The 249,979-nt window shown below is 36.0% G+C and overlaps 2 protein-coding genes across 6 annotated transcripts; both read right to left on the bottom strand.

The window, feature by feature from the left end:
* Positions 1-32,641: 32,641 nt before the first annotated feature.
* On the bottom strand, positions 32,642-96,686 carry GFRAL (GDNF family receptor alpha like). Of its 4 annotated transcripts, XM_045498580.1 has the most exons (12): positions 95,358-96,686; positions 93,143-93,188; positions 90,779-90,912; positions 88,502-88,636; positions 86,092-86,244; positions 77,553-77,963; positions 73,305-73,361; positions 72,116-72,446; positions 66,580-66,830; positions 36,320-36,415; positions 36,160-36,232; positions 32,642-33,619 (listed from the first exon to the last, which is right to left on the bottom strand). In XM_045498580.1, exons 4-12 carry the CDS (start codon positions 88,632-88,634, stop codon positions 33,574-33,576), a joined length of 1,551 nt encoding a protein of 516 aa, XP_045354536.1. In that variant the 5' UTR covers positions 88,635-88,636; positions 90,779-90,912; positions 93,143-93,188; positions 95,358-96,686; the 3' UTR covers positions 32,642-33,573. The 4 variants fall into 4 exon arrangements, with proteins under 4 accessions (XP_045354536.1, XP_045354535.1, XP_045354534.1 ...); XM_045498579.1 differs by lacking the exon at positions 90,779-90,912; XM_045498578.1 differs by lacking the exons at positions 90,779-90,912; positions 95,358-96,686 and having other exon boundaries at positions 93,143-93,966.
* A 20,273-nt stretch (positions 96,687-116,959) lies between these two features.
* HCRTR2 (hypocretin receptor 2) lies at positions 116,960-231,564 on the bottom strand. 2 transcript variants are annotated; one of them, XM_045498576.1, is made up of 8 exons: positions 231,006-231,564; positions 159,289-159,467; positions 153,273-153,516; positions 145,804-145,919; positions 126,334-126,554; positions 123,212-123,333; positions 120,902-121,127; positions 116,960-118,731 (listed from the first exon to the last, which is right to left on the bottom strand). In XM_045498576.1, coding segments are annotated over exons 1-8 (1,332 nt in total). In that variant the 5' UTR covers positions 231,229-231,564; the 3' UTR covers positions 116,960-118,730. The 2 variants fall into 2 exon arrangements, with proteins under 2 accessions (XP_045354532.1, XP_045354531.1); XM_045498575.1 differs by lacking the exon at positions 116,960-118,731 and having other exon boundaries at positions 120,898-121,127.
* Between the last annotated feature and the right edge of the window lie 18,415 nt (positions 231,565-249,979).

Below are 249,979 nucleotides of genomic sequence, written 5' to 3'. Positions count from 1 at the left end.
TCTGCCCTTAAGGAAAATATCCTGTGTTCTAGAATATGTAACATATTTTATTACATGTATATGTTGATGACCTATTATAGATGGAAACTAAGATGAAGTCCTCTGAAAGCTACAAATTTTCTAAGTTCCAGATTCATGAAATTCACAAAGCAAATAAACAGGAAACTGACTCTGACTTTCTGAAAAAATTCAACTTGCCCTTTTATGTTATTTATTCTGATTAACATTTAGCTGGACTTACATGGCCATTCATTTCTATATATGTGCATCTTATGTCTCCGAAATGATCAACTCCAGGTATGAGAGTGACAAGTTGCACAACATTGAATAAGTTAGCCACAAATATCATCCCTATCAGAATTGTCAAGAAGAGATAAAACTAAGGCCTGGGCGCCAGCCAGAAATCTAAATTGAAGTAACAGCCAAGTGAAGAATTGCTGTGAATACCATCATTTACAAATTGCTTTTGTAGACTACAAGATAGAAGTTTTGTAGATGTGGGGTAGATCGAGAAATTAAAAGAATAGTTTTGGAGAAAGAAAAAGGGAGGAAGAGATTGGGCAAGAGAGAGGAAAGGAGGAGAGGTTCAGAAATGGAGGGAATAAAGGCGGAAGAAAAGGAAAGGAGAGGGGGTTAAGAAACTATTGTCTGTCTTGAACAGCTCTAATAGAAAGCACATTCTGCTATGGTGGAGTCTATCAGCGAGGCTGCTATAAATTGCACATAATAAAAAGCCTTTACTCTGTAGGCTTATGCAACAAAACTTCTCTCCAATGTTTTAGAAATATTGCTTTTTCACCATCATTTAGTTCAGTAGCTCAATTATGTTATAAGCAAAAGTTTGTCTCCACTTTCCTCTTTTCTTGTCTCAAGGTATTGGTTCACGTTCAGGCTACTGCTCCTCAGGGTCACAAGATGGTCAGTATACTTCCCAGCCTCACATCCCACACAGTGCTCAGCCACTGTGGAGGGTTTTGTTGTGAATGTGGTTTTGTTTGTTTTGTTGTTTTTTTTTAATCAATGAAGACTTTTTTCCCACCCCTATCCCAAACTTCTCATGTTTCACTGGGAATAACTTCATTACATGTTCCTTCCTTAAAGGTAAGGTGAGAGGGGAATAAGCCATTAGAATAGACCAACTATGGTCACTGATCACCTTTAACAGATCAGTGAAATAGTGGGGGAAAAAAACCTGATGCGGAGCACATTTTATGGTGAAATGATAGGGGAGTTGAGGCTAATGAGTTAACAAGCATAAGGAAGGACCATATTTACCTCCTCTCAGGAGCAAAGGATGGAAACAAAAGTTTGTTAAGTTGAAGGGTGTGGGTTTTAAGGGGGAAAGTAGCTGATCCTGCTAATTTTTTTTAATGAATACAGGAAGTGAGGTCTTCAGACATTAGTTGGGGGTGGAGTGAGGGCTGGAGAAGAATGGTAAAGCTTGAAACTCACCTAGAGCAGTAGTACAATTTAACTTAGTCTATCCAACTTTTCCAGGGGCTGTTATATGCTCAATGCAAGTATGTGTCCTCATGCTATGTTTACCACTTCATTTGACACTCCCACCTACTGGAAGCCCATCCTGGTTTCTGGGGACCACTCCAAGCACCTCCCACTATCTCTCTGGTCCCATGTCCTCCACCTCAAAATGTTTGGTCTCTTCCTTGTGTCCTATTTGACTCACATACAAATCTGCCTACATCCCCACCAGTCAAAATGTGTTCCACTGCCAGCAGGGTTATCATTGCTTGGGACTTTTTGAGAAATGCACGATCTCAGGCTCTATCCCAGGCCAAAATCCTCACAGGACTCATATGCTCACTGAAGAGAAGCACTTGCCTGTTGATACCTCCTCTTGGGTGTCTAAAAAAAACAAAAGCTTCCGATGCCCATTAATTTTTTAATTTATTTTGAGAGAGACAGAGATAGCATGAGCAGGGGAAGGATAGAAAGAGAGGGAGAGAGAGAATATCCCAAGCAAGCTCCACACGGTCAGCACAGAGCCTGATGTGGGGCTCCAACTCAGAAAACTTTGAGATCACGACCTAACCCAAAACTGACAGCTGGATGCTTAACCAACTGAGCCACTCAGACACCCCTGAAGCTTTGTGTATTCAAAATACCTGTGCCACTTACCCCTCCTGCATTGTGCTGTGGCCCAATGTCTTTGCTCCTTGAAAAGGCAAGATTCAGACCCACCTCAGATGCTTTATTTTAGTTATTCTTTCTGCCTGTAATGCTCTTTTCCTGGCTCCTTCTTGTCATTCAGATTCAGCATCAATATCACCTCTGTAGTGTCTTTGTGGAAAACCCAATTTAAGGAAAGGCCTCGATTACTTTCTCTCACATTAACTTGTTGAACTTTTATTATAAAATTTTTGTTTATTTAGTTGTTTATGATCTTTCTTTCCCCAATAAAATATATGCTCCATGAGAACAAGGGCTTTGTTACCCTCTTTAATTTTACTTCCTTAGTGCCCAGAACACACTGCTCAGGCCTGACACAATAGATGTCTAGTAAATGTTAGTTAGAAGGAAAAATAAAAACAGGAAGTAATTTAAATCAAATGTTTAATAATTTAATCAAAGGAACCATTCTATGTGAAGTCTGTCTGTTAAATATATTTAATTTTTCCCTGAGCCCTTAGTCATTCTTTAGGATTTGTCTCCTAGTAGTTTGACAGCAATTCTTATTCAATACTTAAAATCTATGTTGAATGATCACACTAAGGAATGGAAACATATATACATCAAGAAGGTTATGAAACTGTAATTTTTTTAAGCAGGAATAAACCATAAAATTGGTCCAAAAGTGGTAATAATGAAAACCTTCCTGAGATGGAAGAAAGATGTTAGCTATCATAAGAAGCACTTGTAATTCCTTTTTATCTCTACTTCTCTCTTACACAAACGCACCACACACACAGTCTCATGAAAGCATAAATGACTATTCCAGTTGGGCCAGTAAGGGTCAGTTTTATCATCTAAACTTTCTAGAACCATTCAAGGAACCAGAACTGCATTGCCTATTTATAAGTCCACTGTAACAGGTCATCAAGGAGAGAAAGTGTGTTAAGTCAGCTGTCATCTGTGTAATCATGAGATATAAAAGTTCCACAATGATTTGATACCAAGGCCTCATTGATTCAGTGTTCCTACAGTAGTTCTCATTTACAGGTATTTCAGAATCAAGTCTCAACATAGATATCACCCTCAATTCTCTACGGCTGACACACAAACTTACTGTCTATGGTCTCACTTCAGGCTGCACCTTTGATCCATCAGTGGAAGATGAGAGTGTGGAGGGTGTGGACAACAATAGTGATACCTGGACTTGGCCTCCAAAGATTCTGATTTAGTTGGTCTGGAATAAGACTTCAAGCATGAATTTTTTTGGTTTTATGTATAGAAGGTAGTCTCCTGTGAAGCAAGAGTTTAAATCTCCACTCTAAGACAGTGTTTTTTAAAAATGTGTTTCCAGGACAAGCAGCATCAGCAACACGGCTTACTTTTTTTCCTACAAGTTTTACCCAGATAAACCCAGATCATTTAGGAGTCAGCTGACAAAATCTGTACCATTAATGTGTTTATACTCTAGAAATGAGGAAAAGCAATGTAATACAAATTCATTAGAATGTGATTAGAATTTAATAGAAATGCAAATTCTTGGGCCCCAAGTCAAATCTACTAAATCAGAAGCTAGAGTGAACTTCTTTCCAAAACAGCGATTTACCACCCTTGTAGTTGGGGGGGGGGGGTGGGGGAATAGACCAGAGTCAGTTTATTACATGTTTCACATTCACACAGCAAAGCATCCTTTCAAACTAACACTCATAAAATCCAAACAGCCATTTCCGATGTGAAAAAATCTTACAGGGGAATCAACAGAATATGCAAAACAAATGTCAACGTCTCCTACCACATTCCTCCCCTTGACAGTTTGCCAGCTCCATAGGACGCAAGCACTAGGTGAACAGGCTAATCATTAAGAATTTCTCCAGGAGACTTGGGTCAGAGCTAAATCCACCAGTTTTCTATCTATGGTATTCTTCAAACCCTTAAGTATAAAAGTAAATTAAAATGAGTAATAGGAGCATTTGGAATAGTTATAAAGAAAAACTAGAAATAATGCCTCAATTTAGGGAAGAAGATTCATTCTGTCATGGAAACTACTTTGCCCAAGGAGAGAGAAGGTATAACGGACCTACTGCATATCCATCAGTCTTGAGTCTTCTGGGTACCATCTGATACATTACTTAATGGCTATACAAACCTTCGTCATTTTACCTAATAACTTTAAACTTCAAACCTCAGTTCCTTCACCTATAAAACTTAAATAGTACCCCTTGTTTACAGAGCTGTTGTATTTCCTGAAATACAAGCATTTGACAAAGTACTTGACATGTAGTAAAAATGATAATAGTTAACCTTTATTGACCACTTACTATCCCTAGCTATGGAACTGCCCTTAGAGTGTAACTCCTCCTCCATTATGAGTTGTTTAGTGCTCAGGCTTTTATTAAAGATCATCCTTAATCCTGTTCCATGTAAAGGGAACATATAGTCTTGAAGAGCTTGCCATGATTCCAAAAGAGATGGATCACCATCAAATCCCAGAAACATGTAATCTTATGTTGACAAAGTCCCATGCTTATGATGCTCCATCATTGAGCTATGAATTCTGCATGTCTGTCTCTTTCTTACAGCAGTCTCAGTACCCTGAGGTACCTTTAACATTTGTGTAAAGAAAAAAAAAATCTGTGTTTTAAACAAAAAACAGTATGTCTTGGGTTTGTCATCTCTTAAGGTCTTCACAGATGTTGAGGATCAGAGGATTTCAGGGTAGAATTATGGACAATAAGAAGGGAGAATTATGTGATGACAAATGTTAGAAGCATGCATAGGGATAGATGTGTTTTTCTCCAGGGGTTTATGCACGCATGTGAAGGATGATGGCCAACACAAACATTGCCATGCTCTTAGTCTGCTTCTTCCTCCTGGCCTTTTACCACTTAGGTGAGTAGAGGCTATTACTTAGACCCACTGGACTCAGTGCAGCACCATCATTAAGTATTTTGTGTGTACAGGAAAGGTTGTCCTTCAAAACTGTCATTTGGGAAAGTCATGCATCCAGGTCAGTGATAGTATCTTTTATTTAAGAAATTTTTAATTTAAGAAATTTTTAATGTTTATTTTGGGGGGAGGTGGGACACAGAGAGAGGAGACCTAGAATCTGAAGCAGGCTCCAGGCTCTGAGCTGTCAGCACAGAGCCTGACGCAGAGCTCCAACTCATGAACCTTGAGATCATGAGCCGACTGAGCCACCCAAGTGACCCAATGATACTGTCTTTTACAATTAGAATTATATTGTGTTTTTCCAAATAAAAAATTAAATCTCACAAATGTATAGTCACATTCAGTTTCCATATTATGTTGCTATTGTTAACAAAGATAGTATCAACTATATCTTTTTGTTTCACCAATATTGTTAATGTAATACGTTAACCAATTCAAGCACCCACATTATTCACTAAGTTTCTATCCAAATGATTTTCAATTGTCTTAAACTCCAATGCAGACTGACATAAGAGGTATTTTCCACTTTTCAGATAATTCAAAAGAATGTAAAAAAATTTCCTAAACAATTTGAGTGAGCCAAAAAAACATTAGCTTCGTTGGCAAAATGAATAGGCATCCAGAGTTGCAAGTCAGTAGTTTTGAAGGGGTATCATTTATTTCAATCTTAATTTTAAAAAATAAAAAATAAATACAAATTAAAAAAATATTTTTTGTTTTGTTTTGTTTTTTATCCCGTAACTCAAATATAGTACCATTTATCTAGATGAATAGGGATAGGCTGTTAAAGATCCAGGATTTTCTAAAGTGAGTGAAAATTTCTACTTTACATGCAATTTTCTCAATAATAAACATTTCTGTAGGCAATATTGTCATGGTCAGGATTTATTTGTTCTCCTATTTTAAAAACTTCTCACAACACAGAAGACCATTCCCAATATGGACTTCATCTAGCATTCTAGTTTACCTTTGTTATCTTTTACTACCCTACCCTCTAAGACCTCTAATGAAATAACCCTCAAAATAAATCACTACTTCTCAATGTCCTGCTTCTCCTCATGCTCATATCTTGGCCTTTGATAACCTTCTCCTGCTTGCATGCAGCATGTTCCCACTGTAATTTGTTCATACCTCATCACTCTTCTGTGTGATTGTTTGTTACATACCCATGTATCTGACTGGACTGTGGTCTTCTGAAATTCAAAGCCTCTATCATATGGACCTGTATATCCCCATTGCCTCTCCTAGTATCTAACATATATTAGATAGGGCCTCATGAGTCAATGTTTCATGAATTAAAATAATTGACATAAATGTATCTTGATAATATGGGATTATCAACTTCACTTATTTGATTTCATTAGTTAACAGTCTCAGTTGTTAGTGAGATGTATAGGGCAAAATATATGCCCTGCCCTCAGTGGTTTAAGACTATGTTGTTGTGGAAAACTGTGCCTTTAGGTTCCTAATTTGGAAGAGCTCTCACTATTAAGTCACCTCTTCGCAGTTTCTATTTCACCTACTATTTAAAAATCCCTGAAGATGGGGGGGGGGGTGATCTCAGCAGAATCTTAGTTAACAGCAAAGATATATTTGATGTTTGAGTCACTTTTTCTCCAAGTGCCTCATGTACAAGTTAGTAAGCTGTTAATAAAACTTATAGACTCTCTTGTGAGTTAAAAAAGCCCAAGCGCAAATCAGGGTTCTTGCCTACATGTACCAGAGTGGTACATTTTATTAATTCATTTAACAAGTATTTTTTGAGCACATATATTAAATAAACAATTTAGTAAGTTCTGAGGTTTTAATAGTAAACAAAACAGATGAAGTCCTTGTCTGTATCAATGTTACCTTCTAGTTCTGGGAAGGTACCTCAGCCCAAGTTACAGAGCATAGTATATATTGAAAAATATAAAATTTGAAACTCTGGAAGTCTAAGCCTTTGGATACCTTATAAACTTGATTTTTTTCACCATTTATCAAGTATTTACTAATGAAATATAGAATAGTAAGACAAAAAATAACAATGGAACCAACAAAGGGTTGTTTGACATGATACAACAACTGACATGCCATTAGCTAGACTCACCTGAAAAAAGAAGGCTTATATAAAAAAAAAAAAAAATCAGAAACAAAGACATATTCTAACTGATACCAAAGCAACACAAAGCATTGTAAGAGACTACTGTGAATTATACACCAACAAATTGAACAACGTAGGAGACATGGTTAAATCCCTGGACATACAACTTAAGACTGAATCATGAGTAAATAGGAAATCTGAATAGATTACTAATAGGGAAATTGAACAGTGATTAAAATCTTCCCAACAAACAGAAATCCAGGACCCGACAGCTTCACTGATCAATTCTACTAAACATTTAAGCAAGAGTTAATACTAATGCATCTCAAAAACTTCTAAAAACATAGAAAAGGCAATACTTTCAAAATCATTTTACAAGGCCAGCATTACTCTGATATCAAAACCAGACAAGCACACCACAAAAGAAAAAAAAAGTGCCAAGATTCCTAAGAAACACAGATGCGAGGATCCTTAATAAATATTAGAGAAGTAAATTTATTAATACATGAAAAGGATGATACCATGATCAATGGAATTTAAGGAATGCAAGGATGGTAGTTCATCTGAAAGTCAGTCAACATGACACATTTACAAAATAAAGGATGAAAATCCTATAATCATCTCAAAATATGACACAATTCCATATACATTTGCAGTTTAAAAATTTCTCAATGAAGTGGGTATATAAGGAAAATATTCCAACTTAATAACAGGCATATTTTTTTTTCAATTTTTTCAATGTTTGTTTTTGTGAGAGAGACAGAGTGTGAGCAGGGAGCAGGAAGAGAGATAGAGAGGTAGAAACAGAATCTGAAGCAGGCTTCAGGCTCTGCGTTGTCAGCACAGATCCCGACGTGGGGCTTGAGTTCACAAATCAGGAGATTGTGACCTGAGCTGAAGTCCGTCGCTTAACTAACTAAGCCACCCAAGCACCCCAATAAAAGCCCTATTTTAGAAGGCCACAACTAACATCATACTCCAACAGTGAAAAACTGAAAGCTTTTCCTCTAAGAGCAAGAACACAAGAATTTTCACTCTTACCTTTTAAACAACATAATACAAGAAATCCTAGCAAGAGCAATTAGGCAAGAGAAAGAAAAAAAAATCTACATTGGAAAAGAAGAAGGAAAACTATTATTATTTGCATATGACATATATAGAAAATACTAAAGCCCCCACTAAAAAGCTTTTGGAACTGGTAAAAATTTCAGTAAAGTTGCAGAATACAAAATCAATGTATAAAAATTTTTTGTACTTCTCTACACTAATATCAAGGTATCAGAAAATATTAAAATAATTTCACTTATTACATCAAAAATACTTAGACATAAATTTAACCAATGAGGTAAAAGACTTGTATACCCAAAACTTTAGGACATTGATGAGAAATTGAAGACACTAATAAATAAGATATTTGTTACCATGGATTGAAAGAATAACGTTAAAGTGTCCATACCCAAAGTAACATTAAAATTTAATGCAATCCCCACCAGTTCCAATGGCATTTTTCACAGAAAGAGAGTAAATTATTTTATAATTGGTATGGAACCACAGAAGACCTCTATGAGTCAAAGCCATCTTAAAAGAACAAAGCTCGAAGTATCACAATCCTAGATTTAAAAATATACTGCAGAGCTTTAATAATGAAAACAGTAATATTAGCACAGACACATAAATCAATACAACAGAATAGACTTCCCCAAAATAAACCCAAGTTTATATGGTCAAGTAATATACAACAATGGAGGCCAGAATATATACTGGGGTAAACAGTCTGTTCAATAAATGGTGTTGGAGTAGTTGGACAATTATAGGCAAAAGAATAAAACGGGACCACTTTCTTATACCATATACAAAAAAATCAAAATGGGTTAAAAACCTGAATGGTCCAGAAACTGTAAAATTCCTAGAAAAAAAGAGCCAGTAAATTCTTTGACACTGATCTTGGTGATGATTTTTTGGATTTTATCACAAAGCAAAGGCGGCAGCAGCAGCAGCAACAACAATAACCAGGCTACATGAAAGTAGAAAGCATCTGCATCATCAAAAAAATGAAAAAGTAAGTTAATGAATCTGAGAAAGTATTCTCAAATCATGTATCTGTGAGGGTTAGTATCCAAAATGTATCAAGAACTCCTGCAACTCAATAGTGAAAAACACACAATCCAATTTTAAAAGATGAGGGGATCTGAATAGTTATTTTTGCAAAGAAGACATACAAATAGCAAACAAGTACATGTAAAGATACTCAACATCACTAAGCCTAAGGGAAATGTGAAACAAAACTATGAGGTATCCTCCCACCTGTTAGAATGGTGATATTCACAAAGACAAATGTTGGCAAGAATGTGGAGAAAAGGGAATCATTATGCACTGCTGGTGGGAACATGAACTGGTGCAACCACTATGGTTAACAGTATGGAGTTTCCACCAAAAATTAGAAAACTACCATATAGTTGAAAAATTATACTTCTGAGTGTTTATCCAAAGCAAACAAAAACTCTGTCTTGAAAAGATATATGCACTTTAATGTTTATTGCAGAGCCAAGAAAGGGAAACAACCTAAGTGTACATTGAGTCATGAATGAATAATGTGGATATATGGATAGGATGCACATATGTGCATGCATATATGTATGTGTGCATCTATGTATATATGATGGAATATCATTTATCTATGAAACAGAAGGAAATCTTGCCATTTACAAGGATGGTCCTTGAGGACATTATGCTAAATGAAGCGAGACAAAGACCTAGGTCTTATGATCTCACCTATATGTGGAATCTTGAAAAAATTGACAAAAACTAGCTCTTAGATACAGAGAAGATACTTGTGGGCATTAGAGGTGGTGGTGGTGGGGGGTTGTGGAAAGATAGGGAACACAGGTACAGAGGATTAAAAAGGTACAAATTTTTCGTTATAAAATAAGTCACAGGATGCAGTACAGTTTTGTGACTGTAGTTAGTACTCTACTGCATCTGCAAAAGTTGCCAGTGGAATGAATCTTAAAAATCCTCATCACAAGGAAATTTTATTTGTAATTGTGTATGATGACAGATGTTAGACATTTTGTGATCGTTTTATTATACACAAATATTGAATCATTAGGTTATATACTTTAAATATGCTATAGTTCAATTATACCTCAAGAACAAATAGCATGTATTTTTTCAGCACCTATTCAACAGTTAGGATTGTGATTGCCTGCTATTATAAATATGGAGGTACATGGGTGCAGTTACTAATGTAGTGTCATAGGTAAGAAAATGTCTGACTCCCTTTTTGGTGTATAACTACTGGCAGTTTTTAAATCTCCCTTCCCTATACTTCTGTACCACATCTGGTCAAGCTAAAAAGAAAGCCCACTTGCTTTCCATTGGGGCTAGTGAAGTTCAAACCATGCAATCACCAGCAACTAAGTTCCAACTGTGCAGGAACCTCCACCTTGACTCTACCTCCTAGCCACAAAATCCAGGGCCAATCATCCCCTGCATCTGCACAAGCCATTTTTATACCTGCTTGGATATCTTCCTTAATCTTATCAGAAAGATTCAATATATGAGGAATATATCTCTTCGTATCTTCTTGGTGTATGTAGTAGCATCAGTCTCAATATTTGAACCAATTTGGGTAAAAGCCCATCCCATCTGTATAAGTGATCACGATACTGTAATGGTATCTTTCTGCTTCACCATGCTGAAAATATGTTACTTTTCATCTTTATACTGGTTTCCTCTGGTCTCAAAATAACTTCTATAGCTCCAATCTTTACATTCACGTTCAAGGTCAACAAAGGGGGCATTAGCGTTCTTGCTACATCTGCCTCTTTATCTGGAAAATTATAGCTTTCCCATTGTCATTGGCCAGAAATGTGTCATCACTATACTTAGTTGTTGAAGAGTCAGGGAATTCAAGCATTTCATTTGGACATACTGCTACCCTAAACAAAATCGTAATTCTATGTACAGAAGTGAGACTGGATCCTGGGAAAGCAACTGTCAACCAGGCCAAATAAGGGCCATGTTGTACAATGTGCTAGAGATGTAACTATGAGTCAAATCATCCATGGTTCCTTATAGAACTGCCTAATAGGGGGAAATCAAAATCACATAAAATGACAATTATACTTATGATAAGTGCTATTAGGAAGAAACTTATCTTTTTCCAACCTCATATAGAAGGTATGACCTTGTCAAATGCGTCCATCTACATGGCATGGTTCGTGAGATGAAGTCTAAAAAATATTAAGGTAGGAAAGACCATTGCATGTGAAAGGGACATTATGTGTTAAAACCCTTTGCAAGGAAGGGGTAGGGTGCATATGGGAAACTCAAAGGCGTCTAGTGCAGCTAAAGCACAGGGAAAAATTGGGGAATATGGATGTGTGGACATGAGCTGGTTAATAAAGAGCTCATAAAAAACACAAGGAATTCAGTTGGGCAGATGCTTGGGAATTATGTTTACAGCCTCAAAGCTCTTCTAAAACCATGTGCTCAGTGCTTAACACAGTAATCACTCTGCACCTATCTAGTGGTTCACTAAAAGGAGAAATTTTAAGATTACTAATTTTTTTTAAATGTTTATTTTTGAGACAGAGAAACAGAGCACGAACAGAAGGAAGGGCAGAGAGAGAGGGAGACAATCTAAAGCAGGCTCCAGGCTCTGAGCTGTCAGAGCAGAGCCCGACATGTGACTGGAACCCACAAACCATGAGACCATGACCTAAGCCGAAGTCAGACACTTAACCGACTGAGCCACCCAGGCACCCCAAGATTACTGAATTACTTAAGAATTTTGCCATGTCATATCATTTCAATAAATGTTTCTCAACCACCACCCAATTCCTTATGACTAAGCAAGTATGAAGAAGATAGATCTTTCCTCCTATTGACTGGCTGTTAAGGAACCTTAAGAATGAGAACCAGATCTTTTATAAAATCATCTTGAGATTCTTGTAAGGGGCAAAAAGGAAGGAATGTTCAACTCCTTCCAAATTACTGACCATAAATTTGATTTTCTACTGAAGGTGAGGAGCTGTAGTATCTACATTAAGAGAAATTTTTTTTCTTTGGATCTGGATATTCTTATCTGAATGAGATGATAAAATAGTAGAATATGTTCCACAAAAATCAATGGGGGTATAGTGACAGACTAGAGATGCATAATGAAGTCTAACTGGAGAATCAACATGACTGTGTTTTCCTGTTTTGAACTGGATAATAAACTAAATATGGAACAACGTGAAAGCGTGGAGAACAGTAAGGAAAAATAAATCTTCCTATAATTAAGTTTTATTTGACTCTGCAGAATGTGTAATAGGTTTAGCATTATGCATGGGGCAACCTAGGAGATCATTCATAAATGGTTGGATCCTTTTCAACAAAAAGTTAATTTATGTACTTGAGAGGAATTTCTATAAACCCTAATCTACATAGCCTTAAAGTTCTGGGTCTTGTTTTCTAGAAGTATCAATTAAAGAATTAATTATGTCTTTCAACTTCTTTGTAACCCTCAAAGCATTTAAAACAGTGACCACAAACTGCTGATATGTAGGTATTTACTTGATGCTGTTTTTGTCAGTATGTAGGCCTTTTTTTCAGGAATATTGGCATTGTTCTCAACAATAACCTGTATTAGAAGTTTTCAAATCTACAGTTCTTTGTAGAATCATGTCCATGTGAACCAATAGCAAGTACTTAGAATGGAATTAATAAGACTTTTATTGATTCAAGGTGCTTTGCACCAGCTGTCAGACACAGACCAGACTCCTTAGCTATTCTTCACCCTGAATTCATAAAGAATAGCATCCCCATAGGACAATTTTAATTGGAAGCATATTTCCCCCATAATGCAAACTCAGGGTCACAACAGGTAACCTCAAAGATTGTTCCACCATATGTTATCCCCAGAAAATATATTCCCCAAATATCATGATACACAAGGGGCAGAGATTACATAAGTCTTAAGATAAACTTCCCATCAAGACAGTTTACCATAACCAAATGGTTGGGTTTCAAATGAAGGCAAGATGCAATTTAGATTCTGTTATACATTAGGAAAACGAAAATTATGTTACCCACCTGTTTGAGGGCCTGTTACTTTTACGCTAAGCTTCAAGGGTGCTTCAAGATATTCAAGGATGAGAATATATGGTCATATATTCTAGAAACCAGAAAACGTAAGGCTTTTTATTACAGTAAGATTAAATGTATGGTACCATTTTCACAGACAACAAAAGAAGTCTATTAGTAACGTAATTCAGTTAACAAATTTTAATTAACACAAGATACTTTGCAACATTTGTGTCTACCTACAATTATAGTTGAAATTTTAGGTCAACATTCAAAATTTAAGTATTAAATATAATTTTAACTTCATGAGAAAATTTTAAGCCTTCAAAAATGCTAAGATTAAATGCATAAATTTTCAAATCTGATGTATCTATTTCCAAATCTTTGCTATATAACTGTCTAGGCATAAATAATAATCAAGTCTAACAAATACCTGTCTTAAGTAGTGTAAGTTAAATTTTTTTTTTTTCAACGTTTATTTTTGGGACAGAGAGAGACAGAGCATGAACGGGGGAGGGGCAGAGAGAGAGGGAGACACAGAATCGGAAACAGGCTCCAGGCTCTGAGCCATCAGCCCAGAGCCCGACGCGGGGCTCGAACTCGCGGACCGCGAGATCGTGACCTGGCTGAAGTCGGAGGCTTAACCGACTGCGCCACCCAGGCGCCCCTTAAGTAGTGTAAGTTAAATCATAGTAGGTCTTAATTAGTTTGGGTAGCTATAACAAAGTACCATGGACTGGATAGCTTATATCCGAATTCATTTCTCATGGTTTTGGGGGCTGAAAGTGAGATCAGAGTTCCAGGATGGTTAGGTTTGGTGAGATCTCTCTCCCAGGTTTGTAAACTGCCGACTTCTTATCATCCTCACACGGAGAAAGGAAAACTAGAGAGCTCTCTGGGTCTTTCTTATGAGGACACCAATCCCATTCCTGAGAGCTCCACCCTGATGACATCAAGTCCTTCTTAAGGCCCACCTCCCAATGCCATCACATGGAGGTGTGGGTAGGATTTTAAAATACGAATTTCAAAAGAAATCCAATTATTCAGTCCACAACTTAATACTAAAGTTGAATTGAATGAATTTTCTTGTTACTTTCCTATTTAATTCAGGACAGCCGGTAAAGAGTGCAAATGCAATGTGTTGTCAAAATGCTTTAATGCTGCTGTGATTGGTATTAAATTAATTACAGCAACACCTTTGCACATTAAGTCATCCTACTTGACTTTAGGCTCCAAGGGGGAAGGGTTTGTTTGTTTGTTTGTTTGTTTTCCACATCCAAGTTCACCACAAGCATGGGTATGTAATTGGATCTCAATAATTATTCACTATGTTAGCTTCATATACTTTCAGGGGTGCCTTAAGAAATTACATTGGAGGGGGCGCCTGGGTGGCGCAGTCGGTTAAGCCTCCGACTTCAGCCAGGTCACGATCTCGCAGTCCGTGAGTTCGAGCCCCGCGTCGGACTCTGGGCTGATGGCTCAGAGCCTGGAGCCTGTTTCCGATTCTGTGTCTCTCTCTCTCTCTCTGCCCCTCCCCCGTTCATGCTCTGTCTCTCTCTGTCCCAAAAATAAATAAACGTTAAAAAAAAAGTTAAAAAAAAAAATAAATTACATTGGAGTAGGACAATGGGAACCAAGAGAAATTTTGTATGTGAAAGAAAATGGCATCCAGAAAATTATAAAGCTACCTATTCTAACAACCCAAAAATGTTTTTAAGCACTGTGGTCAGTGATTGGTTAGACCAGGAAACCCATGGCTCACTACCATTCTGTTTTCATACATAAAATGAGGGATCTTAAAAAATACAAAGACAATATATTGATTTGATTTTAATACTACCTTTGGTTGTCACATATACATTATCATGTACACTATGTTTATATTTCAGAAATCTGGTTTGACCTTTTCCAGCTACCCTAGTTGACCTCTCATTTTATTGTTTTTTCTGAACACCTACTGACAAGTGCCCCCAAGCTGCAGGTCAATTAGTTACTAATGAGAGAAAATCATTGGCTCATTTGAAGGTACTTTGGCCTATTGGCAGTTGATTCCTCACACAGGTTTAGAGGAAAACTAATTACCATCAAATTGGATTTTCTTAACACTTGAGTGGTAATATGGACCATTCAGCCTCTCATCAGCTGAGGTTTAAATTTCAACCCCTTTCTTCCCAGAAAAACTTCTGAAAACATATTCAGTAAAATAAAAAATAAAAAAAAAATAGAGACTGGGTTTGGAGACAGAAACAAATCCAGTTCCAATCCCAATTCAGTCCATTATCAATTTTGTAAACCTGAACACATTTCGTACTCTCCAAACTCAATATTCTCATCTAGTATGTACCCAACAGAACTCTGATGAGTATTAAATATGTCTTAGAAAAATTCTGGGTGCTGAATAATTACTTAAATGTTACTTATTTTGACGGACTTACTATCCCCAAATATGTCCTGGGCTTCTCTGTATCAACACTGTACCTCCTTGCCTCGCTGATTCACAGAGCCTTATTTGCTTTGGCCAATGAAATATGAGCAGAGAGGACAGGTGTTATTTCAGATCAAAGTTTTAGGACCCCAGATGTACTTTGTCATGATTTCTCATTTCCCTCTGGTAGTGTTCTGGGGAGAAGCTGCTTTATCAGCCTGGATCTCCCAGTGAAAGCAACAGAGCACAGTTAGAACTTAATTGTACTCAATTTGTAGTGTGAGGAACAAATAAATCTTTGTTATTGTGATCCACTGACATTTTGTGGCTGCTCGATCCTATACAGTAACCTAACCTATTCTGTTTGGTGTACTTATTACTATTACAACTAATAATGAAGGCGTGAAATTATCTAAGTCTGTAGAATCAGGGATACTTTGTCAATGTAACACACAAATTAAACTCAACTTTCCATCAGCCACATTATACAAGCAAACATTTAAATACTAGATTTGGTGTCCTTTAAATAAAAATAAACCAGTCACTAAGGGCAATCAAACTACTAGTTCGGAAATAGGAACCATGTCACATGGATTTTCACACTTAAAAAAACTATGTATATGTACATATGTATGTGACTAGCAAATTAAATCCAGTGTGAGGAAATTAGGTGATTTTTGGTCTTCTTCTCTGACCTGTGGCTATGATGATTATAGTTACCTGCAAAACACTGAGGCAACTACAACCACCAAAGTCCTAGGGGTGCTCCCTACTAGAACAGGCACTCTTGTTTACTACCTCAAGTAGAGGTAAGATTGTCTGTGAAATGGAAGGACATGGTGGCAGGGCCTAGTCCCTCACTGCCTGCACCCCACCTTTTCTCTCTTCTCACTTGCTCTCATCTACTCTTTTATTTTCCCTTGTCCTTATTTCTCTTTCCTATATTAACTCTAGCTTTTAGATGAACCACTGCATGTAATAGGAACATAACGGAAAAATCTTAAACCATCAATTTTTTTTCCTTCATTTCCCTTGAAATCTGATTCTCTACAACTCTACAATGAATGAAGCAAAAATATTCATTGCTCCTAAGACTAAGGGTACAGTCTTAGACTAAAGAAGTCCTTGTTCAATTTGAGCTCAAAATCTAATCTTTTCAAACACATGAAGTAACAATAGCATGGAAAGCCAGGCTTTGTTGAGAGAGCAGTGTTTTTTCTATTTTATTAACTTACATTTGAGTAGTAGGGTTGTATTAACAGTCATAGCATAAAACATAGGGAGAATATGGTGCAAGAAAAGTTCGCATTAAATAGAGATTTTCATGAGGGGAAGAGAAAGGCAGAAGCAGGAGGTTCCACTTTGGTATCCTTTCCTGACCCCTTCTTAACCACTACTTCCCCCTCTCTCAATGACCACCCCACTTCATCCACAGTGGAACTTACCATGGGCTTGGTACCAGGGAAGAAATGAGGAACGATTTTTAAAAAAATTTTTTTTACTATTTATTTTTGAGGCAGAGACTGAGCGTGAGCAGGGGAGGGGCAGAGAGAAAGGGAGACACAGAATCCGAAGCAGGCTCCAGGCTCTGAGCTGTCAGCACAGAGCCCGACACAGATCTAGAACTCATGAACTGTAAGATCATAACCTGAGCTGAAGTCGGATGCTTAACCAACTGAGCCACCCAGGCGACCCAGAAATGAGGAACAATGTTAACACCCGTGTACGTTTGTGGAAAATGCCAGTTTAAGAGATCTTACTGTTTTTCCCTCAGGAAAGGCATACATTGATTATATTGCCAAATCAACATGTCACTGAAACTCCAGCAGGTAGTAAGCCATGACTCAAGGAAGGATTGAAGTTAATTCCAATAAAATACTGCATAATGTAACAACAGGCAGAGAGAATAGAGAACCATTTTGCCCCTCCGGAGAATGCAGGGAGGCTGAGACTCTCTAGGGAATGAAAACTGGCCCAGCTTTCAAATAAGCAAGCTGCCTGTCTGAATGTGTCTCACATTAAGCAGTCAGATTAATGATTATACCTTACTGCTTAGGCCCTATGTTTGGAGGAGCTATAACCAAAAACTAGTTATCTTCACCACTTCTCTTCATATTTATACAGAAAAGTTTAGTAGTTATCTCTTTCCTTTTTACTAAGTAATTCAGACTTAAACACATAGAATCTATTTGTGGATGTGATTAAAATCAACATTTTTCCCCCAGCTTTACCAAGATATAATTGACTTAATATTGTGTAAGTTTAAGGTCTACATTGTGATGATAGAATACACTACTTTATTGAGAAATGACTGCTACCATTAGGGCTAGTTAACACCTCCATCACCTTGCATAATTACCACCTTTTGTGTGTGTGTGTGTGTGTGTGTGTGTGTGTGTGTGTGTGTGTGTGTGAGATGAGAAATTCTTATTTTTATGATGTTTGGATAGAGAGAGCAAGGTGGTGGAGAAAGAGAATCCTGAGCTCATCTCTCAGGGACACACTGAAAAAAAAAGAAAAACTATATGTAACCTAAGTGTTTGTAAAAATGGCCTAAGACTGGCAGAGCACATTTTCAATAGCTAAAAGGGAATAAAGAAAAGGCCACAAAGTCACATCAAGATGGGTACAAGGATAAGAGGTACAATTAAGAACCAAACCCCTATTTGTGGATTACTGACACACCAGGGTATCACAGGCATGGAGGCACTCCATGAGAAACAAGGCAGTTGAGCCCTCAATCAGGCAACAGCTGCCTTGAGGACCTTCATTGGGAAAATAAACTCTCAACTTATGGCTTTGAAAAAGGTCAGTGGGACTTAGCTCTAGGAGAGCCAGAGGGCTGCAGGAAAACAAATCTCTGTTATTAAAGGGCACTATGCTAGATCACTTGGCCTGAGACCCAGCATGGAAACAGCAGTTTGAGCAGTGCGTGGGGGTATCCATGAAGAATCACTGACAATTTTAAGATGTGTACTGGAGGGTCAGGGATCTGCGGGAGCTTTCTCTGATAACAGAGGTGCTGTCAGGTACTTTTTTTTCTTGCCCTCTTTTAGCCTAGCTAACTTGACACTTAAGACAGCCAGTTCTGACACCATCCATGTTGGTAGCAATGCCTGCCTAGCCCAGGTATTCCTGAGGTTCCACTCTGTCCAACCCACCTTCACCAGAAAGTGATCCTCTAAAGAAGCTCCTTCTCTGCCATACTCAGCAGGTAGCCTCAGTTGGGGCCAACATGCCCTAGAGCTAGTACTGCCCCACCACACTTGACCAGCAGCAATCACTAGGACCAGCACCACCCTCCCCCTGAACCATTTGGAATATTCCTGCCTAGTGGAGGAGAGGTGGGGACCTAGCCCCACCCACCAGCACACCCACAAAGGCTGCAGCCAGACAAGCTCTGCTCAACAATGCACCAATGGCAGTCACAGCTGGTTTTTACAGTCAGCCAGGCTGATGGCCATGGCAGTCCCAGCCTCACCACAAGAGGTCACACAGCCCACGCAGCCCACACAGGGACTACATATGGAGCACCTGGTTTGGGTGACTGGGGGGGATTTCATTACTGGACCTCACATGATGCCTTCTACCTAAGGCCAGGAAATACAGCCATCTAATATATAGTAAAAAACAAAGGGTCAAACAACATGAGGCAACAAAGAATTGCGATCCAAACAAAACAAAACCCCAGAAAAAAAGAGCTAAATAAAGGAGATAAGCACTTCACTTGATAAAGAGTTTCAAGTAATAGTCCTAAAGATGCTCACCTATCTTGAGGGAAGAGTAGATGAATTCATTGAGAAATTCAACATAGAAAGTATGAAAAAGAAACAAAGCTAAAGAATACAGGAACCGAAATGTAAACCATACTAGAGGCAAACAACATATTAGAAACTGAAGAATGCATCAATGATATGGAAGACATAGTAGAAAGCACCCAAGCTCAACAACAAGCAGGAAGAAAAAGAAAAAAAAAAAAAAGATAGGCTCAGAAACTTCTGTGACAACCTCAAGCATACTAACATTTGTGTTACAGAAGTCCCAGAAGGAGAAGAGACAAAAAGGTACAGAAAACTTGTTTAAGAAATAGCTGAGGGGTGCCTAGTTGACTCAGTAGGTTAAGCCTTTGACTTGTCATTTCTGCTCCTCATCTCACAGTCATGGGTTTGAGCCCCACATCAGGTTCTGCACAGGCAAAACAGAGCTTGCTTGGAATTCTCTCTCTCTAGCTCTATCTCTCTACCCTTCCCTATTTGCACTGTCTTGGTCTCTCCCAAAAAAATAAACTTAAAAAAAAAAAAAAAGCTCAAAGATTCCCTACCCTGGGGAAAGAAACAGACATCATGTCCAGAAAGCACCCAAAACTCAACAGGTAGGACCCAATCAATTCACACACACACACACACACACACACACACACACACACACACAAACACACAAACACACAAACACACAAACACACAAACACACAAACACACAAACACACAAACACACAAACACACAAACACACAAACACACAAACACACAAACACACAAACACACAAACACACCGGCAAAAGAAAAGCAAGCAGGGGCAGCTGACCTTTGATTTGGGCTCAGGTCACCATCTCATGATTCATGAGATTGAGCGCTACATGGGGCTCTGTGTTGACAGCATGGAGCCTGCTTGGGAATCTCTCCCTCTCTCTGCCCCTCCCCTGCTTATGCTCTTCTGCAAGCACTCTAGCTCTTTCTCTCTCTCCCAGTAAATAAACATTAAAATAAAAAGAAAAGCAAAGAAGAAAGAGAAAGGAAAAGAGAGAGAAAGGAAAAGAGAGAGAAAGGAAAAGAGAGAGAAAGGAAAAGAGAGAGAAAGGAAAAGAGAGAGAAAGGAAAAGAGAGAGAAAGGAAAAGAGAGAGAAAGGAAAAGAGAGAGAAAGGAAAAGAGAGAGAAAAGAAAGAAAGAGAGAAGAAAAGAAAGAGAGAAGAAAAGAAAGAGAAAAGCAACCAGTTAGATACAAGGCAACCCCATAAGACTATCAGGTAGTTTTTCATCAGAAACTATTTAGGCCAGAAGGGAGTGGCATGATATATTCAAAGAGTTAAAAAGGAAAAAAAACAAGGAATAAATCCCATAACCAGAGTACTCTACTTGGCAAGGATATCCTTCAGAATAGAAGGGATGATGAAGAGTTGCCCAAATGAAAGTTAAGAGTTCATAACCACTAAACTGGTCTGAAGTATTAAGAGAACTTAAGTGAAAAGGGCCATAGCTTAAATTAAGAAAACTTGGAAAAGAAAAAAATTCCACTGGTAAAAGCAAGCATGCAGTACAGGTAATAGATCAACCATTTATAAATTGGGTATGAAGGTTAAAAGATACAAGTAATAAAATCAACTCTATCTACAAAAATTAGTGAAAAGTGTCAAAATAAAAAGATGTAAAATATGACATCATGTACATAAACTGCAGAGGAGGGTAAAAATGTAGAGCTTTTACCATGTGTTAAAATTTACACAACCATCAAGTTAATATAGACTAGTATACATAGGGTATTACATATGAACCTTATGGTAACCAAAAACCAAAAACCTCTAATAGATCCACAAACACTGGAGAGAGGAATCCAAGCACAACACTAAAGAGTTTGGCACAACTCTAAACAACACTAAAGGGGAGTGTGGTCTAAATGGGTGATAGGCATTAAGGAGGGCACTTGTTGGGATGAATACTGGGTATTATATGTAAGTGAAGAATCACTGAGGAGTCTACTCCTGAAACCAGTATTACACTGCATGTTAACTAACTGGAATTCAAATAAATTGATTAAAAAACAAAAACAAAAAGACTGTAGCAAGAGCCAAAGAAGGGCATTACATAATGATGAAAGGATCCATCAAAAAAAAAAAAAAAACAACAAAAAACAATTTTAATTATCTGTTCACCCAACATAAAAGCACCTATTACATAGGGCAAACATTGACATCAAGGGAGATGTTGACAATAATACAATATGACGGGGATTTAATACTACCACTCACATCAACGGCTGTATCAAACAGAAGTTAGTAAGGGTATAGCAGCTCTGAATGACACATCAGAAGGACTTAATAGATACAGAACATTCCATACCAAAACAAAATGCACACTCTTCAAATACACATGGAACATTCTCCAAGACACATTACATGGTAAGTCACAAAATGAGTCTCAATGGGATGATTAAACTTATCGTATTAAACATCTTTTCTGACCACAATGGCATGAAACTAGCAGTCAGTTTAAAAAGAAAACTAGAAAAAAAAAAACCCATGAACAAGTGGAGGCTAAACCGTAGGCTACTAAATAACCAATAGGTCAATGAAGAAACCAAAAAGGAAAAGTAAAAAATAAAATTACCTGGAGGCAAAGATGGAAAAAAAATAGTTCAGAAATCTTTATACAGCAAAAACAGTTCTAAGAGTTAGTGTAGAGGGGATACTTACCTCAAGAAATACAAGTATCCAACAACCTAATCTTACACACAAGGGAGCTAGAGGAACAAAAACAGCCAAAAGTTAGAAGGAAGGAAATAAAGATTATAGCAGCAACAAATGAGAAAGAGACAAAAACAATTAGAAAAGATCATGAGACTAAGATATGATGCTTTGAAAAGCTTAGGCTGAGAAGATTGATGACACAATAAAACTTTAGCCAGAATTAAAGAAAAAGATTACTCAAAATTAGAAAAGAGATATCACAACTGACACCAACTAAATACAAAGGATTTTAAGATTTTTATATATATATATATATATATATATATATATATATATATATATACACACACACACACACACACACACACACACATGTATATATATCCACACACACACACACCAAGAATTTGGACAGTGTACAAGACTAGAAACATACAATCTTCCAAAACTGAATCAGAATAAATAAAATCTGAGCAGACCAATTAGTAGTCACAAAATTGAATCAGTAATATCAAAACTCCCTATAGAAATAAAGGTCCAGGACCAGACAGCTTCACGGATAAAATTTTCCACACATTTAAAGAAGAGTTAGTATCTATCCTTCTCAAACTATTCCAAAAAATTAGAGGCAGCAAAGTTCCCAAATTCATTTTACAAGACCAGCATTAACCTGATACCAAAACCAGATAAAGACACTACCAAAAAACAAACAACCAAAAAAAAAAAAAAAACAAAAAAAAAACCCCAAAAAATACAGGCCAATATCACTGATTAACAGATAAAAATCTTCAACCTCATTAAACAATACATTAAAAATACAATTCATCACAGTCCAGTGGGGTTTATGCTGGGGATGCAAGATAGATCAGTATCTGCACATCAATCAACATGATACACCACACTAACAAAATCATAGTTAAAAACCTTATGATGATCTCAACAGATGCAGAAAAAGCATTTGACAAAATTTGATAACTATTCATGATAAAAACTCTCAAGGTGGGTATAAGAGAACATATCTCAACATAATAAAGGCCACATAGGACAAACTTACAGCTAATATACTCAATGGTGAAAAGTTGAAATCTTTCCAAGTTCAGAAAAAAAACACAAGGATGCCTGTATTACCACTTTTATTCAGCACAGTACTAGAAATCCTAGTCATAGCAATTGGACACAGAAACAAAATGCATACAAATTGGTAAAGTAATAAAACCGTCACTATTTGCAGATGACAACATATGGAGAGAAAACTCTAAAGACTGTAGCAAAAGCTGTTAAAAACCAATAAATGAATTCAGTAAAATTATAGGATACAGCAACCAAAAAAATAGAAATCTGTTGCATTTCTAAACACTAGTAACAAACTACTAGACAGAGAAATTTAAAAAAAAAAAAACTTATTTATAATTCCATCAAAAAGAATAAAATACCAAGGAATAAATTTAACCAAAAGGTGAAAGATCTATAATCTGGAAACTATAAGATCATGATGAAGGAAACTTAAGAGGACAACAATAAATGGAAAGATAGATCATGCTCATGGGTTGCAACACAAGTGTTAAAATGTCTGTATTATTCACAATTTATAGAGTCAATACAACCCCTCTCAAAATACCAATAGTATGTTTACATGACTAAAACAAATAATCCTAAAATTTATATGGAACCACCAAAGATGTTGAATAGTCAAAGCAATGTTAAGAACAAACCTGGAGATATCACAGTCAATTTCAGGCTACACTACAAAGTTATGGTAATCAAAATAGTATGGTGCTGGCAGAAAAATGGACACCTAGATCAGTGGAACAGAATAGACAGCCCAGAAATTAACCCATGCTTATATGATTAATATGTAATTGTTGAATCACTATGTTGTACATCTGAAATTATAGGTCAACTATAATTATAAATACTAATACAGTATTGGTAATGACAATCACCATGCTGTACATCTCGAGAACTCATTCGGCTTACAAATGGAGGTTTTTACTCTTTGACCAACCTCTCTTCATTTCCTCTAGACTTTAGTCTCTGGAAGCCACCATTATACTGTTTCTAGGAGTTTAGCTCTTTTAGATTCCACATATAATACTATGCAGAGTTTGTCATTGACTTATTTCACTTAGCATCATGCCCTCAGGTTCCATCTACGCTGTTGCAAATGGCAGGATTTCCTTCCTTCTCATGGCTGAAAATTCCATTGCACGTGTGTATATATGTATGTATATCTTCTTTATCCAATCATCCATAGATGAACACTTTACACCGTTTCCATGTATTGGCTAATGTACTGCAATTAACATACAAGTGCAGATACATCTTCAAGATTCTGATTTTATTTCCTTTGGATATATACCCTGAAGTGTGATTTCTGCATTATATGGTAGATAGTATTCCATTTCTTGAGGAAACTCCATACTGTTTTCAATAGTGGCTATACCAATGCATAGTCCCAGTACACAAGTGTTCCCTTTTCTCTACTTTCTTGACAAGACTTAGCTCTTGCTATTTTTACTAACAGCGATTTTAACAGGTATGAGGTGATATCCCATTGTAGTTTGATTTGCATTTCCCTGATGATTAGGAATATTGAACATCTTTTCATGTCTCTTTGGTCATTTTTATAAAGATTAAAAAATGTCTATTCACTTTTCCTGTTTTTTAAAACTGGAATTTGGTGTTATTGAGTTGTTGGAGTTCCTTATACATTTTGGATACTAACCCCTTATCAAACAAGATTTGCAAATAGTTTCTCTCATTTTGTTTATTACCTTTCAATTTTGTTTATTGTTTAATTTTGCTTTGTATTAGTTTTTTTTTTAATTTGATATAGTCTACTTGTTTATTCTTGCTTTTGTTAGGATATCAAGATTGTTAGTAAAAGTCTCTATTACACAAAGGTTTTAACTCAAGTTCACTCAGTTGTAGGAATTGTACATGTCTAAATGTCCTTCTTCTTCATTCAAAAACCACACATTTACCTAACTAGCAGGAGCTGCACAAGACACAGCCAACGTACTGGTAAGAGAAACAAAACAAACAACAACGAAAAACCCAACAACTGGTCAGTGGCCTCAAGCAGCTTGAAGCCAGAGAGAAGGAGAAAACTGATCAAATTATCCCACAAATATGTGACCACAAATGTAGTGATGGTTACACATGAGAGGTATACAGTACTATCAAAGGGTCTGCTGAGCTAGTCAGAGAGGCCAGTGACAGCTTCCCCAAGGAAACAGCTATTCAAATCCCCATGTTGCATGGCAGTTACCTTGGTGGAGAGGAGAGGAAGATGAATGGTAGAGCTAAATGGTAGAAGTAAGTGGTAAGAACAAAGAGCTTCTCAATTGTAAGGGATGAAAACAAAGCTTTGTGGCTGGAACACAAAGTGTGAATGAGCCAGAAGCCTCATAGAACATTAGCCTAGGGGAGGTAGGCAGGGGTCTTCCCATCTGTATTGCCAGTAAAAAATAATAGCTAACATTTATTGAGCTCCTGTTACCTGCCAACACTGTATTATGTAATTTATATGTATAAAGTTATTCAATCTTAACTTTATGAAAGATATCCTTAATGATTCCTTCATATAATCAATGGAGGCATGGAGAGTCTAAGTAATTTTCCTAACTCACTGAGTTAATTGGAATAGAATGATGAGCTTCCACACCAGCAAGTCTTGCTCTGGGGAGTGTGCTTTCCACCACTAAGTCCTGTTAATTACTGCTTTAGGGCTATGTTAAGAAATTTACTCTATAGCCTAAAAGCTAGGAGAACCCATTTAGACATTTTAAGTAATAGATGGAGAAGCAGGGAATAACATTGACAGATTGGAGGGACAAGCACGTATATGAGTTAAAAAGGGGCTAAGACATTAGTTTCAACAAGAGATTATGGAAATAGGACTTAGGTTTCTATTTTAACTAAAACTTTAACATTTCCTATGTGTATTACTTATCAGTGGATCAGAAGAACAAGTTTTCTCCTGTAGTCACAGATTTTATAAATGCTTGGTGAAGTAAGCATACAAATACTTTGTTATTTTTTCAGGTGAACAAATTCATTGTATCCTACTATAGGGCAGCAGGGAATCAGATCATTGTTTATCTCTTTCTCTTTTCTGGATTGCCTTTTAGTGCTAGGAATAATAAAACACAGCAGTAATTGCTCAACACATACAAGATCACAGTGTTCAGAGGCTTGGGACACTGCCTGTTTCTCCTATTCCCTTGATAACTTTTCTTCTCAACACTGGGAAAGAATATTTTATATATAATAATCTCTCCAGCTAGGGCCAAGAGCAGTCCCCTTGAGTTTTGCCAATGGCCACATTTCAGGCTTCAAGAGGTCACTACACCATCTTCATTCTCTTTGTGCTTCGTAATTTCCAGGACAATTTCACATGCTATTCAAGGCCTAGCTGCCGAGATCATCCATTGTTTTGTGCTTCCTTATTCCTTCACTCTGATCCTTTCCTATTAAGATCCCACCTTTCCTTCCTTCCTGGTCTTCCATATCCTTCTACTGGGTTTCAGGAATCAGAGTCAGCCCTCAACAAACTCATCTTGTATCTTTCGTTTCCACCTGTTACTTCCTCCTTGCTCTCCAATGATTCTAAATCATGGGCTGGATATTAGAATCATGATAGAAACTCATATTTATTCTCTGGACTATGTCACATCAATTAAATCCAGAGGGAAGGAACATGGATATTGACTAAGTCTAAATGTCTCCCAAGTGAGAATACAGGGTTGAGAGCCACTGTATCAGTGTTTCTCAAAGTGTGACCTTCAGACCAGCAGTGGCAGCATAACCTAGGAGCCTGTAAGAAATGCAAATTCTCACCTCATCCCAGATCAGTTAAATAGAAACCCAGGGATGGAGCCCAGAAAGCCATTTTTTACAAGCCCTCCATGAGAACTGAATTTAAGAATCATAGTGTTGGGTCAATGTAACTATTGGTTATGAATGGCATCCTCTTGATTTTAGGGAGTTTTCTGCCACAACTCACATAATTCTGGAACTAGAGGTTGGGTTTTACATTCTTCTTCATTCCCTTTCTGCTTCCAAAATGTTTCTCCTTGTTGCTGTTTCAAAATACCCCAAATCTTTGCAGAGAGGATGATCAAATTTAGTTACCCATTATCTGATTCGTCAAGGTACTATACTGAGTCTTTGTCATTTACTATTCTGTTAATTCCCTGTCACTCATGAAGACTCAAGGGCCTGGCTCACTCCCCCCCCCCCCACCCCACCCCGCAGTGCTATTCTTTGGTGATGGTAACATACCTAACACCTGACATTTTAGTCCTTGTTAGCTTCATTTTAAGACCTTTTTGTTAATGTCCCCTTCAACTCAGGCTGACACCCTCACGGTTCTATTAACTAACTTGTGAAATTGATTCAGGTATCATTTTTCTATCTCTCTTGTACCAACAGTGCACCCAACAACTATTCATCCCCACTGAGACCACAGAGATATGACCCTGTCTATAACCTGTTTTGGGTCTTAGTCATTGCCAAAATGATTCAATTATTTTTTAATTAAGTTCCCTTCCCCTTCTTCCCTTCATTGAACTTATCTGCAAAAATTGAAGTGTGGTAAAATTCAGCTCTTCATACGCGATTAGTTGATGGCAAAAATCACCCAACTTTGAAATACATATTTTATGACCAAAAATATCCCAGGTGATTCTAAGTAATTATATAGTAGAAAGCCCACATACACTTCTTAGCACATGCCAGGCAGGATATATACATAATTTTTATTCCTTTCAAAACCTTATAAGATAAATTCTATTAACCTTATTTCAAAGTTGAGGGAAGCAAAACTTCAGAAGTAATTTGACCCAAACAAGGGCCAACAAAGATTTGAACCAAGATTGGCTTAGAAATGTTTCCTCTAGAATATTTCCATAATGAATTTATCCATTCCAAAATTATCAGTTTACAAGGTCTCTTCCTTCTCCCATCTATTCCTCTTAGTTAGCAGTTGATGCCCTCACACTAACACAAACTCCACATACACACCTCTGTTATAATTCTATCTTTAGGAGCAAAACTTCTAACACTGGTCTATATTCATTATCTTCATATTCTCACTTATTTCTCTTCACTCCACTATCATTGGGCTTCTGTCTCCACCAAGTCAATAACACCATTTCCAGATCTCAAGGACTTACATTTCTACCAAAACCAAAATTAAGTTACTTTATTCATCATAGATCGTTGATGTGTATGGATACTTCCTTGAGGACTAATTCTACTTTTGTGTTTATAATTATTTCTTTGCTTATGTTTACAATGCCCTAATAATAACTTCTGCTATTCTTAGGAGGCACATTACCTTCAAGAACTCACTAAATTAGGATTTCGGGGCACAAGGGCAGCAATTGTGTTTGTTTCACAATATTGAATATAATAAATGTTGGGGCGCCTGGATGGCTCAGTTGGTTAAGCATCTGACTTTTGATTTTGGGTCAGGTCATGATCTCAAGGTGGTGAAATCAAGCCTCGTGTAGAGCTCCACGCTCGGGCATGAAACTTAGGACTGATTCCCTCACCCTCTGCCCCTCCCCTGCTCACGTATGCACATGCATACTCGCTGTCTCAAAAAGAAAATTATTATATATATATATATATATATATATATAATAAATGTAAACTTTCAATAAAAATATACTCACCTTATATTTCTGTAAAACCAATTATACAACATAATAGACAATTCAGTAAAGTCTCAAAGTATATTATTTAGCCATCCTAAGTACATATGCATCCATTTTCTTTTTCCTATTTTTTGAAAATATTGTTTTAATAATCATGAAAATGCATCCTCCTCAACCCTTTTCTTTTTAAGAACTTCTATCCATAGGAAATAAAACAATGATCTTTGTGTTAAAAATATTAAACCATTGCATAAAGGAAATCAAGTATTTTTAAGAAAACAGAAAATGACTTCATGAAAACACACACAAAATACTAAATGAGAAATTAAAAACTCCTTAATTAGTAGTGTAAACTTATGTCCACAGCAAACCCTAGGCTTGCAAATGAAGAACTGTGTCCTAAAGATGGCTGTTTCGTATTTATAATTGTGCTTTTTTACCTAGACATAAAAGATTTATAAAATATTTTACCTAATTGTCCCTGCTGTCTCTGGTAAAATTCAAGTTATATGCAGATAGCAAATAGTCGATTATGCTCAAAATGGATAGTTACATTTTTCATAGGTTAATAGACAAATTGACATAATTGTATGCACTAGCTGGAGAAATTCCAGTTTCATGAAGTTTTATGGCTTTGTCTAAAAATAAATTTGACAATCTTGCCTAACTAAAACTTTAAATTGCTATTTTAAAGGCCTATTTGCCTTCTTTCTGTACAACGAAGATAGTAAGTATCTGTGTTATAAATCCCCGATTAAGGAGAATACCTTTACTGAAACTCATTTGTGTAGAAAAGCTTTGGAAACATCCGTTCTACCACAATAAGTTTCTGGGTACAACCAGTGTGGTCTGAATGAACACTCAAGTCCGAAAACAGCACTGAGGGAGTAACTTGAGAAACCCAAGTGTAGTAAATGATTACAGCCAAGTACTCATCTCAAAGTTTTAAAGAGGAGCAAAGTGTGAAATACTAGACAAGGACATGTAAAAATAGTAGTGGTTATGCACCAACTGTACATGCTAAGCTGGCATGCCCTTAAAGCAGTGGTGCCATCATTACGACCATCGGTTCCTTAGATTTTATTCTTTGGCTATAGAGCTCACAATTTTGATTGTTCTAAAAAAAGTAAAAAGAAACCTTCACTTACTCTTTAAATTATCTTCATTTCACGGTACGTGGCAACGAAAGGGATGCAAGTTTCAATAAATCCCACAAGATGTTTCCAGAACTCTCACAGAGAAATCAGAAGTAGGAATAGATAAGACCCCACCTTTACAACAACTACAAAGTCCTTCCTTCCGCCTTAAATCCCTTCCCAGCAAGCCTTTCTGATTGACCTTGCTGAGTTTCAGCTGATACCACCCTGCTGACTCCTTGTGCCTGTAGGATTTTATGCAAACACTTCTGGGGAGAAAAAGAGGCTGAGGGTAAATTATGCAGAAGGAGCTAGAGGCACAAAAACCTACAACTGAAATAGCCAGACTAGTAGAGGGAATTTCATCAAGGTTTGAATTTTTCTGAGAAGTCTGTGGTTTGGCAACTCTTCTCCCAATTTTTTTTTCCAGAAATCACAGGCACCATCTGGTGGTAAACTTGTTTTCTCATCTGGGGAGAGAGGTATGTAAGGAAGATCCTAGAAAACTCTAAAGTCAATGGAACTAGCTCAGATCTCAGTCCTACAGCCATATTTTCTGGTTGGCTACTAGATACCTCCACTTGGATATCCCCCTAATTACCAGGATAATTCAGGATCCAAAAGGAAACAAATAGTATCCTCAAATTAATATAAAGTCTAAGTTATCTAAAACTGGAGGACTCTAAAGTATTTGATTGAGGGAGTCTTTACACAGGTGTAGGTAGTTGTAGAACACCAGAACACCAGGAGGGGTAATCCTGTAACTTGGGAACTCAAGACTAGTAACAGCTGAGTTACTCATTAATACTGCTAATGCTGAAGGGAAAAGGAAATGTTTCTGGAACACAGAAGGAGAGATTCATATAGAATATGCCACACTGATAGAAGGGAGGCAGCCAGCCCAAGGTAGGCCTTTATGGAGGGATTCAGGGGAATATCTCCTCCCATCTTCTCACTATTGTCTGAACCCAACTGGAGGCTGGAGGACAAGAGAACCTATATTGCATACAGGTCAGCCTCCTGGAGTATATACAAGGTGAACAAAGGGAAGAACAGATCTGAAGTAACTGCCATACTGCCTTTTCCCATTCCAAGTTCATCTTTCCCCTATGTGAACTGATTTTCTAGAGAGTGCCATAGTTTACCCAATGGCAAAACAAACCAGAAGGCTACTCTTAATCTCTGTTCCTACCATGATCTCTACAACATTCTTCTCGCAAACATTTCATCCTGAGTTGCTATCCATTCTGTTTATGAAATATTTATGCACATGCTGCTCTCTCCCGTCACTGCTACTTCCCTTTAACATCACTTTACTGACACCTGAGCCTATCATTTGTTTTTCCTTCAGCTTATCATTTCTTAGTTGTATATAGCACTTTTACAAACTACTGTCTTTATTTGTATGTTTTTCAAATTTCCAAGAAGACTTTGTTCGGAACTCTATCTCCAGTGCCTATTACAATGCTGGTATATAGTACATGTTCAGTAAATATGTGTTGAACGTATGGGTTAATGCAAGTTTTCAATATTTATTTTTTAAGTTTTTAATGGTTGTTTATTTTAGAGAGAGAGAGACAGCGCATGTGAGGGGGAGGGGCAGAGAGAGAGAGGGAGACACAGAATCCAAAACAGGCTCCAGGTTCTGACTTGGGGCTTGAACTCATGAACCAGGAGATCATGACCTGAGCCAAAGTCTGACATTCAACCGACTGAGCCACCCAGGTGCCCAGGGTTTTCAATATTTCCTAGCTCAACACTGCAGTGCATTTTTAGCACACTGACATCAGTGTTCGCCATCTTCAGTCCATCATTTCCATTTCTGCCTGCCTGCCTCTTCTCATTCATATATTGGATGCCACTCCCTTGTTTCAAACTATTTTGTGGCACTTTATAGTTTTCCAATTCATTCATTAAACAGTTTTTATTAAATGTGTAAAGAAAGGGATATCAGAGATGAACCAACAGATTCAATCAGCGTGTTTACAATTTACTAAGAAAAACAATGATGAAAAATAAATTGCAGTAAGATATAGTAGCCTAAGATGGGGAAGCACTGAGCAGGAGTACCTAACTACAGAGTAGGGAAAGGCTGTGAGGAAAGGCTTTCTAAAGAACAGAAGAATGAAAGATGGGGGTGGCTTGTGGGCCATGCTCTGAAGGGGCCCGAAAGCCACATTTATGGTATCTTGACTTCTTAGCCACATGTTTAAGGACCTTTTGTGTCTCAGTCATGGTGTTTGTCAGTTTTATGTTCCATATTTTCTCAATTTGGACTCCCTGTCAAGAGACAGCTGATTCTTTAAAGTTCTCCAAATGCTGCATGTGGATTCCTGCTTCTGCAACTCTACCCCCAATGGCCTGTTCAGTCTTGCTAGTCTAGGAGACAAGATTCTGTTTTATAAGGGCATCATCTATTTCACACTGTCCTCACCTTCTCTGCTGTACATGAACATATTTCTAAAAGCAACTTGATTTCTTTCCTCAGTTTTCCAGAAACAGTTTCTGTTTCCAGGACATTATCAAGCCCATGTTAAATGGCAGGGATTGGAGAAGGAAGTGTCTACATTCTCTTCACATAACGTAGAGAGCTCAAAGACTCTTCAATATGTAGAACTCCTTGAGGGAGATTTGTGACTCACCAAATCATTCTTCCCTGTTTTAAAAGATAAAGGATAGCTTTTTCAGTTACTTTGAGTAATGACAGCCAAATGGGAACTTCAAATTTAATTTAATATAGACTATTTAATCTGAAGCATAGTAAACAATAGAAACATAGCAATAGATATGAGACGAAACAGAAAATATTCAACCTTTAAGTGTGCATATATCACTATTTATTAATATTCTCAGATTATTGAATATTTGTGTCTCTGTGCCACTGTGGATAATGAAACCTCCTATTCATTCATAGCAGTGGGTATTAATGTGATTGCAGAGAGTTGAAAAGCATATATATACCAAAAACTAAACTAACAAACAACTTGTTCACAATTTTCTAATCACAATTGCACTCTTCTGTCAAATCTGGCCAAAAGTAACAATACAGAATATACAATTATAGTATTACTTTGTTACCAAAGAAGTTCATAGTAATTAACATAGAAAAAATTAAATTCACATATGAAGTATGTCATTATTAAAATGCATATTGATTTTTTTCAGGCAATGTGTTGTTCTACATTTTTGTATGAAATAAAGATACCAAGTTACAAAAGCAAAATTCTACAGTATTTAAGTTACAAAAAACAAAGATACCATGATGTGTGATGTGAGAATTAGTAAGAATACACAAATAACAAATTATACTGGATATATCTATTAGCATTTTACTTTTGGCAAGCCAATGGGAATTTGTAAAATTGATCAGAAAAAAAACCCTGCTAACCGTAATATATCATATTTTGATGCAACTAATTACTATTACATGGATTCAAATTTACCATGAAACAAATCATGCAGACTGTAACTTGGGATAACACATTTTGCCTTCAAGGGAGACTTAAATTTTCTACCAATGTCATAAAAGATACCACCAGACATTTTTACTCGAATATCTTCTTAAGACAAAAGTAAATCTAACCCCATGCCATATTACCATTTCTTATATTATTATACTAACGATCTAATATCATCAGATCCATCTTCACATTTTCCTTATTGATGGCAGATAGGATATTCTGTTGACTGGTACAAAGACTTCCTGTAAAGAAAGTGATTGTTAATGATCCGTGACTCTTAAGGAATCATAAGTCCTCCAGTATTTGGACTGGTGAATGATCTCTTGTTTGAGTTGATATTCTGGAAGTTCTATATAAAAGTAAAAGTAAAAGTTAACAACATGCCATTCTCATGATTTTTACAAATGAGCTTCTGTGTGCTTAGTTTTGGATGGATTCTATGCCGAGAGAGAAAAACATTATCAAGTTTCTGAATGTAAAGTCCCAATAGTCAAATATCTTATGGTCTTTCTAAGAAGCATCATGCATTTAACTGTGATTGCCAAGAAATCATTTTTTTAAAGAATCTTTTAAATTACATTTAAGTTTCCAATTATTTATCTTTATTTAATTTTTAAGTTTTAAATATTAAAATTTAAGTTATTGGTTTCTCTGCAAACTTCTCTGAAGACTGAGGGTTGTTTTAATTTTGCATAACATGAAACAAATGTAAAAATGCTAACCTGTGTTGCAGAAGGTATTCACATGGATTAAACCTGACTGACCACTAAGAGAGGGAACAATGTCTGAAGTGGCTATCAGCCTTCTTTCATTAAGGAAGCACCAGTCATCTCCAGATGTAGGGTAACATGAGCTTTGTTGTTACTGATGCTTTTGTTTGCTTTGTTCTTTTCATGACAGCGTATAATTTTGTCATTTACTTAACCTAGATCATTTACTTTCTGGATCATTCAGATTAAGGGTTAAGGATCAATTTTGAATTATATAGAAAATAATTTGTAACTAAATGTGGTATACTTAAGAGTATGAACGATTTGCCTTAAAATACACATTACAGTAAATTCAAGATTTTTGTCTAAAACATCCACAGTCTCATGCAATGAAGGGAGAGGCCTTTCTATGCAAATGAGAAAGGAAATGAACTTACAGCTGACACACAGGGAATTTCAATAGGCAACACCTTATTTATTTATGGCACAAGGGTAATCTGTAAAAACTGACTGGCCTATGTGGTAGATACTAACTTTACACATTATGTTTGCCTAAGAAATAAAGATTCAGAACAATTAAGATAAGATTTTTGCTAGGCTAGAAAGCCATCTGTGCCTCTCTGAACAATATGTCTGTGATGGAATGTCTAGGTAGGCCCAGTAACTGAACAGTGCTCTCAAATATTTTAAACCAAATAAAGTTAAGTTTAATAAATCCCAATGTCATTTTCCCCCCTAGAAAATGATTCTAATTATTTGGCCTTTAAACTGTATCTTGGAACCCAAGAAACATCTTCTCATACAAATACAGCTTTTGAAGCCTTGGAGAAAAGCAATGCGTTTGGGTACTGGTGTTGGTAAGCTCCAAGTTAATGGTTCAGTGGAGTGGGATCCAACAAGTAGATATTACATTTCAAAATAAATACATTTGAATATCTTTAGGCAGAACATAGACTCCTATGCCTGAGCTCTTGGTACTGCCCTACACCTCCTCATTTAAGTCTTTGATTTTATCTGCCTGGTTGTCAAGGCCTCAACAGCGCCAGTTTTCTGAAGGAGCAACACGTATGAGCGCACTGGGTAGTTTACGGAGTCCTCCTCTGTGAATGTCATCAGAGAAATGTCTATTGTTGGTGCTCTTTGCTAGGCCTCATCGTACTGATAAGTATTTTACGTGTGTGTGTGTGTGTGTGTGTGTGTGTGTGTGTGTGTGTGTGTGTACATGATATATATTCATATATGCAAACAGACATATATTTCTTCATTACATGATACTCAAATTATACGCAAATATACACACATGTATAATGAATAAGCAAATGAACATCATTGATTTATAAATACGAGTTTTCTTAAATGAAAGGTAAGCAGATGGACACCATTTATACCTATTTGTCAATGTTAAATAAGTGGAAAAATTTAGACCTTGGACATTTAGAAATCTAGAGATTGATATATCGCTAATGTTAAGTCTCGCATGGCCGCTGGAACATTACCACATTCCAGCAACGAGGGCAGCCAAGGAAAAAGATTTGGAAAGAGTGAATGAATGTCAGGAAATAGTAATAAGTCTTTCTAAGGGTCCTTGGGAGGCCTCATTAAATCTCTCTTTTAATAATTGCATATTAAAACATGAACAAAGTTTTTTTGCACATAAGAAATTAGAGGGAAGAGGAAATCTTCAGGTAAATATAAACTGTGTGAAGCACACAACAGCTCCGTGCTGTTAGCTGATCAATTCTGCAAATGATTTGAATAAGGAATGCAGCAAAGTTCAACTCAGATTTTGTAGGAAAACCAGGGGAAAGATTGATAACAGTTTAATTGGGGGGAACAATGCACATGTGCTTGTAAAATGCAACATAAAAAAATTCTCCCTGATCACATTTCTCTTGCATGTGAAGACTTAGAGTAACATTTCCATGGACCTATCCCACATTAAAAAATGATTTAGTATGTCTTAACAGAGAAGCTTTCATTCTCAGGCCCTTTGTAAAGTCTGCCATTGTGAAATGTGCTTTAACTAGGCTGATTCTGTTCCAGCCCTTCCCTTCTGAGTTGTATCCAGTTACCTCAGCTTGAGCATAACCAGGAGAAGGATTCCACAGGTGACTGTCATGCACATGACAGCATAGATTACTTCTCCTAGAAACACAAGATTTAAAAAAAAAATTAATGGATTTTTAGTGAGAATAAATAGTAAAAATAGAGGATAGATTTTTTTTAACTGACCATTGAAGGGGGAATGAAATCCACTTAGAGTTATTTCCTTCGCATGTTTTCTTTTATGCAATGCAATGCCTTTGACATTAGACAGGGTCGGGTAATCTGAAAAAGAATAATGAAAATGAGATTACAGTATTTAAATGTTTCACATTACTTTTTCTCCATGGGTTGCAATTTGCTTTATATTGAATTACAGAGCAGCAATTTATTTATCACACTATCTTAATAAAATCTGATAAAGATAAAAGTGGGAGCACTTTCCTTACATTTTAAAACTTTTTTTTTCTACCTTTTAATCAGATCATTTCTTTACAGAAACTGTTTTGTCTTTTTTTTTTCCAAATGATAATTAGAAAAGTGGATTACATTTTATGACAGTTCATTGCACTTTATACAAAGACTAGGGGGAAAAAGCATCAGTTTAGGCTACACATTATGATAAATAAAAGATTCCTTTTTTACAAGAATTGTTGTTTTAATGTGATTTTAACAATATCAATTCTCCCTAAGACTCACTGTATTTATGAATTCCAATAGACTTTCTAAACTACAATCACTCTGCTCACCCCTCCACTCGGTCTTCAACATCCAACTTTACTTATTTCACTATTATGTCTCTTTTAAATTCCTTCAATTTCTATTGTTGCTACCTATTTTTTGTTACCCTTAGGGGAAACTCCTGGCTGCTCTATGGCCGTAGTCTTCATGGGAGTATTTTGCTAAATGCATTTCTACCTTACTTCACAATTCACAAGAGAAAAATGTGTGATCCTTAAAATTAATTAACAGGTTCATTTTAGGTGCCTTTCACTGATAATTTGAAGTGAAATCACTCCTAGCTTTGACTCAATTAAATGCAAATATGGATGTCAAACATACCAATAGCCCAATAACCAATTTCTTTGATGACGAAGATTCAGGTAAAATTTGAGTCTTTCAAAAAGGTGGAGGATCTCATGAGATAAATCTTCCTCTTGAGACAGGATTTGCTGTCCTCTCTGATTGTTTCATGTACTTTGAGAACTGGAACACTAAGTATGAGTAGACTGCTGTTTGTAGAAATGAGTGTATCACATAGTGGAAATACATCTGATAACAATGAGTGACAATAGGGTTTGAGTAGGAAGGGAGATGAGAAGACATATTACCATTAGTCCCATTCCATCCTCTCTCCACCTGGCATTGCTGCTGTTCAGAAGCCAACTGCTTGGAAGCCAACATTTGAGGTCTATGTTAGGAATAATCACCAGAAAGCACAGAAGACAGACTTCAGATCAGTAACAAAGGTCTCAGGGTGGGGCCAAGAGAAGGAGCCAAACATAAGAGGTAGAAAAGTGAGGTGTTTTTTTTTTTTTATTAGAAAACCTATTTTCGAGAAGTCTAAACTCTAATGCAGTGAAAATATTTTAGCTCAAGATTTTTAAATCTCTGATTTACATATTGGATTATTATATATTTCTAGAAGTCTTTCTTAGGAACTGAAAAATCTGTAATGCAATCAGTTTACATTATTCTTCTAAATGTAAAAGTAATAAAGGTAGATTGTATAATTTTTTTTTCAATTTTTTGGTTATAAAATATTTTTTGTTGTTCACTAAAGTTAGAATAGAAAAATTGAGCTATTTCAAATACCATTTTTATACTAGTGGTTTCTTTTTTTGGACGGATCTTAATCAAATTATCTTACAAATTTTAGTGAAACAACTTATATTAAAAGTTTAATTCAAATCAATTCAGAATATGAAGAGTAGTTTTACTTTAAAAAAAATTCTATGGTGGTTCAGTTGGTTGAGTGTCCAACTCTTGATTTCAGCTCAGGTCATAATTCAAGGGTCCTGAGATAGCCCCGTGTCAGACTCCATGCTGGGTGTGGAGCCTGCTTAAGATTCTCTTTCTCTGCCCCTCTGCCCCTTTCCCCCACTCATGCTCTCTTTCTCTCTAAAAGAAAAAAGAAAAAGAAAAAGAAAAAAAAAAAAAGAAAAAATCTATGGCATTTTGTGATGTTGTAAACATTTAAAAATGTTTTAGTTCTATAGCATTTTGAGGCAGATTCATGGTTCAAATGTAAACGTATATAATGTACATTGGATAATTATGTGAATGATGCTATATTTTCCTTTATGAAATTCTATCCCTAAGTACATTTGGTCTAGTTAGGTACAATGATTCATCTTTGCATAAGAAAAAAGGTCACTATTTTGACAAATTAGGCTACCTTTTAAATATATCTGCTTAGAGTGATTGTTAAACATTCACCTAGCAAAATTTAGAAAGAATCGTCTCATTCACTAAATTTCACTCACATGGAACTCATTAACAAAGTTATAATAGATCAATGACAGAAATGTTAGCTAATGATCCCAGTGAAAATTTTAATGTGTCTAGCAATCACTCCACAATCTTAAATATTGCCCCCTAGGAGGATACCGAATATCAGTTAGAGAGATTAATGTTACAGAGGGTTTCTTGGCTACTGAAGCCCATTGGAGATTCTCTTCTGCCTTTTATAAACAGTGAGGTTTACAATGTTTTATAACCATGAAATTAAAGTCGGCAGAGTTAATAACCAACCTCGGTCCCACACCATCTGCTATATTTATAGATAAACACTGTCAGTGACTTGTTTATCTTAACTCGTACCCTAGAGGAGTTAAACACTATTATGAACTATATTGTAAAATCCCTGTACATTTGACGGGAAATCAAGATTAATTTCAGCCTTATGTTAAGAACAAATTTAAATAGTGTTCTCCCCAAATGAGCTACAGAGATCTGATCATTCCTTTTTTTTTTTTTTTTTTTTTTCTTTTCAAAATCCTTGTGCAGCAGTGGCTGAGGGCTGATGGGATCTAAAACTTTACTTTGTATAATTTATATGATATGGTAAATACAGAATTAAAGATATGATACATCATATAAAATCTAATGATTTAAAAATAAATGTCATGGGGTGCCTGGGTGGCTCAGTCGGTTGAACATCCAACCTCAGCTCAGGTCATGATCTCACAGTCTGTGGGTTCGAGCCCCGCATCGGGCTCCATATTGACAGCTCAGAGCCTGGAGCCTGCTTCAGATTCTGTGTCTCCCTTTCTCTCTGCCCCTCCCCTGCTCGTGTTCTGTCTCTCTCTGTCTCAAAAATAAAAACATATAAAAAATTTTAAAAATAAATGTCAGAATAGTTGAAATAGAAAGTAAATATAATCACAAAAAAACTTTTGCAGAGAATAATTTAAAAAATATATTTTATAGTTATTTATTTTAATTGTTAATGTATCACATGGCATAGTTAAACTTTATTGTCTTCTTTCCATTTTTAAGGAAAAGATTGCCAATACCATGGCAATATCATAGTAAGAATGAAAATTCGAGGACGACCTTCTTGCATATCCAAGGATTGGAGCTATTTCTAATTTGGCCATTATTTTCTCACCTGAAGGTATTTCAGTTCCCAAATTGGAAATAATTTTTGAATTTTTTCACTTAATAATCAGTAGTGATATTCATGTATCATGGACTCTTTCAATTATTAGTGTATAAAACCTTCTAAGATGAATCTAAAAAGCGTTGCAGTTGGGAAGAAAGGAAAATATACAAACATCTTTAAAGTATGAAAAAAAACAATACATTAGTAATGTGATAAACTGAGGTATTAAAAACATACAATGACAATATAACTCCACTGCTTCTAAAATGTATGTCGTAAAAAGTAAATTGAGCAAATAATATGCTTGATCTTAATAGACATAACATGCATCAACAAAGCACATTCATTTATTTAGGGCATAAACTCCAAAGAAGACAAAACAATGTCTTAGATTTATCTTCTTGCACTATGTATGGGTAAACAAATGGTTGCCAGGGGTTAGGGAGAAAGGGAAACTTAGAGGTATTAGCCTGCTAGTTTGCAATCCTCAGGAATTCCCTGATGAAATCTATAATCAGCCCCCCATACACAGAGGGCAAGGAAAAACTAAAGAAAAAGGTAAGCCATTCCAGATTTGTAGGTGGCTGTTTTAACAAGGGAATTTATATACGAGGCTTGTCTTGGGCACTCACAAGATAGTAGATCTTGGCACTCACCCACCAGAAAAGTAAAAGTTTATACAGATGTCTTAAATGGGGTTCAGCCACACAGACAGTTCATATGGTCTCAACAACACATTGCTCTCTCAAGACTGCATCTTTGAAACACCTCTGGCTATGAGAACAGTGAATAGAATGCATATTCCAAGAACAGGGAAGGTGGCAAGGATCCTCCAATTGTCCTGGTATAGCTCACATGTCAACCAACAGTAATATCTTCTGGCGACCTCCTCCAACATAATCCAAAGGTACAAAATTTCAGTTATGCAAAATGAGTAAGTCCTAGAGACCTACTATATGCCACAGCGCCTATTGCTAGCAATGCTATATTTTACACTTAAACATTTTCTCAGAGGGTACCTATTAAGTTAAATGCTCTTATCACACATGCAAAATAATAGCAAATAGAGGACAGGAAGAAACTTGTGGAGGTGATACAGATTATACTTATGCTGTAGATAGTGGTGGTAGTTTCCTGGTGTATATTTACCTTGAAGCTCATCAAGCTGTATACATTAAATATGTACAGTTCTCTGTATGTCAACAAAAACAAAAGCAAAAAATGTCTCCTTGAATAAGTGTACCCTGTAGAACATTTGCCTTGATCTTTTGGCATGAACCAAAAAGCTCAGTGTTAGTGAATGATGGTATTGACAAGCCTGGCAACTACTCTTCGGCCCTCCGTTGAATAACAGTGTTGTTCACACGTCAAGTAGATTTGCTTAGAGATTATAGTGAGTCTCAGCTGCACTACTAAAATATCTTGAATTTTCTACATTTTCCTTAATAGTTTCTGCAAATAATGAAATAGCAACTGAAACAGCAATTAGAATGCAAATTATGTGTTGGTATCTGATAACCAACACTAGATTATTTTTTTTTAATTTTATTTATTTATTTTGAGAGAGACAGAGACAGTGCCAATGGAGAGGGGCAGAGAGAGAGAGAGAGAGAGAGAGAGAGAGAGAGAGAGAGAGAATCCCTATCAGGCTCTGTGCTACCAGTGCAGAACCTGATAGTGGGGCTCGAACCTCTGAACCATGAGATCATGACCTGAGCTGAAACCAAGAGTCAGACACTTAACTGACTGATTCAACCAGGTGCCCACTATGATTGACTTAGAAGGCAATAATTTTACATTTTGGAATTAAAAATATATGTCACCTGTGGGCTCATATAAAACATATCTAAAGATACAGATTGAAAATAGGATTAAATATTCATGGTTAGAGTATATGTCAATAAATATGTGATTATATATATATATATATATATATATATATATATATATATAGCAGAATTACAAACTGGATGGGATTCCTTAGATGATCTAATTCAAACTTTCCATTCTTCCTCACTGTTGACACAAGTTAAACTATTCTAGGAATGAGCCATTTCACACCTTCTATCTTTCCACTACTGTTGATGGTCAGTTCTAGTTAAAATATAAAGTATTCTAGACTTCTCTTTTATCACCTCATGATGATAAACCTACCTTTTTTTGCCTAGCCCTCTGGTTGCTACATACATGTATGTTTGTTTTTGTGGAGGGAGAAAGATCAGACTATAAGGAGACCTCATGTAGCAATGGTTTTCAAACTTTAACATGAATCTCAGTTTATCTTAAAATGACAATTTCGAGTCAGTAAGTCTGAGATGAGGCAGAAATTCTGAATTTCTTACAACTCCCCAGATGCTGCTGCTGACAGAATACACACATACACAGAAAGAAATGCATATACATACTCATCCAATACACAAAATGCTTTACTTCTGTATATATGATGCTTCATACTTTAAAAGGCACTTTGACAAACACTGCTAAACTTTATAACATCTAGCCAAATAGGAATTATTATCTCAGCTTGATAAAAAAAAAAAAAAAACCCTCAGACTCAGAATAGTTGTCTTGTCCAAGATCACAGATTTGGTAAATAGTAAAGATGCAATCTACAAAAGTATGTAAAACACGTTCAATGTTGCCTGGTGTGGCACCCAATTGGATTGAGAAATAACCTTGAAAAGTAAGAGGGACAAGTTGTATTTGATAGTGTTGCACAATAAGAAGCATTTAATAGTAATATCTGCTTGCAAATGTTCATGACCATGTATGTTTCTGTTGCTGAAATCTGCAATAGAAAAGGTGGCATAAAGCTAATAACTAAAGCTTCTGAAATGACTCATATACACCTGTAAGATGTTTCAACTTGTGCACCCTTCTAAAATATGTTAATCATTTTCAGTGTAATCAAATAAATCAGCCACTTAAACTGTGACATTTAACAGAAATTAAAAAAAAATAAATGCTGCAATTTTCAAGGTAGTTATCTTAGACTATGATATCAGTATGAGCATTTTCTGTTTTTACAGATGTAGAATTAGGACTATACATAAAGCTTTCCAGAGTGTTCAACAGGCAAAGGGCACACAAAGAATAATGCACAAAAGATCAGTTATAACTGTTTAAAATCAGACTTGGCTATTTCTTTGGTTGCTATAATCTGTGTCTATATTGATACAACCTGAATCTTGGATAAATATATAAAATAACCCCACTGTTTAAAAACTGCCTCGATCTGGAATGAATTTATTGGGGGAAAATGTGTTCCTGAAATTTAAGAGTAATTTTTACCTTGAATTATATTATACAAGCACTAGGAGAGCTTGTAATGAGACAAAAGTAAGATAAGAGTGGCAATAATTTACACTGTATTTAATCAATTTCATAGTTTCTGTTTTTCTATATGGAGGTTTCTAACATACAGAAATATTTTTATGAAAAAGCATATGTGACAATACATTAATTGTCCAGATAGCTTTTGCTTTCTGATGTTTCCACTTGGAATTGAATGATTCCCTAATGTCTGCCCTTTTGAAAATGTGTAAGACTTCACCTGGCTAGCTTACACAATTTTTCATAAACTGATTGAAAACACCAGGGAAAAGAGAGTTAGGAAAAAAATGAAGAAAAAGGATACATTTTGGAAAGTCTTCATAGCCATTTGGAATGATGAAATAATTCAGAAAGTTTTATAAATTATTGAGTTTTAAAATGGGGAAAAAAAGTATATAATTGCAGTATCTCTTCCCTGCACATAAATTTGCAAATTTCTAGGAGAAAGCTGAATTTAAAGGATGATATATGTTGTTGGTTTTCCTTAAATAGCAAACTTCTTAAAAATAGACACCATATTTATTCAATTTGCAATATAATATGACCATCATAATGCCATGCCTATGCAATTATCTAATGGCCAAAAAGCATATATTAGCAATTTTACATTTGAAATAGCACATCTGCCACTGTGTAGTGACATATACCAAATGATGTATGATTATATGATGTTTAGTTATTCCTTTGACATTAACCCAGGGTCATTAGGTAAATCACATATTTTTCACATATTATCAGTTTTGTAAATGAAAATTCAGAGTCCCATCTGTAATGCATATGGTCACCCAATCAACAATAATGTATTAAGAAACTATTTGGCAATGAATTCTAATAGTCAAGTTTGTTATACTGATGGGCAAAGAGTTAATATTTTGGTCAGTGGATTAGGAGATATCCAAAGCAAAGAATTTTGAGAATTTCTCTAGGCTTCAACTCTCTCATTTATAAAATAAAACTAGTACACCTAGCTTTACAAGATTTTTTTGAGGATGAAAATATTAAAACTCATTAGCATAAACAGGGCTTTCGGAGACTTCCATGAGAAAGAAGGTACAATTATAGGGAGAATGGGAAGGGAAAATAAGGCTAAGAGAAGGGATTCCTTTGATGGTTCCTTTTCCTTTCCTATCCTCCTTTCCTTCCTTTCTCTCCTTGGAAAGATCTTGGGCCAATTCACTGAAGCAGAACCCCCCCATTATTTTCGATTTCAGAAACCCGATTTCAAGTGGACACAGTCAATTCAAAGTTTGTTAGAAGAGGCAAAGTTATCTAAATGTTTTCTGTGAAACACGATTCCTGTAGAACCCTTTTATGTGTTAGCCAAATAAAACATCTTATAAGTAAATGATTGGAAAATTTTAGATTTGACAAAATAAATTCTGTCCTTTTTTTTTTTTCCTACAAGTGTTTTCTAGGTTTTTGGTGGTGTTGTTTTGTTTTTTTACTATAGTAGAAGGGACACTTTACCTAAATTTATTTTCTCCATGGAATATGTCTAGGAACCCACTTAAAAAAAAAGCAAAAAACAAAAAACTTAGAAGGGGTGCCTGGGTGGCTCAGAAGGTTAAGCATCTGAATTCAGCTCTGGTCATGATCTCAAGGTTGGTGAGTTTGAGCCCATATCAGGCTCTGTGCTGACAGCTCAGAGCCTGGAGTCTGATTCAGATTCTGTGTCTCCCTGTCTGCCCCACTCATGCTCTCTCTCTCTGTCTCTCAAAAATAAATAAATGTTTACAAAATTTTTAAAAACAAAACAAAAACTTAGAAAACATCTGCATATGTGATTGATAGACAAATATTTATGTATTTTGAGTAGGTATAGGATTTTTATTGAGGATAATTATTTTTATTTAGTCAATGGAAAGCCAGATAATATCATACTAATAGTATTTTGTGTTCCTGAATACAGGCACCATTTATAATCATTTCCTCTACTAAGCATACATATATACAAGCACCTGACACCACAATTTCTCTTGTTCTCTATTCCTGAGAGTTAAGCAAATTTTTTAACCTATGGTTTGGGAGATGCCTGACCCACAAAGGCTACTCCTGTTGCCCCTTAGAGAGATTGGTGTGATGCAACATTAATTCCACATTTGCTGCCAGTTAATCTGCCATACTTCAATTTCTCAATTTGTCCTCAGGGGACATGGAGAATTTAAAATCTGCCCTGTACTTAGGAGACCCATTCCAGCAGAACGAGAAGGGGTTCATGGATCATTTACACCTAGTCACCTATGAATGTCCACAGGACCCCGTAGCAGAAACCACCATATTTGGACCCACATAAAGATTTTCCAGATAAGTAATTACTTCCTACTTCAAAACTAGCACCATGGCAGTCAGCATGGGAATATATTGGTAGGATGATACATGACCCCACTCTTATGAAGTTCTCAATCTAGTTTCAGGTAAGGGAAATAATTTAAATAAAGTGAGGTGGGAACCGACCAGGGAGAGCTAAGGGAAGGTACACATTTGAGGAATGGGGAGAAATAAGACTGATTTGCATTCAGGGTGTTCTTGGGAATCTGATGAAGTTTAGTGATCTCTCTGTCCTCAGACCCCAGCTGAGGTTGGAAAGAAGCAGCACTGGAGAGCAACAGAGGCCTTTTGCAGACAGAAATAGCACGATCAGGACAGAGTTGGAGACTTAGTCTAGTCATAGTGAATCGGCTCATTTGGTGAGGAGACTAACTACGAAACAATTCAGATGTGAGAAGATGAAAACTAAAAATAGGTGGTAGAAAGTATTGTAGAGAAGAGAGACAGTGTGTGGTTACATTTCAAACATAGCAGGCACAGATGTTAGAATTGGGTATGGATCAGAAACCAGCTCGGCCTCACCTCAGCGCTGTCATTTTAGGCAACTTACTGAGACTTTGCTCCTTTATTTTTAAAATGGGATAATGCCTACCACAGGACTGATTGTTCCAAATTAAACAAGACAGTATGTGAAAAGAACACAAAGGAAGTGCTCAGTAGATTACATAGTTATTAAACATTTTGCAGTTTGGAGTTTTATTTGATACCAAAAATGCAGAGGACTAAATGAGAGGTGACTCTTAGGTTCTTGAGACGACTTGATGTTTTAGGGTACTTCAGTGAATTGGCTCAAGATTGTTCTAAGGAAAGGAAGGAAGGAAAGGAGGACAGGAAGGGGCAAGGGGTAGAGAAAAAGAACCATCAAAGGAATCCCTTCTCTTACCCTTGTTTTCCTTTCTCTTCCTCCCTAAAGATGCACATTATTTCTCATGAAAGATTCCACAAACCCTGCTTATCCTAATATGAGTTTTAATATTTTCATCCTCAAAAAACTCTTGCAAAGCTAGGTATTCTAGTTTAATTTTATAAATGAGAGAACTGAAACTTAGAGACATTATCAACCCTCTTTGCTCTTGAATGTCTCCTAATCCAATGACCTAGATATAGAGAATGGTCAGGATGGAGATTCACTGGTAGAGAATGGAAAACACATGGTTGGACAGAAGGGAGGACAGAAGGGAGGGCAGAAGGTGGACAGAAGGGAGATAAAATTCTTATTCTTTTTTTTTTTTTTTTTCAACGTTTATTTATTTTTGGGACAGAGAGAGACAGAGCATGAACGGGGGAGGGGCAGAGAGAGAGGGAGACACAGAATCGGAAACAGGCTCCAGGCTCTGAGCCGTCAGCCCAGAGCCTGACGCGGGGCTCGAACTCACGGACCGCGAGATCGTGACCTGGCTGAAGTCGGACGCTTAACCGACTGCGCCACCCAGTCGCCCCCGGAGATAAAATTCTAACCCACATTATGGTAGGCTAATAGAAGTTCGTAACTAGAAAGAGAGAAGAGGTCAGGGATTTAACCTTAGTAAGTAAAGGCCTTTGAAAAAAACCAGCAGTTGGTGGAGAGTAAGAAGATACATAGATAGTAATTGCTAAGTAATTTACTGATTGAAAAAGATATATATGTATATATTTGTATCAGTAAAAGATGTTACACCTCAAAAGTTCCCTTTCAGCTACCTGGCAGTATTAAAAGAACAAAACAAATTAATGTCGAATCACTATTTTGTACACCTGAAATTAATATAACACTGTATGTTAACTGGAATTAAAATAAAAACTTAAAAAAAAAGAACAAAACAATTCAAAGCAACAATATTTCCATTGTAGAGGAGGAGGGGTGCTGGAATGGAAATTTGGGCCAAAGAACAGTGAGAGAAATTGACTGGGTGGAAGCAGCCGTGTAGAAGTGTTGGAAGGAGCTATTAGGGTTGTAGACATATGCTTAGTGTACATTTTCCATGTAATAACTACCATATGTACTTAAAACAAAATACTATTGTAAGTTTCAGGCCATTACACTAGGAAGAGTGAGTGAAGAGAGATGCAAGTACTGAATCATAGCTGCCTAGACACTAAAGACATCAACAGAGGCATCTTCCTACATAGACCCCAGTGACACACAGCAGTGTATCACTAAGCTAAGTTGCCCTTTGGAGAAAGCACTACAGTCCAATTTATATGGCTTTTCTCCTTGCAGATCACCTTGACTCTCAACGGAAGTAGACATACAATCTGGAATGAATGGGCTTTGGCCTCTGTCTTCAGTTGAGTTACTTTGAAAGTCCCTAACCTATGCCTACAGTGAGCGTCTGGCCACTTGAATAAGGTGCTAATGCAATAGTCAAACACCAGTCCCAGAGTTTTCTGAATACTCAAAGCATATTGGGATTGGTAAAGCCACTCTCCGGGCTTAGTGGCAACCAAAGGAAGCCATTCCACCCTAAGCTGAAAGCCAGTGGAAAGGAAAGGGACAATGAGCAATAGTCTCTGTCTGTCACAGATGCACACTCTCATCATATCACCAGGCAAGTACACCGTGCCATACAGCAGCTTTCGTCCATTCTGCACACTCTTATCTACTTATCTACTTATCTACTGAAAGTCAGTTTGCTCACTGTGATTTGTACCACAAACCCCAAATAAATGCTTTTCAAGGAATAATATTTAGAAGAAGAAAAATTATGCTATGCCCATTCTTACGGTTTACTACATATCTGTGTGATGTTAGGGCATTCTTGCAAATTTGAGACTGAGAGAATATTTGCCGATGTTGGCAATGCTGTAAAAGTTTTTCCTGAACCCATGGGGGGAAAAAACCTCTAGAAAGAGGTTTGAGACAATCTGATATAGTAACGGAAGATGAAAGATTGTCGTTATCAGTGAATTCTTAATAATTGTCTCTACTCCTTGTTCACCTATCTCATCTACAGGATTTTATTTGTCTGAGTTCCAAATGTTCTTTACTCTAAGGAGTCTCCCTTTAAGATGATATCCCAGTATATAGGTGCCAGGGCAATAACTATTAAGTGCCCACATATGGTGTTTTATGGGAATACATGTGATGCTATTATACTGTTGTCACAAGAATACTTGGCTCTTTAAGCCAGGAATACACATGCTCATAATAAATTATTTTTATGACTTCACATACACAATCATGATGCACAGAAAGTATAAAGGAAAGATTGCTTATTTTATGCAGCTTTGGCACTAACTCCATCCCCAATTATAGGCAACAAGGGGATTATATGAAGCCAATGAAAGCACGAGAGTGGAAAATGGAAAAGATAACACTACGCTTTCACATGCTGAAGCCTGTTATTGTTCAAATTGTAACAGTATTGTTTTGTTGTTTTATTTCCCTCCATGATCTTAAATGCTCCTTCCTTCTCTAGTGATGCCAAAAGTTGAGTTGTCTCACTCATCAATGGCAACTCTTTAATCTTTCCTTTTTGGCTTAGAGCAAACAACAAAGGTAGTCATGGATGATTCATACCATCTTTCATGCTCAGAGGCAGACATTTTCCCCTCTGTTAAAAACACCCAAGGCTTTAAGGGTAGAGGTGGGAGAAAGTGAAGGTAGGAGACAGCTGTTCTCCTGTTGTTTCTGTTAAGGGTTTGTACACTTCAGTCTTTCCAAATTACAGCCGTGTGAAACATTTTCTGCAAAATAGGAAGCCAAGCCAAATTTGCTGGGTTTCAGGTCTGTAGACAAAATTTAAAACAGCTGGATTTTATTGGTAACTTTTGCACGCAAGTAAACCTAGTGGTGAAACTAAAACCAGCGTTTGTCTCCACTGGAGTGGGCTACATCTTTAGGAGCTATCCCCTCCATGTCTCTTCCCTTGAGAGAGTTTTGAATTTTGAAGGGTCCTAAGAGAAACCTGCCAGATTATTCCTTAGAGTACCTGATTTAAATCTTAGCCAATGAAGGTGGAAGGCACAACAAGATATGAGGCCTCTCATAGTCAAATCTTCAGGGGGATGAGAGGAAGATTGGTCTCTTTCTGTAATCTAATTTTAAATTACCTCAATTAAAATAGCTAATGATTCTCTCTTTACATATACTAAACAAAAGTCCCCCCCGCCAACACACACACACATAACACAGTAGTGCCTAGTTACAGGGGCAAATAATGACCAACTTATTGGCTTTGTATGTAGCAGAAGTCCCACCTCATATCTTAAATATGCCCTGAGTGAAAATGATCATATTCCTTGAAAAAATAATGCAAATTTATAGATTTAAACATAAAAATAGAAGCAATGACACATGCTCTATCATGGTTATATCGCGAGTTTGAAATATGTTATTTATGAAGCTATTTAGAATTTGGGGAAACAAAACAATAAAAAGTAATCCAGCACTAGAGAAAACCATTTTATTACAAATCTCAGTTAAGATCTCTGAGGGCATGAGTATTTCCCAAGAGCAAAAAAAGAAATGATACACACTATCTTAAAATTTTAGCATAACCATAGAAAGAAAAAGTTCTTGGCTGTCTTTGGGCATAAAAAAAAATATATCACTTCAGATATATCCCAATTTGCAGGCAGTGACAAGGTTTGTGGAAAGTGCAGTGGCATCAAAAATATCTTCAGTCATCTAGCCCAAGAATATTAAGCACATCTAATATCAGAGGTCATCTATTTTTGTGAAACCGTTACCCAAATTTAATATGCAAGTAATGTGAGGTATAAGGAGGGAATAACTGACCTCCTTCAAACCACCATGTGTAGGTAGGGCTCAAACTTGTTGCTTAGTTCTTGTTCTTTTTATTACTCCATACTGCCTCCCAACAAACACGTTTTTTTTTTTCTGAAATTCTCTTGTTATGTAAACATACTCCCTGGGAGATAGGACATCAGTTGTGAATTCTAAATTTCCCACCATTAGATGAGAAGAGTATATTTTGTTTTTTGACATCACAGTTTCTGGTCCCCAAAACCTCCTTGTTTAAATTATGCATCTATTGCCTTCTGTGTGACCTTGGGCAGGTTACCAAATTCTAGGTGTCTCTGTTTCCTCTAAGGTAAAAGAAAGAACACCTACCTCATATATTGCTTGTGAAAATTAATCAAGACATATTAAATCAGTAAAATCGTGTCTCACACTTAGTAAATACTCAGGTTGTAGGACACTGAGTAAGCAAAAGACAAGTAAACTAGTGTTCATAGCCAGGGTACAGCTTTAAACTGGGAAACAGTAACTTTAGATGTTTATTAAACCACAATTTAAAGGATATTATATCTTATTATAGCTTCAGTTTCCTCCATGCTTTCATTTCACAATGATGAGTTTGTAAGCAGATCCGTTAAAATGTTCATTGTGGTTTGTCAAATAGTAGGATTATTTTCAAGAGTTTGCCCAGATCCTAGGATTATTAATAATAATTCAATGTTTTAAAGATCTGCTCCTGGCCATTAGTTCTTTACTCTTTCTTCAGTCTCTTTGAGGCAGGTAATAATTTGCTCTAAGAGTACTAACACCTGATAGTTATTGCTTTCCATAACAAGTGATGTCAACTATGAAGCTAAATGCATGGTAGAAGCTCATCTAGTGGCTCTACCTCTCTATTGCAAAGACTGATGCCTTCCAGAATAGCCCCAAGTACACCATCAAAGAAGTTAGAGCATTCCATATAGTCTAACCTGACAATGGAGTCTAACTTACTCACTGCTATCCTTCTTGAGAGGCTAAGCAAATCCGGGGTGAACTAATGGGTCCTGAGATGATTCTTTTTGTGGAGTTCTGATGCAGATTCCAACTACCAGGACAACTGGCCTTTAAAGTTACAAAAGTTAATATGGCAGATATGACTTACTCAAGTAACCTTATCCAGTGAATTTCCCTCTTCACCCTTTGGCTGCTCTTCACCTCCAAGTCTAATTTCACGCAGTGTGGAGCACACATTCTGTACTACTTTCTAAATACCATGTGTTGGATGCTGAAATTCAACTGATGACACCGTTCTGATGTCTTTTAGATGCATGACTTTTATCTATTAGGTCAGTGGTTATCATGTGGACAATGAAATTTTGGGGCCAGTGAGCATTCTTCTAGTGATCCATGTTTACTTTTTCATGTTTATAACGTGACAACCTTGGCACTAAATACATCTGGGATATATTAATAATTTATTTATATGTAATACAAAACAGGCATCACTTCACTATTCTTTAATCAAAACCAGTGCCTCTCTTGCTGTTGACTCTGGGGATGTTTTATTGTGTGGGGATAAATGGGAGGTGATGAGGTCTTTTGGTTCCCTGACTTGGTAAGCAAATTCAAACATTTAAGAATCATGATTCTAGGGATGGTATCTTTTTGGTGTTCTGAGTCCGAATCCAATGTGGCAGGAGAGAGGTTCCCCCCACCTCAACAAGCAGCTCTCAAGACATCAGCTGGGTGTCCTCTAATTCAACTCAGTCTGACACCACTACCCTGAGATAGCATCAGATACCACAGGTTAGGGATTCAGCCCTATAAGACCCCTCCCTCTTTTCCCCATTTCAGATGCCTGTTGCAAGTCCAGGTTGTTATCTGTACTTCTGAATGACTGACCGTAAATTAAAGATTCCCATGACCTCCTCTTTGTGTTCAATTAATTTGCTAGAGTGGCTCACAGAACTCCAAGAAATATTTTGCTTCCTGGATCACTGGTTTCTTATAAAAGGATGTAAGTTAGAAACAGCCAGATGGAAGAGATGCACAGGGGAAGGCATGGGGAATGAATGCAGAGCTTCCAGGTTCTCTCCAGATGTGCCATTTTCCAAGAATCTCCATGTGTTCACCAACCTGGAAGCTCTCCAAACACTGTCCTTTGGGTTTTTACAAAGGCTTCATTACACAGCTATGACTGATTAAATCATTGGCCGTTGGCCTTTAACCTCCAGTTCCTCTCCCCTCTCTAGAAGTTAAGTTGGGATTGGATACTGAAAGTTCCAACCCTTTAACCACTTGGTTGGTTTCCCAGGCAACCAGCCCCCATCCTTAGGTTATCTAAAGGCTTTCCAAGACTCACCTCATTAATAACAAAAGATAACTTTATCACTCTTGTCACAGGAAATTCCAAGGATTTTAGGGGCTCTATGCCAGGAACAGGATAGAAAAGCAAGTATATATTTTTTATTATAAGTCACAATATCACAGTCTTTCAAAACAACCCATGTTGAAATGTCTCCAGTGGAAGTTCAGAAGTGTATGCCTACTGTGATCATTCAAGTAAGAGAATATTGCTAGACTCTGGCTGATTTCAGGAAAGAATCAATGAGCATTCTATGCCAGTGATTCTTAAGAATGCAACACCTGGGAACTGGTTAGAAATGCAGATTCCCAAGTTGCATCGCAGACTTACTGAATCAAAAACTCTAGGAGTAAAGACCCAGTGGTAACAAGCCCTCCAGGTCATTCTCATGGAGCTAAAGTTTGAAAAGCACTGTTCTAAGCTACTATCTCAAGAAGAGCTTTACAATTATAAAGACATCTACCGAAACTCTTTCATGGCACTAACACACATAGTGTACACGGAAAAGAGATTACTACATTGACAAAATGCACCAGGTTGATTAAGTTGGTTCATTTCTCAGTAGCAGACATGTTGTTATATGTGAGACATATAAAGTATTTTATATACACACACACACACACACACACGCATGCATACATACATAAAATTAGATATTTTTATTCAAAGGTTCTTAAGAAGTTGTCTAGGTCATGCTACTCAAAGTGTGAACTCTGTACCAAACAATGTTAGCATCACCTGGGAGCTTTTAGAAATGCAAATCTGAGGCCCCATCCCTAACCTACAGAGTCAGAATCTGCATTTTAACTGGAAACCATGTGATTCTAATATACATTAAAGCTTGAAAGCAACTGTCTGAATTCATCATCTGCCCTAAAATTATCCAAAGATATATATTCTCACTTATCCTGAGAAAATATGACACACTTAGATCATCTAGAAATAATTCTGGCTCCCACACCACCTGGATGACATCATAATTATTTTCCAGATCCTTCAAAATCTATATTAAGAGTTAGTATTTACTGAATTTCACTACATTCTGGATACTTTATTATATAAATTAACTGATATAATCATTGCACCAAAGTTCTGGGTTAGAATTAATTATATTTTATATTTCACAGACAAGAGATGGAGGCAACAAGAGAATAAGTTTTTCAGTTACCTGTCTCATAAACGGTGGAGAAATTATTTGAACCCAGACATGCTGGGACCATATTGCCTCTCTATGGTTGTGCTCTATAAGGCATATTAACATTTCCAAACATATCATTTGATTATTAAAGGCATTGCCACTAGTCACAATTTTTAACCAAAATTCAAGAGTGGGGCTGAGGAGGAAACGGGTAGAAGAGGCCCTGTTTATACTTTAGGTTTGAAATCTCATAAAGGTTAAATACAATGATTTATCCCTGAGGCCCCAAACCCAAATAAATATCCGGAATTCTAAGACTACATGTGAAGTAACATAAAAGCCAAAGTTACAGAATTTACCATGAATCCATATTTTTACATTGGATGGTAACTAAAGTCATGCTAAAGAACTGGTTTGTTTTTATTACTTTTTGTATTGCTAACTTATAACACACATGCTCATTTTCTTTTTTTTAAGTAATTTTTTAAACTTTTAAAATGCTTATTTATTTTTGAGAGAGAGAGACAGAGCATGAGTAGGGGAAAAGGCAAAGAGAAAGGGAGGCTCTGAGCTGTCAACACAGAGCCCAACGCAGGGCTCGAACCCACAAACAGTGAGATCATGACCCGAGCTGAATTCAGATGCTTAACCGACTGAACCACCCAGGTGCTCCCACACATGCTCATCTTCTAAAGAATATAAAAGAGTTTGCAAATAACAACACAAGATCCTAAGGAATAGTAATTAATTTCTAAGAGGAAAAATATACATTAATTAGTGAGGGTCTATGAATCGAAGGACTACAAATTCACTATGGAGCCACTTTAATCCAGAAAATACAAAATACTGGACTATTTAGAGGCTATGTTATAAATATGAATACAGGGAAGAGAAATTCTGTCGAGTGTTCCTTGGAAAAACAAGAGACTTTTTTTAGCACCTGGACTGAATTTGAAGGAAACTGGACTTGAATTAGAGTTTTGTGTAGAAACCAAAAAAAAGTCAGTGGTTTTGGCTAGATGAAGTGATTTATTTAAAGCCAAAACTTAACATAAAGCTCCTGGAATACTAACCTATGTGAATTGGCTACAAGAGAAGATGGGGTGTGTGTGTCCATATGTGAGAGGGACAGAGTGGGAGAGGGTATTGTTGCAATGGGAATATCTTCCACAATTCACTCAGCTCAATGTTTTATTCATAGTCTATAATCTTCCTTTCTCAGACAGCTAGTGATCAGATGCAAATAAAAAATTAAGAATATATATGAAAGTGAGTTTGAACTTTTATAAACCCATATTACACAATCTTTAAATGACTTTACTAAGAATAAGTGTAAAATTTTATGCAGTTTAGAAAAAAATTTAGAACTATATATTATGCACCTACATAGATATATGGGTGTGTTTAATGAACTTTCTATTAAAATCTACACTAGGGAAATATTAGTTTTAGATAGAGACCTTCACTGGAAACAGGTATGAAATGTTGTAAGGTATGAGGAAATGCAGCCAAATACAGAATCTATCCATCGAATGTAGAAAAGATAAATAAAATGGCCTTACTAGCAATCTTGATATCCAAGATGAGGCCTCCATCGACAGGTGGGATAAAGGGCTACAGAAAAGAAATTAAGTGGTAGAAACAGGTACTAATTAGAAGGGCTCTTTTCTTAAGCATCTCAAAAGACTATATACATTTTTAGGAGTTTCTGTATTAATATTTAATAAGAGACAGCTAGTTTTACAAATCTTTGGGAGATAATCTTTTTTTATCTTTGTTATTAATAGAGATAATAATCTCACAAAGTTTGTTAAGAAAATACCCATATTTAAGAGCAAAACTGTTAGGATCAACTATTTACAGTGTTGACACCATCCCAGGATCAAATGTAAAATAGTTTCCTACTACTCAGACATTTTGAAAATAGGTCTATAAAGGGGAAAAGTGTTGGAAAGCAGAAGGGGTTTGAAATGTTTTTATTAAAGTGAGCAGTAGCACCCTAGTCTTGTTAATTCCTGATTCTTTTCGTCAAATATTTGAATTGAAAATTCCAGCTTAAGTGGAAACATAAATGAGCGTGGTTGTTAATAAGGAAACTGTACTATTAGAAGAGTTCTAATAAGGGAAAGAAAAACAACAGTATTCAGAAGACAGTGCTGCCATGGAGACACAGTAGACATTGGTTCGTTCGTTCATTCATTCATTCATTCGTGTGTTCATTCATTCATTAACTATTTATTGAGTGGCTAATGTATGCCAACTGTGTTTTTAGGCACTGGGGTAAAGCGGACCACCTTGAAAGCTGCCTGGTATTAGTCTTGCCTTTCTGAGCACAGACGTTTCTCATTCTCTGAGAGGTGTGAGCGAAAAGAGGCTTTGGGACTGATGGCCGGTGACCAGATTTTTCCCACATGTGGATTAGAGCAGCGGTTCCCAAACTTGGTTGAAAATCGCAACCACCTGGGTCATTTTCTTTTTTTTTAATACAGATTTCTGAGCTCCACCCCAGGCCCACTGAATTGGAATAAATGAGATTAGGTAAAATGCATTTTAAACAAAGTTTCTAGATATTTCTGAAAATTAATAGGCTTGAGAACTAGAAATTTAATGTCCATCCTCTCAATACTTTGAGGTTGTCTTTGTGATCTTCAGGCTCTTCATTAACATTGGAAAGAGTATTCCTAATAGAGTTGGGGAACCAGCTGGCTTTAGTGCAACATTAATGTAGAAACTCCTAACAATGTGTATAGTCTTTGTAAAACATCAGGAAAAGAAACCCAATGGTCCAGTCCTGAATCTGGGACCAAAAGCAATGATATTTTTTTAAAGACAGGACAATTAAAGTGTATAGAATATTTGATGTGTAATGGACACTTTATCCACTTAATCTCATTCACACTCTAAATAAGTAGAGTTTTTGCTAATGCCTAATAGGAGAATTACAGCACAGACCCCTCACATTCTGCAGCAAGGCTATGCCACCTGCAGTGAAAGACCATTTGCCATTTGAAATACAGCCCCTAATAGTCTGCTGAGTATTATAAGATCCATTAAGGTATTGGTTCCCAAAATGGAGAGCACAGTATATCAAGGCTATATATAAATATATCAAGGCAAATGAATGTAAAAAAAACAAATTTTTGGAAAAAGCAAACTTGGAAGATTGTAGACAAAGTGAGTTGAATGAGGTGAAGAGGCATATGGAAACACCCATGGTAGTGGCACAAAGTAGGCAGATCTTTTTATCTCGAGTTAATGCCTTGCAGAGCATCTACTATAGAACAGGACCTCAACAACCAGCTAAACTGATGATCTACCCAGTAGAGGTCAATCATGCCCTCTCTTCAGCCACCCAAGTCCTGTGCAATGAGCATGAAGAGAGCAACTCAGGTGGCAAAGATGGTGGCTATGCATGGGCCCCTCAAACTAGATCGTCTCTCCCTAAGGCTGATCCATCAAAGTTCTCCTAACAACACCAAACCTCCCGGCAACAATAGTGACCTACACTGTGCTCACAGTTCTCCAGGTTGGTGGCAGAATGATGATACCATTATCCCTTCACTCTGAAGGGATACATGCATATGTATTTATCTTTGTTCTTTACCATCAAAATGCTTCCCTAAATGCCTAATCCATCTTTGTGTAGATGCGTCCTTACAATGTTTACCTTGAACTTTGCACCATACACTTCCTTCTTTCCTCCTCAGTGATTTTCTGTCACTGAAGCATGAAATGTACATTGGGCTCTACTTGGCATTCATAGGTGAACTATCCACAATTGCCAGGGAATCGAGGCTCATGGGACCATTCCTCAGAAGTGAAAGACCAGATCCAAAGAACCAATACTTTTTCCTTTCTTCTGTCATGAAGACAGTTCTGCAGGGCATTTCTCCAAGCACCTTGGAAGATCCCAAAAGGATCATGACAACTTTAAAGAGGTAGAGTGATGGTGTGAATTGACTACTCTGGACAGCATTGTGCAGAGTTTTACAATAAAGATATAAGCCAAGTGGAAAATAGCTGGTTTTCAGACAGAGATCAGCTAAAAATAAGGACTATCCAACACTGAAAGCTGACTGCTTCTAGATCCCAAATAATAAGAGATAAGACTGAGAAAGATCTCCAGGGGCTCCTGGGTGGCTCAGTTGATTAAGCATTGGACTCTTGATTTCAGCTCAGGTCATGATCTCATGGTTCATGGGTTCAAGCCCCTCATATGGCTCTGTGCTAAAAGTGTGGAGCCTGCTTGGAATTCTCTTTCTCTCTCTGCCTCTCTCCTCCTTGTGCACTCTCTCTCCAAATAAATAAACTTAAGAAAGAAAGAAAGAAAGAAAGAAAGAAAGAAAGAAAGAAAGAAAAGAAAGAAACTACAGTTGTAAAAGACCCAGTATTTTTTAGTTAAATTGACTCAACTATGCAGCAAAAATCAGATTGAAGGTATTACATTTTTACTCTGGTCTATTGTTTAGAATAGCTTAAATCATTAAATGAGAGACGGGACATGGGGGTGAGGAATCAAGGAAATAAGGCAGACTTGGGAACCAAGTCAAGAAAACACTTTTTTTTTTTTATTGTGGATACTGGCACATGTAACTGAATAAAAGCAAAAAAAGATTAGAAACCTAACACGTTTTTAAGAGATTATGCTAAAGGAGCCACTAGTCCATTTGCAAAAAGTCTGTGACTGCTAAACTTTTAACGCCTCAAACTGTATGAACAGGATACAGTCTATGAGAGCTCCATATTCTTCAAGGAGGGCATTTTTCCCTAAATCTTCTTCAGATATGGCTATGGAGGAAGATGGTTAAGGAAGAACTTTCCAGTGGGCAAAATGGGAGCCAGAGAAGCTGGTTCCTTCCCAGGTATCCAAAGAAATCCACACTGCAAGAGAGGATTCACAGTGTCTATCATGCAGGATCTCATTACTGTGTTCCAATACTCTACCATTTTTCCTTATTTTGAATGGAAACTTTTACTGAGGTTATTTTATCCTTATTACAATATATGCTATCCCTGTTACAATATATGCTATATAAGTATACTATATATGTATACACATACACATACACACATACAGTATGTGTGCAGTGTTTGGTGCTTGTGTTGGAGGGATGACAGGGAATAAATAGTCTTTTTTAGTCATAGGTTGCCTATGCATTATAAGGTACCACAACATCTGGACTGCACATCACCCAAGATCTAGAATAATTTTAAAATACAAAAGAAAATATTAGGTAGGTGGGCAGATAAGTGGATCCGAAACTTAGAAAAGAGGTTTGCCACAAAGACTGTAAATAAGTGCAAGGGGTAATGATGTGGCCACAAAGAACATCTCCTGGGAGAAAATTAGAGGGTTACTCTGGTAGAGAGACTACAGCTAATCTTTAAGCAACATAAATATTAAATGGCCAGTTGGATGAGCTTACAAGGTAAACATAGAAGAGGCATCTAGAGTGATCAAACGATTAAGAACCAAGAGGAAAAAATGTGTATCAAGAAAGAAGGAATTAAACTGTTATTGAAAATGGCTTAAGATTCCAGTAAGACAAAGACTTCCAGAATCTCTGACATGGATGTGGTTGTCATCTTGTAGGATATGTTTTATGAAGGGATCTGTATCCAGAGACCAGCCTAGACTGGGTAGATCAATATGTAAAAAGAGATGAAGAAATTGAAGTAATGAACACAGGCAACTCTTTTTTTTGGAAATTTGGCTGTGACAGAGAGGAGACAGGGTATTAATTTGTAAGTTTTTTTTTCCCTTTCCTTTTCATTCAAATGGAGATCCTTGAGTATATTTAGAAATGAATAGAGTACTTCTATTTCTAATAGTATGACAAAATTGGCACTATAACCAATCACTCTTTTACAAGAATATGATTAAAAAGTCCTGAACACATTTTAAATGAAAACTTCAAATGTAGGTAGAAAAAGCACTTACTAAAATTCAATGTTCATTTTTTTTTAAAAAGGAGTTATAGTCAAGGAATAGAAGGGAACTTCTTTATTCTGATACATAGTATCTACAGACATAATGACAAACATACTTCCTGCTAAAATGGTGAAAGAAGGTCCTTTAAGGTCAGGAACAAATGTACCCACCATCACCATTTATATTTAACATTTTTCTGTGGGTCCTAGATGTGGAGTGGGGAAAGACAAGAAAAATATAAGAGGCTTAGACAGAGGAAACAAAACTATAATTACTGAAGAGCATATGATTACATAGGAAACACAAAAGAATTCCAAAACCCGTTAAATTTTGTGAGGGTTCAAAAATGCTGCTGCATACAAACGCATACATGAACAATCACATAAATTTCTATAATTCGATGACAGAGTTTGAAAGTGCAATAGATTTGATTTGGAAGATGTGATTTGCAGCAGCAATTGTAATATTTAGTAATATCTAGAAATAATTAGAGCCAATGTTATGCAAGAAAATTATTATTGAGAAGTTATTTTTATTGAGACAATAAAAGCTTATCGAAGGAATCTACATAGAGGAGCACCTGGATGGCTCAGTCAGAGAAGCAACCAACTCTTGATTTCGGCTCAGGTCATGATCTCATGGTTCATGAAATTGAGCCCTGAATGGGGCTCTGTGCTGATGGTGTGGAACTGCTTGGGATTCTCTCTCTCCCTCTCTCTCTCCACCCCTCCCCTTTGTACTCTCTCTCAAAATAAATTTTAAGAAACTAAAAAAAGAAAGAAAATCTATGTACATGTATTGGAAAGCTCAATATCATTAAGAAAATACAAAGGCAGGGGCAGACTGGGTGGCTCAGGTCATGATCTCCCGTTCGTGAGTTCAAGCCCCAGGTCAGGCTCTGTGCTGACAGCTCAGAGCCTGGAGACTTCTCGGGATTCTGTTTCCCCTTTTCTCTCTGCCCCGTCCCCACCCCCATCTCTCTCTCTCTCTCAAAAATAAACATTAAAAAAATTTTAAAACAATGCAAAGGCAAATGTCTGGTGGCAAGTGAAGAGTGGGGAATGGAGGAGTGCTGAGTGGAGGAGGGCACCAAGGGATGGGGCAGGCAGGTAAGAACACACCTGTCCTAGGAAAAGTAGCAGGAGGCAGGAACACACATGAGCTGAGGCTCCTTGTACCTCGCATATGTCCCAGTAGAGTTTATTTACAAAACACAAATTCAAATATACAATTATTAACAACTTCAAGATGATGTATGCAGAACATGAAGCCCCAAGCTCAGGACCCTTCTGAACACAGAGCCTTGTGTGATTGCACTGGCTACATGCCCATGAGACTAGCCCTACTGATACCCATGTATACCCATACAATGTAATTTTATTAGCTTACTGGGCCTCAGAACTTTTAATATCTTGGTGATTCTCATCTTCGGTCAAGATTGAGAACCACTGTCCTGGGCAATATCACACATGTGTGCATACAAGCTATGTACCTGGCATGTGTTTATCAGTATGTGGGTGGTTACCTCTGAGTTGGGGGAGAAAGGATGTGATATGAAGTGAAACTTTAAATTTAAAAAAAAAATTTTTAATGATTATTTATTTTTAAGAGAAGGAGAGAGAGAGAGTACAAGCAGGGGAGGGGCAGAGAGACAGGGAGACACAGAATCTGAAGCTGACTTCAGGCTCCAAGCTGTCAGCACAGAGCCTGACCCAGGGCTGGAACTCATGAGCTGTGAGATCATGACCCGAGCTGAAGTCAGATGCTTCACAGAATGAGCCACCCAGGCGACCAGAACTTAATTTTTTTTTTTTTTTAAATAACGGCAATGCTTTATACATTAAATTGAATTGTAGATTCAATTATTTTTCATACTTGTATTTTAAAAATTCTTTCCCAAATTATATTTTTTATTCAGGTATAACATACAGTGTTATGTTAGTTTCAGGTGTGCAATGTAATGATTCACAATTCTATACATTACTCAGTGCTCATCACCACAAGTATACTCTTAATCCCCGTCAGCTATTTTACCATCTACCTCCTCACTGGCAACCATAAGTTTGTTCTCTATTTTTAAGAATATGTTTTCTTATTATACTTTTTCTTTGGTAACTATTAATCAGTTTTAAAAAATGTCTTTTATAGCAATGGAAATTATCCAGTTGAAGAACGCTTGACTAGTCAAGAAATGATGAAAAAAATTTCCTTCTTTACATAACCCAGATAACACATAGCAGGGCCAAGATCTGAACCTGAGCCTACAATATATCAGATCATCACTTTGCCATATAAGACTATGAATTCATGATAATTTTAAGAGGTATGTCTATTAGTGAATACTCACATACTAATACAAACATCTGATTTAAGCAACAAAACTTCCACTTGCCAGTACTAAAAAAGGCAGGTGTTTTGGGCAAAGAATATGTATATGGAAAGAAATAGAGCATTTCCAACAAATCACTGAACAAATGCTCAGCATCACTTATAATAAAAATTCAAATTAAAAATTAAGAGTTTTCTAAGAATGTAATTGGAATAAACTTCTTTTTCCAGTTTCTACCAAATTTAAAAACATAAAAATCCTATGGTTTAGTAACCTCACCGTTTGAAATATATTCTGTTGAAATGCCAACTAAAATGTGCAATAACATTTATCACAGCAATCAATGCCTATGGTGATAAACAATCACATTCCATCTAAATGTCTCCATTAACAGTTATAGATAAAATAAATTATGGTATACACACATGCATGCATGCGTGCATATACACCATAGGATACTATTCAAACTTTAAAAAGAATAAAGTCATCATATATGCACACACTTTCAAATGGGCCCACCATATATATTTAAGTTAAAAAGTAGGTTGTAAACCAGCATGTGTGGTTTGATTACATTAAAAATATGTATATGTGTGTGTCAGTGTAAGAGAGGCATCTGTTTGAGTGTATAAAATGCATTCAAGTTATGTATGTATCACAAGAAAAAATATTCCAAAAAAATGTACACCAAATGTCTTAACCTTGACCCTCTCTAAACAATGGGATTGGGGGGGAGGAATTTATTTTTTTTTTCTGTAGACTTTAAATTTTTTTAAGCTTGTATTATATCCATATTGTTATGCTTTCCATTCCCTGTAGGATTTAACAGAGAAAGGTAGTCTCTTTTTATTGAAAAATTTTTTTTCAATGTTTATTTATTTTTGAGAGACAGAAAGAGACAGAGCATTGAGTAGGGAAGGGGAAGAGAGAGAGGGAGACACAGAATTCAAAGCAGGCTCCAGGCTCTGAGCTGTCAGCACAGAGTCTGACGTGGGGCTCAAACCCACGAACCATGAGATCATGACCTGGGCTGAAGTCAGACGCCCAACCAACTGAGCCACCCAGGCGTTCCTCTTTTTATTTTTTAAAAATCATTATTCAAAAAGAAAAAAAAAACTCAGTCTTTAGGGGCAGAATAGGGATTGTCCAAATCCTTTTTAGATGACTGTGGGTGCATTAAAAAAGCCAACTTTGAGCAAGGCAAAAAGAGAACGCTCCTGTCCACGCCAGGTACACTCATACCTATGGACTGAACCTTTCAGTTTAACAAGGAAACACAACAGTGCTCCTTTAACTCTTTCCACTTCTGCAGGCCTCTGTCTTAACCAATTCCTCCCTGCTCCATGTTTCCCACCGCTCTCCCAGCTCTAGCTGCCACCAATTTGCTCTGTGTTGCAAGATATGAGAGAAATGTAAGGCTGTATGGATTCAAAGATGAGTAAGTAGGTAAGAGGAAGTTGGTGGCCAAATATACAATTTGTTCAGGATGCTCATTTGCCTGAGCATCTCATCTGGTCCTGCATGCAGGAATGGAGGACGCAGAAACACACTCTGCAGCGTGTTTTTGAAGCTTTGTTCTCATACCAGAACTAGGAGGTTCCAACTGAGAGGGCTTTAGAGCATACTAAACAGACACAAGCTTGTTGTCTTCACCATTTCACAAGTAGAAGAACATACTGGCTCCGAGCCAGGGTTTGGATCCTGAGTCTATCTCACCCAGCTTGGGTATAGAGCCCTGAGCAAGCCATTTCATCTCTTCGCTTCTTTTTCCTCACGTGGGAAACCAAGAAAATAATAGTATCTGGCTCATTGAATTGTTAAGACTAAATGAGAAAATGTGACCAAAAATAACCATTCAATAAATGCTAGGCACTCTATAATTATTTGTAATTATTATGAGTGCCTTGGATACATCAATGCCAATTATTTCTAGATGAATTTATGCTCCAAGTAAATGTTTTTTAAACTTCAGAGAACAACACATTAGTTAGTCATGAAATCATTTTTAGTGGGTCACAGTCAGAATTGAAAAAAATTAAAATGGAATAGAATAATAATGTTTTTTTTTTAATAGAAGGCATTGCACATAAAAAGTTAATGTAACATGCACTGCTTACTGTGGTGAGAAGTCAAATGAGTTTGAAAAATCATGTTTCTGAGCCAACCACAGGTGACAGACAAAATCTTCCCTAAGTGCTCACTCAGTCCTACTCAGTTCTGCTTTCAGGTAGAGTGAGCAGAGGCTCCAGAACGTTGGACATGAGCTGCTCTGATGGATGATTTTGATAACGCATAAGCCCGCTGTAGTTATCTGGGCAGTCAGGAGGCAATGGTTAGAGAAACAGTCCATTAAAAAATGTCGTTGTGCTCCTTCTCAAGTATATGGGACAAGGGAGAAAGGTTTGTTAGAGCTAGCCCGGCCTAAGGACTCAGTTCTTGTTTTTGTTTGAAACTTTGATGGAAAGTTTCCATCAAACTGTGATGGAAAGCCTTGAAATTTCCTTTAACTCTACAAACCTATCACTTGAAATTCCTACCTTCAGTAGGTAATGTTTGAAAAGAAAATCTACTAAGTTTGGTCTGATCAGGGGAGTGAAGAAAGTCAAAGAGTTTCAAATTTTCATTTTTCCAAAACATTATATAGTACTTCCAGGTTTCTGGATTTTTTTAAATGTCCATTTCTGCTGTTGCTCTACAAATGGTTTTGTTGTGGACAGGTTATAGCACCTAAACATGATGCAAGTCAAATACAAAAATAATTAAAAACACATGGGTGGGGGCGCCTGGGTGGCGCAGTCGGTTAAGCGTCCGACTTCAGCCAGGTCACGATCTCGCGGTCCGTGAGTTCGAGCCCCGCGTCGGGCTCTGGGCTGATGGCTCGGAGCCTGGAGCCTGTTTCCGATTCTGTGTCTCCCTCTCTCTCTGCCCCTCCCCCGTTCATGCTCTGTCTCTCTCTGTCCCAAAAATAAATAAACGTTGAAAAACAAATTAAAAAAAAAAAAAAAAAACACATGGGTGAAAACCGGGCTCAAAACTAAAATTACATTGTCAGCACTGGCATTTTTAGGGAGATTATGCCCAAAGAACTAAGCTATCCCTAACCTGTAGGATCTTGCATTATTTTTCTGGATGTCCCTTAATATCCATGGTAAGTGCCATGGTAATGTAGCTGTACATATTTCTGTTGGTTTAAATTACTGTATTTGGTATTTTCCTCTGTAATGTTTTGAGCCATTTGTTGTTAAGTACATTTAGTTCCAACAGTTAGCCACCTAATATTAATAGGAGAAGATTATTTACAGAATATGACTCAACACATATAATGCTACAATTTTCCACTTTGTAATTGAAATACGTACATCATCCTAATTATAGAAATTGAAGAAATTCCACAGAGACCTCTGTTGGAATGAAAACCATATACTCTGAGTTGTATCTCTATCACCTAATACACATCAAATCACAATTCTGATCATATTAGCTAATGTGTATCTCTTTAGTATCTAAGAAAAAATTTTAACAAATTAAAAAAATGTGTGTATCTACATAGAGTTGTAGGTATAGATATATACATATCTGTATCTGTCAAATATACATATATATAAATATAAAGATTTGGCTTGCAGTGAAACAGTAAACATCTATTATTTTCTCCTGGGAATGGTATTTGTAGGTTTGGTGGTTATAATGAGGGGCTTATGGGGATATTTCAAGACATGAACAATTTTAAGGACTAACCCGGAAGATGGATAATAGAGAAGCCTTGATTTAGTATGTGATCATATTCTTGGATTTTTTTATAAGACTCATATATATATCCCTGTCAACCACCTGCGCATTCTGATACTGTGGATAAATTAAATTCCTAAATCTCCGTTTTCTTGTTCCTAAAATTGAGTAAATAATACCTTTAGAAAATGTGTTTTCATCCTGTTATTACAGTTAACCAGCAGACATGTTAAAGATCAAGAGTAGAAAAACTAAATCCAAGAGTAAATATTTCACGGAGGTTGGGACAGTCATATAATAGATTATTAAATTAATGATCCTCTGATGAATCCAACCTTAAATATACACATCCTTGTATAGTTCCCTCTCACAGTGACTCAGAGCCTGGCCATGTGACTTTCTCTGTCCAATGAGACGTTAGCAAATATGACAGAAGCAGACAATTGATAAGTATATGCACATAGGGGCTTAGCTGCTAGGTATGCTACTATCAACATGTAAGATTCCAGGGTCGACTGCTAAAGAGAAGAACCATATATCCCAGACAGTAGCACTTGCTAAACACCATCTTGGACTATCCACCCTCAGCTGAGTCACTCAATGACAGTAGCTACTTGAGTGGACCCCAAGCAAGGCCATCAGGAGAATCACCCAACTAAGCCCATTGTGCAGAACTGTGAGCAAATAAATGGTTATTTCAAGCCACTACATTTTGGGGTTGTTATTCACAATAGATACCTGATATTTTCAGTAATGTGGTAAGAGAAACCTTTCATGCTATTGATATTAAAATCAGTAAATGAAAACTAGGAGTGACCAATCATATACATTAAAAAACATATACCACTCACATGTAAATGAATAAAACAGCAAGTACACAAAACAATCAAAAAATATATTTTAAGATAGAAAAGCAAACATAAGGCTGCCTTTGTTAAATTTCCTATGCTGAACTAGTACTTTGTGCTGCATAGACAAAAAAAAAAAAAACATGTATAATTTACTGAATATGTAGAACTTACTGAAACATGATCTTCTATGAAGCATATGTTGGAAAATCTTGCACAAAGATTCTTCACTTTGTGTGATGGTCCTACAGGTGCACTGCGCTTGAAGGACTGTCCCCAAGATCCCAATGTAAGCTGCTTTGCAGTCATCACTCCCTGAGCAAGTGAGATCCTGCTTGCTTACGGTACTGATGCAAAACTCATCTTCATGGCACTTTCTAGTCACTTGCTGCCAGCATTTCCACTGAAATGCTCTATAGCGCCTCCTAGAAAGAATCAAGAAATGGAATTGGTCTGAATGATATCTCACAATAATATGTGGAGCTGCCTCACCTAATGAAAGACTGACATAAAACAAAAAGCCCTCCAAATGCCGGTATATAGCCGAAAACAAACTTGGTATGTTCAAGCATCCCAAAAGAGACTGTAAAAGAAGAGAAATCTTGTGAATTATTTTCCTTTTGTGTTGAAAGACAGAGGCTAAGTTTAGGATTTCCTGGATGAATCATCTTTCATTACTAATTTTAGTTCCATGGGTGATGGTGAGCAGTATGAACTACTTGGTGGGCTTATTTGCAATATTCTTGAAGCAGAATGTGCTTTTGTGGCTAACATTTGGTCACTGTCTCTTACCAAGTTATTTCATATAAGGCTCTTGACCTTTCCAGCCAATTTTCCTACAGGATGGGAAGTACTGTACTCTTTCTTAATATTTCTAAGCAGACTAATTAGAACTTATAAAATACTTCGAGCTTCTCTAGCAAGAGCTAATTGAAAAAAAATTATTAATTTATTTAATGACTGAGAATCCATTATAACCATATCTATTCATAACTTTTCTATGTATTTGATTCTTGCTGTTGTAGCTTGGAATAAAAGTCTAGATAATGAACAACAATTTGACTTTTAAAATGTTCACAGAAAGAAGATATTCTCAGTGGAACCAAGGATATTAATCCTCCTACTTAATATTGATCACCTAAAATTACTTCTTACCCTTTTGTGAATAGGTCACCGTCAAACATGCATGAAAATCTTCTGAGTAAATGACATTTATCTTGAGCTTATTTGTCCACAATGTGATACTCTGCTTAAATCCATAACTATTTTTAATAATCTCATATTTTAAGTAACCTTAAAGGAATCAGCTTTTTAATGTAATGGCAAAAATTTATTAGTATCTATTAAAATTTATATTTAAAAAAATCCTACAAATTTTTTGAGCCAGAATATGTTCCTTTAGTTCAATTAAAGGTTATCTAGAAATGTCATGTAAATATAAGGAATTTATATTTGTACCTAGGTGCCATTTTTTTCATTTTTAAATATATATTTTGCTACATTTAAGTTGTAGGAGTTATCTACTCATGGAAGTTATTTCATTCAGAAAATTAGTCGTGATATTCTGCACAAATGCTGAATTAAAGGATATCTTAAAATTAAAAAAATCATACAATTAGTACACATTACCTATATGAGTTAAATATGGCAAAAAATTATATGATAGAAATTCTTTTCCAGGTTTAAATGTTTTGATGTACAGTGTTTCATTACCCTTCTTTTCTTGATATACTGCAGTTTTCTATTATTTTGTTCAAACAATTGTTTAAAAGTATTTTTTTGAAATGGAATTATTTTGTTTTCATTTTTGCTATTGATTTCTGGTTACATTGCAAAATGTAAGATAATGCAGTTGGTATCATTTCTGCACATGGAATGTATTACATTTGCCTTTGTGACCTAATATATCGTCAAATTTTGCATTACATGGCACTTAAAATAAGTGTGTACATAGTAGAGGTTTGCTTTTAAAAAATAAGTCGAATTTTTTTAAGAAAATACTTTGTTTCACTACTTTCTTGAATCATACATATGAAACTATAGTGTACTATAATTTTCTGTAAGCTCATAAACATATATAATTGGCAAAACAGGGAGCCTGGGTGACTCAGTCAGTTATGCGATCCACTTTGGCTCAGGTAATGATCTCCTGTTTCTTGAGCTCGAGCCCTGCGTTGGGTTCTGTGCTCACAGTTGAGAGCCTGGAGCTGCTTTCAATTCTGTGTCTCCCTCTCTTTCTCTCCTCCTCCCCCATTCCACTCTGTGCCTCTCTCTCTCTCTCTCTCTCTCAAAAATAAACATTAAAAAAATTGTAATTGGCAAAACATAATCTCATCCCCCAGGATACATCTATTGGACAAAATGAGTTGAAAAATAGTCTTTATACTGCTTTCTTTGGCCTTTTCAAATAAATAAAGGAGTTTCAAAACCTAATGTCTATTAAAGAATCTGAAACGGGGACAGAAACTTTATTTTAAAACCCAAATGCTCTCCTCTCCCCAAGTACAGGCTCTTCAACAACAACGACGACGACAACAACAACAACAACAACAACAACAAAAAAGGCAGATAAAAGACAACACTCTCACTGAAGGAGTAGTTTATCATGTGGAGTTTCTCATCTGAATTACATTAAGTTAACATAAATGCTAGAAATCTTCCTAAGGCAAAATTTGCTTGAGAAAATGACAGGATTTGTCTTTTCACCTTGACTACTCATATTGCATCATATTTCCATCACCTCTATAAAATATTCATTATGGGACTATTTACACATGGTGAAAAGAAATCTAGACTACAACAGTTCTTACTCTCTGAATTAATCCATGAAAGACAGACATTATACAAGAAAAGACACATATATGTACATTAAAATTCATAAAAATTGCAAGATATGCAATTGCATAATTGCATGATATTCAAAGGTGGAGGGAAACAAGATGACGTCTTTTAAGTGCCTCTAGTTTTGCAGACCGTGCACCAAGCATTTTGGAGTGGTGGTTAAATACAGGAGTCCTTTTGGAGAAAAATTACCAACTCTGTACCAATCAGTCTGAAAAGGCATTGATGCCCAGATGAGTTGAATTCAGGAATGTGTACATCAGAATCCGTCATGGGGCTCCTCAAGGATTGTAATAGCAGATCCCATCACTTGCCAGTAAAATACTTAATTTGATAGGGAAGCTAAGATATATTGTGTTCTGGAAATTAAATGCAAATAACTTTAAGATAATGAGGAAGTATACCGAGGATCTTGGCATTGGAATTAAGTAAAGCTGGATACCCATTCATCGAGACATCTGATATTTTTACAGGAATTGTTTAAAAAAAAGTTTTCCTGGCTATGAAGATATTATTAGTTTTCATTATTTGTATAGGTAGATGATTAACAGGTAGATGTAAATATTCTATTTGTGATATGATAAAAAGGATAATCAAACATTTTTACCATCTTTCACTGATTATAGGAGATACCATTATCTTATTACAACTGAAATAACTTATTGGAAATTAAATTGTTGTTTTAATTCAATAAATATATTCTTGTCTTTGAGCTTAAGACTCATTCCAAAGATTTTAGAAATATTAAAATGTGTAAAAAAATTACATCTTAGAATCAATGAACTACAATATTTCACTGAATGAGGACTTTTGAGATAGGAGTTTAAAAAATCTAAATTGCATTGTAAAAAATTTTTTTGTCATGAATTTTTTATTCACTCAAGAGATCACCTTAATAAACCTCAAAATAACTGATAAACTTTTGTAAAACGAGATCCTCAAATAAGACTTTCTTAAAAACTTTGGCAATCTATGGTGGTAAGTTGACACAAAAACGATGTCAATGTTCTGGCACTCTGCTTAGATATTTACTCCTTATGTTACAGAATGTGTGTTGCAGAAAAGCACCTGTCTTTTTCGACAAATATTTAGGAGATCTGGAGTTATCCTGAAAGTTGGAATGGCAGAGTAAAGGAGTGTAATTAAAAGGCTAAAGAAAGCAGTTTGCCGAGAATCAGTCCCTTCAGCAAATTGATAATAAATCTTTTAGCTCATTTGCCAATGGTTAAGGCAAGGTGACAAATGTGACAATCCTTGCTCTGAGCTATCACACACTAGACTACTCTTCTATGTTAAATGTATATTTTGACCTTTAAATGATTTTGCTGTATGGAGTTTTATTTATTTAAATGAAATTAAATAAAACAGTCCTTGCTAGAAGGCACTGGGCAAATTGCTATGAAGAATTATTCCAAAAAGAAGCACAAGACGAATCCAAACATGATATGATTTAATGCCGGTTGTGAAATAAAGCTCCTTTAACATGGTAACAGCAGTGTTACAAATTATTTTGATTCATCAAATTTATTTAGTATTCTTCTTTCCTGGATTTTCTTACTCATCCAAAGAGGTCCAATTAACTGCAGATTTCTTACCGTATAAAAGATAAATTCACCTTGAATATGCAAGGAAATGTGTTAATGAAGACTGTAGTGAGGAAAAGAAAAAATCCAGTGTTGAATTAGATTTATGGTTCCCGGGAGTAATTACCTGGAAAGACTCAGACTAGTCTCAACCAGCAGCAAGAGTGGAAGTTGTAATAAGCGAGCCAGATCATTCATACTTCTGCTCAAAATCCTCCAGAACCTGTCCATTTTACTGGGAGTCTAAATCAAGTCCTTAGTATCCCTCTGGGCCCTAGGAGACCTAGGCAGGCCTGCCCCACATCCAGTTAAATGCTTAACTGCAGCTCATCTTGCTGTGCCCCATACATGCTCTGCCCTCACTGCTTTTTGAACAGGCCCAATTTTTCCCACAGCACTGGCTGGTCTGTTTGGTATCCCTGTTTTCAGATGCTTGCTGAGAGAGGCTCATTCCTCCACTTCCTTAAGTCTGGTAAAATGGTCCTCACAGGGACCACCCTGTTCACATTGCAACTCTTTCTGCCCATTCACAATCTCACTTATTCTGTTTTCCCTCTTGGGGTGCTAATCTCCAGAATACTCATTACCTTTTAATATAATGTACATTTTCGTTATTTATTATCTCTCTTCCCCCACTGGAATATAAGCTCCGCGGGACAAGTATTTTTGTCTTTTGTACACTGATGCCTAGAGTAGAAGTAGATGCTTGATAATTATTTATTTGAATAAACAAATAAGTGACTAACATTACTCCCTTGGAAATCAAGGGTGTGAGGTTGGGAAGAGGAGAATGGGTACATTTCTGACCTCATGGTGTACATATGTGCTGGGGATGTCCAGACTAGGCTCAAGCTACCTTCTCCTTCCTGATCTCCAGCCTAGGAGAGAAAGACTAATTTTGAAGTTCGAAGAGTCACCTTGTCAAAACTCTCTGACATTTAGCAGCCTTTTGTAATCATAGTAAAAACCAAATTAAACTGACATGGAAGTCTGTTTATTTATTCATTAGTCTAACTTGAATGTCTAATTTTAATAATGCTACTTCATGGCTACCAAATCTTGACATACTGAATTTGCTTATTCTGAAAATATATTCTGCATGTGAATTTCAAAATGGAAGCTACACGTGTACCACAGATTCAAACATATGAATTGTCTGGCTTTGTTTACATCATGTTGGATGGCGGTGGGAACTGTAGCTAATGTAATGAGATCAAGTGTTAGGACTGGACTGTAACAAATAAGGTGCCGAAATAAGAAAGTAAGGTATGCGTGTTTTTACTCACCTGCATAATTCATCATTTCGGCAGCTGTGAATTACATTGAGGCAAGTAGGGGGTGGAACTATGTTCACGGCACATGGCTTGCTGTGAAGAGCTTCTTTGGACTGCTGACAAGGTATATCAGATGGAGCACAGTCACAAAAAGCCAACATCTGGGCAATGTTAAAAGGCATACTTTGATAGAAGAACCGTATGGCTGCTTGGCAGTGTTTCACATCACATAGATTTCCATTTGCTGAGCAAGCTTTAAGGTAAGGGGCCAACTGTGCGTTACAGACCACATCCCCTACGCACGCCTCTGCCACTTCCAAACAGGACTGGATCCCTTTGATTCCTGAAAGCAAGGATATGTCCAGGTCGTGGAAAAGTAAATATAAACCTGTACCTACAGAACGTGCAAAACACTATAAGAAGTCTATGAGCAACACACAATGGCGTAGCAATGTGCTACTTTGGGCACACAGTATGTGTGTGGTTTTGTTTTGTTTTGTTTTGTTTTTAAGAGTTGGTATGAATTTACTGAGGCCTGAGTAGTGGGCTATTTGAATCATCCTTCATTTATAATGGATACATATTGTGATCCAGAAGTGATGGGAAGTGTGTCGAGCCAGAACAGAGTGGAAAAAAAAAAAAATTCTTGAGTCCAAGTTTCTCAAATGTAAACAATAAATCTTCAGAAATTGCATGTGAGGTACATAGCTTATGGTGAGTTCATGGGCTCAAATCAAAATGATTTTTATTCGTTCTCTTGTGCTTTTTATTTTGGGTGAAAATATTGACTAAAGGTTCTACCTGGATACACAGTTATTCTAGCAAAGAAAGATGTTCAAGTTCTGGAAAACACAGATACATGTGAGTGCCCCCTGCCACCAGACACATACACACAAAAACAGTTAGCCTCAAACAATTTATGTGATCAAAATACCAGTGAAATTTAACCCAGATCTAGTTTTTAGTTTTAATTGTAAAGTATTCCTCAGCATAACTGTAAATAGAGGAAGGATGGGGAGGCAAGTTGCTTTGACACATGAGCGAAACAAACATAAATGTTGCATTTTGCAATATTAGACTAGTAAAAAGCCACACAATTTATTTTGTATTGGCATATCTTTAAGAAAGCTGGCAGCCATGCTTAAAATCATATTGTCTAGTATTTGCAATACAGATGGAAAGTACAACATGTAAACATTACCATTATAGGGAAGAGTGGTCAGATTCCACTTGGATTGATTATCCTCTTTCATGTTATCTAGAAGGAAAACAAAGAGACCATTTCATTAGTGAATGATTTTTTTTTAATTTAATAGAAGTATGCAGGCTAGGTTTATAAATGAATAATCAAGCAAAAATAAATACAAGCCAATGGAACACTTATTTAAGACTTGATACTCAAAAGTAGTAGGTGTAGATGAAGAAAAATCAACCCCCAAAGTATCATTCAAGTGAGTTAAACAGCCCTCTCTGAGGATTCAGTTACTTGAAGATTTAAACAAATGCTAACGACCAGGCCATGTGCACTGAAGTAAACAAAGAATCTGGGGAAAAAGAACAGAAGGAATATTGTCTGAATCAAAAAAAAAAATTCTTCCCAGCAGGGTCTTAATTAAATTGAAATGCAATTTAAAAATGATTTCCACCTCTGATTATCTTAATCTCTTAGAGTTCCTAGGAATTATAATCATAGAGTTAGAGAAGTGCATTGCTAGAAGTCAACTCAGTGGCCAGCTACTTCTAAACTCTTTCAAGAAGCATTGGTTGAGTCCCTACTATGTACCAGGTACTATACTGAAGACACCAATGTGTAGTCCCTATCATGAAGCATTCACAGCTTGGTATGGAATATAGACATATAAAGAAAAATCCAAACAAAACATAAGGAGCACTAATATACATATGCATAAAGCGATAAGGGAATAGTATGGTCAGATTTGCATTTTAAAATAAAAGTTCAGAAGCACCTGGGTAGCTCATTCAGTTTGGTGACTGACTCTTGATTTCGGTTCAGGTCATGATCTCATGGTTTGTGGGCCTGAGCCCTGTGTGGGGTTCCACACTGTCAGTGCAGAGCCTGCTTGGGATTCTTTCTCTCTCCCTTTCTCTATTCCCTTCCCCTGCTCTCCCTCTCCCTCAAAATAAATAAACTTAAAAAAAATAATGACTTCTGTTATTGTGTTGCAGTCTTTCCAGGCTCCTTGTATTGTTCCATCTGTTCTCATTATATGTGCTTTCTCCTTTTTATAGCAATAAAATCTCAGCTCACGAATCACAGTGCTTCTAGATCCACCCTCCTGTGTCACTGAGGAAGCCTGAAATGTTCCCTCTTCTGCTCTATTATTCCATATTGAGCAAAATCCCAATAAGTGAACCTCAGAGAGTCATACAGCTTTTGCAACAGATATAAAAGTCTACGCTAGACTTCCATCTCTGCTTTGGCACTGATTGGTATGGAGATGCCACTGATTACATACCACATATTCAAGAGTCTATCATTGAAACATAAATAAATCCTGAATTTACTCACTTTTATGGACTGAACGTTTATGTTCCTCCAAAATGTATGTGTTGAAGCCCTAACCCCCTATGTAGCTTATTTGAATATGGGGTCTCTCAAAGTAATTCAGGTTAGCCAAGGTCATAAGAGGGGGGCCCATCTGATAGGATTATCATCCAAGTAAAAAGAGACACTAAGGAAATCTCATGTCAGGATACAGAAAGAAACCACGAAGTCCAGAAGCCAGGAAAAGAACTCTCACCCAAACCAGCCCTGCTAGACTGTGATCTGGAAGTTCCAGCCTCCAGAACTGTGAGAAAATAAGTTTCTGTTGTTTAAGCCACCCAGGCTGTCGTATTTTGTTATGGTGGCCCCAGCAGACTCATATACTCACTAAGTGGGTAATTATTAGAAACACAACAAAATATTTATTTTAGCATGGGAAAATAAATCCCATCATGGATGTGTACTGTTTTATCTGCTATGAGTAATTTAGGTAAATTCTGGGCACATTAAATCCTAATTTCATATGGTACATATATGAATATACATTTTTCCTGGAGAATATTTTAAACAGTAGCTTAATTGCTGAAGAGGAGCTAAAGGGCAATATGTCACAGTAATAAATCAAAGAATGTACCAATCAGATCAATCTCTGAAAGAGAAGATCATATACATCAAAAAAAAAAATACACATGTTCTTTCTTATTCATCCACTAATATCAAAATATATCCAGAATCTGCTATCTTCTCATGTTGCTACCACCCTAGTCCAAGTTAGCATGAATTTCTCTGTTGACCTCTAGTTTCATGGTCTTATTTATCAGCTATAAGTGAATGATACACCCCATCCCTGGTTTATACCTATTGTACAGATCTCACCTTTTTATGTCATACATAGAATTTAGACATCAATTCCATACAAGGGACTGCCTAATTTGATGTATTTACTTGGTTACTTAATAAACATTTCAGACTCAACCTGTCCAAAACTGACATCTGACTTCTCTGTCCCTCACTGAAACCTCTTCTTCCTGTAGTTGTTCCCATAGTAGACAGCAACAATAATGGCAACAATATCCTTCTAATAACTCAAGATAAAAACCTTGGGATCAACTTCCATTTCCCTTCTTTCTTGCATTTCCACATAATTTACTAATATCAAAATATATCTGGAATCTGACAACTTCCCACAGTGGTCCATTGTCCATCTTTTTTTTTTTTTTTTTTTTTTTTTTGCTGCATCATTATACAAGCCTCCTAACTCGTCTTCCTACTTCAGTCTTTGCTTCTCTTCAGTCAATGATCAACATAAAAACCAGAATTATCCTTTTGAAGGTATAAATCAGATCATGACGATCCCTTTGTGAAAATTCTTCAGTGATTTACTGTATCACTCAGAGAAAGAACCAGTGACCTAGAAATGACCTAGAAAGCCCTCCATGATCTTGCCCCTGTCTTATTTCTGTTATCATCTTCCACATCTCTCTCCCTTATTCTCTCCTTTACCTATGTGTCTCCTTAGCTCTTCCTCAAACTTCCAGACAGATTTCCAGTTCAGGACTTTTGATTCCCCTTTTCTTCTGACCTAATTGCTCTTTCCTGAAATATCCACAAGGCTCATTTCCTACCTCTCTTTGTCTTTGCTCAAAATTCATTTAAGGGTGTAACTGTCTGGCCATCCTATTAAAATTACAAACTGCCCACTCAGACCTCTTTTTTCCCTCTGCTTCATTTTCTCTTAGCATTCATACTGTTTGAAATATGAAAAATACTAAGATACCCTTTTTGGTGACACAGGTTCTCATTTTCCCAGCTGCTGAAAGTATAGTGGTGTGATGACTCACACTGGTTATTTTCTAGGCATTGCCCTCATGTGAAGAAAGCGCAGCCAAGGTTACACATTTTCCCAGAGGACAGCTCATATCTCAGGACTAGCCCACAGGAAGTGTTCGAGGATCTGATCCCTTGCCTCAATAGGTGACATCTCTGAAAAGCCATTCCAGGTCCAACCTTCCTATGGAATAAAGTAAGTTTGCTGTGGCTGCTGTATGAGTTTCAGCTGTTCCCTCCCTTTGACCCTGTTTTCCTCAGTTCCTTGTTGCTTTTGTTTCCAGGCCCTCAGGACACACACATCTTTTGTGTGCAAACCTCTGTTTCAGAGTCTTTTGCTTGGGAAGCCTATTCAAGACACCCCTCAATATAGAATGTAAACTTCAAGAAAGGGATGATTTCCGTTTGTTTTGTTTACTACTTTCCCCCCAGGTCTTAGCCTCAGGCCTAGGCATAGTAGGAACACAAAAGAAATATCTATTAAATAAATACATAATATTACTTACCACATTTTGTCTATTTATTTTTCAAATCCCCTAAAAAATAATAAGCTCCTTGAATGAAGGACAAGTGTTTTGTTTTGTTATTGCTTTTTTTTTTTTTAATCCTGCTGCACAGGACATAGCACATTATAAATATCTCATATTTGTTTAATGAATGTGTAATACATGAATAAATGAATGGATGGATGAATACAATTAACATTTTGTTGGGGCACCTGGGTGGCTCAGTTGGTTGAGCAACCAACTAATGACTTCAGCTCAGGTCATGATCTCATGGTTGGTAGGATTCGGCCCAGTGCCAGGCTCTGCACTGACTATGGAGCCTACTTGGAATTCTCTCTCTGCCTGTCTGTCTGTCTCTCTCTCTCTCACTCACTGTAAATAAACAGACAAACAAACTTTAAAAAAATATGATGCTAAAACCTTTTAGCATTTGCCTCTTTCTTCATAATCCCTTTGGACATATTCATGGCATCATTTAAAAAAAAATTTAATTGTCAAAGAGAAACAGGCATAAATGACAAAGTTGGAATTAGAAATTAAATATTCTTTACCTAATTCATATTCGTGATTACATACTTAATGTTCCTAAATTCTTCTTGTGTGTACCAACCTGAAACAATTTCCTGGTTGAATCCCTCTTCATAGTCATCACCGTAGGCTGGAACTTGATTCATGTGAACATCTTGTATACAAATATCTTCAAACAAACTTTTCCAAATTTCAATACACTCTACTTTTGAAGGGTTGTTGCAATGACAATTCCACAAGATCGTTTCTTTCAGACTTTCTCTTAATGCTGCACACGTGTAGCCTCCATCAAGGGTCTTGCATTGTTCTGATTCTCTCCCACAGGTTTTCTTAAAATTTTCATACAACAGAGTGCAATGTTCCGACTCCTGGCAGATACTTGCTGCTGTGACACAGTCAGTCTTTTTTCTAACCATTAATGATGTGTTTTTCTGATGGAACCACTGTGTGATATTTGACTGTGAAGCCAAATGTAAAGACAGTGCTGATTCTTCTATAAAGTTAAAAAAGAAAAGAGAGAGAGAGAGACCAAAACTTAAATAATTTAATCTTACTAACTGGCCTGGGTGGCTCCGTTGGTTAGGCATCAGATTCAGATTTGATCTCATGGGGTTAATGAGATGGAGCCCCACCTTGGGCTCTAAGCTGACAGTGGGGAGCCTGCTTGGGACTCTCACTCTCCTGCTTTCTCTGCCCCTTCCCACTTGTGCATGTCCGAGTGCACACTCCCCCTCAAAATAAATAAAATAAATGAATAAATAAATATAGCATATAGACTTATCTTTTATAAATATTCTTGTATCTATTGTCTTTCACAAACCATTAAAATTTTCAAGAGAGCTATTACAAATGAACCCAAGTTTTTAAAAACTGAAATAAGGGGTGCCTGGGTGGCTCAGTTGGTTAAGCATCCAAATCTTAATTTTGGCTCAGGTCATGATCTCACGGTTCATGGGTTCCAGTGCTGCGTTGGGCTCTGGGCTGAGAGTGCAGAACCTGCTCTCTCTCTCTCTCCCTCTCTTTCTGCCCCTCCCCTGTTCACACTATCTCACTCTCAAATAAACTGAAAAAAATTTTAAAAATTTTGAAATAAAAACACTGATTATAGTTTATGTAACCACATAATGGTAATGCTCAATCTCTTTTAATGACATTTTGTCTCCATCATTTATTTTTGTTTTTCATTACATTTTGATGACAACTGGTAGAAATTGTGTGTAACTTAATACTTATAAGGCAACACATTATTTCCCTTGCATAAATTTTTATGGATTTCCATCTTCTCCTAGAAATACACTCAGTGTTTCTCTGTCTTTTAAAAATATTTTTATGTCCCTTAACAAGCCTTTTCAGCCCTTGGGGGTTATATCCCTCACTGAGAATACATGCTTTACTGGACAGTTCAAATGAAGTCATAATTATGTGAACTTTACACAAAAAAAGATAAGAAAAACAACTTCAATGGGAGACTCCAAGTCAGCTTAACATAGGCTTTCAGAAGTATACTATTTCTAAAAAGTCTTACCTTCCTCTATGGCACTTCAAGTAGGTCTCCACAATAAAAAACAAAAAAATCCTTGACCCTACAATTCTTCCCAAAGTAATCTTTTTCCCTGTGGCATTTTGGTCTAAAACTAAAAGATTATTAAATTTTGGTTCATTAATTTTCTTATACCTTATAAAAGGTATGAGACCTCACAGCCTTAGTTTCTACAAATGCATCATATTTATGCAAGATAAAGGTAATATAATCAATTTCATGATATGAACATGTTTACTTAAAACCTGCTAGGGCATCCTTATAAGCACTATTTGGAGCCAGCCTCTGTACTGCATGTGTTTTAAAAAATACACTACTATAGCATTTTGCACATTTCTCAAATAACAGCTCACAATGGATTTTATAATTATATAAATCAGACTCCTTTACTAGAACAGAGGTCTTCTTTTCTATTACTTTTGGCTAGCATATGCTGGGTTGCATGAACAGGATGGATGTGAATTAATGCTGTTCTCATATAATTAGTTCTATTACATTGATAATTATATACCTTGAAGTAATCTGTAATTCTGTCTAAATGTCATCAATAAATCTATCTAAATATCTATCTTTCTATCTATATATTTAACCAGCTGGACTAAATTAAATGACTTGGCTAAATGTCAATTTTGCTCTACTATATTTTCAGCTAATCAAGAGCAGAGACTGTTTCATTCATCTTTATATCCATCCTCCAGCATTTATATCTACACATGTTAACTGAATAATAAAAACTTTATGAATAGATGCATGATTTAGGTGCTCAAAAATATGTTTAAAAATTTGAAAGCCTTATGTTATGATATTATTGGTCATTTGCTAAGTATCAGGTACTGTGCTGAGTGCTTTATCATAGTAAGTAAAAAAGGAAAAAGAAATGCCAAAGCTGATTTGTTCAAGAAGTTTACAGTATATTAAGGAAGAATAGAACAGTACACACCTATATATGTTTGGGAATGTTTTGAGAATCCAAAGAGGGAAGGTAGGCAAAGGAAGAAGGAGGTAGGGAGGAGGAGGAGGAGGAGGAGGAGGAGGAGGAGGAGAGGGAGAGAGACAGAGACAGAGATCATGTCTTGGAATGATGACCAAAAAGTTTGTGCAAGGTGTTATAGTTGAGATAGGATGGATATTAAGATTTCAGTTATTTCCTTCCCACACTAAGCTAAATTATAAGCAATAAACTAATGCTCCCTGTATACATAATAACTAGGTCATGTCCATCATGAAGTTTATTTGTGAGATCATTTAAGTCTTCTCTGTAGGGTTTTTATATCCCTGGTTATCAAAATTATTGCATAGTAGTCTTTAGTAAGTGTCTATGGGGAAAAAAAGGGTTTAAATATGTGAACTGATTTCAATTTAACTGCTCTAAATTTATATGTACCCGTTGACTGGTCACTACATTTTGCCAGAACTTGGTATGATTAAAAGTGGCTAAAGAGATATAAATTAAGTTGTCTTACCACTGTGAAAAAAAAGTCAATAAACATTTTTAGTATTCCAATATGCTTTTATTTCATCCCACTTCAATCTAAAACTAGTATAGACGTATTAATTAGCTAACTAATGTCATTTCAGGCTGTCCTAGTTGATGACTTCTCAGCATTTATAATTGTTGACTATTTTCCCTGTGTCTCTTTCATTGATTTCAACAACTCTTTCTGATGTTTCTTTTCCTATCTTTGAAATCTTCTTTTTGGTTACTTTAACTATATCATGAATTTTATTATCAAAATCTTTATAATATTCTCACCTTATAGCCTTTCCTGACCAATCCTATATTCCTTCACGGTTTTATCTATTTCTTATAAACTTTTAACTCCAAAATCTGTATGTCTATTTTATATTACTCTCTTCAGTACAAGATCCATGTTTCAAATGCAAGCTAGATGATGTACATTCCTTCATTTCTTTTTAAAAATTATTTGTATCTTGCAAAACTTCAAACAAAATGCCAACATTCCTAATGTGAATGTTCCAAAGCATTCCACAGATGCAATGTCTCCAAAATATAATTCATCACTTCTACCCCTAATCCTGTACTTTATTCTTTCTTTCCTATCTCAGTGTATCTCAGTACCCTGTCCCAAGCCAAGCTTTATACATTTCATTCTCCTCACATCCAACTGCCACCAATTCCTATTGATTGTGATTCATAAATATACCTTACTTATGTCTTCTTCCATAGTCCTCAGCACCAGTGTGTTAGTTTAGGCATACATCACCTCTCTCTCAAATTATTTGATATCCCTGGCCTGAATCTTTCCCACCCCTCCATCCTGTCTTTTGCATTCCTGCCAGGGATACCCTTTGAAAAGCCGATTCTGCATTTCTCTGTTTAAAATGCATTAATAGCCCCTTGTAGTAACAGTTTGAGGCCTAATCCCTTTAGAAAGATACATAAATTCAGCCTTCCTCCTTTTTATAACATCTGCTTTCTTCCCAGCATCATCTCCTAATACTCCTCTATTCTACAGTCCAGTTTAACAAAGGATTTGTTGCTCCTTGAATGTGCTCTGCCTGATTCTATTTTCTCTGTTTAGAACATCCATTTTGTCTCTTTAATCGATCCAACTCACCCTAAAAGCCCCAAGTCTGTCATTTCTTCTGTGAACCTTCTGAATCACCATTATTTTATCCTCTATACCTTCAAACACTGTGTGTGTGTGTGTGTGTGTGTGTGTGTGTGTGTGTATCACCTAGCATGTATCACATTGTACAGGTGATACTTAGCACTTACCATTTTAATTAAGAATTGGACTAAAAGTAAATAACAAAGGTATCTGGGAAATCCTCAAATATTTGGAAGTTCAACAATGGTATTGTAAAATAAACCATGAATCAAAGAGAAAGTCACAAGGGAAATGAGAAACCATTTTGAATTGAATAAAAATGAAAACATAGCATACTAAAATTTGTGAGTATAACTAAAACAGCACTTGGACATTTATATAATGAAATGCTTATAGGAGGAAGGAAAAAAAATATCAAATCAGTGATATAAGCCTTTATCTTAAGAAACCAGAAAATGAAGAGCAACTTCAAGTCAAGTCAAACACAACAGCAACAAAAAATAATAAAGAGCAAAACTGAGAGACAGGGAGAGACAAAGAGAGGGAGACACAAATTACCACCATCTGAATGAACGAAAGGACATTGCTATAAGTCCTATAGATATTTATAGGACAATTTGAGAATATTAGGAACAATTTAGCAGAGAGATACGGAAAAAAGGTAAAATGGAAACCCTAAAAATAAAAATTCAACATAAATCCAACAAACAGAAAAGTTCACTGAAAGACACAAACTACCAAACTCACCAAGAAATAAGTAAAACAGTTCTATGACAAACACGCTGAACATTTTTAAATCTTCCAATGAAGAATTGCCCAGATATCTTCACTAGTGAATTAAATTAATTAAATTGAATTAAATTAATTCCTTAAATGTAAGGAAGAAATACTACTACTTCTTTGTATACTCTTTTAGAATAAAAAAGAAGGTGAAATACTTCCCAAATCATTTTAAAAAACAGCATTATCCAGGGGCACCTGGGTGGCTCAGTCAGTTTAGCGCCTGACTTTTAATTTCTGCTTAAGTCATGATCTCACAGTTCGTGAGTTCGTCGTGAGTTCAAGCCCCAAGTCAGGCTATCTGCTGACAGCTTGAAGCCTGCTTTGGATTCACTGTCTACGTCTCTTTCTCTCTCTTCCCCTTCCCAGCTCACACACACTCTCTCTCTAAACATTTTCAAAAAATATAAAAATTAAAATTAAAAACAGTATTATCTAGACAACAAAATCAGACAAATATGCTGTCAGGACAACATTCCAATGTCCCTCAGGAACAAAGATTAAAAACCCTCAACAAAATAGTAGCAAATTCAATCCAGCAACATATAAAATGAATAAATACTTCATAACTGAATAGTATATATCCTCAGAATGAAGGGTTAGAACCAACACTAAGAATCAACAAATAATTCATCATATTAAAAAAAACCTAAAAATATAAACCATGATCATTGCAAAAGAGGCAGAAAATCATTTGCAAATCTATTCATGATAAAATCTCTAAGCAAACCGGATATAGGAAGGAATTTTCTCTGCCTGATAAAGGGAGGAGGAACCTGCAAAGAACTTACTGCAAAATCCATTTTTTTTTATTTAAAAAACATTTTTTATGTTTATTTTATTTTTTAGAGAAAGAGCACAAGTTGGGGAGGGGCAGAGAGAGAGAGGGAGACACAGAATCCAAAGCAGGGTCCAGGCTCTGAGATGTCTGCACAGAGCCTGATAAGGGGCTGGAACCCACGAATTGTGATCATGACCTGAGTTGAAGTTGGTTACTTAACTGACTGAACCACCCAGGCACCCCTGCAAAAACCATTCTTAATGGTGCAAAACTAAATGCATTTCTCCCAAGACAGGTAAAAAGGCAAGGATGGCCACTCCCAGAAATCCTATTTAACATTATCCTGCAGGTCCTACTCAGAACAATAGAGCAAGGAAAAGAAATAAAGGCCTACAGATTGGAAAGAAAGAAATAAAACTCTCTATTTGCAGATATAAATATTTAAGTCCATGTAGACAATCCTATAGATTCTACAAAATAAAAGATACTAGAAGTAATAACTGAGCTGAGCAAGTTACAGGCTATAAGGTGTGTGTGTGTGTGTATATATATATATACACGTATACACACACACACACACGTGGTATATATAAGATATACGTATATATATGGTATATATATACGATATATGTAAATATATGGTATATATAAGATATATGTATATATATGGTATATATATGCCTTATATATATACCATATATATATAATTTTGATATATTAGCCATAATTGATTAGAAATTAAAATATAAAAAAGTTACCATTTACCACAGCATCAAAAAAGTGAAGCATATTTATGTAAATCTTAACACAAAGTGTGTATGAAGTATACACTGAAAACTACAAAATATTGCTAAGAGGAAAGTATTGGCAAAAGTACAGAAATATAGGCAGCTGGAACAAGATAGAACAATCTAGAAATAGAGACACTAACATATAGCCCAAAGGATTTTGGAGAAAGGTAAAACTGTGGTCCCTTTATCAAATGTGGTAGAACAACTGGATATCCATAGAGAAAAAAAATAAATAAATGAATCTGACCCATGGTTTGCACCGTAAACAAAAATTAACTTACAGTGTATCATAAGCCTGAATGCAAAACCTAAAGTACTTAATGTCTAGATCATATAAGAATATCTTTGTGATTTGGGGTTGGATAAAGATTTCTTAGATGCAACAGCAAAGGTATTATTTATAAAAGAAAAAAATGATAAGCTGGACATTGTTAAACTTTAAAAAACAACAAACTTCTGGGGCGCCTGGGTGGCGCAGTCGGTTAAGCGTCCGACTTCAGCCAGGTCACGATCTCGCGCTCCGTGAGTTCGAGCCCCGCGTCAGGCTCTGAGCTGATGGCTCAGAGCCTGGAGCCTGTTTCGGATTCTGTGTCTCCCTCTCTCTCTGCCCCTCCCCCGTTCATGCTCTGTCTCTCTCTGTCCCAAAAATAAATAAACGTTGAAAAAAAAAAAAACAAAAAAACAAACTTCTGCTTTTTGAAATATACGCTTAAAGCAATAAAAGATATAGACAGGGAAATATCATTTACAGAACACATATCCTGATAAGCCCTATTCAACACAGAGGAAAAACTCTTAAAACACAATAAAAAAAGGCAAAACTCAAATTAAAAAAAGGCGAAATTTTAAAGAGATGCTTTACCAAATAATGTATATAGAGGACACCTAAGCACATGAAAATATATTCAACATTATTTAAGTGCAAATTAAAACCACCATGTGACACTACCACATATATATTGGAATGGCCTCAAAATAAAAGCAAATAACAAAATCAAGTGCTACTGAGGATGTGGAGCAAGTGGAACTTTTATACATCGATGGTTAAATTAAACTTAGAATATTGTATGAAAGCCCAACAAGAATATGGAGAAATAAAAACTTATGTTTGTAGGAGTCTTGTATGTGAATATTTATAGCAGTTTTATTTATAATCTCTAAAAATCTGGAAACAATGCAAACCACTTTCAGTGGTGAATGGATAACCAATACAATGGAATACTACTCAAAACAGAGAACAAACCTGTTCAAAAACTACTAGTGAACCTCAAATCCATGATGTTAAATTAAAAAAAAAAATCAGGCAGGTTCAAGTTTCCCTAATTCCAAAAGGTTACCTAATTCCATTTATGTGAAACTCTGGAAAAAGCAAAAGCATGGAACAGAAAATTGGCCAGTTTGCTCACCATGAGTGTTTTGAGAGGTGGGATAATGGGACCATTCATGATAAATGAGAGGTAAACCTATTTCTTATAAAATGGGAGAAGGCTGACTATGAAAGAAGAGGCAAGAACCCCATGATAACAGCTGCAATCCCAAGCTGTCCACTTTTCAGAGAGAGTATGCAAGAACACTGAGGATCCAGAAACTGATTGTTTTGGAACTATTTCATCCTCCATATCCCTTTGAAAATCTTTATGAATCCTCAAGGACACATGCAGACTACTTTGAGTACCAATACTTCAGTGTCAGCCCGGCACCTTGAGTAGCTCTAAATAAAGGCATAAATGATTAAATGCTCCCATCCAGAGGCAAGTAGAATTCCAGACAAGTGGTTATATTTTGGACTTTCTCAGGAAACTGAGCTCTTTAACAAAAGAAATGATACCTTACTTGTCTTCTATCACTTAGGTCTTGGGCAAAGCCATAGTGAGCCTCACAAAAATATGAACTAAGTGAATATATAATGCTAATTAATTATGATTGGATGAAGCTTGAAATAGTGGTTAACAATTACAGAAATATGTTAGGCACTTACTGAGATCTAGGACTCACAGAACTTTGTAGATACACAAAAAAACTGTTCAAGTTACCAATAAAAGAGAGAGAGAGAGAGAGAGAGAGAGAATTAATCCAATTACATAGATGTGGTTAATTTTGAAACTGTACTTTTCTTTTTTATGACTGTAATATTTCATATAACCACATATTATTACCCGATTCATTGATGCATTTTTTCCCAAGCAATTTGTTAATAGTGCAATCGAGGTTACCAGTGCAGAGACAATCTTCAAACTGGAAATTGTTTTCCACCAAGGACTGGATGCTCAGGTTACAGTTTGATGAATCCTTCATCTTGCAGGGGTTACCTGGGTTTTAACAAACATGTAACACTCCTGATATTAATCTAAGTATCACCCTACCCCAAATGCTTTTAACGTATTAACCTGAGTAATGCCTTATTATAATAAGATTTCCTGGGGATGCTGCAAGATGTCCACGTAAGTGACTTTTTAAGCACAAAATCTATTTTTACTATCTTTCCCTCAATGTTTACTTTCCAAAATGGATTAAAGCTTGCTGTATTTTAAAATGACTTTCTCTTCACTTAGAATATCAGTTTTTACTCTTCTATAATAATCAAGGCTGTCCTTATATGAGGTGACCAGAATGATCCATAATCTTCACTATTTTGTCAGTTTAGCTATTTTTATTAACTATTTGTCATAATCTTCTAGTGTATATGTCATTCTAAAATTATAATAAGAGACATGCAAGTGGCTCAAAATTCATCATGAGAAATGAAGTGGTCCTAACACTTTGTAAGCACTCGATAAATATTATTGAATAATGAGTCTTTCACAATTATCAATATTTCCTTTTCTGCTTTAATTTACAAAGTCCTATTCATCCACCCAACAATTTTCTTTTAATCATTTTTTTGAATAAAATTACTTGAGTTCATTTCATTTATGTATTTGAGAATATTTCTATTTCAGCTTCATGAATGAGATAATTATGCAAATATTACCGCAATTCACTGAAAATGAATTGCCATTTGTATACTGAAGTACGTGTTATAATTCATGACACACTGAATGCAATATTTTAAATTGCTTTATAAAATGTAACAAGGAGTTTCATCATCAAAACAAATAACAGATTTTTTTTGTCACTGTCTTCTATTCTCATCTTAAAATTACTGTATTACTTAGAGCAAATTAGGCTTTTAAAATTCTTTTCCTGACTTGTAATAAGAATGTTGGGTTAGGCAGCTATAACTTACTTTGGACTATGGACTTACTGCCTTCAAGGGCAGGACGGAGAAGGAAATCATTCTCTTTTCCTCTACATCCTATATAATTCCTTGAGGTTGTGGGGATGGGGAGGACTTCCGATGGTAGAGATTGTAAATGTTGGCCATCAGAACTATAGGCTGCTGCCTCTTAAACCCAACTTACTTCCCCTTACGTCTTTTGGGAAGTACAGGATGCACACACAGATAGGCAAGAGTCATGAGCAGTACAGACGTCACACTGCGCAAAATAGAGAAAGTACGTCATGGAAGAATCTATTGTTATTTTCCCTTTTCAATTATTCTTACTGAATATTCCAGAAAGTTTATGAGGTTTTTATAGTATTATAACATCCAATATACAAGATGATAAATTATATGAGAATACAATATTTTGAAACGTTTGTGATAATAGTACTAAGGTAATGTCTCACTATATAATCAGTTTATCTATTTTTAGTGAATGGAGTCCTACTATAATGGTCCATACAATATTTATTCAACGAATTGATATATTCCGTATGTTTTCTTTTTCTTTTAAACAAGTAACAGTAACTCTAATCTTCATATTCTCTAACCCTCAGGACTCTGCTCAAATGTTTGGAATGTAGGACATGTTAAAAATAAAAATGTATTTTAAATTGTTCTCGACACAGATGGAATGGAAGATAGCATGTCTGTTGCAAGAATATAAAAATGTGTATGATACACATGCAAATAAATAACAATGCTCTGGATCATCACAAATGTTTTTTTTTCCTATTTTATTACTGACATACTAATATGTAAGCAAAAACACATTTGAAAAATTTTTGCCATACTTCTGACAAGCATGCATATAATTATAACATTGTACATGGTGAGATAAGTAAAACAAACCCTGAAATCTTGCATAAACCTCCCCACAGGGCATTAAGGCTCTTGAGTTCTTGTTACTATATTCGCTAATAAGCAATTGAAGGTAAATCACTTGAATATTAAGTTTGAAAAAAGTGTTTGGAGCAAAGCTAACTTAGTTCCCAGGTCAGTGAAAGAAAATATCAAATCCTATTTTTACCTTAGTAAAAATAAATCTTTTGTGTGTATTTTAAATAATGTATTTTATTGAGGCACTTGGGTGGTTCAGTTGGTTAAGCGTCCAACTTCAGCTCTGGTCAAGATCTCATAGTTCATGGGTTTGAGTCCTGCATCAGGCTCTGTGCTGATAGTGCAGAGCCTGCTTGGAATTCTCACTCTCTCTCCCTCTCGTTCTGTGCCCTCCTCCCTCTCTCTCTTTCTCTCTCAAAAATAAATACATAAATAAACTTAAAAAATTAAATAATGTATTTTACCTGAAACATTACATGAATCTTCCATCTTTCTCCATGCAAGTTTACATCCATTTGTATCACTTAGGCATTGCTCTCTTAAATATGTGCAATCAATGGTTTGGGAAGTGGATTCATTTTCCAAGCATAGCACCATAGCTGAAATAACAATAAGAACAGAACAAAAACAACAAGAACGTGTTTGCAATATTACAGTATGACAGTTATTTACCTCAAAACTAAGTTACTGGTGATAAACAACAGTGTTATGGAAAATATAATCTGATAAGATCATTACAAGATTGGAATGGATCTTAACCTCCCCCCTAACTACAGATCTGTATTTCTCCCTTATAACATTCTTAAACGAAGAGTCTAGATTTGTGCTCTTATTTGGTGCATATTTATTCCTCAATTTATATTTTTAAGACTATTGCTCTATTGAAGCTGCTCTCTGAACTGTCCTAATCATTTCCATGACATCAACCTTAATAGTTTTAACACTTCATCTTGCCTACTTTTATCATTGCACGTTTTGTTGCTGTTTTGTTCTTAAAACTCTCTCTTCCTTTGGCAACCAGCTCTTCTGGTTCTCTTGATACTTATTCATTTGATATTTTCTGACCATAGTTAGGCCTCTTCCCAGGATCTTTGTCTTTTTCTGTTGAACTGTATTTTTAGCTTAATGTCTATCCTCAGATGTTTCCCATTCTCATTTTACACATTCTCTATGTACAATTCCATGTACTTTAATGGTTTTAACTAAAACCTCTAGACTGATGATTCTCTAAAGCATAATTCAATCCCATTATTTTTCAGTATTCCAGTTATATTTGTTGTTATCTCAACCAAAGTGTTCCAGATATATTTTAAGACTACAGTGTATTTTTATCATCATCACTCCCTGGTGGACAGCCCTGCTTCATCAATTTCACTGTTCTCATGGGCACCCAACACTAGAAACCACTGATTCATCACAGACTCCTTTTTTATCCTTGACTTCACTCTTTTATATCCATTTGTGCATAGTTCCTTGACTCTTATTTTGAATATTTGACCAACCCATCAATTAGTCAATTTGCCTCCAGTTTCATCTTACTCACATAGGTTCTTTATACCCCCTAACCTGCCTACTGTACCATCCTGATCCTGCCATTTCTCTGCTTCGACCTTTGGATGGTTCCTCATAGGATAGTTCTTATATTCCTTATCGTACGCAATCTAGACATTTTTGAGCATGTATAGTTTCCCAGATGCTCCATGCTGTCTTGTACCTCTGAGTGTTTACTGTACCCTCATTAGTAGGCACTCCTTTTTATCTCCTATAAACTTTTCTTTCTTTCTTTCTTTCTTTCTGTCTTTCTGTCTTTCTGTCTTTCTGCCTTTTTTCTTGTCCCCTAACACTCAACACAATAATTGCCTATTTTATGGACTCCTTCCCTGAATTCAGTACCCTCTTCCTATATCCAAATTAATTTAACACCTCTTATTTGTTTCACTAGAATACTGGGATTTCCCCAAGCATAGCTTTACTGCTCTGTAATGAAAATGTGTATTTATATGATTGTCTCCACCATGGGGTTCTAGGGTCCTACTAGGCAGACATTGGAGGTAATTCATAATTGTATCCTCATCATCAAACACAATGAGACATTATGTATGTATGTTGACTTACACTAACTTGAATAGTTATTTAAGAATGAATTATAGGGGCACCTGGGTGGCTCAGTCGCTTAAGCATCTGACTCTTGATCTCAGCTCTGGTCTTGATTTTGCAGTTCATGAAATGAATCCCTGCATTGGACTCTGTGCTGACAGCATGGAACCTGCTTGGGATTCTTCCTCTCCCTCTCTCTCTGCTCCTCCCCCACTCATGCTGTCTCTCTCTCTCTGATAATAAACTTAAAAAAAAAAGAAGTTATAAATAAGTAATACTATAATACTATAATAAAAATAATACCTTCCAGATATTTACAAGTTATGTTGGGTAGAGGAGAAGTTTCCAGTAAGTTTTCTAAAAATATCAAAAACATAGTGATGCTAATTTAGTATAATGTATAAATTATTTGAATTGATTCTGCAAGCATGCCAAGCGACACTTGCTGGATCAATCCATAGAAAAATATGGGAAGAGCAATCGAGTTACAGAAACAATATATTAATTATAATCAGGAGATCTCAAAGTAGGTCTTAGAGTCAAATTAATTGAATTTTTAAAAAGATGATGCTAATTATGAATGGCCTGTGACAATGCAGAGTTATGGGCTTCAAGTAAAGCCTAAAATCTTTTCTTTATCTTACCTCTTTTCAAACCTCTTCTCCTAAGGAGAATCCAAGACAACTCATTGGATGGATCATATGTACTACTTGCTGGGTCACTGCATTTGGAGATTAGGCCCAAGGGTGTGGCTCAGTCACATTTTTCTTGTTGAGGGCTGGAGTGAAAATTGACATATCAGCCTTCTGTTTTGTCATGTGTTCATTGTTAAGCTCATTTAACCAATGAGAAAGAGAAAGAGAGCCCCTTCCGTTCTGGCCCAAAGTTACTTGTTTGAATCCAGCTTGCCAAAGACCCTGAAATATTTTATGTCAGACTCTACTCATAAGAAAGTGGAATTCTATGTGGCTCAGTTGATTGAGCAACTGATTTCAGCTCAGGTCGTGATCTCAGAGTTTGTGGGTTCGAGGTCTGCATTGAGCTCTGTACTGATAGCTAAGAGCCTGGAACTTTCTTCAGATTCTGTGTCTCCCTCACTCATTGCCCCTCTTCTACTCATGTTCTCTCTCTCATTCTCTCTCTCTCTCTCTCTCTCTCTCTCTCTCTCTCAAAAATAAATAAACATTAAAAAAAAAAGAAAACTAAGAAACTGGAATTTTATTTGACATTGATCATTGAATCTTGTAAATAGCTCCTTCAGGAAACTTATAGATGATGGTATCCTGAATATATCATCAAAACCTTACCAGTACCTCTGTCTAATGATGGTTAATTAATTCTACATATTATGTTTCTCAAATCTGTTTCATTTTCTTCCATATTTAAAATTTTAAGTTCCACTTGATTGTTTACTTTATACGATTTTCCACACCCTCTAGTAGGATGAAATACTAAATCTACTAGGAAAACCATCTCAGTGATCTGGCCCACAAGAATGAAAATAACTTTAACTTGCCAAAATCTTAGTCATTCCTTACTATAATTTGTGGCCATGTATTTAATCCAGGAGTTTTCAAGGATTCTCTTGAAATGCTCAATGAAAAACAAGTTCTGTTTTAAAGTAACAATATGAAAAATGTTGCACATAATATTACCCTCTTAAGTCTTATTATGATATGATATGTTCTATTTTAAAAATTCACCATGCCCCACGTTCCTCTGGCGATAGAACTTTCCCGCACCTTTAGACCTATTTAGATGATGTTAGACAAGTATTCTTAAGAATGAACTATGGGAAATACAGGTTAAGCCTATCAGATAGTACAGCTTCGACCCTAACAATGTTAGAAATTATTCACTTCCTAGTCTCAAAATTAATTTAGAATGGAAACTTGAAAACAAGAGGCGATCCTTGCTTTTTCAACTGGAGCCATAATGAGGTTGTAACATGTTTTATGTGTTCTGTTATACTGCTGTCTTATCTACAGAATTAAAATTTCCCAGAGTTTTCTTTATAATCATGAATAGAAATAAGCAAATAGTGTTAAAATAAATCCAAGAGCAAAATTTTGAGATAGGAAATAACTATTACTAAAACTAAAGAAAAACTGAAAATACATAAAATATTCCATTCTTTCTCCCCTTAATTTTTTTGATTCATGTTCAACATAATTTGGAATAACCTTCTTTGTTTTCTTGCCCACAATTATGTTTTTATTCATTAATATCTATTAGTGTAAACAAAAAAATACTGGCTCTGTTTTAATGAATGGAATAATATTCAGCTATAATCATAACTATTTCTTTTCCTGAATTCATTTTATAGATTCTACTAAATTCTGAAGAAAAATACAGTAGCTTGTCTGATGACACCTACAGCAAGTAGATCTTCATGGATTCTACCTTAAGTATAAATGAATTCTTTTCCACCAGCATTTTATGATACCTTCACACTATCCAACACAAGAGGGATTATTACAAACCTTTCCTGTAGCTAACAGAAACTAACTAAAATGTGAAGCATTTGATGGGATGTTAAGTTGTTTTATTCTATGAAATGAATCCTTTTTAGTAAATATTAACACTTCAAAATTCGGGGAATTGAATGCTTTAAGTTAATCTCATTTAATTTCAAAGAAAAATAGATAAATTTGAAATTTGCCATCTTATAACTTGTAAATAGATACTGGAAGGTTTCGTTTCTCAAAGGCTCTACTATCTATGTGAATTCCATAAATCCTAGGTAACTGGATTATCCCATATAATAAAATGCAAACAATATGAGAGATGAATGCAATCCCTGCATTGTACATTTTCTACAGAGTTATAAATGAGTAAGTGTACAACTTTGAGAAAGTAAGAAACCATGTTAAAGTATACACTGAAAATTGAGACTTCCTATTAAAAGCCCATTAGTTTAATCAACAGTCAAGTCAGATAAGATGGCATTCAGTTCGTGAAGAAACAGTGCTATGGATCCAGGTAAACTAGAAGCATGATTCACTTACCAAGGAAAATGAAGACTATCATGCTGGACAACCTGGAGTTATTCACCTGCAAGAAAGGCAGACGTGTTAACTGCAGCCACCTTCTTAACAGTAACTGTGCAGATAAGGCTTCAGCTTCTGCCCTTGCTTCCCGAAAGCATTACTGAGTCAAGTCAGCTTCCTTTGTCACCATTTCCTCCCCAATCTTTCCTGAGCTGTGAACTTTCCTAATTATGTCCAAATTAAATTATTTTCTTCTGAGCATACTAATCTCGGCTATTATGCTTCCAAGAAAAACCCACAAGCCAGATGCTAAGAAATGATACATGCTCAGCACATTCATGAGAAAGGTTTTTGGTTTGTTTTTTTTTCCTTCCAGTAGAATAAATTGTGTAAAAGCCTCTCAACTATAACCCCCAGGTTTCCTACACACTGGAGTATCCTCAGTTTCCACTTCATTAATTAACCTCATGACAGCAAGTTTAGGTCATCTGAGAATGTGGAAAAGGATAAAGGTGATAAGCAGCCCAGGCAAATGTATAGGGAATTCAGGTTCCACTAGAATCAAACTGGTGTGCCTCATCTTCCCAAACAAGACATGTTCTCTCCATGTGCCACATGCTCCAGTATGCTTTAAGGTTGTAGTGTTTCAGCTGCTGTTCCCCAAAGTCACCCGACACAGTATCAGTGTAAGAAATGACTCCTTGCAGCGATGCAAAAATTCCCTGCTCTGCTGGAAAGGTAAGCCACTTGTAGTCACTTGACAACTGTGTTTCTCCCAGCTTCAGTAAGAGGCATTGTTGTGGTCTGAATATTTATGTCTCCCTACAAATTTACACGTGGACATTCTAACCCTCAAAATGATTACATTTATAGGTAGAGTCTTGAGGAGGTGCTTAAGTTGTCAGGGTGGAACCATCGTGAATGAGGCTCCAGAGGGATCCCTCGCTCCTTCCACCAGGGAGGACACAGCAGGAAGTCACCAGCTATGAACTGGGAAGAGGGCCTTTGTGAGAATGTGACCACGCATTGGTGTTGAACTTCTAGTCTCCAGAACTGTGAAAAATAAATTTCTGTGGTTTATGAGTGACCAGACTGTTGTATTTCGTTACAGCAGCCCAGATGGATTAGACTGATCCTGTATCTACAATGTGTTCTTGTTCACAAGAACCTGGAGCACATCATGTCCATTGGGGCATCCTGAGGCTTCCACTTTTAAAACATCTGAGGGGCGCCTGGGTGGCGCAGTCGGTTAAGCGTCCGACTTCAGCCAGGTCACGATCTCGCGGTCCGTGAGTTCGAGCCCCGCGTCGGGCTATGGGCTGATGGCTCAGAGCCTGGAGCCTGTTTCCGATTCTGTGTCTCCCTCTCTCTCTGCCCCTCCCCCGTTCATGCTCTGTCTCTCTCTGTCCCAAAAATAAATAAAAACCTTGAAAAAAAAATTAAAAAAAAAAAAAAAACATCTGAGATCTTTCTGTAATGGATGCTTGGACATATACAATGCTATGTCAGCAAGAAATTAAGAAAATGCAGGTGTGAAGAAGCTACTATCTTGAGATGAGAGAGAAGCATTTTGTCCACAGAGGAAAAATTGTTGAGTCCAATTGTCCACGTTTATTTTACACTAGAGAGAATTTATAACATGTTTTGGTTTCAGAATGCATAATGGAAAAAAAAAACAGATTTGGGAGTCCAACAAACTGAAATTATAACACTATTTTTCTCTATAAATGTAGGTAAATGAGATCTTATTGGAAGTTGTTTATATTTATTTACTCCTTGGTAAAATGTTCTGACTGTATCCATGGTTGCTGTATACATCAAGTACGTGTAGGGGGCTTATATCCCAAAGATCAAACAAGGCCAGTTATGCTATCCTCGGTGACTTATCTAACAAGAGAATGATGCCATAAAATTATTCAATCATTTCCTTTTAAAGACACCAGGTTACTAAACTTTTATTATAAACTTTACAGAGATCATTGTTCTTTTTGATATAAGCCAACTAAAAATGGATAAAGCTAGAGAGAGATTCGGTGATTCTGTTGGTTCACAAACTTCCCCTGGACAGGGATGGCAAGGAGAGCCCAAGAAAGAGGGAGGAACACTACAGATTTGTAGGCGGCGGGTTTAATAAGCAAGGGAACTTACACATGAGGTTTGTCTCCAGCAGCCTCAAGATGAGTAGGCTCCCCATTGCCTGCCAGAATCTTACAAGTTTACATAAAGGCCTTACCTGGGTTCAGTCATGTCTACAGTCCGAGGATCTCAATAGCACAGTCCTCTCTGAGAGCTGTATCCTTGAAATGGCTCCCAGGGCAGGAGTGGTGATTGTAACCCGCATTCCAAGGACGGGGAGGAGTGAGGAGAGCCTCCTACCACCTAGTTCAGCTCTGAGGTCAAACGGAGGTCACGTCCTCTCAATGACCTCCTTAACTGGCTCCCAGTGTTGAAGAGCCCAGGGGTAGAATTGACTTCAGGCATGTTTTAACCTTGTTTGGGGGCCTGAGGGTTTCCTTTCCTATCTCTTATTTGTTATCTTCTGTGTCCACTCTATTCTCAGGCAGCTTCTTTCTCCTAGGAGGGAAGAGGAGCTTCAAGCACTTGGCTTGCATCCTTCTGTCTTTGAAGCCAGAGCAGGAAGTGTACTCTTTCCATAGTAAAATTCCAGAGTTGTGTCACATCAGTTCATTGCGTCCCCGTGTCCATCAATGTCACCAAGTGGAACCGATCCCACTTGGTGCCCAGCATCGTGGATGTAGGAGGGACTGGCCTATTCTAACCACCCAAACTCATGGTAGGAAAGGGATGCATCAACAAGGAAAGTCATGGTATTAGAAAAGCAAGTGAACAGCCCCGGGCAGGAACAGAAATCTCAGTAAAGCATTGAAATTCTGAATTAATGCAAAGTTATCACAAGAAAAATAAACGAACAGAACAAACGATAAGAATACCAAAGCACAGTTTCTTGTTCGAGGCTGATTTGGTTATAATTTTCCAGAATGCTGTACTCCACATATGTTGAATGTTAAGGCACAGAGTGAATGACGCTAATCTTGGCCAAACAGGTACAGCTGCTGAGGTCTAGTGCTTCCAGGCGTGGAAAGCCTCTGTGCCAACATACCTGCTAATCCCATAATAATAATGAGCTGTGGCACTAAAGCAATGCTTTTTAGCATTTCTTTTGGTTATTGGTCCCCCTTCTCCATAAAACTCTCTCCTTAGAATACTTTTAAGGGCACAAATTTTGTTTTAAAGTAATTATAAAAGAAATCAATCATACTGAAATATAGTCACCAAAATATTTTTTAAAACAAATTTGTGAGAAAGTAATATATATATGCTTCTTTATTACCAGAGTACATACCAAAATCCAGAGAGGTCCGATAATACTGTCATTTCAGTGTATTGATGACCACAAATGCTGATTTGAGGTATTTTCTACTAATGCAGTGTCATATTAAAAAAAATTATAATTTTCTACTGGTGATAAAGACAACACAGGATGTACTGAGTATGAAGTAGAGGTTAGTAAAAATAGAATACAGCTTTGCCCTTGGCAAATTTATAGACACCCCAGATTAATAAACCTTAAATGTTAAAAACAAAACAACAACAACAAAAATCCTCAGTACTTTCAAATCCATTAATTGCTTGGAAACTGGCTATTGAATCAGAACATTTTGTAGGTGAGAGGAAATGATAAAATCATCACTTTCAGTAGATTACAATGATAATGGGTGTGAGATTTTAAAATGTGTCCTATGTTTTAAACTAAATGCTATCAATAAATAAAAGAAATAGATGAAAGTAGAGGTGCTCTAGTTGAACTTCAGGTTGGAAGCCCCAAGCTCTGTTAATTGGCCTTTGCCATCACCATCCACAGCTGCCACTGAGACATCAAAAGATTCCAGAACTCCTATTCAATATTCATCGATCTCATTTATTATTCATTTTTTTTTTCACATAAAGAATCCATTCTTATAACAGTTAAATGAAATACTCTAGACCTTGCACGTTGTCACTGGACAAAAGATACAAGGATTTCTATTCAACATTTACTGAAAGCCTACTATATCCAAAGCGCTGTGCAAAACCAAAAATAAGGAATGGTCCCTAGTTTCACAGATTAGCTAAAATACATATAAAAAAGAAAGAAAAATTGTTGAAAAAATAAAAACATAATACATCAGTGAAACATCCATATATTATGTTTATTAGAAGACATTATTTTTGGAACTTTCTGTCTAATGGTATTTGACTTCCCCTCAAGCAGTCCTTCATTGTTTCTATCTTTGTCCACTTAATATTTTGTAAGATGCTCATATCTGGAAGAGAGAAAATCTGATCAGCCTTAGATTTAGAGTCAACCTAAAATTCACAGCTCTGAAAAGAATATATATTTCTGGTGATGACTTCCTTGATTATAAAGCCTATAAATAAGGCTCTAAGACACTTGGTAATAAAGGAAGACAATAGACAGTACTTTGGGAGGTAATAAGAGATTCATATTGTCTTTTACTGGAGATCCTCACCAAAAAGAAAAATTAAGTCAACATGATGGCGTACTTAATCATCTCACCACAAACTGCCTACTGGTCTCCTATGAACAAACTGATAGGAGTTGGCCATGAGTCAGGGGACAGGGCAACCAGGATTGGGAAAAGAAACTGAGAAACAGCACAGAGACACCCTGAGGAATGTCTCCAGCAGCCTCAAGATGAGTAGTCTCCCCATCGCCTGAGGTATGTTTGGGGGACTTCAGATGGACTATTATCTTTGAAACTCATGGTGGCTGAAGAGGAAAAGATAAGTGGCCAGATTATAGTCTGCAAGGAGACTAGAGGATATTCAAAAAGAAAACGGAGACTGTTGGTGAATTTTAAACAGGAAGCAACCGATTTGGTGTTTTTAAAAATTGCTTGAGAAATGTTATGGAGGATGGTTTGGAACAAGGATAATTACCGGTTGTGAGGCTATTTCAGTAGTTCAGAAGGGAAATGGTAACAATCTAAAAAGTAGTGACAATGGAGAAGAAATGGTAGATAAAACATATATGAAGGATTTGAAATTTACAGGATTTGGTGACCGTTTGAGATGGTGGAGGGAATGGGGAGAAGGAAAAGTACAGGATGAGTCACTTACTGAGGCACTTGTCTCACAGTTAGATGCTCTATAAATATAATTCTATCAACTGAAGAAGTTAAACATTAGAAGGAAGGAACAGTTCCTGTAGTCTATGTGTCACTGAGGAAGATAAGTTGGCTGTCTCCAGGAGGATCAAAACAGCTCTACAAGACAGCACTGTCTTGGGGAATTCTTGCTGTACAAGGTCTGGCTCTCAATCTAATAGGATCAAGAATGGATTCAGCTTTTAAGAGTCCACTAACATGAAAAAATATCATAGAATCATTAATCATATTGCCAATTTATTTATTCACAGAAAGAAGCTCCACTCATAGCCAGGATATTTACTTCACGTAGGCATGCCAATCAGGAAAGTGAGTAGATGAAAGGTTTGGATTAAGGGGATTAGTTCTATAATTAATTCTATATTACATGAATATTTAATGGCATCAGGTTAGGATAGTCCCCAGATATTGTAGTTTGTAAAGATGAGGGATATGCCATATTTTTGCTTTCTTTGGGTAAATTAATCTATATAATCATAACAGCCCAATCTGGTCACAGTGCTAGCTTTTTCAGCTAAAATTGGACATTTCTCTATGCTTTGGTTTTATTGATTTTGACACAAATAATTTTAAAATTTTATCATAAAAGTTCACATATAATTGGGCTAATCGTAAGAGTCACATGTATGACATGGAAAGTTTTGCTTATACAGCAGCTAATATTACTATATGAGAACAGTAGTTCTGTAGCTGGCTTTGAACTGTTCCGTAACTTCTATTAGTTGGGTCTGATTTTCAGGAATTTGTGACCTTTAAAAACATAATCAAGGCCAACTGTTGAAAATATCCTTAATTTCTTTAAATTTTCTTTTCCTACCTTCATATCTGCTCTCTGCTTCCAGTTCATGTTAATATTAGAGCTTGTTGTACATTCTGATCATCATGGTGGAAAGATATTATGTGCCTTCTGATTTGGCAAATTTATTAAGTGGAAAGGGGACCACTTGTTACCAGATCACCTCAAAGCACCATATATTCATATTTAAATTTAATATAGTTCTTCCTTTTATTATAGGATACAGTGGCTTTTGAAATGAGTTCATCCACAGTGCAGTCATTGTCCTCCAGAGACATGAATGATTAGGGTAGTGGATGGATGCTTTTTGCTGAAATATAGACTGGACAGTTTTTGTAAGACTCATTCTCCTAGGGAAATGGAAGACAGGCTATGGACATCTCATGGGAGAGATGTCTCATAATAACATATAGGGACATATTATTTTTATTATGTTATTAACAGTCTACTGGAAACAGATTTATATTGTTTAAATTACCTTCTTTTCCTTCTCAAGGCAATTTTTTTCCCCACTGCGAAATATTTAGTACCTATGTTTAGTATTTGAAAGCAACAAATAAAAACATCTATATTTAGGTCACCAAGAGATATTCACTGATTTGGTGTATTTTGTTTCAATTGTTTTACTTATATTTATTTATTATTCTTAAGGTATCATTGTTATATTTGTATATACATTTGTACAAAAAATGTTAATAGCACCTGTTTTTTCTGATTGCAAATGTCAAGGAAAAATATCAATGATTTTACCACCTATGGATAACTAATGCAAATATTTGGTTATATTGGTTATATTTCTTAGATCTTTTTACATATATACATACATCCGTATGTGCCCTATATGTCACTTTTTAAGCATAGATAGCACAGAAATATTAATAAGTTATAGATTGAAGTAATATGAAAAAGGTGGTTAAAGTATATATTTTAAATTTTCAGCTATTTCCACTAAAACTCTACATTCACATCTTGGATTTAAAGTATTAATGTATGTTTTTTTATTTTTTTAATATTTTATTTCTTTATTTAACATTTACTTATTTTTGAGACAGGGAGAGACAGAGCATGAACAGGGGAGGGTCAGAGAGAGGGAGACACAGAATCTGAAGCAGGCTCCAGGCTCTGAGCTGTCAGCACAGAGCCCGACGCGGGGCTCGAACTCACGGACCGCGAGATCATGACCTGAGCCAAAGTCGGCCGCTTAAGTGACTGAGCCACCCAGGCGCCCCTTAATGTATGTTTTTTAAATCAAGCTTTTCAAACCCTAAATTTTATTTTATTTTTTAATTTTTTTTTCCCAACTTTTTTTTATTTTTTTGGGGGACAGAGAGAGACAGAGCATGAACGGGGGAGGGGCAGAGAGAGAGGGAGACACAGAATCGGAAACAGGCTCCAGGCTCTGAGCCATCAGCCCAGAGCCTGACGCGGGGCTCGAACTCACGGACCGCGAGATTGTGACCTGGCTGAAGTCGGACGCTTAACCGACTGCGCCACCCAGGCGCCCCAAACCCTAAATTTTAAAATAGAAAAATAACTCAAATGATATGATAGCATATAAAATAAATGCTTTCCATGTAATGCCTATTTTTTTCATGTGGAAACTACTCAGTTGTCTTTGGTAATTATACAAGTAACCTACAATTATTGGTAAAAACTCAGAAAATATAGAAAACTCTAAGTAAGAAAAAAAATAATGTATAATTTAATTCTCAGAGATAAATGATGTTGAGATTTGATGTACAACTTTCAAAAATTTTTCAGGCATAGGGGCATGTGGGTTGCTCAATAGGTTAAGCATCTGACTTCGGCTAGGGTCATGATCTCATGGTTCATGGGATGGAGCCCCACATCAGGCTTTGCACAGACAGTGTGGAAACTGCTTGGGATTCTCTTTCTCCCTCTCTCTCTCTGCCCCTCCCCTGCCAATGCTCGCTCTCGCTCTTGCTCTCTCTCTCAAAATAAATAAACATTAAATTTTTTCAGACATAAGTATAAATATACACCATATAAATGTTAAGATTATATGCTGCATAGTGTTCTACAATTTGGTTTGTTCCATTAACAATGCACCATGGGGGTGCCTGGGTGGCTCAGTTGGTTAAGCGACCAACTTCAGCTCTGATCATGATCTCACGGTTCATGAGTTTGAGCCCCATGTGGGGCTCTGTGCTGACAGCTCCGAGCCGGGAGCCTGCTTCAGATTCTGTTTCTCCCTCTCTGTCTCCATCCCCCACTTGTACTCTGTCTCTGTCTCTCTCAAAAATATATAAACATTATAAAAAAATTAAAAAAAAAAACACAAAAAACAATGCACCATGAACAACTTTCCATGTCCATATGTAAATATCAAGACTGTCAATTGATGTCTATGTAGTAGTTGATTATTTAAACTTTATTTAGGGGTGCCTGGGGGGCTCAGTCGGTTAAGCAACTGACTTCTGCTCAGGGCATGATCTCATGGTTCGTGGGTTTGAGCCCCGCATCAGGCTCTGTGCTGACAGCTTGGAGCCTGGAGACTGTTTCGGATTCTGTGTCTCCCTCTCTCTGCCCCTCCCCCACTGTGCTCTGTCTCTCTCTCAATCTCTCTCTCAAAAATAAATAAAAATGTAAAAAAAAATTTTTAAACTTTACTTAGTCTAATATTCTTCTATTTATTCAACAAATATTTCTTTTACACATGCTACATTCTAAACACAGCTCCTGTTTTTATAGACAGGCAAATAGACATAGATCTTGCCTTCAAGGTGCTTATTTTCTAGTTGGGGAATACAAGTGCAAACAAACACAAAAACAAAATAATAAGTGCATCTACACCAGGTACCTGTAAATCTAAGAAGAAAAAGCAGGAGAAAGGAGATACAAAATGCCAGAGTTGTAGGGAGAATTACTACTTTATATAGGATAAGTAAGTGAAAGGACAAGACCCACAGCAGAAAAAGTGGAGAGACATTTCAAGCAGAGGGAGATAGGTAAGGGCTTGGTATGTTTACAAATCAGCTATTAGGTCACTGTAGCTGGGGCAGAGTGAGCAAGGGGGAAAGTGATAGGACATGGGGTCAGACAGATGGTGGGACTTTGTAGGCTTACTGTATGAACTTAGATTTTTTTTTTTTACTTGAATAAAATAAGGAGTTGTTGGAATGTATTGAGTTGATTTTCTTTGTTGAAAAGGATCCCAACTGCTGGGGTGTGGATAATAGCCTATGGGGAATCAAAATGAAAGCGTGAAGCCTATGTGGGAGGCTAGGTTTATGCCCTAGGAACACTGAACTGTGAGGCTGAGAAGATGATGAGGAAGTAGGAAGAAATGGTGAATTAAGTGAAAGGAAATCCATGAGAACAGGACATCCCTGAAGCCAAAGATAAATGTGGTAAAGGAGTAATCCACTACTAACAGTTTCAGTAAAATTAGGACAGAGTATTGATTTAGCAATGTGGAGATTACTGGTGATGATAATGAGAGAAGTATTTGTGGGATTTGGGAAACCAAAACCTAGACGGGGTGCATTCAGGATAAAAGAGAAGCAGGAAAAAATCTGATAATAGTAGGTATTTCCTCTTTCAGGGAAATTTCCTATAAAGAGAAGCAGAGAATCAGAGAAGGATCTGGAGAGGGATGTGTGATCAAGGGAGAGATTGGAGATATTAGATGATGTTTATTCTACATCTTAAACACTTTTACTGACGGCAAATAAAAATGAAAAGAGTGTTTGAGTCACATCTATAATATAATTCTGGCTGTTTCCTCTAGCTTCTGTCTCTAAACTGGAAGCACCCACCTGAATTAGCTTTCTCTTCCCCTGCTGTGATGCCATTGCTCTGTATCCCATATCTGTCTGCTGCTTCACTGGAACTGTTAGTAGGTTTTAAACAGATTATCATATGTTTACTTCCCTTTAATTCATCCTGGAAAGGACTTAGTCAACTTAATGGAATTATCATAGAATCGTTTCCAACAGCTTTTATTCGTTCCATCCTATTATAAATTTCTAAATAAATTCAACTTCTCTGTTGAAGGAAAGCTCACTTCCAACTCATATTTTCCTAATAGGCGAATTACTACAAATAGAGCCTGAGATAAATGGTAACTGAACCTGAAGCTGTCCATGTAATCTGAGCTTTTCGTCACTGAGATGCTCAGAACAAATTTTCCTTTTAATGGTCATTCAATTGGCTTTTCCTGCAGAGTATTATTTTCCTCTTTTATTTCTCCCCATTTTCTCCTACTTTGCTTTTTTGTTCTCCACCTTTCCAATTCATCTGTTTTTTTTTTATCTATGCAATGTAAAAATTACCCCCAAATCAGTGTCTTTAAACAATAATTATTTCTTTAATCATTGTTTGTTTAATTAATTTATTCATTTAATAATCACTGTTTCTGTGGGTCTGGAATTTGGGAGAGGCTTGGCTGTGTGGTTCTGGCTCAGGGTTTTCCTCAGTTTGTAGTCAAAGTTTTTTCAGAAGGAAAAACTCGAAAGCGTCTTCATCACTTATCTGGCACCTGAACTGGCAAGCCTTGAACAGCTGGACTCCTTGGACAAGTCTCTGTCTTTATGCAGTTTCTCCACGTGGTCACTCCAGCATGGTAACTTCGTGATAGCTGAGCTTCCTATGTGTCAGTTCAGGGCTCCCACAGGGTATGTCTCGAGAGAAAGCCAAATGGAAGCCATTAATACCTTTTTGTGAGTTTCTGAGTTTATGCAGCATCACTTCCACTGCGTGCTATTGGTCCAGGCAATTACAAAGTGTTCCTTGGTTTCAAGGGAAGGAGCAACAGAACCGTCATCTCCTAATGGAGGAATATCAAGCTAGCGTTGTAAAACTAGCATGTGGGATTGGATATACATGGGTGCAGTCTGAAAGATTACAATCTCCACACCTTTCTCAAGCACGCCAGTCTCTTTCCTTTTCCAATCTTGTTTCTCTTCCAACAAGATTATGTTCTGATACCTCAACATAATCTCCAGTGTTGCACAATTTATTTTTTTATTCTCTCATTACTCTCCTGGCTTCACTCCCTTGCCTCCTATCCAGAAACCTGTTAAGAAATTTCTTCACACTCTTTAACGCCCTCAGATGCTTCTACTTATGAGCCTTAGAGACACAACTATCAATCCCCAAATCAAATAAATGAGTTCTGCCTTCGCTGACACTGGAGAAAACTGTATTACTATTTTTCTTGGTGGTATCATTGTCATCATTATTTTCCATCCTCAACTGAAATACTTTACAGTGGCAAGCAGCATTCTGCCAACTATCGAAAAATATCCCCCACTCTTAGAGATGGCTGTGGCAAACATTTACCATGTTTATAAAATGTACCCTTTTACAACTATTTCCTATCAGCAGAAATTTTAGTCTACTCCAAACAAAAATTTCTCTTATTTTCTATTTTAATTCCTTAACATTTAATTTCTAAAAATTGAAAATTAGTTCATTTATTTTTGTTGTGAAAAATAACATGTAATACTCTATTTTTTTTTTTTTTTTTCTGTTTTTAAAGATATAGCTGATGGGGCCCCTGGGTGGCTCAGTTGGTTGGGCCAATGACTTCGGCTCAGGTCATCATCTTGCAGTTTGTGAGTTCGAGCCCCACATCGTGCTCTGTGCTGACAGTCCAGAGCCTGCTTCGGATTCTGTGTCTCCCCCTCTCTCTACCCCTACCCTGCTCATGCTCTGTGTCTCTCTGTCTCTCAATAATAAATGTTTAAAGAAATTTTAAAAAAAGATACAGCTGTTTCACATCTACTGTTTTTAAGTGTTCTCTTTAATATTTTTGAGTTAATAATATCATTTAAGTTTTAATTTTATTTTAAATCAAGTATTAAATAAGTGTATGTTCCTTAATTTTGTGGGCTAATGTATATTTAGCATATACAGATGCCAATAATGATTTTAAGTGTTTTATACATGATGAATCATTTGATCCTCAAAAGAACCCTAAACTGTAGAGACTATTATTAACCTAACATTATGATAATTAAACTGAGGTAAAGAGAAGATAAGTAACTTTCCAAGTTTTCTGCCACAACTCTAGGCTAACTGTCCAGTTTTTATTTACAACCACTGTAGAACATTCCTTCAATTCATGCCTAATGTTATCAAATTATCATTAGATTATCTTATGGTATCTCTACACTCCTATGTTTATTACAGTTTTCTGAGTGGCGATAGGGCGCTTGGGTGACTCAGTCAGTTGAACCTCTGACTCGATTTTGGCTCAGATCATGATCTCATGGTTTGTGAAATTGAGCCCCACTTTGGGTTCTGCGCTGACAGTACAGAGCCTGCTTGGTATTCTGTCCCTCCCTCTCTCTCTCTCTCTCTCTCCTCAGATTTTACTCTGTCTCTCTCCCTCAAAATAAAAATCACTAAACATAAAAAAAAAAAAAAAAGGGGGTGCCTGGGTGGCGCAGTCGGTTAAGCGTCCGACTTCAGCCAGGTCACGATCTCGCGGTCCGTGAGTTCGAGCCCCGCGTCGGGCTCTGGGCTGATGGCTCAGAGCCTGGAGCCTGTTTCCGATTCTGTGTCTCCCTCTCTCTCTGCCCCTCCCCCGTTCATGCTCTGTCTCTCTCTGTCCCAAAAATAAATAAACGTTGAAAAAAAAAAATTAAAAAAAAAAAAAAAAAAGGTTTTCTGTGTGGCCAAATACATTTTCAATTGTTTCTTCTTTTTTTTTTTTTACATTTTCAATTATTTCAAATGTTCTACTCTCTTAATTTATATTCATATTTTTCAGAATACAAAGAGTATAAGATGTATGCTTTAAATATATGTACTCACTGTATTTTTATTTTTGTTTGATATAATACTTCCTGCAATAAATATATTAATATTGCCTGATAAACTGAATCTTATTTTTAATTTTTATACTGTCTGTATTTTGCTCATATATAGTTTTGAATTATAATTGGCATGTAAATTGTGTAAGCTTATGGTATACAATGTGTTGATTTGACACATTTATATATGGTAATACAATTGCCACTGTAGCATTAGCTAACACCTCTATTCTTTCACATAATTATCATTTTTTTACGGTGAGAACATAAAAGTTCTAATCTCTTACACACATTGAAATGTATAATACAGTATTGCTGACTACAATCCTATGCTGTGCATTAGATCTCCAGAACTCATTTGTCTTCTTTGCAATTTTGTATACTTTGATCAATATCTTCCCAATTGCCCCACCTCCCAGCCCCTGGTAACTACCATTCTAGAGAGTTTCCAAGAGTTCAGCTTTTTCAGTTTCCACATATTAGTGACATCATACAGTATTTGTCTTTTCCTGAATGATGTTATTTCCATTTAGCCTTCAAGACCCGACCAGGTTGTAAATAGCAGATTTTCCTTCTTTCTCATGCATGAAGAATAATATTCCATTATATATATATATATATATATATATATATGCCACATCTTCTTTATCCATTCATTCTTTTTTTTTTTTAATTTTTTTTCAACGTTTATTTATTTTTAGGACAGAGAGAGACAGAGCATGAACGGGGGAGGGGCAGAGAGAGAGGGAGACACAGAATCGGAAACAGGCTCCAGGCTCTGAGCCATCAGCCCAGAGCCCGACGCGGGGCTCGAACTCACGGACTGCGAGATCGTGACCTGGCTGAAGTCGGACGCTTAACCGACTGCGCCACCCAGGCGCCCCTCCATTTTTTTTTTTTCAACGTTTATTTATTTTTGGGACAGAGAGAGACAGAGCATGAACGGGGGAGGGGCAGAGAGGGAGGGAGACACAGAATCGGAAACAGGCTCCAGGCTCCGAGCCATCAGCCCAGAGCCCGACGCGGGGCTCGAACTCACGGATCGCGAGATCGTGACCTGGCTGAAGTCGGACGCTTAACCGACTGCGCCACCCAGGCGCCCCAATCCATTCGTTCTTTTGATGGACATTTAGGTTGTTTTCAAATCTTAGTTACAGTGACATTATATCTTGGTTATTATAACATTATTTCAATAAACATGGGAATGCAGATATCTGATATCCTATTTTCATTTTCTTTGGATATAGCAAACGATGGAATTGCTGGATCATATGATAGTTCTGTTTTTTAACTTTTTAAATTGTTTTTAAGGGGGGGCATAGAAAGAGGGAGAGAGAGAATCTTAAGCAGTACACAGAGCCTGACGCAGGGCTCGATCTCACAACTGTGAGATCATGACATGAGCTGAAATCAAGAGGCAGATAATGTGGAATGCCTGGGTGGCTCAGTCAGTTGAGCATCTGACTTCGGCTCAGGTCATGATCTCACAGTTTGTGGGTTCAGCCCCACATTGGACTGTGCTGAAACCTCAGAGCCTGGAGCCTGCTTTGGATTCTGCCTCTCCCTCACTTGTGTGCTCTCTCTCTCAAAAATAAAGTTAAAAAAAAAAAAAAAAGAACAGGATGCTTAATTTACTGAGTCACCCAGGGGCCCCTCTATTTTTAATTTTTTGACAAACTTCTGTATTGTTTTCCATAGTGGTTGCACCAATTTACATTCGTACCAATAGTGCGCAAGCACTCCCCTTTCTCCATATTCTCGCCAGCATTCCTCTCTTGTCCAGCCATTCTAATAGGTGTGAGGTGATATCTCACAGTGGTTTTGAGGTTTTGATTTACATTTCCCAGATGCTGTATCAGTTGGCCATTTGGATAACTTCTTTGGAAAAATGCCATTCAGTTACTCTGCCCGCCCCCCCCCCCCCCCGTTTTTTTTTTTTTTAAATCCAGGTGCATAGTTTTTTGTTTTTTGTTTTTTTCTTTGTTTTGTTTTGTTTCTGGCTTTGTTTTATTAAGTTGTAATAGTGCCTTAAATAGTTTGGATATTAACCCCTTATCCAATATGTGGTTTGCAAATATTTTTTTTTTCCTATGCCATAGGTTGCCTTTTCTTTTCTTTCTTTTTTTTTTTTTTTTTTCATTGTTTCGTTTGTTGTGCAGAAGCTTTTTAGTTTGGTGTAATCCCAGTTGTTGATTTTTTCTTTTTGTTGCTTGTGCTTTGGTGTTATATCTGAGAAACCATTGCTACATACAATGTCAAGAAGCTTCTTTCCCAATTTTCTTCTAGGAATTTTATGGCAGTAGGTCTTATACTTAGCCTTTAATTCATTTCAAGTTAATTTTGGGATGGTGTAAGAAAGAAATCTAATTTCATTTTTCTGCATGTGGCTATCCAGTTTTCCTAACACTGTTGAAGAGACTATTTTCCATTGAGTATTCTTGACTCCCTTATCCTTATTAGTTGATCATATATGTGTGGGTTTATTTCCGGGCTCCCTATTTTGTTCCAATGATCTATGCGTCTGTTTTTGTGTCATACTATACTGATTATTACAATACTGTAATACAGTTTGAAATTAGGAAATGTGATGCCTCCAGCCTTTTTCTTCTTTCTCAGGATTTCCTTGGCTATTTGAGGTTTTGTGTAGCTCCATACAAACTTTAGGACTTTCTTTTTTTATATTTCTGTGAAAAATGCCAATGGAACATTGATAGGGATTGTGTTGAACGTATACATGGCTTTGGGTAGGTATGGACATTTTAACAATAATCCTGATCCATGAACATGATATGTCTTCCCATTTATTTGTGTCTTCTTCAATGCCTTTCATTAGGGTCTCATAGTTTTCATAATACAGATCTTTCATTTTTTGGTTAAATTTAATCTTAATATTTTAATTTTTTGATGCTATTGTGAATGGAATAATTCTATTTCTTTCTTTTTCGAATTTGCATTGTTAGTACATAGAAATGCAACTGATTTCTGTATGTTGATTTTATTTCCTGCAGTTTTACTGAATTCATCGATGAGTCTCAACATTTGTTTTTGTGGAGCTTTAAGATTTTCTATCTGTAAGATTATGCCATCAGCTGATAACAACAATTTTACTTCACCCTTTTCAATTTGGATGCTTTTTATTTCTTTGTTTTGCCTGATTGGTCTAACTAGGACTTCCAGTACTATATTGAATAGGAGCAGTGGGAGTGGACACCTTTGTCTTGTTCCTGATCTTAGAGGAAAAGCTTTCAACCTTTCGCCATTGACTACCATGTTTGCTAACTTCAGCTCCTGCCCATGCAAAGAACTCAAGAATTTCTGAGGACTACAGGCTGGGGGCACTGAAATGGGATTTTCAAATTCATTTGACAGCAGGTGGCAACCTTGAGAAATAGCAGCCCAAAAGTTGTGCCACGAAAGAGCCTCTAAGACTTGGACCTGGGACAGGTTTTGACGTTCATAACACAAGAGGAGAAAACGTGGCCTGCTCTCTTCTGTTCACAGTAGACACACCCATGCTCTCAAACACACAATCACGAGCAGGCACTCAAAGGTAGAGGGAGAGAGAAGAGAATCTCCAATACCCATGCTTGTACCCCAAGGCCACCATAAGCAGGGGAGCAGCTAGCAGGGCAAGCTGTGGTGTTCAAGGTGGTGACAGATTCTTGGCTCTAAGACTAGCAAACTGGCAGGAGTGTTTGGGTGCCTGAGGCAACATATGCCAGAAGGAGGGGTAGGCGTCATCGGTTTGAAGTAAAAGAGAAAGAGGACAGCTCACCGAGTGAACATCTATCCAACTTTGCCTCTCCCATAAACACACACAGTCAGAAAAAAAACATGTTAACAAGAGAAAGACAAGCACCTCAGCTACAGAACAGCACTCCCTCTGTTAAAGTGGATGGTGGCTTAGCTCCATTGTAAATAGAATTAGACGTTAACGTGACTTCACTGATTCCCCAAATCTTCATCTAGATGTTAAATCTAATGTTTATTTTCCAGCCTCATTGCCACTGCCTTGGCTTGGATCCAGCCGTTATTCTTGAGGATGAATAGTTCCATAAAAACTTATCTGAGATCTAAACTTACGATGTCCAGCTCTCAAATTCACCAGCTACAGAGCCATTAATCTACTCTCCAGAACCCAAATGTAATCACATCACTCCTCTGGGTAGAATGCCTAAGTTATTCTCCATTACATAACACACGTTTTAAATTTCCTTAAATATTATAAATTTTTTTTTACCATCTACCCCTTCCCAACGTTTAATGTCATTTTTTAACCACTGACCCCCATTTTCCTTTTAAACTGGGTACACATCCTGAAGGGGTCATGCCTTTGCACTTGCCCACTTGCCCTATGACATTGTGGATCTGTCCTCTGCCCAGAAGCTCCTCCTCATCTCTGCCTTCAAATTCCAGCAAAGCCTTTTTCTTCCAAAGCTACCTTTCTTTAGGCAGAGCCAACAAATTTCATCCCCTCTAATGTTTCCCACCTAACAACTGATTTTTTTTTTTTACTTTGTTTACATTCCTCCTTACAAAAAGGTTAGCTTAATGTGGGCAGGGTTTGAGTTTTTTTCATCTGCATAACCCTTCTTAATATAGTGTTCAGGTAAGTCCTAAACACTCAATATATTTTCTTCATGAACAATGTCTCATCTTGCTCCTAACACTTTTCAGAATTGAGTGAAATAAAATGCAGTATCAGATGGGGCGGGGGGTATCCTCATTTATTAATTTAGTCAACAAAGGTTCATTGAGTGCTTATATCTTATGAGGCACACTGTGCTAGGCCCAGGGGCTGACACAAAAATCTTATGAATACAGCCTAGTTCCTGCCCTCCAACAATTTATGTGCTAACAGGGAAGAAAATGCCCAAATCAAAAGATCCAAATTTGTAATTTATTGAGAGAATAACTGGTACCGCAGGATTTGGAAAGAATTTTGAGTACATTACTGAATTAATAATTTCTGAAAGGACAGTTTATACTTCTTCAAAAATGTTTACCTTTTGGGGCACTTGGGTGGCTCAGTCGGTTGAGCATCCGACTTCTCAGGTCACGATCTCCAGCTCAGTGAGTTGGAGCCCCAGGTTGGGCTCTGTGCTGACAGTTCGGAGCCTGGAGCCTGCGTCGGATTCTGCGTCTGCCTCTCTCTCTGCCCCTCCCCCACTCATGCTCTGTCTCTTATTCAAAAATGAATAAATGTTAAATTTTCTTTTTAAAAAAAATTTTTTTTCAATGTTTATTTATTTTTGGGACAGAGAGAGACAGAGCACGAATGGGGGAGGGGCAGAGAGAGAGGGAGACACATAATCGGAAACAGGCTCCAGGCTCTGAGCCATCAGCCCAGAGCCCGACGCGGGGCTCGAACTCACGGACTGCGAGATCGTGACCTGGCTGAAGTCGGACGCTTAACCGACTGCGCCACCCAGGCGCCCCAAATTTTCTTTTTTAAAGTTCACGTTTTCAGTATTAAGAAAATCATAGCTAAGATGTTCATGAGGAGTTAAAACCTACCAGTTGGAAAAGGATTTAAACATATTTGGCATTTTTAAATAAATGTGATAAAACACAGATGCAAGGGAGGATACATACTTTATAAAGAGAAAGTACTGTTTTCTAATAAGAAATATTTAAATTAGTTGTCAATTCTTTTTTTTTTTTTCTTTTTTAAGTGTATTTATTTATTTTGAGAGAGAGAAAGAGCAGGGGAGGGGAAAAGAGAGAAGGAGAGAGAGAAAGAAAATCCCAAGGAGGCTTAGCAGTCAGCGCAGTGTCCCATGCCCTCGCAAACTGTGACATCACCTGAGCTGAAATCAAGAGTCAGATGCTAGACTGAGCCACACAGGCACCCCAGTTAAGCCAATTCTTAAGAGCCAAAATGTTTGACAGAGAGGGAATTTTCCTCTCAGAGTAGGAAAGCAATGTGGTTAGTTTTATAATCCAATCGGGGAGCTCAGCTGCCTTTTCATGGTGCCAGCCTGTGGGAAGGGGTGTTCTATTGTAACAGCTCTTAACAGAAGGTATAACCCATAGGAACTATAAAGTAAAAGGGCCTCTCACCTGCATATATATTCAAAATGGATAACTTATCATTTTTAAAAGATTAATCAATAAGAAAATTATTGGGGTGCCAGTGAGGCTCAGTGGGTTAAGCTGCCAACTTCAGCTCAGGTCACGATCTCACAGTTCGTGGGTTCGAGCCCACACTGGGCTCTGGGCTGACAGTTCTGAGTCTGAAGCCTGTTTCAGATTTTGTGTCTCCCTCTCTCTCTGCCCCTACCCCGCTTGTGTTCTCTCTCTCTCTCTCTCAAGAATAAACACTAAAAAAATTGTTTTTAACGTTTATTTATTTTTGAGACAGAGAGAGACAGAGCATGAACAGGGGAGGGGCAGAGAGAGAGGGAGACACAGAATCCGAAGCAGGCTCCAGGCTCTGGGCCATCAGCCCAGAGCCTGACTCAGGGCTCGAACTCACGGACCGTGAGATCGTGACCTGAGCTGAAGTCGGATGTTTAACCGACTGAGCCACCCAGGCGCCCCTAAAAAACTTGTTTTAAATAAGAAAATCATTAATAGCTAGCCAAGAAAGAAAAAAAAAAAAAAGTGAGAAGTCCTATTCCACTCCCAAACAGGAGGGCAGTTAAGAGAGAAGACTTGGGGCAGGGTGTGGCTCAGTCGGTTGAGTGCCCGACTTCAGCTCAGGTCATGATGTCACAGCTCATGAGTTCGAGCCCTGCCTCGGGCTCTGTGCTGACAGCTCAGAGCCTGGAGCCTGCTTCTGCTTCTGTGTCTCCCTCTCTCTCTGCCCCTAACCCACTCGCATTCTGTCCCTGTCTCTCTCAAAAATAAACATTAAAAAAAATTAAGAGAGACAACTGGACAATAAGAATTGTAGAGATCTACAAGATCAAATTAAGCAAATGTATAAAGCCTTAAGGATAATTTGTAAATAATGAAATTATTTTCAGAACAACTTCTGACACAGGAGAAGGAATAATAAGGGCTCCCGGTAGCAGAGATCGGGTGAAGTAAATAAATGTCGTTAATACCAAGGGTGACTTCCCATCCGGAGATGTGAGTCTCTGGTGTGTAATCCCAAATCAGAGAAGAGTGTCTGGCTGTGATGTCCTGACAATTTAACTCGGTAAGGCTTTTATGCCTTGCTCGAATTATCTGTTTTCAACACTATAGGGGAACAGGCACACTGTTGTATGAGAAATGTCATGATTTTCATTAAAGCAAAAGGTAAGAATTCTTTTCTAAGTCAATAATGTCAAGTAATGAGTGCAATAGTGTCTGATGATCTTGTTTTTCTCTGGATGGCAAAGAAGGTAACTCCAAGATGTGACTAATAAACTGGGATAAAATAAAAGGGTGAAGAATCCAGTAGTCCCTTTGGGTTTGAGGGAAGTTATAGTAGGGACACGAGTATGAGCCTAAAGCACAATAAATCGTTGGCTCAGAATAAGCTGTCAGAGTTTTGCATTTCAGAGGAGGGTATGTTGTCATATGGAATCCTAAGGCCCAAGGTACAACCTATGAGCTGCACTAAGCAAAACTAGGAGTGGTTTGGTGCAGAACAGCAGAAATCCGTATTTCACATTAAGGAGCCCAAGGCAGTGTAGAGCTGGACGCTGGGTGCATCACCTACAGGGACCTGGGGCTGGAAAGTGTGACTTCAGCCAGCAGCTAATACGTGTGAAATGGGAAGAGGAGACATCGAGAGGCTGACAATGCCGGCGAAAGAGAGAGGTCAGTGATGATAAAGCCCTCGGAAGGGTCCGGTTTTACTCAAAAATGGAAAAGTTGTCTTCTGCGCCTAGGATAGGTGACTAGGAGAATGCTGGTGCTATGTCCCAATTTGATAGAGACTGGAAATCAGTGTTCTCAAAATATGGTTTAATTTTGGCTTAAAAAAACCACAAAAGGTTCTGAGCAGTGTAGACTCTGGGAATATAGGGCATTTTGTTCTCAGTGGAAAGGGGTTTCAGAAAGCACATGGAAAGAATTGTGCAAAACTGAAACAAAAAGATGAGTTAGTGAAAGAATTGCCATGTGATTATTATTAATTCATTAATTCAAGAGGTATTTAACAAGTAACTTCTATTGCCTATTCTAGGCACCAGGGATATAGCAGTAAATGACAGAGAAGGTCTTGTGGCATCAAGAATCTAAATTCTTATTATTTATATGGAACTTTGGAGGAGATAGGCAGTTTATAGACTTTTTTTATTTGTCCCTAATTGTTATAACTGTATAAATACTAGTTAAATAGATGAAGAAAGGAATGAAGGAAGGAAGGAAAGAAGGAGGAAAGAAAGAAAGAAAGAAAGAAAGAAAGAAAGAGAAAGAAAGAAAGAAAGAAAGAAGAAAGAAAGAAAGAAAGAAAGAAAGAAAGAAAGAAAGAAAGAAAGAAAGAAAGAAAAATGCTTTTTAGGGAAAATGCTGTCCATAGTAGCAGAAATACGAAAGCTAGATATTTGTATAAGAGAGGAAAACTAGCCACCGGTCTAAAAGATATAATCTAAGAGAGGAGTAAACCAGATGAAGGAAGATGATGGGAAATCTTTAAAAGGCTGGGGTATGAAATTAGCACGCTTTGGGGGATATTCTCACACTAAATATCTATCTATCTATACACATACACATATACATATGTCTATATATATAATCACTGTTATACACACATACATACATACGTATATATGTGTTGATGTGTTGGTAATACTCTAAAATGACATCTTTTCCCATTCTTTAGGGGATATTCTGCATGATCTAGAAATGGCTTTATAAGCCAGTTCTCCACTTCATCTTCCTCAACCATATAAATAGAACTTTTTAATCTATGTCCCTGTGAGAGAGCATCACTTCTTTCCAGACATGATCTTATTATCACAACTGCAACAAATTAAGCTTTATGATGCCACACACTGTTAAGATTTCCCTGTCCCACAAACATTTTGTTTATACCCTTCTCCCTTTGGAAATTATCATGTTAACTCCAATGGTGTGAAATTAATTAGAAATTGATTACAGGGGTGCCTGGGTGGCTCGGTCAGTTCAGTGTCCGACTTATGATTTCAGCTCAGGTATGATCTCACAGTTTCTGAGTTCGGTCCCCACATTGGGCTTTGTGCTGATGGCTTGGGATTCTCTGTCTCCCTTTCTCTCTCTGCCCCTCCCCTGCTTGCGCTCACTCTCTCCCTCCCTCAAAATAAATAAGCATTTTTTTTTAAAAAAAGAAATTGATGACATAATAAACAATAGTTTCTTTTTAGTTGAGTATTATCTTTCTGCTATTGCATATCAGCTGGACTTATAAAAAGCCAAAGGATGAAACAGATGTTTTGTTTCCAAAGACGACACAAGCACTGCCTCCTCAGGCATATATCCTTGGTGACCTGCCATGCCGTTCCCTTGGCCTGAGTGTTCCAAAGCTGGGTTCCCTTCCAAGTTGAGGCAGCAAGCTTAGGCAGTGGAAGCTGACACAGCTCCTAAAGGCCACTGAGAAACATAGATATTCTGGAAAGAAAAGAAAGGGCTTGCTTTGGGAGGATGTAAAAGTATAATTTTTGGACATAAAAGCACAATTTCTTTTTTCTTTTTCCTGGTGCTCTGCTTCATTTGTTCTGAACTTAAACATTTGCCAAGGTTCACCTCCAGAGATACCAAGAACCTCTGGGGCTGGGCGGTACAAAGGACAGGGAAGGACAGAGCAAGGCAGGCTGTAGGGAGAGGTGTGCTCATGCTTAGCTTTGGGGAGGCTGGGATGAGGGCCACAGCTGGGGAGCGAAGAAATAGTAAAAGCAGAGCAAGAACAAAGGGGTGCTTCAAGAAACTTTCCTCTGTTACCTATTTCCCCTTCACAGCCACTGGCCTAGATGAAAGCAGGGATGAGTTAACCGCTCTTCAGGGCTGACTCTGAGAGGAGTGGCCAAGTACCTAGGCTGTAATAACGGATTACTCAAAGCAAAACACCCTTACCCCTGAGGTAACTAGTCTTGAGATTCTACACTGAGAGTTTCACTTGGTCTTTAGAAAACACCTCATACTCAAATCGCATGTGCCTAGATGGAGCCAACGATTTATCTTGTCCACTTACCGCGGCTGCATTTTCGATGCCAGTTAGAATAAACAGTGCTGAGTAGAAACGAATTTTTAAATAAAAGCCCTTGGCAGTTGATTCTGTCATGTATCAGAATCATTTAGGAAGTGAAAAACAGAAAATATACATTTTAAAATTTATCACTAACTTAAAAGAGCCCTAAAAGTTCTATATATAATGACCAATAAAAAAATTTCTTAATGGTGGGCAAGCCATACTTATTAGTCTCATGATAAATTGAAAATCACAAAGTCATCATTTTCTCTCAATCAAAACAAGATTCAATCTCTTGACTCTGATAAAAGTTCCAAAATTTAATGATATATGTAAATAGTTTTCAATAATTTTTATGAAACATTTCTGGTTTAATCTTAACCATCCTTATTTTAGTACCTGCTCTCCAAAACAACATTAAACACCTTTTCTATCATGATTATCCCCGGTTATATAAACTTATTGGGAAAAATATTTGGATCATTAAGTACTGCACCAGAGGGCTTAATTTAATCCTTAACTGCAAAGATTTGACATTAGTTATGAGTGAATATCCAGCATATCCAACCGACAACAAGATTTTTCATACAATAGAGAGGTCAGTGTGAATGTGATTATACAACTCTCAATATAGTTTTTACTTAAAAACTGCATAATGAGGGGCACCTGGATGGCTCAGTTGGTTAAGCGGTCATGGTCATGATCTCACAGTTCATGAGTTCAAGCCCCGTGTTGAGCTCTGTGCTGACAGCTCGGAGCCTGGAGCCTGCTTCGAATTCTGTGTCTTCCTCTCTCTCTGCCCCTCCTCCCTTGCTCACATTCTGTCTCTGTCTCTGTCTCTGTCTCTCTCAAAAATAAATAAACATTAAAAAAAATTTAAGAAAAACTGCATAGTGAGCATCTTTCATAGTTGGTATGTAATCTCAATGGATTTGATAAGAAATTTCTTCATGAAGACACAGTAAATCAGACATAAAGAACTTTAAATGTATAAGATAATTGTTAAACAAGTGACATGATTTCACACACATGGGATACAACAGTTATAGAAATACATTTCATGAAAAACTTTAAAGACATTCTAACCCCAAAGCTGAGAAAGAAAATTTAAGAGAATAGAAATACGTGGCAAATGGGAGGGAGTTTTTTTGCTCCCACTTTAATTGCAGCAGTATTCTAGAAAACAATCCTCTTTGAATTTGGGAAGATAACAGTGTTTTCCATGCCTTTGCACTTCATTTTCTGAGGTACATAAAGTAGTAGAATAGGCTTTAACAGTATTTTTTGTTTACATATTATCTCTAAAAAGTCAATTATTTTGCTTCATGCCATTTGAAAACTAATTGTACATAACTAATGGAATTTCCTTTTTTTGACTTGCAACTTGTAGAAAGTAGAAAAGTTGTTGTAAAATTAACTGGAATTGAAAAACTTTCTAAATTGCAATGACTAACCAGATTTGTTTTGAAATGCAGTTGATTATGATTGTGATTTATATCAAGTGTGAAAGATTCTATTATTATTACACTGGTATTAAAACAATGATAGCCCTCCTCACAATCTGTGTCCACAAGCATGTTTGGGTGTTTGTCATTCTGATATTTCAGGCTTATGTATATTCAGGCTACATTTTATAAGCATATTTAGCTGTATCTTTGCTAAAATAATGTACACTGGGAGTGAAATTCAATATCATTATGCCTAACACTTTTGCAATTTACTCATCAATAGTTTGTAACATTTCATATCCAAGAAACACTCTAAGACTTGGAGAACATACATCATTTTCCTCAGAAACTGGGAGCTGTCCCTTCCCAAGAATGAACGAATTCAAATATCAAATATCATGGGTTTGTAGAAATTCAGAAATAATGAAGTTCAAATGCATTCTGTGCTAGATAAAATCATCACATCCTTGTTGATAACAAAATTTCAGTAACACTAATGACATTTTACATGAAATCTTGAAACACAGCAAAAAAGAGCGATAGTCTATGTATAGCATAAAACAGTTGCAACACATTCTTTTCATAAGAAGTCTCTCATTTGTGTTATTTAGCACATAATGAGGTGAGTAGTTGACCCTTTGTTCCATAAGATCGGCAGGTTTGGGGAACACCTCTTTCTTTACCATTTGTCCTAGTAAGGTAACCACTCTAAATCCAGACCTCTTAGAAGGATTCCTGTATCAACACATTGGAAGCAACCTGCACAGTCAGCTACTCCATTACCACGGTTTCTGGTAGGTACTGGTGGTTTTTTGCTTGTTTTCCTTCCAGGCAATGATCATTCTTAGAAATAGTCTGCTTCCACAAAACTTAGCCTTTAGTAAGTGTAAGTGACGGTGGAGATTTAAAAAGTTTTAGTTAGGAACTCAAGTCATCCAGGTATCCATAAAGTACACAAGTGCTTTAAAACCAGCCTTCTTTGACCCTGCGCTTATAACACAGGGGCCACTGTTTTGTAAACCACTATTTGAGTAGGATGACAGTGAGTGACATTCATCATTGATACTCAACCTCTTCTTTCAGACCTTTGGCCAGGCTGACAGTAGTGATGACGATCGTGCCCGTTGTAGACAGCTGCGCAGTAAAATACTTCACGTGGGCTATTTAGCAGGTGTCGGGTGGGAATTGGAGCAGTGGTTCTCAAATGTTAAGGTGTTTCAGAATCACCTGTAGGGCTTGTTAACACGCAGATTTCTGGCTGCCACCTCCAAAGTTTCTGATTCAGCAGATCTGAGATAGGGTGGAAATGTGCATGCCTAGTAAGTTCTTAGGTGATGCTGATGTTGATGGTTCAGAAACCACATTTTGAGAATCACTGATTTACAGCAAAGGAATCTTGACTTCTGAGTTTGTCCTTAATAGGCGATCATACAACTGCTGCTTCTCTGAGCCTCTTTCTCTCTCCATTTCCCACTCCCTCTGGCTTGCTCTCCCTCTCCCAATCCCTCTCTTTCTTAAATGATAAACTAGATATATTACAATCTAAATAACTTAGCTCTTATTCTGAGACACTACTTAGGCATTAAGGCATATTATCAGTATTACTTGAAGTACCCTCAAACTATTTAAAATGCTAGCTCCTATGACAATCTGAAAATTACAACCCTCCTTTCATGCAGCATAATTAAGAAAGTTCTCCAATGTACAAAGGGAAGAAAGGAGAGTTATAACATTTCGCTTTTGTTGATATCTTTCTCATAATTAACAAGTGAATTTCAATAAACCTTGTATGTGAGAGTCGTTTTGGCTTTGAGTAGCAAAAAGCACACGGTTGTCACACATTCTAAAACAGGAAAACAACTTGTGGATAATCTGGCTGTGTTACTTCTTTCAGAAAGCAATGAGTTGGGAAATAGAGATGAACAAGATTATTTGTTACCTTCTATAAAAATCTTTCTTAAATATTGTCCTCCACATCTTGTATTTCAGTAAAATAAGGACACCTGCTGCTATCACATGAGGAGAAGAGCAGCTTTCATGAATATCTTTTACTTTTAATGCAATTTTAAAGTGAATATTTGAATTAGAGAGGTTTTGAAGAGGGACAAGTTTAAAATATCCAGTGCTTTGAATTGCAGATCTCACATTTGTACAAAATGTGCTGGGCGGCTCCTCATTTGGGTGCGAGCTAAGAGCCAGCACTTACATTCTATCCACCTGTTGGTCTGCATCGAGTCTGCAGACATAGACTGTGTCACTGAATGAATGGGAAACAGCGCAACTCTACTGTTTATGTCCATGTGGGTTGCTCCGCTGCTCCACCCATGTTCAAATCTGTCCCCCAGAGAAGTTGGCTGCCCTGCAAACTCTATCAACATGTCCCCCTCAGTAACCTAGAGCAATTTTGAAGGCACGTGTACATCCACCCCTACCTCATTCCCTAGCACCTAGCACAGTGGGTGCGCTTCCATAAATATTTGATGTTTATGAAATGCAAATAAATGCAAATATTTACCAAGGAATCTCCATGGCAGTAGTAACTCTCCCATATGGGACCCAGCTGTGGCTTGGTAGTCCTCTACCCCTTTCCTTTGTAAATTGTATTCTTAATCTAATCCTGCAAGGCCAACTATATCATTTTCATTGGTTAGAAGAATCCTATCTGATTCTCAAATGCTGAAGTCTTTCCTTAGATACGGAGATCATTCTGTATCTGTAGTTACTCCAAAATTGTTATTTTAATACAGTCTTACTGGCCATATGTTGAGATGACAAACGTTAGCAATGGTAAGGTTACAGACCTGAGAAAAGTGTGTAAATGGGTGATAAGATTCATGGAAAATAAAGTTTAATAGTATATATTTTGAGATAGTTTTGAAAGATAGCTTTTGAGAGTTATCTAATATAATATGCTATTTTGTATATAAATATTCTCTCAGATGGCACATCATGAGTCTTTTGTGATTTTTTTAAAACTATGAAATCAACTAACATGTCTGTTGTTAATGCAGAGTTAGTAATTGCTACTTCTTTTAGTAAACCAAAGAAAATCATTGGATAACTTTTGGTAATTTTTTGCAATCGATCTGAAGGTGAGAGATTAAAATAACAATTAGAATTAAAAATATTCAAACATTTAATTGACATAAATCATAATACATGAAACTAAAACTGAAATAGCCTGAAATAAATTCAGTTGAAGGTCAGACTTCTACCATGTTTAAATCAAAAGTGGAGAAATTATTTTAAACTGACTTTGTTTTTTATTTCCAAAGAGCAATAGATGAAAATGAAAGAAAGAAAGAAAGAAAGAAAGAAAGAAAGAAAGAAAGAAAGAAAGAAAGAGCCACAAAGTAATTTTAGCTTCAGATCGTTAGGATAATAAAATCTGTGTGTACAGACATTTTTAAAAAAGAATAGTTTTACTCAGATATCCCTGTCATATGAAAGAAGATTCTACCAGTTTTGAAGTGGCCCCGCTCCATTGGCTGTTGGGAGTGTGCTTATGCTGGTGAGGACAACTTGCTCGGAGAGTTTTGATATGTTGTCAAAGTTGCTGATCTGGGTGGTCAAAGACTTCCGGCTCTCTGTGCTGGTCCGGCCCCGGGTGAGCCGGTCCTCCTGGCGATGGTGAACTCCAAGGCAACAGCAAGAAAATGCAGCTTTAAATTCCTCTCGAAACTTTCCTGCCAAATCGGGGAGAATGAAAGGAAAAAGAAGTAAGCATAAACATGTTTCAACGAATCCATGAGTAGGGTACAAATAAGCTGCTGCCTTGAGCCAAACTAACAATGAGGTGCAACATTTTGGGAAAAGTGGGAAATAGGAAGAGGAAATTGTGTTATTAGAAGCTGGGTAGACTCCTGAAACAATAAGGTATTTCCCTAAAATAATGTAACTGCTTTTCATCTGTGATGCTTGGAGTTTGATTTATTCCTTCAGGGTTAAACCTTCTGTATTTGCGAGTGTGGGTTATTTAGATTAACTATAATAAAAGTGATCATTAGTAGGATGTCCAGAGTTATTTAATAACTTCAAAAATGATGAAAGCTGTATCGTATACAGCCATGACTATACAGAAATTATCCCTTTATTGTCCTCTGAAGAAACTGTTCTACTGGCACACTGAGTTCAACAAAGAATCTATAAAAAAATTCTTAGAATACGTAGAAAATTTCTAAAGCTTTATAATTCGGCATAAAGCAGAACAAAAAACTGAAGGAAGTTATTTCTTGCCTTTAAATTACTGACATGAAACTGGAGAAGTATGAAAATGAAATAATCATCTTTTTAAAGGAAAAACGAACAGCACTGGGAGTCATCAGTGTTCTCTCTGAGCTTCAATTACCAGACTGGGTGATTGAGGGACAACACAAGAAGGGAAGGTTCAAGGGTGTAGCAAAATAGGAGGCACCAGCCAAGTCCCTAGTGGTTATCAGCACCTCCCCTGCCTCACTCAACCCTCTGACTTTGACTTAGTTCTGTGGCCTTGACTTCAAATACTTCTCCTTACAACTTCTTAGTGGGTTTTATCTGCTTAGTACAAGGGTCAGGCCCTTAGTCATTTCCTAACCTCAAGGCAGTGGCTTCTTCATTGCTTTCCAAGACAGAGCTCCACATGGCCCCTTAGCTCTTCAAACACAGTACATGAGCAGTGAGTTGTATCTGGTTATCTAAGACCTAATGCCATCTTTATTTTAGAGACAGGGGTTGGATGTAGCAGGGGAAAGCATGAAAAGGGACAACCGAATACAAAATAAAGCTCACATATACACCACCTGATTCTCTGAAAGATGAAATAAAGCAGGTTTATATACGGTATATGCCATGATCAAGAAAAAAACAACAAGAAAAGTTGCTGAAAAAAATCTAATTGATTGTCTTTTTTTTTTAATAACCCATACAACCCACAAGGCTAAAGATGAAGTTGGAAAATACACATTTTTTATTAAGTATGTCATAAAATGAATTGCTTTTTCTTCCACATAAAATGATCATATATTTAGGGATAGCAATGAGAAAGAAATAACCAACTGGTTAGAGAAGAAGACAATGTAAAGATGTAACTAATTAAAACACAATTTTAGAAGTCAACCAGGAAAAATGTTTGTAAATAAAACAACTAGTTAATTGATTTTTATAATTATGTTGGTTCCATAAACAGAGACAAGTTAAATCAGTTACAGATGTGTGTGTGTGTGTGTGTGTGTGTGTGTGTGTGTGTGATTTAGTTTGTGCGTTATTTAGGAGTAATATCATTTTTTGGTGGTCACTGAGAAATCTTGAGATAAACCCAAGAGATGTTACTGATAAGAGAAATGCAAATACAGAAATCTACCTAAAAGTGGAAGGGTTCTAATTCAACCTCAATTAGGCAATCTCAGTGTTGTCAAAGGAAATAATATAGCAAGGCTGTTTTTATTTTCAGATAAATTTTTTTTACATTTTGGTAAATCATAAGTTTAATGTATGGCAAGCAAGATTCTGTGTTATTCAGTTCTTACAATTTTCACTTTCCTATTTCAACATTTCTTTTAAATTTTATGGGGAAAATTGCTTACGTGATTTCGTCTGATGGGTTAGGTAAGAGGTGCTCCTTCTCATAAGGGGAAGAAAAACTCAAGACAAATTACATCGGGGGAAAAAATTCTCATTATATGGCACTTAAGCTCTTTACACATTTCAAGAGTGTTCAACACCCTGCTGGTCATTGATCCCTTGCCTTTGGTTAGAATTGTGGTTTGCATGGAAGAAACAGTTGAAAACTCACCACTGAGAAAATTGTAAATAATTGGGTTCGCAGCACTATTGGCATATACAAGCCAGTGTGAAAATGTAAACCAGGCATATACAGTCTCTCTGTCTTCTGTGTGGGTAAACATCCCAAATACTCTGTAGGAAAAACAAACCAAACCAAAAAACAGTGACAGAAAATCCAATGTGATTTTGAAAAGTACCTTTCAAATAATGAAATTCAAGTGTGAACATAGCCCTTGATAGAAACTGCTTAACCCCTGTTCTCCTCTGCAGTGGGCATTGGTTTATGCTACCATCGTGAGTTTAGAAAAACCTCAGAACCTGAACAAAATCTCCATGGCACAATTAGTAAATCAAAAGCCAAATCGGATCAGAGAAGGATCTTTCTCTCCCATAAATAGTAAATGCAATACTCTTTCTGGTGGGTAAGTGTACAGAAGTCAAATATATATCTATGTTCCTTCTTTCATATTGTTTCTAAATACAATTGATCAATGTTTGCTAATATTCCGTTTGGGGCATCATTTAAAAAGCACTCCTAAACTGTAGTCTCTGAGTACTTCTTCCTTTCTACAATTGTGCACTGATCAAAGTTTCACCATTTTTCAACTACAATCTCCCCAGCCTTGTTGAAATTTGTCTTCTGGGAATTCATTATGGCCAGAGAGGAACTAGTTTTCAGTAGGCAAAATTATGGTAACTTCTTAAAATTCATGAGTTTTACTGTTTTATTTATTATTTTAAACTCTGGGGGTGCCAGGTGGCTCAGTCAGTTGAACATCTCTTGATCTCGGCTCAGGTCATGATTTCACAGTTCGTGAGTTTGAGCCCCTTATCTGGCTCTGCAGTAACAGTGCTGAGCCTGCTTGGGATTCTCTCTCTCTCTCTCTCTCTCTCTCTCTCTCTCTCTCAAAATAAGTAAAAAAAAAAAAAAAGAAAGAAAAGAAAAATCTTCATTATTTTAAACTCTGAAAAATATTTATTTTATCCTTAAACATCATTTTTAAGATTTGTTTCATATTCAGAAATATCTCATCTATCAAATTGCATTCACTAGCCAACAGTAGGTAACTTGTAACTACCCAATAATTAATTTTATAGGCTGAAGATAATTCATTCCCTGCCAGAGACTCCATCATTGATTGTGTAATTTGATTACACATGATGGTGCCCATGATAGAAATGCCTTTCTGCAATAAAGTGATGTTCTGTGGAGTACTCGAGTTTTACAAAAATACAATATGGAGTGAAATAACATGGACAATTAATGGTCTGTTATGGAATTAATGGTCTGTTATGACCCTCTACCATAATATATCTTTGAAACCTAGACAAACTAGAACTACTTTTAAGAAGCAGGTTTCGACTAGTTGGGCAAAAATTGTTTCCAGGAAAAAGGATTTAGAAATTCATTGGTGAGAGAAAGAAAACACAAGCATGATCTTACGAGAACAAACAAAGAGATAAGCATTTGAAGAAAATGTGTGTAGTAAAGAGCAAAACAATCTTCAGGGTTACTTGAAGTGTTTGGTTTTTTTGTTTTTCAAATTTTATAGAAAAGAGCAGAATGCTCAAAAAAATCGAAAATATTTTAAATCTTACATACACTTTCTTCTTAGCCATTTTTCCTTGGAAAGGGAGATGTTAAAGGTAGAAAAATAAGAAAAAAATATGACAGACAAGTAGATATTTGGAACTAGCTAAAAGACAGGTACAGATGCTAAGATTCAGGAAATCCAAACAAGCAATCCAGAGAGCAGTAAATCCCATTTTCATCGAATTTAGACAGACGACAAAGTCCAAAAATTTTTTTTTTTTAAAAAGGAGAAAATCATTCAGTAGCATATCGTGTTTATAAAGCTCTTAGGAATAGAAAAGATCGTCTATCCAGAGATCAGAATAAATTTGTTTGGGATTTCTGTGGTCAAGAAAAGTAAGAAAGGCATTATGAAAAGCTATGGAGGGCAAAGTCGCTATTGTCTTCTCATGAATCAGTATACGTTCCATGCTACCAAAAAGCTTACGCCTTAAGGCTGCATCTATACTAAATAATATTGCTGAGCAAAAAGTTCACTTTCCATCGAAAAAGTTATTAAACCCTTAAAAACAAGGGCCAAGGAGAATGAGAAATTTCTGCAGCTGGCTCTACCACCTTTAGTGTGTGTGACTCCAGCCAAAGTTGCCGCTCTCCAGAGTCTCCAGCTGTGAGGAATATGATATGGACTCTGAATCAGGGAAAACTGAGAGGAGCAACCCCAGTTTAAGTTCGAAGCCTATTATAAACAAAATTACTATTACCTTGGGGCCAGTCCGTTTGCAACAGTTATGATAATTCCCAATAAAGTTGGCTGGCTGTGAAGTTCATGTGTACCATGGCCCCTGTACTGGCTGTTCATGTTGGTCAATTGTTTTCACTTAACAGTGTATCTGCAGCCTAACAAATAACATACTTTCTCTCGCTGAAAAGTTGTGTGCTTTTATTAATAGTCACCTTGAGCTTAATTCAGTGACTTCAGGAAATACATTTTCTTTCTTTTTTTTTTTTCATTTAAACATTTAAAACACAGTATGAGTCCTGATTCCATTTTTTTGTGGGTGCTCACAAATGCACTTTTAAGTATAATTAGGATGCTAACAAAACATTCTTATCTCCTTTTATCTTTTCAATAGAATCCTGTCATAATTCCCTATGTATGAGAACAAAGTTTTGGAAAGCCCATTTGTTCTGATCAAAAAAGACCTCCAAGCTGTCAATATTTGTTGTTGTTGCTTTTTTTTTTTTTTGGTTTTGTTTTGTTTCTTTTGTTTGTTTTGTTTTGTTTTTTGCATTAGAACTTTTTTTGCATCTAAGGCTCAGCAATTAGCTCAAAGAGGTCAGGGGAACCTCTGTTTTATGTCTGCCACTCAACAGAGAATTTTCATGGACAAGAGCTTATAGAGTCTGAGCATACTAAAAAGGCTGTCTGCCTTACCTGATAGTCACAACACATTCAGTTATCTGGCCTGACAACTATCTAGGCAAAGGGCTTAGATTTTTCTCTGGCTTAAGAAGAAAGAAAGAAAAAAAAAAAAAGAACTTAATTAAGAACCAAGAAATGACAGCCACTTTGTTTTGAAATAATGGGTGAACTTTACCTCTTTAGCACGTTAAGGATGCTAATCGGTAGATAGCAAATTGCAAACACCAAAAGCACAACCATTAGCATCCGGGCTGTTTTCCGTCTGGCTCGGATCTGCTTTATTTCAGCGGCCACAGCACTAATCCTGGACTTGGTCTGCTGTCCCGACCCTCGAGGCTGTGAAGTAGGCTGCAGGGGCTTCCATTTTCTCTGAACTACAGATGATGTTCCAGGGATCTGAAAGGAGCAGAAACTCTTTATTGCCATCTGACTCAGGGATGTTCCACTTTGGAGAAGTAACCCAAAGATATAAGAAGGAGAGTATTCTGGATGCCTGTGGTCCAGGGAGGTTAAAGGCCTGTTTCCCCCAGAATGTTTGCTGAGTTAAGTATGTTCTTGAGTAATACAGTGGAGTGTCAAATAGGATTTGTGGTAGAAAAGAAAATTGAAACATCCCATTTTTAAAAATAAATTTTTAATGTTTATTTATTTTTGAGAGAGAGAAAGGGGAGGAGGTGGTGAACGGCAGAGAGAGGGAGACAGAATGGGAAGCAGGCTCTAGGCTCTGAGCTGTCAGCCTACTGTCTGACACGGGTCCCAAACCCACAGACTGTGAGATCACGATCTGAGCCCATGTCGGACACTTAACAGACTGAGCCACTCAGATGCCCCTGAAACATCCCATTTTTATTAAGGTCTAAAGAGAGTTCAAATGGAAAAGCTATCTCTTTATAAACAGAGAAGTTGTATATCCAGACAATGGAATATCATTCAGGGCTAAAAAGAAGTGAGATATTAAGCCATGAAAAATCATAGGGAACTTAAATGTGTATTACTAAGTAAAAGAATCCAATCTGAAAAGGCTACAACTATATGACATCTTAGAAATGGTAAAATCAGAGAGACAGCAAAAAGATCAATGGTTCCCAGGGGCTGGAGGTGGGGTGGGATGGGGGGTTACTAAGCAGAGAACAGAGGATTCTTGGAGCAGTAAAAATACTCTATATGATGCCATAATGATGGATACATGTCATTATACAATATACATTATACAATGTATTTGGATACACAGTCCAAACCCATAGAATGTACAATATCAAAGGTGAACTCTTAGGTAAATTCTGGACTTTGGGTTTAGTAGATCAGTGTAGGTTTATCAGTTGTAATATATATATATATATATATATATATATATATATATATATATCACTTAAGTGAGGGATATGGATAACGGGGAGGCACTTTATGAGTGAAGGTAGGAGGCAGAGAAACTTCTGTATCTTCCACACAATTTTGCTGTGAACCTGAAACTGCTCTTAAAAACAAAACCAGCAAACAAGTCTTAAATAAAATGCGAGAGAAATAAAAACTGGCAAAAAAAAAAGAGATGTAAAAGGATGACAACCATATTCTCTTATTAGGAATTCCCAGTTCTGTTCAGATACCTCAGTGTAAAGACAGGGAAAACCTAATAGGTAATTGCAAAAGAAACCTGAATGGATTTTTTTTCATGCGTCACTACTGCCATCTGCTGTCAGATGGACAGATAGGACTTAACTACCTAGTGCTTTTTATTAGACTTTGTTTTTCAGGTTTGGCCAGTGCAAACCTTGAATGAAGGGACGAAAAAAATAAACTGTTCTCCATTGTTTAGTACGTATTGTTATGAAATTGCTTGAAACCAATTTCATGCTCCAGTCTGGTTCTTTAAAATGCACACAAAAATAGTGAGAATCCCTTGTGGTCTTATATTAACATTTCAAATAGCTGGAATTTGTAACAATAATTATACAACTTGTACTTTTCCATTTCTTTTCAAAGTTATTTGATAATGGCAGGGAGTCCTTCCAAGTATAATATTTTCTTAATTACAAACTCATGAAGATTGATAGGGTTTAGTGAGCAAAACAATAAAATTCAGCATGCATAATTTTTTAAGAGGAAAATGCGCTAACACACCATAGCCGTGTTCTCATTCTCACGAAGACTCACTCTTTGGTCACCTTAGTTCTGTTAGGATTATTCAATTGTTGCTTTTATCTCTGTGCTGCAAGCCAAGACAGACCAATGTGTGCCTGTGCTCTATCAGAATGGACGTCATATGGACTCTGTTTTTATACATCACAAGATCCAAGTGTGTTAGATAATCGTTGAAAGCAGAATTTTACTGTTTTCAACACAGTTGAAATTTTTTGATTTCCACACAGAGCTTCTGTTGACCAATAACTATTCCCTCTCAAAAAGAAACACATGAAGTTAATGAAAAATTGCCCTTAAATAGAAATACATTTGATAAATTATTTCTTTTCTGGCTCTGTATGTTCTGTCATGTAGACTTGACCTTTTCACACAGTGGTGGTCCTAAAAATCTTCTTATCTATATTATTGGTTGTGGGGGTAGGCACTGAGAATCCTTTCTCCTCTGTGAGTCTTTTTTTAAACAGTCTTTCTTTTAAATAATTGAGGAGAAAGTGCAATGGATATTGGAAAGTTCCAGAAAAACTCTAGCATGAGTAACCCTATAAATGTCTGCTAAATGATCTTGAACTGTTTTCTAAATGATCTCTTAGAGATCATTTAAACTTTAGCAATTCTATTATTGAGTGCTTCCCTGAAGGAAAGAAACAATATCCTGCAGCTGATAACTTCCTCAACCGTCAGAAACATATTTCCCATAAAGAGAAACTGCCACCGGGAAAATGGCTATGGTCTCTGCCATCAGAATTAAAAACAAACAAAACGAGTGATAATGTTCTCTTTTAGCTGATGATCTGAATAAGGATAGAAGATGTTTAATCCTGAACTCATCTTGAGGACACCTACAAATGTCTCCACTGATAAGTCATATGTCTAGAGAAAGTCCACGTAACAATATTAGAAAATGCCTATAATAACTGAGCATCACAAACTATGTATAGTCTTGAGTAATCATTAATGCGTTCCTAAAAGCAGATAATTCCAAATCCCACTTATACATGATCGAGCAGACACTGAGAAGGGTTAAATAAAATACCCATGTCTCCATCTAACAAGTCAGAATTTGCATTCAGTCCTGTCTCACTACAGAGTCTATCTTTTTTCCCATCGTTTCCATTTATAAGCTTCAACACAATGTATTATGGAAGACAGTAAATTTTTATGCCTAGTTACGTGGAATAAATAATCATACAAAAGGGCAATTGAGAAATCCAGCCTGGTAGGCTGTCCATGGAGGAAGGTCTTCCCCTGCCATCTTAGGAAAGGCTCAACCATCTGACTGTGGAAAGTTCCTGGACACACACACACACACACACACATTTATTCCATTATTTTCAATAAACTTTAAAATCATCTTTGATATGAAAATATATCCTGGAAGAGATATTACCACAATTATGAATTGGAAATATCATGTAAATGATGGACCTTGAAACCTGCCCTTTCTTAAAGTATTTGTGACCAGGATTAAGTCACAAGAAAAGGCAAACGTGTGGCATACATTAAAAGAATAGAGAATATTATGAACAACCAATACATTTGCAATCTTAAATGAGATGGATAAATACCTTAAAAAAAATAAAGATTACTGAAACTGACACTATAATTCCAAATCTTGCTACAAAAAAAAAAAAAAAAAACCTTCCAGACCCAGATAGGATCATTGTTCCTGATCGATCAATTCTATAGAACAGTAAAAATAAACACTACCAATCTGATTCAGACTCTTTCTGAATTCGAAGAAACAATTATACTTTCTGACTAATTTTATAAGACCACAGTTATCCTAAAAGTAAAAAACATGACAACAAAAGAAAACAGTTGACAAAATATCTCTTATGAGTAGAGATGAAAAATTCCTGAAAATATATTATCAAATTGCATTCAGCAATATAAAAAAAGGATAATAAAATTCACTCAATAAATCAGACTGATTCCAGCAATGCAGTGTTGATTAAACATTCAAAGGTTAATCAATGTAATTTTTCATATTAACAGAATAAGAGAAATAATATGACTTTTCAAACAATAAAGGAAAAGCATTTGAAAAATTCAACACATTTTCATGATACAAGTCTCAGTAAACTTGTAAACTAGTAATACAAAGAAACCTAATCAATCTGATAAAGGGCATCTTACCTAATGGAAAAAGATGAATGCTTTTTTTTTTTAATATTTATTTTTGATGGGGCTCCTGGGTGGCTCAGTTGAGCATCAGACTTCAGCTCAGTCATGATTTCACGGCTCATGGGTTCAAGCCCCTCCAAGTGGGACTCTGCTGATGGCTCTGAGCCTGGAGCCTGCTTCAGATTCTGTGCTTCCCTCTCTCTCTGCCCCTCCCTCACTCATATTCTGTCTCTCTCCTTCTCAAAAATAAATTTTAAAAAAACATTAAAATTTTTGTAAGTATTTTTTGAGAGAGAGAGAGTACAAGTGGGGAGGGGTAGAAAGAGAGGGGACAGGGGCGCCTGGGTGGCGCAGTCGGTTAAGCGTCCGACTTCAGCCAGGTCACGATCTCGCGGTCTGTGAGTTCGAGCCCCACGTCGGGCTCTGGGCTGATGGCTCAGAGCCTGGAGCCTGTTTCCGATTCTGTGTCTCCCTCTCTCTCTGCCCCTCCCCTGTTCATGCTCTGTCTCTCTCTGTCCCAAAAATAAATAAACGTTGAAAAAAAAAAAAAAAAAAAAAAAAAAAAGAAAGAGAGGGGACAGAGGATCTGAAGCAGCCTCTGTGCTGACAGCAGTAATAAGTCTTTTCTCACTACTTCTACTCAACATTATACTGGAGGTCCCAACCAGTACAAGAAGACAAGAAAAATAGATAAAAGGTATACAGATTGATTTTATTGAGGACATTATTGCTTATGAAGTAAATCCTAGGGAATCTCCAAAACTCCACTAGAATTGTTACATGAAATTAGCAATATGCAGGATCCAAAATCAAAAACAATCAGTTGTATTTCTGTGATATGGTTTACTATAGAAATCTATAAATTATATATATATATATATATATATATATATATATATATACATACATTGTATCATTCAGATGACCAAAATATACTAGATCTTCATCTACCATTCCTGTAAGTACTTCAGTGCCATAAAGGTGAGATGGGTATCTTGTTTTAAAGAAGGGAACCTAAAGTCAAAAGCTAGTTGCCAGGAGGACAAACCATTAAAGGGTTGTAACTTTCAGTCCCACTCCCTGACCTCTGGGTAAGAAAGAGGGCTGGAGTTTGAATCAGCCAAAGCCAATGACTTAGTCAATCATGACTACATAATGAAACCTCTATAAAAACCCAGAAGGACAATGGGTTTCAGAGACTTTCCCGGCTGGTGAATGTAAGGAGATTTGGGGTGAGAGGTTTACCAGGAGGGAGCCTGGAAGCTCTTTACCCTGTATATCTCTTCATCTGCCTGTTGATTTGTATCCTCTAGCATATACTTTAATAAACTAGTAAACACAAGTGTTTCAAAAATGAGCCACTTTAGCAAATTAAAACAATCTGAGGAGGAGGTCATTGGAATCCCCAATCTGTAGTTGGTCTGTCAGTCAGAAGCACAGGTCACAGCCTGGGGCTTGTGACTGGCATCTAAAGTGGGAAGTGGGGCAGGGGTGCCTGGGTGGCTCAGTCAGTTAAGCATCCGCCTCTTGGTTTTGGCTCAGGTCATGATCTCATGGTTCGTGGGTTCAAACCCCTCATTGGGCTCCATGCTGACAGCACGGAGCCTGCTTGGGATTCTCTCTCTCCCTCTCTCTGCTGCTGCTCACTCTTTCTGTCTCTCAAAATAAATAAATAAACTTAAAAAAATTAAAGTGATAAGTGGGAGAGCAGTCTTGTAGGACTGAACCCTAAAACACGTGGAATCTGTTTTCAAGTAGATAGTGTCAGAATTGCTGACATTGGTGTTGTGTGTACCAGAACACCACACCCTAAACATTAGAATTAGGTCTGGGAAACCTAAAAGAACTTCTATAAACCAGTAGTAAACAACTGGAAAATTCGATTACAAAATAACATGAGTTTCAATGGAAAGAACAAGTAATCTTATTCTTTAACAATACATGGACAAAATATGTATACATAAGATTATATAAGTTGTTAAGAGCTATCAAAAAAGACAAATAAATGGGGAGATACACCATGTCAATGAATTGGAACTTAAAGTTATTAATATGTCAATTTTCCTCCAAGTGATCCATAGATTAAATGCAATCAATCCCATTCAAAAAAGCAGCAATTTTCTTCAGAAAGGTGAAACACAGATTTGCAAAATGTTTATGAAATGCTGTGCAGTTATGAAGGAACGCAGTACAGAGTCACTTAATGGCCAGGAAAGGGAGGATAACTACTCAAAGCAGAGAAGGAGAAAGGCAGAGAGGAGGGCCATGAAATGGTGGTACATAAACAGGCCACAAACAACACTGCTCAATGCTGGCAAATGCTCAAGCAAGAAATCCTTAGGGAAACATTTTTTGGAAATCATTGGTGACTTCATTGAGAGATGTTTCAGTGGAGTGATAGGATTTGAATAAGAATAAAGTGGGCTGAGAGATCAGTGGGAGTGGAAGGTGGTGAGAAAAAGGAGTCAACAAATAAAAATGTCATGCATTTTAGCTAGCAGGAGGAGCAAAGGGTTAAGTTAACATCTGGAAGAGTCTGAGAGTTAGGATGAGAGTCCTTAAAAATGCCCACTCCAGGAGGACACTCTTGTTTACCTTTCCTCTATCCTTTAGCTCATTACCCATTTTATCATAATAGAGTACAACTGATGCTTGGTAGATGCTATCTCATATAAAGCAATAATCTCTATCTTCCTCTGTGTGTCTGGCAAAAACAATGGAATTTTTTCTTAGTTTTTACATTACCATTTGAAAATGATTTGGCTCTAAGACCCACAGACATTTTTTTCCATATAACTTCATGACTTTTTTTTTTAATCCTGCTACAGCTCTTTTATTTATTTTTAAATGTTTATTTATTTTTGAGAGAGAGAGAGAGAGAGAGAGAGAGAGAGAGAGAACAAGCAGAGGAGTGGCAGAGAAGGGAGGCAGAGAATCTGAAGTAGGCTCCAGGCTCCACATAGCTCAATGCAGGGCCCAAACCCACAAACCATGAGATCATGACATCAGCTGAAGTTGAAAGCTTAACTGACTGAGCTACCCAGGCTCCCCAAAGCATAGCCTTTCTAGAGATTAGATGTATATGCTAATTCCTCATGATAAGAATCTGTCCCATCTCTTGACTTCATTTTCAATCTTGCAATAAATACCTCTACTTGCAGATTCTACAGATGACCCTGCTACAGACCACAGCAGCTATAATTGTTGTCCCTGATTCTCTCACCCAACCCTCGAACTCAAGGCTCTTGTCCTTTGTCCATCCCCAGATGTGTTGTCTCTCAACATGACTCCGTCACCCAATTAGCTCTTTGTAGAAACTGGCTTCCCCTTCCCTTCCTGGAATCCAACAAATGGTTTTCACTGAATAGGTCCTCTCATGCTTCCATACTTCTATGGACCTTAAAATCTTAGTCACAAACAACCTTTGGATAATTCCCATTACATATTCTCATTGCATCAACATGTTGAGTTGTGTGTTTAACCTTTTTTCCTTCTCCAGAGTTTGAGCAGAAGAATTCATAAAAGAATTCCCTCCATATTAAGTTACTTTAAAAAAAAATCACTTTTTGTTATTTTTATTTTTTAATGTTTATTTATTTTTGAGAGAGAGAGAGAGAGAGAAACAGAGTGTGAGCGGGGGGGGGGGGTGGGACAGAGAGAGGGGGCAGACACAGAATCTGAAGCATGCTCCAGGCTCTGAGCTGTCAGCACAGAGCCTGCCTGACACGGGGCTCGAATTCACAAACTCTTGTTTTTTTTGTTTTTTTTGTTTTTTTAACATATTTATTGAGACATAATTTATATGCCATAAATTCCCTTTTAAGGGGTACAGTTAAGTAGGTTTTAGTGTATTCGCAAAGTTGTGCAATTATCACCCCATCACTGTCTACTTCCAGAGTATTTTCATCACCGTGAAATAAAACTCCAGACCCTTTAGCAGTCACTTCCTATATCCCCATCCTACTACCCGCTGCAAACACAAACCATTCTGGCTTTATAAAATTCCCTATTCTCTACATTTCATGTAAACAGAATCATACAATATGTAGTTTTTTGTGTCAGGCTATTTTCACTTAATAATAATTTCAAGATTCACCCATATTGTAGTATTTCAATATTTCATTATTTTTTATAGCTAAATAATATTCTATTGTACACCTATACCACAATTAGTTTATTAATTCATCCATTGATGGACATTGATTTGTTTCCACTTTTGGACTGCTATTGATGCTGTTGCTATGCACAACAATGTATAAGTTTTTATGTGGACATGTTTTCAATTCTCTTGGGTATATAGTTAGTGATTAAATTGCTACCACATGGTAATCCTTTAAGATTTTGAGGAATGGCCAAACCATTTTCCAAAGTAGCTGCATCAGTTTCCATTTTTACCAGCCGTATAATGAGAGTACTAATTTCTCTGCATTCTCACCAATAATTGTTATCTTAAAAAAAATATTTTAGCCACCATATTGAGTGTGAAGAGATATCTTACTGTGGCTTTGATTTGCATTTTCCTAATAACTAACATTGTTGAGCATCTTTTGATGTGCTTATTGGCCATTTCTTTATTTTCTTTGAAGAAAATGTTATTAAAATCATTGCCCACTTTTTTTTTTTTTTTTTAATTTTTTTTTTTTCAACGTTTATTTATTTTTGGGACAGAGAGAGACAGAGCATGAACGGGGGAGGAGCAGAGAGAGAGGGAGACACAGAATCGGAAACAGGCTCCAGGCTCTGAGCCATCAGCCCAGAGCCCGACGCGGGGCTCGAACTCACAGACCGCGAGATCGTGACCTGGCTGAAGTCGGACGCTTAACCGACTGCGCCACCCAGGCGCCCCAATTGCCCACTTTTAATGTGTTATTTCTTTTTATTGTTGAATCATAAGAGTTCTTTATATATTTTTGATCTGTCTTTTATCATATATTTGATTTGCAAACATTTTCTCCGATTCTGTGGGTCACCTCTTCACTTTCCTCATGGTATACTCTGAAGTGCGAATGTTTTTATTCCAATAGCATCCAGTTTATCTATTTTTAAAAATTTTTTGCTTGTGGTTAGGTGTAATTTAAATCATTAGTCTAAAACAAAGTCATAATGATGCCTGACCTCAGTCTTATAATGAATGTGTTGTCCTCTAAGATTTTGAGATGGCCCCTGACTTACAATGGTTTGGCCTATGATTTTTTTAACTTTATAATGGTACAAAAGTAATACACATTCAGTAGAAATTGTTCTTTGAAATTTGAAATTTGATATTTCCCTGGGCTATTAATATGTGGTAAAATATTCTCTCATGATTCCAGGAAGTGGCAGTGAGCACCCAGTCAGCCACAGTCATGAAGGTAAACAATTGATACATTTAAACCTATTCTGTGTTTTACTTTCAGTACAGTATTTAATAAATGCATGAAATATTCAACACTTTATTTTTTTCAATTTATTTATTTATTTTGAGAGAGAGCGTGTCTGCATGGGCCAGCAGGCTGAGGGCAGAGAGAGAGAGAGAGAGAGAGAGAATCCCAAGCAGGTTCTACTCTGTTAGCTCAGAGCCCATAAGTCTCCATCCCACCAACCGTGAGATGATGACCTGAGCTGAGATCAAGAGTCAGGTGCTTAACCAATTGAACCACCCTGGCGCCTGCCAACACTTTACTACAGAATAGGTTTTATATTAGATTATTTTGCCCAAATGTAGGTTAATATATGTGTTCTTCACACATTTAAATTAGGGTAGGCTAAGTGACATTTTACACAGGTCAGGTGTATTAAATGAATTTTTGACCTAGGTTATTTTCAACTTATGATGGCTTTATTGGGATGTAACGCCACTGTACATTGAGGAAGATCTGTATTAACTCTCATATTTAACTCTACAATTTACTCTGAGTTAAATTTTATATATGGTGAAAGGTGATGTTAATTCCATTATTTTGAGTATATAAAGTCGTCCCAGCAGGATTTGCTGACAAGACTATGATTTTTCCCATTGAATTGTGAGACACTTTTGTTAATAATTAATTAACCATAAACATAAGGATTTTTTCAATCAAAATTACACCAGCATTCTTCTCGAAGCTAGAACAAGCTATCCTAAAATTCGTATGGAACCAGAAAAGGCCCCGAATAGTCAAAGTCATTTTGAAGAAGAACACCAAAGAGGGAGGCATCACAATCCCAGACTTTAGCCTCTACTACAAAGCTGTAATCATCAAGACAGCATGGTATTGGCACAAAAACAGACACATAGACCAATGGAATAGAATACAACTACAGAATTGGACCCACAAAAGTATGGCCAACTAATCTTTGACAAAGCAAGAAAGAATATCCAATGGAAAGAAGGCAGTCTCTGTAACAAATGGTGCTGGGAGAACTGGAGAGCAACATGCAGAAGAATGAAACTAGACCACTTTCTTACATCATTCACAAAAATAAACTCAAAATGGATAAAGGACCTTAATGTGAGACAGGAAACCATCAAAACCCTAGAGGAGAAAGCAGGAAAAAACCTCTCTGACGTCAGCTGCAGCAATTTCTTACTTGGCACATCTCCAAAGACAAGGGAATTAAAAGCAAAAATGAACTATTGGGACCTCATCAAGATAAAAAGCTTTTGCACTGAAAAGGAAACCATCAATAAAACTAAAAGGCAACCGACAGAATTGGAAAAGATATTTGCAAATGACATATCGGCTAGTGTCCAAAACCTATAAAGAATTCACCAAACTCCACACCCAAAAAACAGATAATCCAGTGAAGAAATGGGCAAAAGACATGAATAGACACTTCTCTAAAGAAGACATCCAGATGGCCAACAGGCACATGAAAAGATGCTCAATGTCACTCCTCATTAGTGAAATACAAATCAAAACCACACTGAGATCTCACCTCATGCCAGTCAGACTGGCTAAAATGAACAAATCAGGAGACTATAGATGCTGGAGAGGATGTGGAGAAACGGGAACCCTCTTGCACTATTGGTGGGAATGCAAACTGGTGCAGTCGCTCTGGAAAACAGTGTGGAGATTCCTCAAAAAATTAAAAATAGGCTTACCCTATGACCCAGCAATAGCGCTGCTAGGAATTTACCCAAGGGATAAAGGAGTACTGATGCATAGGGCACTTGTACCCCAATGTTTATAGCAGCACTTTCAACAATAGCCAAATTATGGAAAGAGCCTAAATGATCATCAACTGATGAATAGGTAAAGAAGTTGTGGTTTATATATACAATGGAATACGACTTGGCAATGAGAAAGAATGAAACATGGCCTTTTGTAGCAACGTGGATGGAACTGGAGAGTGTTATGCTAAGTGAAATAAGTCATACAGAGAAAGACAGATACCATATGTTTTCACTCTTATGTGGAAACTGAGAAACTTAACAGAACACCATGGGGGAGGGGAAGGGAAAAAAAAAGTTAGAGAGGGAGAGAGCCAAACCATAAGAGACTCTTAAAAACTGAGAATAAACTGAGGGCTGATGGAGGGTGGGAGGGAGGGGAGGGTGGGTGATGGGCATTGAGGAGGGGCCCTGTTGGGATGAGCACTGGGTGTTGTATGAAAACCAATTTGACAATAAATTTCATATTAAAACAAAACAAAACAAAACAAAATACATAAGGTTTTTTGCAGACTTTGAATTCTATTTCACTGACCTATATGACTATCTGTATGCAAATACTACACTATCTTGATTACTTAAGTTTTATAAGATTGGACATTGAAAAGTGACTTTTCCAACTTTGTCTTTTTGAAGATTATTTTGGCCATTCCTGGTCTCTTTCATTTCCACATTGATTTTAGTACAGTTTGCCAATTTGTGCAAAAACAAAAAAACTAACAAAAATCCACAAGGCACCTGGGTGTATGATAGGGATTGTGATGAATCCGTGGATTAGTTTGAAGAATTTTTCTATCTTACCAATATTAAGTATTCCATTCCATGAATATGGAATGTCATTTCATTTATGTATTTTATGTAGTCCTTCTTTAATTTTTAAATGATCCTGCATGTTTTTATATGTTATTCATTTATTCTATTAAATTTATAACTGTTTTACTTTTTTGGTGATATTTTATGTGGAATTATTTTGTTAATTCCAGTTTTAGGTTGTTCTTTACTAGTTTATAGATGTGAAACTAATTTTTATTTACTGATCTATTATTTTCAAAACTTACTGAACTTGTTTATTAATTTTTTCATGTGGATTCTTTAGGATTTTCTATGTACAAGTTCATGTACTCTATGAAGAAAGAGAGCTTACTTCTTACTTTTCAATCTTGATGACTTTTATTATTATTATTATTATTATTATTATCATTATTATTATTTTTAATATTATTTCTTGACTAACTGACCTGGGTAGAATATAGTTCTATTCAATATTGAATAGATTAAATAGAACTGCTAAGATCAGATATCCTTGTCATGTTCCTGACCTTAGCAGGGGAATATTCAATTTTTCACTGTAAGATATAATGTTAGCTGTAGGATTTTATAGATACCTTTTATCAAATTTAAGTCTATTTTTTTTCCTAGTTGATTGAGTGCTTTTATCTTGAAAGGGTATTTTTTGTCAAATGCTTTGTTGCATTTACTGAGATGATCATGTAGATTTTGTCTTCTGTTAATGTAGTATTACACTGATTGATTTTCAAATCCTGCTTCATCATCCTGTATTACCTTTTTTACGTATCGGGTATGGTTTGCTAGTATTTTGTTGAGTATACTACTCTGTATTTTTAAGTATATTAGTCTGTAGTTTTCTTGTGATATCTTTGTCTACTTTTAATAGCAGTGTAATTCTGGCCTTATGGAATGATGTGGGGTGTGTTCTCTCCTCTACTTTTTGGAAGAGTTTGTGGAAGTTTGGTATTAATTGTCCTTTAAATATTTGGTAGAATTCAACAGTGAAGCCAGTGGGCTTTTTCTGTGGGAAATTTCTTATTGCTAATTTAATCTCTTGATTTATAATAGGTCTATTCAGATTTTCTAATTCTCCTTTAGATGATTTTAGTAGTTTGTGTCTTTTTATGAATTTGCCCACTTTATGCTATCTATCTTTTTACTATCTTTTCTGGCATGCAGTTATTCATAGCATTCCCTTACCCTTTCTATTTCTGTAACATTTGTGGTGATGTTCCTCTTTTACTTGTGATTTTAGTGATCTGAATCTTTTCTTGTTTTTTTCTTGTCAGTATCTTTCAAAGAACTGATTTTCAGTTTAACTGACTTTTATCTATTTATTTTCCATATTCTATTTCCTTACACTCTAAGCTTTATTATTTCCTTCCTACTATTTGCTTTGGTCTTTAATGTTTTCTTCTATTTCTAACTTCTAAAAGTGGAATGTTGGTTTATTGATATGAGATCTTTCTTCTTTTGAACATAGGTGATATAACTATCAATTTCTCTCCAAACAGTTCTTTTGCTGAATTTCGTCAGTTTTGATGTACTGTTTTCATTTTTATTTATTTCAAAGTATTTTAAGCTCTTTTGTAATTTCCTCTTTTGCCATTTGATTATTTATTTATTTATTTATTTATTTGTTTTTAATGGTCAGAACACTTATTTTTTTTAACATTTATTCATTTTTGAGAGACAGAGACAGAGCATAAGCAGGGGAGGGGTAGAGAGAGAGGGAGACACAGAATCCAAAGCAGGCTTCAGGCTTTGAGCTGTCAGCACAGAGACTGACACAGGGCTCGAACTCATGAACCATTAGATCATGACCTGAGCCGAAATCAGAAGCCTGACTCAGCCACCCAGGCGCCCCTACCTTTTGGTTATGTAAAAGTGATAGGTTTAAATTCCATATACTTGTGAATGAATTTCCCATTTTCTGTCTTTGATTAATGTCCAATATAATTCAATTATAGTAGAAGAATGCACTTTTTATGATTTCCATTATTTTAAGTGTTCTGACACTTGTTTTATGGCTTATCATTGGATCTAGTCTGGAGAAGGGTCCATGTGCACTTTTGATGAATGCACATTCTGCTGTTTTTGAAGGAATGTTCTGTAGACACTTGTTAGGTGTAGTTGGTTGATAGCTTTGTGCCAGTCTTCTATTTCCTTGTTAATATTCTGCCTAGATTTTCTACCCATTACTGAAAGAGGAGTACTAAAGTTTTCAACTATTACTGTTGAATTGTGAATTTCTCCTTTCAATTCTGTTTTTGCTTCATGTATTGTGGATTTCATTTGCTAAGTTTATAATTCTTTTAGAAAATTTTTTAAATTTTACTTATTTATTTTTGAGAGAGAGAGAGAGAGAGAGAGAATGTGTGTGAGTGGGGGAGAGACAGAGGGAGGGGAGACAGAATACCAAGCAGAGCCTGAGGCAGGGCTTGAATTCATGAACCATGAGGTGATGACCTGAGCCAAAATCAAGAGTCAAATGCAGAACCAACTGAGCCACCCAGGCACCCCAAGTTTATAATTTTCATAACTTCCTGATAGATCGACTTATTATTTTGAAATACCCTTATTTATCTACAGTTAATTTTTTTAACTTTAGAGACAGCAAGAGCAGGAGAGAGGGACAGAGCAGGGGGGCACACACACACAAAGAGAGAGGGGGAGAGAGAGAGAGAGAGAGAGAGAGAGAGCGAGAGAGAATCTTAGCATGGAGAGAATCTCCAGAGTGTGGAGCTCAATGTGGGGCTCACTCTAATGACACTGGGATCACAACCTGAGCCAAGATCAAGAGCCAGACACTCAGCTGACTGAGCCACCCAGCCGCCCAAAGTCATAATTGTTTTTGGAAGATTTTTATTTTTAAGTTATCTCTACACCCAGTTTGAGGCGCAAACTCACAAACTCGAGGTCAAGAATCACATGCTTTACTGACAGCCAGCCAGGCATCCCTACAGTCACAGTTTTTGTTAAAGTTTCCTTTAATATTACTACAGCTACTTCAGCTTTATTTTCGTTACTGTTTCCATAGTATGTTTTTTCCTACTATTTTATATTTAACTATTTGTGTCTTTGAATATGAGATGGGTCTTTTGTAGATAGCATGGAGTTGTATCCTTTTATGTTTGTTTTTTTATTCTGTCAATCTCTGGCATGTTTTATTCATTTACATTAACTTATTGAAAAGGAATAATTTGTATCTGTCAGTTTGCTATTTGTTTCTGTATATATCAAGTCTATTTTGTTCCTCTATTCCTCCATTGCTGCTTTATGTTAAATAGATATTTTCTAGTATACCATTTTAATGCTCTTGCTTCCTTTTTTTCTTTCACAATAGCCTTCTGAGTTATTTTCTTAGTTGTTGCCCTGAGAGTTACAATTAGCAACCTAAACAATATTTGGATTAATGGAAATTTAATTTCAATCGTGTATAAAAACTTTGATCCAATCTAGCTTCATTCCCTTCTCTTTCCTTTGAATTATACTTTACATTATAAGCTGAATCTATACAGTTTTATAATTATTGCTTTATGCTATTGTGTCTTAAGTCAAGTAGGAGAATAAAAGTATTACAAACAGAAATATTTATACTTTCTTTTGTATTTACCTATGTGGTTACTTTCATTAGTGCTCTTTATTTCTCTGTGTGGACTTGAGGTATCACCTTTTGATTCTGCCTCCTCAATTACAATTTGCTGTCTATTTTCTCACACGGGACTGAGTTGTCATCCCCTAATATTAATTATTTTAAATTTTCTTAGACGAATGTTGAATAACAAAGAGTAGTAGAAAAGACTGTGATAAAAATTGGGATAGGAAATTTTTTTCAAAGTTATAGTCCTTGGTAAGTTGAAATTCAGTTCAGACTCAAAGATCAGGTATGATTCATCCCCAGTTCATCCCACAGTACCAGTAATATAGTGGGTGCTTAATAAATATTTTTGGAATGAGTTAACATGAGTTCACATGATGATTATAATTTAAGTGTTGAATTATCGCAGCCTAGAATGAGTAAGAACACTGATAGAGTCATATAAGCTAAGATTAAACAGGTCTTAGAAAGAAGAGGCTTAGAGAAGCCTCTGTAGAATCTCCAGACTGAATGAATTTCCTGTGTCACATTATCAAGAAAGAACTTAAGTCATTGATTATAGCAAAGCATTAGTTAATTCATTTAATGAAGATTGAAGTTCTTGAGAAAATCAGACAAGGTTGCATGCTTTACTCATTAATAATCTTACACTTAGAAATTCCAAAGTATGTAACAGATTGCATGCATCTGTAATGTTAAGCAAATAAGATAGGCCCTCCATTTGATGGCTCACTTGGTGTAGCCTATGGCACACATAATGCCTTGGAACTCAGTTTATAGACATTAACAGTTGGAAACTCAGAGTTGCTCAAGCAGAATTCTACATAATCACCCATTTGGGGTTAATTTACTTTATTGTGGCTCCTAAAGTGAGCTCAGCTGAACTTGTCATTTTCCATTCCAATCTGTTTTGTAAATGTTTTTAGTTTCACAGCCCAAGCATTTTACTGCAAATCTCCTAGATCATGTGGTTTGTGCTAACCAGAACAATTCATCAAAAGAATGTAGGTTATTTCTAAACCTGCAATATAATTTTGAACTTACTTTAGAGTTTGAGAAATGAAGAACTATAAGCTTTAATAATGGAGAAATAAACTGGTTGGAGTTTGGTAGTTATCTATTCAACATTTTTCGGATTACTTTCTTTGTGCAAGATACCATACCATTAAGTGTTTGGGATTCAATGATGAACAATACCGATTTAGGTACCCCACGGAGTTTTAAAGTCATGTCAACCTGGAAATAAATGAATAAGCCAATATAAGCATCTATTATATGTAATGCACATTACTAGAAAAAATATGGAAGTAGCGAATGCTCTTAACACTGAATATTTCTAGTCAAGAATCTCAATGGAAATCTAAAATATCTTTACTCCTACATACTCATTAAAAGTGTTTTCTCTTTCAAGAAAAATTTCAAATTCCAATTTTTCCATGAATTGTTCTATGAACAACTGGGCAATGAATTCCCCAATGTTCTTTTTCTTTCTAAATATTCCCAGAACTTCCTCTTATTTTTCTACTCACTTTTTTCTTACAAAGTATTTATTCAGCAACAGATTTGTTCTATGTATATTACAAATTGGTGGGATATAAGATAAAGACTAGAGTGTACTATCTTCATCTGTAGAGTAGAGCAGATAGACAAATAAAAAAATGTCATTCTAATGTTATTTAAAAGCACTGTGAAAGAGATCTATTTAAGAAAGTCATCATATACATGGATTCAACACATGCTTCTTATTTTAGATATATAAGCAGATTCCATTGAAAGGACGATTAACAGTATATACCATTAAGGTATTTTAATTGATGAGCACTTTCTGTGCTCTAGGCACTTGAATGAACTCATCAAATAAATGTAACAACTCTGAGAGGTAGATGCTATGCAACCCCACTCTAAAGATAATGAAAGAGAGGCAGAGAAATTTTAAAAAATTGACAAAATTCATGCATGTATTAAGTTGCAGACTCAGGATTTAAACTCATGTAGTCCCGACCCTGAGTCTGTGGTTTTGAATTCTCTGTACTGTATCATTCCAATTATTCACTCAGCTTGTAAGAAGATTCCTACTGCCTTTTCACTTGCGGTGTCTTTCTGTGAGAGTAGGATACTTCCCTTCTCCATGGTCCAGCTTAATCACAAGACTTGTTTTGGCAAATGAAATATGGGGAGACTTAACACATGCCAGTTCAAAGCAAAGATTTAAGACACAGTACATATTTCTTCCAGATTCCTTGCCCTTTCCCTCAGTTCCAGAATGGCATGTCCCAGGAAGTGCTGTTCCTTTAGACTGAGTTCCGAAATGAGACGACAAGGAGAACACAGCCACAGCCCATCCTCACTATTGCCATGGAACGTCAGTGAGACAAACATGCTGCAAAGCCACATATTTTAAGGTTGTTTTTTAACAGCAGAATAATGTAGCAAATACTGACTAGTATAATAACAGTTACCAAGAAGTGGGCACGATAGCAACAAGCACCCTAAAATGTGTGATATCACGGCCAGGTGGAGTGTTGAGGAAACCATCACTGGGACCTATAAAGCAACACTCATGTTATACAGGGGTACACATTTGTTACTTTAGTTGAAAAATTAGAGGTCAGAATGATCATAAATATTGTTAACAGCTACATTTTTTTAAGATTATAAAAGAAATTGTTTCTTTGCACAAATAGAGGAAAAGAAAAAAAAAGTTGGAATTATAAGACACAGGGTGGAAAAATGCAACCATGACTCATATTCAACCAGTAAAAGATATCTTGAAAAATTGCTTTGACTAACAAAATTTGAAGGAGACTCAAATTAAGACTCACCCTCAAAGACCAAAGAAAAGCTTTGTGGAATCCTTTTAATGAATTAGTGTGGTCCAGTAAATTCTTCCCAGTGGATAAAATACATAAGAGCAAACAGACTAACAGCATGGCTTTCCACAAGCCTGATGAGCTCTCAGTGCTGGCAATAAGTTTAGAGAAAGAGAGAGATACATTTCCAAGAGGTGTGGCATTTTAAGGTAAAATGTATAAGAGGATAAGCTATACCCATTGTCTAAACTTTTATAAACCACTACATGTATCTGTTGCTGATTTACTTTGAATCATCAAGGTTCTGCTTAAGCGTTTCCTGCTCTGAATTAGATACCATACCCATCCACCAAGGCTTCCTCTGATCATCTGGCTTATCTTTATGAAGATGATTTTCACTCTGCATCTGACTCTTTCCCTCCTCTAGTCTATGCATTCATCGTTGATGTGGACAGGGGCTTTTAGCTTTTTATCAGATATGTGTGCAAAAGAAATATGATACAATAAATGATGAATGAGCGACAGAGAATGAATACACTCACTGGGAGAGCAAAATTACCTAACAAATTATAATAATCCCCAATCAGTATTATAAACAGTTTCTAAAATTCTAAATTCTGCCTGACTCTCTACTGTGCTAAAATAATATTAATAATAATAAGATCTTTGAAGTTGGAGATTTAACCCATATAATAAAAATGTACTACATAAATCTTATAAAGACGACAACATTCTTTACATACAGTCTGAGGAAACTTTAAAGAATTTTTCATTATTTATTTGACAAAGTAAAACTTATATGAATCCTAGACAAAAATCAAATCAATTCATCACAGTGCTTTAAAATTTAAAGTCATTAAGGCAGTTCATAAAGCACATTCCCTAAATATCACCCTAAAAAATTGCCTAGGCATATTTCCATGGTTAGGGCCTCAACATTTTAGAATACAGTCTTTCAGTAGGCATATTATGTTGGTTCAGTGTACTCTTCACTTTTACTTTTGAGCACATCCTAAGCAAAGCATAAAGAAATCATTTGAAATCACGTACCTGTCGACACCAGAGTTTACGAAATATTTGCAGATAGGCCAACACCATAAGGCACAGTGGTGCCATATATGTGACCAGGAAGAAACAGATGTGATACATCTTGGGGTAAATTTCACCTGAAATGAAAGCCAAAATAATGAAATCTGGTTTTATAATTCACATATTTTTTTAAAGGTATGTCTGTCAATGTTTTGCCTTCAAAGTACACATTTAACTTCTATATGACTTCACTGGCATGTCACACACACACACACACACACACACACACACACACACACAATGTGAAGTCTTAATTTCATTTAATGTACTCAGAAAGGAATAAAAACTAACCATTTATTACTGTGTGTTAACATTGCCTATCCAAAGTCAAGCATTCATTTATCAAAAATAAGTTATCTAGGGTAATTAACGAAAATTAACTTGGAATGCGCTATACTTAAATTCGCAGTAGGAAACAAGACAAGTGATTCTTTCTCATTATAAGTTTCTGGAGAAATGGGAAGCTATTCCAGTTGTACCCCCATGTTCGAATGTGGAAAATTTTTCGAAAAATAAACACAGCAAACATTTAATGATTCTTTTTGTTGATTATCAGAACAATATAAAATTTCTCAGTATTTTGTTTGTATGTATATATATATGTATGCAATGCACTTTTAATAAAAATGATATTCTTAAGGTTTTTTTACTTAATCTTTAAACAATTTTTTTTAATATTTATCTCATTGATTTAGTCATGAGCACCTCTAGGATTGTAGCGATTTCTTGCCATTAAGTCTAGGTACACAGGTGATACATATCACAGGTTGGGCCTTTATTAAAGAGTCAATTATTCAATTAATAAATAACATTGTGCTTTAATATATATTTTTAGCTTTTTTAAATATATTTATTACTGACTTTTAATTGTTTTATTTATTTTTTTAAAGATTTGATTTTTAATCTCTACACCCAACATGGGGCTCGAATTCACAACCCCGAGATCAGGAGTCACATGGTGCACCAACGGAGCCAGCCAGGAGTCCCTACTGACTTTTTAAATGCCTTGAAGGATATTTTTCCCATACTTGTATTTGAATATATCACAGTGATCCAGTTACTTTCACTTAAATGGAAAACAGGAAATAGAATGTATCCTACATGGATTCCATGGATACTAAATGCAGTCATTAGATATAATTCTAATTGAATGCTAAAAAATACAAATTTAATTTTTTTTTCATTTCTAAAAATTAAGCAGCTTTATTTGGCTTTGATATTGGCAATGAGGTTAGTTCCATACTATTATTGAGGGATAATGCTATCACCTCTGTGCATTTTTTTTTCCCTATAGCTTCAGAAAGGACACGTAGAAGCATGAAGAGTCCGTTCTGTGATCAAATGTGGTAAGGACAATTTACAGTCAGGATTAACCAACAGTAACTATGAAGATGAACACAATAATTGATAATATTCATTGAATAATCATTCATTTAATTGTCACTGAATATGTTTTAAATATATCTATGAGTTGACTATTCTCCACAATCTTGAGTCCATCACCTTGTCTTCTAGAGTTGGCTGAGTTTAACAGTCTCCTTACTTTTCTTTCTAAACTCCATCTTCTCAGGTAGATGTTTTTCTTCACTGTAATCTTCACAGGGGACAGCGGGGTGCCTGTGCTTCTGGTAGAGAGCAATCAAGAGACTGATTTGGGGTGTCATTTTTAGCTCTTCTGTGGCCCAACTGGCTCACACCTACTCATGTGTTTCTAACTTCCTTTTAAGTTTATCCCATAAAACAGGCCAGTTACATAAAAAGTGATAGAATCTGAGCAGTGACTGGAGGAATAACAGCCATTCCCTTTGAAGTGCCACAACCAGCACAGTATTTGGTAAGCCCATTTCAGAGGAGTGGAGGATGACCTGGACACTTCCCAGGCACCTGAGTGCCTTTGAACTTTTATTTGTTTTGAAGGTGTCACATGGGCTCCCAGCTTTGAAGCTGACAGACGTTTGAGGTCTACCTCCGGCTAACCTGAGTGAAGGAGAGTAGATTTGAGAGGTAATATTTTTCTTTTTTAATTGCAGCTATGGATACCATCACTGTGATAACAGTTTGGGTTTTAAGCAGATGGGAGAAAAAGCTCATTCTGTAGTGGGTATATTTATAAATAGTTGGTAAAATATGTAATTGGCTGGTAAATGCATAGTATGATAATGAACACCCACACAGAGAAAAGTTGATCAGGTGAAATTACACTTGCCAGCTGGGAGTGATTGTTTTAATAAATATATTATTATAGATAATTGGGGAAACATGGTAGTCTTAACATTCTTCATTCCATAGAGTCTAAGCTAATTGAAAACTTATAAATGCCATTGGAACTTTAAGTTGAATGTGTTGAAACTTTCTCTGAAGTCTCTCTGCACTTGATGAGCAATGTCTTCTATGTATTCAAGACATTTATATATAACCTAGAATGTAGTTACATGAAATTTGTTGCACTCAAGCACTCATATTCTAAAACAACATCTTAAAGATTGGCAACCATTCAAAATGAGTGTCTCTCCTCAAATAATAAATAGGTACAATCTGAATAAATTGTTGCATATATATCAAACCAATAATTACAGAGCAAATGTGGATCTTTATTTAGTCCCCAAAATCAGAGATCAAAGAATAATGTCCTATGTTAACAAGTCAAGACCTAATCTCAGTGAGTTAAGGTGTATTATTGAGCCAACATGCTAATCTCATTATCTATAATCTACAAACACTTTGTCCTTCATGTTATACCTATCAGGGACTCAATGGACCAATAAATTAAAGTTCCCAAATATTCCATATAGACTGTCTTTTCAAAGTTTATGAATCCAATAAAGTTTACTTGAATCTTTATTTTATTATCTTTTCTCTAACAAAATGTTATATGTATGTGTGTGTGTATATATGTATATATATGTATGTATATATATGTATATATGTATGTATGTATATATGTATATATATGTATATGTATATATATAGAGAGAGATACATATACACATATATGTATATATATAGAGAGAGAGAGAAAAAAGAGAACATATATGTATACTGAAATTCAACATATATATATATTTTCAAAATCTTACAATAGGCAAGGTGCTATAATTAATTTGACTGTAAAGAAGGACTCCATTATTATTTTCTTTCAGACCACCAAACAAAAATTTGGCAGTGAGATCCAAGAAAAGAGAAATTATGAATCCCCCAAGGTCTACAAAATGTTTGGCAAACAAGACATACTCATTAAGTGTTGGATGAATGGTGAGACAATTATATCTTTGAGTGCACAAAAGAAGTTAGTTTCCTTCCAATAGAATATGTTCTGTGAAACTGCATTTACAAATCAAGCAATCAAGAAACGATGTATATAATTCTGGAATAATTTTAGAAGTGTGAATGAATGTAACATATACAAAGACATATTTTAAAGATTATTTAAATAAATATTAATATATTTGTTTTGAGTACTGAGTGTGCCCTCCAGAAGTTATGGCTTATGGGTTATTTGTTTTGTTTTGTTTTGTTTTTTTGGTACAAGCCATCAGCAATAATACATATAATGAGTTGCAGAAATAACTTATCCACAAAATATTAAATATTTATGGTAATATTTTCAGTAAGACTGAGACAGAGAGTTCTCAGTTATTCTGCACCACGAGGGACATAGCATTTGCAAGTTTTTCCTAAAAGTGATTTGATAGATATGGATCAAGTGATCACACTGTTCACTGGCTCTTTCTATGCTGCAATATATTGGGTGTAGGACAATTATGATATCACTGTCTGCTTTTATACCTATGTTATTGATTAAACTTTGGATAAAAAAAAGAAACAGTTCACGAATTAATCTAAAATAGAAGATATTTCATAACAATTTTTTTTAAATTGGACTAAATGTTTTCAGACTTTAAAGATGTTTGAACTTTAGAGAGCCAACACTATAAAATGTAATTTCCTATGGTCTTTTTAGCCGGCTATTATCACACATGTGTCTGAGTTTTAACATTTTAAGTTGACCATGGACTTCTAAAGAGCCTATATAAAGAGGTCATGCTATGTAAAAATTATTATAGTGAAAGAGATGTCTAATGATCAAAATGGTAAGAGCTCACTTTGATTCTTTCATATTCTTCTTGAAAACACTAAGTGATTTAAAATTTCATTTAATATTCAAAAGGTTAATTTCATAAATTTTATTTTTTGATTTTGTGGATGGTAAACTCAATTTTGCATGGCTTAACTTAAGCCTTTATAATCATGTTAAGTAATTGTGGACTAATATAAAATCATTTTTCAAATAGTTTCCCTAAATTACTTCTGAAGGCTTTTAGAATTTTAAATATTCAATAGCAGTTGCTGTTTTTTAGTAAAATGTCTCTGCTAGAGCTAGATAATAAATGCTAAAGGTTGAAATGAGTTTTAGATATTTATATTTTTTACTCAAAGTAATTATAAAGTGATGTGGCTATTTATTTAAACAGAATTAATGACAGGATTCCCTAGCTCCAGAATCTTTTTGTCAATGAAAGTGAATGCTGCTTCATTATTCAGGGCAACATTAAAAAAAGAAATAAAATCTTATCAAAGCAGTCTACAAATGTATAAACTAATTACTAAAATATTTTAGAGAAAATACTACTGACACGTTAGATTAAAGGTAGGTATTTTAATCTTTGTGCCATTTTCACAAGCTTAAAGAATCCAACTTTTGAGTTGGAAGCTTAAATTTACATGTACTTGCTTCATAATCTGCAAATAATTTATGGCTCAATTTCTTCATTAATTAACAAAAGCATTCTGACCAAGAGATCTTAGACTGATTTCCAAATATAACTCATTGTATAAAAATTGCCTAAGAGACATGTCACAATTGGTCGCCAAACCAGTCTTTCCAAACACAGTTCTTTAGACTGTACATCCTTCCATTGCAAAAACTACAGGTCCAGTACCCTCTTTTCTTCTTTCAGGGATAGTTCTCATTGCGTGGATTTTCTCCCTTCCGGGATACCCTTTCCCATTTTCCCTGTTTGGAGAATCTCTCCTCCAATTCTTCACTTGAAATGTTAGCGGCTCCTTTGTAAACATTTGTTCAAATGGCCAGGGCTGAGTCTGTTCTCTCATTTGTGTTCCTAGCACTTTGTATACAAATATATGGAAATACTAATTACATTATAAACATTTGTTTGTTTGGTTTTCAGTCTCACTCCCTGCAATGTGTTCCCCTAGGCCGTCTATTTCTCTCCAGGTTGGCATAATTCCTGGCATATCCTAAGTACTCAAGATGCTGTTTGAACATTAAATAAATGGGATTTAAGACTCTAAAGAAATAGACTTACCCTTTTGGAATTTTCCATTCATTTTTCATTCATGGAATCATTAGCGATGATTCCATTCATCGTTAATAAGGAAATTTGGGGGGAAATGAAGATGATCCAGAGAAAATATAGCAAATGAATTACAATGTTAGAAAGGAAGGGAAAACCTCAATTTCAAAAATGGCTAGTTAACATTTGGGACAATAGACACCACGGACTGTGCAATTTTAGTTACTCTGGGTCTTTGGATAACGTATGAAAAGTAATCCCAATGCCTTTTAATTTTTATCCTGTTAGAGTGAAAGCATATGCCTAAATTTTTAGTTCCTGACTTTTTTCTTTTCAGTGTTCCAATCAAAGTATGAAGGTAGGAAATAATATAAATTCAAAGATTCAAATACTTTAAAGTACCAGACCCATAAGCAATCCATGGGGTACACTGTTTTCATTGATACATTTTCTAATATGCATAAATGCACATCTGTCTAATAAACAAATTCCTTCCTAATGTTTAAACTTCCTAAGTATGGGCCATTGTTATATACTTACCCAGAAGATAACAGATTGTGTTCCTCAAATTTAATGTAATAATTTTGTAACTTGTACATGCTATACTAAAACGCAGTATTGTTTGATTTCCTTGCTGTGTCCAGGTTTGTGCCATCATCAGGTATTGATAGAAGTGTTTCCACTATTACAGAAAAACCTTAAAGGCTCTCACTGAGAGTTTTGAACCAAAAGAGTATAAGGCCTTCAAATTTCTGCTTGTTTAAAGTTAACTGCCACACATATCAGATTGGGGTGCCTGGGTGGCTCAGTCAGTTAAGCATCCGACTTTGGCTCAGGTCATGATCTCACAGTTCACGGGTTTGAGCCCCGGGTTAGGCTCTGTGCTGACAGCTCAGAGCCTGGAACCTGTTTCAGATTCTGTGTCTCCCTCTCTCTCTGCCCCTCCCCTGCTCATGCTCTGTTTCTCTCTGTCAAAAATTAATACAAATTTTTAAAAAATTATAAATTTAACTGCCATATATATCAGATTGGAAACCAAAAGGATTCATAATTAATTTTTTTAAATGTTTCTTTTGAGAGAGAAAGGGATTGTGCACATGTGCATGTGTGCACACAAACAGGGGAGGGGCAGAGAGAGAGGGAGGGAGAGAATCCCAAGCAGGCTCTGCACTGTCAGCACAGAGCTCCACGCAGGACTCAATACCTCAAACTGTGAGATCATGATCTGAGCTAAAATCAAGAAACGAACGCTTAACCAACTGAGTTACCCAGGTGCCCACATAATTAATATAATTCTTAAATCAGAAAAAATTATGTGATAATTTATCAGTTTAATATTTTATGAATAAACACAGCAAATTTAGACAATTTGACTTAGAGAAGAGCATAAGTCTACATACTCAACTCCAGTCACGTTTCCAGGCAGGACATGGTTTTAAAATGAAAATTCCCAGTTGTATCTGAAGCCCATTAGAGAACTTAGCACTTGGGGCAATATAACATTGTGCTATCTTGTAAAATGTTAATCACTCTGGGGCGCCTGGGTGGCACAGTCGGTTGAGCGCCCGACTTCGGCCAGGTCACGATCTCGCGGTCCGTGAGTTCGAGCCCCGCGTCGGGCTCTGGGCTGATGGCTCAGAGCCTAGAGCCTGTTTCCGATTCTGTGTCTCCCTCTCTCTCTGCCCTCCCCCGTTCATGCTCTGTCTCTCTCTGTCCCAAAAATAAATAAATGTTGAAAAAATAAATAAATAAATAAAATGTTAATCACTCTGGAATATGTATTTGGATTGTATAAATGAGTTTTTATTGTTTTAGAGAATTTAAGAAAAGCTGGCATAATTAAATATAAATTTTAGGGAAAGTCCTTCCATTCATTCTCTACCTGTAAAATATGAAAACTAGATAACCGTGCATCAACGTTTCCAAAAGACAGAGGTAGGTGGAGCTATTCTGTGAAACTGTTTTGGGTTCCTACTTGGGTTTCGTGCTTTTGCAATACTTTATTAACAGATGCCAATAAAACATACAAGGTCAGCTTCACAATGACTATACAAATCAAAATTTTAGTTTTCAGCTGTCATATAAATGTCAGCCTGTGGCCCATAATGTACTTACCTCCCCAGCGCTCATCACACACAGTAAAGAGAGTGGTTTTATTGGCTAAGCCAGGGAGCATGGTGCTGCATTCCATGACTATGGCCTGAGGAATCATTATAATGCAGGAGACAATCCAGATGATGACAATGCTATTCCTGGCCCTCTTGGCTGTGCTCTTAAACATCAAAGGGTGACAGATTGCATACCATCGATCCAAGGCAATGCAGCTCAGTGTGAGAACAGACACAGACACTGACACGGTCTAGAGAGAGAAAGAACATAGGACAAGAGAAGCACTTGGTGTTAAATGGATCCATTCTTTGTATCCTTATCACATTAGAAAGGGCCGTGCAGATAATCAGACTCAAAGTGGTGACAAAACATTTCATGCTAGTTTTTTGCCTAAAAAATATAATAGTACTATTTAAAATGTATCAGAGAAAAAAACATATTTCCTGGTGAAACATGAAAAAGGTGATATGAAAAGGCTGCAATTATTTTATGCTAAATGTTTTAATTTGTAATATGGCATTCTTTGAGTAATTACTGTCATCATTTTATCTTGCAACTTTGCAATGGCAGGGGAAAAATACTTTCGAAAAACAAAATAGAACATATATGTTTAGTTTGAACTAGAAAACTCTCACTTATAGAGACGATGACATGTTTAGCTTTTAAAATATATAGAAATCTGATTGCAATTGCATTTAACTAGGATTTTTTAAGTTATGGATGCTGTAGTACATATTTTCAAATAACAAAGCCTATTTGTACATTGGTTCATTTCTAGCATGTTGCATGCAAAGGCAAGAGTTATGTTAGAAGAGAATCCTGTATGGGACTCCTCACCATAGTTCTCTTATTGGTGGTATGAGCAACCGGCCTCTCAAACTCAAATAGGTTCACCTAGTCCAGATTTCCGTATAATTAACACCACTACAAGTGATGCTTAAAAAAATTTTTTTAACATTTATTCATTTTTGAGAGACAGAGACAGAGTGTGAGTGGGGGAGGTGCAGAGTCACAACCCAAAGCAGACTCCATCAGCACAGAGTACTGTATTTACTGGTGCATAATACACACTAGCATCCCATTAACAACACTTTCTTGGCGGGAGGTATAAAATTGCATCTTATCGTAAGTGATTACAAATGAGAGTTGTGTTGCTGCTTTCACTTCTAGGAGGGCACATCTGGGTACCTTTTTCATTTAGACTTTGATATTAGCTTAAATCAACCTGATAGCAAATCATTTGAGAATGAATCCAGTGAAGATTATAAATGTTGGAAAGGAAGTGAGATAAGATGATGTGAACTTCCGCTGGTAAGTGCTTGATCTTTCACCCATACTATGGGTACCCTGTGGTCAGGGCAATGCTGGAGACTTGCTTTCGTAGATGATGAATCTGTTCCACGCTAGCATATAGATATGACAAAAAGACATCAGAGATCCATGGCAAGTAGAAGTGGAAATTTGGGGGCGCCTGGCTGGTTCAGTCGGTAGAGCATGTGACTCTTGATGTCAAGGTTGTGATTCGAGCCCCATATTGGGTATAGAGATTACTTTAAAATTTTTAAAAATTAAAAAAAAAAAGACTTGGAAATTTTGCCACACTGCATATTTGGATACAGGAGCTAATAGACTGGAAAGTAGAAAAGTGTGACAAAGAGATTGGGGGAGACTATCCCACCACCCACCACTTCCATTTCAGTTGGCTTTGTTCTTTTCCTGACACGTCCTGTGCAGACCTTCTTCTGCAGTTAAAAAAAAAAAAAGTCACTCTGAAAAAGTAGTCAACTGCTCCTATAAGTGTGAGAATTAAATATGTTATAATTCTCTAAGAAATCTATGCTAATTATTCACTAAATAGCCCAGTAAATGTTAATGGTCTTGGATTTATAGAATTATTAAAGATACAAAAGGGTCACTTGAATTATTCAGCTAAGCTTTATTACATTTGTGAGCTTTTTAAGATTTTTGTGCATTTTCCAAAGTGTTATTGTTTATTGGTCATAAGCCTAAAGGTTGTATTGTATTATACTCTATTCTAATTAGAAGAAAAATAACATGTAAGTCATAGAAAATTAGTGTATATATATATATATCCAAAGAATCTTAAACTGAATGACTGAATAACCTTAAAATCTGGCTGGATGTTTTTTGTAATATTTTTTTTTCAAAGTTTATTTATTTTTTTTGGGACAGAGAGAGACAGAGCATGAACGGGGGAGGGGCAGAGAGAGAGGGAGACACAGAATCGGAAACAGGCTCCAGGCTCCGAGCCATCATCCCAGAGCTTGACGCCGGGCTCGAACTCACGGACCGCGAGATCGTGACCTGGCTGAAGTCGGACGCTTAAGGACTGCGCCACGCAGGCGCCCCTGTAATATTTTTTTAAACTTTAAGTAGGATGCAAGTTTCATATAAAGGACAAAGCCATCAGTTTCAGTATATCACAACTAAGGAAAAACAACTACTCAAGACTGAATGAATGGCTTATTGCCCATTGATACTATTCATACCATTTGGGGAAATTCTATGGAAAATGGGAAATAAATGCTGAGAAAATTTGGAGATAGTTTTATCAGTACACCAATATTTTTGTGCATTTATAACTTTTCATAAAGAACCAATGCTGAATGAGGTAATAAATGGATGGATATATATATATATATATATATATATATATATATATACATATATATATACATATATATATATGTATATATATATGTATATATATATATATATATATATATATATATATATATATATATATATGTTTTTTTTACCTGATTCAGATTTTGTAGTTACCCAGTGGTTTTCCCTTGGCCTACAGAGGAGAGAATAAGCTGAGGTCTTGACTAGACTGGGCAGTGTTGATAGAGAAGCAGAGAGATTCTCTCAGGAAATGAAAATGTTCCATCACTGTAGGATTTGCTAATAAATTGTGCTGTATGAAATAGTACTGTCAATAACTTTATGAGACCCATGCCCTGCATCACTCACTGGGTACACACTGCATCCAATTTGTTCTTTCATGTTCACAGAAGAGTCTGAAATACCTGCTCTATAAGAAGTTATCACTGTGTATTAGAGAAGGACTGTACCAACTATAGGGTGACATATCCCTCTCTTATCATTCCAGTGTTCGCTCAGGAATCTTCTGGTTTGCAGAGAAAGCATGAAATTTTCTCACTCAGCCAAAAGAAGATTCTGGACCAGTGAAGCCATCTTGAAACTTAAGAGAACCCCTCAAATTTTTCCCTGGGTGGTTATTAAAACCAAGAGATGGTAAAATATTATAATTCTGTGCTATTTATAATCTCCCCCAGCATCTTCATGCAAAACCATATGACCCCTTTATGACTGTTTTCTTCTCCCAATGAGGATATTTTTCTCTGTTGCTCAATGCACTATTAATCTCAAAACAAGCAAACAAAAAATACTGAATTTTATTTTTGTGACCAATTCATGGTTTTCATCTGACAGACACAAATTAACCTTATAGCTAATGTTTGCAGTAAAGTTTATAATGTCCATGGCATTTTACACTTACTATTCTATCAGTAGTGTCTAATCTAAGAAATTATCACTTCTTATAAGTTTACTGTAGAACTATTGAGCTAAATATGTCTTCCTAACACTTAAGATGGAAAAGCCTTATCAATATATTTTCTAGCAATGGGCTGTTTGTGATCTCCCCCAACTTTTGTTCTTATTAAAACTTTATTTTGGGGATACTTTTAAGATCACATAAAAATTGAGGAGAAGTTACAGAGATTTCCCATTTACTCCCTGTCTCTCTCAATATCACCATCCCCCCCACCAGGGTGGTACATCTGTTACAATTGATGAACCTACACTGACACATCATAATCACTGAAAGTCCATAGTTCACATTATGGTTCAATCTTGGTGCTATACATTCTATGTGTTTGGAAATATGTATAATGGCATATATCCACCATTTTATTATCATTATTTTCTGTGCTCATTCCTTCCCACCTCTGGCAACCATTTATCTTTTTATCATCTCTCTAGTTTTGCCTTTTCCAGAATGTCATATTATTGAAATCATACAATGTATAGCCTTCTCAGATTGGCTTCTTTCACTTAATAATAAGCATTTAAGTTTCTTCTTTCTTCCATGTCTTTGCATGGCTTAACAGTTCATTTCATTGTAGTACTACATAATATTCTATTGTCTGGATGTACCACAGTTTATCCATTTACCTACTGAAGGACATCTTGGTTGCATCCAAGTTTTGGTGATTATGAAGAAAGCTGCTATAAACGTTTGCATGCAAGTTTTTGGGTAGACATAAGTTTTCAACTCCTTTGGGTAAATACCAAGGAATGCAACTGCTGGGTCATATGAAGAGATGTTTAGTTTTACAAGAAACAAGCAGAGTGTGTTTCAAAGTGCCTGTACATCAACCATAAATGAGAATCCCTATTGTTCCACATCCTCACCAGCATTTGATGCTGTCAGTGTTCCAGAATTTGGCCATACTAAGAGGTGTATAGTGGTATTTCATTGTTTTAATTTGCATTTTGCCGATGATATAGGATAAAGAGCATCTTGTCATAGCTTCTTTGCCACCTGTATATCATAATTAGTGAGGTGTTTCTGGCTCATTTTTTAATTGGGTTATTTGTTTCCTTACTGTTGAGTTTTCAGAGTTCTGTGTATATTTTGGGTATCAATCCTTTATTATATGCATCTTTTTGAAAATATTTTCTCCAGGTCTGTGGCTTGTCTTCCCTTTCTCTTGTCATTGTCTTTCACAGAGCATAAGTTTTTAATATTAGTGAAGTCAACTTATCAATTATTCCTTTCAGGATCATACCTTTGGTATTGCACCTAAAAATTCATCAACATACTCAAGATCATCTAGGCTTTTTTCTATCTTATCTTCTAGGAGTTTTATACTTTTACATGTTACATTCAGGTCTATAATCCATTCTGAGTTAATTTTTGTGAAGTGTCTAGATATTTTTGCATGTCCAATTGTCCTACCTGCACCAATATTTCATTACTGGGAGTATATTTTCATCCCTTCCAAATAATGTGATCACCATCTGGGAGACTGGATGGAGTAGGGACTGAGGGGTAAGGGATGGTTACAAGAAGATAAGCGGAGAATTGCCATGATCTCATTCATTTTTCGATTGCTAAAGGGAATCCACCTCTTTAAGGGCTGTGGCTGTGGCCACATTTTTAGAACTGTCAGAATACCCATCACAAAATTATTCTCTGAAAGTGTTTATTCTCAATTTATTCTAGGGCAATTCATTGTAGAAAAAACTACCTCCACACAGAACAATAAAATGTCTAATGATGATGATGATGATGATAACTGATGTTTATTGAGAACATACTATATTTTTGTAAGATCATTCTCTTCCAGAGGGCAATCACTATTCCATGTAATTTATATAAATTATCTTAGTAAAATTTCATCACGACCATAGGAGTGAGCTGTAATAAAATTATTATCCTTTTATAATAAGTGAATCACAAAGAGCTTATGTATTTGGATCAAGAGCATACTAAATAGCAGAATAGAGATTCCAAACCTGGTAGTTTGATTCAGAACCAACACTGAAATATATTCACTGTACTAATTTGATCACATAACTTTAATTTCTCATTGTGAAACAAAATCACTTAACAAAAAATATAAACAGACCTTGCTTATTTGAGCTAGGAGAGGCTCAATCATTAATTTGTTCAATTTCCTTATTTTACAATGGGAAAATTAGAGATCAAAGAAATAAGAGGTTTTCTCAGCATCTAATGATGACTTGAGGATTCTACTGTTTTATTTTTTCACCCAGAACTTATTTACCCAGAAAGTATCAAGTATTATTTTTTTAAGTTTGTTAATTTCTTAAGCAAGTATATTTCTCTTAGCTCACTAGTTAATTTACCAGAAGACCATAACTGAAAATACTTCCAATACTTAACTGAAAATACTTTTTCAGTACCTTCTGTGTTTGAATAGATAGAAGTGTGGAAAAAAATTACCTGTAAATAAGGAATAACTTTACAGAGGGACTGTCCAAAGAACCAGGTCTCGGTGATATCCACCACCAATGTGGCTGGGAGGCAGGTAATGGTCACGAGCACATCAGCCAGAGAAAGGTTGACTATGAAGTAGTTGGTTACTGTCCTCATGTGGTGGTTTTTCCACACTGCCACACAAACTAATTTGGAAAAAAAAAAAAAAAAAAAAAAAAAAAAAGAATAGTTACCGTTAAGGACTAAATATTTTTGTCCCCACAAAATTCCTACGTTGAAATCCTAACACGTTGTGTGATGGTGTTAGGAAATGGGCCTTCGGGAGATGAATAGATCATGGTGGCAGAGCCCTCAATAATGGGATTAGTGCCTTATAAAAGGGACCCCAGAGACATTCCTTGCCCCTACCACCATATGAGGACACAGTGAAAGCTGTTGTCTATGAACCAGGAGATTGGCCCTTACCAGACATTAAATCTGCTACAGCTTTGATCTTGGACTTCTCAGATTTCAGAACTGTGAGAAATAAATGTATGTGGTTCATAAGCCATCTAGTTTATGGTATTCTGTTACAGCAGTCCAAAAAGACTAAGACAGTAATAATACAAAGAAAACAGGTACTGATGAGGAAATACTGCCAAGCTAATTAACACTCCTGTAAGGTCCACAAATAAACATTGAAAAGGAATGTACTATTTTCATTGAATCAGTCAACTTAATGTGAATTCTGAATCCATGCTTAAAATCAGTTCATTTGTTTCTCAATGGATCATAATACTACATTCATTCTTACTTGATTTTGAATCACGATTCCCAGAAGTTAAAGAACAATCTTTGATTCTTCTTTCTATTCCCTTAGTGCTCAGCATGTAGTAGAGACTCAAGAAATATTTACCAAAGTGAGATGAATTAGGAGCTAGCTATTTTCAATGAACTATAGTGTTTGCCTCAGCCATGACATTTATCCTATCTGCTCCCAAACTCTGCATTTAGAACTTTTAATAGATGAAGAGGTTTAAAAGACAAAAGCCAACAATTATTCAACCCCTATTATTGGCAAACAACGAGCTATATGGTTCATATATAAAAGGCTTAGGTCATTTAATCTTGACAATCACAAGGGAAGACATTGTTACCATCATTTTTTACATGAAGCAATTGAGACACAGGGAATTTGTGGAGCTCGGTTAGGGACAAATGGATCATAAAGCACAGAACTACAACCGCAGCTGGGATTCAACACCAAGTGAGGAATCTTGGTCTTTTCACCATGCCTTTTTCTTTATTTGTAAAAATGAATGGGTTATAGCAAAGTACATATAACTTCCAGAGACTCAATCCTCTTTCCTTGCTGTTACTCTTGATGGCTTCTAAACATCACCTCCTATCAAACACATTTTTCAATACTCTCAGAGTCGAGCCTTCCTCATTGCTTTTCAGTGTATCTTCATTTTTAAAAGCTGTTCTTATCTTATTCAGTTGCTCTTTATGAAAAAAACATCCAGTTCCTCAATTCTCTGTCCTCCTCTGTGTGGTGTATCCAAAAGTTACATAACCACTGACTCAAGAACTATATAGGTGTAAGCACTGCTACCCACATCTATTGATGGTTTGCTTCACTAAAAGTAACTGAATTTGCCTTGGGTATCATTAAACTGTCAGAGCTGTCACCTATGTACCCAAATGATGCAGTGATTAGTAACCTTATGTAGTGAATAAATAAAAGCACATTTTGTTAAATTTAAGTCACTAAATAAGGATTTCTTTTGGACAATTTTATACCATTTATTAAGAGTTTCATATGCTGAAAATGTTTTCAGTCACTCCTGAAGCTTAAATTACCTTTAAGTCACCAACAGATGCTAAGTTAATAAAATACCTGAATTCCTGAGGACTGAATTTTCAAAACTTCACATCTTTCTCTAATTCCAGTATACTAGTATCCAAAAATCCAGATGAATTTTATTAAGGTAAACTGTAATCATTATTATTTGAAAGTGATACAACTGAATGATTTTTCCCCAGAAACACTTGAAGACATACAAACATACAAACACATACACAAAGGCACACTAATATTTGAGTAACATGTTATCATAACTTGTTATAAGGAAATTGATATAAGTATCACACTGTTAATACTTGATCAAGAAATGACTCAAATGGTGCAATTTTGGATCTAGGAAAGAAAATAAGACTTAAAAAAATACAACCAGTTCTAGATTTACTCCCAAGTATCTATATTTTGAAGGTGAGACAAAGATGGAAAGACAGTATTGATGAATTATGACTAGCCAATATGAGAAAAGTATACTTTCAGCTGGTATCATTTTTCAGCCATTGAATATTCCTTATGCTTTTCCTTTTATTCCCATGACTTACTCATTCCATAACTGGAGGCCTGTTATATCTTATAAGGGGTTAATATCTAAAATATATAAAGAACTTATACAACTCATCACCAAAACAATAAACAATCTGATTAAAAAATGGGCAGAATACCTGAATAGATATTTTTACAAAGAAGACATACAAATGGCCAAAAGACACATGAAAAGATGCTCAACATCACTAATTGTCAGTGAAATAAAAAGAACAACCACAGTGAGATATTGTCTTATACCTGTCAGAATGGCTAAAGTAAAAAATGCAAGAGGTAGAGGTCGGAAGATGACAGTGGAGTAGGAGGATCCTAGGCTCACTTTGTCCCACAAATACAACTAGATAATTATCAAACCATCCTACATATCCCATAAATCAACCTAAAGACTGGAGGAACAAACTCCATAACTAAAGGTAGGGAAGAGGCCACATCAAAGAAGATAGGAAATGCAGAGATGCAGTTTCGGAGAGAAATAGATCATGGTAGTTGTGCTGGGGAGAGAGCCACAGTCACCAAGGGCTACAGACAAACTAGCACACAGGGGAGTGTATGTGGAAAACAATCTCCCACAGAAATTGGGTTGGAAAGCAAGAGAAACTGGATTTTGTTAGTTCTTGCAAACAACAGGGCTTAAAGTCTGAATTTTTAAGGGCAGGACATTTGACTAAGATACAGCCAAGAGGACATTGGGGCTGCTCTTGAAGAAAAGCAAGGGCAAATAGCCTGTGGACATACAGCATGGAAAGAGCAATCTGAAGAGTGTCTGGGACACATATTGGGGAGGTCATTCACTCACCTCAGAGCATGTCCCAGAGAGGCAGTGTTAATGGAAAGACCTCTCTGGGAACAGAGGAACTGGCCAGGGCCTTTCCCTTACCCATACTTCACCAAAGTACAGGGTTACACTTACTTTACAGGGAACCAGTGCAATGTCTACACTCACTACCCAACTTGCTTATGCTAAGACCCACCACACTCCAGTGGAAATGCCCCTCCCAATCATGCTTGCCTCAGACCCATTGTAGCAGTTCTCCTCCCCCAGAAGACTGGCTCACACTACATCTCCCAATGTAGGAGTTTTGCAGAGCCTCAGTTCCAGATGCCACAGTGATAGGCCTCATTTCACACACAGACCAGAGCACACCTGGTTAAAACATGCCACATTCAGGCCAGGTACCAAGCCCTGTCCTTAATGGGCAAAGAGAACCTTTGCAGATGACAGGCCTGAAGGACCAGGCAGCCAGGACAAAATAGCAGAGCACAAGCAGCACAGAATGGAGACACTCCTGGAAGTACTAGGCCTTAGAGAACAGAGGACATTACACAGCACGGCACCACATGATCTCTTTTTCATAAGGGCATTACCTTCAAGAATTGGAGATGTAGCTGACTTTTCTAACACAGAGAAAAGGGCACAGAGACTTAGACAAAATGGGAATACAGAGAAGTGTATCCCAAATTAAAGAATAGGACAAGGCCACAGCTGGAGATCTTAGCAAAACAGAAACAAGTAACATGCCTGATAGAGAACATAAAGTAATGATCACAGGATGCTCATTGAACTCATTGAATAGCTGAAAACTTCCCTAATTTTGGGGAAGAATAGATATCCATATCTGGGAGGCACAAAGAACTCCCATCAAAACCAACAAGAGCAGATCCACACCAAGACAGATGTCAATTAAATTGGCAAAATACAGTGATAAAAAATTTCAAAGCAGCAAGACAAAAAGAAGTCAGCAACTTTCAAAAGAAAACCCAGAAGGCTAGCAGAGGATTTTCTTTTTTTTAATTTTTTATTTTTAAGCTTATATATATATATAATTTGTCAAATTGGTTTCCATACAACACCCAGTGCTCATCCCAACAGGTGCCCTCCTCAGTGCCCACCAACCACTTTCCCCTTTCCCCCACCTCCCATCAACCCTCAGTTTGTTCTCAGTATTTAAGAGTCTCTTATGGTTTGCCTCCTTCCTTCTCTGTAACTATTTTTCCCCCTTCCCCTCCCCCATAGTCTTCTAATAAGTTTCTCAGGATCCACATATGAGTGAAAACATATGGTATCTGTCTTTCTTTGCCTGACTTATTTCACTTGGCAGAATACTCTCCACTTCCATCTATGTTGCTACAAATGGCCAGATTTCATTCTTTCTCATTGCCAAGTAGTATTCCATTGTATATATAAATCACATCTTCTGTATCCATTTGTCAGTTTATGGACATTGGCTCTTTCCATAATTTGACTATTGTTGAAAGTGCTGCTATAAACATTGGGGTACAAGTGCAACTATCCAAGCCAGAGGGGAGTGGCATGATATATTCAAAGTGCTGAATGGGAAAAATCTGCATCCAAGAATATTCTATCCAGCAAGGTTACCATCCAGAATAGAAGGAGAGAGAAGGAGAATCCCAGACAGGCAAAAACTAAAGTAGTTCATGACAAATTAACCAGTCCTGCAAGAAATATTAAAGGGGACTCTTTGAGTGGAAAGGAGATACCAAGAGTGAAAGTACAAAGGAAGGAAACACAAAACAGTTAAAATAAATATTTCTCTAAAAAATCAAATAACTCACAAAACTAAAGGATGTAAAACATAAAATTATATATCTAAAACATGGGGAGGGCAAGAGTAAAGAATGGACTTAAACTTAAATGAACATCAACTTAATATAGACTGTTCTATGCAGGAGATACAAACCTAAAGGTAACCATATATCAAAAACCAGTAATAAACATACGTAGAATAAAGAGAAATAAATCCAAATATATCACCGAAGAAAATCAGCAAACCATGAAAAAAGACAATAAAGAATCAGAGAAAATCTTCAGAAACAACCACAAACAAGTAATAAAATATGTATACAAGAGACTCGTTTTAGACCTAAAGACACCTGCAGATTCAAAGTGAGGAGATAGAGAAATATCTATCATGCAAATGGTTGTCAAAATAAAGCCAGAGTAGCAATACTTATATCAGTCAAAATAGACTTTGAAACAAAGACTGTAATAAGAGACAAAGAAAGTCGGTATATAATAACAAAGGGGACAATCCAAGAAGAAGATATCACAATTGTAAATATGTAACAATGTAAGTACCAAACATAGGAGAACCCAAATACATTAAACAATAACAAACATAAAAGAACTAATTTATAATAATACTTATAACAGTAAGAGACTTTAACACCATACTTAGATCAACGGACAGGTCTTCTAAACAGAACATCAACAAGGAAACATTGGCTTTGAATGACACACTGGAACATATGGATATAATAGATATATTCAGAACATTCCATGCTAAAACAGCAGAATACACATTCTTTTCAAGTTCTAATGGAACATTCTCCAGAATAGATCACATAGTAGCCCACAAAACAAGCCTCCACAAATTCAAAAAGATCACAGTCATACCATGCATCTTTTTTGACCACAATGCTATGAAACTAAAAGTCAATCACAAGAGAAGATCTGAAGAGACCACAAATAGATGGAGGTTAAATAACATGTTACTAAACAATGAATGAGTCAACCAGGAAATAAAAGAAGAAATAGGAATGTACATAGAAACAAATTAAAATGAAAACACAATGGTCCAAAACCTTTGGGATGTAGCAAAAGTGGTTTTAAGAGGGAAGTTTATAGTCACACAGGCCTGCCTCAAGAAGTAAGAAAAATTTCCAGTAAACAACATGACCTTACATTTAAAGGAACTAGAAAAACAACAACACACAAAGCCTAAAGCCATCAAAAGGAAAGAACTAATAAAGATAACAGCAGAAATAAAAGATATAGAAGCTTAAAAAAAAAAAACACAACAGAACAGATCGATGAAATCAGGAGCTGGTTCTCTGAAAAAAAATCAATAACATTGATAAACCTCTAGCCAGACCTATCAAGAAAAAAATGGAAAGGACCCAAATACACAAAATCACAAATTGAAGAAGAGAAATAACAACCAACACCAGGGAAATATAAACAAATATAAGAAAATATTATGAAAAACTGTATGCCAACAAATTGTACAACAAGAAGAAATGGATAAATTCCCAGAAACATATAAACTACCAAAATGAAACGTTAAGAAATAGAAAATTGAAAAGACCAATTACCAGGGCACCTGGGTGGTTCAGTTGGTTGGGCTGCTGACTTATGCTCAGGTCATGATCTGTTGGTTTGTGAGTTCAAGCCCTGCATAGGGCTCTGTGCTGAGAACTCAGAGCCTGGAGCCTGCTTCTGATTCTGTGTCTCCCTCTCTCTTCCCCTTCCCTGCTTGCTCTCTGTCTCTCTCTCTCAAAAATAATAAACATTAAATTTTTTTAAATAAAAAAAAGACCAAGTACCAGCAAAGTATTGAATCAGTAATCAAAAAACTCCTAGCAAACTATAATCTGGGACCACATGGTTTCACAGGAAAATTCTATCACACATTTAAATACAAGTTAATACCTATTCTTCTCAAACTATTCTAAAAAAAACAGAAAACGAAGGAAAACTTCCAAATTCATTCTATGAGGCTAGCATTATCCTGATACCAAAATCGGATAAAGACACCATTAAAAAAGAGAACTACAGGCCAATATCCCTGGTAAACATAGATGCAAAAATCTTTAACAAAATACTAGCAAACTGAATCCAACAATACATTTAAAAAGTCGTGCACCATGATCAAGTGACATTTTTTTTTAATATATGAAATTTATTGTCAAATTGGTTTCCATACAACACCCAGTGCTCATCCCAAAAGGTGCCCTCCTCAATACCCATCACCCACCCTCCCCTCCCTCCCACCCCCCATCAACTCTCAGTTTGTTCTCAGTTTTTAAGAGTCTCTTATGCTTTGGCTCTCTCCCACTCTAACCTCTTTTTTTTTTTTTCCTTCCCCTCCCCCATGGGTTTCTGTTAAGTGACATTGTTTTTTAAAGTTTATTTATTATATTTTGAGAGAGTGCATGCACAAGCAGGAAAAGGGCAGAGAGAGGGAGATGGAGAATCCCAACCAGGCTTTTTGCTGTCAGCACAGAGCCCAGTGAAGGGCTTGATCTCATGAACCATGAGATCATGGCCTGAGCCAAAAACCAGAGTTGGATATTTCACTGTCTGAACCACCCAGATGCCCCAAGTGGAATTTCTCCTGGGTTGCAAGGGTGTTTCAATATTCACAAGTCAATCAACGTGATACACCACATCAGTAAGAGAAAGAATAAGAACCATATGATCATTTCACTACATGTAGAAAAAACATTTCATAAATTATAAGCTCCATTATGATTAAACCCCTCAACAAAGTAGGTTTAGAGGGAACATACCTCAACATAATAAAGGCCATATATGAAAACCCCACAGCCAACATTATCCTCAATGGGGAAAAACTGACAGCCTTTCCCCTAAGGTCAGGAACAAGACAAGGATGTCCATTCTAATCAATCTTATCGAACATAGCACTTGTAGTCCCAGCCTCAGCAATAAGACAACAAAAAGAAATCAAAGGCATCCAAATCAGCAAGGAAAATGTCAAACTTTCACTATTTGCAGATGACATGATACAAAAATAGAAACCCAAAAGATATGACCCCCAAATTGCTAGAAGTGATAGATAAATTCAGTAAAGTCACTGGATACAATATCAATGTACAGAAATCAGTTGCATTTCTACAACAATAATTAATCAGTTAAAAGAGAAATTAAGAAAACAATCCCATTTAAAATTGCACCAAAAATAATAGGATACCTAGGAAGAAACCTAACCAAAGAGATAAGACCTATAGTCTGAAAAGTATAAAACATTGATGAAAGAAAGTGAAGACAGCATAAAGAAATGGAAAGACATTCCACAGACTGGAAGAACAAATATTGCTAAAATATCTATACTACCCAAAGCAATCAACACATTTAATGCAACCCTATCAAAATACCAATAGCATTTTTCACAGAACTAGAATAAACAAATCTAAAATTTGTATGGAACCACAAAAGAATCTGAGTAGGCAAAGTAATCGTGAAAAGAAAAGCAAAGCTGGAGGCATCACAATTCTGGACTTCAAGTTACGAAATTGTAGTAATCAAAACAGTATGGCACTGGCACAAAAAAAACAAAGATCAATAGAACAGACTAGAAAATCTAGAAATGAACCCACAACTATATGATCAATTAGTCTTTAACAAACAGAAAACAATGTCCAATGGGAAAAAAGTCTCTTCAACAAATGTTTCTGGGAAAACTGGACAGCAACAGCAAAAAGAAAGAAATTAGACCACTTTCTACAACATATACAAAAATAAATCAAAATGGATTAAAGACCTAAATATGAGACCTGCAACCATAAAATATCCTAGAAGAGAATACAGGCAGTAACTTCTTTGACATCAACTGTAGCAACTTTTTTCTAGGTATACTTCTTGAGGCAAGAGAAACAAAAGCAAAAACAAACAAACAAAAACTATTGGGGACTACATCAAAATCAAAAGCTTCTGCACAGTGAAGGAAACAATCAACAAAACTAAGAAGCAACCTACAGAATGGGTGTGGATATATGCAAATGAATATATAACAAACAGTATACAAAATCTATAAAGAACTTGTCAAACTCAGGCATTTTGGTGGCTCAATCAATTAAGTCTCTGACTCTTGGTTTGCGTTCAGATCATGATCTCATGGTTCATGTGTTGGAGGAGTTCGAGCTCCACACCAGGCTCCACGCTGGCAGGGCAGAGCCTGCTTGGGATTCTCTCTCTCCCTCTCCCATTAGCTCTTTCTCTCTCTAAAAAGTAAATAAATGAACTTAAAAACAAGTTTCAATTAATTTATCAAACTCAATATCCCCAAAACAAATAATTTAATTAACAAATGGGCAGAAGACATGAACAGACATTTACGCAAAGAAGATATACAGATGGCCAAGAAACACATGAAAAAATGATTATCATCATTTCCCATCAGGGAAAATGAAAATCAAAACTACAATAAGATTTCACCTCACATTTGTCAGAACAACTAAAATCAACAACACAAGAAACAACAGATGTTAGTGAGAATTTGGAGAAAAAGGATCACTCGGGCATTGGTGGGAATGCAAACTAGTGTTGCCACTGGGGAAAACAGTGTTTAGGTTGCCCAAAAAGTTAAAAATAGAACTATGATCCAGCAATCACACTACTGGGTATTAACCCAAAGAACACAAAAACACTAATTCAAAGAGATACATGCACATCTAAGTTTATAGCAGAATTATTTATAAGAGCCAAATTGTTGAAGCAACCCAAGTTCCCATTGATTGATAAATAGATAAGGAAAATGTGGTGTGCGTGTGTGTGTGTGTGTGTGTGTGTGTGTGTATTATTCAGCCATAAAGAAGAATGAAATCTTGCCATTTTCAATGACATGGATGGAGCTAGAGAGTATAATGCTAAGTGAAAAAAGTCAGAGAAAGACAAATACCATATGATTTCATTCATCTGTGGAATTTAAGAAACAAAACAAATGAGCAAAGGCAAAAAAAGGAGAGACAAATCAAGAAACACACTCTTAATTATAGAGAACAAACTGATGATGACCAGAGGGGAGGGTGGTGGGGGAATGGGTGAAATAGGTGATGAGGATTAAGGAGTGCACTTGTGATGAGCCCTGGGTGATGTAAGTGTTAATAACTATATTGTACACTTGGAACTTATATAACATGATATGGTAACCAATTGGAATTAAAATAAAAACTTAAGCCAAAAGAAAAAAAAGCAAGACATTTGTGTTGGCGAGGATTCAGAGATAAAGGAATCCTCATGCATGGTTAGTGAAAATGTAAATTGGTACAGCCACAATTAAAAATAGTATGGGGGTTTCTCAAAAAACTTAAAATAGAAACACCATATGATCCAACAATTCCACTATTGGGTACTTCCCAAATAAAATGAAAACACTAACTCAAAAAAGATATACACACCCCTATGTTTACTGCAGCATTATTAGCAGCAGCAAGATATGGAAGCAACCATCTTAATATATCTTTGAAACAGAAGTTGAAAAGGAAGCTGTCACATCACTGATAGGGTTTTAACATAGGTCCATGGAATTTTGGAGTTGGAGATCATTCAGTCTAACTTGACATCTGATGGATAAATCACCTCTGCACCCATTCCACTTGAACATTTTTAATAGTGGGGAATTCACGGCTTGCTGTAGCCCTTGAGCTCTTTTTGTGGCGGTTTTAGCTATAGGAAGTTCTTGCTCATGTTAAGTTGATATCTGATTCTGTTTCATTTTCATGGCTTCGTAATTCTTTCCTAGAAATCAAGAAATAAACCTTATCTATTTTTTTTCTACATTGTACCTGTATTTGTTTCCTAGGGCTGGTGTAACAAAGTACTACAAATTGTATATCTTAATGCAACCTAAATTTGCTGTTCCACAGTTCTGGATTCTAAAGTTCCAAAATCAAGGAATCAACAGGGCCAAGCTCCCTCTGAAACCTGTAGAGTAATCCTTCCTTGACTGTTGCCTAGCTTCTGGTGGTGTGCTGGTAAACTTTGACAATCCTTTGCAGCTGCGTAACTCCAATCTCTGCCTTCATTATCACATGGTGTTCTTTTGTGTCTCTGTCTTCACATGGCTGTCTTCTTATGAGGAGACCAGTCATGTTTGAGTAGGGCTCCATTCTACTCCAGTATGATTCACCTTAACTAATTAAATCTGCCATTACCCTATTTCCATATGAAATAAAATTCCAAGGAACTTCAACATCTTTTTTGAGGAAGACATAATTCCACCCATAGTAATCTGCCCTCTGGCCCCTAAAACTTCATGTCTTTCCCACATGCAAAACATATTCAATCCATCACAACAAGCCACAAATTCTTAACCCATTCCAGCATCAACTCTAAATTCAAAATCCCTTCTACATTTCATCTAAATCAACTATGGATGAGATTCAGGGTATGTTCCTTGCTGAGGCTAATTTCTCCATCTGTGGACCAGTGAAACCTGGAATACAGGTTATGTACTTCCAAAATGTAATGATGGGACAGGCATAGGTTAAATAGTCCCATCCTAAAAGGGAGAAATTGGAAACAAAAAAAGGGTCACTGGGCTAAGGCAAGTTTGCAATTGAGCAGGGCAAATTCCATTAGGTTTTAAGACTAAAGAACAATTCTCTGTGGCCTGATGCTCTGTCTCCCCAGCTTAGGGGGATGGTAGTCCCAACCAGTCAACCAACCCCAGGTGCTGGTCCTTCTCTCTAAACCTGCAGGGAAATCTTTCCTTGCCTCTTCCCAGCTTCTCTGGTTTTCTAGCAATCTTTCATGTCCCTTGGTTTGCAACTACACAACACCAATCTCTGCCTTCATCATCACATGGCGTTACCCTGGATCTATATCTTCGAATAGCTATATTATAAGAACATCAGTCACATTGGATTAGTGACCCAACCTACCCCTGTATGACTTTATGTTAATTAATTATATCTGCAATTGTCCTATTTCCAAATACATTGAAATTCTGAGGTTCCAGGGTTAGGACTTTATTGTATCTTTTTGTGAGGATGCGGTTCAACCCATAACAGTACTCATTCAAATATCTGAAGACTTTTGCTCTAACCATTCCCCAAGCCCTTCTTACACAATCTAAAATCTCTAGAACCTCATATGCAACTGCAGGGTTTTGCATCTCATATCCGCCTGATCCCTTATTCTGAACATTCTCCAGATTATCAGCAATGGCTCTAAATGAGCCGTCTGTAACTGCTCACATGTTCCCAGGTGCAGTCTAACCAAGGCAGCAAAAAACAGGATGATTGGCTGGGCCATTACTTAGAAAGCCTAAACTTTGTTAGCTTTCTTAACAGCCATGTCACTTTTTTTGGATTATACAGGCGCATAATTACTGGAAACGTGTTCTCTTGTGTGGATATTAGATTAAATCTTTACATTTGAATCTTGGGAAGGAAAAAAGGAAAAAAAAGAAATTTATCCAATTTACTATTAAGACAACTGGATAAATCTGGATTTGGGCTTTATGTTATATGATGTTACTTTGTCATTTTAAAACACCTTAAGTATGGTGCTCACATTATGTACATTCAAATAATAATGACTGTGGTTATGTCTATTTCCCAAGACTTTACTTCTCTGGGCTGAACACCACCAGAGCAACCATATGTAAGAGCATGACTTTCCCTATGATCACCGTGGTCTCTTTACTCTGAAAGTGTCGCAGATTATCAGTACATATCTCCAAAGGAGCTATCCGGAACTGCCTACGCATCTTTAAGTGCATGTCTTCTAAATTTGTGTTGAACAAATATATATTTATTCATTCATTCACCCACTGAAAGTATTAAAAGCATAAAGTAAACACCATCTTCTGATAGTGCATCAAATTTACGCAAAGTTACACTCACCATCTTTTCTTATATTTTCATTCTGGACTTTATATTTCTCTGAAGTATAATATCCTTCCTTTATATCTCCAGTAACTTGTGTTTGAAACTCCCCAAATATGTCCTACCTCTATCATTTTCTTTCTATCCCTATTGCAAATGCCTGATGTCATACTGTAGAAAACATTAGCTAGAGTGTTGCAGTAACTTTGTAATAGTTCACCTGCCTATCTTTACTTCTATACATTTTATCCATCAACACTTCATTCACTCCAGTTATACTAAGTCTTTAATTTCAACAGGGGCTCTTTTTTTCATCTAGATTAAGTAGAAAATCCTCAGAAGGCTATTTTACCATTGACTTCCAGTTGAACATCCCCCCTCTATATTTTGCAATGTTGCATATCAAATACTCATAGTTCCAGGATAAGTTTGGTATCTCATTTTATATCTATACCCAATCCCCTACCCCATTGCTCATACCATTCCTTTGTCTGAAAAATGCCCATATTGCATTCGAATCCCTTTTTGAAACCACTAAATTCTACTCAAAACCAACCACACAAAAATTTCTGTTTCACAAAGTCTCTCATAATTAACCTAGCTCAACATTCTTTCTTTCTTTTTTGCAACCCTATCACACATTTTCTTTTCCTGTTGTAAATCACATTCTAAAATTATTATGCATTACGGTGGGTATTTGTATTTTTTTTTTTTTTTCCATCTACCGGTACAAAGGCTCTTTATCATTTTGAGCTGGACTTCTACTTTCTCTTACTCTCCTTGGTTTTTATAGCTTTTCTTCTAACACAAATATTGCCTAGAACATATTTTACAAAGAATAAATATTCATATAACTGAGTTGTTCATAAACTTATAGTACGTGGCTGCCATTGGTATGGTACATTTACCAATAAGCCCCTTAAAAGGGGGGGACCCAATAGCAGAATAATGTATTCTCTTGATCCATTACCTTCTGATTAACTTTGGTAGGTCCCTAAACATGAACTTGGTACTTTTTTGAGATCAGTTCCCTGAATGATCATGATACACCAATATTAAAGTCCATTATACCTAGTTTGCAGTTATATGTTTGTCTCCATTAACCAGGAACAAGTGAGTAAGAGTTGAGCATAGAGGAATAAAATAGAAGGAATAACAGAAAGCAAGAATGAGGATTCAGTGAAACTCCACCTCTGTAACAATCTGATGATATATGGCTCCCAATTATTGTCTACAGGATGGACGGATGGAGAGTGATTCCATCTGCAACATCTGCAGCTTGTGATGCTAGATGAATTTTTAAAATAATATATAGATATAGTCTTCAGAAATAACCTGAGATATTTGCATGCTATTATATGGGCCAAAATTAAACTGACTTTCAAATGAGAAAATAAAATATTAGTTTAAATAAGGACTTTGCCATTTTAATCTGCACTCGTAATAAACTGGCTTTCAATATCTTGATCAGGCACATACATGGATAAAGTTATTTTCTCTTGTACATCAGTACTTACACTTGAAAAATATTAAACTGAGTTGATATACTGTTAATTTGCTGTTGATATGACCTGATTAAGAATATGTAAACCATATAAATTAGATCACATCTCTAATTGAACATACACTTGGGCCTTGAAATATCAACTAACAGCTGGTGTTATGATATTAAGAGGTGACTGTGCATAATGTATAATATGTGTTACTGAGGACCTTGCAAAGACCTGTACAACTTAGAGCAATTTCCCTTTAAGCATTTTCAATTTTAATTTTTGTAACATTAAAACAAGGTATAGATATTATGTTAATTGAAATAAGCCAGACACAAAAGGCCAGTAATTGTATGATTCCTCTTAATAAGAAGTACATAAAGTAGTCAAATTTATTGAGACAGAAAATAGAATGGTGATTTCCAGATGCTGGGAAGAAGGGAGAATAGAGTATTATTTTTAAGGGGAACAGAGTTTCTGTTTGCAAGATGTAAATATTCTGGAGATGGTGATGATTATTGTACAACAGTGTGAATATACTTAATGTCACTGAATTGCATACCTAAAACTGACTCAAATGGTCAACTTTAAGTTATGTATAGTTTACCAAAGTTTAAAAAATTTCCATGATAAAGGAGGCCATAAAATGTAAAATAAACTTTTGAACCATAATGATGTCCGTCAAAAATCTTAAACACAGGGGTGCTTGGGTGACTCAGTCTGTTAAGCGTCCGGCTCTTGATTTCAGCTTGTCATGATCTCCCGGTTCTTGGGATCCAGCTCCATGATCTCTGCACTGACAACGCAGGGCCTGCTTGAGATTATCTCTCTCCTGTTCTCTTTGCCCTTCTCCCGATCGTTCTCTCTCTCTCTCTCTCTCTCAAAATAAATAAATAAACTTTAAAAAATTCTTGAACACAGAAAGAAAGTGCCAGGGAACAATCTTGGTTATTCATTTTATACATTTTTAAAACGAAGAGCTCAATAGCGAAAACACAATTATTCACAAATATTGTAGTTCTAATATATTAATGGCAGTGTTAAAGACTATAATCACATGGTTTTATGTAAGATTTTTTATTATTTGTTTGTAAAACCAAAGTATTATTTATAGGAGTTGTGATATTATAATTTAGATACTATCTTAATGAAATACTGTTAGTTTCTTGGTAGTTTATTTATTTAATATACATGGGTATGTAAGAAGACAATTCCTTGACTACATTAAATACATAGAAGATTGTAAGCATTTCAGAAAACCTTAAAAAATATTGTAGTTCCACTCTTTGCCACAAAGTGTCAGTGAAAGCCCTTGAAGTGGCTTGCCCTGTTACTTGGGGTTTTTAAGCGTTAAGATCTCTACAAAATTCTTTATCATGTAGATATACATATATATTTATTTCAACTGGGATTTCCTAGTCCAAAAAGAATTTTTAAGAAAGAATAAAATACCCAACATCTTTTAAACAACATACAAATAAATGCGTTAGGTGAAATAAAACCATTTTTCTAAACGAAAACAATAACAAAAAAAGGAATTGAATACACATGGAAGATAGTCAATATTTAACTTCCATAAGGAATCTATCATGAAAGCAGGCCATGGAATAGGTTCATCCAGAATCATTACAGAGTGTAAATTTAAGAAGCAGGGACACTGATCATTGGTATGATCCTATGAGGGTAAAAAAAAAAAAAAAAAAAAAAAAAGTCCACGAAATCCTGAGGTTTATCTCACCTTCACTGCACTTCACCACTCTGGTAATGACCCTCCTTCCTACTGTTAGTTTTTCCTTCTTCTCTTCCTGGGCCCATGTGTCAATATACCTACCTCAATCTCCCATTCTCCACCTCCACACCTTGGCCAGGTTGTCTATAAATCTCTTTGTCTGTACTCAGAAGACCAGGATGCAAATGTGCCACTTCTTTTTCTGCAAGTCTGACAGACGGGACACTGCCAAGAAGTACATCTGTGGTATGAAATGTGCCACCCAAAAGGTTATCTAATATTAATTAGGAGCAAATTTTCAAAAAAAGTTACTATATATGCATATATAACAATATGTTTAAAATGTATTTGTTTTTTTCTTTACTCAAGAAAATATAAAAGTCTGTCAGTTGACAAATAGGTTCTCACTGGCACCTGCTCAGTACGTTAACACAGGCAGCGTAATTCTCATGGATACTGATGATGTCACTGTGGTGCTGATACCAGTGAGGCAGTGTGGGAAATAATTAAGAAACCACAATTAATAATTTGCTGGGGAAGAGATTTAGAAAGACTGTATCTTGGCAAACACAAAAGTGCAGAAAGGAACTGTATATAGGAGAATGTTATAAAACAGAAAGACAAAGGACATAATAATTTACAGGAATCAAGTCCAAAAGAAATTCTTCAGAGAGGAACAGAGAGGAAAGTCGGAAACTAGGTTTGACTTCTCAGCTGTGTGTGACTGACATGACTTTTTTTTTCAGGGAGAAGCTCAACCACAAAGTGACACCAAGGCTTTGTACGGAAGGTGCCAGAGACCAAAACAATGCTGCTATTAATAGATATTGCTAAGCCTTTATGACTGCCCTAGACGAAGGTTACAAGGGTGGAAGACAACATTGTCTTGGCATCTGCGTTTTTAATAATGACTATATATTTTTTTTTTAATTTTTTTTTCAACGTTTATTTATTTTTGGGACAGAGAGAGACAGAGCATGAACGGGGGAGGGGCAGAGAGAGAGGGAGACACAGAATCAGAAACAGGCTCCAGGCTCTGAGCCATCAGCCCAGAGCCCGACGCGGGGCTCGAACTCATGGACCGCGAGATCGTGACCTGGCTGAAGTCGGACGCCTAACCGACTGCGCCACCCAGGCGCCCCAATAATGACTATGTTTGATAGCTGTAACTTCACTTCAGTGGAATTTCTTTTGGGGGGGATATAACAAATTCATTGTTATCCATGTCTTTTTACTCTTTACAGGTAAATCACTAGAAGAAGCTCCTGTTCCCAGTGCAGACTCTCAGAATTCCATCAGGATCTCTACCTTGTCCTCAGAACTTGTCTTTGGCCCCTTTGCACCACTTAACACACAAGCAACCTATCCTTCCCATGATGTGTGACTTATGTCTATCTCAATACCTACAGTGAACTTATTTTTGGGTCTTCTTTGCAGAACTGTTTTCCTTCTTTTACATCATATATATCTTCAACCCTCTTGTGTTTTTCCCCCATGTTCTTTCCACTTTTGTAGTTATTTACTATCACAAGATTAATTCTCATTTCTAGGAGACTAATTCCCAAAGTTATGATTCTAGTTCTTGGCTCTCTTTTGCATTTCATATTAGAATTTCTAATAACATTTTTTATCTTCTAGTTTTTCCATCTTTACCTCACATTAAAGCATATGGGCATTATCTTGCAGATTATGGAGGATCACAGAAGGATTTTAAGCAAGGGGGCAAAAGATGGCAAGGACCCATCTTTTTTTTTTTCAATATATGAAATTTATTGTCAAATTGGTTTCCATACAACACCCAGTGCTCATCCCAAAAGGTGCCCTCCTCAATACCCATCACCCACCCTCCCCTCCCTCCCACCCCCCATCAACCCTGAGTTTGTTCTCAGTTTTTAAGAGTCTCTTATGCTTTGGCTCTCTCCCACTCTAACCTCTTTTTTTTTTTTCCTTCGCCTCCCCCATGGGTTTCTGTTAAGTTTCTCAGGATCCACATAAGAGTGAAAACATATGGTATCTGTCTTTCTCTGTATGGCTTATTTCACTTAACATCACACTCTCCAGTTCCATCCACGTTGCTACAAAGGGCCGTATTTCGTTCTTTCTCATTGCCACGTAGTACTCCATTGTGTATATAAACCACAATTTCTTTATTCATTCATCAGTTGATGGACATTTAGGCTCTTTCCACAATTTGGCTATTGTTGAGAGTGCTGCTATAAACATTGGGGTACAAGTGCCCCTATGCATCAGTACTCCTGTATCCCTTGGGTAAATTCCTAGCAGTGCTATTGCTGGGTCATAGGGTAGGTCTATTTTTAATTTTCTGAGGAACCTCCACACTGTTTTCCAGAGTGGCTGCACCAGTTTGCATTCCCACCAACAGTGCAAGAGAAGAACCCATCTTTTTCAAAGATGACTTAGATTGTGGAAATTATTCATGCCTTTATTTTTTTATTATGAAATTTATTGTCAAATTGGTTTCCATACAACACCCAGTGCTCATCCCAACAGGTGCCCTCCTCAATAACTATCACCCACCCTCTCCTCCCTCCCCCCCTCCCCCCCCCCCATCAACCCTCAGTTTGTTCTCAGTTTTTAAGAGTCTCTTATGCTTTGGCTCTCTCCCTCTCTAACCTCTTTTTTTTTCTTCTTCTTCCTTTTAAACTGGAAGCAGGGGACCAATTTTGAGACTGTTTTAGAATTCTAAGGAAACAAGGTGGCAGTGAAAGAATGAGGAGAAAATGAATGAGTTCAAGAAACAATAATGAAGTTGAAATATAAGGCCTTCATGAGGGATTAGGCATGAGGGTGATGGAGTGAGAAAAACTGAGGATGATAACCAGGTAGGTATACTGGTTGGTTAGGGGGGAGATCATCCTGTTCGCTGAGCTATGGAATAAAGGAAAATAAGGTGGATACATCTGGAAGTATGGATAAAACATGAGGAATTCCCTTTTATATATGTGAGTTTGAAACACTTGTGAGCTATCCCATTGTCAATATCCATTTTGCATTTGGATGTGTGGGTCTATATTTCAGGAGATCTATTTCAGTTATAAATATTTGGAATTGGTCAGGATAGAGATAGCAATAAAAGCCAAATGAGTAAATAAGATCAATCAAGGATTGAACTAGAATAAGAAGGGAAGGGCCTAAGTCATATCTAGAGACTATGCAATTTTAGCCACATATTCTTGGATAGCAAATATCCAGGAAGTGTCAGTTCTCCTCTTAAGTACTAAATATAATAGTGAAGAAAACACTGGTTTTACCACTACAAAATAGTTCACATTTCTGATAATGACAGATAAACTCGCTGTAGACCAAACCTCTCCTCTAAAACAACCAACATGCCTTTAAGACTTTGGACACTACCTTTGCAATAAGGAGTTGAAGGGACAATATCCCAGACAAAAGAGGACAGATATTCCCCTTACATTTAGCGCGTCTTTTCTTTTCAAAGCTTTTGGCAATTTGCAACCACTAGCTAAGTACAGAAGAAAAAGCAGCAACCAATAATAAGAGAAGTTGAGCAGGAACTTGGAACAGTCCTCTAAACAGACAGCAACATTGGAGCTCAGTCTATCAACTAGGTAAACAACTCTGACCTTCAGACACAACCCCAAAGTGCAAACTCTAGTCTGGATGAACCTCAAGGAGATAAGCTCTCCTAAAGAATGAGGCCTAACTTCAAATGTCTTCATTTACTGACCAGATAGAAGTTTTTTTTTTTGTTCCAACACTAACAGCCTGCCAAAGCAAAAAAGCAAATTCCCTATGGAAGAAGAAAATATTATTTATAACATCCAATCATTTCTATAAGTTTTCATATAAAATGTTACTCATTTAATAAAAAAAAATCATCAGGCATGCAAGAAGGCAATACCACTTGACCCAAGTCTATACAAAAATAAGTAAATGATAAACTTTCCAGAAATGTTAAAAGAATTGAAATAATAAGTTCAAGAAATTACATGATATTGTATAGAATATTAATAAAGAATTGGGAAAATGTTCAAAGGGACCTGAAGAACTTAAAAAATACATTAACTGATAATGGATTTAACAGAAGATTAGATACACAGAGCTATCTAATAGGACTATCCAAACTAAATCTAACAGAAAAATATCCAAACTAAAAACTAGAGAAAAATGAAAATACAGGAAAGTATGAGTAATTCATGGGGCAAATTCTAACACAATGTAATTGGGTTTTCAATATGTGAAAAGAGAAGTAAGGTGAAGCATGTACAAAGATAATTATCCAAGAAAATATATTATCCAGTATTTTTAAAAAAACTAATTAAAAGTCAAAGGTAGAGTTTTGGGACACATCACTAGAGATCTCATTCAAGATTTAAATTAGTAATTAATCAATATTACACTGTCTTATTGTTCAATCTTTTAAACAGTTACTTAAAAAATGACATAAGATGGCACAAATCTGGGAGAGATAATTAATATTTTGGATTCCACATGACTCAAAAGTGCCTGTCAGGGTGGAATAATGGGGAAAACTTAATATGAGCTATCATGGAAATAACTGTAGTCCCGAATTTATGTTCAAAAAGCCATTTTAGGTACATTATATTTTCCCAGAAAGAAAAGAAATACTAAAGACATCTATCCACAGATATCAGAAGTACTACAAAGCTCAAACACAGTAAATATTAAAGTACACACAGTTATAGCAGCACTGCTGAAAACAGCAACAAAGGGAAAAATCTTAATTCAAGGGAAAAAAATGCATCATCATCAATTCATTATAATGATATCAACAGCTAAATTCTCAAAAGAAAAAAATAAGAAGCTAAAGACAATAAAATGTCATCATCAGCACGTTCAAAGTAAAAAAAAAAAAACAAAAAAAACTAAAACTAAAATTGTATATTCAATGAACATATACTTGGTAAATGAAGGTGAAATAAAATTGTTTTCAGACAAAGAAAAGCTGAAAGAATTTGTGAACTACATTCTGAAATCAAAGAAAAAACTAAAGGGAGTGAGGAGAAAAATCATCTCAGGTGGAGATATAAAAACACAGAAAGCAATTAAGAATAACGGAAGTGATAAATATGTGAATAAACATTAATCATGATTGACTATATAAAATAATAATAAACATCACATCATCATCATCATGTTTTGTGAAGTTTTAATAACAAAGGATAAAAGAAGCAGGGGTAAATGAAGTTAGGTGAGTGTTCCAAGTTTACTGCAGTGTTTAATAATTTTTAATAGTACTAATTTATATTAAACGTATTATCAGTGACAGTGTTGTCATCTTTAGGAAATCTCTAAAAGAGTAACAAATGAATATATAACTAACAAGTTAAATGGGAGAAAAATAATTTTTAATGGTAAAAGTCAACCAAACAAATTGAACACATGGGACAAAGAGAAAACAAAGAAGAGGATGATAGATTTGAATCCAAATATACCAGTAATTACACTAAATATAAATGGATCTGAAACTCCAATTATAGGACAAAGATTATTAAAGAGGATAAAAAGAAAACTCAACCATCTGCTGCTTATAAGAAACACACTTTTAATAAAGGGAAGCAACAAAACTGGAAATGCAATGGTGAAGAGCATTTACTTTGCAAATATTAACTTAAATAATGGTGATGTAGCTAAATTAATTTTGAACAAAATAGATTTTAAGACAAGAAGAATTACGAAAGAGGGAAAGTTTTATAATAATGAGTCAATCCACCAGGAAGATACAACATTTCCACTATCATAACTTCAAAGATATATAAAAGCTAAAGATAATATAGCCAAAGTGGGACTCAGGGATGTTACAAAATATCTTTCTAAGTAACTGATAGAACAAAACAAAATCCATTTCAGATTCATTTCAATACCGAACTTGAGGGATTCCTGGGTGGCTCAGTCTGTTAAGTGCCGACTTTGGCTCAGGTCATGATCTCATGGTTGATGAGTGTGAGGCCTGCATCAGACTCTGCACTGACAGCTCAGAGCCTGTAGCCTGCTTCAGATTCTGTGTCTCCCTCTCTCTATCTCTGTGCCTCCCCTGCTCACACACTCACTCTCTCTCTCTCTCTCTCTCTCTCTCTCTGAAAAATAAATAAAAACATTTAAAAAAATAATAAGAATTGTTTTTAAATAAAAAATTAAATACCAAACTTGACTTAATATATCTATAAATTTCAATCACAATCTCAATCTGTCTGTAATACTATATCTCAACACTGAAGAATATGCATTATTTTAAAGTATGAATTATATCTGAACCAAAATTTTTCATATTTGTGACTATAAAGTAAGTCTCAACACACTTCAAAGAATGAAAATCATAATGGATATCATATTTGAACTTAGTAAAATTAAACTAAAACTCAAAAACAAAAATTGGAAAAAAAAACAGATATTTGAATTTTAGATATTGAATTTCTACATAATGCATGAGACATAAACTAAATTAAAATAAAATTAAAATATTTTTAACTGAATAATACTGTACAAACTATCAAAATCCATGGAATGGATATTAATAACCTTAAATGAATCTATTAGAAAACAAAAGCTGAAAGTCAATGATGTAAGTGTCCATTTCAAAATGGGAAAAGAAAACAGAAAACTAAAGCCAAAGACAGTAGAAAAAAAAAAAAAAAGAACTGAAAAATCAATTATAGAATAAATACACAAGAACTAGAACCAAAAGCCAAAAGTGACTCTTTTTGGAAACTAGTAAAATTAAAAGTTTCATATCAAGGTGAATAAAAAGAAATAAGTCAGAAATACTAAAATCAGGGTTTAAAAAAAATGTGACTTTACTATACTTATTATGAGCATTAAAGTATAGAAAATGTAAGAAAAATATGTCATTAAAAATTTAGATCAATTAGATACTTTCCCTAAAAATATAGCTCATCATAACTGACACAAAAAGAAAGAAAATCTGAGGTGACCTATCAATTTGAAAAAATTTAATCTATAATGAGAAAAAAAGAACTTTTCATAAGGAAAACTCCAAGTCCCTATGGCTTCACTGATGAATTCTTTTAAACATTAAAGGTATAAATTAAATATTTTGAAATTAAAGCCTCATATTTTATGAGGCTAATAAAATCTTGGTACTACATACCTGAAAAAGATATTTCAAGGAAAGAAAGTCATGAGCTCATGAAATCCTTTGAAAATAAATTTTAAGATTGTGAACAAAATACCAACAAAACAAATCTAGTGATATGTGTAAGAAGAATAATCCATTACTACCAATTATGGGCTTACTGCAGGAATATAAATTTGGCTTAATGAACAAAATTCACTCAATGTAATTCACTATATTAATAGAAAAAATGCACAGAATTTATATGATCTTTCAATAAATGCAGGAAAAGCATTTACTATAATTCAGCATCCACTAATAAATACATTCTTAGCACAGTAGGAATAGAAGGGCTCTCCCTCAATCGGAAAAATACCATCAACAACAACAACAACAAAATTTACTAATTCTCATAGGCTTTCCCCCAAATCAGGAATAAGTAAATAATTCCTTCCAATGGCCATATCAATTCAGCATTGTGCTGGAGCAAGTACAATAAAGTAGTAAAAAGAAATAAAAGGCATACAATTTAGAAAGGATGCAATAAAGTCTACTGTTATCTACAGAGGGCATAATTTTATAAGTAAAAGGGTAGAAGAATCAGAAGATAAACTAATAATCTTGCTAAATGAATTTAGCACATTTGGGCATGAAGTAATACATAAAATATAGTAAATCAACATACAAAACATATAGAGAGAAATAAATTTTGTTTCTATAAATCACCCATAACTAGAAAATGCAATGTAAAAAGAAAACATTTATAGTAGCATAAAAGTATTGAAAATCTAGGAAAGATTTAGTGAGAGATACATACAACTTCTACAAAAAATCATAAAATATCATGAGAATGACTGAAAAACAAATGAATGGAGGATAAAACCATATTCATAGAAGAATAACTATTATAAGGATGTCAATTCTCCCTAAACTTGTATAGTTGAAATGCACTCCTATCAAAATCTCAGCATTTTTTGTTGAAGACTAACAAATCTCCCATCATTATGAGCTTGAGACAGATAAGCATGTCCTGAAAAGGTTCTCTTAAAAATATTAAACATAAAGGAAAAGTTTGACCAGCTAAACAACCCTAAAGTCTTATAAGGTACATCAAAAGAGCATAAAGAGCCACAAAGTAAGAGTAGACATTTCCAATTCACTTAATTGTAAAAGGTCGATTTGTATCATTATTCCTTGTTGTTAATGAGGTCTCTTGTTGCTTCTGTTTTTGTTGTTGCTTTTAATATATGTTTTATTGAACTATCACATGTCTTAAAATATGCAAATGAACAAACTGTAAATATATCACAAGACAAATTGTACATGCCCTTGTAACTACTACTCAGACTCAAATCCCAGAAGCTCTATTCACATTTCCTCTCTACCACTATGCCCCTGCAACCAAAAAGATTTGTAATACCAGAGAATAATTTTACCTGTTTTTAACTTGATTAAAATGGAATCAAGAGGCAAGTGTTATATTTTGTCTTACTTCTTTCCCTCACCATTATGTTTGCAAGTTCATTCATATCGTATGTGTAACTATAGTTATATAATTTTCATTACTGTATGGTATTCCAATGCATAATTAGGTTATCATTTACCTTCTCTATTATTGATGGATATTTTGGTTGGTTCTAATTCAGGGTTATTATAAAGCAGGCTTCTATTAACATTCTTGTATATACCTTTTGACAGACATACATATGGGTTTCTGTTAGTTACATATCTAAGAGTGAAATTGCAATCATAGAATATGCGTATATATAACCACCATTACCACATAATTTCCCAAGAGTTCTCCCAAATGCTTGTTGCAGTACCAGTTTTTACTCTTACCAGCAGGTGTGAATGTCTCAGTTGTTTTATATGTTCACCAACACTTGGTACTGTCAGTCTTTTTTCACGTTAGATGTCCATTGGGTCAGGTGTAATACATTTTTATCTGTTTATTGGCTATTTGAAAATGGAAGAGGATATTAAGAAAAAGAATTCAATATAGGTAGATCATAGTACCTACTTATACTTTGGCACTTCTACTTTGACACTCATTCTGCTCACATAAATCCCTGGAAGAGTTAGCGTCTGAGAGTGTCTAAGATGGAGACTGAAAACAATAGAATGACCTTCTGGATAACAGGGTGGACTACATTAACTATGTTTTCACCTAAGCTAGTGACGGAAGGAAAATCTTTCTGTTGAGGCATAGATACTTTATAATTATAAAAAGGCCATTCTCTGCTACAAGCATACTGATTTGTACTTTATAGTAATTTTTATTTAACGAACATATGTAGATCTGCTACTTATTACTATATATTTAACTTTACTGAATAATTTAAAACCATATTTCACTTGCCACCACTGAATATAGCCGCAATAACTAAGCAAAGAAGTGGAAAGAAGGACTATTTGCATCTTTTTCAAGTATTACTAATTTTCTGCTTGTCCCAGATTATGACATTCAGATGAAGTTTGACAATATTGTATAATAACTTTTTTTAAAAAAAAACAGATTTATTAATACTCAAGAATGTATCTTTGTCGCCCACTTGGCTATATAAAATGTATCTCACTTTTCTTCGATCATAAGACACTGAATTATCCAAATCCCTGCTAAAAGTCTGGTGTGGTATAAAATACTGTTTTTGAAAGAAAATAGCCTATTTTTTAAATAATCAGTCTATTTGTATTGAAATTATTCTCTTCAAACAAAAATGCTGTTATGAAGGTAAGGTCACACATTTTAGAATTAAAACACCTAATTCAAATCCCAGCTTCAATGCCTTTTAACCTTTGGCAAGTTTTCAACCTCTTTGTGCTTCAGTTTTGACATATGTAAGATTGAGATACTTTTCTCTATCTCATAGGATTATTTTAATGAACATGAATGTACTTGGCACAGAGCTTACAACATAAATGCACAATAGATGTTCACTAAAAATTAGATGGTTTTCAGTAGAGGGAAGCTTAATAAAATTCTCCCCAAATTATCTCTGTTATCCAAAAACAAAGACTTCTAACACTGGGTATTTTAAAATTTTCATTAGAGAATCTACGCTTCACTGAGGAGATAAAACTTGACCTGTAATCAGTGATTGGTAAACATTTCCTAGTATTAGAGCTTACACTGGGTAAGGTGAGATGACACACTTTTAGACAGCATGTCAGATAAAGTTCTTTTTTATTTTAACTCAATGTGAGAAAAAAAAAAAAAGAATGTCCACCTGGCTCCTCTAGACAAGAACAATGGCATAAATGCCTGCAGCTGTTCCAAATTCACATCCCATGGATTCGGGGAGAACTCCCACGAAAATAAGAACTGTGTGGTGCATTTTAATAAGTGAATATGTAAAGATTGTATTAATTAATTAATTGTTCATTTGACTAAGTAATATTCATACCCCAGTGAATGGATATGAAAGTGAATTACATGCAAATTAATGTAAATAGTTGCACATTGACGAAGAGAGGATACTCTTTGAAGCAACTATTAGTATTGTTAAGTTTTTAATTATATGCTGAAACTAAATGTTTCTGTCAGAATGGTACTTTGAAAATACAGAAAGGAAATAATGTGATACACAAAAATATGTTTGGTGAAATGGGTTAGGACACATCTGTTCTGTGGAAGATGATGGACAATTAACAAAGATGGAGAAAGTAATCACAGTAGGAGGAGCAGGGTAGAGGTGAGAAGATCATGAGTTTCATTTTGAAAATGTTAAATTTGATGTGCGGAAGGATCATCCATCAGGAAATGTGCTGTGGTGTAGTTAAATTTAGAGCAACAACAAACAAAAAGTGTTTGAAGATAGAGTCACCTAAGATGATACAACATTTATTACACGGAAGCCTTGTCAAAATAAGCCCACAATGTCTTGTCTCACAGTTTGTCATTCCCCACCTCATAATTTTGCACGCCTTGGCCATCTTTTCCTTTTAATGCCTGAGTTTATTGTTTTTTCTTCTTTTCCTTTCTTTTTTTCTTTTTTCTTTTTCTTTTTTTGGTCAAATAATACTTCATAATAACTGAACCTGCTATATTAGGGTCGTACATTTCTAATTTGAAAAGACATGAAATAGACATTTGTCATTACAAATTCTTACTTCCTTTACTTAAAAAAATGTAAGTTCCATAGTTTAAATGTTAAACCAACAACCTTGACACTTTTAATTGTTAAAGTGGGTGTTTCTTTTAATTCTGTTCTCCATTAAAACTAAGAGAAGGATCCAGTGTATAATTTCATACGGATACTTTGTTCTTGCATCTCTTCTTACAAGAGAGTATTTTCTCCACACATGTTTAATTTCATTACAGTTACTTTAAAAAATTAAAATGGATATTGAAATTTCTGAAGGTCAAAGATTAAAAGGGCTCTTATAGAACACCTAAGTCTATGCCAATTATTATAAGTGAGTGCTATTTATAATTTCATGCATTTTGCTTAGTTACTGAAATGTGTGTAGACACTATAAGTAGACCATTGAGGAAACTATGTTTTTCAACAAAATTGTGTCTTTTTCTCAGGGCTTCCCCATACCACATCTCTGAATGACACTATAGTCTAGAAGTGTCATGGGAAAGAACCTAGATGCAGAAGTAGAAATTGCCTGGACTAATCATGGAAATAGGAGATTACCTGATCTCTCTCACCAACTCACAGTCCCCAGTACAGGGTATGCACAGGACTGAAGCAAATTCTCTGCCATTCCAGACATAGGCTAGAGTAAGAGGGAGTGATTGGTTCTGAAAAAGGAAAAGATACAGAGGCTAATATGTGGTATGGGCCTTGGTCCTGTTGGCTAAAAATGAACTAGAAAGGAAGTCTTTGAACTACTTCCCTGGGTAATAGCGTTCAGATGATTGCACTATACTGGAGTTTTTGCCTGAATTCTTATTCATTAATTCATTATTTCAGCATGTATTTATTAAAGATAATACTTCAGTGTGCAGAAATAATCTACACATGTTTTGCCATATGATCATTCGTTTTGTGGAAAATACAAAACTATGTACTGTGGCTTGAATTCTTTTAATCTGTTTTCAAGTATTTGTGCATACATTCATATTAAGTGAAGATTTATAGAGTAACTATTATGTGTTAGGCACTATGATGGGTGCTGGTGAAAATGTTCTGATGCCATTCTTTCAATACTTCCTTCTCCCTGCACATGCTGGGATAGATCAATTCAGGAAAACTAATATAATTTCTCTAACTCATCTCTGTAAACTATCTTGTAAATGTTAAATTCATTTTAGTTCATTTAAATGAATTCCCTTTAAATTCGTGCATAAACTCATCTTTATTTTATGAATTTTGAAAAAAATTCTTGAAATTTCTGCATTAAGTCATGACTGCTGCTGGTCTATATGACCTAGACTGTGAGTAGTGAAGCTCTTAGGATCCTGTCATCTCAAACTCTTCCTTGTTGTTGCCATTGTTATTATTACAATAGTATTGCACTAATATATTATTTATAAATTATGAAATTTATGGCCATTGGTCAAATCTGAGTTGTTTGTTATATCTAGATCTATACTACAGAATTTAAAGTGCAATGGAGAGATATTGAAAAAGTTTTAGCTGTTTTGTTATTAAAGGTGTCACTTTAGGATAAAGATAAAGAAATTAAATTATTAAATCTAAAAAGGTTTAATAATACAAATGAACTTAGTGTGTAATAAATTTGTTTTTACTTGATAAAGCAAATTGAATGAGATCTCAAAAGAAAAGTGGAATGTAGATGAGACCTCAGGGCTATTTGTTTGCAGGAGAATATCAGGACATGTTACTGGAAAAATTTTTGGTTCACTTATAATGTCTATCAACATTATAACTAGTGGTGTACTGAAGAAATCATTGAGGTTTTGATGAAAAAATAATGGATGTCATGAATGTTATGGCCCTGACTTGTCAACAGTCACAGACTATACAACGTGGGAAGTCTTATATTTCAATCTACACCTCAAGCTAAAGATGCTTTAAACAGCATCACGAACTGAATTGACAAGCTAAGGGTGGCCAAACCCTACAATATCACATATATCGAACTTCCACATTTTGATTTTTGCCAATTAAACTCTCTTATTTTCTTTCCAAATTGAAAGTAAAAAATTCTCATTTTCCAGGCTTTAACTTCTTTGGACTCTTACATACAAATTTCAAACCTTGTCTTTGCCCCATTCTGCTTGTCTTATCTTCCCCTGGTCTATCATTACTCATTTTATGCTACATGTCCACATGCTCTTTCTGCTATAATTCTGTTATTCATCACTGTCCTGGTAATCCTCTCACTATTTCAACCATGACTTCTGCACTTGTTCTAAGTCTTAACTGACTCCTCCCTCACTGTCTCTTTGCACCACAGTGCCTTAGGCCCAAACAAACTAACCTACTGAAATCTCTTTCAGACTCTAACCAGCGACTAAATAACCTCCTGTCTTCCAATTGTCAAGTTATTACTTATTTAGATAAATAATACTTGTTATGTCCACCTTTATATATCTTCTCTGAACTCACGGTCTGACATTGATATCTTCATTATATGGATTTATCAATCCTCCTAAATCTCAACTTAATTTTAATTCTGTTCATTTTTCCTTTTTCTCTTTTCCTTGTTCACAATAGAAATTGACTCTCCAGTTTTAATTCCTCCATTTCTTGTCACCAAGTATAACTAAGAGCATGTGTTTTGAACCAAGTACTATGTACCATGGAGAAACTAGAGATGCATATGATGCAGTACCTATTCTCAGAATAACCCAGTTTCCACAGGAATAGAAAACAATCATAGAAACATACAATCAATATTCAAATATTTAATTCTGTGTGACTGGCTACATATATTGTACAAGAACAGCTTTCCATGCAGTATCAAATTCCCAATCCAAACACACATCTTAGAACATTAATGCTTTTTATGTTACAGAAAATTGGGCTGGGTTTTATGTGTGTGCATGCACACACACACACACACACTCAAGAAACGGGGGAGAGAAACTAGAATCAGACAGAACTGAATTCCAATTCTGATTCCAATATGTAATCTCTGTGACTTCAATCAACATATTTCAAAGAGCTAAAACTAGTGGGGCCACCAATTCCAACCACATAGAATTAATATAAAAATTAATGGATATAACACCTGTTGATATCTCCATGGGCCTGACTCCCAGTAAACAGTCAATAAATATTTGCCAGCTGAGTGGTTATCAACCACTTATTACTAGTGTATAATCTTACCATATCATTTAAATCTCTTAAGCACTAAAGGTAACCCTGGGATAAAAATAGGACTGACCTCGTAGAATGCTGTTAGGGCTACATGAGGAAATCCAAATAAGAGAACAATGCCTGGTATCTAAAAGAAATACTCTGTAAACATCAATCATAATTATTATTAGATTATGATAACTTTTCCTTATTTTACTTCACCCATAATTAAAATCTAAATTTTATCACTTTTATAAAATAGATACATTAAATCTGAAATAAGAAGAGCTCATTTTTTTAATGAAAAAAAATGCTTCAGTAATATCTACATCCTGTTTTCATGAGTTCTTTGCTACTGCACACAGTCTTCTGGGATTTGATATCACCCAATACGCTCAATAGCTCAGAGACTCAACATAAGTACAATGAGTTTAGGTGTCCTTAAACTTCCCTTATGCATATCGATCTTTTTTTTTTTCTTTCTGACTCCATCCTGAACAAATAGAAAGCACTTTAGAGCACTTTAATTCATCTTATATTGTAATATGGGCTTAGTGACGCTTATGAAACTACAGAGGGAAAAAGAAAAAGGAGGAGAATAAGAAAGGAGAAAATCCAGATAAAGGGAGGAGGCACAGGATCAGCACAGTCTCTGAAGATATATGCATGGTGACATTTGATAACTGCTGCTCTTATAAATCTCCCAAGGATCCCATAACTCAATGTCCCTGAACTTAAAATCATCTTGTTTACCCTTCTCATTACACACTGAGGCACAATTAAGTAATGACTAAACAGTCTGGCCTGTCTCTCTCTCAGTGTGGTAGGCACCAAATGAAAATGTTTTGTTAATGATAAGCAGACGAAGTAGGGCTCACCAAGCATTTTGAGTATAAAAACTCTTAGGCAAAGAATGTCAAAAGCATTTAATAGTAGTTATACTTAAGTCATTATACTTAAGAGAAATTATATTTTAGTTTATGTTAAGAAAATAATTATAATTTCAATTTAATTGTGCTAAAATGTTTAAATGCACTTACAGTTTTTTTTATTACAGCATCATTCTTCATTCATCTGAAAAATATATGCATTATGGAATCATAACATACTGTGGTGGCATTACCAGCTCCTCGAACATTGTTGAATGAATGAATGTATATATAATTCACATTTTCTTTATTCATTCACCCATCAATGGACAGTTAAATGTCTTCTACTTCTTGGCTATTGAGAATAAATGCTGCAAATATTGAGAATAATCCTGCAATAAAAATGTGAGCACAAATATCTCTTCTAGATTTTGTGCTTTATTCCACCATGGTCAGAAAAGATAGTAGGTATGATTTCAATCTCATATTTGTTAAGACATGCTTTGTGGACTAACACGTGCTCTCTCCTGGAGAATGTTCCAAATTGTGTTTGAGAAGAATATGTGATCTGCTATGTCAGGGAAATTGTTTGTATATGTCTGTTAGGTGTGTTTGATCTATGGTGTTGTTCAAGTCTTCTGCTTTATTATTTGATCTTCTCTATGGATGTTCTATTCATGTTCAACTTCTATTGAAATGAGGTACTGAAATACCCTATTATGTTGCTATCTATCTCTCCTTTTATTTCTGTCAATGTTTGCTTTCATATATTTTTATTTTTGATATTGGGTTTATACATATTTATAATTGTTACATATTCCTGTTGAATTCACCCTTTTATCATTATACGTCCTTTGTCTTCAGTTTTTGACTGAAAGCCCCTTGTCTGATATAAGTATGGCTACACAGGATCTCTTGGTTAACATTTGCATGTAATATCTTTTCCCATCCTTTACTTTCATTTCTATGTGTATCTGTGAATATAAATTGAGTCTTTTGTAGACATCTTGTTTTTTTCCTAATCCATTCAGCTAGTCTTTCTGTTGGGAGTTTAATCCATTTATATTTAAAGTAACTGCTATAGGGAAGGACTTACTACTACTATTTTATAATATGATTATTTTTTTCTGTCTTATAGGGTTTATTTATCTGTTTTCTCTCTTTCTGACTTCCTTTTTGATTTGTTGATTTTTTTTGGTAGTGATATATTGTGATTCCTTTTTGTTTTTCTTTTATGTATCTTCTTTAGGTATTTTCTTTGCAATTACTATAAAGCTTACATAAAACAGCTTATGGTTATTAAAGTCCATCTTAAGCTGAAAACGGATTCAACTGCCTGCAAAAACTCTATATTTTTACTTCTCCCCTCCAACACACACTTTCTGTTGTTGATATTACACATCTTTTTTACATTATGTATCCATTAACATATTTTGTAGTTATATTTATTATTATTTTTATCTTTTAACTTAGAATTAATATGATTTACAATCTACTACTGCAGTATTGAATTATTCATTTTGCCTACTTATATATCTTTTCTAGTGAGTTTTATGTTTATACATACTTTTGTGATGTTGTCTAATGCTCTTTCAACTTGTAGAACTTCTCTTAGCATTTTTGTAAGGTGTGTCTAGTGGTGAAGATCTCCCTCAGTCTTTGGTTCTCTGGGAGTCTTTATCTCTCCTTCATTTTTGGAGAACAGTTTTGCCAGGTATAACATTTTTTCTTGGTAGTTTCTATCTTTCTATACTTTGAATACATTATCACACTCTTCTGGACTGCAAGATTTCTCCTGAGAAATCCACTGATGGTCTTATGGGGGCTTTCTTCTACATGATGAGTTACTTTTCTCTTGATCCTTTTGAAATTCTTTGCCTTTGACTTGACAGTTTAATGTTTCTCAGTGTTATCTTCTTTGGGTTTTCCTATTTAAAATCCTTTAGGCATAATGAATATGGACGTTCATTTTCTTCCCCAGAGGAAAGTGAAGTTTGGGAAGTTTGAAGCTATCATTTTTTTTTTTAAATTAGCTTTCTGCCTGTCTCTTTCTCTGCTCCCTCCAGGATTTCCATTTTCATATACTGATCTGTCTGATGGTGCCCCATAAATCCCTTAGGCTTTCTTTACTCTTTTTCATTATTCTTTCTTTTTGCTCTCCTGATTAGATCATTTCAAATGACCTGTCTTCAAGTTCACTAACGTTTTCTTCTGCTTGATTGAGTTCATTACTGAACACCTCTAACAATTTTTAATTAAATTATTGTTTCTTCATCTCTGGAATATGTTTGGTTCTTTTAAAAGTTTAACCTTTTTTTGTATTATAATTTTTTATGCATGGTTTTCCTGTGCTCATTGAGCATCTTTCTGATGGTTACTTTGAATTCTTTTTCTGATAAATCATATGCCTCTGTTTCCTTAAGGTCAGTTTCTGGAAATTTATTTAAAACCCTTGGTTGGACCAAGTTTCCATGTATCTTCATGTCTTGTAAATTTGTGTTGGCATCCGCACATTAAAACAAACCAAAACTAAAACCAAACAAAAAACAATCCATCTCATCCAATCTTTATGGACCGGCTCTGTACAGGAAATGGCCTTCACCCATCAGTCAAACTGGAGACTCTGGGGACCTCTCCAACCTTGTATATGTATGAGTCTTCTCTGGACTTTGTGTGTAAATTCCTGATTAGAAATAGTTGCCTCCCTCCCCCCCCCGTCCAACCCGCTTTTATTTCAGGTGACTGGAATCTCTTATTCTTTCTGGTGCCTATCTATGGTACTCTGGGTATTTTGGAGCAGTAGCAGGCTGCCAACCTCTCTCTTGTTCTCAGTGGTCCCTAGGCATCTAGAGTATGTGGGGATCCATCAGTGCTCTGAGACAAGTGAGGCAAAAACTAGTGCCTCTAGCAGTCACCAGAGAATCTGGAACTTTATACACATGACCCAACTCTTTCTTTCCTCAGAGAGAAACTGGGTGCTTGAAATTTTCTCCTGCTCATTCCACACTAAACCATGGGGAGGGACTCTGATGAGTAAGTGGATGCTAGTCCAAACATTGTCTATTTTTTCAGTGGCCCTCAACCTGGTGCCATTTTCTGTCAGTGCTTAGATTTAGGCAAGACAGAAACATGTCCCTTCAGCAGGCCCCTGAAGTATGAATATTAGACATATATTTTAGTCTCCTTTTTTCTCCCAAAGAAAAGTCTTGAACAAGAAATTTATTTTCCAATTGCTCTGTGGCATACTGTGAAGATGGGCTATGGTCAGTGAGTGCCACAAATTTTCCTATCAGTATTGATGTGACTCATTTCATGATTGTCTGGGATGCAGGAGTCTTTTAACAGGTCTCTGAATTTCTCACAAAGGGAATTGGTCCATGTGTTGTTGTTGAGTTGGTATGTCTGTAGGATGAAGAAGGAGGGTCTGGGGCTTTCTATTTTACAACCTGCTGATGTCACCATACAGTTACTCATTCATATCAAATTCTCCCCACATTTTTAGTAAGTAGCAACACTCGGCAAAAAATTTAATAACCAATGTTTTCTTTCTATGTTAAAAATCTTAAGATGTCATAAGATTATCACTGTATTGAAATCTGACCTTTAATAAACAGCCAGTACCCTTTGTATCTTCCAAGACTCCACATGTTGTCATTTCATGTTCTTTCTTCTTTATTCTATTCTACCTTCCCAAGTTCTCCAATATATCAGGCTTTTGTGTTCTATACTGGCACCTTCTTGTTCCTACCCAGGGTTGGACCTTATTCTGCTGTTCTTTTTTCTTGTCTGCCCTCTCTCCTCCTACCTCTGTTTCCTTTCTTGTACTTTAATTTTCTTCTCTGCCCTGATAATCACCCAGGTATAATCTGATCCAGACTGTAATGAAAACCAAGATTCACAGTTATAATGACAATGAAAGAGCATGAAAACTTATCCCCATTGAACAAATGAGCATGTTTGTAGTATCTTTTTGAGGAACTGACTTTATTTAAGATGCCTAAATAGTTGAACTTTTAAACTAGGTAATCCTTTCTCAGGTAATTTTGATTAGGCCAAGGAAATATAGTGTCAGTTATGATGTTTGTTAGGAGAGACTAGCTTAAAGCACAAGGACACTTATTATTTAACAAGGATCCAGACAAATTCTGTCTCAGGGTTGGGCCAACACTTTGTAAAGTAAAAAGGACCCAGTGTCTTTCTATTCTTCCACTCTACCATTTCAGCATATGGCTTTTATCCTAAACTGAGTCATCAGATAATTATAAAATACCTATCTCAAATCTTGGTATCATATTCTCTTATAACTGCATCCAAGCCAGAAAGAGAAGAGCATTAAAAAAGGGATCATCTCCTGGTGCTGCTTTTGCTTTTTGTTAGAGAGGAAAACCTTTAATACAATCTCCAAAATTTAAATCCCATTAAATAAAAGTTATTGTCATGTCCACCTCCATACCTATTATCGGGAAAGGGAAACAGGATTTATATGGTTGCTTTAGAAAACTCATGACTCATCACCAAAACTGAGTGTACTGCTACTTGAACAAAGTTGGGATGCCTATCTATAGTAAGGAAAAATGGGGAATGACATGAGTAGTTATCTACCCAAGTCCACCTCAGTGTCATTTCCAAACATGTATTGCTTTGAGGGGTCAAAATTTCTCCATTCACATTAGAAGCAAACTTCATAATCAAGATAGAACTGCAGGCACTGAGAACTTCTTACGACATGTCATATTCATCTTCCATCCTCAGTACTGGCATAGGAATTTATGATCAAATGATGGACATTTAGCATAGAGATACCTGTAAAATCAGGTATTTCTCTGTGTCAGGGATTAATTTAACATGTTGTTGTTGTTGTTGTTGTTGTTGTTTGTTGTTGTTGTTGTTGTTAAGTACTTATAGAGAGAACGTGTACTAAAAGGAGATAAGATAGCCATGGTTTCTACTCTCACAGTACTCATGGGCCAGGTGATATCATTGAACAAATAATAACAATAAAAAAAAGTAGGTGTTGTTGTGGTACACAGTTCAGCATGCTGTGTGAGTACACATGCCAGTGCCTTGGGGGATTACCAAAGCTTCCCAGAGGGGCGCCTGGGTGGCTCAGTTGGCTGAGTGTCTAACTTCAGCTCAGGTCATACTCTCAGGGCTCATGAGTTTGAGCCCTGTGTCAGGCTCTGTGCTGACAGCTCAGAGCCTGGAGCCTGCTTCAGATTCTGTGTCTCCCTCTCTCTCTGCCCCTCTCCCACTCATGCCATGTCTCTGTCTCTCAAAAATAAATAAACATTTAAAAAAAAGCTTCTCAGAGTAAGTTATATTCAATTTGAGACCTAAGGAAAAAATAGGAGTTGGCCAAGCAGCTCCACATCAAGAACGTTGTATGTGCAAAGGCTTAACATCAGGGAAAAATGGTGCATTCAAGGACCTGAGGGAAATCAGATAAAGCTGGATGGAAGAGTTGGAAAGGAAAGTCATAAAAGATGGGACTAGAACATGAAGGGCTTTCAAAAATAACAAGGCACTTGTAATTGGTCCCCACCTACAACAGAAAGGGACAGGCAACACATAGGCCTTGAATTAAATGAACCACTGAGCAAAATGAAGATTGTAGGAATAGGAAAAAAATGGTCCATCTTTTCTATCAATATTTAGACAATATGTCTTTTCCAGAAACAAGCAGGGTATTACTTGCAGGCATTTTAGCAGTGATATGAATTATAATCACTTGCAAGATACTCGTGAAATTGAAGGCCCAGGACATTCATAGTTTGAAATTTAAAATACCTTCAAAATTTTTATTTATTTTTATGACTTCCTGATCAAATTCTATAAAATAAAATAGATAATAATACTCTTAAGAAGTAAAAAAACAATGTCAATCAATGTTAAAGAGGTCTCTCAAATGCAGAAGAATGTGGCAAAATCAGGTTTTACCAGTCAAGGTCTTTCTGTTGTAAATAAAGGAAACCAATTCTAGCATATGAAAAGAAGTAGAGATGTGTTGTAAGAATGCAAGCATGTCATACAGAATCCAGAGACATGTTCATATCTGGCCACCAAGAGGGACTGTATTCAGAAAATGGAAAACCATCAGGGCTATCTCTGCGCATCTTATTCTCATCTTGTTCTTAACTATTTTATTCTTCTCTTTGTTCTCTCTGTGGACTGGGTTTTTCAGATCCCCCCTGCAACAACGGAATATGAGTACCTGTCTTATTCTAATATAACTGATGTCAGAGACAAGCTACAGCTTCTCAGTTCATATGATAAATTTTAAGAAGAAACCATCTGAGTGGCCCCACGGCAGATGTTCACCCCTGGTCTATTCAGTGAAGATCAGAACTACAGGGCTACAGAGTTGATATCTGCTGGCCGTCCAGGGCCTACAGTTTTGGGGAACAAGTCCCCCAAAAATATGTCATTTTTAGCTAGGAATTAAACAAAACAAAATTATATTATAGCATTAACAGACTAAAGACTTCTCATATTCTAATAACTGTTTTATTAATTACATTAATAATTTATGTAGCCATACTATACCTATGATAATACCTGCCTACGATACAACACATTTCTAATAATCCTCTGTATCTATGTATTTTACTTGTTAAAATAAGAGAAGCTATCCTGAGTTAGATAGTTTTGAAAGTTGCCATGCTGAAAGATAAACCAAAGGACATTTGTGGGAGAACTGCTACATTCAATAAGGTATTCTATAATCCTTCTCTAAGTCAATTTTCTTGATCCCTAAACCTTTTTCACCGGCAGTTAAATAACATGATGAAGTATCCTTTATTATCTGACTCATTAGTACATGAATTCAGGTAGCCTAGAGATTAAATCATCATCTCATGAAGCATGCCAATGACATATTGAAGAATGTAATTGTTTAGCACTCCCTTCGGGGGGCTCTACTGTAATAGATTTAGAAAACAGTCTGATGTATGTTATGATTATGTTAGCACAGCACAAAACTTAATATGCAAAGAGTTAACTTCAAAAATACATTTATAATAAAAGAATCATGGTGAGTAACATAAAAACAATTTTTCAATTTGCAAACATTTTTCAGTACTTCACATCTTTTTGCTGAGACATGCTTCAGTAGCAGTACCTGTTTTGGGGCTTTGAGTCAAGGCCCAAAAGACATGATTAAAATGACAGTGTAATTCAACATAGTTTTGTATTCTAAGTACTCTGCTTAGCTCATTGAGGACCCTAGCAAGTAATGCTTTTGCACAAATGACAATTTAATGCATGATTCTTTCATTTACGTAGTTCATCTAAGTCTGATGTTGATTAAAACACAGCTCATCACTGAGTCCATCTAAAAACACCTATACATATTTATCACGGCTGAATTCCATTGCAGATTTAATCTGGAGGTCCTGAAAGGCACATCACAGCAGAAAATGGCAAGACTGCTACCATTTAAAATGTGAGGTGCAACTTCATCCATATGAATCAGAGCAGAAATCAAGAGATGACATGGATAACACCCTGGAATAACCTTACTGTTTCCATCAAAATACATATCTCTGCAGGATTAGATCTATCAGCAATGAGGCAAATTTATGAGTAATACATTCTTAAATGGGGGGTGTTAAACAAAAAATAGCTCTTGTTAAAGAGATTGAATGTCACCTCATTAAGGTAGCAGTCCATGGTTGTTCACAAGTTTTCCAAATATAAATCTTAAGCCATATCCCAAGATGATGCCATTAAAGCTCACCTAGATCCAAGGAAGATACATTAAAACAAGAAAGGGTGGCATGATTTTAAAAGCTGTATTTGTTCTAAGATCAAACAGATTACAAACTATTTCTTTTAATACCTGGAGTTATAGCATATTTTTTAAATGAATACAGAGAGACATTCAGCAATAGTTTATTGCATGCTCTCTCTTAATTGTAGATACTTTTAGAGGATAGAAAAAAAAAGTGAGTTGTGCTATTTTACTGTTACAAGAAACTTGATAGATTACCTGGTCTGACCTCCACTCAAGACAAAAATCTTTAGTTCAAGAGCCCTATTACAGTGACTTGTTTAAACATTTTAAGTGTTTAGGAAATGATGTCATCATTTCAAACTATTCTATCAATATCATCAATTCTTATATGTTCTTCTCTATTGTAAGCTAAAATTTTCTCCCTTTTGTCCTACTACAATTCCACAAGAGTATTAATATGGTCCTTGTTTCCTACATCTCATAATCTAATAAGACTTTTAGGTTTATCTCAAATGTCAAGTTTAGTTTTTAAATTTTTTTAATGTTTATTTATTTTTGAGAGAGACAGAGACAGAATGTGAATGGATTAGGGGCAGAGAGAGAGAGACACACAGAAGCAGAAGCAGGCTCCAGGCTCTGAGCTGTCAGCACAGAGCCTGACGTGGGGCTCGAACTCACAAGCTGTGAGATCATGACCTGAGCCAAAGTCAGACACTCAACAGACTGAGGCACCCAGGCACCCGCAAATGTCAAGTTTAAAAGAAATCACCTGCATATGTTTTAGACTTGATATGGAAAACATTAGACAGAGAGAGAGAGAGAGAGAGAGAGAGAGAGAGAGAGAGAGAATCATTAAATTCATGGAAAATCAAATCCTTAACTTATTAATTTCTACATTTAACTGAGTTCAAGGCAAAGAAAACATTTTGTTTTATATATATTTCATTAAGAATGCCAACAAATGCTTTGAAATTGAGTGTTTTTATTTTACAGACTGAGCACATCCTTGTAAAATCATCTGTCCCTATGTTATTAGTGAAATGTATTTATTTATTCACGAATGTATTTTGGAGAGAATTCGGAACTAATTTTCAACACTGCTATAAAATCTGGTAAGAGGACTTAATTCATAATCTAAAAATTTCTATATTTAATAGATTTTAAATTTAGTGAGAGAGAGAGAGAGAGAGAGAGAATGTGGAAGGGACAGAGAGAGAAGAGAGAATCCCAAGTAGGCTCTGTGCTGCCAGTACAGAGCCTGATGCTGGGCTAGATCCATGAACTGTAAGATCATGAGCTGAGCCTAAATCAAGAGTCTGACACTTAATCAACTAAGCCAGTGAGGCGCCACTACAAATTTCTATATTTAAATGCAAAGGTTATTTGACTTACGAGATACTTTGGAAGTTATCTTTGGTTCTCCCATTTTATAGAAAAGCAAACCAAGGCCAAGAAAGTGAAGCATATTATATACGATCACACATCCATTAGTTGTAAAGACAGGAATACCATGAAATCTCCTGTCTTTTCAACCAGATTTTTTTTCTTACTGCATGACAAATCCTGAACTTGAAATATTATCCCAAGTCAATGATAATTCTCACACATACAAAATTTATTTTATAATAATCATTCAGTTATTTTTGCCTTTTCTGATGTGATCTTTTTAAGAGGAATAGGTCATGTTAAAAGTTTCTGAAATTAATTAAATGATAAAATCTTTCTGATATAATAATGCATATAAAACCTTTCATGTTTTCAGTAAATGTTACATATCATATTTTTGCAGCCATTATTTTTAGTATAATTATGATGAGGCAAGGACATGAAATTTAACTCTCAGTTTGTTGCTATTTTTAAAAACATCAGTGGCTTTGCAAATCCTGATAGGTAGATGTTACTTTTCAGCATATTCCTTGTGCTCGTTTTTCTTTTAAAATATATCAAATGCTTATTAAATTCTTAATAGCTTCACAGAGTTTCCATAACCTCCAATTTCTGTTTGAAAATCTGTATCTTTTCCCACACTCTACCTTAGCTCATAAAATAAATATAAATAGGAGATTAAATATTTTTCTTTCAAAGATGAAGAAAATGTTCAGGTGTAACCTCAGTCAAGAGATCATTTCTTGTGTATAATTATCTTGCAATTTTACATTATTATAATTATTCATAGTGATTTTCTAATTTTCAAATTGTTTCAAATATTATGAATTCAAATATTTTCTTTATAAAAACTAATTGTTAATTTGTATAACTACACCCATCTTTGTATTAAAATGGTGTGAGCCATAACTTAGTCCTTTCTACCATCAAAATATCTGAAATTTTCTTCAACCAATACTTGGCCTTCTTTTAGCCTTATTAAGCACTTCTCAAAGTCTTTTTTTTTAATGTTTATTTATTTTGAGACAGTGAGTAAGCAGGGAGGGGCAGAAAGAGAAGGAGAGAAAGAGAATCCCAAGCAGGCTCTGCACTGACAGCGTGGAGCCAGATGAGGGGTTTGAACTCACAAACTGTGAGATCATGACCTGAACCGAAATCAAGAGTCCAGATGCTTAACCAATGGAGCCATCTAGGCACCACTCATATTGCTATATTTACTTAGCAAATATAAAAAGGTCATATTTTTTTTAAAAAATTGAAAATGCAAATATAATAAGTGTATGAGAAAATTTAGGCTAAGTAAACTACAACAGATGAACAATAGAGATGTGTTATACCAGGCAGCCAAAGCAAGGATAAGCACATGGATGAGAATACAAATGATATTTCTCCTACTTAAAAATCAAACATATGAACCAACCACCACCACCACCACCACCACCACCACCAACAACAACAACAAATCAAGAAATCACTCTTGAGGGTGTTCTGCTCTGCAAGCACCTCTTATTTCTTATTTCATTTTCTTTAATTGTAAAACTTATAGGAATTTTCTATATCAATACCTCTAATTTCTCTTCTATTCTCTCTTAAATCCACTCTACCTATCCTCCTCCTTACCCCATAATGCACCAAAAACATTCTCCTGAAGGTCATCAATGAAACTCATGGTTCATTCTCTTCTCCCATCTCATTTGACTTATCAGTAGCACTTAAAACAGCCAATTACTCTCTCCTTAAAATAGTTAAAGATCTTGGTTCCCCTGGATTTCTTCTTCACTGACCATTCTTCTCAGTCTCCTCTCAAAGTTTCCTTGTTTTTCTAACACTTTTTGGAATATTTCCTGTCTCAGTCCTGACATGTTTTCTTCGCTTTATATTCACCTAGTGATCTCATCATCCAAGCTCGCCACTTTAAATACCAAGTGCCTGCTGATATTTCCCTAAAAATATCTTCAACTTGTACTTCTCTACCACATTCCATGCTCATACATTTAAGTACGTACTTGGGTTCTCCAGTTGGATAGCTAATACACATCTCAAACTCAAGTATGTGAAGATAAAATTTTAGTATTTTTGATCAGAACTCTCCCAAATCCAAGCTTCCACTTGCTTATGACAACAACTTTGGTAACATTCTTAATTCTCTCTTTCTTTTTAAATCATTTTCTACCATCCATTTGTCAACAAATATTGTTGGCTCTGCCTTCAAAATATGTCCAGTATGATAATTCTCACTATCTCCATGTCCATTGCTCCCACCTTCATTTAAGCTAACATGCTTTTTCCTATATCATTCCGAGAGCCTACAAAATATTTCTCTGCTACCACTCCTGGCCCTAGTCATAGCTCAGGTTTCCCTAGAAGATTCTAAGAAAAGAAACCAAACAAATTTAGTTTATTTGGGACATATTCCCCAGAAAAACTGTTGAGAGATAAAGAGGTAGAGTTGGAAAGAGGAAAATTAATTAAAAATTATGTCATGGAGTAAGATACCATGTATCTACTAGATATGTGGGGAGTTTAGGCTCCTACAGCCTTTATGAGAGAACGAAGAAAAAGCCTTTATGCAAAACATCATAGGAATTGAAAGTCAGGTTTGGGAGTTAAGCATTGAACAGATAAAAGTAGAATCAATACAGCATCTGTTACATGTCCTCAAAGTATATTTTCAACCCAGCCACAGAGTGATCCTGGGAAAGGTAAATAAGATCCTTCACTTTTCTGCTCAAATTCTTCTAATGGATTCCTATCTTACCTGGAGAAAAAAAAAATCTTAGGTCTTTACAATGCCTTGTAAGTTCTTATCAGATATTCCATCTGTTTCCCAACTAACTCTCTTTTCCCTGCCACTAACTCCTTACTCTTCCTCATATTACCCTTATAACCTGATTCAACATCAGGGCTTTTACAACAGATGTGTCCTTTGTTGGGAATGTTCTTTCCTAGGATATCTTCATAGGTTCTCACTCCCTTTTGAAAATCTTTGCTCAAATGTTACTTTTCAGAGAGAACTTTTCTGGCCACCCAATCTTGAAGGGAGCCCATACCCTCCTATGTATTCCCTAAATTTTCTCCCATTTTCTTTCTTTCCATAGAACTTAACTGCATCTAAAATTTTAATGTACATATTTTACTTATCACATTTGTTGATGGTCTCTCAACTCTCAAAAGAAATGAGTTCCACAAGGACAGCAACTATTTTGTCTAGCTCATTTCTCTACTCCCCACACTCCTAATACAACTGGGCACATAATAGATCCACCATGACATAAATAAAAACAAAACAAAAACCCTCAACCATGACTACAGTATTGAATGCTATTGAATATCATTGTTTAATAAGAGAGATAGCCAATAATCAAGAAAAATGAAATATTTCTCAAGTGTGAACTATGCAGGCTATTTGTCAAAGGGTTTTTGTGTATATACATGCACACACACACACACACATATGACAGGGAAAAATTCCATCCTTGAGAAAAATTTTATATTATACGCTCATATAGATATTATCTTCATAAAGCTTAGGGCACATAGTTTATCTCTTTATAGAGGCAACTTTAAAAAAAGCCTTTTTTTAATGTTTATTTTTGACAGAGAGAGAGAAAGAGAGAGAGAGAGACAGAGAGACAGAGCATGAGCAGGGGAGGGGCAGAGAGAGAGGGTGACACAGAATATGAGGCAGTCTCCAGGCTCCAGGCTCTGAGTTGTCAGCACAGAGCCCGACGCAGGGCTCAAACTCACAGACCACGAGATCATGACCTGAGCTGAAGTTGGATGCTCAACTGACTGAGCCACCCAGGCACCCCTTTATAGAGACAATTTTAGAGGAGGGTTTAGCATACCTTGATCTAATTATGTTGCTTTCCTAGTTCTGATTTTTTAAAAAAAATTTTATGTTTTATTTATTTTTGAGAGCAAGAGAGACAGAGCATGAGAAGGGGAGGGGAAGAAAGAGAAGGGGTAGACACAGAATCTGAAACAGGATCCAGGCTCTGAGTTGTTGGCACAGAGCCCTATGTGGGGCTCAAACTCATAGACGGTGAGATCATGACCTGAACCAAAGTCAGATGCTCAAGTGACTGAGCCACCCAGGTGCCCCTCCTGGTTCTGATTTTGACATACCACTAAAACCTGGAGAATTCTGAATAATAAAAGGTAACTATTCCTTCTAAACCAGTTGTTTTACATTTTAAAGAAATTCAAATATATTTTAAGCAACTTTGATGTTTGTGTGTGTATAGGGATGTTGCCTCCCATACTATATTTCCTCGCCATGTTTTTGACAGGGCCATAATCCAAAGAAAAAGTCAGTCTAGGAAGATGGATCAGCTCCCAAAGTTAGACATATATAAGGCAAAGATCATGAAGTCTAGGATTCAGATTGATTGTTCCTTTAATGAGGTCTATCACCTCCACAACAAAGAGGTATCTTGCTTATGAATATTCAATAACTATTTCCAGTGATATTTAATTTTGTGAAAAGGCAAAAAAGAATTAGCAAGAATCAATGGTAGAAAGAAAAGAAACCAATCCAAGTATCTAGTAGCTATCATTTCTTGCCTAAAAGCAAACATAGAAATGAAAAAAGAAAATTATCCAGATTATCAAAGCTTTTCTTTAAAATTTAATTAATGTGTTATTTGATTTGAAAAGTTTACTCTTCTTTCCAAATATGAGTGCCTATGAGCTTTCATATAACCTTGAACTCACCCCTGTTGTAATTGCAGGGACATTCAATTAATTTTTTAATTTTGTTTTATTTCAAGTTATTTTCTAATATTTGATTCTTAATTTTTTTTTCAACGTTTATTTTATTTTTGGGACAGAGAGAGACAGAGCATGAACGGGGGAGGGGCAGAGAGAGGGAGACACAGAATCGGAAACAGGCTCCAGGCTCTGAGCCATCAGCCCAGAGCCTGACGCGGGGCTCAAACTCACGGACCGCGAGATCGTGACCTGGCTGAAGTCGGACGCTTAACCGACTGCGCCACCCAGGCGCCCCTAATATTTGATTCTTAAAATTGCTTCTTGAATAAATTTATTATTTAGATATCTGGTCAAGAAACATTTTGAAATCAATGGAAACAGTAATCATATCGTAAATTTGAACAATATAAGCAGATGTTAGTAGGCGTTTCTAGCTTAATTTTTTAATACTTGCTAAAAAATGTGTTTGTGGTATGTGGATCTAAATAGTCTGCAAACCTTAGGTTCTACCCAAAATTTTCCCAAGGTATAGGATATTAACTTAAATTCTTGTTAGGTAGAAGGTGAAATGTAACTCTTAGACTTATGTAAATTCTGCCTAAACAGTGTATGTGCTGTATATGGGTTTATTTATTCTCTTGAAAAATTAGTTTTGTGTGGCTTTTTCCTTGCTACTAATAAATCAGTGCAGCTAAAAAAGAAAAAGGATAATTTATGAATTATATCTATAATTTAAAAATGTATTTAGAAATGCACCAAAAAATCATCTCATTTTTTCCATTGTAAATTAGAATTGTGTCACTGAAATTTACTTTTAGAATTTCACACATATGTGTTTTAGAAATGAACATATGTGTATTTTGATGCACCTTTCTAGTTTTCTGTTCAGGGTTTCCATAATTACTAGTATGACCTAAGCAGAAACAAAGAACAAATGACACCAAGGAAGACAGAGAAAGTCTGATAGGGCTGTTCTGCCTGCATCTAATTCCAATATACAAGGAGCTTCAATGACCAAGAAGGAAATGAAGATGGTCATCCTCTAAAATTTGGGAAAACTCACCAAACATCTACCTTAATTGCTCCTGTCATCAGTTCAACTCTTTCTATGTCCATGCAAACACACAGCATGTAAGCAAGCAGAAGGAAGATAGGATTCTTATTTACGGAAGTAAAAAATTGCAAATAGGTATAGAGCAAAGAAGAGTAAAGTAGAATCAATGTTTGCTGGGTGATTTAATCTCTTTTATCTTTTAGGCTCAAATTTATTTCAAGAGTTAAAAACTATAACTAATGTTACTTGAGTTAGAATATGTCATAGACTGTAGAGAGAAAATTTCAATACTATCCCCCCCAAATCGGCATTATGTATTGCCTAGATTTAGATGGTTACTGTGTTAATAAACTTGACACTATAGATTGAATCTGAGAAAGAAGAGCTGCCAGCACTCAAGTGGGCAGGAAGGGGAGATAGCACTCCTCTGGAACTCACCACTGGGGGGAATTGGATATCACTCCTCAAAATTAAAAATGAATGACAAGGGTGTATGTGGGGGCAGGGGGGAGTACAGGGGAGTACATGAGTAAAGATGGACTGAAGAACAAAATCAGAGCTTAGTTAAGAGTTATTCCAAGAAGCAGAAGAAAATCTTGAGAAACATTTTGCTTGAATTTTTCCCAAAATGGAAAAGTACGGTGGCCTCTTTGGAAGAAGAGAAAGGGCTCACAAATAGGTTGAACAAAATGTAGATGAATTAAAAATAAAATAGTGCAATGAAATTTGAAATTCAGTGGAAGACTTCAAAAGCAAGAGGTACTGGAAACTAGAACCAACACGGTGCAAAGAAACATCCCAGAATTCAAAAGAAAAACAAAACCTATATAAGACAAGATAATAAATAGAACAGATAAACAGTTTAAGAATTGGATATACTACTGAAGAAAATTCAAGAATAAACATATAGAATATATGAAATAATACATACATTTTCTAAGTATAAAAATGAAATCAGATGAAATATGTCCCTATGATTTCAGATATGAGTGGTTACCAGGGAGGGAAGAAAACATATTACATCTCAAAAAGAAAAATGATTAGGACTTGACTAAAATTATTTCTTCACAGAACTAACATGCAAAGACCTTTGGAAAAATGTATATACAATTAGATTTTAAAACTTTATGCCTGATCAATTGTTTATGTTCATCTGCAAAGCTAGTGAAATTATACTCTGCAGGGACAGGAGAATTTGGATTCATAAAACTGATACAGATATTAACATCAAGACATCAACACTGGAAAAACAAAGTATGAATAACTAAACCTGAATATTGAAACCAATTATATCATAGAATAACAAATAACTTATAAAAATGTATACAGAATTTAAAAGAAACTAGGAGTGCTTGGGTGGCTCAGTTGGTTAACTGTACACTTTGACTCAGCTCATGATCTCACGGTTCGTGAGTTTGAGCCCCGTGTCAGGCTCTGTGCTGACAGCTCAGAGCCTGGAGTCTGCTTCAGATTCTGTGTCTCCCTTTGTCTCTGCCTCTCCCCAGCTTGCACTTTGTCTCTCTCTCTCTCTCTTGAAAATAAGTATTAAAAAAAATGAAAATAAGTACATAAAAGAAACTGAAAACTACTGCATAAAATAAGACTTATGGAATATAAAATAGTATTGTATAAAATATAGTAAGCCTGTAATTGCAGACAAGAAGAATCAAAATTGTACTTCATGTCTAGTCATGAATGGCAAAAATCAAAAATTATTCTGTAGATTTTAATTTTGAGAACAGGATCAAGGAAATCATAAAGAAGTATACGGAATCATGAAAAATTATAAGCAGGGAAGAAGGAGAGGAAGCAGTGAATGGCTTTACTAATTCAACGATTGATAGACTTAAAAATAACCATTGTAGAATTAAGCTTGTGAGACCTGCTTTCAAAATCACTAATTTTTTTAAAAAAAACAAGAAAATAAACAAGCATAAAAAACATATACAGTAAAATTAGGGAAAAAGACGTCTTAAGTAGAGAGGAATAAATAGTAAAAGAACACCTAGATTAAGCTAAAATTTTTTACAAAACTATCTTAAATTATATGCATTTTCATCTTGATTGCCGCAATCAAAGTGGCTCTTCCAGGTGGAAAAATCAGATGGATGGAAATGCTCACCTGTAGCAGTAAGTGCCAGAGCCCATGTTTACCAGGTACCTAAGACCAACCTTAACTCTTATGCCGTACTCATTCACATTCATGGCTCAGAATGTAGATTTTTTTAATGTATTCATTCAAGTCCTGAACACATTGAGAGTATGCAGTGAATAACATTTTGATGGTTTTAGATTTTTGACTAAACTGATTAAATCCTTCCCTTATGAATTTTTCACTTCATCCACACAAATGGGAGAAACCTGAAATTTTAATATTTTTCCCACATCATCAATTATTCTGAATGTTTTTTTTCATAGTTTAAATTATAGCCAAATTACATGTTCCTGCTAATTTTTTTCCAAAATAAGACAAATGTAATTATTTTAAACTGCACATAAGAGGCATTTAACACTATTATCCTTAAATGCATAACTGCATTTTGTATTTTCTTCCCATTGCCTTTTTTAAGATGCAATATATTATTAGAAAAATCAATTGAATATATTAATTTGGATATGTGTACTCAGCGTAGATATATTAGGACACAAAGGAGATAGCTTTACGCACTTAAAATCATAGCTAGTATTAAAGAGTTAGAAACAAAACAAAGTCATCAATCAGTTTTTCCTAGCAAACATCCGTGTTGCCCAAGATAGAAGGTTCACATTCCTGAATGTATTCAATGTTTCCCTTTCTAAAAATCTTTAGTTAGCAGTCTTTACATTTGGAAGATGCTGATCCATCCCTAACTTTGTGACATGTTGCATTAAAAAAAAAAAAGATAAAACATACAATATCCTCATTCATAAAACTAGAAAGTTAGGCTGAATGATAATGAAGGGAAATTTTTTCTCAAAATTTGTATTGGACACTCATGCTTTTTGCTATCCAGTATCCATTTCCCCTTCTCCTATGAACAGTGACTTGATTTTTCTTTTGGGGGAACCCCTCACACTCCTCCCTCTTTAACTAACTGGATCCAGTGGCATTGCTTCTCTCTGTTCCTATCTCTGGAAGTGGACATGTGATTTAGAGCTGGCCAATCACAGCATTATTTCAACTTAGTCTTCATTAATTAAGGATTGCACCTTGACCCAAGTAAAGTCAACTAGGTTCTGTCTAAACCAATCCTGGGATTTAGGCTTGAGCAACCAGAAGAAGAGGAAGACTTTTCCACTGGAGTTGATCCTACTATGTTATGGGACTGGAGTTGTTGGCAGCCATCTTGTCACGGGGAACGTGGAAATGAAGCCAAAGAGAAGAGAGAAGAGTCTGGAGTTGGAGACAGACCAGTTCCTGATGGCAGCATTGGGACCTCTGAATCCAGGTATCTGAAATGTAATCCTGGATTTTATAGTTCTTTGAGCCAATAACTAAGGTTGGAGTTTGAGTTATAATTAGAATCAAAGGTAAGTTTGGGGTCAAGATTGTAGTTAGGGTTAGAGCTTGTGTTAGGTAGGTTTGGGGTTAATATGAGGGTTATGGTTAGTGGTAAGATAAGAGATAGGTACGGGGGTGATGTTAGGGTTTGGGTAAGAGATATGGTTGGGGCCAGTTTTATGACTGGGTACAGAGGTAGATTTGTGGTTATTTTCAGGTTTAGCTTTAGACATAAGGTTGGGTTTAATTTTATAGGTGGTTTTTGGGTTACAGTTAGAATGGGGTTATGGCTATAATCAGAATCAGCATTAGTTTGGGGTTTAATGCTAGGTTACACTTAGAGGTAGGATTGTTAATGCTAGGGTACAGATAGGTATACAGGAAGGTTCAGGTTAATTGTTAATGTTACAGTATGGTTAGGTTTAAAGGCAGATTTGAGGTTCCTGAAGAAACAACATACTCCTTGACACAGTCAGGACTCCTTGGAGGACCACCCAGGCTACAAGCACATGTATCATTTTCATCCTTCTATGGAAACTCAGAGAAGAACAATCTCTGAGGAGTATAAACTGTCAGAGAATAAAGGCCATCACGGCTTCTCACCTTCCTTCTCCATTTTTTATTTTTTTTCTCCTTTTACTTTCATTTTGTCTCTCCTTCTTCCTTCTCACTAATATAATGCAGGTTGGTTCCTGTTTTAATCAGTACTTTCCAGTCCTGATTATCCAATTCTAATGAATATAAACAAAATGAAACTCATATACCTGGGAAGGAGTGGTCTCACTAGTTCTAGGAATTCCAACAACATCATTAGGGTTCTCTCCATTTCCTGGTCTCTATCTCTGGAAGATAGCCTAACTCTGCAACTGTAGATAATTTTTTTCTATGTGGCAAAAGGGAAGATCTTAGGCATCTCTAGGTCTAATCATCCCAAGTAGCAAAATCTTAGGTAAAAAAAAGTTCATTTATCTCTCATAAGTGACATGCAAAGTCCAACAGACAAATTTTGTTTCCATTTGGATCAAATTATCATTCCTTTGTGAAGCACTGTAGTTGGGGGATGAGAAATGATTAGCCCATTCCTTCTCTGATCTTGAGGGCAGGGCAGTACTTTGACAGTTTCTTCCACATTTACATGATAATTTCTTCCACATTTACATGAAACAGAAGGACAGAAGAAGAAAAGTTTCTGAAAGGAAGGGGTAATATTGATATGTCAATAAAGGGCAAATGTGGTTATTGTGAAGACAAAAAGCAGCTATCTATTACAGATCCCTATGATATGGTAAAATTTAAAAATTTTGCCATTTTAGGCATTGTTGAGATATATAGGACTGTGTTCCTTTTTTAACTTCAATATTCTTTCTATGCCTATTTCCACTACTTTCATTCTCTCTGATTTTAATTTAAGGGATTTCCTCTTGTTTCATCTTCATTAGGTACCTAGAACAACTTGATACATTTTTCTATGATATCTTTACCTAAATACATTTTAAAAGTTTTAAGCTAGTCTTCAAGTCATTTTGGTATGTTTTCCCTTTCATTTTCTCTGTGTGTGTGTGTGTGTGTGTGTGTGTGTGTGTGTGTGTTTCCCTCCCTGAGGTGTTTTATATTGTGATGTTTCTGTTTTGTTTTTTTTGAAGTCAATATCCTATTGATTTTTTGTTTTCTCTTCATTTACCCTTTCTGTTCTATATTGTTACTGGGTATCTTCTTCATTCATTCTTTTCTTTTCCTTCCATTTATTCTGAAAGTTAATGACTTCAAACTTATCATTTTCACAGTGCTTTTGGTGATAATTTTACTGGAAAACAAGACTGCTAGAAACAATGTGTCTCTGCATTATTAAATTTTAAAATATTTCACATGAATCACTCCATGTTTGTTTTTAATCTAATTTTGTCTTCCCAGATGATTACATTTTCATTAAATGAAATAAAATTTTTAGTTTTATAGAAATTCAAGAGAGCAACGTCTCTTTCATTAAAAAGGACCCAGATTCAATGATAAAGAACTGTCATTAATATCTCATTGTTTTGGTGTCCCAAAAGTCACATTTCAGCCCACTCAGTGACACAGACACATAATTAAATACCAAACTTTCAGAAACTGAATATTATGAAGTTGAACAGAACAGAATCTCCCAAAGTAAATCTCAAGTTTATTTCTGACTTTGTTCAACGTGGTTATTATAAAATTAGATTCTAATATTAATATTTTAAGATTTATAGTGTTGATAGTAGAGTTATCATCTCAGATATATTTTATAATTTGAAACTTGAAAATGAACGTCCCTATTTAATTATATATTGAATAATTTTCAAAATTCCACTACGTGAGTAGGGTCTTCACATGACATACTTATTATTTTTTAAACAGAATGCATTAGGATATAAAAGTACATGTTTAAAACAAATTCTACTTCTTTTACTATTATTGTTCAAATATAAAGCATTATTTGATTTTAAAGAGAAGTCACAGAGTGACTTAAAACTTAGCAACATATTTTTCCTACTCGAATTTCAATTAAATGAACTTGCAAATGGCCAATGTCTCCAATAACGTCATGTCATTCCTAAAGTTACTGCAAAGAAGGAAAATCTATTCATTTAAGCTAACTATAGAGACACCCATTTTAAGATTTGGAGATTTTACTTCCCTTTACTAATGTTAAGTTACTAATAACAAACGTAGGAGATATTGTCCTTTTAGCTCAACTCTCTATGACCATGAAAAACAAAGGGAATTTAGAAAATAAAATAAAAATTTTATGACACTATTTTAAATTTTGTTACGAAAAAAGTAAAACTTTACCAGTGTTACAGGGGCAGACAATCAATTTGAGATGTTGTACTCACTTATGTTCCATTGCTGATATGATAACAAGTTGAGAACCCATGTTAAGATAGCAATAGAGAAGGAAGGACATGCAAAAGTCAGAAAACAAATGGTATTAATGTATCCATTAAAGGAATTACCTTTGTACTACTGCAGGCCTACATTGATAACATTAGTGATACCAACTCTGAATGACTTATTTAAAAAAAAACAAGTTTTAAAAAAGTTATAATAAAACAACCAAACTATTTCATTTTAGTCATAGTTTGAGAAATTTGGAGACACTGATACTTGGATCAAGTCTCATGGGTAAACAGGAAGATAGGATAGGGGCAGTGTGAATTCCTCCATAGACTGTGGTTTGCCTGAGAGGTAATTAAATCCCGGGATATACCACTTGGGGTGGAAGGGGAAAAAAATTCTCCAAAATCAATGAAATCTTGCCATTTGCCACAAAATGGATGGAACTGAAAGGTATTATGGTAAATAAAAAAGTCAGAGAAAGATCAATACCATATGATTTCACTTATTCGTGATTTGTGGAATTTAAGAAACACAACAGATGAACATAGGGGAAGGGAAGGGAAAATAAGATAATACCAGATAGAGAGGTAAACCATATGAAACTCGTAAATACAGAGAACTGGGGGTTGCTGGAGGAGAGGTGGGGGGTGATGGGCTAAATAGGTGATGGGTCTTAAGGAGGGCACTTGTTGGGATGAGCACCGGGTGTTATATGTAAGTGATGAATCACTGGGTTCTACTCCTGAAACCAATACTACACTGCATGTTAACTAACTTGAATTTAAATAAGCTAACTTAAAAAATTCTCAAGGACAAGGGTGTTTTTGAGGACACTAAAAGCTAAAGGTTGCTAGAGGTTTGCTTGTTTGTGCTGTCTCTCTATAGCACTTTTTGCTTCATCTTTTGTCATTCCGCTATTTACTTCTTGATGCCCCATCTTGTGTGTTATTGTTTCCTTCCTATCCATTAAGCTAATTTTATACATATGCTTCTATATTTCAGTACATTATTCATATTTCTTTAATAGGACATAACACATTGTGTTTTTATGTAATATACTGCATTTCTGTCCTTTCTAGGAGACCATTAACTCTGAGGAAAATAATAGTATTTTTTTTTTTATTTTTGTTCCTTCCAGTGTCAAGGAGAATGACTGGTAACAAACAGATGCTCAATAATTATTTCATGACCAAATGAATGAATATTCTCTCGTTATTCAGATTAATTATACTCTTTCAACAGTAGCGTACCACCCAGATTAGATCTCTGGAGAACATGGGTATCCAGGCTGCAGGATACTGACATTTTCTTTTGAGAAAATGGTAGTCCATGACCTTCCAAAGGAATTAGCCCTTATGAACTTGCAATCATTACCCAGAAGCCTTCAGTAAATTCTTCACTTTTTAAATACGGGCAGAGATTATATTCTCTTATATTCACACAATGCTAAAAATATAACTTTTAGGACTTAATATTCAGGGTATATAGACGAATATATAATACTCAGAGATTACTACAAAAGAGGAGGACAACTAGATTTTTTAAAGAATGGATTTAAGATGTTCTATCAATCTGTACTTATCTTACTTATCAATACTCTAAGTAACCACAAAATAGTAACTTGGAACCCAGTTGCAGAAAATTTTCTCTTTTTATCTGTTTTTCTTTTCTTCTTCTGCTTCTGCTTCTTCTGCTTCTCCTTCTCCTTCTTTGATAAAGTCGATAGTTTTTTTAAAAAGATCCAAAATATTTTCTTGAAATGAAAGTGGAAGCTTTAAAATTGAGTTACTTGAGCTGAATATAAGGGAGAATCAAATTATCTGCAACTAATGACATCAATAACGCTTCAAAATACATATTAGCATACACAAGTTTTTATGTATATATACAATATATATGCAATTACATGAAAAAAAATTAGACTTACATATTCCAAATATGAATTATTATAGTGCAAAAAAATGTCTCTTTTCTAACCTACTATAGCCAAATATGCCTCAAGTCTTATAAATTTTTTCCAATATTTGTGACACCTATTCTTTGGAGGTGGGATCTCTATAAACTCTAGAATATTGTAGGAAAAGGTAGGAAGCATCTGGCTACAATGGATTACACAGAGCTTGCTAGAGTCTTAGGTTTACTCGTTGTCTCCATTCAGATGATTAAGGATATCTCAGTGAAAAACTGTATTTCTAAAACCACCGTATGGACAAGTCCTTGGAGGGGAGTTTTTCTTCCTTGACTTAATCCATATCCATCCAGTATTTCCATATCTTTGATATTACTGCCAAAATGTTTTTGATGATTTTAGAATTTCACATAATCCTAGTATCTATTCAGTGACCAGAAATTCCTGGTATTTATTATTTAAAAATCAGCACCGCTAGATCTAAATCAGAGCCAGTTTGTTGAATGCATTTGCATGGTCAAACACCTTTTATTCTCATAGCAACCCTCCAGTTCTTTCCATGACATAATTGATTAACTACCTTTATTATATTTAACAATATTTGTGAGGATTTTGTTTAATGATTCGAGGGATACACAGCAGGAGAAAATAAATTTCATTTTAATCCTGAAGCAATGACTTCATATAGAAAATCATACATTAGAAACTACAGAAAAGAATTTGCATTACTAATTCTTTCTTTAGATATTTTCCAGAACTTTGCATTACTAATTCTATATGTAGTGAATTCTGCTCAACATGCCAGATTTCTGATATGTTCTTTTTTGGAAAAGCTGTATAACAAAAATTGCATACTAACTACTATAATAATAAATTAAGCCAATGTACCCACTAATATCTCTGCTTAAAATGTTACATTACTAAATATCACTTCGAGGAGGAGCAGAATATGTGGCCCCAAATATGTGGCTATTACTAGCATGTGGATTCTTTTGAGCTAAAGACAATCAAGACTCAGAAGACTCTTAAAAACTTTTTACCTCTTCTTTAACTACCTAAAAGAATTTGGATAGGGGGCTAGGCTCAGAAAGAGATCTATGACCAGAGATAAATTTTTATTTGAAAGGCCTATCTGTATGGCAGCACAAACATCTAATTTCCAAACATCTGTTCTTCTTATTGCCCTGTGAGTCACCCTCTTCCCCTGTGAAGCCTCAGGCCCCTATCCCATTCCTTAGTTCAGGACAGCATACAAGCCTCAATTGCCCAACATGCCCTTGGGTCACGTATATTTGGGGCTCTCATACATAAGAAGTTAAATTTGCTTTTCTCTTATTAATCTGTTTTATGTGAAATTAATTATTAGAACAGCTGAAGAACTTAAAAGGGGGGAAGGGAAATGTTTTCCACCCCTACAATTTCAAAGTTTTCACTGACAGAATTTGGAAGGCTCTGGCACATTTAACCCTTCCTTTTTCTCCTCTAATTCCTCTTATTGGCCATCAAGCTACATTTTCTTGTCTTTCTGCTTAATCTCATTTCAAAGCAGGTCTTTTAATCTTCTCTCCTCTGATATCTCTTTATAGAGATATTTGTGTCAACTGTATATGCACCTGGCTTTCGAGTTGGCTTCCAAAAATAGGAGGCCTCAAATAATAGGAAGCTTACCTTCATTTTTTCCATGGCAAGGATTCTCATATTCAGTGCACTGGAATCCTATTTAAAATGTAGATTCTAGAGTCTCCACCCCCTGCAATTCTGACTTAATAAGTCAGACACAGATTTTAAAATAAAAATTTTTTACCATGTACCCATTTTTGTTTGTTGGTTTTGTTTTTTGATGCATGATTCAAAGTGATCCTTTTCAAGATTTAAGAAAACACAGCTGTGATGATTTCAAATAAGAGGAAGCAAAGAGTAAAATAATCTGTAAAACACAACTTTTTTATTCCCTAATGCAGTTCCTTCCATAGTCTTTCATATCTATGGGGAATATGTAAAAAGATATGGGCATAAAAAGTTATATTAGTTATAAATCTCAGGTTTATCTCACCTGGCTTGACTTACTTAACCTCCTGACTTCATATTCAAGTGCTCATCATATACCTAGATTTATTACCTCAAACTTAGAATGTGTGGCACGAAACTTTTGATTCTCCTTCCCTGCTTCAAAACTGCCCCTTCCCCTAGGGTCCCATATCTCAATAAATAGTACCATCCTCCATCGTGATATGAAAATGTTGATTCCTCTCTTTCACTCACTCTCATATGCAATCCCTCAGCAAATCCTGTTGATTTTATTATCAATATATACCCTAAATATCACCACTAGAATGTAAGTTTCCTAAGAGAAGCAGCTTTGTCTATTTTGTTTGTTGCTATAGGCACACAATAAATATTTTTTGAACCAGTGAATTTAACTAGTATTGCAAAAAAGGTCTTTTTTTTTTTTTTTTAATTTTTTTTTTTCAATGTTTATTTATTTTTGGGACAGAGAGAGACAGAGCATGAACGGGGGAGGGGCAGAGAGAGAGGGAGACACAGAATCGGAAACAGGCTCCAGGCTCGGAGCCATCAGCCCAGAGCCCAACGCGGGGCTCGAACTCACGGACCGCGAGATCGTGACCTGGCTGAAGTCGGACGCTTAACCGACTGCGCCACCCAGGCGCCCCAGCAAAAAAGGTCTTATCACTCAATGTACCCTTTGAGAAGTTTATATTCTGTGTATGCTTTTATTAAAAGCATACTATTATTTTTAAAAGCATTTATTTAAAAGCATATTTTATTAAAAGCATATTATTACTTTTATTATTCCAGAAGACATTGTCTAAGAAATTCTCACATAAACTGTATACATTGCTTGCATAGCACAAAGAAAAACATCACTCAGAGTAGTAAACTAATTGTGAATGGCATGTGGGGGAGGAAGCCCTACTTCCTATTGAACAGCTATAGGTGAATACTCCTCTAGCAATTCAAACTCAGACCTGCCTTTGCCAAATTCATCATGCCCTCTCACTAAAGACACTTGAATTTCTTTCCACATATTCTATGTTAAGAAAAAGACAAATAGGATAATCAGTGTACTTTTTTAAAATGTTTATTTATTTTTGAGAGACAGAGAGTGAGAGACAGAGTGCAAGTGGGGGGAGGGGTAGATAGGAAGACACAGAATCCAAAGCAGACTCCAGGCTATGAGATGTCATCAGACAGCCCAAGGTAGGGCTCGAACCCACAAACCGTGAGATTGTGACCTGAGCGTAAGTCAGATGCTTAACTGACTGAGTCATCCAGGTGCCCCAATCACTGTACTTTCTTTAACCAAAAACTTCTATTAATCAGAAGATTCTTTTTTGTTCCTATCAACCTCTGCATCTGATGAGTTGCTAATTTCTATCTCCAGAATGTCTTTCAGATTTGTTTCCTTTTTCTCCCATATTCAATTCTACTGCCTTGGTTTTACCCTCATAACCACTTTCCTGAAAAGTCTCAACAGACTTCTACCTTCCCAGTATCTGGTCTTTCATATCTTCAACCCATTCTTACCATTGCCCCAGGTTAGTTTTCCTTCAGGAAGCTCTGACATATTAGAACTCATTTTCAAATAACTTTGGAGCTTTCACACTTTTAAATCTAATTCAGCATGATATAACACTGCAGGTAAGACTGTGGCAGACACCCACCAAATAAAGAAGACCATGTAAGTAATGCAAAGCATCAAAGGAGATTACTTAAAGTTTCTATTTTTTGAAACCACCCAGAAAAGTTCATGAAACCCTGTGTTTTAATGGAATTCCCTGAATGACATTTCAGCGCAGCTCTTTATATATTTATAAGCAATCATAAATTTACTCTTACTACATCATCAACTTAGGTGTACTTTCTTTTTTTTTAAATTTTTTTAACATTTATTTACTTTTGAGAGACAGACAGAGGCAGAGAGTGAGCAGGAGACGGAGAGAGAGACAGAGATACAGAATCTGAAGCAGGCTCCAGGCTCTGAGCTATTTGTTAGCACAGAGCCCGACACAGGACTCGAACTCACGGGCTGTGAGACCATGACCTGAGCTGAAGTCGGACACTCAACCGACTGAGCCACCCAGGTGCCCAACTTCCTTTTCATCCTTTGGAATTTTCTAAATTATGCTCACATGTCAAAAATACCTCAAATGCTACCTCCTCAGTGAAGGTGTACCTCCTATCCCAAGTAAGATCCAACTTTTATTTTCTGTGTTCTAACATTTAACATATGCCTCTTCAGTAACACTCATATTATAGTCTATTGCTTACATGTTAGTCTTTCCTACAAGATTAGGAATTCCTTGTAGGTAAGGACCATACCTCATTCACTTCTGTATTTCCTCCACAGAATGTAATAGAACAGATTACACGTTGTGGATGTTCGATAAATATTTGCTGAATGAAATAAGAAAAGGAAATAGCTTCAAATTAGATAAGCCTTAGAAAACCAGTGTGTTGGCTTAGGCAGCTTTATTTTTTGGTGTATGTAACTTTTGCAGCTATAGTTGGACTGAGACCACTGATTTTCTATGCTGCTTTTACCTCCCTTTGGATCATAAAGATGTATTTGCATGACTGCAAACTAACAGTCTGTAGATACTGCCATTGTTGCCGATGGTGACTCAGCACTTAGAGAGGCTAAGTGAACTCCTGTTTACCAGGAGAGAAAATCTATGCCAAGCTTGACTTGCTATTTCTCTTCTTCCCCTCTAGTGTCTGTGGCCAGGTACTGACAACGAGTTATAGATCACTAAGGCAGTGCTGATTAGACATTGAAACTTCAGTTGACTTTACAAAATAACGTACATGAGAATTTTCATTTTCCTTATATTATGCACATATCTTCAACTTGGTATGCATACTGGCAGAGCTGTGCTATAAAAGGAGGAATAGAAATAGAGAAAATATTTGTATTTACCTGCTGTTCAGAAGTGGGCAAGCCAAGCGATAATACGTAAAGCTATTCGAACATCTAACATGATAGCTCTCTAATACTAAATTTCACTGTCTGGGAAATGGGAGCAAATAGTAACCCTATCGCACAGGTTGTTGTAGGATTAACTCAGAGAATGGATAGCAAATACTTTTGTTGAAGAGTTATGTAACTAGGGCAATATGACAATTCCAAAAAGCCTAAAATGTAAATTCTACTGCAATTCACTTCATTCATGAAAAATATTAATAAAGTCAGTTCAAAAGGTCAAGGGTTTGCTAGAAGAGCAATACCTCCCAACTTTGGGCAAGATTGAACTTCGATCTTTTACAATGTGTAATTTGATGGCTAGTTCAGGAAACTGAAGACTGAAGTTGGTCCAAAGGGTTTATTGTTGCCCTTACTCCCCTATTAAATGAAATATCTAGAACTATCCAGCTATTCCCAACAATGCTTTTGCACTCCACCTAAAACTAGAAATTGTTGTTTTTTTAAAGTGTCTGGACAGGAGAGTGTACCAGAATTGGCATAAGTCACTGACAATGGAAGAGAATGACAAAGGATTCCTAAACTGAGACCTCGGGGGCATTTCCCAAGTATCCTGGGCTCAGATGGGGATATGTTTGGTCCTTTTAATAGCAGAAAATATGGAATCAAGATAACATTCAGTCACAGCTCTCTTACTTCATCTGGGGTGCAAATGGTCAAATGTTTCCTTAGACTTTCATTAAATATAAAAATAACTAAAAGTTACTTTGAAACAAACACAGCTTAAGTAAGGATTTTGTATATTACAAGTTCTTCTCAGTTATCACAGAAATATAGCATGTTATTTGGAAGAATCTTGGTACAACTACCTTGAGAAAAAATGAACAAACCTGCCACAGTTTGTAAATCTCATTTGCTTTTCATGGGAAGAGCAACATAGTTTCATTGTGATATCAAGGTGATTCCAGTGTTGGAGAGAAATTTTATCACTGGTCTCTCATAATCATTACTTTCATAATTGTATAATATTTATTTTAATGTGTATGCTCCTTAAGATATTTGAAAACTCAAATTATTAAGGTTTTTAATTTTATATAAAATAAATTAAAACCTGCAATGTTTAATTTACAAAGCATATATACACTTACATGTAAAGTGTTTCTCCTGATAGAAATCTAATACTTTAATTGGTAGCCAAAAATCATATGCTTGGCACTGTTCAAGAAACTGATCATGTACTTGCAAAAAAAAAAAAAAGAAAAAAAAAGAAAATACTCTCATGGAACTTAGATGTTACTTGAGGGAGACAATGGGAAAATTGACAAACCAACACTATAATTTCAAATAGTAGTAAATTCTATGACAAAAATAAAAGGGGACGGTATCATAATATGAAGAGGGATTCAGAGTGATACAGAATGGGCATTCTTGCAGCCTTCTCTGAAGATGTGACAGGTGAACTTAGCAGGAGCCAGCTGTGAGAGGGTCACAGGGGGCTGGAAATTGTGAAGACTCTAAAGCAAGAATAAACTGAATCAGTTCAAGGAGAAGAAATTATGCTACAATGATCAATCACCCAAGGGATATTCCTTCTTACATGAATGTTCATTCAAGGACTTACTCATGTCTGTGTATTTATTCTTTTTGCTTCCCTAAAGGCTAGTTCAATTACTCATGGGGTAGTTGAAAGTATCTCTTAACTTTGTCAAAGTAAAGGCCTTATACAAAGTTTTTAGAATTCTTCACATTTCAAAGGTAGCTTCTTAATCCTGCATGAAAAAACTAGGGTGTATTGAAATCATATTAGTCATATAATGCAAATACCTGTGTGTGTATATACAAGTGTTTTTATTTTTGATTTATGTGTTTTTTTTTAATTTTTATGTATTTTTAAGTTCTTAAATTCTTATTTTCCCCTTTTCCACTGAGATAGTTTTGCTTCCTGTCAGTGACCAGTTGCAAAATTCATTATGTCTGGGGGGAAAAAAAAACACATAGATTCATATACTAGGTACTGTTATTTACTTTCAGGAATCTATGAGTCACCATCACCATCTCTGATGACTTCAAAGAACAAGGTCTTTCTAGGCTTTCCTATGTCTAAAATATAAATCAAGCCCAAGTACATAAAATGTTCCAATAATTATGAAGTCTTTTTTTTCCTGCACCAGCTGGTGAAATTTGTTAATGTATTTTTTTTTTTTTTTTTTTTAGCTTTCTAAGACTGGGAAACTTTTATAGTAAGTATTTTCATCGGAGAGACTAGATTTTTAGCTGTTCTTTTATAACCAAAAATTGACTTAGTTTCACCCAATGACAAAACTGTTTCATAAGCACTTAACCATATCTCTCTACTTCTGTCTCTGAAAGATTAGCACAATCTGAACATTTTAAGAAAGACAAATTGGCTTCAAAATGATATTTATGGGGAACATGGTTCTCTACCAAAGTGGATGACTCATTAAATTCATTCTAAATTGATAAAATAAATTATTATAGACAATGGCTTTCTGACCCCATTTCTAGCAATGTAGTGATAAAATCAAAGCCCCACATGGTTGTAACCCATGTGCTTTATAAATTCATCTTATATAGTCACTGAGTAGTAATAAAAACTCACTGAAAATCTAGGAAAGGATATTATAATTTATAATCACTGCCGTATTCCCATTGTGGAGTTAGGAATAGCAAATAAAAGGTTTTAAACTAACCACAGTTTTAAAAATTTTGAAGCGTTACCATGTCAACTTGTGGAGAAATATTCCCTGTAATTCCCTAAGGGCTCCCCTGGGGTCAGTGTATTATCATCTTTGATTATTTGAATGACAAAAACTCCCACTTAAGATAAAATTTCAAATGAACATCTTAAGAAAGTTGCAACTAACTTAGAGGAAAACTTGGAGGCTTTAGTTGGAAAATATAAAACATTTTCATTATGTTCCTAATTTTTTATCTTTTGACCTCAGTGTGAGGTCAAAACATGATTTAAAGTCCAAAAAGATGGATAGCTAGGAGTACAGCAACCAACCAAAATCTCAAAAATAAGTTACTACAAACATTATTTTAGTGAAAAGCTATACAGAATACTGGAAAATGCTAATAGAGCTATGGCATATAAGAGTCATAAGGTACAAAAAAAAAGAATCATAAGTACTGATTTCAGAAAAGACATGAAAATTATTTTAAAGAGAAATACTTCTCAAATTGAAATATTCTACAAAGCAAACGTAGCAACAGTTGCTATATTTTAGTCTTCTTCCTTTTCCCTTCATTTGTTTCTTCATTTCTCTCTCCTTTTCCCTTTTCTTTCCTTATGCAACATAACAGCAAGAAATCCAAGAATAAGAGAAAGAATGGGAACTCAAGACAGAAGCTGTAATGTTTTGGAACATGATCTTGAAAGTGGCATTTCTAGTCACCTAGAAGTAATTATCTAGAAAATATTGATCACGTCTTTTATTATCAATTTTTGTTTTCATTAAAGGAAGCTTCATTAAATGAGCCACAAAAAGGACAGATATCCCACTGTGAAAACCTTCACAAATATTTCCCCCTTTGGTTTTATTCTTTACATTATCCCTGCAATACTCTGATGAAAAATGCCAACTAAGATGGTGCTCTCCTTAAATCTTCAAAGGGCTCCCTCTAAACTGCGGTGTCAAAACTAGCTGAGATCTTCAGTATGGTACACAATCCCCATCGACTGTTCAGCTTTATCCCTAGACTCTCCTCATCTGCACTTACACTGGAGTTACTCAATTACTTAGCATTCTTTTCATAGCCCATGCTATTTCACGCCTCTTTGATTTTGCTCATGTTGTTTCCTCTGCTTAGAACATCCTTACCCAATTTTCTTCACCTGTGCAACTTGAATTCATGCATTAATACTCAGTGTGGGTGACATCTCCTCCTGAATCTTTCTGTAATCCCCCAAATGGAACTAAGTGTCCTTGTATGCTTCCACTGTATCCTGTAACCCATCTATCAAGCACTTGTCACATTATATTTAGATTATCTGTTAATAGGTCTGTCTTTAGCTGAAGTGTAGGTTCCATGGTTTCTATTATCTTTGTACCCTAGATTCTTAGCACAGTAATTGGCACAAAGTATCCCAATATTGTGTTATTTCCACTGGCAGAGATCCACAATATGAAATGGATATACCTATCAGCTTCTCTTAGGCTTATGCCAATAGGTATTTGATTCCTCTAATTTTCCTTATTCTCAGTCTATGTGCATTAAATATATTTTTAACCATTGCATGGTTTCTGTAACAGAGACAGTGTTCCTTTACCCTTTCCAGTCCTAGTTGGAGTTAGGTTGACAAAATTTGATTGGTTTTGGCCAAATGATCATAAGGCATAACTGACATGTGTTGACATTAGGCAAAGGTAGTTTAGAGCCAGTATAGTTTTCCAGTTCACTCTTCTCCTACCATGAGGGTGCTAGATACTTTATATGCCACCTAATAACTCATACATGAATTGAAAAATTTTAAACAAGGTAATTTTATTATCTCACAGCCTCTAAAGGGTCTATGAAGAGTTTAGTGAGATCTGTCTCAGAGTATGTCAGTAAGTTTCCGTCAAGCTAGGGGATTGGGGGAGGATGCTATTATGTTATCTCAGACTCTGGCTGAAGGATTTGTCTCCAAGTTCATGTGGTTGTTTGCAGGGCATATTTTTTTTTAATTTTTTTTTCAATGTTTATTTATTTTTGGGACAGAGAGAGACAGAGCATGAACGGGGTAGGGGCAGAGAGAGAGGGAGACACAGAATCGGAAACAGGCTCCAGGCTCTGGGCCATCAGCCCAGAGCCTGACGCGGGGCTCGAACTCCCGGACCGCGAGATCGTGACCTGGGTGAAGTCGGACGCTTAACCGACTGCGCCACCCAGGCGCCCCAAGGGCATATTTACCGTACAGTTTTTGGATGGATATTTTAATTTCCCACCATGTGGGTTGCTTATAACAAGGCAGCTTATTTTCTCCAGGGTGCAAAATATACAAGAATGAGAGAGAATGGGAACTCAAGGCAGGAGCTGCAACCTTTTATAATATTCAAAGTGATATACAATCACTTCTGCTGTATGTTGTTGGTCACCCAGATCAATTCTTGCACAATGTGAAAGGGAGCTACACAGGGTTGTAGTTGATCAGTTGATGGGGGAACATTGGGAACCATTTTAGAGGCTGGTCACAACAGAGGCCACATGTCAAAGTGGTGCATGAAACATGAAGGACCCCTCAACCAGGAGTCATTGTATGAAACAGACTCTCCCATCCATATTAAATGTTAAACAAACAATAAATAAACTTCTGTGACAATAACCCAATGAAAATCCAGGGTTTATTTGCTACTTTGGCATAGCCTAGCTATTCCAACCAATAAAGCTCTTTCTGTATATTTGACTATTGAAAGAGACTATGATGATTCAAAGGACTTCAAATATTCTAAGATTTGTAAATTTAAGTTCTTATTTTAAATCAAAACACAGGAATTCTTTCCTTTCTTTCTTTTTGCCAGGCTCATGAATTTGGCTAATCTTTATTCAGAAAACTGACAAAATCAGATATTAAAGACATCATAGCTGAAAGTCAGACAAAGTTAGTTAGCATGTCTTATCCTGGGATCTTGGAATACAAGACTGGCAAGCTTTTCCCAAGCTGACACATAACCCCTTGATATTTCCATGTACGCAAACTTTTCTTTTAAAGTAATTATAACTCACTTCAAGTACTTGATCCACTAAACATGACATACCTTATAATGTTGTGGAGAATAAATCAGACAATATATAAATGTAACAATGTCTTCTGAAGAGTAAAATACTATATAATTGTTAAGCATTGTTCATATATATTATATATTTAAAGAACATTACTAGAAAAAGCTCAGTGATGATAATCTCAAAATATTTTTAAGAATAAAATACATATTCTGTTGGAAACAAATTTAATGCTATTTAAAATATATATCCTATATCCATTTACTTGGTTAAAAGATAACGTCTCATTGAGAACAAAAGTAAAATGAATAAAAGCAGCCCAAAGAGTCAGCAATTCAACGCTGGACATATATTTCATGTGTCTTATCCAGTATCATCTCCAAGTGTTCTATTGTCTGTGTTTAAAGGTCATTTTATGCCTGGTGTGAAGGGCAATGTTCTTTGGACATATATAACACCATTATGCTCTAGGAACATCATTATTTGACATAAAGATTGACCTATTCAGTTAAATCAGTAGAAATGTATGATTTTTAAAAAAGTAACAGTTATATCAGAAAAAGAAAAAATAAAATACATGAGTAGGTTTGAAAACCAAAAAAGAAAAGAAAAAAAAATTAGATTATTTGACACATTAAATATTTAGATTCTGTCTTAAGACCAAATGTGTGTGTGTCTAAAGACAGCACATCCAATAACTAAATAATCCTTGGCCACAATTATCTAACATTTATCCAGTGATTCACCCCCCCCCCACACACACACACCCTGAACAGGCAAAAGTGTTTTTGGCATCACCTAGTTTACCTTGAAAATTTCTCTTGTAAAGTAACCCTAGCCTGACCTTGATTAGCTTATCAAATGAGCTCATCCCCATAGCTGAAGAATTGTAGTCTACCAGAGATATGGCATGGCAACATGCCAGAACAACTCTGTAAATCGTCTAGAGGGCACATCTAAGCATCATTTCCACTCTTTTTTCGTCTGTGTTTCTGAGTCAGGATTAGAAGTAAGGGAGACAGGATGAAGTAATGGAAAACAGGTGGGCCATGGGATCTGCTCAATCCATATTTGGATTATTGCCAAATATTATTGCCAAATACTGCCACTTATTGTCTGAATATACTTTGGAACAAGTTAAAATAGCTTTTGAATTTCATTTTACTCATTTGTAAAGTGAAGCTATTAATCTCCTCCTTACAAGTTTGTTATGAGGCATCAATAAAATACATATATTTGTTGTGGAGCTTAGTATTCAGAACCTGGCATATACTACTCAATAAACATTCTTCATTTTTCTTTGCAGTGACAAAGGGAACTAGAGATGAATCCTTAGCTTCCCCTAACACAGGTCACTGACTGACTCCTATTAATGAGCCACTACTTAACAGAACCTGCATGCCTATGGGAATGGGCTATGTCATAATGCTATAAGAAGAAAGATGACAAAATCTTCTTTCACCTATAAAATAACACAAGCAATGGATACTCTGGGGAGCCGAATGAGAATTCAGGAACTTTGAACTGCTAACATAGCTGTAGTACATGAGGGTTTGCAAATATATTCTAGAATATAAAATGATGAAAATTAGTGTAAAGATATAAAATATATATGTCCTAATTAAACCAATAAAAATTGTAAAAACTAGAATACTGTATTTTTATTTGAGTGTTAGATTTCACCTCTTTTGAAAATGGGTATTTTCATTATTTAATTTTCCTCACTTTTTTTCAAATATAGGAAGAATTCATTACATTTAAATTATCAGTAGCACATGTTATCTCATTTCTGTACATGATAAATGTTGCTGTTGTCTATGAAATAGCCATTTAAAAAGTCATCACTGGGATTTTGTTCAAATCAAAAACATGAGTTATTTTACCCAATAAAACTAGGTGGTTATGAGTTTAGTAAAAGTGTGGAGGCATCTGTCTAATTCATATTCAGATAAGCATATATTACATTCTGTAACAAAAAACACACAAGTTTAAAGCTCAGTGGCTAGTATAAGCTTTTATAGGCATCATTCATGACTTCTATCAGGTCTTGGAAGAAATGAGTAATGTATTATCTCTAACCTATTCTGTCTCCTGTGAAGGAAAGGGTAGGTTTAGAAACACCCATGAATGTGAACTGGGCATTAGGAGAAGCAGGAAAGAAATGTTTCTTAGGCTTAAGAGTAGTGGGAACTTGTAACTCTGCCAGTTCCATCTCTGGGACATATGATTAGCTCTGTAAGAAGCAACCCATTACAGATATTCATCCATCTATCCACCCAAATTAGCTTAACTGTTACTGGGTAAATTTTGTAATAGGCACTGTGCTTCAACTAAGTTAAATCAACATATTACCTCTGTGTGTGTGTGTGTGTGTGTGTGTGTGTGTGCGCGCGCGCGCGTGCACATGCACGCACGCACACACACATGCTATGTAAAACATTAATAGACCAAAACAACCCAACTACAACCCATAACTCACTAAATGGGACCCAATACAAGCAAATTTAAACTAAAAGACAGAAAATTATCATAATGGTTAGCAATGCCCTTCACTGAGAGTTGAGAAGGCAATGTTAAGTAGTTAATATAAGCGCACTAAACACCTGTTAGGGTGAGTGGGTGGAACTGGTATGGAAAAGGAGAACAACATGTGCAAACTCCATTTCACTAATAGCTTTTAGGAAACCTCTTAAATGATAAAAAGGCTAGAGCAGAGGTCATAAAGAGCTCTGTTAGCTACAGACTGGCCGTGTAGGCAGAGGAAGGCTGTAAACTACATCAGGGGTAGATCTCAATAGTGGGAATGAAGAGATAGAAATCGGCATTTATTGTCTACTATATGTCAGGTAAAATACACACACACACACACACACACACACACACACACACACACACGTGTGTGTGTGTATATACCCCTGTATATGTGATGTTCTCATAAGATTTCTACAAGGCAGGTAGTATTAACCTTAATTTTCGATTAGAAAAAACAGACAGAGAGAGTTCAATAACTTGCTAATGATCACACAAGAAGCAAGAAGCACAGCTGAAATGATGTCATGTGTTGAATGTTCTCGTCATCTTTCACATGGAGACAGCAACAGGGAAGATAGAAGCATTCCAGGTGAAAAATCATGATATCTTTGAATGCAAAATTAAGGGAGGCAGAGATTTGCTCATTTCCTCCAGATGTTTAATGTTTCAATTGACCAGAAACCATCACTCCACCCAGTTTCAACTCAAGAGAAAAGAAATAAGTACAACATCAACTATATTACTTTGAGTGTCCCTAAGAGCCCTCCCCTCAACACACATTAATTTTAAAAACATTGCTCAAAATGTACTGGTCAAATAATTGAATGCATCTACTTGGCTATAGTACAAGACATACTTAGGAATAGGTTATATATGGCATAATTTTCAAGATACTGGAAAAACACTGCTTCCAAAAAGAACTCTGTCCCACCTTTCTTCCTATGACCTAAAATTCTATAAGTAGACATGCACATGTCTTTTATTAGAATGCATATACTCATGAAATTTAATGTAGAGTAACTTGTGTCTTAGTTTGAATGACTTGTGTTGCATTTGTTTTTTTTTTTTTTTTCCAGAAAACTACTTTCCATCACAGGGAAGAAATATCCGATACATATGGGAGAAGGGACACAATGAAAGAGATGGGCTGTGGAGAGAAGAAAAAGAGGTAGAGATGATCAAGAATTTGTCATTCTGCTCAGGGCATATCCTGTTACATCACTTCACAAAATGACAGTGTGGGAGAAATGACTTCTAACTGATCACATTATATTTGTAAGTTCAACAAGGTTGAGATTTTCCAAGTAGTTACATAAAAGTGCAAATGGTGAATGGACCCAAAGGGTCAGGGATTACATCTGCTGCCAACACTGTGGTCTTTCACCTTCATGCCTAATGTTACCTCTTTATCTTACATGAATAATGTGATTCCTTGTCCTGCCACTCTATGCATAAAATTACTTACACTAAAGGGGCAAAAAAGCAATTCTCAATCTAATCCGTTTTGCAAATTTGACAGTGACATTAAAGAGCAGGAAGTTGTCTGTGAGTAATGACACTGATCATTTGTTTAAATGTCAAACTTCGTCAACTTTCAGGGAATGTGTCCATAAAGAATGGGTTTCCGTTCAGCCAGAGAGGATTTCAGTGTTATTTAGTCTTGAAGAAAATAGCTGTTAGTATCTTGAGAGCATAATGCTTTGAGTAAAATTTTCTTTTTAAGCTGAATGGAATTGGCCATTTCAGCACTTGGGGCTGTGGACAGTGTTCTCTTCCTTGTATTATGAAACACATAGTCTTACTGTAGAGGTGTTTCCTTTTTGAAACTAAAACATTCTCCAGGCTAACAAACCTATACTCCTAAACTATGCAATTAGAATATGGAGACTATGCATCAACATCCTGTGTAAAGTCAGAATGAAGTAACAGCAAAGGGAAACAAATTTTATCACAGAGATTAAGTGTGAAATAAATATTAAGGAAGGGAATTAGTTATGATTTGCAGCTATTCCTGCAAAACAGGTCAAATTTTTACTGCAATGCAATAACATTCCTCTCTGGATAGGATTTTGCTTCAGACAATGACAGAGCCATTAACCCTTCATGGTAATTTATTAACAGTGGACATAGATGCAAGAGAGAACAGGAAGTACATTTAATAGGCTTGCAGACAGCAAAGAGCAGAGAATTCATTCTCTCTATGCTTTCTAGCTCTAGAGTGGAATATCAATGGAGAATTCTGGATCTGAGATCAGATGAAATGGAGTTGAATCTGAATAGTGTTCTTTAATTAGCCATTTCATTTCTCTAAGTCCTGTTTCTCCTCCTGTCAAATGTGGGTTACTTTGAGGTTTAAGTGAGGATGTAGGCAGAGAGGTCTGGCATACTGGTAGGTACTCAATGGATGTTCAATTTAGATTATTTACTTTTCATTAAGCATTGGCATAATACAGTGATAGGTTTCTATGCTAGTGGCCAGATGTTTTAATAGCTGTAAACTCTAAGAAGGGATGTCAAAAAAGGGAAACAAGAAAGGCATCATTATTAACAGACTTATCCTTATAGCAAAGTATCCCAAGTGTGTGTATTTTCACCCTCATCCACCTTATTTGCGCCACCCAAAGATTCCCCTTATGTTTACCTTTTAAAAAATCAACAAAAGGAGAGTAGCCTGAAAATAACACAGTAAGCATTAAAAAAACAACTACAAAGTTTTCAGAGGATTCTTATCTCCCTTCAAAAATAACATTTTACCAACTCTGTCCAGAATGCTTCTCAGCCACATACTTAGCAACTACTCTGTCTTTTGAATTGATGAGAGACTACTTTGAATGCTTCCTACCCAGAATGACACACTTGGGGAGAGAAGGTAAAAATCAGATTAATGCTAAAAGCCTGATAAGTTCCTTATCATCCTCCCTTGCAGCTACAAATTCTTTGCTTTGGACTTCAAAGCCACTCAACCTATCTCACCTCACCCCGTCTTCTTCCCTTTTTATAACTGAAAATCAAGAGCAGCAATCTTGTAGCCCCCCCCATCTCCTCCTGTCATTTTCAACAGAGATTGCCTCCACACTGCCCTCTGCATTTGAAACGCCTCCCACTCTCCATTCATCAAGGTACATGCTCCTTCCATTCACAATTTATGTTAAGTCGTCCCTCCCTTCCAAAGCTCCTTTTCTTTAAGTGGATTCCCCAGCTACCCTAATAAACTCCACCACCAGTCTCATACAGCACTGTACCTCCCACCCCCACGACCCCACCCCCCTCCCCCTGCAACATTCAGAAATTACGCTAAGGTGGGAAATGGATGAGGAAATCTATGTCTGCATACGAACCCAGACAGGAACAAATAGAGCTTAGCATTAAGCTCACCATCTCCTCTCAGAAGGGGAAAAAAAAAAAATTACAAATTTTTTTTTTTCCAAGCCTGACAACAAGCATGTTCTGTGGGGGGGGGGGGGGGAATACACACACACACACACACACACACACACACACATACATACACACACACACATACACACATACAGGTCGAGTGGATGAATGAATGAATGGATAGGTGGATGAATGATTGCGATCTCTTTGGTACTTTTCTCAGATGCCCCTCCTTCTTGCTTGCTCCTGGCAGGGTTTCTGTTTAATTCAGCTTCAGCGTGTGAGTGCATCTCTATGTTTTGCCTCTGTCTCCACTCACTGCCCTTTCATTACCACCTCTAGACAGAGCCGAAGCCTCCGCGTCAAAGGGCACCCTACCTAGCTCACAAATGCTTTGTGACTCCAACGGCCAAAGACAGCTTGCTCCTCAGGAGCACAGCTTTGCATTTTGCCAGCTTCACCTCTCCGGAAAGCCCCCCAAACAGCCGGCTACGTTACACAAAAGGATGACTAATTTCCCCATACTCAACAAAATCCACCTGAGACCCAGTCGCTGCCCCTCTCTTGGGGCTTGTAACCTAGGTGTTCGCAAAAGAAACACGCTTCCCTGCTTCTCCCTGCAGATGCAAAAAGGAATTACGACTCCAGGGCTGGGTCCTGGTTCCTTAAATCAGAAAACTTTTTTTCTTTCTTTCTTTTCTTTTCTTTTTTTTTTTTTTTTTTTTCTTTTTTTAAAAACCAAACCCCACCCCGAGAGCAGCGACCTCTTTGTTTGCATCCCAAGGGGAGGGAGGGGTCTCCTGAGCCTTTGCAGCCAGGGGTGGAGGGGACGTGACAGCCCTCTGGAGGGCTGCCCTGGACGAGACTCACCCAGGACGTTCCCAATGAGAGCCACCACGAACACGATGATGTAGCCGGCGATCAGGACCCACTCATATTCTTTCGGGTGTAGGTATTCCCTCCACAGGTACCGCAGGAATTCCTCGTCGTCATAGTCGGTGGGGTTTAAAAAAGGCTCTTGAGTTTCATTCAGCTCCGAAGCAGATGACCAGTTGCGACAAGGGGGGGAGTCCTCCAGTTTGGTACCGGACATCACGGGCTCGAGTCCGGTTCCGCTCAGTGCCGCAAGCCGCTCTTCCCCTGCCCCATGAGCCCTGTGATTTGCGGTGGGAAAGGCGGCGCGGAGACGCGAGAAGGGGCTTCGGAGCAGAAAATGACGTGAAAAGTTACTGAGCCAATGCCTCCGGAGTCTTGTGCCCGGCAACTTCTGCGGCGGCTTCGCTGTCTTTGCAGACGATTTTGAAGAGAGGCGGCTGAGGAACTGGGGACCCGGCACTGGAGGCTGCAGCAATGACACCGGGAGGAGACAGCTACCTCGGGCTCGGCTCAGGCTCAATTACTCCTCATTCCAACACTGAGTCCGCAGCCCACAGCCTCCGCCCGCGCTGAGGGAGAGCCGAAGCTGGGGGGGGGTGGGGGTGGGGGTAGTCCTGAAAATCTTTTTAACCTGTTTCTCCCCCTTTTCTACTTTTCCCCTCCATTTCTCACGTGCAGTTCCCATGACCCACACACAGACACGTGTAGGTCTATTGACATGACAGTCATGTGAACATATGGCTAATATAGGATTTGTTGTTAATATAGGATTTGTCTTTTTAATGTAAACATAAAAGGAATGAGGAGGGGCCACTGTGTTCCTCAAGTAGGTCCATGCAAAAGTCATCTCAGGCAAACACTGTAGCGTTTGTTTGGCTTTGCCAGCTTAGCACTTGCTGAATCTTGAACATAGCACCTCCTCTCCCCATTCTCCAAAGTGGAGAAGGAGACCATTTTTTGAATCGAAGGATATAGTTAGCTGGCATTGTACTTGCACTACCAAGTGTCACAGGAAAAACAACAGCGATTCCTTGAAGGACGCTAGGGTCATATGTGTGCTCATAGTTGATGTTGTTCAAGCAACGTTACAGATCAAACAGGGTGAAAGGAACTTCTTAGAAGGATGTAGTGGTGTGCACACAAATGCTCCCTGGTTAATACCACACCCCACTGGTCTTTCTTCTTATTGACCCAGGACTGATGTCACCTGCCACTCTCTAATGAAACTGATTTTGTCTCTAAGAATAGTATTTTGGGATTTGTCATAGTATGAGTTCAGGATCCTTTCGTTCTCAATAACTGTGATAGGAATACTGCATTTGATTATAATTTTGTACATGGGAAGGACCTCAGACAGCATCTAGCCTGAACTTTAGCTTAATATTAAAAGCCTTCTAATAACTTGGCTGATGTTCTCCCACCTAGTTTGGATGGACCACCTCAGTTTCTGACTTCCACCATCGTGGGGCTGTTCTAAGGTTTAGAGAACTCTTCTTTACATTAAGATAAGATTTTAAACCAATATACAACTTTCTTAGTCTTCTACTCTCAATTCCTACTTTGCATCTTGGTGCTACGTGGAATAAATCTTCCATATGCCAATCCTTCACTCAAATAAGTATAATAGCCCCATTCCCTTTCCTCCACTTTTCCTCTAATTATTTCCACTGTTTTTCAAATGACACTATCCCCACGACCTCCGGTCATTTGGTCTTCCTTTAGGCAGTTGTCAATGCCTTGCATAATAGGAAACTAGGAGATACAGTAATTTGGATGGGTTTTGCTGGTACAAAATGTACATTATCATGTGGATGCAACCAACGCCTATAATGAATTTGTTTATTCAAATGTCACAAGACACTGTTAGTTCACATTAGGGTTAAGTCAATCTTCCTGGCTCTACCATAGTCATAATTCTTCACATCTGTTTTCTAATTTACATCTGACAAAATTCTCTCATACACATTATTTTAAAACCACTGAGGAGCTGACTATGATTAGCCCTGTTTTACAGCCGAGGAAACGGTTCTGGAGAAGTTAAACGATTTACCAAAGGTCAAGTGACTAATCTGCAGCAAGACCATTCTGTTCTTCTGATCCCAGCTTGGGGTTTCCATTATTCTACAGATGTCATATTTCACAAGAAATACTATTATTATATTTTCCCAGTCTGCACTAGTCACTTAAGAGAAGAAAAATAAATGGGCATTTGATACCTCTGACAAATATTTACTTAATTTTTCTATTCCATTGCCAGTGATACAAGTTAAACAAGGTTACTGCTTTCATGCACTTTACTTTCTAGGGAAGACAGAAAGGAAACAAATTGACTAATAAATACATAAGAAGAATATTAGGAAGGGATAAATCTTATGTTTTAAAACAAAATCCAGTGAAGTGATGGTGAGTGGAGAGTCTCAAAGGCCATGTTAGAAACAGATGGTAAAAAGGCCTGTGAGTAGAGGTAACATATAAGTAGGATACTCCCATGATGTATGCACATATTAATTTAATTTTTCTAATTTGAGGTTTCACCAGATCTTAAATACTGATGCTATTATCCAAAGAATTAGCCATTTCACCAGACCTCTTGTCATCAGTGAATTTGACAAGCAGGCCTTCTGTGGTTTCATTCATGTTCTCCGATACAAATCTGCTAACTTTATTCTGTGGCATAATGTGTCCCTCTGATTTATTAATGTATGTTGTTTTCCTCTTCCATGTACTATTATTTTCAAAATGGGAAAGGCTGTTGCTACTTTAGTTGTAGTCTATATTCTGTGACATCTTCAAATTTTTTGTCATTGACAAAACACAAATATGGACCCTGGATGCTGTTTTCTAAGTATTCACTGTTTTTGCGTGTGTGATATTTCACCTCACCTATACTTCAATCCACTCTTTTTAAATTTTCTACCTGCAGTTAATCATCACTCTTTATTAGAAGTGTAAATAAGGAGAAATGAAAACATGTCTTGTTCTGATGTGTGCTTTATGTTGTGACAAGCCTGGATTTACCTTGAAAAATGTTCCAGTTTTTCTGTCCATAATTTATAGGTGATTTATTTTAAATATGTGGTACTCTGTTGCCATACAAAAATTCCACTCAAACCTTCAAATTATTATTTTATTTTGTTGCAAGCACGTTAGAGAGGATAAATATTGCAGTACTCATTTTGATGTGATACCTTTCCTTAGATCGTCTGATATATTTTAGGACATTTGAAAAGAATGTTTAGATCTGAAGATATTGTTTTCTTCAATTCAGAATCTTTCTGCTACATGAAGAGAAAAGGAGTCATCTCAATATCACAAGACAGTATAGAAAGTTCTAAATTTGTCTAGTGATGACCTCTTAAGGTTGTTATAAGAATTCAATGAATTAATATTTTTAGAAAAGTCTCTGGTATATAGAAGGGATTTGAAAATGTTGAATAAGATTTAGAATGATGTGGTCTCCTGGTGTGAATATTATTTGCTTTACATATCAATTCCTCTAAGTGTTAATATATATTTAGAAAAAGTAATGTGGCTCACAATAGTCTAAGTAATTCTGTTTAACTACCTATCTTAAGTTTATTTCTGTCACTTTTAACTCTCCGACTAACTCTCTGAATATATTAAAAATGAGAAAGAAAAGGAAAATAAAACCCCAAAACAGATCCCCCCCACCTCAGCAGTTGTAGTTAAGTTGCTCAGAGATCACAGATTACATTGGCTGTCCCAGTTTTTATATTCTTATTCCTGATGCCAGACCACACTTTTTGAAGCCTATAATAACTTTATGAATCCATTTCATTAAATATTTCTGAGTATTCCCTACGTTCCCAGGAGTTTAGTTAAGAGCTGGAGGCATCAAGATCAATAAGACATAGTCTAGCCTCAATGATTGCGTAGTGCACCAGCGAAATTAGCAGTGTTATGATTATAGAATCACTCTGTGAGTTTCTAGGGTAGAAGGATGCAGAGTGTCACAAGAACATGAAAGAACACCTAATTCAGGCTGGAGAAAACCAAAATGAATGGCTCCCCACAGGGAAAGTCACTCTTGTGCTGACTCCTTGAAGAGAAAGAGAAGATTACTAGATGGTTAGGAATGGGAGGTATTCAGGTGGGGGGTGGCGGGGTGGGCAGCATTTCATGAACTTGGAAACAGGAGAAATCAGGTAGTGCACAGACAAAAGCAAGGTGAAGTGAACAAGGTCGACTTTCACAACATCTCTGGCAATGATGTGGAAAATGGGAGTACAGAATGATAAGACTGAGGATAGGGTACCACATAGGAGACTAGTATAAAGATCCTTTTGTCAGAAGGCAGGCAACAGTTGTAAGGATTGAGAGGAGATGGGTGTCATTAAAAAAAATGATGGTTTGAACAGACATCATCCAGAAGGCAGAAATTTTATTACTTTCTTGAAGAAGGCTGAATACATGGTAATAGTATGTTTAAAGTTTATTTCTCTATTATGCTGTGTAGTTTGAAAAATAAATTGAAGGAAGGAATAGAAAGGTGTCCCTGTGTTGACTTTTCAGGTATCTGAAAAAAAGTTGTTTTCCTTCCTTCTTTTCTGTCGGAATGAAAACAAAATCAAGTCTAAGCACTCTCGGTAATGACTGTACTGAGCTTACATATTCTCCAAATAAATGCAATAGTTTTGCAGGAAGTTATCTGACATCTCTCAATTCCAAACACTACATTTTCTTTAAGATGGCCTTGCTAAATCTTTCTGGAAAAGTCTTTGAATCATGGAAAGGGCTAGAAATCTATTTTTCAGGAATAAAGGGGGAAATGTATTTCTGATAACATGTTCCTCTCAGGAGAAACTTCTGAGTGGGTTACTGAGATGAAACTCAGATGCCTAGAAGACTCAGACATTAATAATCAAAACTACATGATGCAAATTACCCAAAACTTTTCTGACTTTTCTTCCCATCCTTATATTACTCCCTCATTTATTTACTTATGTCTTATTTTAGACTAGGTTCTCTCTGTCCCTTCTTGCCTCCTAACCTGTATGATCATATTGGGTACGTTCCCTTCATGGTTCTTTTATTCAACAATCTATGGAAGTCATGCTCTATTCCTATCTCATGTTGACCATAGACAAACACCGTTCTCTTATTCAGTTTTTATCACATGAAAAGCATAGAGGAGTAAGCAAGTAATTCAATTCAGTAAAGCAAATGCCCTTATGTGTACATCTAAAATGGTCTGAAAGTGCAGGAAGAGACATCTACTCTGTCAAAGTGGGGTCAGCGAAGGAGGATGTTATCTAAGCTCAGAACTGAAGAATGGAGAATGATAGCCTCCAATGGAAGGGTTGTGAGAGTTGGTAACAGAATGGAAGCAAGTAACTTGTTTGTGAGACAACACTAAGAGTCAACATTTGATGCGTGCTTAAGTGAGCTAAGCCCTGTACCAAGCACATTGCAAGTATTAACTCAGTTGATATTTACAACTCTATAAGGTAGGTCTTATTAGTTATCACACCAATTTTTCAGACGAAGAAAGTGAGACATGGAGAAGTTAAGTAACTTTCCTATGGTCACAAAGCTAGAAAATGGCAGAATCTTTGAGCAGAATGGTCATGATCCAATTCTAGAAATATGCATTTATTTTTTTACCATTACTCTTATTTTTTTCCCACAGTAAAGAACCAAAACCTTTTCAGTATGGGTAACTCTTTCCTTTGTTACTAGTAATAATACTATAAAATTTTGATTCTTAAAGAACATATTTGTAAAATTACATATATTTCATATATTTTAAAAATTCCGATTATATTTTTAAGCAGTGTAAGAGCAGAATTGAAGGGAAATTGTTATACCCTTCAAGGTGTTATCTTTCCCAAAGAAAATCAATATTCTTTTATGTGCTCTTAAGTATGAATGCTATACATAATGTTCTTACTACACACTTAAAGGTATAAATGTTGTCTAATTCATTTTTTGTACCTAGAACCTAGAACAGCACTTTTTATGTAGCTATTGGTCAATCACTACCAGTTGATCAGGACTGAACTGAATTGTAGAAGAGAGTCCTTTACAAAAAAGTGATTTTTATGAAAAATTATGCACATGTGTCATCTTGGTTTATGGAAAACAATGGAAATTCCTGAAGACATAAGTATATTGTTGCCTGTTACTAAATCTTTAGCTTAGAAAGGACATAATCTTTTTGTCTATTGTACTACTCTATTAATTCACTTGTTTCCATAACCTAAAGGTTATTTTTCCTCTTTACAGTAGCAAATGGCTAAAATAGAAAAATAGGGAGTAGAGAAAGATAATGAGTTTCAATGCAATCCTATAATAAAGTACAGACTATAACTTTTGGAGTGCTTGCCCAATCTAGGCATCCTTCACTGAGAACCACACTACTCTCAGTCACTCTGAAAGATGGCCTATGAAGAATGAGAGTACTAGTGCAATACCCGCCTTTCCAAACATCAGTCGCTGGGCTACATGAAATCTCACTCTTGGGCTTGAGTTCATTGAAATATCCCTATGTTCTTTCACTGAATGTTATTTTTTTCCTTGAGCTCATTTGACTGGGCTTCTTTTCCTTAAAAATAATAATACTTGGCTGAAATAGTGGAAATTTACTCTTCGGTAAGCAGTGGATTTAGCATGTAATCATTAAGGCACGTGATCTGATTTTCTATATAAAATACATTATCCATTTTACTGTGTCACAAAATTAATTTGATTATTTATTTTTAAAGACTTCGTTTTTTTTAAGTAGTTCTAAGTTCACAGCACAACTGAAAGTACAGAACATTTCCATACTCTGTCCCCTTACACATGCACATCCTCTCTTATCAATATCCTCCACCAAAGAGGTACATTATTTACAGTTGAGAAACCTACACTGATATATCATAATCATTCAAAACCCATAGCTTACATTAGGGCTCACTCTTGGCATTGTAAATTCTATGGGTTTGGACAAATGTATAATGACCTGTACCCATCATTATACCATAATATACCATAATATAGAGTATTTGCACCACCCTAAACATCCTCTGTGCTCTACTCATTCATCCTTCTCTACCCCTAATTCCTGGAAACCACAGGTCTTCTTTAATTCAGTTTCTTTCTTCACAGTTTTGTGGTTTTCAGAATACCTTGTGGTTGGAATCATATACTATGACTTTTTTTTTTCATTTAGGAATATGCATTGAAGGTTCTTTCATGTCTTTTTATGCCTTGGGAACTTATTTTTTAGCACTGAAAAATATTCAATTGTCCAGATGTACCACAGTTTATTTACCTATTTACCTATTGAATGGCACGTTGGTTGCCTTTCAAGTTTGGGCAATTTTGAATAAAGTTGCTACAAACATCTGTGTGCAGGTGTTTCTGTGGTCATGTTTTCAACTCCTTTGGGTAAGAACCAAACAGCAAAACTGACGGATCATATAGTAGGACTATGTTTAGTTTTATAAAAATCACTAAAATTTCTTCTAGAGTGGCTGTACCATTTTGTATTCCCACCAACAATGAATGAGATTTCCTGTTGTTCCACATCCTCACCAAGATTAGGTGTTATCAGTATTCTAGAATGTGGCCATTCTAATAGGTGGGTAGTAATATTTAATTATTTTAATACGTAATTCACTAATAACATGATGTGAACCATCCTTTCATATGTTTTTTTTTTTTTGCCATCTGTATATTGTCTTTGGTGTATACTGTCTGATAAGCTGTTTGGCCTATTTTTTAATCAGGTTGCATGTTGTTTTGTTGTTTTGTTTTGTTTTGGTTTGGTTTGGTTTTTTCCTGCAATCCCCACCCTCCCCCACCAGGTTTATGTGTTTATTCTTTTAAATTATATTATTGAAGTATAGTTGGCATATGTTATTATATTAGTTTTAGGTGTACATCATAGTAATTTGACAATTCTATACATTACTCGATACTCACCACAATAAACACAGAGCCATCTGTCATCATATGTTATTACACCTTGTCGAGTTTTAGGAATTTTTTGTATATTTTGAATAGCAGTCCTTTAGCAAATGTGTCTTTTGCAAATATTTTTTTCCCAGTCTGTGGCTTCTCATTCTTTTGATATTGTCTTTCACAGAGTAGAAGTAACTAATTTTAGCAAAATGCAGTCTATCAATTATTTCTTTCATGCATCATGCCTTTGGTACTGTATCCAAAAAGTCATAGACACAACCAAAGTCATCTAGGTTTTCTGCTGTTATCTGCTACAAGTTTAATGAATCTAAATTTTATATTTAGATCTGTGATAGATTTCTGAGTTAATTTTAACTGAAAGGTGTAAGGCCTGTGTCTAGATCCATTTTTTTTTTTTTTTTTTTTTTGGTCTTGTGTTGCATGTGAATGTCCAGTTGTTGAGTATCATTTGTTGAAGAAACTGTCTTTGTTTCAAAGTTTCACCTTGGCTCCTTTGTCAAAGATCAAAGGGTGTTTCTGGGCTATTTTGTTCCATGATTCTACTATTTCAACAATAGCATACTGTCTTAATGACTGTAGCTTTAGAGTATTTCTTGAATTCAGGTAGTGTCAGTCCTCCAACTTTGTTCTTTTATTCAACATTGCATTGGATATACTTCCCCTTATGCCTCTCTATAACTTTAGAATCAGTTTTTTTTTTTGACATCCATAAAATAATTTGCCAGGATTTTAATTGGGATTGCATTGAATGTAGAGATCCAGTTGAGCAGAACTGACATCTTGACAATATTGGGTTTTCCCCAATATTGGTTCATTTCCCCAATTGGGTTCATTTCCATAAACATAGAATGTCATTTATTTAGTTCTCTGATTCCATTTATCAGAGTTTTGTAGTTTTCCTTATATAAATCTTGTACATATTTTGTTATATATATATATATTTGATTTTTTTAGGGCTAATATAAATGTAATTATGTTTTTCATTTCAAATTCTATTTGTTTATTGTTGACATACAGGAAAGTAATAACTTTTGAATATTAAACTCATATACTGAAGCTGTGCTGTAGTTGCTTATTAGTTCCATGGGTTTTTTTGTTGTTGTTGTTGATTCTTTTGCATTTTCTATGTAGACAAAGTCATGTATGAACATTAGTGAACAGTAACAGTTTGTTTCTTCCTTCCCAATCTGTATACATTCTATTTCCTTGCCTTGTCTGATTACATTAGCAAGGCCTTGTATCGCAATGCTGAAAAGGAGAGGTGACAGGGAACATCCTTGCCTTGTAGCTGATCTTAGAGAAAAAGCTTCAAGTTTCTCACCATTGACTATATTAGGTGCTAAGCTTTTTTTTTTTTTTTTTAATAGGCAGTCTTAAATTAAAGTATTTCCTCTCTATTCATAGTTTACTGAGGGTTTTTTTCATGAATGGATGTTGGATTTCATCAAATGCTTTTTCTGCATCTATAGATATGACCGTGTGATTTTTGTTTGTTTTTAGACTGTTGATGTGATGGGTTGCGTTAATTGAATTTTGGAATGTTGAACCAGCCTTGCATACCTGGGACAAACCCCACTTATTTTAGCATATTTTTTTAATACTTTTTGTATTTTATTCACTATTTTTTTTTTAGTATTTTTGCATCTAAGTTCATGAGAAACATTAGTCTGTCATTTTCTTTCCTAGTAATATCTTTGTCTAGTTTTTTAATTTGGGTAATGCTGGCCTCACACAATGAGGTAGGACATGTTTTCTATGTTTTTATTCTCTGAAAGAGATTGTAGAGAATGCTATTTCAACAAATATACATTGTATGACTCTATATAGTTATGGTAAAAGATACTCATGTATTGAATTCCAATGTTAAAAGCAACTCTACAAGCTTTTACTTAGGTAAAAATGCAGTCATTGAATAGCATAGTGCCATTGTGAAAACCTGCATTGAGTGAGAATCTCCTTTGTTGTTATTGTTTATTTCTTATTTTCTAATTGGGATAAAATTCACATAACATAAAGGTCACCATTTTAAAAATTTTACAGTACATAACTCAGTGGTTTTAAATACATTTATAATATATAACCATCACCACTACCTAATTCCAGAATATTTCCATCACCCCAAAGAAAAACCCCATACCTTCCCATTCATCTATCCTCTTACATGCTGGAAACTGGATTTAATTATTCTGGAAATTTCCCATAAATGGAATCATAGTATACATGTGGGCTTTTTTTTCTGGCATCTTGTATTAAGCATAATATTTTAAGGTTCATTCATGTTATAGCCTATCCCAGTATTTTTTTTTATGACAATATATTCTGTACAGATATATAACTTTTATTTATCAGTTCAGAAGTTGATGGACTTTGGGGTTGTTTCCACTTTTTGGTTAGGATAAATAATGCTGCCATAAACATCCATGTACAAGTTTTAGCGTGAACTTATGTTTTCAGTTATATTAGCTATATACCTAGCAGAACTACTGTTTCATATGGTAACCCTATTTTTTAAGAAACTGCCAAACTGCTTTCCAAAATGGCTATACCCTTGTACAATACGACTAGCAATGTACAAGTTTTCCAATTTCCCCACATGCTTACCAATATTTGTAATTTCCTTTTTTTTAAAAAAATACTAGCTATCCTCATGGATGTTACGTGGTATCTCACTGTGAGTTAACTTTCAATCCCTCTAATGATTAATGATGCTGAATACCCTTTCACATTCTTTTTGGTCACTTGCATATCTTCTTTAGAGATATAGCTATTCAAATTGTTTACCTCTTAAATATTTTTTGGTATTTTTTTTAACTTGTAAACATTTTTAAAAATATAGTCTGGTCAATAGAACTTTATCAGACACTTGATTTGCAACTCTTTATCAATTGTTTTTTTATATTTTTAATAGTGTCCTTCAATGCAAAAAAAAATAGATTTTAATTTTAATGAAGTTCAATTTATCTAGGTTTTGTTATTTTTGTTTTTGGTATTATATTTAAGAAGCCACTGCCTAATCCAAGGTCACAAAGATTTACACCTATGTTTCTTTTTAATTTTTTTTATTGTTTTAGCACTTACATTTAGGTCTTTGATCTATTTTGAGTTAATTTTCATATGCAGTGTGATAAAGAGGTTCAAAGTTGTTTTTTTAAATGTGCATATCCAGGGGCGCCTGGGTGGCGCAGTCAGTTAAGCATCCGACTTCGGCTCAGGTCACGATCTCGCGGTCCGTGAGTTCGAGCCCCACATCAGGCTCTGGGCTGATGGCTCAGAGCCTGGAGCCTGTTTCCGATTCTGTGTCTCCCTCTCTCTCTGCCCCTCCCCCATTCATGCTCTGTCTCTCTCTGTCCCAAAAGTAAATAAACGTTGAAAAAAAAATTTTTTTTTTAAAAATAAAAAATAAATGTGCATATCCAGTTGTCCCAGTACCAGTGGTTAAAAAAAAAGACAAAAAACAAACAAAAAACTTTTTTTCCCCATTGAATGGTCTAGGTACCCTCAAAAATCAATTAGCCATAGATGATGGGTTCATTTTTGGACTCAGAATTCTCTTTCATTGATCTATAAATCTGTCCTCATACCAGAATAGTGGTGTTTTGGTTACTGTAGCTTTGAAGTATGTTTTGAGATTGAGAAGCGTGAGTCCACAAATTCTGTTCTCCTTTTTAAAAAGATTATTTCAGCTATCTGAAATCCCTTGGAGTTATGTAAATTTTAGGATCAACCTGTCCATTAAAAAAAAAAAAAAAAAAGACCGAAAAAAAGGCAGGTTTGGAATTTTGACAGAGATTGAATTGAATTTGTAGATCATTTTGAAGAGTGTTGCCATCTTAATATTGTCTTCCAATCTACAAACATGGCATGTCTTTCAGCTTGTTTAGGTTGAATTACTTTCAACAATATTTTATTTTTTCATTGTATAAAACTTGCAATTACTTGGTTAAACTCATTCCTAAGCATTTTATTCTTTCTGGTGTTATTGTAAATGGAATTGTTTTGTTAATTCCATGTTTGGATTTTTCGATGCTAGCGTATAGAGATCAGCTACTTTTTGCATATTGACTTCTAGCCTAAAACTCTGCAGAACTCATTATTAACTCTGGTAGTCTTGTGTGTGTGCAATCTTTGCATTTTTCTATATATAAGATCATATCATCTGCACAGATAGTTTTGCTTCCTCCTTTCAAATCTAGATGCCTTATGTTTTTCTTGCCTAATTGGCTAGAACTTCCTGTACAATGTTGAAGAGAATAAGTGAGATTCTACCTCCTTGTCTTTTTCCTGACTTTAGGGGGGAAGCTTTTAGTCTTTCACCACTAAGTACCATGTTAGCAGTGGGTTTTCAAAGACATTCGTTGTCAAATTGAGTAAGTTCCCTTCTATTCCTAGATCACAGAGTATTTTTATCATGAAAATGTGTCAGATTTTGTCAACTTTTTTCTACATGTATTGAGATAATTATGTGTGATGCTTTTTGTTTTATTTTGTTTCCTCTTTATGCTCTTACTATGGTGTACTGTATTGGTTAAGTTTAGCCTATCTCATGTTCACGGCATAAATCTCACTTGTTCACAGTATATAATACTCTTAATAAATTGCTGACATTTTCTTGAGGAGTTTTGCATCTACATTCATAATAGATATTAGTCTATAGTTTTCTTTCTTGTGATATTTTTGTCCGGATATCAGAGTAACACCAGCCTTATGGAGAGACTCTGGTTTTGACTTCAGTTTTACTATTTACCAGCTGTTTGAAACTGAGGTAGTTGCTAAACAACTTAAAGCTTTAGAATCCTCATCTCTGGGTTAATGATAACTCCACACAAATTGTTGTGAGGGTTAAATGAACTTATTGTGTGTGTTTTGTAAACTGTCAATGACAATAAAAATACTGTAAGAATACAAACTGTATAAGAAGTGTTGGTGTAGGAATTAAGAATACCAGCAGTGTGTGGAAGGGTTGAACTAGAAACATGTAACTTAACTAGGATTATATACTGATTAGTTCTATTGGTTTTGATTACAACATCCATAAAATAAGTTAAATTTATTCTATTTGTGTTATGATAACCACATTTATAATAATAATAGCTATAATGGTAAAATGATATATTAATAGTGTATATAATGAGTGCATATTGCCCGATATTTGTTTACTTACTTACTCCTCATTACATCAAAATGAAGATGCTGTTATTTTTTAAGTGTATTTATTTATTTTGAGGGACAGAGAAAGGATGAGCAGGAGAGGGGCAGAGAGAGGGGAGGGAAGGAGAATCCCAAGCAGGCTCTGCACTGTCAGCGCAGACCCCAACGCAGGGCTTGAACTCACAAACCATGAGATCATGACCTGAGCTGAAATCAAGAGTCAGACACTTAACAGACTGAGCCACCCAGGCACCCCAATGCTATTACTTTCCCTCATTTTCTGAAGGAATATGGTACAGGAGTACCTCAGAGATATTATGGGTTTGATTCCAGACCACTGCAATATAGCAAATATTGCAATAAAGCAAGCCAAGTGAATTTTTCAGTTTTCCAGTACATATGAAGGTTCTGTTCATATTACATACTGTAGTCTTTTAATTAAATGTGCAAGAGCATTAAGTTTTTTTTAAACAATTTCGCCTTTTAATAATGGAAGTGATTTGACATTCCAGAAATAATTGTAGGGAAGAAGTATCTTCTCTATAAAAGTAAACTCATCAAAATTATAAATCTAACAGCTCTTTTACTTCTGCAATTTAAATGCTCCCCTTACTGCTACCCCTTCATTTAACAACATTCCTGTGCCATCACATATTGAAGAGAAAACAGTATGTTAAATTAAAATAAGCTTTGCTGATTTTTAAAACTCTTAGGCCTTAGTGACCTTTCTTCTTTTATTCATGATAAGTGCTGTTGCAGTAAGTAATCAGTGTTTGGAAGAGAACATCTGTATTCAAAGAACTATGTCCTGGAAGAATTTTAATACAGCAGGTTTTCCAAATTGCAACTTGTGATGTACACGACAATGAGCGAGTTTCTGGATGCTACAGATGAGGATGCCTATTTTAGACAATGTACTTCAAGTTAAAAAAATTTTTTTCCACAGATAGCCATCAGCTACTACTTTAGGTTCTAAGAGTGTCTTAATCTGAGTAACAAATGTTTCATGAAATATAAGCTTACTGGATAGGCAATTAAAAGACTATGAGGTTGGGGCGCCTGGGTGGCGCAGTCGGTTAAGCGTCGACTTCAGCCAGGTCACGATCTCGCGGTCCGTGAGTTCGAGCCCTGCGTCAGGCTCTGGGCTGATGGCTCAGAGCCTGGAGCCTGTTTCCGATTCTGTGTCTCCCTCTCTCTCTGCCCCTCCCCCATTCATGCTCTGTCTCTCTCTGTCCCAAAAATAAATAAACGTTGAAAAAAAAAAATTTAAAAGACTATGAGGTTGATTACAGTATACCCATACCCAAGCATTAATTCTTAAAAAAAATGTACATACATTAATTAAAAATGCTTAATGCTAAACATCATCTGAGCTTTCAGCAAGTCATTATCTTCTGGCCAGTGAAGGGTCTGGCCTTGATACTGATGTGACTGACTGATCAAGGTGGTAGTTGCTGAAGGCTGAGGTGCTATGACAATTTCTTAAAATGAGACAACACTGAAGTTTGCCATGACAATCGGCTCTATCCTTCATGAACGATTTGTAGCATGTGATGCTATTTGATAGCACTTTACCCACCATAGAACTTCTTTCAAAAATGGAGTCTATGCGCTCAACTCTTGCCACTGCTTTCTCAACTAAGTTATATAATATTCTAAATCTTTTGTTGTCATTTCAACAATCTTCCCAGCATCTTCACTAGGAGTAGATTCATCTCAAGAAACCAATTTCTGTGTTCATCTGTAAGAAGCAACTCTCCATCCATGTAAGTTTAATCATGAGATTACAGCAATTCAGTCACATCTTCAGTCTCCACTTCTAATTCTAAATCTCTCACTATTTCTACCACATCTTGCCTCCATGAAGTCTTGAACCTCTCAAAGTTATCCATGAAGGTTGGATTCAACTTCTTCCCAACTCCTGTTAATGTTGATATTTTGACCTCTTCCCATAAATCAGATATTCTGAATGTCATCTAGAATAGTGAATCCTTTCCAGAAGGTTTTCAGCTTTAGCCAATTCCATCAGAGGAATCACTCTTTATGGCAGGCATAGACTTAGGAAGTGTATTTCTTACATGATAAGTTACATTCATAAGTCGAAATTACTCCTTGATCTATGGGCTACAGAATGGATGTTGGGTTAGCAGACATGAAAACAGTATTAATCTTGTCCATCTCCATCAGAGCACTTGGGGTACCAGATGTACTGTCAATGAGCAGTAATATTTTTAAGGATTTTTTTTCAGCAGTAGGGTTCCTGTGGGTTTAAAATATGCAGTAAACCATGTCGTAATCAGATGTGCTGTCATCCAGGCTTTGTGTTATATAGAGAGAACAAGTAAAGTCAGTTTAGCATAATTCTTAAGGGCCCTAGAAATTTTGAAATGGTAAGTGAACAGTGGCTTCAATTTAAACTCACCAGCTGCATTAGCTGTTAACAAGAGTGTCAGCCAATCCTTGGAAGCTTTGAGTCCAGGCGGTAACTTCTCCTCTCTGGCTATGAAAGTCCTAGATGGCATCTCCTTCCAGTATAAGGCTGTTTTGTCTACAATGAAAATCTGCTACTGAGTCTGACCTTCATGAATTCTCTTAGCTAGATCTTCTGGGTAACTTGCTACAGCTTCTACATCAGCACCTGCTGCTTCCCCTTGTGCTTTTATGTTATGAATATGGCTTCTTTCCTAAAACCTCATGAACCAACCTCTGTTGGCTTCAAACTTTTCTTCTGCAGCTTCCTCACCTCTCTCAGCCTTCATAGAATTAAACAGAATCAGGACCTTGCTCTGGATTAAATTTTGGTTTAAAGGAATATTGTGACTGGTTTGATCTTCTAGCCAGACTACAAAAACTTTCTTTATATTAGCAACAAGACTAGTTGCTTAATCATGCATGTGTTCACTGGAGTAGCACTTTTCATTTCTTTCAAGAACTTTTCCTTTGCGTTCATTCAAACTTGACCCAAGAGGCCTAGTTTTCAGGCTATCTTGGCTTCTACATGCCTTCCTCACAAAGCTTAATCATTCCTAGCTTTCGATTTAAAGTGAAAGATACACAACCCTTCCTTTCACCTGAACACTTAGAGGCCACTCTAGAACTATTAATTGGTCTATTTACCTCTCTCAGGTAATAGGGGGGCCTGAGAAAATGGAGAAAGATGAGGCAATGGCCCTTGGTGGAGCAGTCAGAACACACATTAACATTTATGGATTAAGTTTACCATCTTATATGGGTGTGGTTTTTGGCACCCCAAAATAATTACAATGGTAATATCAAAGACCACTGATCAGAGATCACCATACCTTATAAGATAATGCTGAGAAAGTTTGAAATATTGCAAAAATCACCAAAATGTGACATAGATACAAAGTGAACAAATGTTTTTGGAAAAATGGGGATGACAGATGTGCTCGATTGAGGGTTGCCACAAACCTTTGATTTGTAAACAATACAATATCTTCAATGTTCAATAAAGTAAAGCCCAATAAAGCAATGGATGCCTGTACCCAACACAGAAATTGCTGGATGGTATGGTGGTTCTATTTTTAACTGTCTAAGGAATCTCCATGTTATTTTCCATATTTCTTGGACCAATTTACATCCCCACCAATAATGTATAAATTTTTCACCATATCATCACCAGTTCCTATTGTCTTTTGTCTTCTTGGTGATAATCATTCTAATAGGTAAGAGGTGATATCTCATTAAGGTTATTATTTACATTTCCCTGAAGATTAATGATATTGAACATCTTTTCATGCTTGTTGTCATTTTGGTGTTCTCCTTGGTTTGCCTCTTTTATTTTTCCTTTGCCCATTTGTTTTGTTTCTTAAGCTCCACATATAAGTGAAAGCATATGGTATTTGTCTTTCTCTGATGTATTTCACTTAGTATAATACTCTCTAGCTCTATCCATGTTGTTACAAATGGTAAGATTTCATTCTTTTTTTGACCAAGTAATATCCCATTATATAAATATACCACATCTTCTTTAACCATTCATCAATCAGTGGACACTTGGACAGTTTCCATAATTAGGCTATTGTACATGATGCTGCTATAAACACTGGAGCGCATGTATCGCTTTGATTTAGTGTTTTTGTATTCTCTGTATAAATACCTAGTACTGTAATTTTGGGATCGTAGGGTAATTATATTTTTAACTTTTTGAGCAACCTCCATACTGTTTTCCAGGGTGGCTGCACCAGTTTTCATTCCCACCAACAGTGCAAGAGGGTTCCCCTTTCTTCGCATCCTCACCAACACCTGTTGTATCTTGTATTGTTGATTTTAGCCATTCTGACAGGTGTGAGGTGATATCTCATTGTAGTTTTGTATTTCTGTTTCTCTGATAATCAATGGTCTTCTGATAATACCACTGTGCAACAAAATTTTGAGACACTGTCATAAATACTGTCTCAAAGTATAGTACTCTGACCAGCAGCACTGAAATCAAGCTTTCTAGCATTATAGAAACATGGGCTTTACCCCAGGACCCCTTCATCTGAGCCTACATTACCAATATTTCTAGGTTACTCATATGCATGCTGAAGTTTGAAAAATACTGTTTGAAATTTAAAAGATAAATTGAACAAAATTCCTGAGCAGAATAATATATGTAGAAACAGTATGGGCAAAATTACTGGCATCAAAATTGTCTGTAAAGTAATGTTAAGGAGAAAAGAAAAGCCTTCATTTTTTTTTTAGTAACCTTTAACCTAACCTGATATTCTGATTTTATTAATCAAATGTCAGATACTTTATCATCTCCAAGATTAATTATTCCAACTTCTTTCCAATAAGCCATTTTACATTTGCCCAAGACTCAATTAGCATTTTTGACCTTGAAATGTCAGTTTTGTTACAGATCTGTATTGTGAAAATTAATGTCTGAAAGTCTTTTTCAGTGTAGTAATAAGAATTTTGTAACAATGTGATACTTTTGCTATTATGTGAATAAATCATGGCTTTACATTAATGCAAGTATCCTTTTTTCAGGTTGTATGGCATTCACACTAGACATCTTATGTTGTATGTTTTTGCTTTCTAAGATAAATATTGAATATTTTTCAATTCCAAACAAATTTCATAGTTATTCTCTACTCTTCAATCATTTATTAGCTTGGCAATATTTGCTGTTTGTGTACTATGTACCAAAACATTTTACAGGGGACATTTTTATAAAGTCTGTACAACTAATATCATATGCTATTCATCTTGAAATTGGGTTTATATAAAGCAAATATGAACAGACCTAAAAAGGAGAAATAGACAGCAATGCAATAATATTAAGGAACTTTAGTACCCCCATTTTCATCAATGGATACATCATCCAGACAGAAAATCAATGAAGAAACAATGGACTTAATCGACATGTTAAACCAGATGGACCTGACAGACATTTATAGATGTTCTATCCAAAAGTAGTAGCAGAATACATATGCTTCTGAAGCACTCATGAAACTCCCCCCAGGATATATTATGTGTTAGGTCATAAAACAAGTCTTAATAAATTTAAGAAGGCTGAAATCATACCATGCATCTTTTCCAACAACAATGGTATAAAACTAAAAGTTAATCATAAGAAGAAAACTGGAAAATTTACAAATCACAGAAATTAAACAAGATACTAATGAGCAACCAATGAGTTGAAGAATAAATTAGAAAATAAATTTAATAATATCTTGAGACAAATGAAAATGGAAATATACTAAAACTTATGGGATGCAGAAAAAGCAGTTTTAAGAGGGAACTTTGTAGTGATAGATGCCCACATTAAGAAGCAAGAAAGATCTCAAATACACAACCTAATTTTATACCTCAAGGAACTAGGAAAAAAATAACAAGTAAACCCAAAGTTAGTATAGGGAAAGAATTAAAGATCAGAGTAC

This window comes from Leopardus geoffroyi, chromosome B2, assembly GCF_018350155.1.
Source record: "Leopardus geoffroyi isolate Oge1 chromosome B2, O.geoffroyi_Oge1_pat1.0, whole genome shotgun sequence".
NCBI lineage: Eukaryota > Metazoa > Chordata > Mammalia > Carnivora > Felidae > Leopardus > Leopardus geoffroyi.
Note: the sequence above shows the minus strand (reverse complement) of the source record. Positions and strands in the feature narration are given on the sequence as shown.

Coding starts and splice junctions, on each gene's coding strand:
- HCRTR2 (XM_045498575.1), bottom strand. CDS start 231,228: ATGTCCGGTACCAAACTGGAGGACTCCCCCCCTTGTCGCAACTGGTCA. Junction 153,517..159,288: donor AAGTTATTCCTTATTTACAG/GTAATTTTTTTC, acceptor TTCTCTCTCTAG/ACCGTGTCAGTGTCTGTGTC. Junction 145,920..153,272: donor GTGTGATGAGCGCTGGGGAG/GTAAGTACATTA, acceptor CTTTCATTTCAG/GTGAAATTTACCCCAAGATG.
- GFRAL (XM_045498581.1), bottom strand. CDS start 93,164: ATGATAGTCTTCATTTTCCTTG. Junction 73,362..77,552: donor CAACCAGGAAATTGTTTCAG/GTTGGTACACAC, acceptor TTTTCCTTCTAG/ATAACATGAAAGAGGATAAT. Junction 36,416..66,579: donor TCATAGAAGATCATGTTTCA/GTAAGTTCTACA, acceptor ATTCTTTTTCAG/ATTACCCGACCCTGTCTAAT.